A 223,588-nucleotide genomic window follows, 5' to 3' on the forward strand; every position below is an offset into this window, starting at 1 on the left:
AGAAGGAGGGGTGATAAGGAAGGCTGGATATCGATACCGCCGCTTCACCCTTATCCCCCTCCTTGTGGCGGCGGATGGCGGGCGACGTAGGTACCTATTGTCGGTGACATTGACCAACCGCACTTGGCTGTCTTGTGACAAGATCTAGATCCAGCAGTCAATGGCAAGCTAAGGTAAGGCAAATAAGAAGAAAAGAAAAGAAGCAAGGAAAAAGATGGATTGAAAGTGGACGCTGGGCCAACAATGTTGAACCAATCATGGCGATATATGGTCATGGCGGTGCGTATCGCGCGTCTCGTCGATAAATCACTGCCCGCGGCCGATATGAAGATGAGAACGAGTTACAGGTTAGGCCAACAATTCGAACCAGTTGACCGCCATCTCCGTTTTACCCCTCCTTTCGCTCCCTCCCCTCTTCTCGGGAGAGTTGGGCCAGAAGACGTCCGTAATCCCTTGCCTTGCGATGTCGCTCGACTCACTGAGAGACGCCAGGAGGGTGTTGGGAAGTGGATTGCTGATGTCGCAATTTAGTGCCGTGAAGAATCGCCAAGGTTCGTGGGTAAGTGTGGTAGATATGCGCGAGGCCAGTACATAGAAGTGGTCAATTCCGAGCACCCTTTTTTGGCATCTGATGGGGTCCAATTGGGAAAGGGGGGGGGGGGTGAGAGTGAGCGAAGCCTGATTGATCAACGGACACACTACGGCGAAGTCCTATTCCGATAACTATCGCCAGTAATTATCGTGAGATAAGCTGTCCATAGTAGGACAAGGTGTGGGATGGTGGTCTCACTTGAGATTTGGGCCTCGTGATCATCCCGCTACTACAATGGTGAAGCCATCAAACCCACCAAGGGGAACGAACGAACATGACGACAATGCGCCGACGGGCTACGAGCGAGGATGCGGAGGTCGAGGTCCAGAAGACGGAACCCGCGCCAGAGAGCGCCGTTACTGCCGTCTCATGCCTGCCCGCAAGCCCCCCAAGCGGCGCGTCTTGTCCAACCCACGAGACCACGCAGTCGTAGTCGGTCGGTTGGTGGCAAGGAGGGGGCTTGGGGGGTAGTCATGTGGCCGCAGTCTTGGTTGGCAAGGGTGTGGTCGTCGAGCGCATCATTGACACCATCTCAGGTTGGTAGACAACCATAGCGAGCAGAGGTAGAGGTTGTGGTCGCCAGCTGACAACGAGGATGAACCAAACCACCACCGACTCCGGCGACCACCCGAGGGCCTGGTGATGTGGTGCTGCACGGCGGCTGCTACTGATAGCGCCCGTTCCCGCTATCGATAAGTTTCCGTTGATGCTCCAACATTGTAATCAGGATACCTCGCCTGAATTAGACCGTTGGACACAGTGCGCCTTTGGCCAGTTGGGGGGTCCTTCGGGTCTTTTGGAGCCCCTCTGATCGGGGGGGCCATCTGGGGCGATGATCTGGGCTTTCTCAAGATTTCAAAGCGGCCCGGCTAGTCAAACTCGAAATGTCTCGTTGCCTTTGCTATCCGCGAGAACCGCGCCTCGGATTCAAAGCAGGCAGCCAGCATCGATTGCGCGTCCGAATGCTGCCGAGAGAGCTGTGGTCATTGGCGAGGAGTGCTTCTGTTTTCCCGCCGTTTCTTCCGCAACTTATCGACCAAGCCGTTGCTGCAAGCAAAAAGAGAAACTTTAGGTATGGTCCAATGTCCTTGTGACAAATGATATGTCAAGGCTTCCTAGACCTAAGACGAGAGACGGTCATCTCAAAGACTCGCCTCGACAGCGACTCAGTTGCACATTGCTTACCGATTTGATCCTAAAGTTCGGTGTCCCGATACCTTCCATCTTCAGACTCGCCTGTCGGTCTCTTGTCTTGCTTGCGGGCCGCAGGTGCGAGACCTTACGTCGTATTCTGTTCCAGGACGTCGGAGCGTTCTGGGCGGCAGCAAATGAGATGTCACTGACACATGTATTTTTGACTCTACGTACAGCTGCTGTACCTATCTCATTGCTGCCACAGTCATCGCTGAACTCTCAATCTATTGCATGGCGACGCCACAGCTCGTCCTTCCGGGAAGCTCGGGGCGTCGGGGGATTGAGACCTTGCTCCGTTGCAGCGTTGGGGTTTCCAGAAGTCTGCACTCGCAGCTTTCCAATCCAAGGGGATGGCTCGAATACTTCTTCTGCTATGCAGTACAAGGGTGCTGAGTGTCCATCATGCTCGTGTCGCGAGCTTTAGGTATGCTCTATCATTGTGAAGTCGGCGTTTCACCCGCTCGCCATTTCTTAAAAATGTAATTGAATCAACTTAGTCTATTGCTCCTGTTCTCAGGTATGGCAGATGTTTGCTGACGAGCGTTCGCGGGCTGGATCAAGGCTGGCAGAGATGCAAATGATGAAGAGGAATGTACGGACCTAGCAGGTGGAAGATGGCGTTGGAAGCGCTGAGCTGGGTCCATTGCCGAATGAGATGTTTGGCTTGCGGACTGGGTGCGTTGCCATGCAAGGTCCTTATTTCGGCAGGGCTTGGACGTAACTACTGTTCAGTCCTTGAAAGACAGGGGGGTTGGCATCCAGAGATGCGGGCTCGCGTCGTTCGGTCCAGGTCGTTGCTCCTTTTCTTTGCTCGGGTCGTTCGTTCTCGCAAATCCATCGAAGGACGTGGAAGGCGATGGATGCTAGAGCATCACTCGATGCTTGCCTCCTTGAGTCTTACGTTATTATTTGGGTACTTATGGGAAAGTCATAGAGCGGGAGGAACGGTGCCTGGGACTCATGGGAGTTAGTTACCTTGCCTGGATTGTAAGTGTACAAAAGTCAAAATGGGACTTTCCATTGGAAACATACATGCCCAGAATCTGAGGGGCCAAGGTGCAAACGGTGGGCAAGAAGTACCCGATCCCAAGCGGTACTTACCTACTCGTTGCAGCTGTACCAAAAATTGATGGTTCCCGTCCTGAGTAACGGCGGCGCCTCTTCGTAGGCGTAGGTAGGTAGGTACCTAGGCCGCAGCCCGCAGGTGCAGCAAGGTCCCACCTTTGTCGTGACGTCTTATCGATAGACGACGATCACGCTAGACCGAAAAGAGTTGCAGGGGTCAAGTGTTTCGACTTGAGGCGCGGCAAGACCAACGAGAAGCACTCACGCACTCCAGAGTCCAATGGAAGTCTCCATGATCCCTCAATTTAGAGTCGCTTTTTCCCTGTGACTCACACAACCCAACTGGTGACTCCTGCATTTCGTAACTCTGCGCACATGGAAGAGTCACTCTGGCTGCTGGCCGCGCCATCCTGCCCAAGGTCTATCTCATTGCCACAACGGATGCCCCCGCCTCTACTTACTTTCGGTTGTTCACTTTGTACAATGCCACAGGTGCAAACAACTGTATGTCTCTGCTTGTACGGAACCAAAGTACCCAAGGTACGCACTGAGGGCTGTCCTGTTGCTTGATTGAATTGGACAGGAGACGTTGTCCAGGTCTTGTTGTTCTTGTTCTTATTGGTGTTGGTGTTCGTTCGGCCCTGCACCTGAGGCCAACTCAATGTTAACAGCACGTGGGAGGCCGCCCATTGCCTTGTCAATTAGCCTTCTTGTTGCTTCTTACCTTAGGTAGCTGTGAGGCTTACGCGCCCTCACCGCACTTTCCGCTCTTGTTGTCCGCCTCTCTCCTCCTGCTGGATCTTCAAGTGCCACTCATTCATTCCGTCACACGGTTTTCCGAGCTGCATTTCTGTGTTTTAGCATGTTGACTTGACTTGGACCCGTCGTCTAGTGCTCAAGTCTGCGGAGCTAAACCAGTGTGCAAGATTGACATTCTCCAGGCAGGAGAATGGAGCCTCTGGATGCGCAATTGAGCGGTCAATGAGCCCACCCATTGGTCAATTGCAACTGCCCAACATGGACACCCTGTACGCCTCTCCTTCTTGTGCCATCCCGTTGCCGATTGCCACGCTTCCTGCAGCGACTGGCATCAGCGGCATCAAAAGGGAAATTTTGGGTGTCAAGGTGTGTCTTGACCGAATCGATGGGATCCCCAGCCAGTATCCAGCATCCAGCATCCAGCATCGACAAGGGACCAGCGGCCAGCAGCCAGCAGCCAGCCTAGCCTGCCGTGTCTGCTGTCTGCGCTGTGCCCGCCTTTCCATGAGGTGCCCTCTGCGGCTCCATGATCCTGATCCATCCATAGACTGCCTCTTCGTCCCTGATTCTGCCCGACTTTGTTGACATGGTCGAATTGAATTCGCCGACAAATGGCCCCCTTGCCTTCCCTTGCCTGCGGCTAACAACACGGCTGCTGCATCACATACCGTAAGATTGCCCGCCGTTTCTGCACAATGCCTTGCGTTCCATGCCTGCCAATTCCCTGTCATATTCAGTCTGTCTACATAGTAGGCGTGCCAGGCCAATCTGGAGTTACAACGTGTGGCGGCGCATCGAATGCGACAATGCTTTCCAAGCAAAACTTCACCAGCAGCAACCAAGGTAGCCTTGGCCCTTGGACTCTCTCCACTTCTGCCATGATAGTACGGATACCGCAAGTGGTGTATATTCTTCTCGCTCCACGGTTCTGAGGCCAATGTGCACCACCATGAACCAATCCAATGCGCCGTGGTAAAGCAAGGCACCTTGCGTCAAGATTCGTGCCAGGCAACCCCCTGCGCTGTACTTGCTGTAGTGTACATATTACTCCATCGCTTTGTGTGTTTGTTTGGGTCTTTCTGGATTCTGCCCCTCATCGGATTTGCCAGGCCTTGGCAAGGTTGCATGGCCAGGCTCCAAAAAGCCATGCCAATTGCCCATAATTGTCGCAATCACACTCACGCCTCTTTGCTGAGATGGACCTGTTGGCTGTTGCTACTGCGGTAGTCTTAGTTCCAAGCAACTCATAGCATCAGTTCGGACGAGTGTCGGAAGAAAGACCCATACCTCAACTCAATTCATCACCCAGACCGGTCAATCTACTAGCAGTAGTCGAGGTTAGCTCGGCTTATACATAATTACCATGTAATAAACAAGGTGATGAGACAGGGCACTGGCAGGATTGCCTCGAGGCTGACCACTGCAGCCGAAAGCTTAACGGCGCTGCTGCTTGGTTGGCGGTACTTTGGTACGTTTCCTGTGCCATCCCATCTTCTCAACGAGAACAAGGCAGCCCGCCCCTCCTTCAACTATCGTCAATGGCACTGCCAATATCGACTGCCAGCCAGCCTGACTCTATACTTGCCTGCCTATTCTAGGTACCTTTCGACGACAAAGTAAGTGGGACATGAAACGATTTCTTGATTCCCTGTGCACAGCAGCAAACCGTTCATGTGAAATGGAGTAGGCAACCGCCTGGTTCGGGCTGTTCCTCATTGCATGGCCCCAGTCTTGGGTATCGATCAGGTACGGCAGCAGAGATACATGCGCAGTGCGGCAGCCAGAGCGGAGTTGATTGGGCCGGGCCGGATGGGGATTCAACTCTACCTAGCCTTTGAGTGAGTGAGTGAGCCTGTGTGAGGACTTTGGGGGGCGTGGCCCCCAGAGCCCGTTGGAAGCTAAAAGCTGAGGCTGATTGGGCGTCTGGCGGCGAGCAAGTGACTCGGATTCGAGACCCAGTATCAGAGACAGGTTGTCACCCGCCCACCTCGCTTGACACACACCTCTGCTACGTGCCGTCAGATGCACCGTTCGTAGGTTCGTTTTCGAGCCCGTCGTGCCCATGGTCGTGTCCGTCCCCTAGAGACTTGACCGTTCGTTCGTGGTTTCCTGGGCGGAGAAGAGGCACGCATGGCACGGAGGTAAAAGAGGGTTGGTTTCCAACTTCTCAAACGCCATGACGGGGCCATTGACATGATGCCAGAAGCGGTGTTTGTGGTGGCATCAGGTGAGGGGGGAGAGAGACAGAAGGAACGGAGGCGGTTCCGTCGCTCGTTGCCGCGAGGCACACCGTCACCACCAAGTACCTCCGTACCTAGTCCATCTCACCGTGAGGCACAGAGGAGGTACGTACCTAGTAGAGGGGGAGAGAGAGGGAGAGAGAGGGAGAGTGAGAGATGGAGCAAAGATCACCTACCTAGGTAGTTGATCCCTGCGAGACTCAATTGAGAGGCATTGTCAAAGTCAATGGTTCTACCGCCCGTTCGTCCCGCTAGCATTGGCGTTGTCAAAGCAAGCAGGTCTATTCCAATCCTTCTCCCCTCTTGCAATTGCAGCGAATTGTGTCGGGTTAGTTAAAGTCTGTCGAAGAATGGAAGCAAAACGCTTCATCGTCCGATCGGATTTGTCGCTGGTTTCCTTCCCGTGGCCAGTTCCTCCCAAACATTTGAATGGAGGGGCAGCGGGGGAGGGGCACGACGGTAGGGCAGAGGCTGGCTGCCTACCTACCCACTACCTACGTTAACTACTTTAGGTACCTGACCTTCCATGGCTGAAGATTGCCTACCTTAGGTAGGACGAGTGCCATGGACGACCTGGCTTTACGCAGCCTTTGTGATTGCGGAACCTGAGAATCCATTGGATCGAGGCAAGGTTCCCAGCAGTGCACTTGCGTACTTGGAAACCTGGCGCTTAGAGACACAAAGGCAGAGGATGAGGTATGCAGAAGAGAGCGGGGAGGTATCGATTATGGAAGTATGTAACTTCTGAGGATGAGGTACATGGAGTGCTGGGATGTTTAAGTGTTTAATGCCCAAAGCCACTGTGACACAAACCCCCTTCCTTCTCTTTTCAGATTTCTTTGTGCTTTCCAAGCCCAGGTATCCGTAGACTCTGCAGGTAAAGCGTGGAATGTCATCGCGATAATTAAGCACACACCCTCCGCATGTGTAATTCCCTTAGGCTTGGTAGCGCATGAAGAAGCTAGGAGGAGAAGCAAGGTCCTCAGCGACATGGAGCGACCAGGTACAGCGACGACGACGACGACATCAATCATCATCACAATAATAATAATAACAATGACCAAAACAACAGTTCCGACAACATCAACAACTCATGCTCACTTCTGGGGGCTTCGTCGACTTCTGCCTTGAACAAATCACATCAGAGGGCAATGCCAGGCAATTGAGTGGTGAGGTGTGGCTCGGTCTTACTGGGTAAGCCCGCAAGGCAACACAGCAGTCACGCAAATAGAGGGCGTGCAATTGAGCTCGATTGGGGGGGGGGGTGGGGTTACACAGATGATTCAGACAAGGAGCGGGTGCAGGGGAAGAGGAAGAGAGTTAGGTCGGCAGGACATAATGGGTGTGCGGTTATCACCTTGATGGATGACTCTTCCTCTTTCCCACCTCAGTCAGAACAACCTGAAGACCCCAAACACACACTTAAGGTACTGTGTACTGTAAAGCAGAAAGAGGGAAGGGAAAGGGAACCACTTTCCACATTCGCATTCTCGTCCTTCCTGCCCCCCCGGACTTTCCTCTTACTTTCTCTCTATCCCGTCTCTTGTCACTCCAGCTCTGGTCTACATGCCTTACGGTATTCACGGGCAAGTACCTAGACAGTGTAAGATAAGATGGTAAGTAGACATGGCTGGGTCATCAGGACCTCTGTTTCTCTGTTTCGGCCATGTCTGTTCCAACAACCCCGTCCTGTGCTGTTCAATTGTGACCCGTCCTCTTACCTGAATGTTCCATGTCCAGCCAGGACTCCAGCCATCGTTCGTGCCTGGAAAGTTCCCCCGACCGTATCCCGCCTTCTATCTTCCCGAAGGTCCTGCCTGGTACCGTATTCGTCGCTACTTACACCCACTGTGGACTGTGACACCCTGCACGCCCTCCGTCTCCATCTTCTTCACCCTACGTGCCTACCTAACCCAGTCTACTCCCCTCCTTCTACTCCTCCTTCTACTCCTCATCCTCCTGCCCAACCTGACCTGGCACTCACTCGCCCTCACCTCCTTCAGTCATCCATCATCCACTCTGCGCCAGGCTTCGCCTTAGATCAGTCCTTATTATTCTTCTCGCTGCCCTCCGAGCCACGCTTTGCGCTTCCTTCTCTCTTCTTCTTTTCTACCACTTCTCCCCATCTACCGTGTCAAACATCGACATATCAAGCTCTCGAAACTGTGCGGTTCCTCTGCCCAGCGCCCATCGCCACTACCGTACTCGAACCTCTCAGTTGGTACATACCGCCACCAACCCGCCCCTCCACACAGATATCAACTCGCTTCTGGCGCCTCGCCCCGCCCTAAATAGCAGTATTTATCCAGTCGGTGCCCTCTCACTGCTCGTTTGACACTGACGCACACGTCTGTCTACTCTTGATTCAATTCAAGTCAATGGAGGCTTGTGCTTGTCATCGAGCGCACAAGGAAAAGGTCCATCGCATTACTCCCACTGTCCACCATCCTCAGCACGGCTGCGTCAGCACCCGACCGCAGTAAAGCGACACTCAAACGAGCTACCCGCAGCGAACGTCATCATCAATTGGGTCACAAATCCCCCACTGACGGCCCTCACTCCTCCTAACACAATCAACCACCTGCTGGTCAATCAAATCTCGTTCAAAGGCAGTCAGACGCTTAAAGCAAAAAAGTTGCTTTTTCAGTCCCCTCTTCAGCCCTGAACACGCAATTGTTCTTCCGCTGTCCACCGGCTTCCCTTACACCCGAAATACCCCAACTCCGATATCTCCATACTCCGCCTCGCCACCAACAACAACATATAAGATGGCTGACAAACCCAACCATACCGCCGCTCCGCAACCTACAAGAACCTTGGACTCAACCCACACTTCCCAAATCCCTTTCAAGTTCTCTAGGATGCAGCCATCTCCACTGACCTCAATCTCACAAGCAATGGAGCCCAACTACCACATGACGCCGCATCAAGCGACAACGATGGCTAGAGAGCCGAAGAGGGCTTTCGACATTAGCAATCTAATGTCTCCTCCAGAGCCGGTTCCATATGACAGCTTCAGCCAAGGTCAGCAAAACACGGTACAGACTGCATCGGGCGCCAACGAACCATCCAAGCCCCACATGCCCATGTCGCCTCCAGTCTCGCCTTACATCACAGAGTCCAGCAACATAGCCATTCCTGGAACTCCTGCAAAGGATCCGATCTTATACCCTCGTGAGGATGCGGCTTCCAGTCCGACACAGCCGCCTCTCTTTCCCAGCACCGAATCCATCGAACACAGACGCCTTGTCGACGAACACATTGTTACGCGACCTCCTGGCCTATTCCGCGAGGGCTCGCCTCCTCTCAGAGAAGACTACGAATTAGCTCTGCAACTCAAGTCGCAGGTCATGAGACTCTTTGCGAACAAGAGGAAGTCTTGGTACGAGAAGGAGAGGGACCAGGTTAGAGCCGACCGGAAGCTGAACCACGCCCGTTGGAATAGCGTCGTGCGATATCAGACTATCGCCCCAGCCAAGTCCACACCCGTCAAGGCCTCCAAGCCAGCAGTCAGCAAGCCTAGGATTTCGTTATCCTCAAACCCTAAGCCTGAACGTGTTGTCAAGGCTCAAGCTCCTCGGCCCATCCGCAACAGCCCCCCGACTCGCCATGCTCGCCGCGTCAGTTCGACTCCGGACCCTGCTCGTCGTATCGTGGCACCGAACAGAGAAGACCGCGACTTTGCTGCCCTTCCCGATTTTTGCCCCCCGACTTCTTCGCTGCCGGACAAGCCCAACTGCTTGAAGGTAGACTGGAAAGGCGCCCCCATCGATCTCAGCGACGACGCCAACGTTCACTTGCTTCACCCTGACGAGGTTAGCCTTGCTGCAAACCTTCGACTCGACTGCGCTACCTATCTTACAAGCAAGCGACGCATTTTCGTCCGTCGGGTCGAGTGTGCCAAGGTTAGCAAAGAGTTCCGCAAGACGGACGCTCAGCAGGCCTGTAAGATTGATGTCAACAAAGCTTCCAAGCTTTGGACAGCTTTCGACAAGGTCGGCTGGCTTGACCTCAAATGGACCGCCAAATTTCTCTGAACATTTCTCCAAGCAACTTGTTCTTCAGAACCATGCATCATCTGGCATGAAGCATGGTGTTGACCCTGGTATACCTATACTTACCATCGTCACGTTTCGGCCTATTGCCACGACGCCATTCTTACGATGACTTGAATAGACTTACGACATACGACACATGAGAACAACTCAAGTTATCCCCTCGTTATTTTTTCCTTTTAGGGGCATTGCTTTGCATACAGCGATTTAGGTTTGGATTGGTTCCCAAATCCGGATTTCCTACTTCCAGTATCGTGGGGCATAGTCCTTCACTTTTCTTTCGTTCAGCGAGAGCGGAATTCAGGTTTCCTTAGGTCTTGATATTTTGGGTCTGTTTCATCACACATGCGGCATCACATCACGGACACAGCCATTTACTACATCAGAGCATTAGGGACAACTACCATGATACCCGGAGTGCGACAGAAATCTGATCACCCCAGTCTTGTCACCCCACTCCATCACAATTTCCTTTCTTTGGTTTTGCATTTGGGCTTGGTCATCATACCCCCTTTCCATCAGTTTTGGTTCAAGGTCAATTGGTTTTGGGTCAGGGCAGATTTTATTCGCGGCTACTGTATCAGCACGTGGCTGAATCGCTGGGATAGCCTGAAGATCGGCTACGACTGTGTTGTTTTCGGGTGGAACATAGTTGCGGTATGGCAACTATTTCTCTTAGGAGGAATGGACGGTCTCGGATCAATCGGGACATGATATCTTGTCATGTATTTTTACTATGTGGTAACCGTCAATAGCCACCCACCAGGGTTGTCGGGCAATCTATGGTAAATTGAGTATGACAAACTTATACAATATATTATGTGGAAAAAGAAGACAACAGTAATATCAATCCTGTGACAATTGCAGCCTGTGAAGTTGCGATGGTGCTGGCAAGAGGTTGTCGGGGATCCTAGCTCAGCCCTATGAGATGGACATGTAACAAAGTTGTTTTCTTACCCGTTTTCCCTTCCCTCTTTGGAGGGGCGTGTCAAGACTACGGCTCTTCAGCGGAGCCCAGGTTCATTGATCGACGCGGGGGTGGGGGGGATTGAACGTTCGGATCGAGCCAGCGCAGGTGTCAGTTGCTGCACCGTCATGCTAGGGCGGCACGGCGGTTGGGCGGAAGGGAGCCTTGGCTGGCCCCCAGCAGTGCCGAGGGCTCGGGGGGTGGGTGAGTGTGACGGTCAACGGGTTCGTATCTCTATGCCTCAATTGCCTGAGGCACTTCTCATCCCCGCAGCATCGCTCATCTTGCTCATTTGGCGGCACTGGGGGCTTTTCACCTATCCTCACACCTTTTTCCCCGATGGAATGTCTGGTGAGGGCGATCCGGCGTATCGAGCTTTCTCGCCTTGCCAATCTTGTTGTCGAGAATGCTCCATAGCAGTCGACTGCCGTCTTCTTGTTTTGTAGACGAGGTGGCCGACCCAAGTTCGTCCCAACTCACTCTCGCTCGCATCCTCTATTGAAGGATGAACGCCACCCAAATCTCCCCGCGATGAGCATTCAAATCCGCCTGGGACAACGAATGGCGTGCAAAATTATAGATGGTTCACGAGCACACTCACTCACCTCCTCTGACCGTCGTTACAGGACGGGGATGATGGGATAAGCAATGGCATTGACCACTCAGACGCCGCAATTAACTACGCTCGGGTCGAGGAAGGTCAATGACGACGACACCTGGCTTGACCTTCATCTCGAGGTTCTCTCGTGGGCTAGATCCTTGACAGAAATGGTGAGAGACGAGGTACCTGCCGCGTTTTGATCTCATGAAAGCTCGAGACCACGACATGAGGAAAAGTGAGAAAGATATGTCGTGCAGTGAGAATCATGTAGAAAATGCACACTGACCTCAACTCAAACCAACTCGACGCCATCTGACTAGAAGTGCTTAGCACCCTAGCAAAGCCGTCTCAGAAAGAAAAAGAAGCGATTCTTCTGTCGTGAACTGCTTCCATTTCCGCTTCGCGCCAACGCAAGAAAATTTTCGCTTCCGCCTTCCGGTAGCCCGCAGCGGGTGTGGCCCCTACCATCCCGGACGCCTCGTGCTGTGTGGGCGGATCTGTTCAGATAAGGAGGGGGGGTGCAGGTAAATGTACGTAGTAAGAGTGTCCGTCACTTCGCAACTTATTACCGTGGTACTGGAGTCGAAAGGAAGGGGGCCTCATGGCCTCAGGCTGAAGGTCACTTCTATTCATCTCGCAATGCACGATAAGCTATCGATAAGACGGATGGGAAACGTTTCGGGAAACATTTCTGGAAACAACCTAACCTAAACGTCTGAGGGTTCGGCCACTCTCTTCACAGAAGTCTTTTGTAACCGAATGATTGGTTAATTGGGCTGCGAAACGTTGCGTTATGATGTTAGGTTGAGTCCTGGCAGTTTCCAACGTCGGCTTGATGCTTCGATGGCGAGCATGGTCTAGGGAGGGAAGACTAGCTGGTTGAGCCATGTCCACGGAGACGGTTCCGCGTTGACCTGGCTAGTGATGTCTAGCAATGGATGAGTTACTCGGCCATGCTCAATCGTCTTCAACTTTGATGTAGTTCCGTGTACGTTGCAAGACCCTGGGCTAGATCATCGGAATCTATTAGGTTGTGCTCTCCTCGTACTCCAAGCTTAGCTAGCTACTGCCTGGGCCTGTGATCTGCCCATGTGGCCTCGCCGTGCTCTTACGTGCGTCGGTTTTCAGCCAGCGTTGTTCGCCGTGTGCAGTGTGAATCCTGCGCCCGTTCTCCCACACTTCAATGTCGTGCCCCGAGGCGTCCTTCCAGCCCGCCACCTCAGAAGTCAGTCGCTCAGGTCTATAAGATCTTCCTGTGCCTGTGGGCTCGAGATGCGCTCGAGGATCGTCTGCGCGTTGCTGTCAGTAAACATGGCACCGACCGTGGGCTTACATGAGCCTCTTGATACCAGATTCAGTTAGCATTCTTTGTCAAAAGGCTTGGGGCCAACATACCCATGGCACTTTCGGCCGCATGTTGCTCCTTGTGCAGCCGTTGGTCGCCCGCAGCGCATACTACAGCCTCCTTTACCCGCAAGTTTTGCCCAATCACCCGGCTGCCGGATGCGAATCTCACTCTTGTGCGCTTTGCAGAAGACGGGGATGTAGTCCATGGGCGATGCCTCCATCCTGTTCAAGACCTCGCTCCAAATCGGCCGAGCTGACGACGCTAGCAGATTCTGCATATCGCCAAGGATGACTAGCAGGTGTCGAGGGCGGCTGAGGGCGACTATGGCGCGTCTTAGGTCGTTGAGGAAGCCCGAGTCTGGTTTCGTGCGATCTTCCGGGCTTCGGGTGATGGAGATGAGGATGATGCGGTTCTCCCTGCCCTGGTACCCATCCACTGTCTGGACCTCTGGCCCGAGGTGACCGGCGCCGGGGGTTTGGCGGAGTCTATGTTCGATACATGCCTTTTGTCCGCTGTAGAAGGTCAGGATGGTGATTTCTGACGGGCTCGTGCCGTTGGACACTAGGTGGCCGTATAGCCCGACAATCATGTCGGCCTCGAACGTGTTGACCTTGCTGCAGTACCGGTCAGATGACTCGGGCCGTTGGTGATTGAACCACAGCACGCTCTGCAAGCCCATGCCCGGGACAGCTTCCCGGTCAAACGTCGAAGGGTGATCCACCAGGAGAGGATACCATGCGTTCAGCAGCTTGCGAATGTCGGGCGTCATGCGTCTCTGCACCTGAAGGGTAGAATGCTCCAGGCCGCGCTCCACGAGCCTCTGAAACAGAGATACGTTGAGGTAGAATGGGGGCTTGCTAAGCTCGAGGCAGTCGGCGTGGGGCGCTAGCTGCATGTGGTCGCCGACGAGGATGATTCGCTCCAGGGAGGGGAACAGCGCGGCGGTGATGTTTGCTTCGCGGGTCTCGGCGGCTTCTTCGATCATCATGACGCGCGGCCATAGCGCGGCGATGAGTCTGCGGTACTTTGTAAGGCCTGTTGTCGTACAGCCTATGATGCGGGCCTTTGACTCGCGGACTGCGGTGATGTCTTCTTGCCAGCGGACGACCTTGAGCTTCTTGACTATGTTGTCGAGCTGCCTGAAAATTGCGGACAGGGCTAGCTTGGTTGATGCGAGGTATCTACGTTCGAGGTAGTGATAGACCATGCCGCGATACTTGGGCACAATTGACCAGAGGTTTCCATTTTTGACGAGCAGCTCTTGCGCCATCTTGTGGTTGAGAGCAACGCCTTTCGAGTATTTGATGCTGTTCCAGCGCGCGATCAAGATAGGCTTGCCCGACAACTGCTCTTTCTTGTTATCGGCTGAACCCTTCTCGCTGATCGCGGGCCCTGATGCTGCTTCGTCATTGTCGATGCCGTCGCTGAGAGGAACGTGAACGCTCCTATGAGGTAATTGGGCGAGCAACTGGTCACCGAGCCACGATCCGAGCAAGTGTTGGGATCCCTCCCGGGCGATGGATCTGACGTCGCCGTCCCAGCACTTCGTGACGGAGGCATACTGCTCCGCGCTGATCAGACCAACCTCGCGGAAGTGTTCCGGTAGAATCAGCTCCTGGTGTGCGGGGGGGAAACAGCGCTGGAGTAGAAGCTTCGCCTGAAATCTGAGGGAGACGAGACGTTTCTCGAGCGCGCTCTTGCTCCACGTCTTGCCGCGAGATCGCGTGCGGAGGTTGAAGAGAGTCCGGCTGGCAACGACCTCGTCCTTGGCCTGGCCGCCGAGGCGTACAAAGTCCACGCCAAGGTTGTGGCATCTGACGAGGAGCTCGTCGACGGTGTCATTCTTTTGGGCCGTGACGATGATGGGCACATTAGAGTGCTGCGTGCTTAGCAGGACTTTGAGCGCCGCCATGGACGTGTGCGTCTTGCCTGTTCCGGGTGGGCCTTGGACGATGGCGAGGTTCTTTGTTATCATGCGCTGGAGGGCTTGTAGTTGGGATTGGTCTAGTCTTGTCTTCGACTGTATGTGGCTTGGTATGTCGCCTTGTTTGGGGATGTATATGGGAACTGGGCGTTGAAGACCGTCATGGAGGGCTGAGATGTCCAATGTAGTGGACGATGATGGCAGTGAACTAGACATGTCAACGGTGTTAAATTGGCCGATGAAGTACTTGTCGAATGGTGAACTGAGAAACACATCAGCTCAAAGACTCTCATAGAGTTTTGAAAATGTCCCCGTCTTACTCGTCTTCTGCTGTTTGCTTGAGCCCCTCCAAAACGTGTCGAACGGCTTCAAAGTAGTTTGAGCGGGCTTCGACCATGACATACTCTTTATCTGGCTCCATGAAACTCGCAGTGATACTGGGATCCGAAAATTCGAGATCCAAGGGAGGAGGCGCCGTTGAATTGCCGGCGAGATCATCGTAACGACCCGTCACCACTGCCACGATACACTGTGTTCTGAAGTGGTCCGAGGCGGGAGACAGAGCTACTATTGTGCCTGGGACCACACGCTGAGATGCCGGCCAGTTGATGAGTTGCCGTGCGCGGATGGCGGAGAAGGTGATGCGGACCATGACTCCGAGGCGGATGATGTTGACTCCGCGGACAGAGACCTTTGGGCATCTCCAATTAGATCCAATCCTATACTGATTGGGAATGCTTAGTAGATTGCTTACATCGGTATATATGCACGTCTCAGTGCTCTCTGCCATCTCGGGAGCGGATTTGTATTCTTGAACGGCTCTACGGAGAGGCTCGGTGCCCTCGAAGCGTAAGAGATCGTATTGGGCCCGGAGATACGCGCTTTTCGTCGGGTAGACGACATTGAGGCCGTCGTTCTTTGGGAGGATGTACGATTCTTTCATAATCTCCTCTGCCTGTGGAAGTTCGGGTGTATCACGCCAACTCGTCTCGACATACAGATGAGACAATGGGTTCGCGATTTTGCGCTCAGGGGGATGTTTCTGGGACATGATCAAGTACAAGGCCGGAGAGCAGATCAAAGAATGTTGAGATTGTAAGGTGAGAATACTAATTGCCGGCTTGCGAGATTAAATAAATAAGGCCCTGATGAGCTTCAAATGAAGTGCATCAATCGCTGCTACATGAGTAATGCATCTATGTTCCAAGGAAGGGGCTAAAAACGTACCATATTCGGGAGCCAGACTTGATATCTACTTAACTTGGACCCGATGGACCCTTGTTAACATAAAAAGTCACTTACCAACCATAAGCATGAGAATCCCCACAAAGTCGAAGTAGGTGATACTTGCCACTATTTCAGGGTAAAGGGAACGTAATGATTGCAAGAGGGAAAGCTTTTGACAAAGTAGCTTGTTGAAAGCGGTGAGCTACAGTATCTCAAGCGTTTGCAGGACAACGCAGGCATGGCAAAAGGCTTATGCATCGACGGCTTCCTACATCATAACCTTGCAAAACCACCAAGACAAGATACAAACGATGCGAAATCCAAAGTGGCAAACATACGATGCTCTTGTTGAACAAACTTATACTCGCAATATGCTAGGAAAGGCCTCTAACATGGACGGTGCAACGAATTTGCTGAAAATGTAGCGAGGCACGACTCCATGTCAAAAGCAACAGCTGGGAAAGCCTGGGTCTGGATCCAATTCCAGAGACTTACCGCGATGTTCTCATTGGAGCGAGGAGGGGAATGAATGGTATGAAAGAGACAAAAACGATTGTGTGTTGCCTTGGTGCAGGTTGGCTTTATCAGCGAACACATTGGAATAGAAACGATTTCATCATGCTCGGACACTTATCGATGCTGGAATTGCCTGGTAGAGCTCGCGAACCAGGTGAGAGAAACATCGGGAGGGATGTTCAAGAACGAGTGTCGTTGGGAGGCCGGTTGTCCCGGCGGACCCTCAGCTGAGCGGCGCCGAAGTTCTGCCGTTACGGCCTGTCCGGCCGAATCAACCGGCGCTGCTTCCGGTTCGGAGCTCTTTCGTAAGGGATGCGCCGGTGCTGCTTCAGGGGATGCTAGTGCGGCTGAGCTTGGTAACCTTGTTGTCTCCCCGCCGTAATCGAAAGCTAAACTGCCCCGGCGAGGCGAACAGTACAGGCACACAGGGTGAAGTGGGCACAAAGCACCAGGGCGGCCCCACCGAGCTGGGCTTCTGAGGTGCTCCAACCCAGCACGTCGTCGCGACCGCAGCTTTCGCGACGATTCCATGCGCAACGAACATCAGTAGCGCCCACCAACCACTCATCTTCTATAGCCCATTGCCGCCAACTTTGTCAACGGAACCTCTTTTTATACTTGGAATGGAACGTTGATTTTCACACTGCGAAATTCTGAGGTACACATTTAATCGCAAACGAACCCAATCGCTTCTCCGACCGTCGCGCAGCCCTGCCGACGCCGCTGACTTTCCGATCGCGCGACCCTCCTGCGCTCTGCTTGCGTCCTAATAGCTGTGCATTGTTTGCAATCCTATACACCGAAGCTTCGAAATGGATGACGACGATAGAGGTATGTCTCGGAGCCTTATGTTTCCTAGAAATCCGCTGACCTGTCCGGCAACCCAGACTCAAACGCGAGCTCCGACAATGACCAAAACGACCAGAACGACCAGGACGAGGTCATGGAGGACGTAGATGATGCCGAAGGGGACATGGAAAACGAGGAGGAAGATAACGAAGACGACCAGGAGGATAACGACCGCGAAGAAACGGGCGATGATGCGCAAGAAAAGGGCGACGACGCAGCTGCAAGAGATGCAAGAGTGCCTTCTAGAGCTGGTTCGGCCGGCGCGGGGGCGTCGCCAGGGATAAAGAGCGGATCTCCACTGCTATCCTCAAGTCTGTTCCCAAGCGTCCGACCCGAAGCCGTCAATGCCCGGCTGTACGATATTGTTCCTACGATGGCTGCGCCGCAGGCGACGAGTGTAAACGCAGTTGCCATTACGCCCGATCTTAGGTTCTGGATGACAGGAGGCTCCGACGGCTATATCCGAAAGTACGACGGGCCTGGTACTATAAATGGCAAACAACTCCTCACAGTAGCGCAAAGGCACCCCTTTGTCGATAGTGTCGTCAAGGCGGGCATTTTGATGTCATACTGGGAGAATGAGGAGCCAGGCCCGCCGAACCCGAGAGGGAACGAAGAACACATCCTATCACCCGTTTACTCATTGGCTGTCCACTCGCAGGCGCTATGGCTTCTTTCGGGTCTCGAATCTGGAGGCATTAATCTTCAAAGTGTAAGGCATGACGAAGGAAAGCGCATAACATGCTTGCAACAGCATACTAATGCTGTGAGCGTGTTGACACTGGCACAAGACGAGAAGAGCGTCCTAAGCGGCAGCTGGGACAAGAACATCTTCGACTGGGATCTCAACACTGGCGCTGTCAAACGTTCTTATGACGGTAGCGGAGGTCAGACTTCTGCTATCGAGCTTCGCCCAGTAAATGGTGCACCGATTCCAGCCGAGGCAATGGAGGAAGAAATCAAACCTGACCCGACTTTTACCTCGAATAACAGTAAGCCTCCTCAGAACGGCACCCTAGACGATATCAACGGTATTGAAGCTCCGCCTCCTGCGTTGGCCGGCGAAGGCGCTGAGGGACAGGCGTCACCCGCACACGAGTCGCTCTTTGGCGGTAGTGATACAGGCTCGCTATTTGGCGACAACGTAGCAGGCAATTACGGCGGCGATGACGATGATGAATTCTCGAGGGCGATGGGAGATATGGGAATGCCCACTCTTCATGATGGCTCAGGGCAGGACGGCGGTATGGACCACTCGGCCGATATCGATATGACAAATGCTTTCAACGCCGATGCCACCCCGGCGCCGCCGGTCCAGGCACCAGGAAGCAGCAGTCCTGAAGCCACAAGAAATCAACCTCCAGCACCGGCACCGGCTCTAGAAGCGAGTGCGACAGATGTGACCTCGGCGCTAGACGGCGCAGGCGATGCTACGACGGAGCTGCCTGTTCCAGATTTTCCGGAAATCCCTTCTCTACCCGATATGCAGACAGATGATGCAAATCCCGGTTCACCCTCCATGATTTTCGCCTCGGATCCTCCTCCACCGGCCATGGACCCAACTCAATCAGCGGACACGGTCTTCTTCTCCGCAGCCATTGATGGTAATATCAGACTATGGGATCGGCGTGTCCAAGACCCCGTCGCAAGGATAGGCAGTCAGAGAGGCGTGCCACCTTGGTGTATGGGTGCCTGCTGGAGTCCAGACGGCAATTGGATCTACGCTGGCAGGCGAAACGGAACGGTGGAGGAGTACAACATCCACAAGGCCAGAAGCGGCTGGGCGCCGGAGAGGACCCTCAAGTTCCCGGCTGGAAGTGGAGCCGTGAGTGCGGTTCGAGCGATGCCGAATGGCCGTCATCTCGTCTGGTAAGCTAACAAAAGCCGACATGGAAACACGATTGCAAAGCTAACATAAGCACAGCGCTTCCCATGATATTCTTCGTCTGTATGATCTCAAGGACACTCGAGCTTTCAAGCATTCCACCGTCCCCTTCCTGATTATTCCTGGTCCGCCTAGAGCTGGTGTCATTTCGTCACTCTACATCGATCGAACGTGCCGCTTCATGATATCAACTGCTGGAACGCGCGGTTGGGAAGGTACAAGCACCGAGGTTCTGATTGGGTACGAAATCGGTGTCACCGAAGAAAAGTAGGACTATGCACTTTGATTCTTGTTCGGCAGTTGAGGTTTTGAGTTTGGGTCAAACCACGTACCGAAGACGTGAGACTGAGAGAGATCAAGAGGCAGATGCAAAAACGGAGTTTGGAAAGAATATCGACGTGCACCTTGGAGTCTGGCGGTGACTCGTCTTAGAGTTGTAGCGTTTTCAGAGACTTTGAGACTCTCAAGGCCTAATATCAATACCCATCTACTAATGCCCTGCAGAGCTCTAGAACGTACCATGTAATCCCTCTCAACTTCTGTAGTTCAAGGCGCGGTAGCTTATCGTCGTCATAATGTGGACCTAAGCTATGTCACTATGAGCTCGCATTCGCACCTACAACAATATCTAAACGCTCAGGCCAACATCCGTCGACAAGTTGAAATCTGCCCACTGGCTTTAGATTAGCAAGCTCAGACGAATTGGACTTCATCTCGCACATCTGCAATTGAGATGCGAAAGGCAAGCGGTTGGAGGGAAGGAAAGTGGAGGGGTTGTTATGATAAGATACGGCTCGTCCTACGAGGGACTCATGGTAGAGCAAGGCGAGGTCATGGTAAACCTTCTCGATATCAAAAGCTCGGCTCAATATTACAATGGGCATTCCACCAATGGCAATGATACCCGGTGATAGAAAAGAAACAAACACAATCATCCCGATGTCAATGATATCATGCCAGACGAAATCTCCGCCTTCAACTCTACCTCATCAACTCTGACCTACCTCATCATAGTTGGATACAAGTTCGCAGTATTGTGAGGGCCAACAGGAGATAGGCCAGTGGTCAAATCAAGCTCGGGACGAGGTCTCGGCATCACGTCCCAAGGACTTCCCCGCCAACCTCAAAGCTTACGCAGGGGGTTCACTGCAAGAACGGTTGGACCGCTATCTCCAACATCCCACAGCGGTCTAGCGTATGCTGACCACCTCCCCACCTCCCTGATAAGCACGGAAGGCGGCAAGTGCGCCCAGGCTCTTACCCCGGATTGGCTTTCGTTTTGGGCCCGGTAACTTCTGTCAACCTTCAACACAACATACCTAGTCTGAATACCACCCAACCACCTCCCCCCTCCCCTTTCCCCCTTCCCCTGTCCAGTCGGAGATTCTCATATCTCTGTAGACCTGCTGACCACTCCCTGCGCTGGGTTTGAATCCCGTAGTCGATAGAGGCTAGCCACTCGGGGCTCACACCGGTCTTTGCCGGGGATGAGGGGTCCCGATACCGTGGTGCCCGCTTAATGAGACGCGAAGCCCGGCCGGGTCATCTGCATAACGGCTGCTACCATTGAGGGGGGAATAAGATAATCATGTCTCCTCCATACTCACGTTCATCCGCAAGGGCCGCTGCACAAGACGACGAGATCCAACCTCTCTTGCGGAGAGTCGATTCTTCATCCTATAGTGATACTTCCGCGATGGCGTCCAAAGATGCCGAGACTATTGTCGTTGCTCCGAATGCGAAGCCCGGCGCCGATGATGCTGCTCTGGCCGAGGCCATTCGCCTCGAGCACAACTTGACCTTCTCCCAGGCCGTCAAGCTCTACCCTGCTGCCATTGGGTGGTCTGCTTTCGTGTCTATTGGGGTCATCATGTTGGCGTTCGATCCGCAATTGCTCGGAAACCTCTACGCTACGCCTCAGTTTCAGAGAGATTTTGGTTATGAATATGAGGGTTCCGTAAGTTGCTGCCTCCTCTTAGACATGAAACCTGTACTAACGTGCTATAGTATATCATTAGTATGTCTTGAACTTGAGTTCCTGTGCTGGAACACCTGACTTATTAATATGCATTCAGCTGCCGCTTGGCAGACCGGACTTTCCATGGGTAATCCCGTCGGTCAAGTTGTCGGTGCCCTCTTCGCTGCATATCCTATGGATTGGTACGGCCGAAAACTGACCTTTGCCGTGTGCGTGATTCTCACCGCGGGCATTGTCTTCATCCAATTCTTTGCACGCTCGTTGCCCGTCCTCCTAGTCGGCGAGCTTCTCGGTGGTCTCGTCCTGGGCATGTATGTTGTCATCGCCCCGGCATACGCCTCCGAAGTATGCCCCACTGCTATCCGTGGTCACTTGACGTCCTACGTGAATCTCTGCTTTGTCATGGGCCAGCTCCTTGCCAACGGCGTCACAGCGGGGACTTCAAAGCTTGATACCCATTGGGCCTATTCTTTGCCATTTGCGCTCCAATGGTTCTGGATCCTCGTTATCCTCCCCGGTTTGCTCTTCGTCCCAGAAAGCCCGTGGTGGCTGGTAAGGAAGGGTAGAATGGACGATGCGAGGAAGAGTCTAGGCCGTCTGGCTTCCAAGCAGGTCAATGTGGACGCTTCTTTGGCCTTCATCGTGGAAACCGACAGACTTGAGCAAGAACTGGAGGCTGGAAGCACGTATTATGATTGCTTGAAGGGCGCCAACTTAAGGCGGACGGAGATATCTGTTGGTGTTTACTGCACTCAAGTCCTCAGCGGCATCTACCTCATCAACTACGGGACATACTTCTTCCAGCAGGCCGGCCTGCCTACTGACAAGGCATTCGATATGGCCATTGGATTCCTCGGTAAACTGCCGATTCTTTGCATTTCCCTTGAGATTGTGAGCATTGGCTAACCTCTTCAGCCGTGGGATTCCTTGGCACCGTTATCTCGTGGTACTTCTTGATTCACTATGGTAGACGAACCATCTACATCACCGGCCTCGCTGCCTTGGTGTTCTTGCAGCTCCTCATCGGCATCCTAGACTGCGTTCCCGGACGTCCCTCTGGCGTGGCCTGGGCAGAGTCATCACTCATGCTCATTTGGAACTTCGCGTACGACCTGTCTGTTGGTCCCGTATGCTTCGTCCTCATATCAGAAGCTTCGGCAACTAGAGTGCGATCCAAGACGATTGCGCTCGCCACAGCTGCCCAGGGTGTCTTGGGGATCATCATGACCGTGGCAATTCCATACATGATTAATCCAGATGAGGCTAACATGCAGGGGAAGCTCGGGTTCTTCTTCGGAGGGCTGGCTGGGCTGTGCTTCATCTGGGCATGGTTCCGCGTTCCCGAGACAATGGGCCGCACGTACGAAGAGTTGGATATTCTGTTCGATAGACGGATTCCAGCGCGTGATTTCAAAGGTTATGTTGTTGACGGTATTAGTTCTGCCGATCACTAAGACGAGCAGCACTCCCAATGAGGCTTTAGTGTGCGACACGATCACCGCACCTGGCACTAGAATGATACCATTTTGAACTTTCATGCTTTTCAACGCATGTTACATATCCAATGGGCTTCTGCTCAAGTACTGTTTGATGGCTCCGTCCTTGTAGGTCACAGAATTGAAGAAGCCGCCACACTGGCTAGCATGCACAGCAGTCGGCCAATCATCTGAGCAGCTATAACTATATGATCTCTTCACCTTGTCTATTTCGGACTCTCCTAGTACTCTTCGAGCGTCTGGAAGATACCACTCCCGAGTTACTGGCATCATATATCTCGGCTGCGACTACAACATGTCTTGGTAGCGGTTGGACGGAATCCCGTGGGTTCTCCGTGACTAAGTCAGAGACCTCCGCGGTCTTTTCAAAAGCTTCCGCAACTGAGTATGAGAGAGCGGCGCCCAGAAGGTTTACTATTTCGTTCTTGACTAAAGGCAGCTGCGCCACCCGGACGACGCCCCGTCAGAAAACGGCGATACAATCCTGTCAGACATCCCAAGCAACTGCCCTAAAGGTAAGAAGATGTATAAGAACTCAATAGCAGCAAACACCGAGTGGTTAAAATCGTATGTATCTCGGTGTAGAACTGTAGATCGGTTTATTGAAGCTATATTGTGCTCAGGCATCTCAGTACCCTCTCACTCTTTGGCTCCTATCCGCAAACACCACAGGCGTCAGCATCACAATCTATCACACCAAGACGCAAACGCCCATAAGAAGGCCGCCAATATGGCTACCGAAAGCGCCCGAACGCTCTTCTTCCCGGCACCGGACCCGCCGACACCACTCGCCCGCTACCGCATCCTCTCCCCCAACGCCGCGATCCGCGTCTCCCCCCTCCAGATGGGCACGATGTCCCTGGGAACAGCCTGGTCGGACGGCATGGGCCCCGTTGAGAAGAACGCCGCCTTCAGCCTGCTGGACGCCTATCTCGACGCCGGCGGCAACTTCTTTGACTGCTCCAACGGCTACCAGCACGAGCAGTCCGAGTCCTGGCTCGGCGAGTGGATGGAGGTCCGCGGCGTCCGGGACCGCTGCGTCGTCGCGACAAAGTTCTCGGCCGACTACCGTATGCACGCCCTCGGGAAAGGTCGCTGCCCGAACGCGGGCGGGAACTCGCGCGCCTCGATGCACATGAGCCTCCGCGACTCGCTGGCTAAGCTGCGCACCGATTGGATCGACGTATTTTACGTCCAGTGGTGGGACTATACCGCTTCCATCGAGGAGGTCATGGACGCGCTGCATAACCTCGTCCAGCAAGGGAAAGTGCACTACCTCGGCATAGCAAATTGCCCGGCCTGGGTCGTCAGCGCGGCCAACACGTACGCGCGCGCACACGGCAAGACATCCTTTTCCATCTACCAGGGCTACTACAGCGTCATCATGCGCGACATGGAGCGGGACATTATCCCCATGGCGCGGCAGTTCGGCATGGCCATCGCGCCCTACGGTGCGGCGGGCATGGGCAAGTTCAAGACGCGGGACATGATTGAGGCGCGGCGGCGGAGCGGCGACGGGCAGGCGGCGTTCCGGCACCTGGCGGACCAGACGGAGACGGAGATGCGGGTGAGTAAAGCGCTGGCCGAGGTGGCGGAGGAGGTGGGCGTGACGTCCATTACGGCCGTGGCGCTGGCGTACGTCATGGCAAAAGTGCCGTACGTATTCCCCGTGGTCGGGGGCCGCAAGGTTGAGCAGATGCTGGACAATATCGACGCCCTCACGATCCAGTTGTCAGAAGCGCAAATTGCGTACCTCGAGAGCGTGGAGAAGTGGGAGCCTGGGTGGCCGTACGATGTTATGGGATGGGATCCTCACGTGTCGGGGACGCCGGCCCCGATCATTGCTGCTTCGGCCAAGATGGATTTTGTGAGGCGGCCCAAGGCGATTGGATATGATTGATGGAGGGGTGTGGGATTTGTTGCATTCTAGGCGCTGGTATGGGGTTTCTTTGGGGGTTAGGAGGCGTTCCCGTTCTGACTCCGTCCGTTGACGGAGGTTTGGGTGACTTGAGAATGTAGCAGGATATGCATGCTGCAACAATGGAGCACCGAGATAATGTTACACCACTCTATCGCACCTAACCCCAACTCGCATTTTACATAAAGGTGAAGAGGATGCTGGTGACTTACGTTGGTGATATTCTGTTAGTCGTGGACAAGACGTGGACTAGAAATACGAGGCACGAATACAGAATGCACCAAATATTCTCAAATGAGCATGATGGTCAACATGAGACAACGTTTCATTTCAGAAATACCGATTGATTCATTATATACCTATGGTAAGGTACTCGATCACACTGGCCAAGCTAGTCCTCAGTGAACAGGTCTTACACCATCATTATATACCTTACCTACTGCACACCCGTATTAGCGCGATCCAGACCTCCTCAATGCGCAGTGGCTTCCACCCCAGGTCTCAGATTGCCGAAATAGGCTAACCAATGGAGAACAAAAACCGTTGAAAACGACTCACCTCTATCACACATTCCCGGATGCTTCGCAGGGGCGGCGGTGGCAACGGCCGGGGCAACGCCAGCGACTTCGCCACCGCCATCACCACCTCCACCCGTCTCAAAGACCCCACGCGGCGTCCAAGGATCGTCGGCGTCGCTCTGGCCCAACCAGCGCCGAAGGGAGTACCCATTGCGGGCCGGACCCGTGCCCGAGACCGCGGATGCGTCTGCGGCTGCGGGTGCGGCTGAGCGTGCTTCGGCTCGTTTGCCGACTACAGTCGCCGCCGTTGGCCTTGTCGTCGAGAGTCTGGGGACCTTGGCCATGATGGCCAAAGTTCTCTTAAGCTTTAGAAAAGCTGCGACCCCGTTCAGCAGCTTTCCTCCTCAAACGAGATCCTCTCCAAACCCAATCGTATGCCCCCCTCCTCCTCTTCATTCTCATTCTCTCTATGAAGCGGAGCAAGCAAGCGACGGAGCCCGGACCGCTGAATAACTTACCTCAAGAGGGTTTCCGGAGTGCGCTCGCGGATCGCAAAGGTGGTTGTCAAGGTAGCTACGGATTGGCAAGCATTGCTTGCCTGGAGAAAGCTAGGGAATGGCTCATAAGAATGAGCGATAGTCTTGGTTGGAGAAGCTGGTAAACCGCCAAAGTTTAGTTGAAGAATCTGTAAATGTCAAGACTGCCGTCCAGGAACAACGCTCGTCCAAGCAATGACCTTTAAGTAGCAACCACAAAGTAATCCATCCATGGACATGAGCGCTCACACCCTAATTTCCAACCTCATGCCGCTTCCCGAAGAGGCGCCATGGGTCGCTTGGTTTTTCTGACCGGACGATTTGACCCGGCGTTCTGTACCAACGACAAACGACTTCTGTCAGGTAGTACGGGTTCCAAATAGTTTGACGTGCGCTGCAGCTTCCCACCGGGCTAGAGTTGATAAGGTCGACGCTCATATGACAGCGAAAAGCGATGGCGAAACGAATGTTTGCTTCCAACCGATGCCAACTAGCCATCATCAGTGCCAAGTACGGAGCAAAGGTTCTGCATGATCTGATGTTGAGGTGTGATACGCAATGAGCGGGAACCCGCCCCAGATACTGCTGCTGCGAGGTGATAAGTTTGCAACTCGCCTGAACCAGCATTGGTGAATGGATAGTCAGAAGTCGGAGACCTTGTTCATATTTGTTACTGTACGAACATGCAGGGTGCTGCTTGTCTCTTAGTGCAGCGTGCTACTCCTCATCAGTCAAGAGTCGATGGGGGAAGGGCACGGAAATGAAGGGAGGTGGATGCCAAGGTTGCAATGCAATGAGCTTGATTTGATTCTATCCATCGCATTTTGACATTCGCCATCAGCCATAATGGAACACCTCTCTCGTGAGCGACGCCTCCCTCCTCTTTTTGGCCATCCCTTTGCCAATTGGTGTTCCCATCCGATACCTGGTCCGTTCCGTTTTCGCCCGAATCCGTGGCCTAAAGAAATGTTGATTCGAAGTTTTTCGAGTCTGGTCCCCCACAAGGTGATTACCATTATATACTATATTGTTTCGCCAGCGGGCATCGCTAGCTGCAATACATGTGACATGTTACAAAGGAAAATGACTTTTATCTGTTTCGCAAGACAAAATGAAAGTGTTCATGGCCCTACAGGGGCATTGTAATATTGTACAGGCACCAGCGGCCAATCTGTTGTCATTGGCGTGGGTTGTGGTGCATTTTCGTCGACGACTGTGCTGGAGAAACTCTCCCAGTCTTCGAATGTGACCATATTTTCAGGCATAAATTGGAAGTTCATCGGCTGGTTTTCTTGTGGGGGCGGCGGAAGCTCTCTGTCCAGTGATGCACGGCGAAGAGGTTCCGTGTGCGCGCGCGGCTGTTGGGTGTGGAACAAAGGCTGCGGCATCATTGACTGGGCCCTCATCTGTTCCATGTACGGTGAGGGTGATGAATCCTGTGATGCTAATACTGGGGGTTGAGAGGACTGAGTCGGAAGAGTCTGGGAGGGTATCGATGGAGGAGGAAGGAGAGGCTGAGGGGGGTATTGTTGGGGAAGAGCAGCAGGAGGTGCGTAGCATTGAGAATACTGCATTGGCGGCGAGGCCGGAACGGGTAGGTAAACGAGATCCGCCAGCTTGTAGGCAATCAAGACGATAGACTCGGCCTCGGAGCTGGATCCAGAGAAGAATTCGAGCAGATCTTGGAGTTGGCCTGGGCTCTCATTCTCCATGAAACCCTGCGCTCGACCAGTCTGTGTAGGATTCCAGCTGAAGTTTGGCTGACGGCCCTGGAACTCATTGGCCTTGGACATCAGCACATCTTTCCAGGCCTCGTGGATCAGGGGCTGATGCAGGAGACCATAGATGACTCTTGAGTGCATCCAATCCGACTTTGTCTTTCCTGACTCGAAGTGTCTGGCGACGTGTTCGACGTGACGTTCCCTCGAAGGGTGCAGGGCCGAACAGAAGCCACAAGCCCAGTACTTTCTCCTCTTCAAGTACTTGACAACCTTTTCAGAGTGCGGGCAAGACTTGCAGCCATGCGAAGCCTTGTGGTGCTGGTTGAATGTGTTGGCTCCCCAGAAGCTCCTGTTGCAGCCAGGCTCAGGGCAAGGATACTTCTTCCAACGCTCATGGAACTCCTCCTCATGACGCTTCCAGTCGTACTTGCGCTTGAATCTCGTTTCGCATGAGGTGCACCAGTAAAAGTTGAAGCGCCCTGGACCCCATCCCGTCTGAGCGCTTGCTACCTGGGGCACGCCTCCAGGGGCTGCTTGAGGCGCGCATTGCTGAGTGGAAGGGGACTGCGAAGCTTGGGAGTAATGTGTCGCGACGGTGGCATTGGAGGCAGCGGAGCCCATAGACCATATACTCGCATGGCCAGAAGAGCCTGAGCTTGTTGATGATACGGAGATGCGTGGTCTGTGACCTATTTGGCCGTGGCATATCGCTGAACGAACAAGAGGGAAGTTAGCAGGGGTGACCTGTTTCCCACAGAGGGAAGATTATTTGGGGGGGAGTGGAACAAACCTCGCGTGGAAGCATCCTCCATTGCGACATCCTGCGGTACATGTTGTTGTTGGTGGTGCTGCTGCTGTTGGTGTTGAAGCTGAAGCTGAAGTTGTTGCTGCTGTTGCTGTGCCGCCTTGTCGCCAGCCTCCCACATCTGCAACAATGCTTCACGGGAAACACCAGAGCTCTTCAGAGCTTCTAGAGTTCGTCTAGCATCCGCCAGCACGTCGGCTGCGGCATCCTGCATGGGGTGATCCATCTCGACGACTTTCCGCTCTCCACCCTCGCTCGATTTGGTCGGATTGGGAGCTTCGCCGGCGTTCTCGGGTCGGGCGTTGAGTGCTTTAGTTCGACGGAGCAAGCCTTCTTTTTTCGAGTCGATTCGTCGCGAAGGCAAAGACGAACGTATACGAAGGGGTTATATCGACGTCGGTAGTTACCACTCCTATGGTAGGTTGTGGTAGAGAAATTGCGGCGTAGTGAATGGTTGATTGGCGTAGAGGCAAGAGCGAGAGGCGGAAGCTAATCAGATGAGGTGCAGGGCAAGCCTGGGGTAATGCTGTGAGAAGCAAAATGAATATAAAAAAAACCAAGATCGAGAGAAAGAGGTTGGTCGAAAGTTGGTGAGGTGTCTCTCGGAGATATAATACTAGGAAACGAGTGTGGGTGTGGATTAAAGGGTGTTGTGGTTGGCGTGTGATGAGGTCGGAAAGGTGAATTGAGGTGAGGTGAGAGGTAGGTGCGGGAGGTGCGAGGTTAAGATCAGATTCCGGACGGGAAAAGAAGTTGGTGTTGGAGTTCGGACGCTTTGGTGGGAAGCGAGAGGAGGCGGAGGAGCCAGGAAGGAGGGGAGGCGTGTGCTTTGAGATCCCAGAGAGTCCACACTAGCACACAGAGCCAGCGCCAGAGAGGAGCAAGAGCAGGAACAAGAGCAAGAATCAGAGCCAAAGCCCAGCACGGAAGCTTGGGCGAGTTAGTCAGGGACCTAGCGCGGAGAGATGGAGCGAGAGGGAAGAGCTAAGGGGCCGGGTACCTTGGAGGAGAAGAAAACGAACGAACAAGAAGAAGGAGGAGGCGTGGGATTGGACAAGTGTGAGGCGTGCGGAGAGTGAGCAACAAGGTTGCTGCTAGGAACGAGGCGCGAGGAAAAGCGGGAGGGGAGGGGAAGGAAGGGAAGGGAAGGGGGTGAAGGAGGAGCGATGAGATGGAAACAGAGGGAGGGAAACGAATTGGAAGAATAAAATAAAAATAAAATAAAAAGAGCAGGTGCTAGGGTCGCGGGAGTTTGAGTAAGGCACCTAGGGTAGGAGGGAAGGTAAGGAGGGTAAGGTACTGTATGTACTTTGTGTACTGCGCAGAGAGTAAGGTAAGGTAAAGTACGGAGTACTTCGTTCATACAGCAGTCGGAATGATCCCTGCTCGTACGTTGCGTATTGATTCTGGTGTGCTTCTTGTTCTTCTCTTGCTGCCCTGTTCTCTCTGTACTGCGTATGTACAGTCATTAATTATCTACTCCGTACCTCACGACACCTCCCTCCCCTGCTTCCTCTGAGGATAGGTACCTTACCTCACCTTACGAATACTTCTCCCAAGCTGAGTGTATCTTATGTAATGTTCCAGGACTCGTCTGACGATTGGAACGGGATCTGGCTCATCCATCCATCTACCTTATCTTATTCGATGGTGGTTAACTAGTCAGATTGGTGATTGGGCGGTCCCAAAATCTGTATACGGCTCTAAAACACCAAAGATGAGGGTATCGGTAGGACAGGAGACAGCAAGAGAAAGATTCGCCGAGTGAGGTGGAGCGGCTACGTGCCATGTTTTCGAGCCGGGTTGTGTGCGTGCATTTTGCGTGTGCGCTTCCAGTGTCTGTGAAGTGCGAAGCCGCTCTCTGCATATGCAGGCAGACACACCACACGGTGGAAAGGCAGTCTGAACTTTGAAGTTACTGTTGCAGTAATACTGCTTGGAATTGGATGCCCCCTAATGGCACTTGTCAATCCCGTCCGATGTTTGAGCCCCAGAAAGCCCATGCGGCACACAGATGATGACAGCAAGCAACACTGTGTGGAAGACGCAGAGAAAAGAACAGAGATTTTCCTATCCCCTGTTGATTTCCTGTCCCCAGTGCGCGTCCCTCTTTCGCATCTTCACAAGGCACGGGGGCCGTTGCTGTGCAGAGGGCACCTTTCTCCGAGATACTCCGTGACAAAAATGGCACAGAGACGCCGCCCCCATATGAGAAGTGTGTTCCGGCCTGACCAGTCCGTTCGTAGAGCACAATTCCCGCTGGCTGTGCCCGCTGGCAGCTCCAACGGGTATGTTTCACTCCTTCTGGACGACGGGCTGGCTTTGGAACGCAAGGCCCGTAAGGCGTTGAAGCAGGTAAAGTGCTGTGATGCTCCGTCTGTGCAGGTCTTGAAAGTAGAGGGGGGCGTAGAAACAGGGGGAGGAACTAGGGGGGTACGAAGTACCTCACATCTCGCGAGTTCGCAACTGAATTGTACTGTGGTCAGAGGACCTGAGCATGGAGCAGGGTCGATCCCGCCATTGAACGAACCTCTCAGCGCGTCATCGTTTACCGACTGCAGGCCAACATCTTGTCCACCAACGGCGCGCTCGGCTCATACTCTACACCATCGCCATGAAATAGACAGTGAGTGTCGCGCGTTTGATGCGGCCATTGAGACGATGGATTCTCTCACTTCATCTGAACACGCCCGGTTCAGCCCATTCTTAGGCTAGTTGATTTTTTTTTTATCTTGTCTTGTCTTGGAGGGGAGGGGCAGGGGTGTGAGCAAAAAAGCGGCAGGCTCTTGGCTTATCACTGGACGAACGTCTGTTTGTCCAGAGAGGATCAGTCGAGAGACCAGACGGGAATAGTAGGGACGAACATCAGAAACCAAGAATGGTCCGAAGGGTTGAAGAGACAGTTCAGCCTCGCTGGGACCAGGGGACTAGATTCATCTCATCCTCTTCGCAGTATCCGTGTAGAATCCAAGCACATCCGGGCCATACTTGTAGTAGAAGACTGTTGGGCACCTGGATGCTTTATCCATCAGTCCGCTGTGTTTATGGGGGCGAGAGGTGCAGCAAACAGCACTAAAGCCAATGAGGAAGAAGGAGAAAAGATGTGAACGGGGTGGAGGGAGCTGAGCAGGGGATGTGAGTGATGATGTGATGCAATGGGACGGGACCTACGAAGAGTTGGGCCGTGGGTGCCAGAGGGAATGGAATGCAAGGAATAGGGACGGGAACGGGAGCGAAAGAAAAGGCGACGAAGAAGAGAAACAATGGACAATGGGAAAGTGAGCCGAGGGATCTACCTAGGCCCAAGAGACGCGACCGGGATCATGACCGACAAGGTGAGAGAAAGGAACGGGGGTACGGAGAAATGGGGGGATAAGATGATCATAAAAAATTAATCAAGTCGGCACGTCAAAGCTCGAGCCAATCTCACCTTGGAACCTTGGGTCCAAGTCACCTTAGCACGTGCTTAGGTAAGGTTCCCCAAGGTACCTTACCTAGGTCTCCGTACCTACCTTATCATCTTACCTCAAGCTAAGGCACCTTAGTTTGGCATGTCAATCAACTTGAGGAAGGTTCGGTCCCAAGATATTCAATTGCCTTCAAGTTGGAATTCATCACACGATGACAATCCAAGTCACAAACGTGAGTCGTGACTGCGCGGGGTTACCGTTTCTCAGCTGATTGATTCAACAGCAACATGCAACAGATTGTGACTGCCATCGGGCACACTTCTTACTGGCTCTCAAAGTGAAGCAATCAATGAATGCAAGCAGCGGATCAAGGTCTAATTCTGCTGCCCGCTGTCAATAAATCGGCAAGGTACGTATGGCTTGCCGACGTCCGCACCTTACGACGTCTTTTACCTTGCTCCGTACGCGCAAATATCCCGTCAAACTGCTCCAGCCTCCAACCGCTAGAGGCACGCGCTAGGAAGCAAGCGAGAGACAAGCGAGAGGTGCAATGGAAGAAGAAAAAACGGGCAGCGTATGGAAGGCAAGGGTTGAGCAAGGGGTAATGATGGCAAGCTGCAAAGTTGCAACTCCCGCGCAGCCGCCTTTTTGCATTCGCGGTGTCGGTGGTTGGCAATGGCACCTCAGCAGCATCGAATGACTTGTGAAAGCTGGGAAACGGGCTTACATAAGGTAAGAAGCGTTAGGTAAAGTGAGGTAGGTAGGTACTCATACTCCGTACCCGTCTTGAGTCTTGATGTCTCGACACCCCCCTCTCCCCGCTTTTCCATCGAGGCTAATGCCAAAGGGACATGATAGAGGCATCGTGCACTCCGCGCCAGAGGCCAATAGAGTCTAGGGTCACAATTCTGCCGCCATTTTCCTTTGCTCTCCCACGTTTACGTCGGCCGATGCTTTTCTTCCATCTCATCCGCAATGAATTTAGGTTGTCCATGGTGGCGCAATGAACGCTGCATCGTCGGGTAACGGGCTCCTTCCCAACGGCAAATTACCAGCCCCTCCCCTACTCCTTTTTTTTTCCTTATTCTTTCTGACCGACGGATACGGATGTTGTCTACGAAGTATTGTTTGGGGTACCTTTTCTGCCCCTTCTCTTTTAGTCCAGTTTCTTCCAATACTTCTCCTCCACCCGCCGTGTCGACCCTGGCTTCTTCATCGACACTACTCAGGACCGCTGCGCCAGTGCCGATGCTGCACAGCTGAACGATGATGGCGCAGCATCAGGCCCAGCAGCGCGGGGGCCAGAGGAACGACTGTGTGTGTATATGCCACACTGCGAGTGTCTGGCCTGTCCGATGCTTCACAGACAGCCGCGAATAAACTGGCCAGATCAAGAGATTTCACCAGAGCCTACTCGGACGTTGACGATTGCCTTGCCATGATTGGCCAGGTTATCACCTGAAACAAATTCAGGACTGCTCACCGATACGCCACGGGGCGGCCCAGCGTTTCGAAACAAGAGCAGAGAGAGAGAGAAGCAGGCAATCCCGTGGGCCGCGGAGGAGCTGGCAGCAGCAGCTACTGCAGCACATTTCACAGCACTGCACCAATACCTGTACTGACGTGCCAGGTGCCTGTCTACCTATGCAGCCAGTGTGCTCAATGGCATGGGAATGGATGGGATGGCAGGCTGCGTGCCTAGAGGTTGTTCCTGGTCCCAGACTCCTGCGTCTGTTCGCGATGAATAGGGGCCTCTTCTTCCTCTCCCATGGAGGAACGGGTGCATTTGTTCGTGGTTTTGGGGCCAAGGAGCCAAGCGGCCATGCTTGAAAGAGCTTCTTTTCGCTCTGAGTCGCCTCACCACGACCTGGCACTTACTGTCTGTACAGTGCAAAAGACGCCCAGTGACCCTTCTTCTCTCCGCCGTCGCCCTTTGCTCAGGCACCCGCAGTCCCGCCCAAATGCATGGCAGGGATCACCCAGTGAGCTTCGGAGACCATGAGATGATGTGCAAGGGGAGGCACAAGAAGCGACAGGGGTTAGTGTCAGGGGCCCATTGCCGATTTGAGCCAGCTTTAATAACATGACGGGATAAGGATGGGAAGGATGAGGGGAAACAATTAGCCACAAACTTGGGTCTGATTGGATGGTGAGTTTGATTGGACGGAGAGTTGTTCACCATGATTATTGACCCAAAGAGCCAAAAGCCTCCAAACTCCAAAGAGCAAGACATGACACAAACCTACGAATACATACGAATACACAGTACATCAGAGGCTCACGGGTCCCTCACATGCAACTTGCCATAACCTCTGCGGTGGGGCCATCTACGGCGACAGCTTCCCTCAGAGACGTTTCAACACTGCTGTGTGCAACCACGAATACGTCAGCCCGTCGTCCATTTGAGACTTGCCCAAGCTAAGGTACAGATTACGCATACAAAGTACGGGTACTCCGTACAGAGCGCAAGAGTCGCCAACAATGTATTCGTACCTTGCGAAGGATACATGTTTCCTTTCTTTTGGCCAGTGGTCACCGACTCTTGCTGATACGGGACACAAGATCCAATACGATACGCACTGGCCGATTATCTTTTGCCTCAATAGAGGATAATGTCTCTCGTCGTACCACGCCTTGCAAGTTGCGCCAACCCCTTCTGCTACATTACCACCTCGACGTCCCTTTTCTACTGAGGGACCTGCGTCGCCGTTGCTAGCTCACAGCAGCTTCGCCGACGTCTGCCTCATCGTGCTTCTTACATGAATCTCCCAGCGGCACATCAGCTCCCGATCGGAGCTAGCGGCGCGTCTCACATTATCACGTCGCGCTTGGAAGTTGGCAGAGACGCGGGCGTGGGGAGGACCTTGCTCATGGTCCAAAAGAGACTAAAGCACGGAGTAGTGGACACTGGGTGTGAAATGTGAATGTGATTGTCGACGTTGGATGGGAAGTGGACGCGGACGGGACGGTACCATTCAATTCGTTGCCAGGAACCGGCTCTTCTCATCGGCTCGTCTCGTCTTTTTTTGGGCCTTCAACTCCCGTCAACCATACCTTACGTATACCCTCAACCCACTACTCTACTTGGAGCATCCAACTAGATCCGGAAACCTGGGCTAGGCACGGCCTACGTGGTGTGGAATACACAATCGAGAATAGAAGACACGAAGAAGAAGAGGGCCGAACGCGAGGAAACAACCACCCAGTCGACCAAGCAAGCCATGCTGGACTCTTGGTTCAATGGCGCGCGCAATCTCCCCCAACACGCCCACGAAGCCAACATCTCTCGAATTAGCATCAACATATCTGGCACCAACCACACGTCTCGGGCTGCGCACACATTCACTTTGTACAGCAAGTTCGTGATGACGGCAACGAGCGTCGACTTTGACATCGAACCATCAATGCTATCAGCCGGGCTCTGGGAAAATCCATTCCTCTTTAGGTCACGCACGTACACACAGATGGACACATTCAGACATTCACACACTCAGACTCTGGTTCTCTATCGAAAGCGTTGGTGCCCCACACCGCGCCGCCCTCATGTGTCATGTCCTGCCATCTCACGGCAACCAGGCTTGCAATGGAATCGCTCAAGTCTGCTGAGCGCGTTCGCTGCGCGATCCGCCCGCGCTAGTATCCGCACCTTGCAGTTGGTCCCTCGGAAAGCCGCCTAAGGACTGAGGGCCCCGTTACGGACCCCTCTGTATGGATCCATGGATCTCTGTGCCCTTTTGTCGGTTCCTCTCTTCCACTATTTTCTAGATACCAGACTAGGCATTTTGCTTGCTACTCTGAGGGTCGAGACTGCCTCTACTGGCCTTTCTCTCTACCGTCGCTGTCATGTTCCAATTGGATTGGGCTCTTCCCTTTTCACGCACTGCAGTTGCCAGTGTATCTTTTCAGAATACTATGTTGAGACGATGCCATGCAAAGTGGATAGGATATGCAGGCACATCGTGTGTCCTGCGTACGCACGTATTGAGTCCTGTCGCCAAAGTGGCAGATGACTCGAGTCTCACATGAACGATCAGGGTCCGCAGTCCGCGCTCCATAGTTCGCAACCTCGTACCCCCTTGGGCCTTGGGGAGATGTCGAGTGACGCGATGCACAGACAGCCAGTGGCAACACCATGGTGCAAACATTGGGACATTTCTCGCCCGCGGCCCCGTATGGCCCTGATGGGGCATATTGGGGGCTTGCCCAAGTGCGAGGCTCGACCAACAACGTTTGCGCTATCTGATGTCGCTTGTTTGGTTCGTTGCTGACAATTTTTAAGAGTGGCAAGGGGAATGCTGATGGTGCCTGAGCCAGCCGTACCACGGGCAGATAGGAGGGCTCCTCTTTACTTGCTGAAGGTGTTCGTACCTATTGAGAGAAGTGACGCAGGAAAGGTGCCGTACCTAGTGACTCGCAAGGCGAGTACGACTACGAATACAAAGTAGAAAGTATGTTCAGGTAAGGTGTGGTCCGGGCAAACTGCGATTACCTTAGCTGTCGGCATCGCGAGGCTCGGCGACGGGTTATGTCGATGGACCTTATTCGCACCTTGCCTGCCTTCAGGTGAGGTAGGCGTGGTTGGTCAAGGATGGGAGAAGCAGGAGCGAAGACGGTAAGGTGTGGGCTATTGGCGGAAGGTGAATGGAAGGTCCCCTGCTTTTTCTCTCCTTACCTTAGGTAGGTACGGAGTACGCTACAGCCTACTGACCGGGTCTTGTGGGCGGGCGCTCGCCCAGCTGGTCGGATCCGAAGCGCCGCCCCGTTATGCCTGCCTCCGCCCTCCACTGCGCCTGTGCCGTTGCCGTCCAATCCATGTTCAGCCACAGATAGCCACCAAGAGCAATACGGAGTACAAGTAGGGATACTTCGGGAGGTACCTATCTGTATGGAACCTGTGAAAGACGGAGCATGTACTTTGTACCTTGGGTACGCGTCTCGATGCAGGTGCGATTCGCCTCCACGTCGCTGCGCTTCTTCCCTGATAATATTTCCATCCACACGGGAGCACTACTGCCTACAAGCCCCCGGTTGACCTCGCCTCTTCAGACGAACCGCTCAACCTCCTGCAGCACATCTCGAACCCCCTTGTCCTTTCGGCTTCTCGTCTTCACTCCTCACCATTGATCCCGGCATGTTTCAAATGCATTTCCCCTTTGGGACGTTTGTTCGTTTTCTTCTTGCCAAACTCGCCATAGACATACTATTTATCGGATGACGCATGAAAACCAGATGACTGGGCTGATGTCATCCGAATTTTGCCCTGGCATACGGATACATCATACTACATACATCATGTCAAACCCGCAGAGGTGCACAACGCAAAACGGCGCCAAGTTCCAATGCCCGGCAAAGCTCCGTCCACGGTGCGGACACCTCTGTGAAGCCCTTTGCCTGACGAACCAACCAGGCTGATTCATTGTCATCCCAGCACTCGCTCGCAAAAGAGCATGGGGCCCCTTACGAATGAAGCCGAGCACCAGGGTCCCGCTGCCGAGTGGGCAATATTGAAATGTCTGCTCTTCTCCGACGGGACAAACGCACCAGTTCCAGCGCTCAAGGGACAAATATCAAACTCTCCAAATCGGTCCATCGCGAAAGCAAGGTGTCTCGGGCTCTCAGCATGTTAGGGGTCCGAATAAGCCACACAAGCTTGTTTGCAACTCTACGGATGGATGGGGACCCTGCAAAGTACGAACACTCTGTGCACTACTCTGTCTGTACCTTACGAGTACGAAGACAGCTTGCCAACATCGTCCGTGGGCGCTTCATACTGCTGATATTGCGGGACGCCATGAAAATCCCCCACAGACGCCATCGTTGTCCACCCTCCTCCTCGCGCCTTGCTGGATGCGAACCCTATCACCGGGTCGTTCACTGATTACTCATTACTTGTATGAACGCGAAAGTCGAGATACTCCACCAACCCCTATTCGGGCTCTATCCGCCGGGCCGCCTTCTTCGACAGACTGGAGCCGCCAGCAACGGCCTTCGGCGAGACTGGCTCAGCTCCCGCAAGGCCCGGCGCGTCTTGTACGGCACGCTGGCTTGAGAAGCCCAACCACCTTGGGGACAGCTTATGTCTGGGCACAAAAGTCTCCAAATCGCTACATTTGACCATGATGATTAGCGCCAATGACAAACACCCCTTTTCCCCTTTGGAAGTTAAACCGAGAAAATACGCATGGAAATAACAAAAGAGGGCACGGCCCAAGACTCGAGGCCACCAACAATCCAAGACGAGCCTGGAGGATCCGAATCGAGAGGGGCCAAATTCTGACCGCGGCGGGCTCGGCGGTGCACAAAATGAGAGAGAAAAAATAAACAAAAAGGGGATGGGGCCGACGCGCAGACTTTGAGGGTCTGAGAGCACTCAATCAGAGAGGCCATGTTTGATGAGCCTGTGGGCTGGCGGCGCTCACAAACGGTTTAGCCGCAGCTGTTGGTGCCTCGACAAGCTCGTGCCTCTGAGATCCGTCCAACCGCTGTCAGCACATCAAATGATCTTTTGACGATCCTCCCTTGCCGAAACCTTGACTGCTGCGTCGGAGCCGGCTTCTGCAACGTCTGACCTTGATTTGTCTCACTATTTAACTCCATCGTTTTATATTACTAAAGGATTGCCGCAGTACATATAGACGCTACCCTGCCCTCGAATTCCGCACTATTTAACCTTAACCCTTTTTATAAGTTACCTATCCTTTCCTCTATTCTACCCTCTCCCTCGTTAAGGGATCGCTAGAATCGCAGTTTTAATAGCTTATTAATAAGCTAATATTACTATTTAAAAATAAGTAACTTACTCTTATATATAAGTACTAAAAATCTTATTATTATAAAAATAGTAATAAATATACCGGAGTATTTGAGAGAGCTTTTTAATAAACTTTTAATACTATTTAAAGTAATTATCTTCGAGTTATAAAAAGAAGTTAAGGTACTATATTAATATAGCCCTATTTATTTTATTAGTATTAATAATAATCTTTTTAGTATAAGATATATTATTAATACTCTATAGCTACGTTATTACCCTTCGTAAATTGTACTTAACGTTAATAAGGATTTTAGTATTATCTCTTAATTTATCTCTTAATTTCTTTATTAAAGCCGTTATTATAGGATTAGTTTAGTTATTAATATCTTAGTAAGTATTTTAACTTAACTTAGAGGCTCTTATAGCCCTTAAAAAGAGGTTTTTAAAGGACTTATAATTAGACTTTTTATTTATTATAAGTAAAGCTATTATAGTTAAAGTTATAGTATTAATTACGAACCTTAATAATAAGTAATTAGTAATATAATTATCTTTCTTTTATAGCGAGTTTAAAAAAGCATCTTAATTTAAGTACTAAGTAAGTACTATACTATTTTATTAAAACTATATTCTTATACTTATAACTTAGAAAGAATTAACTTTCTTCGATAACAAGGTACTTAGACCTTGATTGTCTGCGCTGGTCGATGATCTGATAGAACCCATAACCGACTCATCTCGCAGTCTGCTTGCTTGATGGCGCCAGAGACCCGGAATGCCTCTGTTGGGCCCCGGCTTCCGTGGTTCGTGTCTCTCTCCAGTGTATCTAATTGACTGTGATAGTACATACGGATAGGCCACCACGTACTCCGTACAGCGTCCGGCAATATGCATCACTTCGCCGTGACAGTACCCGCTTGTTTCCATCCATCCACGCTGTTCTAAGCCCGATAAGAAGCCGACCGAGTGTCTCTCAAGTTGTCCCATCCTCCGTGCTATCCTCGTGCGTTTTTCTGCTCCGTCACTGTCGATGACTCTCGTCACTACCTGGCGGTCTCGGACGCACTCACCCACTTACGATGAACTACTTGCATACTACTACGATACGCATTTCTCCTCACCACAGAAAGACTAACACCATCGTCTTTTGTCATCAGGTTGGCCTGATATCTTCTTATTTCCAAAGGAAAAAGAACGGTGGACTACCATATTAGCACCAACCAGCATGCTTCCTCTTTGGTTGGTATCTAGCATACACAGTACCAGCTTCCGCAGCGGCAACGCAATCGAAGTCAATTCTCCAACCCGCAGGCTTGGCTCCTCTGATGACTTCTTCGGGAAAACGCAGGCCTTGAAAAGGCTTAGTCCAGAGTTAATGCCAGTGCGTATGTTTCAACAACGGGACGGGCTGCTCAAACACGAGGCTACGAGAAAGACCAACGCCCCTCTGCTCACTATACGGCCCGTGTATGCCCGTTTGAGGAAATTGGCCCTGCAGCTAATCCCGAGGGCGTGGCCGCCAACTCCGAACGGGGATGGGCACACCGGCATGCAAGCAACACGCCCGAACCCGGCTCGGCTTCGCTCGATTCGGACACCTCGCGACGCCTCATGAACTCTACGAGTCACACAACCCGCCAGCGCCTTTCAAACATGACCTCTTCCCGCACATTGACCAACCATGGTCTTTGCCTGTCTGGTAGGCTTGAAAGCCCACTCGACGCCACTGATTGGCTTCTCAAGAACATGCGTTGGATACGCGCTAATTACACTTGTATCCAACGACAACGACAACCACACCCGCAACCACAGCACACAGGCGTGGCAGGCACAACGCCGGCTGCTCGTAGAAGGACGCCATATCGGCCGCCGGTTACTTGATAACTGTGTTTACCCCATTTCAACGATGGCACAGAAAAGACAATGGCTTGGACAATGGCTTGGTGGAAGACGCCTCCAGCTATGCGCTCCTATCAATCCGTACATCCAAGTTCTTGTCTTCAACTCGCGGCGGGGAATTTTCTGTTTTTCGTCTAGACGGTGCGGGTTTCCATTTCCGAGGCTGAGCTACCCATCGAGTCCCGGTCACCGAGCGCAATGGAGCTCAGACGGACTGTCTATGCTCTAGACTCACGGTCCACGGAATATGGCCTCTGCCATCCCATCATGGTCCCAGAAACCGAGTTTCCTTCAAGCTAAGGCGCGAACAGATGCCCTATTTCAGGAACGCGCAGATTTAGGGCCCGTTGTCTGCAGAGGTTTCATCACCGCGTCGGGACCAGTCGACGCTATCACGACTTGACAACGTGGCGAGGTCAATATCGACGACTCCATCGCGACACACAGCCCACTTGATCGTCTTGGTCTCCGAGATCTGCGGCAAGGGCCATTCCCCGCAGACTCTTCTCAAGGGCGAATACAGAACGCTCATGCCTACGACGCCGCGCTACGGGTTCCGCACAGCTTCCGCGACGTCTCTAGGTTTCGACGGCCTCTGCCATCGCGTTGAGGTTCCTGCCGTGGCAGAGGCCGCCCGTCTTGATTCTTGGGCCGCATTGACGCAACCTTGGTGGTTGACAGACACACGGGCATGAGAGCTTCATTTCCGAAGGAGACGCCTTCTTCCTAAAGCAGGTCGATGAAACGCTGGGAAACTGTCATTCAGCTCCCAAGGAACAGTCCCGCCAAGGCCAAGGGACCAGCTGAGATCGTATGCGAGGAATCGCGCTTTCCTCCGAGACTATCGGGTGTTCAGTACCTTCCACAACTCTATTTACAGCCTTGAAGGGTTGCAATGTGCCGCTTTACCGCGTAACGTTCAACCCTCTATCAACGCGAGGTGATCTAAACTCTAGGCCCATCTCAGCGAACATACGCGAGGCGTCAAGAATCTTTCGTATACGGTGTTGTTATCTTGTTCTCTTTCACTCGCTAAAATTCGCATCTCCTGAATGGGTCGCGATTTACAGATACTGCAGCCTGGGAAGGGGCCCAAGTTCATGCTGCTCGTGTTGTGGGCCAGAGGGAGTCATGTGCTTTGGGCAGTCCGGAGACTCCAAGATGATCCCCCCTCCCTTCTCCTCAAAAGAGGAACAGCACGACAAAGATTGAGTGTTATGGAGCCTCAGGGGTAACGATCCCCGAGCTTTGCTGATCTCTTTCCAGGCTCGGGTATTCCCTCACTCGATCAATCGCAGACCACGAAAACTGTAGATGCGGATTGCCCGGTGGCAAAAAGCAAGCATCAAAACAGATCAACAAGTGTTTCTGCCTCTTTTTTCCTCAGAGTTTCTGCCTAGTTTGTAGTCGGAGTGGTCGGGTCTAGTATCTCCTCGCACGAGTGGAACAGGAGCATGGCAACGGCGATCTACTTGTCTACAACCTTACAACGCTCGTTCCCGCCCACAGATCTGACTTGTCGGGCTTGGCTCGAGCCCTTTTGGCAGCTCTGACACCGCGCGGCTCACATGTTGATTTTCAGAATGTGACCCTTTCATCAATTAACGAGTTTCGGTACTGGTAAATGTCGCCACGTAAACCTTGCCTAGCATCACTTGCGAAACATTCCACGATATGTCAAGACTTAGTATCGGGGCATGACGTCAAGAAGCTCCTACAGCCTGGGAGCGTTCCCGTCGGTCCACTCTTAGAGGCGGAGACTCCCCCCTCGAGCTTTCATCGAATTGTTCAGAAGTCGATCTCGCAAGGTTTCGAGGCGGTGACGAGTCGGAGTCCATGGGCCGTGAGCGTGAATCGGGATCTCACGTAGATCATGATGCGTTTTCGCCGAAGGTGAAGTCGCATCACATGTGTGGTTGCCCAAACCCTAATCCAAATCTTTACAGCACAACTGTAGATCAAAATTGAGTACTGTGGTACGAATACCTGTATCACATGACTATCGCTGATCTGGGGTAGATCTCCAGCCTTGGCGACTGCGAGGGTTCGAGTACTCTCTTGAGGTTTTGCGATTTTTTTCTTGGAATTGCACGGTGAAGCATGGATTTGATTTTTGTAACCGATACAGATAGCATTATGAAATGTGCGGTTTTGTCTCTCCTGTACCTTGAAGTTTGCAGAGACAGAGTCGAATTATGGCAAATGAGAGTAGTTGGCTTGCAAATCGGATGATGTTGGAATGAGACAAGTTGGTGAGTTTCTGTGGTCCTTGCGCGCAGCGCGGCTCATCGATGCTCAGGCAATCTCGCTTGTGTTGAAGTATTGAATATGCCCAGAGAAGTTCCTGGTCCCACGGAACGATCTGTGGATGAGTCGCGGAGTAAAGTAGAAGAGTATTTCAATATCATCGATGTCGCCATGGGGCTGCTACACTTCATGTCATCCGAGGAGATGGAATAACTCGAATACATACTTGTTCGAAGTTGTCTATCATTTTCGGTTCGGTCTCTCATGCTCGATGGAGATATCTTCTCGTGGCTTGAGTCTATTTGATCCTTGGGCCAAGTCGCAGTCCTGAAAATCGCTCTTGCCTTTGGTTGTCGCTTTTGAGGATTTAATATGTTTATGAGATGGGGAGACTGCACTGAAGACTTTGGATAGTTGACTTAGTAATTAGGGTGTACTGATTCGAGGTCATGGTAGACACTTGTTGGTCTGGATGACGACGGGATGACAGCGGCCTCGCGCGTTCGAAACGTTAATGGTGCTGGGGATTCATAGGGCAGTGTGGGCTAGAAGAACCTCAATGTCATAGTATCACTCTTAATTCTCTTCCTGTCTGAAATCTAAATGATGCAGTCTGCACGCTGCTGCGCATAAGCCGTTTCGTTTGACATTCAACCTAGCTTTCTTCTCCTCAACTTAAGTTTCGCTGCCTCCCATTACTCGAGTGCCAAGTAGTTTTTTCGTAACTCATATTTCTGCTCCTACTCAACTGTAGCTACGCCTTCCAAGGCTTTCTGTTCTATTTGGATCTGCTGCAACGAGACAGGCCGAATGACCCGGCTCGAAAGCCTCAAGTGATGGATTGCATCCCCGTGAGACTTGATATCAGCTTCATTCAGCTTCTCCTCAGATACCCTGAGTCTCAAAATATCATACTGATGCGTTACAGTGTCCCAGGCGTGGATTGCGGATGAGTCCATGGCCAACTTCCACGTGCCTCTCCAAAGAAGAACAGCTTCCCGCTTGGGACGGAAAGCTTGATACCTGAGTAGCCCTGCCAACCCCTTTCGCCCGTTCCAAATCTCCATTGTTTCTAATTGGAGCATATTCTTAGCTGCTGCCGTCGCTGCCAGTAGTAGGGCTTCAATCTCGTTTGAGTCTTCATGAGGCGTGAGTACTTTTGCAGTGAGAGCAAGCGATTTCAGGTTCGGCCACGCCCAGTCGAGACGGATCTCGAAGAAGTGGCTGGCGTCTGCGACGTAGGATGCTGCAAGATGTTCGAGGCCGAGGCTGGTGAGCGCGATCATCTGGCCGATATCTCGGATAGGCTTGCGAAGGTCGTGTGTTCCGACATCTTCTCCCCCGAGGAATTCGCGTCTTCGCATATTGGCTGGGTACTGTTGGTTGAAGTTCTCGAAGATGACGAGTCGTTTGAGGTTATGGTTGGAACGTCGGATCGAGTCTAAAAGAATTCGGTAATCCAAAGCACGGGGAAATTGATAATTATCAATACATGGTCACTGAACTTCGCAAATCAAAGAGAGCAATAACGTTAAGAGTTCACTGGGGAGAGTTGTGCAGTAATAACTCACATTTGTCTGTTAAATTCTGTGTCGGATTTTCCCAGTCCCTCCACGGTTCGTAGTGGACTTCCTGGACTCTGGGAAGCCTGGAAAACATGTGTGCCAGTGACTCTGGTTTCCACCTTCGGCGGCTCTGTTATTGGATAAGTAGACTGGTCACGGCTAGAACTAATGGGAGCTTGTCCCACCATTCGAGCTCTTCATCGTCACTGTCGAACGGACCCTGCTCCATAATTAGATGGAATAGTTCCCTAAGGCCCTAAGGAGGTGAGACGAGGTGTCGAGAGCCATGTAACCAGCCATGATCAGGGTCGGGATAGTCTCGATTTGCCATCGCCTTCTCGACAGTATGATCATCTGGTATATCCGAAGGAGTATCGGGGGAAAAGGTCAGATATGGGAACCAATGTTCTGAGTCGCTGAGTGAGCATATACTAGGATTCGAGTGTCAAATCGCCGTGAGATTCCCATTTGCTGAGAATCGAGAAAAGGTTTTGGAATGACGCGGTGATGGGACATTTATCTGTGCCACTGATCGCAAATGCCTCTTCAAACTCATCTGAAATCGTTCTTCCAGGCGAAAGGGCGCACGTGGTGCAGTCGTACTCGTCGAGTTCTAAGCAGAACCAGATGTAGCAGACGAGAGTTCGGTTTCTTTGGACCATGGCAAGAAAATTGGCAAGGCGTGACGTGACGGTGTGAGTCGGATTCGAGCAAAGTTGTGTCGCTCGATGTCTGTTTGCCATTCTTGAGACACCGTGGCCAGGTGAGCTAGTGGGCAATCATCCTGCATCACTTTTTGTAAGATAAGAAGTCGAATTTCTCTGGGCAGGTTATCCCATCTTATATCCAATTGCTTCTTGTCGACTGGTGAAGAAGACATGGTGTGGAAGACCAAGATTTTGGTTATTTCGGCGACGAAGAGATCGATGTGAGAAGATAAATCTTCCTGCATGGGCGTATACGACTATCGTGGAATGAAAGGCCAGATATGTGGAATATCCGTAAACATGTCAGGTTTGTTGTGATAGTGCTTGTGTGGTTGGAATAGGTAAGAGACTTTCGATCTGGACGCTGCATGCGGGGTGGCCATGTAAGGTGAGCCTTTGAGCTATCAATCCGATTTGACTTTTCTCATCTCGAGACCATGAAGGTTGGTCTTCTAGCACACTCTGGGTAGCCGAGGCTGCCGCTGTACCGGCCTGGCTCGCGGTCGTTCCAGATCCCAGTTTCATTCATGGCCAAACCTCTTCACAGGGCCTCCCGTAATGATGTTCTTGAGTTCCCGCACTTTGCGGATGCTCTTTCCACTTACCATACATAGCGTCGGCGAAAAGCTCGAGGTTGAACATGATGTCGCAGACAAGATGGCTAAATACAGTGCGTGCTTGTATTGCCAATTATCGTCTGCTTGTGTTTGTATTTGTGCCAAGAGCCTAGAGTATTCGGCGAAGCATACATCAAGGAGATCGGACCAAGAATGACAACGGCAGAAGGGGAAGCAGTAGTGGCAATAGAGACATTAGTTATAGTCATCCTAGTATTAGCAAAATGTTCCGAGACCTTTTCATACTTTTCTCTAAGCAAGATAAGGTACTCACGGTCCCCTTTGATTATACGCTTAGCGGATAAAAAAAAAGTCGATTAATTTTCTAGGCAAGGGTTCCCGATTCCCCAAATTTCACATCGCATCACCACCTCCACGACAAGGCCACGACGATACATTTACCCAAAAAGAAATTCAAAAACATACAACACCAGGTATTCGCTGGTCGTCACCGACCCAACTACTAATCCGGCCCTCATTGGCTTATCTATGGGAGAGCGGACGGGATCCCGAGTTTTCCAATGGGTATGGTCGTATGTGACAGATTCAGGTTGTGAGACTGCTAATATCCGAAGAGCGCAACGGATGCCATCGATGGTGATGGTGATCACGGCTGGCCCTCCCTGCTATCCTCGTCGAGAGCCTCGAGAAACAGCTACGGTTTCTAGAGATTTGAAATTTGTGGGTGCCAGGATCCACAACCGGCCCAAGCCTTCGGCGTCGATGGCTGAGCTCACCTTCTCCGAACTTCTTCCAGGTGAAAGACTCATGGGAACCGGAGAGCACCATCATCGTCGAGGTCGTTGAAGTCCACATTCTCGAGGCCAACAAACGAGTCTTCGTTGCCTAGAAAACTCATATCAAGCCAATCCATTGGGTTCAGAGAGGTGATGTCAACAGCCCGTGACCAGTCGGTCATGAAACTGTCTGGAGTCTCGTAAGAAGTGTAATTTTGCCTTCTCTGCGTGTCGTTGCTGGTCTCTCCATCTAGCTCGGAAACCAGTATCTGAGAGAAACCGGAGTAGAGACTAGCTATAGATGTAGCTGGAAGCGACTGCGCTTTCTCTTCAAGCCATGTAGAGATGGCCCGGATCTGGGATGCCGCAGCTCCGTGATCTACAGAAGATAGACTTCCTCGACTCAAAGCCTAGAGGTATAAGTCGGTGCTACAAGGATAGTGTACAATGGTATTATACCACTTACTTGGGCAATCTCAGTCATGGCGTGGGCAACCATTACAAACTGGTTGTTGTGCCACCCCAATCCAATGTCGATGACCGTTTGATCATGTAAAACCAGATCTAGAAGTTGATGTGCGGTTTCAAACGCCTTGCTATCGACCGAGGCAATAGTCGAGGCTATTGCCCCCCCGAGTCTCTTTAACTCCCTTGCAGCCTGCGCGTTGAGGATCATGAGACTGTGTTTCATGTAGAAAGCTAGGATAGGCAACGTCGGTGTGGACGACCCGTCATTTTCGTAGCACCTGATTTTGCACGTTCGATCAAGAACATCATAGTTCTTTGCATGCCAATTCGAGATAGACGCAGTGGTCTTCTTCATACGCTCCAACTGCTTTAAGGACTCCAGCTGTTCGACTCAACTATCAGCCTTGTGACATGGTGTGTTGACACAGACACTGGATGAAAGAGAGAGATAGGAGAGATAGCAATAGCAAGAGATATCTCTACTCACCAACTGAACCCTAATCTCAATGATACCACTAATCATACGATCAAGAGATGTTGTCATCGACTTTCGCCACCACTGACATGGACAAGGCGGGAGCTCTTTCCAAGCCACAATCGGGGAGCGGCCCATGACGATACCGAAGCTCTTGTCAGCTATGAACACGTATAGCCAGGTTCTTTCAAGATTGCGTGAGAATCGCTCTCTCATCTCAACAGTGTCGTCGGGGGCCAAAGCTTTGACAAGCTCAACAATAGTGGAGGGCTTGTTGATTCCGAGTTCTTTGGCAAGTTGTACAGCCTGCGGAATAAGAGTGATGAAATCAGCACATGATGGTCTCCTTGGGATTCGTTCTTTGTGATCTCACATGACTAATATGAAGCCAATGGGGATCATCCCCCTGTCTCTGGTACGTTGGTGCCCAATACTTCATTGCTAGGATTGCTTGAATCGTCTCTAGTGATCTCACTGGCACCGCGATAGACCACGCGAGATTCGCTTCTGCCAGGGAGAGTAGAGTTGGGTACAGGATTCTATCCCGTGGACGTGTCGAAATAGCACATCCCAGAGCGCAAATGACGGAAAAGAGGGTAAAGGATGCGTGACGGACGTATTTGGGGGTATGTAGATCTGGGTCTAGAAGCCCTATATGCGGATTGCGCGTCTGGAAGAATCTAGAGGTGAGGCTTCTCGGTAAGTATATCATCAAGACGGGTTCTGTCATACGCACAGGTGAAAGTACAATGAGACATCGTTTTGATCCGCCAGGCGCGCAGTTACAGGGTCGCAAGCGGTGGTCTCCAACTTCAGTGTGCTGTTGATCGACTGAGAAGCCAGGACTTGCCAATCCGTATCATGCGTCAGACGAGGTGCTAGGCAATAATGAGTCAGTATACGACAGACTGTAAGAACAAACGTTCGAGCCGATGTCGGCTTACTGAAGTACTCTATCAGCCGTTTGTTTATCGAGCTCTCGTTGCCTCGTCGCCCAACTGCGTCGAGTGGCAGATGTGGCACGGCTGTTTCGACATTCTGGTTTGCAAAACTTGTTTCTTTCTTCGTAAAAGCAGCTGCCATGATATGAAGGGGAGACACAACGAAAATCTCCCTTTTCAGCTTTGAACACGGACACGGGGAACGAGTCAAGTCCGGCGGCCCATCACATTCTGACTCTTCACTTTGCTCGATAAGAGCAGGAACAGCATTTTCTTCTGTCCCTGGCGCATCCAAATGAGCTGGCACATTGTCTCTTAAACTTGAGAAAGAGTCTAGGGCTGACGATTCAGGATGTGTCTGAGCTCGAGATGAGTTGATTATAGCTGCGATCACTTGGTCCCGAACAGGACTCTCGTTGATGCGGTCCAACAGCTTTTGAACGGTGTCTGGCTTGCTGTTTCTCCGTCAGCCTCTTCATGAGACCGTTGAATGGCTACCTAGCAGTCTCACTCACTTTGTGCTTCCTTCCTTCCTACCTCGATTGGATTTGAGCGGGTAGCGGCAAGTGTTCCCCTGAATGGCGCATCGTGAGCTGCAAGCGACCTTAGTCTTGGATCACTTCGCTCATGGGCTTGGGTGTGTAGAGAGAGCTCACCAAGGAGTCTGCCGGTCGCACTTCTGTCTAGCTGCGCGGCACGTAAAGCAAGCAGTGCGGTGCTGGCTAGTGCTATCTGCAACTGGCGCGTTGCTGTTCCTGTGTTGATTTGCACGCGTCCCTTTGTGTGAACGATCCCTGAGTTCATCTCGATGATCTTGTCCAAGTGCGTCCATTGCTATCGTAACCTTCGGGCGTACTTTATATTGAATTCATGTGACTGGAGGATCTCAATAGTGTTGCAAGACCGTAGGATTAGTAAAGTTGTCTGAACAAAAGAAGAATAAGTTTGTAAGTCCTCTCGGGCTTTAGATTTAGTCCCCGCTCTTGCTCTGACGTCGTAAACCCTAAGTCGTGACTCAGCAGCAACTTGTGATAGAACGACGGCAATACCTTTGGCTCTGCGAACTTTGAAAGCAATGGATTTAATTCTCATCCAGAAAGCAGTCATAGTCGGATAGCGAGATCTGGTCGCCTTTTCGGCGTGCTTGGGTGCGTACATGGTCGACAGGCATGCAGTGCCTCATGCCGCATCAGCCGAAACACAAGTGAAAGCACATGGCGAGATTCATCCTAGTTCGAGTCACTTCACAAAAGCACTGAAATTTTTCGGATGCTTCATTGAAACGTTCTTCTTAGCTATCTGCATGCGCACTTACATTAATGTCGACAACTCGCCTGCGTCCGTACCCCGTCGTGCTTCCTTTATTTTAAATCAGCTTTGGCTCTACTTCCTCAACGCGTTCGCCGGGCGGCAAGCCAATCTCAACCCAGCAACCGGCCTGACATCCGTGACACTTTGGGTCTCTTTCACCGGCGTGCTCTGGGCAATATATGGGTCCACGTGGCCGGCGCGGCGGCGCTCTCTGACGGATCTCCGGTCCTGCGAGTGGGACTGAGGTCAACGATTGCGGATGACTGGGGCTGTCGATGTTCTCACCCTTGCCGATCTCCTTTCCCGGGCCGTTGCTCTCAGGGAAGTAATTTGGCTGCGAAAATTCAGTCACTTTCATCAGCATGACAGGGCTAGGGCGAGGTTTAGAACGTTGTACTACTTTCTCGATTGGTGCATTAAGGCCGGCAATTGTAATGGGAGAAAGAGGGGGAATGTTTGGCAATCTCACGTTGCTGACTGAGTCGTCGTCACCAGTAAAATACTTGAGGTAGAGATCAATATGGCCATCAATTGTGTCGCTTCGTTCCTCTGTAGGATGGCAGTTTGCCGGATCGCCCGAGTTTTCTTCTTCAATATCACCTATCTCGCCATAGCATGAGTGCAAGGTTGCGTTACTCTCCGGCTTCACTACCGCGGCTTGGCGTAATTCCAGTACATCCTGTATTTCATGGGTACCGCCTGTCAGAGCTTTATAAGCAGGTTCATCGTAGTCAAGAGTGCGTAGCAAAGCGTGATCTTTGCCGTGTTCGTCATTGTCAATCAACGGGCAATGAACACCACTAAAGCTAGGAAAGGCACTCGCAATGTCTGCCGAAGAAGACGGTGAACGAGGTAAGTGATCCGAGGTTACCGAGCTAGAAGAAGGGGTGACACCAGTAACATCAGTAGAGGCTGCTATGGCTTTTCGAAACTCCTCTTCTGCTCTCATCTCAAGCTCTGCTTGTTCCCTGAGCCTTTGAATATCCTTCTCATGGTTGGCTGCGAGCTCTGCAAACAGTTTTTGCCGTTCCTGGAATTCAATCTCGCGGCGCTCGTGGATGTTCAGGCAACGCAAAGGAGGGCTCTGAACAGGAAGCGCCGGTGAGATAAAAGCGACTGGCTGTGGTGCCTGAACCGTTTCAGAAGACAAGGACGACTCGTTTCCATAATCACCTCGGTTCACGTCTTCCGCATTGCTAGTATGGCTCAACTGATGCGAGAATTCGTACGTCTTGAAGATGTCCTCGGCATTAGCGAGACGTGAGGCCCAACTAACGGTCGCCCTCTGCCCACCGACTGCCATCCGACAGACATCTGTACGATGTTTTCTTCGGCACAGATCGCAAGAGGGGTGTGTGATGGGCTCGCCAAGAGCATGGACGAGTGACTGCACGGAAGCAGCCATCACCATATCTTTTCTGACTTCCCTTTCATTTCGCACAAAGGTGAAACATGCTGAGGATAGCTTCATGCTCGTTTCTGTAAGGGCTGAGGAGGGGATCATGACAGGTTCGACGGGGTGGTGCCATTTCTTTACAGCCTTGAAGTGCCAGTAATTTTCGAGCAGTTCCGAAGAGCTGACGGAGGAAACGTCACTGTCTCTATAGAATGCCTCGCAGTTTTGGCAGAAGCCGAGGACGGTGGCCAAGGCCTGGGTGTGCTGGCAGAGAGGTGCAATGCAAGCATTGCGGTCAGTCTTGTCCTTGTTCTCGATAAACTTTCTGCACTCGATCAGTTCTACCGCGGAATGGGCACATACTGTGTGGATAGTCTTCTGTGTGAAGCACATGTTGAAATGCTGATAATTTCGGAAAGGACCTGCCTTGAAGTTGGTCTATCGCGAACTTCGTCGTCTTCGTTTTCGCTGAAGGGACTGTCAGATTGGACATGGCGGGTCAGAGGCCACGTAGAAATACAGTATCGACAATTCTGTTAAGGCATCTCTTGCAAGATGAGACTCATCATATGTTCGTGGTCAGGCACCGGGGGTGCCCCATCTCAGAGCATTGATGGTGGAAGGCCGGCTTTGTGACACTTGGACGGTGCCATTGTTCCACGAGGAACAGCAGAGCCACTACAAAGGGTAACATCGAAGAACATAGGTACCTGGCATTGTAGCCCCCACCTTAGTTAGACAGTGTCTTCAAGTGCTTTTTTGAAAGCTTTGTTCCGAGTAGGCGAGGTATCCGTGGTCATCCTTCTCCGAATCTACAAGCTTCACAGCAGGCAGGCACCTCTTGCGCCTCATCTACTATTGCATTCCAACTTCATCCGAGGCAGGCCAACGGCAAGCCGGTCGAAGTCTCGCTTTTCTTCAAGTAGTATCTGGAGCACCGAAATCGAAAAAAGGGAATTGTGTCACAACACAGAGCCCATAGATTGTAATCGTTGACGTCGTGATTTCGTAGTATTACTAGGTAGGTACAATTCCCAGAGTCCCATTCCAGGGTCCTCTTCCAAATGCGTTGTGCTGAGTACCGCTACTCCTCAAGTTCAGGCTGTCTAGCCGCCATTCTCAGGTCGCCTTATTTGTGAACTCGGGCGCAACGCAGCATTCCTCTTCTATGAGGTGCTCGATTGACGGATCCATTGATTTACAGGCCGTACTTCTTGTCCTTGTCCTCGACGGGGAATTCCTTGCCAGTAGTGTTCTTGTACTGGCCGCGAATGAAATCACTGATCTGCTCGTCTTTGGCCTGCTCAGCGGCGCTCTCGTTATCTTGAGGGCCTTGACCGAGGACCTTTTCTTGGACGAAGTCGACAGCTAAGGGTGGCGTTAGTCTTGTGATCATGCGTTACAGATAAGGAGGGTAATTACGCACCCTTGTCAAGACCGTCTTCCTGCTTCTCGCTCTCGCGGCCACCGCCAGCCATGCCGTTGAGCTTGTCCATGAAGCCGCCGGACTCCTTCTTCTCAGGTTGGTCAGCGGAAGAGGCTGCGTTGTTGTTGTTGTTGTTGCCTCCAGCAAGGTTCTTGACGAAGTCCATGATGAAAGATGGGTTGTTTTGACTTGGTAGAATAGATGTAGTGGTGTTCAAGCGTGGATTAGGACGGTGGATCTTGGAGGCTCGGTTCAAGTTGGAGAGATAAAGTCAGGTCAAAGTGGGATTAAGCATGGGATAGCTTGGCTACTTGTAGTTCGACTAAGGTCGCACGAGGAAGAGAGACAGGGAACCGTCACCAGGGCGGGGAGGTGAGGGGAGACCATCGGGAGACGATAGTGGCTTAGACCAGAGGCAACAGAACGAGTACCTTACCACCTAACTTAGCTGCATCCAGCAGGCGGGCACCATCATCTTGCCTGTCCTACCTGGTCTTGGCAAAGGCTAGTTGAGGTGCAGCAAGGAGGCACAAGATTGGGAGTCGCGATACAGCTCGCAGCTTCCCACACGTTAAGTGGAGTTACATCATCAGCTGGCCAGGGATGCACTGACGCGGGCCAAGTTTCTGCCAGCACGGCTTGCACGTTGCGCCATACAAAGAGACCTCAAACAGACGATGACGAGGGTACAAGTACCGATACTCGACTTCAATGTGCAACAAGGTCGCAGAGGAGGAACAAGATAAGCCTGTAAGCCCAGGTAAGACAGTCCAAATAATGCAGCAACAAGTCGCTTCTGCGGTTTGCCAAGAAATCCAAACAAGCACTTCAGCCAAGGAGTGTTGGCAAACTCATGGTCCACGGAGCTAATCCACGCTTGGTGACGTGATGGTCGCCAACCTACTGTCACTTCAGCTGGCTTCGTCCATGGCCCCTGTTCAAACCCGCCAAGCTTGTCCTATTCGTTCATTCCTCTGTTATGTCACGTGGCTGCCAGCCTCAAATCAGATGGACCCCACCGAGTCCCGTCAAGCCACACATCGCGGGGCTTTGTGGCGGTGACCTGTTCGAACTTCTGTGGCTTGCGTCAGTTCATGTTCACCGGCTGAGTCATCTCCGAAAGCGAGCTCTTCGTCATCAATTGAATATTGGTGCCCCGCCATCCCGAGCTTTAAGTCATTGCGACGGCGCAAAACGAGGGCCAACACTGTTTTTCAATCCCTCTTTCTACAATTTACACCTGGAATAGCTGCGAGGGCTTGTTATACAGTTCGAAATGGCTGCCAAAAATGCGCCAGATCTTCTCAAGAGACCCCTCTACGGTTTGTCCTCTCTGCAACTACTACCCCGCCATCGTCAACTGACCCAGTCACAGTCTATGATCTTCCCCAAGAAGTGTTGTCTACACTCTCCTTGAAGCCCGACGCCTATATGCCCGAACAAGCCCCTCCATCGCCTCCCTCGAAAGATACGGCCTCCTCCGATCTCGTCGGCTCACAAGCCTGCTCCCTTTGCGGAATTACTTTTCCCACCGTTATCGACCAGCGAAGCCATCAGAAATCCGATTGGCACCACTACAACTTGAAGCAGAAGCTGCGCAGCGGAAAGCCAGTATCCGAGAATGAATTCGAAAAGTTAATCGGGGACCTTGACGAGAGTCTGTCGGGATCAGACTCGGAAGAGTCCGAGGATGAAGAGAAGGAATCCACACTCACAGCACTGCTGAAGAAGCAGGCGACGCTCGCCGACAAGTACGCATCGCCAACCGCAGATTATAATGACGGAGAAGAAGACACGATACGACGCAGGGGGAAGGGCAATCCGCCTCTAATCTGGTTCAGCTCACCAGTTCTCCCATCAAACACATACTTTGGCCTCTATAGGGCTATCCTTAGCCCCGAAGAGCTGCGCGACGAGACAAAGCTGGTGGAAGTCGTTAGAAAGAAGCAGTTGGACCCAATAGCCGCGCCAAAAGTCTCTAAAGACGGCGCAGCACCGCCGCCAGCGGCATACAAAGGTCCTCACTTCTTCTTGTGCATGATTGGTGGTGGCCACTTCGCCGCCATGGTCGTAGCATTGCCGCCACGACAAAACAAGTCTTCCGCAGGCGCAATGAATCGTGAAGCAACCGTACTTGCTCACAAAACATTCCATCGATACACAACTAGACGAAAGCAGGGTGGTTCGCAATCAGCCAATGATAACTCCAAGGGAAATGCCCACTCGGCCGGTGCCAGCATCCGTCGGTACAACGAACAAGCCTTGGTGGACGACGTACGCAATCTTCTCCAAGAATGGAAGGGGCTTCTTGATACGTCTGAGCTGCTCTTTATTCGAGCAACGGGGGCGACGAATCGAAGAACGCTATTCGGACCGTACGATGGGCAAATATTGAAACACAACGATTCGAGGATACGAGGGTTCCCGTTCAGCACACGAAGGGCGACACAGAAAGAGTTGATGAGATCTTTCATTGAGCTCACGAGACTAAAAGTCAGAGAAATTAACCCGGAAGACGAGATTAAACCAAAGTCCGAGACGCCCACACCTGCGAAGAGCGCCGCTCCGAAGCCTACGAAGCCAAAGCTTACAGAGGAAGAGGAGATTGCGTTATTGCATACCACACAGATTCAGGCGTTCATCCGGCGCTCGAAACTTCCAGCCCTACTATCCTACCTCAAGACCAATGACGTATCTCCCGATTTCCAATTTCAGCCGGCAGACCAGAATCACCACTCACCAACACCCCTCCACTTGGCTGCTCATCAGAATGCTGCGCCTCTAGTTCTAGGCCTCATCGCACGCGGCAGTGCATCTCCTCTGATCACCAACAAAGACGGCAAGACTGCGTTTGAACTTGCAGGTGACAGGTCAACAAGAGACGCCTTCCGGGTTGCGCGATCAGAGCTCGGCGAGGATAAGTGGGATTGGGAGACCGCACGCATACCGGCACCTCTTAGCAAGGCAGATGCTGAGAAGCGTGACGAGAGAGATAGAAAGGAGAAGGATGAGCAGGAGACGGCAAGAAGGCGTGCCGAGGAAGAGAGGTTACGGGTCGAAGGACCCAAGGCGGATAGCAGGAAGCCCAAGTCTGGCGGTCTAGCGGCTATAGCGGCCACGAAGACGGCACAAGAGAAGAGAGTGGAAGAAGCCAGGGGCCTCACACCGGAGATGCGAATGAAACTCGACCGAGAGAGGAGAGCCAGGGCCGCCGAAGAGCGCCTCAAGCGCATGCAGAATAATTCATAGTCGTGATGGTCGCCGAGTGCGCTGACAACAATTTCTGGCCCATTGACAATTGAGCTAGTTATAGTAGACCAAGCGATGACACGGCTGCGCTAAACGTTATTCTCTGGCTTCTGGTGAATGATATCGAACATGTACGATATGGATGGTTGTTGGATTGCGGTGATTCAAAACGTTCCCCAATTGAAATTATTTTGTTCACATTCAGGTATGAAAACTGGTGTTGTATAGAAACCAGTAACTTCGTTACAAGCAAATATAAATCTTCAAATTATCTTTCAACTTCAGTTCCCATGGCATATCTCCATAGTTTACGCCAATAGCTGTGGAGAGGGCAGATCCCGACTTGGTCTCGAGAAATACAAACTCACGATCTCGGTGCCCGGCCTTCCGGCAGCTTGAAGTTCCAGAACGGTGGCATAAATATGGATGACTTTCCTATCCGTGGACACTTGAATTAAGAAACATGTTTACCGACGTACAGGAATTCCTTCCTGTCGAGTCTGATCATTCTGTCTGCTGCGTTGATGGTTGTGTAGCACATATCGAAGTGTGTCCCGATGCTCTCGTGCACAACGCAATGGCTGTTGGGCAGGATTTGTTCCAACGTCTTCGCTTTGACATGATAGGCGCCGAGACATAGACCTTCTGAAGGGTTGCGATCAGTCTGTGGTTAGTTGTAATGGGGTCCTGAAAGGTCCAATGGAAATTAATTGATCTTTATAGCCTTGAATCTAACTCACAGTGTCGGCTAAAATATAATCGATATGCTATGCTGGCAAGTCGACGACATTTCTCGTCTGTGATCATGGGAAACTTCACAGCTATTTCACTTCTTGGTAAAACACATTTTCTCTTTGGGAAGATATGCTGTCGTACCAGCCAGATCCGACATGAACTTGATACCCTACTCTCGACATTCAACATCACCACCACTAGCCCCGGAAACATCCGTCTACACGTTGTATCAAGGAAGACAGTCTGTGAGCCAAGCGACACGAACATTGTCAACCGTTGAGAACCTCACCCAGAGTCGAACGATTTAGGAGATATTCCAAGAGGAGGATTTATAAATCTAAGCTGAGACAAATGGTATTCGTCATCTGGCCGCAGTGGGATTCAGTCTCAACAGCCAAGTTGAGGCGTTTCTGCCACCGCCATCATCTATACCCAGATGCAAGACCGAGACAAATCGCCCCTCTAGGAAACAAGTATGTATTTGCTTCTAGGCTGTGAATGTTTTCACGGGGGACCTTGGTCTCGCTCCAGTCTTCGGACAGGCATTGCCGCAGCAGCACACCAAAGCCCTTGAACTTCAACATCCGACATGAACGTCAAACGCTATCAAGAGCCACAATCTCTACAGGAGCCTGTGTCATGTCGTTCACGATATCCTGTGAGTATCATGCCATACTACCTCGTATCTCAGAACCCTTGGTCGTGAATGCTCATGTTTCACAAGGAAAACCCGAGACAAGTTTTCGAATTTGCAAAGCCCCAATCAACAACTACACGATAGATCGACCCGTATTCCAAAACACCATGTACGCAGAAGGCATCGAAACCTCTCTCAAGCGAACTTTAACGGCACCCAGCACCCGATCCTCGGCCGACACCCCGTAATCGTCCAAAGCTGCGTATCAACCCGTAATGTTCTCCATCACTCGGTAGACTAGGCATGTCTCTCACCACCCGAAACACACCTCATCCCACAAACAGAGTCCATCGCGAGAGACTAGTCTCGCGGAACAAAAAGACTACATCTCGTATCCTCTCCAAACACTTCTCTCCGAGTCTCGACCGTTTACACGACCTTGTCTCACACACCGAACCACAACGCCCCTCCACAAAACGTCAACGTCAATGCATCACATACAGGCATACCTACCTGCAATCGACCGCAAAAGTTTTGCTTTTTTCTCAACGTACGAGGTCGTAAAGCCGCTCATTGCATATTCTTCTAAAACATTTCCTTCCCAAGGCTTCCACCAGTTCACTGGCCACCTCCATTTACGATCCCGATCTTGCCGTAGAATCGTACTCCAGCTCCCCCAAAAGGTATTCCCGAAAGGGACCGCACAAACGGTCGGGTACCTGCATTAGATCCCAAACGACCTTCCAAGGGACTTCAGGCTTGATGGGAACGTTGCAGAGGCATGTGATGAATGCAACGGCTACGCAACGAGACCCGACTCACCGAGCCTGACAACCCTTCTCCCCCGCGGCCTCCGTAGCCTGACATCTTGACATTCACGCTCATGCAACGGTTATCGCACGTCCAAAGTAAAGCCGAGAAACAAGCTCCCTCGTCCAATAACTCGTCAACGTAGCACAGGCTCGTGCTACAAGCATGAACGATACCGAATACCATCTTACCGTGAAAGATCCCATCCAACCCATCACAAACACAGCCCTTACCCCCCTTCTCCAGGAGACCAGTCTGTTACACGGGGCAGTGATGGGCATCTCGAAAAGCCGGCAGCACGGGGTATCCGTACCCGCCCTCATTACGGCAGATCGCCATAGTCGAGTTGGCGATCACACTTGGCCAAACTAGCAAGAGCAAAATAAACAGCGTTCCGTTTCACAGCCACCTCCTCGAGCCCCGCGAGAGTAGTGTATCCGTATCCGTAGAGTACTATAGCCAGGACCTAGAGGCTAGAAAGGAAGAGAAAAAACTAGATTAATGCCCCTGTCTGCCGAAGCGAAGCCGCGAGCGAGCCAGAGAGAGGGAGAGCTGGTAAGCAGGAGGAGGGATACCGCGACCAACACAGTTCAGCCTCGTGTCATGAAACCGAACCATCCCCGCCCCCACTGGCCGGCTCTTCCATCGCTACCATAGCTCGCTCAGTCTCTCTGCCAAACCCATGATATCCATCTCGATATCCGTATCTCTCCCCACAACGGGAGGGAGGGGATAACCAGGCAGAGAGGAGGGGATCGAAGAAAAGACCCGTCAGTCGACCAACATTTTGCCGTCCGCATCGCGTTTGTGCGGAACTGCCGGGCATGTGTTTTTTTCTTCTCTCGACGAACCAGCTTCACAGCCACCCTATACGTCACGGTAAGGCTCGCATAAAGAACGCGATGCTGAGTTCGGATTGTCCATTATGCATGTTTGGCGGGGTATGGCATCGAAACAATTAGGGATCGGAGGCCTAGGAGATTTTTTTTCCTTCGCCCCTTTGCAAGAGTTCGGATGAAGTGGTCAAGAGCTTGACATCAGCTGAATGGGATGAATGGGATACCCCCGACTGCCTCGACTGCCACTGGCAAAGAGGATGGTGTTAAACGCGGCTATTGAGCAGGATCTTGACTCGCGAGGGATCAGGACGATAGACTTCGCGGGAGTTACGCTGACCTTGCCTCCCGTTTACCTCGCAGGGTGGCGTTGAAATATCGAGTAACTTGGCAACGAAGAACTGATCTAGTGCTTGATGGGAGGACCCAATCGGTATTATAACACTCCATTCTTTCAAAACTTGGAGGATGCAGAACAGCCCAACGCATGCTGCTGTTGACTGAGTACCAACCAGTGGCTGAAAGTGAGCCGCGCTGGCACGAATAGTTTCGACAGCTGTCCACAGGAGGCTCTCGGGGATTTGGTAACCCTGCTGCAGGGGTCGGTCCATTGAGTTCCTCTTTGGGATTTCAGCGACGACCCCAGCCATCACCGTCAGGGTTGCACCGTGGAAGACACCCGTTGGAGCATAGCAAACCGGAAGGGGTGGTCCCTGTTACGGACCTGGCCTGTCTTCCGTTAGGTGACAGGGCAGCAAGGGAAGCGAACAGCAGGCCATCCATCGCGGAGTCGCGGTTGTTGCTGAATTTTCGGGGTGAACTGTCCGCCGCGAAAGGGCGCCGGTCCTTGTTAACGAAGGCAAGCCCGGCAACGGAGGTGCATCGGAGGAACAGTAATGCTCGAAAGCGAAGATGGCCGGCCCTTGCACCCAACTGTCTTGTTTGGAAGATCCTCAAAGTGCCGAGGAAACAAAATGCAACCTTGACAAGAGAGGTCGCTGAGAATAGAAGCTCAGGCGGGCCTTGGGAAATGAGAAGAGGGAAGAAACCCAGTGAACCATATGGCTAGAGACAAGACTCCAGGTCACGCCAACGGAACCAGGCGATCTCATGATCGGGACCGAGCCGTGATTGCGTTCTCTCTCGCAAACCCCCGTTTTGGATGGTCTGATTTCCTCTTTCGTCCAGCCAGGTATTGAACCAATCTGCGGGATCAATGATCGACGGCGAAGACGGGGCAGATAGTGTGCGTTCTGGGGAAGGCCGCGAAAGCTTCGGTTCACGGATACAGTTGTCGATAATTGATTGAACTTTCAATATTTCATCTCGATAGCGACCACAGCGTTGGCAACGAGATGAATGGCACGGTGTTCATCCTCTTCTCGGATACCGGCCTGGGGAGGAAGATGAAAACTCAATACTTGAGATTTGGTATTGAGTTTTGGAGGTCTCGGACGATTCATGACGGCAGTGCTGGCCGATCTTCAAGTAGAGCCAGCGCGGGTTCCAACGATATACAGCTGGTCGCAATGTCCAGGGACGCCTGTCGGGAGTCACTTTCCACGGTAAGGATGGGTCTTGATGCCCATGGCGCCGCTGTCTGTGAGGGCGGTCGGAGTTTAGGGGACCACTGCGGTCAGTTATGTCATCCAATCTCCCCCGGTTAGGTCAGACCGTCGGGCCTAGGCTCACGGTCCTCAGGCGGTATCGGCTCAAGACATGCCGCTCGAGCCTCACTATTTGTCTTGGGGCTACTCGTCAGAAATAAACAGTCACCCGGACTGTGAATACGGATATGGATGTCGAAAAAGTTGACAGCTCTGAAGCAAGAAAGAGTGTTGTTTCAGCCATACGCGAGTGGAAATTGGAGGATATCTTGAGGACCTAAAACGAGGGAAAGACGGTTGTATTGCCGGCGACTTTTGGCATGGCTCGTGTTCTCAGATTCAGGTGAGCGTGCCTGATTAGGCAAAGCCCCCCGGCTGACTCGGCTCTTTCTGGCCTGGTGGGCATTCGATAGGGCAAAAGGCCGACGTCATGCTGGCAGGATCAGTCACTCTTCTGTAAAGTCGGTTGCGAATAGATGATGGATTGGGCGCCAGAGCAACCTAGAGTTGTATGTGTTGACGCTTTTGACGCTTTTGACAATGGTGGAAAACATGACCCGCCGGGCAAAGGATCTGGATGAAGTGCACTGTAGACCAAACAACTGGGCTTGTAATTGCATCTGGGCATAGCCGCCTGGCTCTCAACAGTTGGCGACGTTGCCTTTAGCCATTGACGAGTCGTCTCAGGTAAAGGCTTGCTTGCGAAAGACTCGACAGGTTGCGGTGAAAACCCGTGTCTCGGTAAGGCGCCTGGCATCCCGCAGCCATCACATAGTGCCGCGCGGTCTGGCTAGCGCTTCTCGATGGATTGCAGACTGCATGGCCTGTTAGTTAGGCCCGATACGGGTCCGGCCATCTTGCAGCGGTTCGGCCACCCACCGAAGAGAGAAAAGGATGCTTAAATCTAAAACGAAATCTAAACCGAGAAAAGGTTGCAGTTTGGCGATCCACACGCTTGAGGGAGCCGCCGAGTAGCCTACAAGCTGTGGCTGCAAATCAAAGAGCGAAACCACCGCTGGCGTTACGTTGTCGCTGAGGTTGCAATAAGCCGTTGTGTTGCCCTGATCATTGGGTCCAACTTCCAGAAAGAGGTAGACTGATAGCCCACATTCGGCTTCGTTGGCTTCGGGTGGCTGATTTGATGAAACAACCCGTTTCCTCGGAACGAGCTCTTGAGGTGGCAATCAGGCCAAGACACGATGGAAGACTCTTTGGCCTGTTATTCTGGACCGGTCGAAGGCCAAGCATTGTGACGTCTATTGACGTGTGATTTTGCAGTTGACCCGAGGATAGACAGCCGCACAGCCGCACAGCGAGGAGGGACCTTTCACAGGTCTACGAGGCTCACGGCGATAACGATAACTAGTAAAGATATCCGTACAATGCGCCAGAATGAAGCTGGCGAGCAGGCCTTTTTCGGAAGCAAATAGAGGTTTAGACGGATGAGTAAACATTCCCGATAACTAGCAGCGGCCCGTTCGTTTTGGTTGATCTGGGCCGGTTGACCGAGCCGCGATATCTTGGCAACACGGTGGGATTGAATATACCCAACACGATATAATATCGCTTGACAGGCGTGGCGACCAGACTGGGTCCTAGATCGAACGATTTGAAGCGAGCCTATTCTTCTCGGAAGAGTGTAGGCGGCGTGGCAGCGCAGGGAGCAAAAGCGAGGGAAGGAACAACGCTCAAGAGCTATCGTGGAGCTTCTGGCCAGAAGGTCTGAGCATCGTCGACCAGGATGAAAACCAATGTCGATGGATTTGGGCAACAGGGCCGACAGGTCGCGTCATGATCGGGTAAAGCGTGCTTCGAAGATTTGGGCCGGGATCCCAGGTGTTCTTGCTCTCCTCTGAAGGGCATAGCCTCTCGAGATTCCGGCGTGCCCTTGCTGACAGAATTTTTCTTCGGGAGCAAGGGGTCCAGGGTAGCAGGATGGAGAAGGAATGCGATCGAGGTGGACTTTGGATGCAAGTGTATGACCATCTGGATGTGGATTGATGCTTTTTCCTTGCAGAGTTGGGGGTGATGGAGTCGAGCCTCGAGGTGAATGGATGTTGAAGTGGTGAACCAGGGGGAAAGGAGTGGCGGAAGGACCACGCCGTGAACAAGGCGCCAGGGGCACGAAGTGGAAGTGAAAAGTTGTGGAGAGGATGACCCCGGGCAAGCAGGGGTAAGAAGAAGGAGCAGGGGAGAGGAAGAATCCCCTCCTTTTGGCAAGGCAAGGCAAGAGACAGGGGGGAGAAATGGCAGGGATCCAAGGCAACGTCGTGGGTTGCCCTTTCCCAAGAGGTTTCCTTTCCGCTGGTCATTGATTGGCTCCGAGATGCTGTTCCTGCATTAGCGCAACGGAGAAGCTGGCGCTGTGGCTGAGCGTTTCAACTTGGACTGGGCAAGGAGCCCCTCGCTTGGTAGGAGAAGTCTCCAGAGGAGAGGTTGTAGAAGACTCGAGAGGCTAGGAACAATTCAAAGGAGCAGACAGGCGGCAAGGAGTCGGGATGCAAGTAATGAGTGTCTGTGTCAACTGACAAGTAGAAAGCAGCCCAAAGCAACCCTCTGGGCCTCAAAAGAGCCGTTGTTCGGAGCATGACAGGACAGAAAGGGTCATGGGCGGCAGGGAACTACCTAGGAAGTTGAGTTGATTCGTCGAGTAAGTGTCTTTACTTCTTGAGGAATGAGTTCAGGTAAGATAGGTGCGACCAAATTGTCTGTTGTCTCTTTCAACTTTGTGAGGGTGACTTGAGATGATCTGCCAGCTGTCATTGGCTAGCCCCTTTCCACCGCCATGAGCTTCTTTCGTCCAATGCTTCCGTCCTTCAGGTGGGAGGTCCGACGGGAGGTACACCAATGGGCCCAGGTGCCAATACACGGGTACGCAGAGTGGTCCGCGTATTATCGACTTCCATCTATCTGGAGGGCTAGGGTAGGATGGACCAAGAATTGATTCTGCAGATTAAAAAAATGATAACAAGAGTTAACAGTCTCTCCCGTCTCTAACTGTCTGTATCTGTCTGCACTACATACAACTCAAACTTTGCTAAGGTGATCCTTGAGACGCTCCATAGAGGGAGGCTGAGATGGACACGGATGCAGGCTGGAACACGGTTAACATTATCAACCTTTCAAATTAACTTTTGGTGACCTTTTGCTAGGCCTAAAATACACACGGGTAATGATTACGTGCAGCATTTGGTGCCTCCATATGTGCCTTGCCGCCGTGTTGATCTTCCAAAGAGCCCCAAAGTGCTGGATGGGCTGACGTTAGGCGCGGAGGCCAGCGTATCGAGGCATCCTGGGGCATCCAATCCACGCCGTTTATTGGAGGGCGAAAGGCGGCGGCGAGTCCGTTTGAGACGTCCAGATTCGCCGTAGTTCAACCCCAGAGACTCCAGCCCGTAATAATCCACGATTGGCTGGATGTGAAGTGGTGGGGTCTTTGGATGGATGGATGGCGGGGCGGGTACGGAGTACCTACTATGGTAAGGTCTTTCTGCCCCTGACTAAAGTAAAAGCCACCCACCGATGGGAAAGAATTGGTGCACCCTTGGGGTTACAGCGTTTTGTGAGCAGAGTCGCAACCGACAATCAAAAGTGTGTGAAGTTGTAGAGCGATTACCAAATAGACTGGCTAACAATGAGCCATTCCCAATGCGGGAAAAGGTACAGTTACAGCGAGTCGCAGATGGTAAGCCACGGGGTCACTTAGATCGGGGTAGGCGTCCGTTGTCCCCTCAAAAGATCAAAAAAGGCGTCCAGTCTCTACCGCAGTAGGTACTTTGTTCTGCTGGGGGAGATTCAGATTCCCTGTGGCGTCAAGCCTAGATTTCAGACCAAGACCGGTGAGAGAAAAGCAAGCCTCTGGGGAAGGTTAGCGCAAACGGCCAGCCTAGAACTGCACTCCAGACTCTCGTCTCTACTACCTATGCATCCGCACCTTACTTGTACTTTGCCACTGAATGAACACTCAAAAGGTGCATCCGTCTTTTCTTGCAGTCGACAGTCTGCAGACTGCAGGGGGGGCCAGGTAGAGAGATGCAGCTCACAGCTTGGGCCTTCTCACGTCGTCGGCGACGGGGTCTCTTTAGGTAGGCAGCCCCTGTCCATGCTCTTTCCTGTTCCTGAACGGGACAGCATTGGATGGCAAGGGGGAAGGTCACCAAGGGTACGTACCCGACTACTCACTTTACCGCCCAAGCGTCACGGCGGCGGCAAAACAAAGCGCAGAACTGGCAGATGGCAACTTTGCAGTCTGCATCCTTCACCACCGTCCACGGTTCTGCGATCCACGATCCATGGCACACGGTTCCTGTTCGGGTACAGAATGCACAGAAACAGAAAGTCAGACTTAGGCTACCGTCAATGTCTAAGACAGACAGACAACCTGCTGCCCCTCGCTCGCTCGCTCGCTCCCTCCAGTCATCTGAAAGTCGCAGACGGCGGCACCAAAGCGTACGCACCGACCTCATCTCATCTCCATCCGCAACTCACAGACTCGACTCAACATCTTACTCTCACTCTCACTCTCACTCTCACTCTCACCAAGCAAGTCCAACCCACCGACGCTGTCTGGCTTGTCTTGCATTCGCTTCCCGTCCTTTCCGTCCGCCCATGGCTTTGACGGATCGTCGACACCTTCATCTCGAGCATAACAGGCGGTGCTCTTTAGTCTCGGTCCTGCATCAACCGCCATCTCCACATGGCGTCCGTGTTGTTATTCATGAACACTTCTCCATCTTGCCCTCGGCCGTAGCATATCGTCATTGTTCACAGAACACACATCCCCATCTTGCCCCTAATCTGACTAAACCCTATGGCACCACCAAAGCAACTGCGGATCTCTCCAATTAAGCACCATCACACGGTTATGCATGAGCATGAAACTCAGCCTGGCCTACGAGCATGAGCATTACCTTTGTTCCGGAAGGCTGAGCACACTCAATCTCAACATCCATCACTTCCAATTCGTCAACCATGTGCCGTAACCTCCATGTAGTTTATGGAGAGGGCCTCCAGGACTTGAACGAGGAGGCCACTGTTCAACCATTGGGATGGAGACACACACAGAGAGTCCCGTCCTCATGCTCAAGGATCAAAGAGGTTGTCCAGGGGCTGCAGTGCCCAAATGCACCCTTCTCCGTCTGTTCCTGGCTCCGATCCGAGCAACAAGTTGCTCGAATAGGAACCGTTCAACCGCTCAGGTGCCGGATGGGAAGAAGGCAGTGCTGTTTCTGGCCCCATCCTGCAATCCCCCATTTCCCAGCCCAGTCTTCAGTCGTAGCACCATCCAGAAGTCTGCTTGGAGAACCAAACCCCTGTTGGCGGATAGCATGGCCTTCGAAGAGGCCGGCATCAAACCCGGCTTCGCTTTGCCTTGCTTGCCATGCCCTCCGGTGACCTCTCCTCCTTTAGCCTCCATCCACCCATCCCATATCCACATCTGCGCCCACCACCGCACCACGGCCATCCATCAGCCAGTCCACAAGCCCCCATGCCTAGTGCGAGTGCTGTCCACATCCATGGCCATGCCACGGGTCCGCTGTACCTAGTCCGTGCAGCACGGCCTTGCACTTGCACCTCCTGCCTGGATCCACCCCGTCTCCGTCCCTCATCCCCGTTCGGTCCTCTCTCTGCGTCTGTTCAGTCAGTCACTCAGTCTGTCAGTCTCCCACCCCCCCTCCAGGCAAGCCGCCTGCTCAGGTGAGGGTGAGGGTGAGGGTGAGGACTGGGAACCTCACACCCAACCATCCCCAGTGATAGGAGTCGTCGTTCTTGTATATAGACTCTTCCTCTTCCCGCTCATGTTTACTGTTTCGATTCTCATCTTCATCGAACATTCTTTCCTACTTTCGTTCTATCAAACAACAGTCCATTCGCTTTCTGAGTGTAAAGTCATTCGCTTCTTTACTCTCAACTTAATACCAACTTAGTTTTTTGTTTCCTCTACTTTCACTAGAACAAAGTATCTCTCACTCTCACTTCAAAGAAAGAATCCTCGTCCATCATTCAAAATGAAGAACAGCGTTGCTCTTCTGGCCCTTGCCGCCGGCGTCAGCCAGGTCACTGCTACCGTAAGTCATCCTACAACAACATCTCCACAGTCGAATCTCACATGAGATCTCGTCTACTCCTCTCTGGTCGGTGATCACTAACAAGCTTCACAGGGCTGGAACAAGTTCCCTTCCTTCACCTGCCCCGAGAACACCGACAACAAGTGTGACGACAAGCAGAAGGATGGCTTCTCCTGGGGTGACTTGAACACTGGATCGTTCAGCAACTATGGCGGCTTCGACTTCAAGGGCTGGACCTGCGGAAGCGATTTCTCCAAGCGCGATGTTCTCGCTCCCCGCACCTTCGGCAAGGGCAAGGTCATTGAGGGCTCTTGCGGAAGCACCAAGGAGACCTCTCCCTCCTTCGGCTGTGGCTCCGGCACTAGCTCCCCCGACAAGTTCTCCATTGTCCACTTCGACGTCTCCGTCGAGTTCGACTGCGACCTCGAGTTCCACTACGACATGCCCGATGGCTCCAGCTGCAAGCACCGCTCTGCCTGCTCCAAGTCTGGAACTACTGTCAAGAACTCCCAGTGCGGTGGTGCCAAGAACGTCACCATTGTCTACCCTGAGCAGCCATCCAAGCCCAAGACCACCTGCGGTGTTGGCATCCACACCATCAGCTTCGACTGCAGCCCTCCCCAGACCACCGTCCCTCCCAAGACCAAGACCAGCTCTTTCGCCATCGCCACCACCTTGAGCACCAAGACTCACGACAAGCCCGTCAAGACCACCTCCGAGGCCGAGGCCACCTCCACCGCCGTTGTTCCCTCCGTCTCCAAGCCCACCAAGCCCGTTGAGGAGACCACCGAGGCCACCAAGCCTGCCACCACCGGCCCCTCCAAGGAGACCGAGACTGCTCCCGTTCCCAGCAAGGGCGAGACCACCTCCGCTGCCCTCCCCTCCATCTCCATCCCCGCGGACTCGACCACTGCTGTTGTTCCTTCCGTCACCAAGCCTGCCGAGACCCCCATTGTCTCCAAGCCCACTGAGGAGACCACCAAGCCTGTCGAGTCTGTCACCAAGCCCGTCGGCGGTGAGACTACCTCTGCTGCGCTCCCCAGCGCCTCCGTTCCCACCGTCCCCGGCAATGGCACCCAGCCTGCTGAGACCGTCCCCGCGACCGTCCCCGCCGTCCCCGAGACCAAGACCACTGTCTACGACACCACCTCCACCGTCTACACCACCCGCGTTGAGACCGTCACTTCCTGCGCTCCCGAGGTCACCAACTGCCCCGCCAAGTCCCACGCCGTTGTCACCGTCACCGTCCCCGTCTCTACCACCATCTGCCCCGTCACCGAGACCTTCGTCCACACCCCCGGTGTTCCCTCCAAGCCTGCTGCCACCCAGCCCGCCGGTGTTCCTTCCCAGGGTGTCTCCTCCCAGAAGCCTGTCGCCTCGGTCACTGTTCCCGCTGGCCCCGTTGAGACTCTTCCCTGCCCCGATGTCGTTCCCCAGTGCTTGAGCACCTGGATGTTCTCTTCCGGCTGCACTGACAACTCTGATGTCAACTGCTTCTGCCCCGACTCCAAGTTCGTCGAGAACGTCTTCTCTTGCATCTACTCCTACGGTGCCAGCGACGAGATCATCTCCAAGGCTACTCAGTTCTTCCAAGGCATCTGCGCTGCTCACATCCCTGAGAACCCTGCCATCGTCACTGTCCCTGCCACCATCACCACCGCCATCACCGTCTCGGCCACCAAGCCCGCTGCCACCAACCCTGCTGAGTACACCACCGTCACCGTTGACAAGACCATCGTTGTCCCCTGCGTCACCTCTGGCACCACCGTCCCCGGTTCCTCCACCACCGCCATCATCAAGACCACTCTCGAGGTTCCCCACGTCTCCTTCGCCACCAACTCCGCCTCGGTCGTCGTTCCCGTCCCGGCTCCCTCTGCCCCCGCCGGAACCCCCGTTGCCCCCGGCGCGACTGCCTCTTCCCAGGCCCCGGTTGCTCCCTACCCTACCACCCCCGCCGCTGGCGCCAGCAAGACCACTCCCGTCGGCACTGGCGGTGCTGCCGTCCCTACCACCACTGGCGTCGTTGTCGCCGGTGCTGGCAAGACCACCTTCGGCCTCGGTGCCGTTGTTGCCATTGCTGCCCTCGCTGCATTCTAAGCTGGGTAACATGGCTGCTTTCTCCCCTCCCCTCTACTAAGATGAAACTTACTTGAGCGCGGAGGAGAGATGCTACCCCCCAAAATTTCCTTACTGTATCCAAGTCGCTGCACGCACACACAAATCTGTAATCTACAAGCCCGCAATTTTACATATCATTCTTACGATCCTTACGAAACAAACACATTGCATAGGTGGTTTTTTATAGGTCTGGAAACATTCGGTGTTAAAAAGGCTCTATATTCCCACATTTATCTCAACTTGGCCGCGAACTTTTAGAGCGCATCAGAAAAAAAGGGTGTTGGAAGATTTTTTTATACCCCTTGGCTTGTTGGATTAATACTTAATTAGCTAGTTCCTTTCGAGAGGAATAGAAATGCGCTCTACAATGACTTTTTGGTTCCTCTTGCCTTGTGATGTCTTCCAATCCTCCGAGTACTCAAGTGACATTTGTAATAATTCTGTTAGGTTCGAGCTTGGTCGTACTGACTGTTCTACGTGAGTCCGAGCATGCTGCTGCTACTGTCAAGGTCGCAATGAGTCATGTGACGCTGTAGTTGAGACGACCCCGGAAATGAGCCGTTGTAATGCGATCGATTCCCCTTTGTCCCATAACTGGTGTGGCATAAGGTAGATAGGGGGTGTCAAAAATTTCATTTTCGTCTTCGCATGGCTCTCCGTGTTGAATCGAAGCTCACTTACCAACTTGGTAAAGTCCATCTGAAGTACGTATGCCCATAATCATGTTGTACATTGGCCCGTTGATTGAGTGTTCACGGGCTCGCCGGGGGAGCATTGACCATGAAGCCCCCTCCTTCCCCCCTCTCCTCTCTTCACAAAAGGCAGAAACCATGGTCATCCGTCTGAGGGTTTCGAAAACCATGGTAGAATAGGCTTGCCTCGTCCGTCGGCCTAGCTGAGGATCCGTTTTCTAGGTATTGCCATTACTTGAGGAGCTTGGGTTCGGGTCTGGGTCGGGGATGGGATATACACTGGCGCCAGATCGTTGCAAGTTTGTATGTTCCCATTATTTGTTTTTATTTGTTTTTATGTTCTGCCTTTGCTGGCTGCTCGGGCGGTTCTCGATATCGATTGCACGGTATTAATACACAGTATTAGTGAATACTCTTACCGTCTCGATAGACTATTTTTCTAGATTTTCTACCTTTCCTCCTTTCTAACTTTCCTTCCTACAAAGTTCACAACCTAACCACGGATCGATTGACGGCGACGTTGGGCGCCCGATGCCACTACCTTGTGAGCCCGCGCACCTGGCTGAGTTCGCTGCCCTTCCAGGTGACAGCAGCTCACAACGGTGGCATCGGAGATGCCCTCGTCGCCGTCGTTATTATTTATTACTATTTGTTTATATATTCTGCCTTTGCTGGATGCTCGGGCGGTTTTCGATATCGATTATACGATACTAATATATAGTATCAATGGATACTCCCACTGTCTCGATAGACTATTTTTTTTTTTTTTTTTTTTAGATTTCCTTCCTCCTTTTCAACTTTCCCTCCTGCAAAGTTCATAACTACGGATTATTGACGGCGATATTGGGCGCCCGACGCTACCACCTTGTGAGCCTGCGCCCACTTGGCTGAGTTTGCGGCCCTCCAGGTGACAGCAGCTCACAACGGTGGCATCGGAGATGTCCTCGCCGTCGTCAAGAATAACGCCACCCTCTGCAAGCACTGATGTCTGGCCTGGCACCTTCAACTTCAACTCGCACACACACACACACGCATTCGTTACCTCTTTCCCTTTGTCGAAGTCGAAAAACGCTACTTCCCTCGCCGTCTACTATTATCGCGCTGTCGCTGTCGCTATCGCTGTGGCTGTCGAATCGTCTACCTCAAACATATACTGTCGAAATGCCGAGACGCCCACGCCCAGTGATTATCGACCCCTGGGGCTTCCTCGATGGCTGTTGCCATAATTGGCGCCCAGCTTATGCAACATGGCCTCGAAATGCCTGACCGACTCCAGAGTACTATCAATACTCTAAAATCGCAGCGTAGGAGTAAATTAGGAAAGCCTAAAAGGGATATTCTAGAGTTGTTAAATAGGACGGAAAGCCGTTAATAATCCGTGGTTGTGAACTTTGCAGGAGGGAAAGTTGAAAAGGTAGAAGGAAATCTAAAAAAATAGTCTATCGAGATAGTAAGAGTATTTATTAATATTATATATTAATACTATATAATCGATATCGAGAACCGCCCGAGCAGCTACCAAAGGCAGAAGATTAAAATAAATAGGGCGGAAAGTAGGGGGTAGTTTTCGGCTGTTCGGAAGGCGATTAATGTGTTGCGGCGGGGCTATTAGTATCTTAAGTTTGGTCAGTATCGACAATCGGTAACGGCTACGGCCGGCTATAGTCAGTTGTGAAGTTTGTTACGCAATAATAAAGACACTCGATATTGATCCTGATAGATCAGCTTGCCCGTGAAGGCGAAGATGGCCCTCAATGAGGCGGGCTGGACCTCAAAGGGGTATGTTCCCATTATACTGCTGTAGAGTTGACGATTCGTGAAAGCGATTCTAAAAGGCCATTTCTCTGACCATCATGGACTCCGTTTGGGAATTGAGCAAGCTGGATTGTTCCTGCGGAAGAGTTCCTGCTATGCTTGAGGTTCAGTTCGGGGCTTGGGGACTTGGATTTCCCATTCGGAGAGCCTAGCTCAACAACGAATGACACAATTTTTTGAGATATGGCCTACGCTCACGGAAGTTGTGTTCAGACATGGGTGGAGGTAAGGTAAAGAATGACTGATTGGAATGTCTGGTTCAACCTTGTAACCTACTTGTCTCAGGCTAGACTGCGTTGGTAGTTTGTTGGCGATAAACTTACCAGACTCATCCCATCTATGCGGACGATATGATATTTCCATTACTGAAATAATCCAAAGTGGAATGAACGTTTTTCAGAGTCAGAACCTCTGCCATATCGAAGAACAAGTGCATGCTACCGGGGTTGATCACCTGGGGCAGCTGTCTGGAATTCGTACCGCTGTAGCGATGTGAAATCGAAAGCGACATCAAGAAGAAATCTTTCCTAACGTACTGAGAAACGCTTTTCGGCCACCGAATGAGGCAGGTAACCTAATCATCACCGCACATCCACCCATTTTAGAGAGCTTCAGAGAGAACACCAGTTGAGGAGTCGGGAACGCCTACATATTCAATCTCATGAAGGTGATATTCCCGGAATTTGACAGCCGCTTAAGATCGAGGGAGCTTTCTTCACTACGGTCGATCATGTTACCCAAAGTTATCGACTTGATGGCCAGAAGCGTCTTCTTTGGGCTCAAGGCCTTCGATTCCATTCAACAGTTCAGGATCGCCGAGATTCTTACTTTCGCCAATCACTTCAGAGCTATCACATCTCACCCAAACTTTATTGCCCCAATCAATATTCTCATGGTTTTGATGGAATATAAGTATAAATTAGAATGCTTGAGCTACGAGATGAAGTGTGATGAATGACACAATGTAGAAGCCGCCGTGCAGAATTAGATGTCGTTATAGGTCCATCGGACCTTTGAAGGAGCCTATGTACGGAACTAGAGTGAATATCCAGCTCTACCTTGCGGCAGAGCTAAAGCGATCTGTGCTACAATGTTCATTCGCCGTTCGTTCGTCGGCACCGGCCCGAGAAGTACGGTAGTAGCCCCACTTTTGCGGTGCCTCGGTCCCGGCTTCGGAGACGACGTTGCACATGCCTCGGAGTCATTCCCCTCAGCCCGTCCAACAAGTCCGCCCGTCGAAACAATATGTGGTAGACTTGTTCCCATTTTACCTGATACTTTTACAAGGCCAATAGATTCACCCTGAAGTGTGCTTGATAAAGCGTTGAGCGCTATGTTGCGAGACGAATGGCGTTCTCTTGTTGTAGCCTTTCATTTTCCTGGTCATTTCCATGTGTGATCAATCCGACCGACTATCGAGGCCCCGCCTTAGCTCCAAGTTGAATCGTCTCAATACCGAGAACGAGGAGACCCGGTCATAGTTACCAGTGGACGGGGCAGGACCCTCGCCGAAACCCGGCGCCGAAGCTCTCAAGGAGCAGTAAATCAGTCATCCATCTTTGAAATTTGGAGTCTGGTTTAGTACTTGATCGTGTGCTATTGTTGTACTTGCTTTTGTAAGTTCAGTTGGCACCAAGCCATCTGATGGTGCCGTAACGCCCGGTTAGACTTTTGCAAGCCAGCTCATACTGGCGAGATCGGTGTCTCAGGGAAGGGGGGTTGTGTATCCACTGTGGCTCCATGCCGAGTCATCAGTAACCAGTGAATGACGAGTATACTGCGTGACTTTGTTGTGCACTTCAGCAGAGGATGTGGTCTTTGTGAAGTTTCTGGCGGAGGAGATGGTCCATCTTGTCGATTCGCATCGGCATTGATGCTAAGCACTTCTTATTCTGCGCCCCCAGCATGGTTCGAGACCATACATTGAGATGTGGCGTCACTTTCGCCCTCCTCTCGAGATAGATTGGAGGCTAAAGACTTCAAATGAGGCATAATGTAAAGATTATTGCAGGATTACGCTGTACTGCAAACATAAGAGTTCTCAAGACCTTGGCGTTGCTCTTTTTCACGCAATAGACCTGACTCCATGACGGACTTGGTTACACAAGAATCTAATAATTCATTGAAGCTAGACCTTTCGCTCTCTCTCTAAGTCCAAACAAATGCTCCTTATAATCTTACAGTTTGGTCGCTTGCTATGCAATCTCTAATGCTCATTATGTTCCCACTCTCTTAGCCTACACTTATTCAACCGCTGATGTCTCTGAGTCTAGTTCGTGGCGCAAGCAGTGTACTTCTGAGCAGCATCCAGAGAGCTATTGCATAGTTAGTATCATTCTTCTTACATCAAGCGCTTCTTGACTCTGACTTACCAAGCGGTGATGCATGCGGCGTCCTTGTTGCACTTGTCAATGCAGGCAACCTGGTCGGCTGCTGTCTGTGTCTCGCAGGCGGCAATAGCACCGGGGTCCTTTCTGGCCTCAAGAGATGAGTCCATGGGAGATGTGGGTGCGGCGGCGACCATGGTGGCGGCGAAGATGGCGAAGACGGTGGAAAACTGCATGTTGGCGGTTGAAGGTGGTAAGTGTCGTAGGTATATAGGTTCTGCTTGATGCTTTTTCTCGAGTTGTGGTACTTCGTTGGTAGTTTTAAGGCTACTCAATGTTGATGTGTGGTATGCGTCTTTGTTGGAAGTTATAGTTATTTTGTTGTTGTGTGATTGTTTGATGCTGAGTAGAAACAAAGACCGGGGAGGAGGCGGGAATTCTACTCATCTATATAGATTTTCGCAAACCTCTCATGACCCAACATCCTTCAACTGCCTTACCGCGATCGACGCCCGTGTAGGAGAACGCTGGACTTGCAACCCTGCCTCTACAGGACGCATAGTCCATGCCGAGACCACCGCAGGGCTCAGCCGAATGCGTGGGTAAGTGTGTGTGCCGGACGTCACTTCACGGGAGACAGGGATATCTGACAGCAATGACAACCGCAATGATGTAATTCCCCGACCTCCCTCTCCCTCTTTCTCGCTCTCACTTCAAAGCTTCAAGATCGAAGTGGGGACCAACCGATTGCCTTCAGCTCTCCGTATTCGGATCCAGCTACGGTCGTCCGGGGTCTTCCCTTGGAAGGTCTCCCGATTTGCGTGCCGCCGACTCCGCCGGGTCCGGATCAATGACCTGCGGTTCCCTCCTACGTAGTAGTAAGCGAATACCTTCTCGCGATCGGCTTCCGTATTAGGCAACTAGAAGGAAGTTTGTTGGGTGTAAATCCATACAGGCGCTGTCTGGCAGTCCGTGCATAGCCTACCGATTACCTACCGCTATTCATGCAAAGACAGGAAACATCAGACGACACAACTTGCGGCTGGCACCTCGGCATATATTTCTTACTGCGGGTCGTTCTGTGACGTCGCGTGGGCTGGTTGAGTTATACTTGAGACGAAAGCGAGAAAAAAACGGCCAACTATAGCAAGAAGTCCCAGTATCCAAGTCGTCGGGCTTTACTTCCCATGGTCATGGTGGAGAACCACACAAACCACTGCCTCGGGTCAAGCCTTCTCGTGCGAACAGCTGAAAGTGGGAATTTCCCGACTTGAGTGGCTTCCCTATCCTGGGTTAGGTGACGTTGGGCAGAGAGGAAGACGCCGTTCAGATGAGTTTGTTCCGTTGTTGCGGCTTCTAGACCGGACCCCGTTGCGAACGACTACGTCGTGAGGCTTGTGGTGGCGGGGCGGTGACGTTTCTGTGAACTCTGTAAAGAGGGCTGGCTTAGTACCGGGCTATGTCTGTTGATTTGGGCCGAGGAGTGCGGGATCTGGACCGGCGCCGATGTAGTGTTAGTCGTGATGGCTATGATAGCATAGATCCGCGGCTACGAAGCGGTGTTGTAGACTCTATAGGTACTCTATTCCGAAAAGTTGCAGTAGAGCAGTGATTCTTGTTCTGACTGACCTTCTCATCATGACCCATTACATCAGCAATCACCAAGAATCCATGATATTCAGCTAATCAATCCCAAACTCGAATAACGCAGATCAGACCATACGTCGTCTTTACAACCCCTGACCTCTACTAAGTTAAGTAATCACCGGTAGAGAAAGCCTCACTAGCGGTTTCCGGAAGTGACTACGAGCAGTGGAGCGTACCGCAGGGTTAGTCTTCCGATCCAGAGAAAAATACGCATAACGTTTAAAGTTACCGGGGACGATTCCCGAGTCTTCCACGGCCCATATACGTTTCAATGCGCACCCCGGCCACGTCCCCTACTCCGAGGTGCCAAGAATTTATGGACCGCATCCGTTGAGTCCGGAGTACATGTGATCGTCCGCTTCGTCCGGGGTCCATGTGCCCAAAGGTAATCCGGCGGTGCGGAGGACGGTATGACGGATATGACGCTATATGTATGATGTGGAGGACGAAGGGTAGCATGACGTATCTAATGTAACGACAACCTCAGCTTCAGAGGAAATACTAAGAGACCTGGGTTTGTCGATCAGTTTGAAGACTTATTGCAGCAAGCGTTAGCTAAATGATGACATGGCAATATTCGAGAGCCTTCGAAAGGAGCTTTGAGGTCAGGAAGAAAGCCCATGATCATAAGTCAAAAGATTGGTGACCTGGACTGACATACCACTGAGCCAGGTGACCATAGATCCACAAACATGTATTGGAACACTGCCCTCGGTTACATGGAGCCTCCAAGATTGACAGAATAGTCCAGAACAACTCTCGCTGCTTACTTGACACCTTTCACACGAAGAAGGGCTAAGAAGGTAATCCTTTGTTTGAAATGTTATGATGTTTGTAATGTTTGCTGACAATCCAGGGCCGATCCGTCTCGACAGGCCAGCCGAGCTATGACTGATAACATTAAACTGGTAAGTATTTAGTAAAAAATATAATGGTATGTGCCGATTAAGTGGTCACCAAGTTGGCGTGACGTCTTTCAATCTCGCCTCCCCCACTAAATTCGCATATGCTCTGCTATCAAGCGTCGTAAATGCCAGAAAATACCGCGCCGCCTGCCCGCACAACGCCCGAAAACAGGGATATTCAACTTCGTCTACCTTCGCTCCTTTTTATGAATGTAATGCTGTTTTTCCTTTCTTTCTTTGCTTACTGGCTAGTCGCGTCCTGATTCGCGTCCAGAGTCGGAAGCGTAGTCGTCGACGAGGCTTTGCATCTCAACGTCGTGTATCCTGCGATTCTGGATGCGCTTCTCCATGGGCTCTGCTTGTTCAAGAGAACCACGACGGCCCCAGTTGCGAGGTTGGCGCTTGAGGAAGGCACCGACGGAGCCCAGGTAGCCCTCGTGACGGAGGAAGTAGGCCTGCTTCTTGCCTTGAGACCAGAACTTGATGGCGTAGCTGAGGGTATTGATCGTTTGCCTATGCCCGCGAATGAAGGAACCTCCAAAGTAGATGTGGTCCAGGTTGTGGATTTGAGATTGGAGGAAGGCGATCTGGCCAATGTTGTTGGATATCGCATATAGCAGCGAACGCGAGACATCTGCCCCAGAGAAGGGCTCTTCTGAGGAGTGCTCTGCTGCTCCCTGAGGGCCATCTTCAGCTGAGGCTTCCGGTGGCGGAGATGTGTTCTTGTTATCGCCATTGTGCAGTCCACCGTGGTCTTCCGCTTCATTCTCGGCTGTGCGCTTCATGCGGAAGACCTTGCCAAACGACGATGCAATTGTGGTGCTCTTGAGGCCAATTTTGCCGTAGTCTCCCCCGTAGATGTCGCCAACAAGCATGTCGACTTTGGCATTATCCCCCCGCTCTGACAGGTCGAGCATCTCATCAAAAGTGCGAGCGCCTGTCAGGAGGGAGAGCAGGCCCCAAAGCGTACCACCGCCGAGCGAGGTTCCGCCTACACGTTGGTATTGGCGGGGTCCGGAGACCTTTAGCATCGAGACGCCAGAACCTATGTTGACGAGGAGGTAGGGGTAAATGTTTTCTGAAGGTGAGACAAAGTGCATGGGGTCGGTTTCGCTGTACGTGAAGACTTCGCGGGGTATCTCGGTAATGAAGAAGTCGAGGCCTTGGAGGTACGTTAGCAACCGTCGAGCATGCGCCGAGGGGTTTGCGAGAACTTACCAATTATCAAACATTCCATCTCTTCCTCGCGCAACACATCTACGCCCAGGACATCCCGCATCTTGTCGTAGAACTTGAAAGCGCCGCCTCCCGTCGCCATAACGCTCAATTCGTTCGGTTGAGAGCCATTGAGGGTCTGCTGCTTGTCCTTAAGGTGGCGCATGAACTCAATGCAGTCGTCGATGCGATCGGTCTCGAAATTGAGAAAGTTGAGACGACCGCCGGGCTCAGTGGAGTGCGCCTCGCGCGTAAAGTAGACGAGCTTGATCAAGGAGCCGCCAATCTGCGCAAACAAGGGGATTAGCAACTCGACAAGAAGGGGAAGCAGGTAAGGGCAGGAGGGAGTCGCATACGTCAACGGCGATATGGCTCACGACGGCATGGTGGTTGGGCAGGCGAATATCGCTCGTCTCGTGGTGGGTCGGGGAACCTCGGCCATTGCTCCTCGGAGAACTCGAGTCCGGATCGACGATGAAGGCGCCCTTGACATTGATGCGGACGGAGCCCGGCCGGATTATGGTGTTGTCGATTTCCTCGGTGCTCGTCATTGTCCGGGCTCTGGTGCGGATGTCGGCGCCGGCCAAGACTACAGGCTCGGAGGGGTTGTGTTCGCTGTTGATGGTGTTGTTGAGAGTGTTGTCGAGAGTGTTGTCGTTGTCTTCGGGTCTGGAATCATCTATGGCAGAGCCTCCATGATCAGGCGCGGGGCACATGCTCGGTCTTTATTTGGAAGTGTGTGTGGTCGTCCGGCGCGCGGAGGGCCAGACGGAAGGAGAGAGGTCGGGTGGCTTGGGACGGCGCAAGTCATGAACTTGGGAAGGGTCCAAGAGCTATGTTCGTAGCCGTTCGCGAGGAGCACGGAGGACGGGCTGGGGAGGTTGCGTCGGACGGTGTTGCGGTTATTCGGTGCTGGACTGGTGTCGGCGCAGGGTTCGCCTTGCGCTGGGCGTCAGTTCGCTTCGGAGTTGAAGGAGGGGGGAGAGAAGCTCGGCGGAGGGCAGAGAGAGGAGTGTTTGTCGAGGGCTTTGGGATTGTGGAACGCACTCGACGAATTTCAGTTGAACGTGACTAGGACCCTGGGCCGATAAAGCTGCAAGGCAAGTGATACCTCACAATTTATTAGTACCTCAAGTTACCCCCCTCCTTTTCTTCCCCCTTCAGCGACAAAATGCGCGCGCGACCCCCGCGTCGTATCTCCGGAAGGTTCGTTATCGATAAGCGGCAGGTCAGATGTACTATTTCCTATCTGGGCAAGTGCCTAGGCACTTTCTGGGGATTCGGCTAACGGAGCTATGACCTAGGTACTTACCTTAGGGGCTTTACCAAGGTCCCTTCCCCTACTAAAATATCCGTCAACCTCTCAAGGTTGGGAAGTTCCAAGTTCAGTGGAGGTGGGTTGTTGAGGTCCCCAATGCCGCTGGACCGAGGCTTTCGGGGTACCTCAAGGTAGGTAATCAATCGCCAATGAAGCCCATCCCCTCATCATCGTGTAGCCATACTTCCTTTTCTCCGCAAGAATTCGGAAATGGACATGGACGTCGTCATTCGTGCGACGTTACCTCTAGCTTCTTCGGCAGCCATGCAGAAGACCTTGTCAACCAATCCGGCAGCCGACCCGATTGTGCCGCCGGCCGTCGGTGTGGCTGTCGTTGTGTTCTAGGTAAGCCAATCGACTGCGACCAACTGTAATCCTGAGATTGCCGTAGGTTCGATCAATACCTATCAAGCCTCGACCTGCATTTCATCTTGGCCGCGCTAGGTACTCCCAACGGGTTCTTCTCAGCATCACATGCCACTAGCCTAGTGCAGCTCAATTGCCATAGCTCTCCAAAGTCGAGAAAGAAGCTCACATAAGTCTCACTGTCAGCAACCATCTCGAATTCGGTCTTGGGCCCGAGCCATGGGATGCCGCCACGCCATTTGACCAGCCGTGCGATTACTATCCAGATGAACACCAGCTCAGGTAATCCACCGGGAAGGATTTGTCCTAGCGCCGAAATCATAGATAGCCGCTCACAGCGCACAGGACTTGGCTCGTCAGTGTGTAATCTTCAAGGTATTTAGGTAGCTACTAACTCATTTCACTCTATGTAAGCATGCCAGGAAATAGCACTTGGATAAGCTATGTTTTGGTATTGTCTGTCTCCTCATCAGTGACCTCTGCACTCATAATGATAGGAGGAAGATTCCCCTCGGTTTTAGTGCCAACGGGCAACCCCGTCAGCGAGCTACCGGCCGGACGGCAGATGGGCCCACAAAAACACGGCGTCATTTGACATTGGGTCCGGTAACCCCCGATTCAAGGGAAGACGAACAGGAGCCAAATTGAACAAAGAACTCAGAACCACCCAGAGGTACCCCTTCGTTTCAAACTTACTCACCAATTGAACATGCCTCTTCAGATACTACTGACTAAAGATGTTGTCCCTGAACAGCGGCCGGGTCTCACAGTCCGCCCAGTTTTACGCACTTCTCGCGGTGTCAATGAGCAAAGGTGAAGCGGCCCGCCCCTCACCTCTTAAATCAGACCCATCTACCTTGGATGTCCTCTAGCGTGGCTGGAATGTGTCTGCTCGAAAATACAACGGTCAGTCTTGCCATGATCTTCTCAAGGACCGTCGCCAGTCTCTAGCTCGTTCAAGAAATATCTTCATCGAGAGTGACTCAAAGATTTCCGAGGATGAGTTTTCCACACTCGTTTCCTCAAAACGATGGCCGTGCTCCGTCACACACCACAATGCCTCAGAGCCATCGCCTACAGAATTCATTCACACCTCTTAAGGACCGTCTGTCGTCTCAGCTCCAGGGACCTCCGATGAATACGTCGCAATTCGACTCTCAGGCACATCCTATGAGTCTCCATATTCTTCATCCCCAGACTGATCCCCGCTACGTGGTCCCGCCTGACTACACTATACCCAACGTACCACCTGGGCATCCTCAAGATTATTACCAAAGCCAGGGACCTAAGCCAATCTTCCAACCTCATGGGCCAAATTTTCGCACAGAGTCAGCCCAAGAACCTCTACTATTTGAAAGGCCACCCCCAGATCAATATGCAAGTAACAAATACGAGGACGCAGTATATTTTGATGAAAGGGAGAACGACTTCCTGAACGATGACAGAGGCACCGGATCTGCCATAGGCGACTTCCAATACACCAACGACTGGGCCCAGAATAGACTGAGAAACCCGCCGGAGCGGTCTGGTCAGAGTTCTCGAGACTACCCAAGGAAATCGAGGGGCTTTGAGCACGATGACCCTCGAGATCGCGCCATGAGCAGCGAGAAGGGACCTCTTTGGAGTTACCGAGACATCAGCCGGACAGGGTTGGACACAGCAGAAGGATGGCGGCAGCAGGCGAGTTTTGGCGCGCCTCAAACTAGGGAAGAAAGGCATTCCGAACAAAAGCAGGTGCTAAGTTCTGAAAAAGGTGGTGGAGGCCAGGAAATAGCAATGGATTTAGGAAGAGAAAGGCGTTTTCAAGGAGAGATGGGGAGAATTTCCCAAGAACAATGCAGAGGCGCTCGAGGGTCACGCCTTTCGGAATGGGCCTCCTCTGTTACTAGGCCGACGGCTCCCAGGCGACGCGGTTCAGGGTCAAGCCGCTCGACTTCACCCGATGAAGCCATTGATAATTATCAGCGGGAGCCTGTCGCTTAGAAGAAAAGCAGCGTTTGCCAGAGCTTCCGCCATGACAGAGGGAAGCCTTGAGTCATGTTCAAGAGCAATTCGAGGGCTGTCCAAAGACGAATTATACCTCCTAGAAGTCTACGAATTCGCGGCGAGGTGGGTCCGTTGCTTCATATAGCATCTATATAGCAATTCACAACACATTAACGCGTAGTGCAAGCTCTTTCGATGCTGACAGTACTATCGGGCTGCCTTGGTCATTGGCTGCTGAGCCTGTCTCGACAAGTATGGAGATAGTTATTCGTGGCGAAGGCTTGTCAGAGACGTGTAAATAGGAACAAAAGAACGACTACTGATACTCAACTTCTGAACTAGGGGTGGAACTCATGACAACGACAGGGCCCTCGAATCCACGACTACCTCTCGGATGTCGAGCATCACTCTGAGAACAACTATGAAAATTTCCGTCTACATCGGGATTTATCTTGAGCTGGTTCAAGAGCCACCGTTCGTAGCGTATCTCAAGGGGTTCTACTGAAGCTAGGAGTGACACTGTCTACAAGCGATTACTCGTTATACGCCTCGCTTTGCTTAGGAGCCGCACCACTATATTAAAGGCCAAGTCCTCAAACTTGATCTCAAGGCTTGATATTATATCGACTGAGCGTGATGTATCACAGGCTTCTGCTCTTCGCAAAAAGGCTCGGCCCTATAGACTCGAGAAAGCTAAGGTTAGCGCCATGGTTGAATGTCTATTCACAGGCTTCTCACTACTTGCTTACTCTTGAGTCACAGCCGCATCGTTGAACATGGAACATGGTGCTATATGTGGAATCATCTGAGCAGAAGTAGGATAACCGCCTGAATTTTGCAGTGGTCTATTGGGGATCTTGAGATCCAGTGATTTGGTTCCTCTATAGCGTCCTTTGAACTCGGGTCCAGGGACCCCCGGCGCAGTGACTCGCGACCCCAAAGGCCACGAACGAGAATCAGTATGGACAAAGGACTGAGGTCCACCCAAAACACACCTGAATTCAGGCGGCCAAGACATCATAGCCGGCAAAGCATTCGGCCAAAAAGGCTTTACCTGAACAGGAGTCGAGGCCGATTTTTATGCTCTCAAGTACCCCTCATGTTGTTCAAATACTAAAGAGTGAACAAGTGTCTTTGATGCATGGACTTGAATAGACATCTATATAAAGTTATTACAAAGTGGTATGTTGAGGGTGATATGAATAATCTTGTTGAGAACTGGACAGGAATCGTCAGAACTGCAATCGTTTGCAAGAAACATCTTCATCGTCAGCGGCATAATATAGTATCATAAGGATGAATTCACCACTTCGAGGTGAAACTGGCTCTACCAAGTACCCTGTCTACCACCACTGCAACAAAAAAAACTGCCCTCACAAATCTCATTTGGGAGACCCGAGTTCAACATACAACGGACGGCCGCACTGCAATGGACGAGCTTCAGGTTGCGAGCACCCAGACCATTTCAGCCCCGAAGAACTCGAGCAGCGAGTACGTGAACATGCATCGAATCCGGTGATACTGAATGACGAGGGTGTCCCGGAAGACATGTTACCAAAGGTCCAATCCAGAAGCCGGGCTCGAATCGCCACGAGAACACACATGAAGGATCAGCCAATGTCGGCAGCCGGCTTACAAGAGTATCGAGAGATACACCCCTATGCATTGAGAAGAGAACCAACTTGGGATACTAGACTGAACCAAGGATTTGTCTCACACGATACGCCTGAATTCCCACACCATATGCCTGGTCTCCCGCACCAGATGCCTGGACTCCCACACCATATGCCTGGACTCCCACACCATATGCCTGGTATCCCGATGAGCACGATGCGAGATGATGCCCCACCAATGACAGGCTACGTATGGGCCCGGAATAGTCAGAATTTTCCGAATCAAGGACATTCGAATGTATATGCCCCATACAGAAGGGGCCGCGTAGAGTCTCTAGGGAGCCAGAACTCTCAGACTCCCCCGAATGATCATCGCCATTCACAATCGTACCCCGAAGAGGAGTATGAACCGGTTCCAAGGAACCAAAGTGTTCCGCATCGCCCGAATCAGGGATTCCAACCGCCTCCAACCCAACACTACGATACACGACAGCATGCACAGAAAGGACAGCGTAGGCAGAAAAGCAGATCGGATTCAACAGGACAGAATAGTCAGGTTTTCGAGGATCCGGCATCCTGGCCGCCTGGGACTCAAGATCCATATTCGGAATCGCGCGAATCGGGCCGGCAACCTCGGCCAGAATATGATGGAGGCGATGGAGGAACAAGGGCCCTAAGACGCCGGCCGAGAGTTCGCCATGGGGAAAACTTGCAGATACGCGAGATGAGCCCTGGGAGCATGGTAAACGGAGAGGTGATTAGAGGAGAAGTAAGCACGGTATCAAGTCGCCCACCCCGGTAATATGTATTATCTTGGGGCTGGCCCAGATTAGCACCTCATTCAAGATAGCCAATACCAAGACGTTGAAGTTATTAGTTAATGCGAATATTCTTGTCCAAACTCTGGCATTAAAGCCGTCGAGTTTATATTCCTAGATGCTTGCAAATCAGCCCGGGTTCACCTCGCTTATCGTATCCCTTTGCAGACTTGCAAGATTGAGCAAAGCCGCAAGACCGATGTATAGTGAGTGTTAATTTGCGGGCAATGGAGCTTTCCTGAGATGCTTTCTCGTATCGTAGCCATTGCCTCTTCTGCTTTTCCGCAACATTGTTGAGGTTGAGATTGGTGGAGCCTGCGAAGTTTTGATGAGGCATTCTACTCAGCTCACATGTCACCATTCCAGCCGGCCGCATCGTTCGCCGAGATATCGACTTCGCAAAGTGTAGAAGCGGACGACCTAGTTGGAACAAGCAGGGGCAATAGTCAGTCTGCTCTGACTCCTTTCCCAAAAAGAAACTTCGACACCTGAATCATATCACTGATTTTCTACCTCTCTATCACAAGGCTCCCTCGTCTACTGAGTCCTTTCTCAATTCGACCGAATCATTCCATAGTGCAAACCGGGCCATGCCGACAGCCAAGGCAAATCAAGCCTCTGACCTCTCCTAAAGTACAAACTTCTCCTTCCCCCAAGGAAGAAACCTTCCTGTTGGTACCTCCCATCGAAACCCCGCTCCGTCCTAATGCTCATGAAGGGTATTTCCAAAAGTCTCCCCATCGAAAAAGATGCCTCCGCAGAATACTTCAAAACGCCGGAGCCCCCTCTCTTTCGCCGTGAGAGCCAAGAGAAAAAGATAGAGAGCCTAATAGCTCTTTCCGAACACCTCATAATTTCAATAAAGAAATCCCCTTTTCCACTTTCATGAAGCCGGTAATGTAAAGAAGAAGAAGATGATGATACGCCCCTGAAGTCCATGGTAAAATGCACCCTTTCGTCGCGGCCTAACAGCCTTGGGTATGCTCCGTCCGTTCCATCGTCTAAAGAGCAAGTTGCGAAACCCTTGCTGGGTTGAAGATACTGTCGTCTGTTTTCTGTTGTCTGTTGTCGGTCATTACAAAGCATCAAGTCGTGATACGCCCCTCCTCTGTCCTTCTCGTCCCCTACTCAAGTCGTGCATGTTGTTTGAGCCAACAACCGTTTTCAAATAGAGGTACAATGGTGATTTTCTCCATAAGCCGATGAAGCGAAATCCCATCTCAACGCCATAGGAAATCTGACGGCTTCACCGGCCTTCCCGTAGCATGCGAGATAATCCTCACATTCTCGCACGCATCCTCAAAGTCGTCGTCCATGTTGTACTCGCGGTAATACCACCCGCCTGTCCGCGGATCCCAGAAGTCCCGTCGGTGCAGCTCGGGCGTGTGAAGGCCTAGATACGACATCCACTGCGTGTGCTCGCGCAGGATGGCCGGGCTACTGACGTCCTCTGGCCCGAGGACGGTGTTGATGGGCTGGGAGATGGATTTCTGCCCGCGGGCGTCGCGGTCGTTGAACATGAGCATCAGGCGGGAGGCGATTTCCTTGTCGATTGCGCTGAGGGGTTGGCCGTGCTCGATGCGAGCTGCTAGGGATGTCAAGTAGGATTTGTGTCCGTTCTTTCTTGGAGAATGGAGATGGGCCTGATAGTTTGTTAGACCTTTTTCCTTGGGTTCAAAGATGGTGCGCGTTAGTGGGCGTCATCGGCTGTCCTCATACCTTCATCTCTCGCCGGGTGTCCGTAAGGAACGGGCAGTTGTCCATGATGCACCGATAAATCTCCTTGAGGTAGCCCGGCTCGGCCACCGGGGGCGGACAACAGTGGGTCGTTGGCTGCGAGTCCGGCAAGAAAGACACCGGCCGGCACTTTTGACAAAGGCCCCGGACGCACGGCTCGTTTCCAGGTCCTTCATGATCGAGGTAGTAGTGTAACTGGGGGTCCCCGGTACTGTCAACTCATAAAGTTCACCTTAAAAGACGGGTTCGTCTTAAACCCAAAACGGCGCGCATCATAGAACGTACCTCTGAGCATCCCGGCCGAGAGAATCCGGGATCCCTCCGTGTATCTGCCGGATTTGGCTGCGCATCTTGTAAGCGTGTGTTGCTCTCACACGGACATTATGTGAATAGGGGCCGAATATGTTAAGGCGGCACGTACTATCCTTAGTTCAATCCGGTCCTTTTGACTGACATCGCCCCGAATCACCTTGGCGGGCAGAGGCATGGCGTTCCATCGCAGACAACACATGGAACAGACGTACTTCCTCGGCCACCCAAAGTTCCCCTGCGCGTCCGCCACGGCCTCTGATTCCTGACACCGCCACCCAATGCCGTTACCGTACTCGTGGCGGCTGCCCGAGAGGCCGTAGTAGTCGATACTCCATCCGGTCTGGATCTGGTCCCCGTTGGCCACGGACCGCGATCCGTCCACCTCCGTCGGCAGAGAAAACTCCTGTGGCGCCGGACGGCCCACGGCGTTGCCGAGATAAAACCCCGTGTCACCGTCTACGCGAACGAGAACGTGACGCGGCTGCGAGGGCTCGGCGGCAGAGAGGTCGAACGGGTTGATGATCCCGGCAGGCGGACCCGGAGCAGACGGCTGTTGAGCCGCTGGTGCGGGATATGTGCCGTCGTTGGTACCGCCTTGGCTGCTGTGAATATCCCCGCTGCCGTTGCCGCCGCCGTGGCCGGCGCTTGCTGCACCTCCTCGCGTGATGGCCGCAGAGGCCGGACCACCAGTGACATCCGGTGCTTTACCGAAGCGGGGAGGTCCCGTGCCTTGGCGGCTGCTACTGCTAATACCACTGCCGCCGCCGTGGCTGTTGTGCGATGGTATCAAAGAAGCAGCAACTCCAGGCGGCTCTCGTTCTTGTGGCTGGGCCTGAACGGCAGCCGGGCGTGTCGGTGGCCATTGTGGGCTATACATGAGAGACCCATGATGTGGCGAGGGAAACGGATGGAAATCACCTCCCCCGAGAGAATTCTGATGCCCGACGAATCGATTGGAGACTGTCAGGCTCATGTTACGCGGGGGGAAAGATGTTGTGCTCCTGGAGGGTGCTTGAAGTAAAAAAGGCGGCAGAGCCGGGGACGAAAAGGACCCCAAATTGTCTGGTCTGGTCTGGCCTGGTTGTGCTTCGTTTCCTGGGTTCCTGGTTCCTGGGTTCTGGTTTCCTGTTGTCCTGGGGCGTTTACGTATCTGACAGCTTGTTCTTCTCACGGGATCTTCAGCTGTGAAAGTGATTTGATTGATGCTGCTGATGCTGGCCTGCTGCTTGCCCACGGGTAACTGCAGATGGTAAAGGGAACACAAAGTACGGAGAGAGGCGAAGAGAAGGGACGGGCGGAAGCGAGTCGGGTCATGTACGATGGAGCGGAGAGATAGATCTCAGACAATCAACGCGTGCTGGGAGTGGATGGAAGTTGTGTACAGAGTTGTACAAAGAGTTGAGCGGAAGTGAATGCAGTGAAGAAAGGACGGGAGATGTAGGAGGAGATTCTGATTGAATGACACCCCCCCTGCGCTCACGATATTCTGGTTCACTGGGCTGGACGTCTTCCGACGCTGGGCTGGGCATCGGGGGATCGGGGGGGAATCCCTCAAGAATCAAGGTACCATCCAATGAACCCAATCGCAATTCCCCAGTACCACCAGTACCAGCCCTCGGTCACCCAGCGGTTTTTTTCTCGCTGGTTGCTCACCTGAATCAAAAAGAAAAAGAAGGGCAAGGCGAGAAACTACCCCCCAGGGTGGCTGGCCCTAGTCTCAGAGTATCGCGAGAAGGAAAAAGCAATGCGCGTTACGGATGGATACCTAGTGTACGCAGTACATACACACTCTGTCTCTCAAAGTCTCTGTGTGGCCCCCATCGCCCTTTCAGTAAGTATATCTCCCTCTCCGCCTTGTCATCGTTCGCTCAACGCGTCCTTTGACGGCCCTGTCGCTACCCAGGCACACATACACACGCACTATACTGCGTACGTCTGCGCCTTGCAACGTGACTGGTGAACCTGGGGCGGGTTCCAGCGGACGGAAGATGCCCAATTTCTGCAGACCGACGCGTAGGCGTAGCGGATGCGCAGGAGAGCCAGACCCGGCTACGGGTACGTATCCGTACGTACGACACAATGATAGCGTGCAGTAGATAATCTTGGGAAGACTGCCAAACTGGAGCCCAAAAAGTCCAAAGTGGCCGGGGTCAGGGAGAGGAGCCAGGGGACCAAAGGCAAGGATCAAGTGAACAGCCAGGGGTTGGGAAGGGGAGGGGGGTGATCCGGGAGAGGAGGGGGGAGGGGAGCAGCAGCGGGCGGTTGGGCCAGGGCCGAGATCGATTCGATATGAGTGAACCTTCTTTTGCAGTGCTATCTCATTCTCCAGTGTTGTGTCCGTACGGATACCCAAAGGATAAGATCCGAGGCTGGACTCCTATGTCATAGTACGGATACAGCAGACATATTACTATGTATAGGTATAGGTAGGGCTCGCTCTCGGCACGGGAAGGCAGGACAGGATGCTGCCGGGTTGCGTTGTGAAAGGTATGCTGCAGGTCATCAAACATCATCAGACGAGGCGGAAAGGGCCTGGGCCAACACGGCCACCACCTACGGATACATAATACGGATACACATTGGGCGCAACCTCGTGGCTCCCAGGTTGGGTTCCATGCTTCCCTCAAGAGAGACATCATCGCGGGTACATATCTGTTGCCTTGCACCTGGATGAGCATCAAGACATCCCCGACACCCCTGTTTGCGCGCGTGTATGTCGTGGGTGTCATGCCGCTGCCACAATCTGCATCTGCAGCGTGCGCTGATGTGCTGCGCGCGTTGCGTGCTGCTGCGGCTTGGCTTTTTTTTGTCCAGACTCCGCTTCGATGTGCTGTCAGTGTCATACTAATCGTCACTCTTACACATGCGCAGACACCCACGCAGAGTACTTGTGTATGCGTACCCAAAGTAGTTGCGTAGGTACTCAAGTAGGCATCTGTATCTGCGGTTGAGAACACGAAGAAACGCCTCCCCCGGTACGGACGTATGCAGAAGGAAAAAGATAGATGAGTTGCAGATTCCCTCTGAGACTTGTGTCTCGTTCAGCATGACCAGCAGCATCTCAGCAAGCCCCCCCCGGCCTCACGTTGGGATTGGTTCGGCACGAGGAGACCCCTCTTTCCCAGGGATTGCTTATATTCCCGTGTACTTATTTGCACAGTACCCGTATAAGTTGTCAGTGGTTTGTTTAGTTTTGTGTGGTTGATGTCGAAAAAACATGACGCCCTATCCGCAACTGGGACCCTAATCCGCGGCACTAAGATAAAATCCACAACTCTCCGATCGATAGACGAAGCAAGACTTGTCAAAAAGTCGATAGTCGACAGGAGGAGCTCCAGGGACAGGCCTCCAAGACGTCTACCTATGGGCAAAGATCCGGGGAAGACGGACCAATAGGCGATGCGTCGAGTGGCGTAAAAGGAGGTGCTGCATCTCGCTCTAAGAAGCGGTTTAGCAGGTTTTGGCCTAGTTGTGGAGAGTCTGTTTTTGCTTTTTCCCAAAGTATTTGCCCCTCATCAACAAGTCAACCTCCTTCGGGCCCATTCCCGCTGGAATATGGATCCGCGATGAATACAAATCTCGCAAACCGCGTCAAAGACAAGAACCTCGGAATGGTTAGTGGACATGGCCTGTTAAAGCCCTTTTACCCGCTGCCTTGGTCTCGCTTCCCGTGGGTTCGTGGGCTCGGGTTTTTGACTGCCGTGTTGTGTTGTAATGTATAGCAGCATGCGCATTGTAGTTGATTGTGCGATTACTTTGCCCCGAGCTCTCTGCCTGAGCCTAGCTTTTGCTTGAGCTCTTTGCTTGAGCTCAATGTGTATATGTCAAGTTGCAGTTTCGGCTCTGCACCATCATGCCTTCTGCTACCCAACACCAACACACAACTGATGACTGATACGAAAAGAACCCAGAAAGAGAAACGCCTCGCAATCATAAACGACCACAAAATCCCACATTTGGCTCTCCTCAATTTCGAACGACAGGGCAAAACGCCCGTTCTAACACTAAACCTAACGGCCTGTGCCCAGTGACATATCCCACCGCCGGCACTCGTCCAAACACCTTGACTATTGGACTGCTACCGATATTTCCCACCTCATCCCCTGGCAATCCCTTCTCGTCAACCCCGAAAGGAAAATGTGACGAATGACGACCCGATCGACTGGGCCTGACGATTGCGCTTGGGAGGAGCCAAAGAAAGTTGCCGACGTGCAGCAGCCCCGTTCCGTTGGTGCTGACGGACTGGAGCCTGACAGAAATGCTGACGGACCATGGCTGGCCAGCATGGATGATGGATGGATGGATGGACTACCTCAGGCAGGCAGGTATTCATACCTAGTCTAGTTAGTGGCACAGCTGTACTTATTCAGACCGAGAACACCATCATAATCAACGTATTCAGGCTGAGGGATCCGAGATACAACACGATCATGGTGTGATCCAACGATTTCTCCCTACCTACGGATATTGTACTCCAGTCTCTCCAAGTCTCAGTCTCACTATCCGATCCCGACTCCCGACTTTCCCACCCATCCCAAATTCCCCATCCCTAGCCTCGCTTCAGCGTGACGTGACAACCTACTTTACTTAGTACATCCCCATCTCCAGCCATCACGAAACATATCAACCCTCACAAAATAAATTCCGATCCAAGTGAAGAATTTTATCTTCCACCACACCCCCCATTTCACCTAACTAGCTAGCGCCGAATCGAAATGTCCAGTGCCCAGTGTGATCCGCAGCTCCAATTCCTAAGTCATAGCTAAACCCTACACAGCAGTCCTTGACGACAACGAACCGTAGGAGCACTCGAAAAAGCAATAATACAGCGTCCCCGGGTCCCACGGAATCAACTTCCGGACCACCACAACCAACAACTGACACCACCACGATCGACAAGCCACGCGCCGGACGCCCGCTTTCCCAGCCAGCCAGGGCACGCCGCACAGGTCTCCAAGAAGAGAGACATTGGGGGGGGGGGGGGGGGGCGCCGTCCTTTCCCTTTCTGGAAGGAGGGATAAAGGGGTACAATAAGTGCCCCGGGGGTGTCCCCCTTTCGACGCACGGGGGGTTGTGGGGGGGTGGGGGTGGGGGGGGTTTTTTTGTTTTTTTTTTTTTTCTTTAAAATAAAAAAAAAGCTCAACGGGGGGGGGGGCGCCGTACCTTTCCTTCTCTGCAGATAGGATAAGTAGGTACAGTAAGTACGCCGTCGGATGTGCCCTCTTCGACGATCAGCGGTGTGTCGTGCGTGCTGCGTTGGTGGGTTTTTTTTGGCTTTTTCTTTCTTTCTGCAAATAACATAAAACGCTCAACGGGCGAGGAAAGGGATGTGGGAAGCTGAACGGCAGAGAACCTGGTCGAGCTGGTGTCGAGCTGGACTCGGGGGCAGCGCTCGGATGGACAAGGGTCTTGCAGGCTACGGATACAGATACACAAGGGAGCATTAAAAGGGATACACTTGTTCGTTTTGCCGATGCCTAAGATGGTCCAAAGATGGCTGAACAGCTAGCTGGTCATACTGATCCTACCGACATCCGACACCCATCATCTAGGTCTCTGTTCCATAGTCTAGGGTTCAAACATTGACCATCTTCACCCCCTTGTACGGCAGTCGGGTTCGCGTGTAATACGAACTACCAGCCCTGAAATACCGCGTGAAAATAGCCGCTCTCGGTTCGAACTTAGCGAGACAAGAGACGGAGAATCAGGGTCGCAATCCTCACTTCTCCAGCAAACGGCTGAGCACCCGGATGATGCACATATCTCGACAGTCGTCATTGCGCCACTGCTGTGGCACTGGAACTGCATTCCTTTGCTATGCGGATGGCTTCAGTGTCTCAAATTGGGTATTTCAGGAAGCATGGCTCGCAGAGTCGCAGCCTCCTTGCTTCCGGCCTCACACGTATATTGAGCCTGGCCAAATTGGCCCCAGAGCGTGTTCCCCGAGTGTCCCCTTGAATGATACCAATGGATCCTCTTGACAACGTTGTAGCAATTCGGAGGATTTGCACGAAACCGGGTACCTTTGCGCACGTTGCACATTCGAATCGGAAACGTTTTGTCGATGACGATTTGGCTTGGCTCCTGGCCTCCCGCAAGAGCCGCATGTCAAGCTCTCAGCGTGTCTCCACTCACTCTACGATGTCCGTCAAAAGAAACTGAAATGCTCGGGTTCGACGCACGGTGTTACGTTGGGGGATATGCGTGGAGCTCGAGTTGCACAAACACCTGGCATTTTGCGTGGTGACGGCAAAAAGAAAGCCTTCGCAAGTCTGATTCGCTGTCCTTGCTGGGCCGCATGAGGGACCTAGACGGTGGCTTGAGGCGGTCTGGGAGGTTCTTGGCGCCATGATCAACTCCTGAATTGCATAGAAATGCAGGGAATACTCTGCAAAAGCTAGGCGGATGCTGACTTGTAGACGACATCAATCGTTACGACTGACACCGGCGCAGAACAGTCGCCGAGTAGCCTACATCTAGGCACTGGTGCTGAAGTAATAGTTCTCCCACAGATACTCATAGTCCTCCAGAATGCCACCGACCAGGTTGGGTACTCTGGATCGTACGCCGCCGACAACACCCTTCATGATGTTCTCGTAGAATGCTCCGCGCATGGTCCACCAACCCATGGCCCAGCCTCTCTTGCTCCATTCGTCGCGTTCGAGGGGCGTTGTCCTGAAGCCCCGGTCTCTGAGTTGCCGTGCTGCGTATTCGACGCTTAGACCGACCAGCCACGGTGTCCATGACTTCTTATTCTTGCTTTTCGACAAAGCAATGGCATACACCAACGGGGCGAGGATGTGTAACACCTCTGCTGCCTGTGCACTGCCCTGTAGCTGATTTAGCAGCTTTGCAGCTGGTTTGATATCCTCTGCCGTCAATACCTTGCCCAGGAGATAGCCGCTGATATCACCAGCATTGGGCAGCGAGGGAAGGCTCATGCCCGTTCTGGGCATCGTCCAGTCCTTCTCATGAGGCTTCTGGGCCTCACCGCTGTCTTCCGGTGCGTGCCCATTGGTCGGCTCTTCCAGAATATCCTTCAAAGCGGCATCACTTTCGGCCTCGGTTTCTTCAGGGATAGGCTCACGTTCCGGGAGGACGGGCGACACAAGAGGTCGAGAGCGCGTCACGCGCAATAGTAGCAGGCGGCAGACGGCCTTGATAGCCTCCAAGAGCACGACGACGCGCCATCGACTGCGCTCGCCGCCACGTCTCTTGGCAGCCATCTCGCATAGTAGCTGTGTGTATGTGACCATCTGCAGTAACATGGCAATGCGCCGGTACATGGGACTGCGCTGAGTCCAGTATTTCGTATATCGGGCATGAGGGGATGGCAATCGCGCCATCGGGATGCGCGACAGGGCGCGCATAAGAAGGGTATCATGATATAGAGAGAGGAGCTGCACACTCGAGTGGACAGTTTCGGAAGCAATCTCGGCGTCGCGGAATCGACCTTTGAGAGCCAGTATTAGACGGGCGATAGCGAACACAGTTCTTGTATGGAGAAGTGCCTTACCAGGAATGATGTACGTGAGGGACCGTAAAGCCGACTCTATTTGAGAGACCTGACTAGAGTTCTTGGTGATGAACTCTTCGTACATGTGAAGCCATTGCGGCGGTAATGAAAGAACGGCGCGGATTTTGGACGGCTGATGCGATAGCCGCGTCTTGTTGGGGATATCGGCGGAAGTCGACATGGTGGAGGATTCAAATCATTAGGGCGTGGCGAAGGTTTGCGAAGGTTGCGCAACGAATAGTCGAACAAGAGGTGGGATTGAACGAGCACAGAGAGAAAGCGCGCGGCGGTGATGTCAGCACGAAGAGAATGAAGAAGAAGAAGAAGAGGACAAAATGTCAAAGATGAAGCGGTTGTAAATGACAACGCAGCGACGTTAGGATTTGTGAAGGAAGTGAAAGTGGTTGGCGGAAGTGCGAATTAGGTATTAACGTAGGTAAGCTATCTCACAAACGCCAGAGTCGAGGTGGTGCAGGTGTATCTGTAGGTGCAGACGGGATGGCGATGGTTTAATGACGGAAAGTTGCAGGGACCTCGGTGGGCACGCTCATCGCGACTGACGTGGAGTGCGCCTGTTGCTCCTGTGCTCCTGCTGATCTGACCTGAGCCCGCGGGCGACCGACCGTAAGCCGAGGTCGCGGCGTCGCCTGCCACCTCAGGCAAGTACGCTGGGTCTCTGGCATGAGATAGGAAAGTGCATCATCACCCGCCTGTCCATTGCATTGGGCCAATGAAATTGCGTTGCATGCCTCGGTAAGGGCAATCCCTGCCGCATCATAGCCCGTCTACTTACATGCCCTTCCTTAACGTACTTGCCTATAGGTACTTACACTCAGATTGACATATCCCTACGGACCTCAAGTGACCCTCACGACGATACCAACAACGAACCTCGCTCGCACTACACTCTTACAGGCCTTGGCCCCCTGGAAATATCTTCATATTTGCACAAAGCGATTAGTATTTGCGTTCTAGATCCTCGCAGTACCGCGACCTGGCACTGTTGTGCCACACTGACAGCCCGTCAACATAGCTGCAACGGGTACATGGAAGGGGCCCGAGACAGCCTGCTCTGAAGCACATGTCGTCTTCGTCTCCAATAGAAATAGTAGGGTATCACAAAAACAAAATGCCTTGCCCGAGGCCAAACTCCTGTGCGGGCAGAACGAGGCCCCGACCCAAGTCCACTCATACGTAGAGGTCCATCTCATAGTTGAATGGATTCGATATGACTGCATCTCGTTTTGGTGCATTGTTCGAGTCCTCTATTCGACCACATCAGATTCTCTCGAATCCAGCATCTGCGAGCTCAACTCCAGTAGGGAGCATCGGCCGTCCCTGCATCGGGAACGGCCAAAACAAAGGGTTCTCCATCACCTTGGCCGCCCGCTCAACTGATGCTTGTCCTGGCTCCGTGGATTTGAGGCCCATGGCTATCGCCGGGTTCGGTACGTCAGCTGCATCGGCGCTGCCTCCCCAAGCGCATATGAAGTCATCTTCAATGACGTTGGGCGCAAAGAAGTTGAGACTGCTCGTGTACGGCCTGACAAGATGTGCGTACTCGGCATCTGAGGCTACTTCGCCGCCCATATCGACGTCCATGTTCCACTTCTTGGCAAGGTACCGTAGTATGTTCAGCGCCTGTTCAGCAAAATGGTGGCACGGTGCCATCTCCTCCAGATCCCGAATACCTTGCTGGATAGCTTCTACAACGCGAGGCGGGTATGAGGGTGGATCATTGGGATCCGTGTTTTGGCCTGGCCCTTCAAAGGCCTTCTGCAATGGCAGTGAAGAAGAGGTTGTGGCACCGATGGCTAGATGCATGATGGCTGATGTGAGTACAAAGTACGGGACAAATGATGGCGTCCGCCGTAGAGTGTACAATTGCGAGTAAGATCGCAATAGACCTTGGATGGCATCTGCCGCCTGCCCACATACGTCTCGGGGTAATAGCTTAGAGCCAATGATCTTGAGCTTGATGAGGGGGCGAAACAGAAGTAGGATCGCAAAATGATAGTACATGCTGTGGCGATATCCGGTTAGTACGTGTTGCAGCCATGTATCTCTTTTGAGCAAACTTACTGCGCGAACAGGACCGCTGGTGTGAAGTTGTGCCCCAGCCTCAGAACCTCTGGTATCTTGTCATACCAATTGAGATACTGGGTATAAATGCCGAGAAGGTCACGGCTGGTCAGCGGGCGCCCCGGGGAGTGCAAAACGTAGAGGCTTTGGTGCACGAGCTCGCTCAATTCGCAAAAGCACTTATAAACAGATCGAACGTTGGATGGCTGCTCGGCGGACCGCTGCAATGGTGCGCCTATCGATGAACCTGAGCCTCTGTCGCTTGGAGAGCCTGAAGCCTTGCCTAAGTTTATCAAAGACTTACCATCGTCAGTGTAAGGGATCCAAAGAGAGGCTTCTATGTCATCTATTATGGCAGGCTTTGGCGGCAGATGAGGAAAGCAGGAACATTGCGGAAGTGAGCCGGTCGCTAAAGACCACGCACTGGGAGACAGTCAGGTTGCAAGACACGATGCCAGACTTCGATACAAGAAACTCACTGGTCGAGAGCGAATGCGCCCCAGAAAGTTGCAGCCTGAACCGCAAACTCGTCATCGTCTCCATCTTCCTCGAGCTGATGAAGTCCCATCTCGATAGCAAGACGAATGCTTTGCCCGGCATAGTACCAACTTTCCGAGTCTCTGCCACAGCTGGCTTCTCGAATAGACATGATACCCAGGGCTTGAATGGTGGTGAGATTGTGGTGGTTTTTCTCCTTGTAGAATAGACTTTGTGCTTCTTTGAAAAAGTGATCGCCAGAGGTGTACGGGTCGTTGGGATTCGCTCTAGTACTCGGCTTACTGGAGAAACGGCACCCGAGAGCCAAGAGCGCGTTGACGAGTATCGGGGAGCAATAGCGTTCGACGCCATTCTGGAAATCTCTGAGGAAATGCTCCTTACTCAGAGACGCAAAGGTTGGGTACTCCCAACAGAAGTACAGGGCCAGCAGATGTTGGACCAACGAACCATCTTCCGTAATGTTTGTCCATTCTTCGGGGGGCAGCTTCATGTCAGGCAATTCTAGCGGGGCTAGCACCTGGTCGGCGCCCTGATGCTTCGAGCCGCCTTCGGAGGCTTCCGTGTTACTCGCCGACTCAGCCCAGGTGTCGAACAGTCCCTGTGGCGGCCTATTGGTGTCTGCGCTCCAGTTCATTGCGTCGGGGTGAGAGTTACTTCGGGTGCTCTGGCTGTGTGACGAAGGGTGCCAAGGACTGTTCGGATCAATCTCCTGGCGCAAGCCAGACTGCCCAGTGATCGGACTCATGGCTACGGAGCCATGATCTCCTAGGTTCCTGGTTCTGATGGGCGCCGGATATCCACCTGGCCGAGTCCCTGGGCCTGCGCTCGCATCGCTGGACTGTTCGTTTGGGCGTCCAAAGGAAGTCCTTGCACTACCAGCACCAGCACCGCCTATCCAGTCCGAGACTGATTCAAGCGATTGCCCATTGCGCAATCGTTGCAACACATCCTCCCACATATCGGGGCGAACGAGGGCGGCTATGACCTGATCGCTACTTTTCTGGCGTTGGCGCAAATTCTCGAGCTCGGTTCGGAGATTCTCCTTGGATTGGCGGACTGGGACCTCGTAGACACATTCTACGTCCTTCTGACCCTTGCACCGACCGCAAGGTTTTTGCCCGTCGCACTATGCGAAAAACTGTCAGCGCAAAGAAAAGCGTAGGCGGGCACGGGGGTACCATCTGCTGCTGGCTTACTTTTGCTCGCTTTTTGCGACACTCGGTACAAGCATTGGGCGTGACCACTCCTAGGCCCCTCTTCCTCTTTTGCAGGTTAGCAGCACTGGAGCTGCTTGACGGCGTAGGCGCATTGTGAGGAGCGGAGGTTGAAGAGGAAGCGGTTGCAGGTGGTGCCCCCGCGGAGGAAGCAGAGCCGGCAGCGGGTTGTGGCTGCTGTTGGCTATCGGGTGCCTCCTCCATATCGGCAGGAATTGAGCGCTTCAGGTTGACTGGTTGTAGGCTCGAGCCGAGTCTACAGGGCGAACTCGACTTTTAGGACTTTGTTTGTGAATTGACATAATGAGGCCGTTCATAGGCGGGAGCTGGTCGTCATGGATCCGAGAAAAGAACAGAAACCTTCGGACAGGTATGGCCTAGGGAAAGTGCCACCCAGTAGCTACGTTGAGTGTCTGGATGGATCGCGCTAGGTATAGAGCTGAGGAGGAGGCGCGCGCAGGAAAGGCGTCCCGCGTGAGAATCGGACAGGTCGCGGGAGGTGACCACGAAAGGCCGGATTGCGCAGCAGGTGAATTGACCTTGGCTAGCCGTGGGTGCTATCGTTGTCGTCGAGCGGCGGACAAGCGAGCGGTGTCAAGAGACGGGAGGACGGCAGGTTGACAGCGAGAACTGCCCCTCTTTGGTAAAGGCACTTGCTATCGAACCATGCGCTCGGTGTACAATTGGATATGCAATTATCCTGTGGAGCAAATGTAAGTAGCACTTGAGAATTCTTGCGCGCCAACCGTTAGGATGTCATTGGGCCCGTGGGAAATGGCGCGGGTGGTGAGTGACTGGAGAGAATGGGAGGCAGGGAGCGCAAAAATTGGGCAGCCCGTGATGGAAAGAAACAGGTGGTGGAAAAGGCGGGAAAGGATGGCAGTGTGCAGCGAACGGCCAGGTCGGGTCCCCAGTCAGAGAAGACGGACGAGACGACGGAAGGAGGAAAAGACGGTAGATGAAGCACAGACACACAAGATGCAATCCCGTAATTAAGGCAGGTATTCCTTACGGAGGAGGTATCTTACGAATACAGACTGAGGAATCTTGGAAAGGGAAGGAAGGAAGCACGGAACGTCAGGTGAAGTACCTTCCTTACCTTGGCCTTGGTCCTCGCTCCTTGGGAAGGAGGAGGTACGGATACGTGACAGGGCAGCTCCTTCCCCAGATTCCCGGGCCTCCAGCCGCGCAAGGTCCAGCTACCTGAAATTGTACGGTACTCCCGTCTGAGGCGCGAGGGGTAGGTGAAACTTTTTTGCTTCCAAGGCAGGGCTGGGACGCCTCAGGCAAACCTGAAAGAAGTTGAGACTGGCTTCTTTTCAGCTGAATCGAGTACCTATCTTTCTTTCTGTACTCTTGGAAATGACTGGCTAGCGGTGACAAAGGCAAGCAAGGCACACGCATTGAGGTAAGCAAGTAAGGTAAGATACGCGGAGCTTCGATTGGTAAGGGTGAGGATTGAGCTTCATGCAGCCAATTTACCTTACCGCCCCTGAATAGTAAGCATCCACGATGTGGCTCTCTTGCTTATTCTCATCTTCGTCACTTTATATTAAGACCCCGATACCCTTCATGACCCGAAAATATTTCATCTCAAGAAGCACAAAGCCAAGCAAGTTGCGATGGTTCTTTTCAGATAAGCGGCACTACGTCACTCTGCCCGTCAACAAGTCCGAGCGCCAGTAAAGCGTACTTTTCGCAGGTTCTCAGTCCAAGCCTCAAGGCAATACCGTATTATGGATAAGGTGCCCGTATATCTCTTCCGTTTTCTACGTGTACCTTACCTCAACTGGCGATCCGACAGGCTAACGCACATTAGCTTGCTGCCGCTACCAGAGGAGAGCCGTAGGTCATCCTGATTTGGCTGCTTCTGAGCCCGGCAGTCGACCCTTCTGGAAGCCAGAGTTCCCCAACTCAGACACCATCTCATTGCGTGAGGACCTACTTCAAAGTGAGATTGTGATGCTTCGGGTACCTCGAGCCTTGACAACTCCAGGCTCTGCAGCACGAGGGGTTCCTCAAGGGGTTCCTCGAGACCGATATCACGATCTCAGACCGGGCTGGAACTTTTCCTCCGCCGTAGTCCACTCTGGCGATGCTGAACTGCGATTATGGGGCATCGAGCATAACGCGTTCTAGCAAAAACCCTGGTCGGCGACCCTCACTGCGTCAGGGGTTTCCCTTGCCCACTAGAGCAGAGGTACCTGAGGTGGTTGCCAAGTTGGAGCTCCGATACGACGGTGTCCTGGCATATCTCTCATCGTGATTACCTAGGCGTCCCGAGGCTAGTTGTGGATGGATGGATTCTTCCGACTGGAGCAGTCTGAAGTGTGAAGAGAATTAGGTTTTTGCTGCCCCCGCGCCAATAGACAACGAGGCCTTTGGTCTTGTATAGTTTTGCTCCGGGGCCTTACGTAGACATATATCCACGCGTGAAAAGAGAGAACAGTGAGGACAAGATGACATGGAGCTCCTTGTCTGGCAATCCCGGGTCCCGGGCACATATGGGCTGAACGGTTGAACGAGACCCAAGTCCCAGCCCGAACATGCGCCATGCTGAGGCGTTTCGAAGAGACGGGAATACAGTACACTTCCGGAAGAAAGAATTAAGCCACACTAAGCATCCCGCCTATGCCGTGCGCAAAGGCTCGCGACATCGTGGCTTGTGCGACCAACGCTTAGCTCGTTCACTTGCCCACGCGCTCTATCGTCGCCGAACATTCCACGGCGTTTGCTCCCCAACCCCTCTTCTCCGAGACAGATTCTAACTTCCCCAACTTGATCGGAAGCGAGTGTCTCTGCCGAAAACAGGGCAGCTTTTGGGGGTCCAACAGGTAGGTGATGCTTCGGGGTGGCAAAGCTCAGGGGTGACGGAATATACTCCGTCGCATGAGCTGGATGCGCTCTTTCTAAGGATGAGGTATATGAAACAGGTAGCTACCGGACAGTCAGTTATGGTCATGTTGAGATCTGCCGCGGACAGATGCCTTGAGAATTCTTACGAGGCTTCAGCAGTTCAGCCTCAAAAACTCGGGTTTCCTCCGCTTCAGCGCTGGAAAAGAATGCGATGCCGCGATTCAGGGATCCCCAATTCGAATGGTCCTGTCTGTTGGAAGTGGGGACAAATTTTGACAAGGCCGAATTCTCCGCCAAAGGCCATTTCTTTGACGTCATAATATCGAACTGGGCCTAGCCCGATTATCGATAAGAGCAAGTCCTAAGCTGCTCCATACAGATTTCTTGCTCATGTACCTTACCGAACGGTAAGCTGGGCTCGGTGTAGGTAGTAAATGCGGCCTTTGCGGTCGTACAATGAAGAATATTGACAAATGAACTTTTTAGCATTGTGAGGAGTCGCAAGGATCAAGTTCCCGCGAGTCTCTGTGTGTTTGCAAAACAACGTATCCTGATCGCCAGTGGACGCAGTAGCCGAAGCCCACCCCATCTCGTCCCGAGCCTCCAGATGACGCCGCATCTGGCCCCCAAAACCTTGTTCCTGAATATGTACTTTATACAATTAAACCTTGCAACTCCAATCCCATGCATTGTGTGTACCCCTGTTTTGCTATTTGCGCTCACTCCTCTGTAGGACAGTAAACATCCTTGAGAGCCTCATTGTAAGCCTACTTCTGCTGTCTCAGTAACCCTTGACGGGGCTCAGGGCTCGTCCGTATTTCGTGGGGCTTCGCAGGCGATCGCGATCACCCTTGCTTGGGCTACGGCGCCCTGAAGGAGTCTGAGGCGGCATGATCGCCTTCATCTTTGGCGGCGATGCACCGTCGGTATCGGTGTCATCGTTGTCATACTGCAGGTGTCGGCGGTGCGATGGCGTCTGGACGGGAACCCACATGTACGCCTGAGAGGGTTCCGGTATCACTGATGGCTCGGGAGCCATGCCAGACGAAGCGCGATGTGATGGCGTAGGGCGGGATGGGCCGGCATTATTCGCCATGCGACCCAGAGCAAGATTGTTGGCAATGATGCTGAGGAAGACCACGCCAAAGAAGAAGAGCTGTGACTGTTAGCTGGGTTGCCATAAGATAGTAGTAGGAGATATTGCTTACCCAAGCCTTCATCTGCATGGCACCAGCAAATTCGTTGAGAATTTCGGCGATTTGCTTAACCGTGACCCTAACTCTCATGATGGCTGATGAGTCCTGAATCATACACTCGGCCCACTCATCGCACATGGCCTTCAGAGCAGGACGGTCCTTTTTGATGCACTCATTCAGAGTGTATTCCGTCCGGCACTGAGTGATCCTGTTCTCGATGTCCAATCGAGCTGCATCGTTGGCGTTTCGAATATCCGATCTCACAGAGTCGAACATGGTCCAACAGACGAACACAAAGCCCGATACAATGGCGCAGTTGATCAGAAGTTGAATCCAGCGGTAGAGATTCTCGGGCGCATTTGGGTGTTCCTCCAATGTGTGGAAGAGATTGCTGATCCAGCTGCGGTTTTTCTTCGTCTTTCTGCTGCCCTTCCCACCACGCGCACCTGCCGAGCGGGATCCACTGTCGTCTGAGTCCTCCTCCGACTCATCCCAATCCTGTGATCCGTGGAACCGGACGCTGCCGACGTCCCTGTCCATGTTGTGTCGCTTCCGCTTCCTTATAGCGGGGTAGTCTCGTCCACTTCGGGGGATCTCGCCCTTACCGGGCACATGGCGCTTCAATGACTGAAGGCCAGCCTTACCGTAGCGAAGGTTCTTGTTGACCTTGGACGGAGTGATGGTGCCCATGTTCATGTCGCCGAATCGATCGACGTCGGGCGTGTCGTCTGGAAATTCCGAATTTTCCGTCAAGGCGGGGCTAGTCTCTGCGCCTGAAGCTTCCGAAAAGGCGCTCTCGTCGAACGGTTTGCGCGGGGTAGTGAAGGCAGGGTTTCGGAATGGCGGCGCGGTGTTGCTACTTTGTATTCGAGGCGAGAAGAGAGACGTCTGTGGTAAAGCTGGAAGCGGCTTAGATGGGGTGTTCGCAAAGAGGTTCGGCTTGGATGGGCCGGAGAATGGGTTCGGCTTGGAGCTTGTGGCAAATTTGTTGGGCGAGTTGAAGACTGAGTAAAGGCAGGAAAGTCAGTAAACATTCTCGAAATAGAGGCCAGCGGATGACCTATGACGATGGTTGGGATATCGTGACTGGGGTGTGAGCTCACTATTCTGATTGCTACTTCTCGCAACGTGGGAAAATGGACTGGTCGCATCTAGGGGACCTCGGTCCTGATATTCCCATTCCATGGGACTTTCGTAGGTTCGGCGATCCATTGTGAACTTCTTTGCATGCGACAATCTGGGAAGACAAAGTGAAGTGGTGATGTGGGTGGGAAGTGCCTAGCAGCTCTCGTCGCGATCGGTCCGGGGGTGGCGGCCAAGGGTCGAAATATTCTGAGGTAGCTGCTGTCAAGAACAAACCACAGTTCTAGAAATCAAAGTAAACAAACCGTGCCTCAGGCAACGGAACCTCCCGGTGGCTTCGATCTTAGCTCTTTGGGACTTTGTGGAGTACGTACCGACGTGAGCCAAGAGCATCTTCGTGCACTAGCCACAGCTGAGCAGAGACGGTGGTCCACTATTTGGGCACCCTGTGGCTGGTGACACCTTCCCAGTCTCTTTACTACTTGAGCTTGGGCCATCGGAAAATCGAAGGGCGACGACGGCGAGGCAAGGCGGCTCTTTTTACACTCTCCATTCATTGAATCCAACCTAATCCTCACTCACCAACCCCCAGAGTCGCGCTTCGAATACTCCTCCATAGCGTGCGCGCATCTGAATCAGCCACAATGTCGGATATCGAATCCCTCCCCGAGTCTCCGGCGCCCGACCGCGATGATGAGCGCCGCGAGGATGCCGCCAACGTCTCCGACGACGACTTGCTCTCAGAAATCGACGAGGATCAGTTCGAGGACTACGACCCAGAGACGGCAAATATTGAGGATCGCCCAGTAGCTGTTGATGAAGATGTGGCCAAGACGCTCAAGGCGTCGAAGCGCAAGATTGCCGATGGCGCAAAAGCGAAGAAGCCTAAAGAAGGACGCCGAGAGAAGAGATCACGCGATGACGAAGTCTCTGGTGATATGGATATCGATTCGAGAGGCCCGGCCAGAAAGTCGAGACGCCAGGCCGATGCCGGCGAGAGGAAGCCACGGCCCAGCAAGCCTGCCGAGCCTGAGATTGATGACGAGTCCCATCTCAGCCCCGAGGAGCGCAGACGGAGAGCGATTGATCGGGCGTTAGACGCGGCCATGAAGGGACCGGCCAAGCGCAAGAAGAAGAAGGACGAGATTGTGGGTGCCATCGCGTTATTTGCGGTCTTGGGAGTGCTAGCTAACGGTGGACAATGCAGGACCTCGAGGACGAAATCGACGAGGAGATTGCCGATCTCAAGGTTGCCATGGAGAAGGCTTGCGAAGCTGACAACACGGCGCGCGAGGCTGGCCAGCCAGCCGTTCACAAGCTGAAGCTCTTACCATCAGTGACCGGTCTCCTGAACAGGAACAACATCCAGCACGCCATCCTCGATCCCGATACCAACTTCCTTCAGCACGTCAAGTTCTTCCTCGAACCTTTGAATGACGGCAGTCTTCCGGCATACAATATCCAGCGCGATATTTTCACTACTCTTATCAGACTCCCCATTGAGAAGGAGACTTTGCTGAGCAGTGGCATCGGAAAGGTTGTCTACTTTTACACCCGATCCAAGAGACCTGAACCCAGCATCAAGCGCATGGCCGAGCGTCTTCTGGGTGATTGGAGCCGACCGATCCTCAAGCGGACCGACGACTACAAGAAGCGCCACGTTGAGACGCGCGAGTTCGACTATGAGTACGTCATAATCATGAATCGCCTTCTACTTACAATGCTAACAATGTCACTCCAGAGCTCTCAAGATGTCCCAGCGCCAGGCTGGAAGTTCCCAGTTCACCCTCACGCAGCGCCCGTCCCAATCCGCCAGAGAATTGGAGCGCGAGGCCATGCTCGCACCCGTCGCCACGTCGAACCGTGCCCGTCCCGGCGGTCTCCCCGACAGCTACACCATCGCGCCCAAGAGCACCTACGATGTCTCGCGGGCGCCCGAGCATCGTCCCATCGGTGCTGGTGGTCTAGAGGCGTTCCGAAAGATGACTCAGAACCGCAAGAAGCGGTAAGGCAACAAAGAAGGCATGGTAGCTGCCAGGATAGGCTGGAGATTAGCCAACATGGGCTCCCGGGAGAGGGGCGATGATTTTCCTTCACTGGGCTTGATGAAAAAGAAGAGCTCAACACTTGTATTATTTGAGCATCAAACTGGCGTTCCGGGGACGAGGGCTGTGACAAGCAAGAGATTTTTTAGGAATCGAGAGAACAAGAATGCAAACATTTCAAGGAACCGAGTGAAGAGGCCTTAAGTTTTTTCCGATTCTGGCATTGTGTGACATCACCAGGTAGTTCTGTTCACGCCCTGCACGAAAGTAGGTATACGTCAAGAAGGGTGTGGCGTGGCTCACATTGAAGTTCATCCAGGTACCAGGATCCAGCGCATTGAAGCAAGATGAAGGAAAGGAACGCCCATGCGACTGCCTCTGAACATCGCATCACCTCCTTCCATTGAACATACGTCTCTCTCCGTCTCCTTCTCCATCAGAGTACATCCATCATCAAGATAGCACTTACAAATCACAGGCGTGCGTTCGAGGCACACATTACTTGTTGGAAAAAAAAAAAAGGAAACCCGACAATGGTTCGCGGCACACAAATCATGTATGTTCATTGTAGGGTAAGAGCTTCCCATTTGTCCCATCCTTTCCTATTCTCCTAGATTCTATTCATTGTGTCTGACAGAAACCGTCAAACTCTGTTTATGCTTCACTACTTATGGCCTGGCTTTCTCCATCCCTTATATGCATCCCCCCATTGCCTTCCATTTTCCTTTGCTTTCCTCTCCTTTCCTTCCTTCTTTACCTCCTCCCTGGATCATCATCCTCTCCTTCCCCTCTGTCAATTGCAGTACTTTCATCAAGTTGTAAGTTTTGGGTGTATAGCAGCGAACAAAGCGCTTCTGTGTTAGGCACTTGCAAGGAGCGGAACCTCGCGCATTGTGCTATAAAAAGGTTGCGAACATCAAGCCAAAGTCAGGGTACAACAACGCTGGCGACAAAGATGCAGAAATGCTGATGATGCAATGCAGGGGGAGTGGGAGCCCGTGACCGTTCAAATAAATTACGTTAATATCTTTGGTGGCACCCCTGCATTCAAAGCGGTCATCGTTTCTGACTCTCCCTACCGTTTCCGCACCTCAGTCGCCCAGCCATCGATGCCCTCGCCTCGGCTGCCAACCTCGAGCCCATTGATTCGCACACCCTTCATTCCCGGCGTGTCGTCGAGCCACACATGCCCAGCCATACCTCCAGCATTGGCACGCTTCTCAGGTACCAGCTCAAGCATGGGCGTGAGGAAATCGGCAATGCGCTTTCCCTCCTCCTCTTTGAAATGATATTTCTCACGGAGGACGTCTGTCAGAGCCCAGTGGCGCAAGCGGTGAATATTTCGCAGTTCGCCTTTTCGGTTGAAAATCTCTTGGGACCACTTGCCAGACAGGCAAAGTGACTTGGGAAAGGGTCCCAAAAGCTCGATAATCTGTGCAATGTGGTCGTCGTCCTTTCCATACTTGGTTCCGGATTGAGGGTCAAAGAGGTAATCTCCTGTGATGAGTTCGAAAACCTGAGAGTTTATCGTTAGATGGAAAAGATCAAAAGTACCTGCTGCGACCCAGATGGGTATAGCACTGAGTAGGTTATGCTTACCATTGCTGCCATACTCCAAACATCGGTACTGGCGCCCCATTTCGCGCCCAGAATGACCTCAGGCGACCGATACTGCCGGGTCTGGATATCATTGGTAAAGTGGTGGTTGACCCAACAGGCGTTGCCCAAATCCGCAATCTTGACGCTGATAACATCGAATGCATGCGCATCATCCGCCTTGCGCTTATCCCCTGAAGATGGTGAGTTGGTCTTGTCGAGTGAAATGCCGGAAACTTCCTTTGTGAGGAGATCACTGTGGTGAGAAAGAGCGGTCAGTATCAGATGAACCTCTTCCACTATTTGGCCTGGTGGGGTAATGCTCACGCTGTCTTTTCGCGCGTCTTTTGGTCAGCGTCGCGCTTGGGGGAAGCGTTGCTAGATGTCTTGCCATCTAAAATCGCAGCAAGAGTCAGCATGCGGTCGCTAAGCAGAACGTGATGGGAGTAGAAGAGTCCGTGGGGCGATAGGCCCGTTTTGAACGAAGTGGCGGTGTTGAGAGGGGGCGCGTACCTTCGTGTAGCACTTGGCTGAGGCTGGAGTTGGTGCTAGGGAAGAGGTTGTTGTGGTTGAAGCTAGCATTCAGAGGAGACGGTAGCGGCTGGCTGCCTGTGATGAGAGTGCGTCTCCTCCTGCGACCGTTTCTGTTGTTCTCTTTGTCGCCAGGTTCGCTCTTAACGACCTTCTTGACAATCTGTTCAACGTCACCAATTTCGATGAGGACGTTCTCGGGCTTCAAATCGGTGTGGATGATGCCACATTCGCGATGTAGGTAGTCGAGGCCGAGCAGCACTTGCTTCGTGATTTGCTTGACCAAAGCCGTAGGGATACCTCGGTGATTCCATTTCTTAATGAGACCCAAGAGGTTCTCGCCCAAAACTTCGAACACCATGCAGACGTGTGTGCCGTTGGGACCTTTGTGTTCAAAGGAGTCGAGCAAGCTGACCACATGCTTGCGGCCGGGGTGGTCTGGCTTGGCCTGGACAATCTTGTTGAGGAGCTTGATTTCGTCGATGGCGGTCTCGGTGTAGTGCGCGGCAGAGCGAACAACCTTCAAGGCGACATGCTTGCCAGAGTTGTTGTCTCTAGAAAGCCAGACGGTGGAGAAATGGCCCCATCCAAGCTTGCGCACGATGGTGTACTTTCCGTCCTTGAACTTTTCACCAATCTGGACGGGGTGGTAGCCGCCCTTGCAGTAATCCTCGGAATCCTCCTCATCGGCTGTGTTCTCGGCGGGGTCTTCGCCTGATGATGTCGAAGTCGGCGAGTTCTGCATGGCAGCGGACAATTGATGGGTTCTATCAGAGGAAAAGGAGTTAGCTTCAATGTCGCAAGTGCCAGTCTGTGTAGCAGTGGTTCAGGTCATGGCGCGCAAATTGGCAACAAGCGGCGTCGTGTCTGTGATTGAAATGGCGGGGGTGGAGAATAGCAGGTCGGTGGGCAAAGATTTCGCAGCCGCCAGACGGGCCACGGAATGCGACAACGGGAGGAGAAGGAAGAGCAGAAACCTTGTCTTTAGGAAGCTCATGTTTGCAACATTGCGCATCCGGCGCGAACAGTCCTATAGCAAAGAAAGGAATGGATCGAAAAAGAGGATCGAACAAGCCGAGGACCGAGCGATGGGAAAGATCGAAACAACAAGCGGGAAAAAGGGAAATTTGGCAGAAATGATAGCCAGGACAAGATCCAGTGCGAAACTGGTGCCGTTCACAACATGGGAAAGTGAAAAGGTAGAATGAAGTGACAGCGGCAAGTCCAGTCGAAGGCCGACTAGGGTGGATAAAGAAAAGGTTGAAAAGGGAAGATGGATGGGAGGGAAAGGATGGTAGGTGGAAAGCGGTCGAGGCGAGGCGAGGCGGCGGGTGAGGCGCGGGATGTGTTCAGCCAGCAAGAAAAAAGGCAAATAAAAAATAAGAACAGCAGGCCAGCGTGGTTAAGGCCGATAAGGTAGGTAGGTAGTGAGCAAAGAAGGTTTTTTTTTTTTAAAGAGGCAGGTATCCGTAAGGCAGGTACGTAGGGAAGATACAATGCGTGCGTGCCGTTGGTGCTGCTGCTCGTTTCTTGTGTGTTCTGTGTTCCTCTCTCTTTCTCACACACACACACTCTCTCTCTCTGTCTCCGGTATCCCCAACTAAAAGGCACTGGAAGCGGGACACTCTGGACGGATAAGGCACAGAAAGGGCACCCCCAGTCGGTAAGGTAGCAAGAAAAAAGCAGGTAATGAGAGGAGAGGAGGGGTCAGTGATGTGAGTGAGGAGAACGGGCGGGAACAGCAGGCCAGGAACGGGGGGTCAGAAGGTGGTCTGGCGACGCAATAAGAATCCCAGGCCTGGGCCACTTGGGCCAGGGTCGGGTAGCGTCACCTCAGGGTCAGGGTGGACGGTGAGGGTCAGCGGGGACTGCCCACCTCAAAGCCAGAGCAGATCGTCCTCCCGTCGGGTTCAGGTTGTATTCGCAGTCGCGTCAGCAGCAGCAGCAACAACAACCTGCCAGTGCCACCAACAAGCAAGCAAGCATGGCACTGGGATACCTTTACCGCGCCTGCACCTACCCCCAAGCCACAACTTGGTAGTTGGGGTGTTGGGTGAGCGAGTTGAGGATTCGTGATACCTCTCTCAGACCACCATGTGAGGATGATACCAGCTTGGTATGCCGACCTCTAGTCTCCAACAGTGAATATTCACAGTCAAGTGCGTCTGTCAAATGCAAAGCAGGCCAAACCAGTCCAGTTCAGTTGAGTCCAGTTAGTCCTGTTGAAGATGACCGATGACGGTGACGGTCATGTCTCGCTCGTCAAAGTGGTGGCGCCAGAAACGTTCCCGCGCCGGTCGGCGCACCTAGTATGCCAACATGCCAACATGCCACCACCACCACTAAGTATGATGCTTTGCGCAGCATGGAGCGCAGTCTTGGCCATCTCTCCTCCAAAACGTTCCGGTATCTGCCGTCGCACAGGCGGAGCGCAGTACGAGGCATATCAACAACATGCACCGCCAACTTCCAAGTGCTTGCTACGCTTCTAGGGTTGTGGTGATGCTGCTGCTGACGCTGCTGCTGCTGAGCTACCGGGCGGTGGTGGCGACAGCTGGCGACCCGTAATATCTGCGGTGTGGAGGAGCCGTCCATTCTTTCTGGCTGACGTTCAGCGCGCCAAACAAACGTCCATCTTGGGTTCGGCCAATGGCTTCCCTGTGCAACGGCGACGGTAACATCCAATCCAGAGCCACCATGTCGTCGGGTATCAGCGTTGGTCCCACTGGATGGACCCCCTGAGCATCCATTCGTTGTCTGTCGTCTCATCGTGCTCTTCTTCCACGTCTTTGACAGTGCTGTCGCAGCATCTTTCGAAGGCGGTCCGTTGCTCTGCATATGTCCAGATGCCCGGGTGTGAGACAAACTGCGCGGCGCGGTGCTGGGCACATTGACTGGACACTGCCCTCTGCTTTCGCTGTGCTGTGTGCCAAATCGGACTGGGCCGAACTGAACTGGATATGAACTGAACTGAACCGGACTGGACTGGACTGGACTGAATTGGACTTGGACAGGGCCTGTCGGACTTGACAGGCTCAAACTCGCCTGGTCTGTGTTGCTTGGCCCCCCGTACTTCGCCCCGCCATACGGATGGAGCGCAGGGAAGAACGTGCGGCACCGGGCGCGGCGCTTTTAAGACAGGATAGAGGGGTAACAGTGTGGATGGTGGAGGATGTTGAAAGGGCGATAATGTCCTGTGTAAACGAAGCTTGGGGCGCTAAATGGCAACAAAATTGAGGTAATGAAAAACAGCAATTTGCAACTTCCCCGCCATCAACGGTAACGGAAATAAAACAACAATGCGGCATGAAGAGTGCAAGGCAGAGCAAAGCACAAGACAAGAAAAGAAAAGGAAATTTTTCTTGGTCAAACTTACGGTGGTGTCTCGGTGGTAATAATGGGCTTCAGGCTCTCCTTCTTGCGCTTCTTAGCCGCCGTCGACGAACCATTGGCGTTCGCAGCAGCATTAGCATTGGCGGCTGCTGGCTGCAATGGCTCTTGTGCGACAGCGTCTTGGGTCTGTTGAGTGCCGTTCATGATGGGCTGTGTGGAATGTGCAAGCTGGAATGCGAGGTGTCGTCCGGGTCGGGTAGTGTGGGGGACAAGTTGGGGGGATAAGTCGAGCTCGAGGGTCCAGACTGGCAGTTCGAGGGCGGCGGTGCGCGCCGCTGTGACGGCCTTGGATTGGTGATGCTTCGTCCTGTGGTGAGCAGACTAAGCCCGGGTGTCCGATTGCAGCGCAGCGACTTGAAGCAGCTGTGCGCAGTGTCAATCCGCTATTCCCGTCTGTGATGGCTAGCCTCGCGCCTCGATTGGTATAATATCAGACAACTTGACAGTCGATGCAGGTAGTCCCCGCGAGAAGATGACAGTCGAACAAGTCGGGCTGCCGGTCGTTGGCAGTAGTTTGGTGGGGTGAGAGAGAAGGTCAAGAGACACGAGCCGGAGAGGTCGAGGCGGGGGAGTGAAGACCAAAAATGACGAGCGGGATTTTGCGAGAGGGGCGCAGCGGCAGCGTCGATGTGCGATGGCGACCGAGAGCGTGGCGACAGGCTCCACGGAGGAGCAAAGAGAAAGTGTGTAACTGGATCTAAGGTGCGTCCAGTTACTAGCAGCACGCGGGTCTGCGACAGCGATTCATCAGATGTGTTGCGCTGTGTTGAGATGGGATGCGACAGGGTCGTTTGTGTTTGGGGACCCTTAGACTTGCGCGATATCCTAACGTCGACGGTTGTCGTGATTGTGGTGTTCTCGAGAGCCAAGTGGAGTGTTTGGTTATGGCTTGTGGCTCGTGGTTGCGACGTGATCAGGCGATTGCGTCCTCGTGAGGAAAGCCAAGGTAGTCTCGCTGCTGTTATTGTTCGTGGTTGTGTTGGTGAATCGAGCTGAATGAAATCCGGAGGGCGGTGATGTTGTTGCGCCTAGGTGGCCAAGACGGAAGGCGCGAGCGGGTGAAGCAGGAGCGCGGGTGATTGGTAGAAATATGGAGTGCAACTTTGGATTATTCCCTGTAGTGTATGTGGACAGCGTGCAGTGTCGAGAGAAAACGGACAGCTGGGGATGAGTCGAGCAAGACCGATCGCGATACGAAGTCTTTAGGTACGGGTAGGCGTGGTCTGAGCTTGGATGATATGGGGAGCGACCGGAAGATAACGAGGTTCGGTAGTCGGGGTGACGCTGGCAGCTGGCGTTCATGTAAAGGGTGGTAATTAGGTATCTGTCGTGTTAGATAGAGGTAGAGGAGGTTGGCGGGATTGGGGTGATGGTGAGGTATCTGCAAGGCAAGGCACGAAGCTCTGATTGGAGGAGGCAAGGTATTGCTGAGGGTGAGCCAACGCAGGAAGGTGGCTACTAAGGTAGGTAAGAACCGGGAAGAAGGTGCAAGACACGGCGAGGTCGAGCGAGGTGATGCGGATACAGAGGGGGGCAGGATGGGATGGGATGGGATGGGGGTTGATGGGATGCACAAGGCAATGGGATGGATGGATGGACGGATGGCGGGGAATGGAACAGGGCAATCAGAGAAGTGGCGTCTCAGTTCGAGTCGAAAGTCGAGAGTTGCGGCAATGAAGGTAAGGAATTGATTGAATCAATCAGGGCCCTCTCTCTCTCTCTCTGTGTGTATGTGTACATACACGTCGAACAGCGCAAAGGTGAGGTGAAGCAAGGTACCTTGGCCCGAATCCGCACTACAAGGAGCTGAGGACGTCATTGATGGGGTTGTTGGGCGCAACACGGCGGGAGAGAACTTGAATGCGACAAGCAGCTGATGCGACCGAGTCGCCGACCGCAATTGGTGACGGCAGATGGTGGGGGTGGAACATGGAGTTCGGAACCGGGGTGAGGGAGGGGAAAGCGACTGAGAGAGAACAATCGATGAAGAACAGTCAAATCATCTCAGTCATGTTAATGAGTCTCTAGAGACCCAAAGAGACAAGACCTCACCTTGATGATTACCGTGCCTCCGGTTTGTCTGAGCGACATGAGATGAAGATGCCATCTCAGCCTGTAGACCATCATGATACCTATTGCTCTCCATCCTTCCAAGGGTTCCTTTGACCACCTGTATGTACGAACTACACATTATGTAAGGTACGGAAACATCGCCTCTGTATTAAGCAAGACCTTACAAACCAAGGTACCACCTAGTTACGAGTGAATCAAATCGCCAACAAACACTATCCGTCAAATAGCCAGTAATGAAGCTTTTATCGCATGCAGTCATATCGACTCATACACATTGCAGCCTTTTTCATGTGCCTGGCTGGCATCGAGACATTTCACAACTGACTGGGCTCGTCTTCCAAGCCCGTTCTGGGCGCATTCAAGCATTTCCATTCCATAAAAATGAACTGGGAGGTGCCTCTGAGATAAGATAATCACTGTCCAATCTACCTTTATCGATAAGAAGCTCAGATCGCAGTCTCCCCCCCCCCCCCCCTCTTCACTCGTAACCCCTGCCGTTTGCCATCAGCTAAGACACTTTTCCTCACCTTCATGGCCATGAATTGGCGTGCGATACTCCATACCCTGTGAGAATTTCCATCTGAAGGATCCCCCAAGACCTCACGACCCAAGTCCACCACACCGGCTTGCCTTACTGAGAGGTCCCGGCAGAACCAATCATACCTTGCTCTCTCGTTGACGCATGCCATCATATCGTCACTAGCCACCGGGAAAGCCAGTGGGGACTCTTTACTTTATCTCAAGTGCCTCCAGTCAGGTCCGAACGGAGTCGAACAAACGGATACAATCTGTCAAGACCCGAAAGCTGACCTCATCTCTTAGCAAGAACAGAAACCCGATATCCCCTGGACGTTGCTGACCCGGCCGTCTTTCATCGAGCAATCCATCTACGACATGTTCTAGTTCTCTACTCCGTACCGATGGCCCAATGGCCAAGTCCACCGACACCCCGTGGGAGACTTATTCCCTGGCTAGTCAAGGTACTGCGCAACATAGCCAGGGCCTAGGGCACGCAACGCAAGCTGCAACGGGGCAAAGCGACCAAGGCCCCCGATGTCGTACAGACCTGATCCGACTCGACACTCGACACTCGGCACTCGATGCAACCAGTTAGTTGGGCGTTTTCAGTTTGGTCGAGTCGTACCCAACGTCCTGAGCACAAGTAGCACCATCACCATACCTACCCGGCTGTCGGGTTCAGCCCGTGCTGAGCTTTCTTTAACTAAAAACACAACTCTTTGTCACTCATCGGTTGCGGAACATACATGGCGGCATCGCCTAGCTTGTGGATATATCGCAGTCTAAGCTCCGGTTTCTGATTCTTTTCTAATTGGATGCAGTCTTCCCCCATGGTAAAGAGATCAACCAACGTCTGCAGGCTCTCCCCTTGTCTGCTTGACCCATCCCGCACGAGTCGAGAACACCTACAACAGACATTTTCCTTGCATCTTGACCGCATCTTACCCGTCCGCTGGGCCCGGTGAGAGAAGAAAAAGTCTGTCGAGCTCTGATCTTGAATTTTTTTCAAGGGTCTCGAGAGTTCCATGGCCACCCAACGTTGGGCAGTGATTTTTTTAGCCATCTCTCAAAGACACGCAATATCTGCCCCTGCTGCCGTACTCACCTGGCCAAGAACTTAAGTGGCATTCGTCCGCGCTTGTTTCTTCCTTTTCTCGACCCGCCTCCAAGCTGCCCATAATTCATCTGATAAGCATCATCTCGTTGGCCAGCGCTGTCAGTCACAGGGCTAAGTCGAGGTGCTTGCGGCTTGTCCAGGCACCGCCCCTTATTGGACGTGCCTGTTTCTACTCGGCGCCTATTGCGGGAGGAATCCCAGACATGCAGTCCAGAGCACAGTAACCCATCCTTAGCGTTTTCTTTCCCTTCATGATCGCTCCATGCCATCTGTGGCCGCGAGAGGTACACCCCGCACGTCCATGTGAGCAGCTCACTGGCACTGTTCTGTCTGTCACCTGTCACGTATTATCCACTACAGTAGAGCCTCATACCCAACCCAACGCGAATCTCCTTCAAGGAGCGCCAGCACGATGTCATGTGTCACGCCCTACAAAGGTGGACAACACATGGTAATGTCAGGAGCTCGGGCCCGCTCATCGTCGTTGTCGTCGAGAAGCCGCGTTTCCCCGTTTGACAAGACCGAATTCCGTCTACTGCAGGGCTGCCGCATGCTGTGTTTGAGAAGACAAGCTGTGCCACTATCAACCCGGTCTTGGCACACTCGCTTCTGGGCTAGTCACCCGGATCTGTGGCCCGATATTTCGAGATTACGCATCTCACTGCCATACTCACTTGGTGTCAACGTCTCATCTTCTATGATGTGACGACCTGTGTGAAGGAAGTTGCGAAATCTTCCTACAGAGCGCACTGCTATTTCCTCGCTTGGCAATATCTTGCTTGCTAACTCAGCCTCTCTCTGCAAATTCGAGTTACATCATCAAGTGAGACATGTGGGAAAGGTCTGAGTTGCTCAAAGTAGGCAGTGCAATCAGCGAAACAATTGCTTGTCTTCGTCTGGTAGGACCAGAGCAACAAAGTCATTCAACAACGGACTCGCGTCTCAAGAGCGCAAAACTGGAATGACCAACCGTTGAAGACACGGTCTTTGTAGTCATGTCAACGTATTTGGCTGTCCATTGTACACAAATGCCAAATTCGTGGTGGCATCTTTGACCTAGGTGAAAGACGAATGGCACGGCTGAAAACACAATGTCGTGCCTTTCTTTGATCATCAACATATTTCGATGCCTTCCAATCGTGATTTAGACTATATGTTCGAGGAGAGTCCTCGTGGAGAGAAAAGTTTCGTTTTGCAGACCGTAGACTTTCTTCACTTCAAATCAAACATTCTTATCGTACAGTATCACTATACCTTTGTGTCATTTACCTCTGTCGAATACTCTCACACAACACCCAGCATATATCACAATACCTTTGCCAGCATGGGTTTGCGTAGTACCATTGTGTCCAAGCTGGTCTCTGGGCACAACGGCAACACCAAGATCAATCTTAACAATGGCACAGACGAGCACTTCACCCGGCTCATGAACTCGGCTTTAGAAGAGCGACACATCCTGCCTAGGTGGACTTACGACGAGCCTGAGGTTGACGCCACAATTCTTGAAGTCAACTTTGCTCAACCATGTAAGAGAACCAGATCAACCTGGCCCAGCGACTACCACTTTCAGTCCATCCATCCACGCCGCCCATCCGTCACACCAAATGTAGCGGTACACACTGACTTGGCCAACCTGGCTAGAAGATTCGACATCCCCATCAACGCCCTGCACAACTTCATGCGCTTCCCGCCTGTCCGCGCCATTGTCCGTACCCTCCTCATCGAACTAGAGCACCCTGACGCGCAATCCTCGCCGCAGCTAGACGAAGTCGCGATCCTAGACAGAGTAGACGACATCGTCTCCAACACGGATCCTTCAGACCGACGTATGTACCTCAACCAGGTCACGAGCCCGGGCCCGCAGTTCGCAGATAGAGCCCTGATCCTCTGCCTCGTCAAACTCTGCGCCCAATTCGAGGGCTGGAATCGGTGGGCGTTTGGGTCCCGCCGCTCGACGATCCAGGTCTTCATGGGTGTCGTAGGCCTCTTTTGCAACGCGTGGGTGAAGGCGCCGACTGTTGATGCCTCGTGGTCGCGGGCTGGTGCCTCTTCTCTGCCTTCCTTTCTCTCGTCTAAGCGCTTCGGTGTATGTGAGTCTGAAACTCCATCTCCGCAGAGTAGACTCACTCCCGAGATCTGGTTCGATTGGTCCCTCCTCTTCGACCCCTGGCTCAGACAAACTAACGCGATCCAGCTGCTGAATCCAGAATCTATATCCGTACCGCTGTCGCCCTTCCCAGACTGCCACACGAGACACGAAGCTATAGTCGTGACGGACATCACCCAGCCGGAACCCGAAAAGCAGGGCCGCGTCGTGGTAAAGTACCACGACATCACGAAGCCCGACGAGGAGCGCTGGGCGTTCCGCTCGATTCTGGACTCGCGGTGGTCCGGGTCCGGTAAGACGCCGCGGACGGGGCTGCAGTATCTCGTCGAGTGGGAGTACGCTGAGCCGACGTGGCAGCCGGCGAGGGATCTGCAAGGCTGCGATTCGTGGGTGTTGCAGTTTCATCGGGAGAATCCTGGCAGGGCTGGGCCTGTGGCCAGGTTGAGGCGGGCTTTGTGAATGTGAAGGGAGTGTATTGGTTGATGGGCGGATGCTGGGTCGTGAGGTCGGTACCCTGAACGTCACCTCATTGTTGCATTTCTGGCATTGGATAGTGTTTGGCGTTCAGAACAAGTGAGTGATGCGCCACATTAAGGGGCGTTCGAAGAGACTGTAGAAAAACCCGGAATTCTCGGGTCGAGATCACTTTCATAGATTCTTGATACCCTACGATGCTTACCTTTTCTCCCGTTTCATTTTGCTTCTCTTTTGAGGCTTTATGTCTCATTACCGTGACACTTGCTACTGAAACCAATACTCCAATTCCTTCTGAGCGTACGTTTTCACACGCTCGTCAGAACGCGATGGTATACTTGGACATACTTATAACCTTTGGAGACATATCTATGGATACATTGTGCTTCTTGCTTCTTGCTTCGGAAGAGTATTTACATACTTCCCCCCTGCCAAACCCTCATTTCTTGTATCTCTTGACGGTTACATTAGATGATCCTTGACTTAGCGTCTGAATCTACCGCATCCTCTACATACGCATTCAAGTTTCTAGTCCTAGACTGCTTTCCTTCATCCTCATTGAACGAGATCAGAAGAATCTCGTGTCGTAAATTCGACGGGCTTCGTACCATTGTAGAACCACTTTTCCCACTCCTCTTGCGGTGAACTTTGGGGTACTCTTCTTGTTGATGTGATAGGATCTTTCCCTTCCTCTTTTTAGAATACCCTCCTTTGTTGGCCACGGACACCCCGTAAGTTTCTAGGGCCTGCGCGCTTCGCCGTGTGATTCTTCCAGAAGCTGTGCTTTCTTCGATGGTATCTGGCATCCGCTCTCGGTGCTCGAGCTGTCTCTGAGGACCACGGCTCGCGGTTGCTTTTGATTCCATGGAGAGCGTCGAGCTGCTGTGACGCAATTGGAGACGGGGCCTGCGCCAATGTTGATGCTCGTCTATTTCCCCGAGATCGTTAGGTCGGTGCTTGTTGGACCTGTGCTTGTTGAGCCTGAATGGGTTGCTGTAGTATTGGGCTAAGGAGACAGCGTCGATATCACGTCCTGCAGTGTCCGGCGAAAGCTGTTCGACTGTGTACCCCGAGCTGTGGCACCGAATATTGCGATCTTGGTCAATCCTTCTTGAGGAGACGTCGGTACACCCACCGTGTATTGGGGAAATGATGCACGGGGGCTCATGATGCAGGCAGTATTGGGCCATCTTCAGAAGTGTTCTTGTTGATGAAGGTAGTTTCTTGAGTGAGTTGGCTATTGGCGCCATGCAGTAATTTGGGTAGGACCGCCTACAATTTGTTCGACAAGACTAAGGATCCTCATTACTATTCACTCTTAGCCTTACGTTGATAGTGCAAAGGTAAAGCAGGCTGTTCTTCCTTTGATATCTGAACATTGTCAAGGGAGCGGTTGGGGCCATGCCTGAGCACCCGGGCTAGTCGAACATCATGTATAAGTACACACTAGTAGCAACTCACTAAACGAATCCTTCTTCGAACAATGAAAATGGTTCGACTACTGAGACTGGGCATTGGCTATAGAACTTTGAAGGTTAGACAGCCTTTCCCCCCCAACTTTCGAACTGGCGGCGGCGACAACAGGAAGTTGGATGACCAGCTGGTTCTCCCGTAATCTATCAACCAAGTCAATTCTCTGTTGAGCAATCTTACGACCCGCCGAGACTTCGCTCTGGGATAGGGAGGGAGCGCGGGGTTCCCTGAATTGCGATGAAGCTGATAGAGAAAAAGAACATTCCTCATGACCACGTTCCGCTCCCTATGATTCGGATCATAGAAGTAAGTACTAGGCGTACGATGCGGCTGGTGTTGATGAGCAAAATCTCAGTAGAGTGAATTGCCTGCCCAACAAGTACGTCACCAACTTTGGCGATCGTCACTAGTTCGAAGAGCTCCATCTCTGCTACACGCTTTGCTCATCTTGATCGCGGCAGAGTGCCGATGATGGTGCTGTGTTGTCGTAGACTCCGTAAGTTCCCATGCAGAGCGCGTAAGACATCGTAGACGCGGGCGGTGACATAAGAGGTGTCTTGCCTACTAATAATCGAATCTTATTCGGGCTTGAGACACTCAGTGACTCTGCAACTACTCCTAGCTCGTATTTTTCGGAAACACACTTGGGTGATGCTATTATGGACAAGCAGGGGATCTCACAGTCAAGGCAACAAATAGATGAACGCGACTTCCACTGCGGAACAATCACTCATAAACTGGCTGTACTTCATAACTCTAGTGGATGCTATAGAAATACAGAAGATACAAATGATCAACTGTTATTATGTTGCCTCACAAGCTCCTGGAAGACTAATCCAGACCTCACAAAAGTTTCCAACGTACCAATATTGTTTTCTCCTCGATGAAAAGCTCAGGTGGCTTCTCGGTGCACTATAGGCGGTAAAGCGACCTCATCCGGACTCTGAGAGAGTCCTGGTCTTCAGTCCTTTGCACGATCTTCGAGTGTGTCCTTCGTACCATCATGGGAGATGCTGTACACCTTCATGTCGTCTTCCGTCGGTACCCAACCCTTAGGGACTCGATAGTGTTCCCGCGGTTTCCCGCTGGAGATCGTGTATGGCGCCGACGTCTCGAGGTCCTTCCCCTCTTCATTTTCCATCTGCGGCTCGTCTGCTCTTTTCAATAGCCGGTCACGGCACCGTGTTGAGCAAGTGAGATCTCTCCCACCCGTCCACGGGCGTGCTTCTCCGCAGACTTCGCACTTCATTGTCGTTGTTTCTAGTCCGATCTGACTAAGCTGAGGGGCGCGCATTAGTTCTCTCGGAGTGGGATCATCCTCAGCCAAATGGGCCTGTCCGTCGGAACGAGATGGATCACGACCGTCTTGCCTGTCGTTAGACGTATGGCTGTCGGTTTCGCCGTTGTTGTGTTGACTCATTTTCAGATAGGTTCCAAGGTGCTTGGCACTGATTTGCTTGTTTTCTGAACCGTGTTGGCGATTGACAACGTTTCTTTCGGTGCAGTGTTTGATGAAAATACGTGGATATCTCCTATGCTGTGTAACCGACACGCCTTTTGATGGTGGGTTTATATGTACTTAGCTCAGGTAAATTAGATCAGCAACTCAGAGACAAAAGTATCTGTTCATTCTTTGATATTTGAATACAGCTGAAGGGCGAAAGGCAGCTGTTCGTCTTTGACGTCTGAACAGCAGCAGGCTCGCGAGACAGCAAATAAACCATGCCAGACCGTCAGTCTTCCTGATGTAGAAGTAGACAGCGGAAAAAACGTAGCTTTAAAGGTACTTGGAATTACATGTCGTTTCTCTGAGAGAACTTTACCGCTGCCGGCTTGAGGTCACTCCCATGGATTCGTGATACCCGCGATGCGCAATCCCACATCGTGGACTTGTCTTCACAGTTCTCGTCGACCACCTTACTTTCCTGACCGTGGCACTTGCTGATGATATATAGATCACGGCTGACCCTCTACGAGTTTGAGCGGACTCGCCGAATGCCCGCGACATCGGAGAAGTGCTACATGGAAATATTGACCGTAGTTAGGCTACGGGCGACGGCGCGACTTGGGCCCTAGAGCCTCAATCGGTTCCTGGTCAAGGTGCTTATGAAAAGCAGAGGAGCGGATGGCTGTGGTCACCATCTTCCCCTGAGACATGACCAAAACATGGACTCGTATTCTAATTGAAACTTTTGCCAGTGAGGATAACTTGCTGCACATCCAACAAACAGCCCCAATGACTGAAATGAAACTACAATGGCTTAGAGCCCATCCAACAACACGAACTCAACGCCTCGCTCTATAAGCCTCATAACAATACCCATAGCTTCATTATCTCGATGCTAGATCATTCTCGGTGAGGAACTCGGATGATTTGTTATCGATGTAACCTGGAAAGACCCCATGAAGAGCTATTTGGTGGCCTCGATCCCCGGGCGTCTTTACGGCCTCACGGCATCTTCGCCATAGATTTTCCGGGTTCCGGCTTCAAGCTTACGGAGTTCCGTCCTCGTACAACGTCTGGGGTTGCCTTCCGGCCAGTATGAATACGGGTCATGCTACTCTTCAACTGGGGAATGTCTTCTATTGCGTACGTCCAGCTCGCCCTGGTTGAGTGGTTCGATTCGATGGGCCTGCCGATTGAGAGGGCTTGAACGATGATGGTCGTTTCCCTGGCTGGACGAAGCATTGCCCCATATTCTGGTAACTTTCTTGTCGAGATTGAGACATCTTCTCACGCAAGGCAATGGGATCAAGGACGACTTTTGCACAGCGTCTAGAAAAAGTTCTACACATGTAAGCGTGCTATGCAACCAAGATTTACTTATCGATCGGCTTCATGTATATAGGAGTCTAGTTCGTAGATCAATGTTGCTGTCTGTCCTTTGATGTTGAACAAAGTGATGAGAGTGGGAAAGACAGTTATTCGTTCTTTTGCGCATGAACAGCTTCAAGAGGGCCAAACGGCAAACAAACTGTGTCAGACCGCCCAATGTCTTGTAGCACCTGAGGAATTGTGTGTTTGATACTGGATCCTGTAAGATACATCAGCCTGGCATGGATAGTGGTTTCAAATTTACACACGGCGATGGATTTCATCGAGTTCTGTGATGAATAATAGAGTAGTATAATTACACTTGGTCTTCATTTTCGCCATAAACTTCCTGTGTCAATGATAGTTACGAAGTACGAGCTAAGCTTATACTTGAATCACACCATTGAAGAAAGCTGTGATTACCTGCTAATCCTTACGGCTATTAACTCTTCACTCTCTAACTTACAGCATGAAGGATCTAGGCCAGGCTGATGTGTTTGAGCGTATAGGACCCATTGCTAATCAGCAATTCCATCAGCAATTCACAGGAAGGACCGACCGCGAAATATCATCGTTATTTCATCAGCAACACGAGTTGTCAATGTTTTGTTATTGTATTGTGCTCGATGAGAAGCCTAGTTGACTCCCCGTTGATCTATTCCCAGGAGTCTTGTTACTCTATTCAGAACTCCGAGAAGGCTCTGAGCCCCGGTAATTCATATCATCTTCCAGCTCGTCTTCTATGAGATTGTCTGATGTTGGCTTTAGGGCATCAGATGCAAGCTCCGCTTCGATCAGGAGTCTCGTCGTATCTCTGTTTGAACTGTATTGAAACTTTTGCTGTTTCCCCTCACTGCGCGGGTCCCGTCTTCCCTTGAAATGAACACCTGGGCAACTGTCTTTTACATGGCAGATGTCTCTGGTACCGAGTATGAAACCGTCAACTGTAGGGACTGGTCCCTTGTCGTAATCTGTTGGGACATTTTTGCCTTTAGGATGGATGGGTTGTACCAATTCCTCGCCTTTCCGGTACAAAGACCAGTGATATTTCTCATGGCAATGAATTGGATTATCGCACGTTGTCTCCGTTTCCTTCAGCGGAGTTGTCTTGGTTGGTGCCTTGTAGCCCGGCGGTCTGGGTTCGGGATGGATTGGGTACACCAATGTATCGCCTTCCCAGTAGAAATACCAGTGGAACTTGTTTTCGCACTTCTCTTCCTCATTCTCTTTCTTGCTGGATGACGCAAGCATATTGCACTCAGGTCTGTCATCATTCCGTTCATTCATTTCTCTGGTGACACCTGGATTGATCGAAATTAAGATGTAAGGTACGTTTTCCAAGTGTGAGGACGATTGAAGACAAACGCTTGCGCAATGTTTGATGAAACTATCATCCAAGACCGCAAGACTTCCATGTATCATGTTTATATAGTTCAGATTTGCATTGGTCTCTCAAAGAGAGCCAAACGCCGCTGTTCGTTCTTTGATACCTGAACATGGTGGATGGAGTGTGACAGAAAGCTGGTTGTTCTTTGACGCGTAAATCACAATGGGACCATTCAAATATAGCCTCGCTACAAAGGGGGGCGGCTACCAGGCTGGCCCCTAATTAACAAGACGGCGAGCGAGGGCAATCGAACTGTGCCGAACTATTGGACGTCTTACTATGCCAGCAAATGGTATGGAAAGAAAACGAAGCTTATCATAACTTGAAATTAATTGTCATATATCATTCTATGTACAGCATTAAGGTATCAGTCTATGCTTTCCCAAATCCCAAAACAAGGTCTATCAATGTTTAGAACGCCCACTGTCTGCACCAATTTTGCATCAACTCAGGTGTCACGGCCTGCATCTCCTTCATCGTCTTGCTGCTCTTTGTCGTGCGCTCCATTGAGAATTCGACACCCTGTCCCTCGCCCATAGCCAAACCCTGGTAGAAGTCAAGCAACTTGATGCCCGGGTTCTTGTCAACGTCATCTGTGGTCGCCGTGCTGTTCTCCAACAGCTCAACCCACTCCTTGAAGGATACCAACTTCTTGATGACACCGTCACCGTAGAACTCCCTGACGGCCTCAGCCAATGTCTCCCAGGGTACAGTGCGCGGGTTTACGCCGTGGAAGTAGCCGTTGATCTTCTCCAATGGCACGGGGGCAGCAATACCAGAAACCTCTAGGATGAGATTCGCGATACCTTCAATGGGTGTCCAGTTGACGGTCGCCATGGCGCCGAGGTCACGCGGCAGTGCACCGAGGTACTTCGAGCTAGCGATGATGGTAGGCAGCCACTCCTGGCGGTTCCATACACCGTCCTTGGACTGCGGGCCGGCGACCTGTCCGACACGGACGACAGCGGCGGGCACGCCCGAAACCTGCGTCGCCTCATCGAGGATGAGAGAGCTGACCATCTTAGAGCGACCGTAGCCGGTGCTCGGCAGGGACAAATCCATCAGCTTCTTCTCCGGCACGGGGCCGGGGCCCTGCCAGGTATCAACGGTGCCGATAGAGCTCACGAAGACGATGGGCACGTTCTTGGCAGCGCGGAGGGAGAAGTCGACCCAGTGACGGACGCCACGGATGTGCGGCTCAAAGGTCTCGACTGAGATGTTGAAGTTGACGGGCCAGGCATTGTGGATGATGCGGTCTGCCTCCTTCAGGAGACGGTCGTAGACTTCCGGCCCAAGGCCGAGATTGCTCTTGGACATGTCGACGCAGAGGAATTCTGCCTTCTTCCAGGTGGTGGCGAGGCCGCGCTCGGCGGACATCTTGACCTGGCGCTTGCCGCTGTCATCGCTGCGGTTGAGGCAGACGACCTTCGATACGGCGGGGTTGTGTTCCATGAAGTCGAGGAGGTAGGAGCCCAGAGCGCCGGTGGTGCCGGTGACGAGGACGGTCTGGCCCTTGTCGTTTGGCGCGGGCTTGGAGCCAGCACTGCTCTTGGGGAGGTCGCGGGTGTACTTTTGCAGCTGTGCCTCCATGGCGTGGATGTCATGGTTTTCACTGTCGCCGTTGCTATCTAAAGAGGTGTTCTTACTAACGCGGTCCATGAGGTAGGCAGCCAGCTGGCGAGGGGTGGGATGGGCGTAGATAACGCGAGTTGCGATGGCATCGGCGGTGATGTTTGCGCCGGCGGCCTCGAGGCCCTTGCGGAGGAGACGGGAGGCGTTGATAACCTGCATGGAGTCGATGCCAGCGCTGAAGAAGTCCGAGTCGGCGGAGAGGGCGCGGCTGCCGAGGGTCTGCTGGAAGAGCTTCTCGATGGAGTCGATCATTCCTTGCTGGGAGGAGACGTCAATGTTGACGGACAGGGAGTCGGCGCCGTCCTCAGCCTTGCTATACCACGCGTCAAGCTCGTCCTTGTAGAGCTTGAGGGCCATAGGTCGCTGGATGGTGCCCTTGCCGGCACGGGGGAAGGGCTTCTCTGGGTTGGTGACGCCGATGAAGGCGCGGCCGATCTGGCCGTGAGCGACGGTCTCCTTGTTCGCCTTGACGACCAAAGGCCAGACGTCGTCGATAAATTGCTGGATGTCATCCTCGGAAGTCAAGGGTTCGGTGGGTTCGAGGATGAGGAAGGGCTGGAAGCGCATGGCGCCGGCGACGACGGCGCCTTTGACTCTCGCGTGACCAGTGACGATCTCCTCAATGGTGACAGGATTGAGCTTCTCGCCGTTTGAGAAGACAATGATGTTGTCGGAGCGGCCGTAGTACATCCAGTGGTTGGGCAGCGTCGGGTGCTTCCGGTACAAGTCCTTTGTGTTGTACTCGTTGACATCGGGGAAGGTGTAGAAGATGCCCTGGAGGGGGTCCGCCTTGTCCTTGCGAACAATGACCTGCTCGTATATGTCCTCGTCCTCACCGCTGGCTTGGCGCCAGTCAACGCCAAGTCTGTCCGAGTCGACGATGAACCACTGCCACAGCTCGAGGTTCTTCTGGAAGTAGTATGGTAAGGGGGCCGCCTCAGTAAAGGCGATGACGCTCGAGACGGGGACGCCCTCCTTGACGAGCTTGTCGCCAGCGCCGCGGGCAAGGTTGCCACCACCGAAGTTGACGCGCTTGAACTTCTGGAGCGCCGCGATTCCCTCGGGCATATGGGCCATCTCTTCGAGGATGGCGGGAGGCAGGATCACGTTGTCGATCTTAGCGTACTGGGCAGCGTCGATAACGGTCTGCGGCGTCAGGGGCCGGTCCGTGAAGCCCAGCGCGACGGGCCGTCCCCAGTAGATCGTGGCGAAGGTTGACATGTAGCAGCCGGCGGCGTGGAAGAGGGGCATTGGCAGGAAGAGGCGGGTACCGTGCATGATGGATTTCACGCAGTTCTCGGAGCCCATGAAGTCGGGGACGTTGTGGAAGGCGTCGGCGACGGCCATCATGCCGACACGGGCGATGATGGGCTTTGGCAGACCTGTGCTACCGCTGGTGTGCAAGACGACGACGGGGTCGTTTTCTGCCTCTTCGTAGGTCTTATGGTAGGGGAAATGGGGCACCTCGTCGTCCGAGAGCCATGCGTCTGCCGAGCTGACCATGATGGCGTCCATGGGGCGCTCTTCCAGCAGGGGTTGGATTACATCCTTGAAGGACGAGTCGAAGCAGATGATGTGGCAGTCCGTCTTCTCGAACAGATTCATCTGACCTTCAAAGGAGTTTCTTGGGGAGATGAGCAGTGCCTTGTATCCTGCCTTGATACAGGCGATCATGATAATCATGTAGCGGGCATCGTTAGGACCGATGTAGGTGAGGGTGGGGAAGCTCCCCGGTTCGGGCTTGCCGCGCTTGTCGATGATTCTCTGGGCTATCCGGTTCACCGCATTGGCGATCTGCTTGTAGGAGATGGGCTTCCAGCCATCTTGAGGATTGGAGGAGCGGGGGACGGAGATGAACTCTCTGTTGGGCTCTGACTTTGCGACCTCGTCGAGGACCTGGGGAATCAAGCGCTTTCCGTACTGGGGCTGTGCCATGCTGAAGCAGTGTAAAGCTGGTTTGTCAAAAGCGAGGTACTAAATTGGTATCGTATCGTGGTGTTTCAAAGGTTGAAAATATCAAACGGTATAAGCTGTAATGTATTGCAGTTGTAGATGATAGCCAAAAGACGTGGGAGAGTAAAATGTGTGTGAGTGTGTGGTCTCGATACCAAAGTTCACGGGGCCAAGCCAGAGTGTTTATATATACAGAAGAGAGAAAGCTCTGCTCTCTCCTCTTTTGGGTCAAGGTAGCAAAACATAGTTTTGGGTCTAGCATAGTTCTGGCCCCCAGCTATGCATCGGCATTTTCCCATGATGCTCAAGTCCGCACATCTATTCAGCGAAGAAGGACATAGCTCGGCGAAGGAGTTGAGATGAAGACGTCATGTCCACATGGCAGCAGTTCCACCGTGCTGCAACAAGGCCCGGGACCGTTATCGGCCGGTCGGCGCTCAAAGGTGTACCGGCGCCGCGAGTGGAGCAATGCTCAAGTAGGAGGAGGGATGAGGAGGGGAAAAAAGGCTTGTTTCGAGTTCGTTTGTTGCCCGGTGCTGAACTAAGCCGGGTCTCTAACGTAGGAAGATCGGTCGTCCTCTAGGGGCGAGCCGCGAACTAGTGTAAGGTGTCTCCGATGTGTGCGGTCTTTGCCCACCTTGTGTGCTTGTCTTCCCTCGCAAACTGCCAGAAACAAGTTCCGGTTTGTAGCGGGGCGCGTACGGGCAGTGTGGGGCGAAGCGGACGGAGATGTTGAGGACGGAATTCGGCCGTCAAAAGGGGCATAGAGGGGGGCGAACGGGGGTGGTGGATCTCTTGTGCTTCATCCATGGGTCATGGACCATGGATAGTCTCGCTCGAGTCCGAACTGCAGTTTGCGACTGCGAGACCGCACTTCGGGTGTCATTCACGGCACGTTGAAGACCTATTTGATGGGTCCTCCTTGCTTCACACTCCTAATTCCTCCTTACGAGTGTACAGTCAGGTACGGAGAGAGAGAAAGAGAGCAGGTAGATCTCTTGACAGACTTCAGTCTGATAGGCGCGGGCTCGCCGTTGACGAACTGGGCAGCAAACCGGCGAATATTGGGCCTTGTAGCTTGGTCTTAGTCTGGCATCCCCCTTGGCAACCTGGATATGCCTCACAGTGACAGGACTGCGTCTGCAAGAGTGCCTCAACGTTGCAGACGCTACCATACGCGTGTGTGGGGTGGATCGAAGTCAAGCTTTGATGCTAAGACGGGCCGTGATATCCGCTTTTTTCCTTCGGAGGGCTCGGAGAGACATTGGTGTGTGAAGTGCAAATGTGGGAACTCGATCCAATGGCTGTGAGTTGTATCCGTAGTCAAATCAGGGCCTGATCTCTTCGTACCTTCGAGTTGCTCAAGCTCCTACTGGCTCTCCCTCTTTGCCTAGGCATCTCCACATCTTGTTCGAATCTGAAGGAGAGTGGCGCCGCAGTCTGCAGTCTGCAATCTGCAGAACAAGGGGCGACGGAAAGACGGCTGGCCCGACCAGGATCAGTGATCTTCTGCGAGTATGACTGAGCAAAGCTTGAAAAAAAGCAGAGGATCGCACTGGAACGGAACATTTGAGGCGCGGCGGCAGGGCGGGCGGGAAGCGGTCGGCATTTGGCGGCGCACGGGACAGATTAGATTGCAGATCTCCTCCCTTTTACATGGGGCCGCTGCGCTAACTTCTCTCCATCTTTACTGGTTCAAAGTTGTCGTGATTTGTGGTTGTGTCAGTGTATGTGTGGTGGGCTAAGACGAAGAGGATCATCAGAGTTGGGGCCGGGAGGAGCTTGGCTTAGAGTGGCGCATACGTCAGCAGCCCATGACCTCACATCTTACTCGCACAAACTCACTTTCACTGCAGTTTTCAGTCCTACTTCTCACTCGTTCACTCTCACTTTCACTTTCACTCACTGTCACACACCCACGCAAGTTGGGCGAAGGATTCCTAACTCCCCGCAGATCTCTTCGACAGAAGCTTCCAATTCGCCTTCTAGTCTGAACTTGGCAGAAGACCCTGACTACGCACTACATCAAATAAGGTAGCACTAACATGCTGCTCTGCTCCGCTGATCACTGATCAAGAGACACACAGACACGGACCGGACGTCGGCATATTCACTTCATAGCGCCGAGAATCCTTCAATTCCTTCCGCATGCTACACGGGGGTATCGCACTTATCTTGTGCCGCCTCGGCTTATTTGACTTTGTGAAAAGTATTCTTTGTATCTACATTTGAGTAGAGACTCGTAAGACTCATGAGACTCGGGCGCACCTCTCGGCCGGGAAGACACTTGAACCATCCATAACTTCACATAGCTACCCTAGCCACGCACTATACTCATCCCATCTCATCATCTTGCGTCGTCCTCTTCCCTCCCGTGCTGTCTGTCATCAACTGCACCTCTAGTCTTAACTCCACTCTCGTTCTCGCATAGGGCGACCACTCATAGACACTCACCCGGGAATTGCAGCCAAGACCCATCACTAACTCCGGGTGAAACAGCACCTTAAAATGGACGGCCGCATAAAAGGTCCTCGTCGCCTGTCGCGCTCTGGCCCTTCCGTCCTTGGTTTGCTGAACTAACTCCCTGGGAAAGGCCCGGTTGGTGGCTTCATCTAGACTTTTCTATATGCATTCGATGCATTGGAACAGCAGAGACCCCTGGCAAGGTCCCATGCGAAGATCCCGCTCTCTCGAAAAACTGCCTACATCCCACGACCGATGTATCGATGAAGAACTTGCTCTGTTGTTGAGCTTTGGCACAACGCGTATGCGCCCACATATCCACAAAAGATCTTGCCATGCTGTTCAGGCAGTTCTCAGGACATTGGTGCAGAAGACTACAATATAAAACTAGAGCTCAAGCAAGCAAAGTGGCTAACTTCGACTGCTCACGATTTCACAACCACTCCTTAGAGTCAGAGATGGTGCCTCCCACGCCGCAAGCAGCATTCCTGTAGGATCAAGGTGCCGCGAGTGTACTGAATAAAACTCGCACGGAACTTGGCCGAAAACCAAGCGATCGGATCAAGGAGCCATTGAGGTTGGCCGACAGGTAAGACCTCTTTAACGTCGCATCTGTCGACGGCTTCGTGGAGTTACCTGCTGTTTACCTGGAATTATTCGGTGAATGAACAGTTTTATTTGCCAAGTCAATTCTGAAGCAATTCGTCCTAGCACCAAAAAGCCACCGACTTTTGTTCATATTCAACTATCTAAGCTAGCAACGACCAGTCAAATTAAATCGGTCGTGGAGCCTCTGACACGCCCACGGCAGGCTGCGATGAGGATCGTGATCTCCAACTAGCGAAAGCCATTTCGGTGAAAATGGGCACGAATATGATGATTCCGATTATTTGTCCAAAGCCCCAATCGTTTCCTGAGTATGTGCTCTCTAGTCTTTCTGCGATGGCTGCTTGTATCGTTCGCAGGCGAAAGACGCTCCACAGGAGCGGGCCAGCTAGTACGACAGGCATCAGAAGCAACGATATCTGCATAATTGCGCGCTGCTCCCAGGCCTTCTGTATGAACTCTCGCATCTTCTTCAACTCAGCAGTCTTTGGGCGTCGGTCGCCTACATAGGCATCATCTTGTTCCATCTTGCGGACGACGGCACCACTTACTCGCCAAATCGCAAACAGGAAAATCGAAATCGAGGCCAGAAATTCAAAGACTGCCAGTATAACTTGCTCTGTGCCTGTGAAGAAAGAAGTGGAACCAAAGCACATGCTCTCGATCCGATTCCACTCTTCTGTCGTGATCAGCGTACGACCTTCTGGGCCTTTGCCAGCGCCGATCTGGGAAGGTTTCCAGGTGTGGATGCACTTTGACACGAACGGATAGAAGATGAGAACTGCCAACAGGCAAAAGAGTAGTAGACGAAGGTTCTCCTTTTCGTCTTTCTCGGGTGGCTCTTCATTCGATATCATTCGCCTTTTGGCCGACCTTTGCAACGACTTGGTGCTCAAAAGTCCGACCGGGTAAAATAAGGGCAAGACGCAAGTCACTGATAACGCCAAGCCCATATGTGCCTCGTTGGCACCGAAACCTTCCGTTGAGATACCATAGTCATTCTTGTATAGCATGACGAGTACGGCTATTGCCACCGAGATAGCAAAGTATATCGCAAAATCAAAGAATGCCTCGAGACCCGCTTTGACTGTTGTCTGGAAGAGCTTCTGGTTATGCCCTTGATATCGGCTGATACCGAGGAAAAGAACGGCCAGGAGGAAGCCTAAAGCAATCTCAATGGTGTATCCAATGAAAATCTGTGAATCCTTAGACAACCTCATACCCTCACTAAGTCATACGGATAAGGTTGACTTACGCCGATGCCTGAAATGTCTGGATTGCTTTCACCCCAGAGGGCATGGCATATTTGATTCCGGCAATTTTCAAGGGAACTCTCGTTCAATGAAGTCTTACTTCTAAGTTTGTCCACATACTCGTCAAAGGCTCGGAAGGAATCGAGACCGGCGCAAGTAGGACTCGAGTTGTTGGCCATTTGCAATTGGAAGGTTTCCGGGTCCCAACACGGAGCTGGTCAATGGTATTGGACGGAATCGAAGACTTTTCTCACTTGCGTAGACAAGGATCCAGGTGAAACTTTGACGGTTGATGAAAATCTCTCGCCTCTCCAAGATACTTCACAAAATCAGGCTGCGTATTTGCCCTGAGTATTTGCTTCAGTGTACTCAGCCGCACCAGGCGACCAATGAGCGCAGATATCTCAATCATTGCCGTCAGATATAAGCAATGTTTTCTAAATCTGGCATGACTATCAAAGCCACGTTCGTGCCTAATTGGCTCATGCAGGAATCTGCTGTTGAGTCTATTGATCAGTCGCAGGGCCACACACCTGGTGCCGGGGACAAAGATGCCGCGACACTCTTTCCAAACTGTTTATACAAGACTGCGCCCCAAAGACGCGCTTTCATGTTTCGCTATGACTGAGATTCATCTTCTTTCCGTAGCAGCCACACAGTTGCTACAATCAATAGGATGCGTGATACAATCAGCTTCTTCGCCGGAGTGGCACAGCTCAGCTTTTACGTAGTTTCAGCAGGCTGCACTACACCTTCGAGCACATCTGCTCATGATCTTGTCGCCGGAGTTCCCGCAACGACAAGTCCAGTCTTACAAGCGCCAACCGGGATTTTCCAGCGACAGGCAACGATAGCGGAAACATGCGGATATATTGATGGTTAGCCCATTTCCAATGCTGCGGGGGTTTCTCCGTCTGCCAATGGCAAAGTACCAAGTTTTAATTGAATCACAAACTAGATGAGCCACTCACCTGCCCGAATGGAGGCTCATGTGTTCACTCGAGTCAGGGTCTGACAGCTTTCGTCGGCTGCTGTAGTGACCAGCAAGACTGCGTGGTTCGCACTGGCTGCGAGGAAGTGGCGGCCACGGGTATTCCAACTGCAACGACAGAAGCGGCGATCCTCACTTGGTAAGTTGGAGATCCTATGAGCCTACCAAAACTGAGAGGGGAAGAAGAGAAAGAATGGAAGACTGAGTGTGTCCAAGTTATGGATCTGAGCCTTACTGCGCAACGCTGAGCTGGACAACTGATGGCGCGGTTGCATTCTTTTGTGCCACAGCGTCTGCCACTCTTTGGGTCAACACCACGCTGTCATCGACCACTGCCTCCTCAGATGGAAGAAATACTTCCCTTACTCCTACAACATCGCAGGGTGCCACTTCAAGCATCGGAAGCATACCCTCGCCAACAAGCGGTGGAAGCGGGAGTGCTAACATGCTAGGGGGTAAGTATCATCGGGCTCACTCTTGCGTGCTCTAATTGCATCGCATACTGATAGGAGCAGAACTTTCGACCGGACAGAGAGTCGGTGTTGGCATTGGATCTGCAGCCGTTGGTCTGATATTTATCGGTGGTATCACGTGAGTACTCTCTGAGGGTAACTTTTTGTTGACGGTGTCATCACTGACAACATGTACATATAAGGTACTTCATGCGCGGTTCAAGAAGGAAGAGGAGAAGGAGAAACATGAAGCAACAGCGAGGGGCAAACAAAGCCAACACTAAGGAGGCAACAGAAGGGGGTGCGGCAGAATCTGCCAAGCTGACGTAGCCTTCAGACGTGAGTCGTTGTTCTACTGTGAGAACACTTACGGATGGCAAGAGGTCTCTTTGTACTCGTATAAATGCCAGATGGGCAAATTGTGGATTGTACATGTACGGGCCTGCTCGACTTACAATGCAAGAGACTTCCGCAATAAACTCTCCAACCTCTCGATATCCTCCTGCTTCGTCGTCTGACTCGTCATCACATAGAGTACATTCCCAAGAACTCTGCTGTGGACGTTCCATCTTCCGCCTTCAGTGCCGTGCTCCCCCTGAAGCAGAGCACTTTGGAGGTTCGCGGCCGCATTACTCGAGTATCCAGCACCCTCACTGTCCTGCAAATGAATAGCGAGAACAGATCCCAAGGCCCATACGCCGTCCACCCGATCAGCCTGCTTCGAAACCCAGTCCACAAAAGACTGAGACCAGACGGAGAAAACCTCAGCCGAGCTGCCAGATTCTACCTGAGTCGCAGGGTCGATCGTCGCTGAAGCCCCCCACCGATTGGTCTTTGCCCAGTTCCACTCCCCATCGCGGTCAATTCTCTGGAGCTCTCGCAGGGATTCGAGGGCAACTTGGCATCCGACCGCATGTGCGGTGTAGCTGTGACCATGGAGCAGCGCGTCGCTCTTCTCGTCGCTCTCAAAGGCTCGGAAGATGCTGTCGGAGGCTGAGGTGGTGCAGAGAGGCACCAGGCCGCCCGTGAGCAACTTGGCGTTGCAGACGACGTCTGGGTCGACGCCGAGGAAGGACGCGGCGGAGAAGCGGCCTAGACGGGTGAGGCCAGTAAAGACTTCGTCAAAGACTACCGGAAGGCCTGTCCAAGTGTTGTCGTCTGCCGCTGAAGGAGATTGCGTTGCCGTTCCGAAGAGCTCGGGGTGCTGTCGGACAACCTTGACGAGAGTGCTCTGGAAAAGGGGGTCGCTGAGTTTGGAAATCAATTAGCAAAAGTCTTCGACTTCACACGGCGTCGGAGCTGTCTTGTACTTACGCCATAATCATGCCTCCCGCTCCAAGAATGACAGGCTCCATCACCAAAGCACCAAATTTGCGCCACTGGTCTCGGAGACGACGCAAGACGCTAATGATATACTCCTCGTACACCTGCGCCTGTCCCGCACTCTCCCTACTAGCGACATCAAACACCGCAGACAAGCTACCAAACTCCTGCCCAGCACCCAGCTCCTCCTTGAGGACACCGGGAACCCGAACCTGCCACTTGCCGTCCTTGCACATGACGGAGGGGTACTCGAACCAGAATCCCTTGCCGTCATACCACTCCACCTTCTCGTTGAATATAGACGGCTCCGTCGAGTCCATCGCGCCCATGGTGTCGCCATGGTAGCTGCCCCTGAGACCCAGGATCTCGAGCTTGTCGCTAGCTTCCCAGCCGTAGCGTACCCGCGCAGCACGCAGGCCCATCTTGACGGCGACTTCCATGCCTGTGCTGCCGTTGTCCGAGTAGAAGACGCGGGAGAGGCGGGGGTTCCGCAGGCCCTGAAGCAGCGTCTGGGCTAGGGCCAAGGCGGGCTCGTGGACGGCGGAAGCGAACATTACGTGGCCGTAGCGGCCGGCGGCGTAGGATGCTGCGAGGGTGAGTTTCGGGTTGGCGTGGCCGAGGCCCTGCGTCCACCAGGACGAGGACCCGTCGAAGGATGGCTGCAGAAGGGCTTGGTCACCAGGTTGCTGTTGGCTTTGGGGGACGAGGGTTTGAAAGTTGTCGCCGTGGGCTGAGTCAATTGCCGTGATCTTGTCCGGTATCAGGCCCTTGTGTTGTGTGAAGGGGTACCAGATGATCTGGTGTGCGTCGCGGGACATGGTTTCCAGACGGGCGACGCGGGCAAGGTGGCGGGCGTGTAAGTGGTCCATGGTATCCTTGATGGCTGTGCTAGACGACAATTCGGCGTAGTAACGAGACATTGCTTTTGCGTCTGTCTGCTCATCTTGCGCGCGAGCGGGCGGCTGTTCTACGGCGGTGACGGGGATGCCGTGCCCGCGGCGAAAGTAGTCGGTCAAATAAGTATCGTTCTGGTAGTACCCATCTCGGAAGAGTAAAATGCTTTCGACATCATAGCCTCGAAGCTTGAGGGACTCAAAGGCCGAAATAGTTTGGGAGACACCGCCGAGTTTGGCGTCGCCGATGAAGATGACCGGAGCTCGGAGCGGGGCGTAGAGGTCGGCCTGCGGGGTGCCGGATGGAGCCGGGGAGTGGACACCACCGGCGGTTTCGATGAAGAGCCAGCCCGGTCCATCGGCCGCTCGGCTTGATGAGTAATTGTAGATGCCTTTTAGTACTTCATTATCTGATGGGGTAGGCTTTCAGTGACTTGATTAGTATGGTGACAAAGAGTGAGACGATTGATAGCTTACCTGGTCCGAGGCTGCAGCGGCGAGATGTGGACTTGCTGGAATCTCAAACTGAAACAGCGTCTTCTTCGCGATGCCGGGCGCAAACCTTGAGATATGACTGGGGAAAGGAAGCAGAATTAGCAAGGCCAAAGAGTGGAATTGAATCCGACCCGAGTTTGTGTTTCTGTTTTCTCCCGTGTCAGCTCATGAGTAAGAGATCATAAGGATAGTGGAGTTGACTGCAGCGTACACCTATCGTCGGCTTCTGTGGCCGGACCCGTAGAAACGGGTTTCAAGAACGCCGTCTTGTCCTGCGGCCAGAAGTTGCGGGCCGCGTTGCAGAGGGCCGAAGCGAAGACCGTCTTGCCGACATCGGTGTTGGCGCCATAGATTTGGTATGTCCTGAGCGAACGCCAGAGCAGAGCGCCGACGGGTGCCATTGAGGTCTTTTGGAGCTGTTTCAAGCTCCCATGTGGAAGAAAAACCTCAAGAGCGAAGAGCGAAGAGCAATTGGTTGATTTTGTTGGAAACGTAACTGGCCGTTTGCTCACTTGATGTCAGAGCATGCACTTCGAACCCCAAATAGAGACCAGACGAGTCACATACAATGCCTATTACTAACACCCCAGGTTTACAAGGGAGCTGGATGAATGACCGAAGAGGACACAGAAGTTAGAACAGGCGGGGTAAAGTATCCGTAATACTACCGTACCTGTTCTAGCGCTGCGGCATTTGTTGTGCCGAGAAACTGGGGCCAAGCGGCTATCAAAGGCCAAAGTTGTTGAGCTTCTGTTGGTGTTAGTGTTATCCTTTTTTTTTTTTTTCAATGGCGCTGTTTTTTGAGCTTTACTCAACGGTGCCATCGGTGGCTCGGCGCGCGGCCAGGGGCGGGTTCGTCCTTGCATGGATCTTGCATCTCGCGTCGCTTTTCGGTTATGCGGGACTTTGAGAGAGATCTTCAGGGCCAGGGCCAGGGCCAGGGGTCTGAAATTCACTCGTTGAGAGTTCGTTTGTTTCTCTACGCCGTACGCCGGACCGCAGACAGCTCCATACTCCATAGTCCCAGTGCCGAGGTTTGATGTGGTCCCCTTCTTCACCTATCACTCCGTGGATACATCCAACGACTCTTATTGGAAAGTTTCTCGGGAAGTATCCGACAGCCACAGCTCATCTCAACTATGCCGGCGAGCGACCGTCTGGACAAGGTCTTTGCGGCGCTCCTGGCCCGCCGGGAGTCAAAGAGCCAGCTCCGGCGGCTGACCCTCGTTCCGGCCGGCAGCGCCGACTTTTCATCCAACGCCTACCTCTCTCTGTCGACCCACCCCGAGGTTCAGGCTCGGTACCTGTCCCGGATCAAGGCCCACCTTGAGCCGTCCCCATCACAGTCACCGTCCCCGTCCCGGACGATTGATGCTGGAGATGGCAGTGCCATTACCAAGGTCAATGGCAACGGCAACGGCAATGGCAAAGGCAAAACTCATGGCGCATCTCTCCTGGGCTCCGGTGGTTCACGCTTACTGGATGGCAACGTGTCCCTCGCAGAATCTCTCGAGAGAGATATCGCAGCCTTCCACCGCGGCCCGGCCGGCCTGCTCTTCAACTCGGGCTTTGACGCCAACGTCGGGCTCTTCAGCTGTGCCCCTCAACTAGGCGACATCATCGTCTACGACGAGCTCATCCACGCCAGTGTCCACGATGGCATGAAGCTGAGCCGAGCGGAGAAGAAGATTGCTTTTGCGCACAACACGGTGGACCCCGCAGACGCCCAGCAGCAGTGGCCACAGAGCTTGAGCGAGGTCCTATCCAGGTTAACCGATGGCGAGGAAGGCCGTCTGGTACGCGAGGGGCGGAAACGCGTCTTTATTGCTGTCGAGGGGATTTACAGCATGGATGGGGATGTGGCGCCGCTCAAGAAAGTGGTTGAGTGTGTTGAACGGCTGCTTCCCCGTGGCAACGGCCTTGTTATTGTCGACGAGGCGCATTCAACGGGGCTTCTTGGGCCAAGAGGGCGAGGGCTTGTTTGCCAGCTTGGTCTTGAAGATCGAGTGTGGGCTCGAGTACACACGTTTGGCAAGGCGATGAGTTGCTCAGGAGGTATGTTCAATATCTTACAGCCCGGGTTCTTCTTCTGCTTGAAGCTTACTCTGAAACAGCAATCATCTTGTGCTCCCACCTCACGCGGTCATACCTCATCAACTACGCTCGGAGTCTCATCTACACCACCGCCATGCCCTTCACGTCTCTGGCAAGTATCAAGACGGCGTACGACTTCATCGCAAATGGACACTCTGAATCACTCCTTCGCCATCTCTGGTCCCTCATCAACCAAACAAACGAACTTTTGCTAGAAATGCTGGAACGTCACCGGCCTGATAGAAACCTGATGCACCTGGCGCCTGGGAAGCCGAGATCGCCCATCATACCACTCTTCACATCGGATCCTCGGGGCCTGGCACAGCACTGCCAGAAGCGGGGCTTCATGCTGAGGCCGATCGTTGCGCCTACTGTCCCGGTGGGAAGCGAGCGCGTGAGGATCTGCCTCCATGCCGGAAACTCTATCGAGGAATTAGAAGGTTTGGTGTCTGCCATTGAGGGTTGGCTGGTTGGTCAACCGACGCATCAAGGGCAATTCTTTGACAATGCTCTGGTAGGACAATCTGGACCGCCAAAGTCGCGGCTTTAGAATAGATGGAAAGGTTAAGCATAGATGTCAGTGGCGAGTCAAAAGCACAGCTCCTGGCATTGAACATTGTAATATTGATAATTCTCTCTCCACGGACGGACATATCTCGACTCTACCTCTGCCAGCTTAAGCCAAAAGGAACTGCCCGAGACATACCACCATCGTAGCCGACAGCACTCCGGTGATTCCGTACCCCATGCTAGAAGCAGAACCAACCCGAGGAGGTGCAGTAGGAGGAGTAGAGTTGGTCCCGTTTCTGCCTCCCATACCTCCTCTGCCTCCTCCCTTACCTCCACCTCCACCTCCTCCAGGCGTTGGCATCGTCTCGTTCTTGCGTCCCTTACCGCCGCCCTTACCGCCGCCCTTGCCACCTCCTTCTCCTCCACCATGCTTCGGGGCATCAGGGCTCGTACCGTTCTTATGTCCCATGCCCTTCCCTTTGCCTTTGTCCTTACCACCACCTTTGCCGCCGCCCTCTCCTCCGCCGTGCTTAGTGCCATTGCGTTTGTTTCCATGCTCTGACTCCATCTCCATCTGCTTGCCAGACATGGACTCGCCCATGTTCATGCCGGCACCACTACCAGCAGCTGGAGCCTTGGCAGGCTGCCCAGCCGGCGGCGCCGTAGCTCCGGACACCTTTTGCAAATTCACAGACGCCTTCTGCGCATCCGACGCAGGCGTCTCAATGAAGGGAATCATGGGCGCCAACATGGCGCAGTTATCCTGCTGCGCGGCGGGCATGCCCTCCATCGTTCCCGTATTATTCTGGAACAGCAGCCTCTGCTTCCCGTCGACGGTCCACGCCGCCCACACCGGCATACCCGCCTGGATCTTCGCGGCGTTGGGGTCGAGGCTGCGGACGAAGCTGGCCCAGTAGGCCTGCGTCAGTGGCACGATGGGCGCATTGGTAGTCGAGTAGCTCTTTGGCGGGGCGCCGTCCGTGTTGTTGGGACCAAAGACGCCGTTGAGCTCGACGGTGTGGTAGGCGCCGAAGCCCTGGGCCTCCTGCTCGTCGTCGAGAGGCCCGTAGCGGTAGTTGAAGGTCGTCACGCCGTCGCGAGCCATGGCGTCTTGGAAGATTTTCGTGATACAGTGCGCCCTGTAGTCGCCGTGGGCGGTCGCGAGCTGGCGCCAGAGTTTCCCTGAGTTGGGAAAGACCGGCTGCGGCTTGTCGAGATAGGTTTCCTTGAGGAGGGCGAGGGAGGCGTTGCTAAGGGACTGCGTGGCCTGGTTGTTCATGTTCTTGAAGGCCTCCTCGACGGTGTCGGTCTTTTGGGGCACGTTCTTGGTCCCCTCGTCGGTGCAGGTTCCCGCGATGGTGGGGACCTTGAGATATTTCCCCTCGGCGAAGCGTTGCAGCGTCGGCGCCTTGACGAGGTCGCCGTCGAGGTTGGGGTTGAACTGGCAGTCCTCCGTCTGCAGGGCCGTCGCGTTGAGGCCGCGAAGACAGGCGAGGGTGTCAGCTTGCTTGTTGCAGCCGGTGGCGTTGGTTAGGCAGTTGTACTGTTCCTGGCCTTGCTCGAGGGTGCGGACGGTAGCGACGGAGACGGATTCCATAATGGCTCCCTTGATCAGACCCGGGTCGTTGTCACCAAAGGCCGCGAGAAGCATGGCTACTGAGGTTGCGCCAGCAGAGTCACCTACAGCTACCATCTGATCGGGATTTCCTCCGAACTTGAGAGGTCAGTCAGCAAAGGGGCGGTAGGAGAGAAGGTTGGAAGAAAGCTCACAGCAGCGGCATGTTGCTTCAGCCATTTCAGCCCTTGGATTTGGTCCTTGAGGCCGTTGTTCATACTCGCGCCAGCCTCCACCTCCTTGCTCTGCAAGAAACCATAGGGCCCTGTAGTGAATATTAGCCCCTTCTCTGCGACTTCATGATGCGCTGTGATATTTATCATTGTTCAATCACATACCAACTCTATAGTTCACCTGAACGACTAGCATGTTCCCGAACCTGGCCAGATCGCTGCCGTTGAAGTTGGCGTTGGAAAGAGACTGAAACCCGCCGCCCTGGATGAAGTACATGACTGGCAACTTGGACTCCGGTGTCGCGTTCGATGGCGCAAAGATGTTGACATAGAGACAGTCTTCGTCCGTCGTGAAGCGCTTGTTCGGCTTCATGGTGAAGTCGGAGGCACTTCGGGCTAGACATATCGGGCGGAACTGGCAGAATCGTTAGCAAATCAAAGCCGCTATCCCACACCTTGGAAAAACGTCTTTACATTCGAAGCATCGACAACATCAGTCGTGTTCGGGGGATCAACCGGTGCCGCGAACCGGAGCTGACCCACAGGCGGCGCAGCAAACCGGACGCCCAGCCAGCGAGTCGCACCGCCCTGCTCGGCGACTCCTTGGAGTTTGGTGTAGCCAAGGTCTACAAGCGGGTCAACCGCCTGGACCTGGCCGATGATTGCGGCCGAAAGAAGAGAAACGAGGGATTTGGTTAGGGAAGGCATTATTACAGAAGTGACAGACTTAGATTAAAATGATAATAGGAACAGACTAAACACAATCATCACCAATAACTAATCACAGCCAAGGAGAGAATTCGACCATCATCCGAAGAAAGAGACTGAGCGGTCTTGTCATCTGTTATAGGGTCATTGGGACTGAGCTTGAATTAGACCAGACCAGACTGACAGCCCCGAAACCGAAACCAAACCGGAGTATTTTGTTGACTCGAGGGCCATCCTCTGCACCCGGCTTGCCAGCTTCGAGGGCTTTTGAAAGCTTCTCCGGACTGTCCGCAGGTTTGGAGTTTGGGTGCGGGGGTTTCAGAATCGGGTCTTTGAAGCGAACTTGTCGCGAATGTCGTGTTCCAGAACGACGAACTCTATTCGGAGGAAGTATTTCAAGATGGACATATGATCCCCAAGCAGGGTTCTCACTCTCCGTAGCCGAGGGCAGAAGAGAGCACCCCTCTTTACCATGGCAAGTCTAACAGCACCCTTTAAACTGCCGCGGTCATCCTCCGCGGCCGGGGTATCATCCGCACGTTTAGAGTTTTTCGTCGCAACAATACCCTGTTTCCCCTTTTCACGCCATTGCATCATCCATGCTGCTCAGATGCATACTCTTTAGGATGACAAGATTCATAAGATGAACGCTCCTTGGCAGACGGTTTCAGTGGGATCGAATAAGATGAGATGCTTTTCTCTCATCATGTCGGCCACTCTTGACTCTGCATGTTCTCCTAGACCGCTTTAGGAAACGTCGTATCATTTGCCTTGCCGACTGCCTGGTAAGTTATACATGAATCCATGACACCGCAATCTTCTATCCACATAGGTTGCAATTGCGACGGCCGAGGTTGTAGTCGCTATCCGTTGGGTGTGCCATTCCGATCTTTCGGCACCAACCGGCCGTTCGGCGTGAACCATCCAATCTATTAGCATGGCAGTATCAATGACACTTGGTGCAACAAGACTGTAGTCTGTATATTCAACGTGACCAGATAGTTGTACAGGGGTGCTATTTACAGCTGAATTATGTACAATAGAAGATGATATAGAGATACAAGTTGGTTGGGAGGTAATTGTTCATAAGCGAACTCGCCTTTTACTCGTAGACATAGCAGAACGGAGATCCTCCGACAGTGTTCATCAGGTCTCTGAGCTTGGCCGATCCGCCAATGGGAGCAATGTCAATTAGATCATCCAAAGTGGCGTTCGCGCTCGGCGGGTTGTTTTGCAATGTCCTGGTGCCAAAGATATCCTTCAGAAAAGCAATTGTTAGTATTTTCTCAATTAGGATGCAAGTAAGACTTCAAAGCTTCTTTGATGGGGGTTCCGACATACCTGTCTGTTGGCAAAGTCAAGCATCTGCCAAATCCAGTAGACGCGGTCGATTTGGGCGTGGTGCAGGAAGAAGGCGGGCTCGCCGGGAGAAATGAAGGGATCCGCGCCGGGGTCGCCTATACGCAAAGTCAGTTGCCGTCGAAGCCAAGATCTGCGCAAAAGTCTTTTAAAAACTTACCTCCTATCGTGTAGTGGCCTCCTCCGTGAATGCCGACCTCGCTGCCGGGCGTATACCTGTCATCACCCTGCATAACCGCCTGGAACCACTCAATGTTGTCGTTACCGAGGATCAACTCGGTGGTATTGCGCAGCGAAGAGTATCGGGCAGCAATGTGCTTGTTGAGGTCACGCTTCAGGCAGCGAGGGTGGTCATCGGTCGGCTTATCGACGGTCAGCGGCGTCGTGGTGCCGTACTGCCACAGCAGCCGGGGCCCGACGTGGACGACCATATCGGAGAAGGGTCCGGTCTCGACGCAGCCGCCGCCCGAGCCGGGCTCGAGGATGATGGTGGTGTTGGTGAAGCTCTGGAGGAGGTGCATGCCCTCGTGCTCGATGGCTGCGCCGTTGCTTCCCATGGAGGTCTCCGAGCCGTCGAAGACGGGCGACTTAGCTGGGTCTTCAACGTCGAAACCCCATTCCCAGTAGGGGAAGGTTCCTGTTACGCGGGCAATTAGATTGGAGTTTTAACCCTGTGGATGAATCGAGAAGTGCTAACCGGTGTAGCCGCAAACGTTGCGGAGGTTTTCCTCGTATGTCCATGTGAAATATCTGTGCCAAAGGAGGAAGTTCGCCTGGATAGTCCCACTCAGTCAGCCCCATTGAATTTCCGAGTAGTACCCGTCTTGACATACCGTAATGTGAATCATTCCAGTCTGGTTGAGATGGGTCAGAACAAAGTCGTCGTATAATGACTTTGCAGACGGAAGCTCCGTGGCGTTCAACAGATTAGGGGATGACTGAAGGCACTTGACCGCAGCGACGTACGCCTTGCGCTCTTCGGCAGGAATTGTTCTCCTGAAGACCCAATATCAGCACGCTGTGATCGAAGAATGGGGTCATCGTACACAACTCACCATTCTTTCCGTACGCGCAGCTTGTCGGGCGTGCAGGTCGAGTTGATACCCATCCGCTGGTTCAGCGCCTTTGAGGCCTCGAGAGCCTGCGCTGAGAGCTGGGTAAGGGCATCGCCGTTGTCGATCGCCGTCTGCGTAAAGTTGTGGGTTGTGGTCTTGGCAGAGGTAAGGGCAGCGTTGCCGGCGGCAAAGAGGAGCCAGACGCAGTGCTTAAGGACGGCCATGACGTCTGTTACTGGATGTTACTGTAATAGCAACTGTAACCGGATGAACAGCGTTCGATACCACAATCCTTAAGCTTTTCTGAGAAACTAGGTCCTTCCGCGGAACTTGAAGCCGGCCATCATAGATTATATGTTTATTGAACATGTAGGGCAGAAGGAGAATATTTAAAGGCGGCAGGCTGCCGTGGAGACTCGGAGAGAGTAGGTATCCCTTTTCTAGATTGCTCATCGGAGCCGATATTCTCAAGGATTGTTGTTCTCGGTTAGGGCCGTTTATCCATCTTTGAGGGAGGCTATCGTGTGTAGCATGTTGGTCGAGGCCGGCAACAAGATCCATAGAATACACCCTTACCAAGCTTCTGCAGTTCCAAGTAGATGGGATGCAATGGGATCGGGTGAACCATTCGCTAGGTTCTTACTTCTCAAACAGGAACGAATATCCATCAAAAAAGTTGGTCCGAACCACGCACCCGCGTTGCATGACACCCGCCTTTACAGGCTTCCAGAGCGCCGTTGTTCCAAACGGGGCAGCTCTAGAGCCAAGATGTTGGCGTGGCCAATCGGGGTTGGAATAGAGATGGGACTTTTAATCTATATCGGCTATCAACATTAAAGTTAAATTTAGCATTGCCACATTTCGGCCCACGCACTGGGTGCGAGAAGACTAAAGAGTCGACAACATCCCTTCCTCTGTGGCGTCGTGTCAGCAATGACAAAACTGGGCTACGTGACCATGGTGGACGATGCTCTCTCCACAAACAGATAATCGGCTCCGGGCACGTGGATCTTGATCACCACGGGCACCACTTACATAGTAGGTACTAGAATCTGTCCGGCTCCCGTTTTATTTGAATCAAGAAATGCGCTGTTCTCGTTCATGGTTGTTGTTGGTATCGGTGTCCGTCCACCATGGCGGGGTGGAGCTCTGGCGAGTCAGATTTCAACAAATCCATCAAGCTTGGGCGGATCCGGCCTCGGCAGTTGTTGAAATGATTCAGATGAAGCAATAAACATGCTGAAATTCCTCCGAAAGTGTGTGGTCTAGCTGCGCAGGGCATCTTTCCAAGTGAAGAACAAAGCTTACCAAAATGCACCATGATGACGATCATGCTCTTTACAACTTCGTGGTGACGATACACTTCACATCTAGCCTACTAATCGTTCTCTAAGCATCTCGAACCTTGCGTGCGATCCTGTGAGCCACGTGCAGTTTAGCTGACACCCGCACGACCCAAGCGGCTAATTATTGCTTGGTCACTATATGTAACCTTCCTAAAATATTCGTTCAGTCTCAAATTGACAGTGGCGTGATGTTTATCAAGAATGCTATCGGGGCCTTGAACCTTGTTCTTGCCGGGAACGCGGCTACCGGCACCACGGCGCCTACTCCAACTCAAGACGACTATGTAGTATTATCTACGCCTGTCAAAGTGACGAGCCAAGCGCTGCCCAATTAACTGGTTTCCTAAACGGAAAGGGTCACTTCTTTTGAGCCCCTGCCAAGTCGACTAAGCATTCTATCACGTGTCGCTGAATCGCAAGGTAATGTCAGCTTGCAATGCAACTCTGTTAGAGATTGTTATTTAGATTGGCTTATAAAGTGAAAGCTAGCTCAGGAAATTGGGATCAGTCAGCCGCGCCCTCTCTCGGGTTCGGTCTGTTGCGTTCTAGCGAAGAAACAGCCGTCGTAACTGATACGATTTGAATTGTGTGAGAATCTTTGCCAGCATACGAGTACGTAATTCGACGACTGAATATATACACTCAGCTTTATATAATATTGTACAGGTTCCTCCTTCTTCCTTCCACCGTTACCAATGAGGAGGCTCAAACCTTGACAAACCAGCCTTTGCCAATCTTCTTCGTCTTGACTATTCGCGCCAAGGTTAAGAAGAATGTTCCCAACATCAAGCAGCTGCCAGCAAAAGCCTGGGCGCCGAGGTATCGGCCGCCGGTAGCAGAGATGATGGCACCGGCGATTGGATTGCCGGTGAGCACCGCAAACGCAACAATAGTGAAGACCATCCCGATGCGCGTCCCTTGCTTGCTAGGGTCCGTCGTCAAGGCGCTGACGCCAGCCGGGAAGAGGGCCTGGATGGCGTTACCCGCGATGCCGAAGAAAATGGTCCAGACATAGAGTCCCGATGGGGACTTGACAGCGATCCAGCAGTAGGTTAATAGTCCAGAGATCAGAGCCATGGGTGTGAAGACTGTGATTGTGCCGATCTTGTCGGCGAGGAAATTCGGGCCTAGACGCCCGATGAAGCCGATGCCGTTCAGAACCAGTAGGAGATTCAGCGAGTCCGTGTACGAGAAGTCGAGCTCGTCTCGACTGAAAGAGGCCAGGTAATAAAAGGCAAAGTACACCCCCATGAAGGACTGGACACATTCAAGTCAGCGGTGACGTTCAGTTTCAACAGGCGAAAGATGAACTTACAAAGAACCCCCCGGCAGTATAGAAAGTATACTCCAGTTCCTTGAACGACGCCAAGTCCACCATCTTGCTCGCTTTGCGCGGCGGTATGCGCGGCTTCAGAAAGATGAACCCAACTGTCAGTGTCGCAAGCTGTATGAAGCCAAGCGTGCGCATAGCCCATGGAAACCCAACCTGCGGCAGCAACTGTCGAACCGTACTCGGGAACACCAAGCCGCCTGACGCGCTTCCTACAGCCGCCATGCCGATGGCGATGGCCCTTCTCTTGTCAAAGTAAGTCGATAGCGTCGCTAGGGATGGGCAAAACACCAGACCGAAGCCCAGGCCTACGCAGACGCCGTGCGAGAGGAAAATCTGCCAGTACTGCGTGCACCACGACGTTGCAAAGATGCCGAGCAGGATGAGGAAGCAGCCGGAGAAGTAGAGATGGCGAAAGTACCCTGCATCAGTGAAACGGCCGGAGAATGCGCCGATGAAGAAGAGCAGGAAGACTTGGAAGGATCCGATCCATGAAATGTCTGACGGTGGTCTCTTCAGCTGCTGGACGTAATATGTCTGAAAGACGCCGAAAGAGTTGACGAAGCCCCTACATTGCCCGCCATGTCAACCACTTCATCTTCAAGGTCCTGTTGCGCTGTTGTCTCACTCACCATGTATCCATAAAGATGAAATGCGCGCTCAGTACTATGATAACCGCCCGTCAGCTCCACTCCTTCAGCAAAGGCAGCATCTCATTCTTACCGGCCATCCAAGCATTGTATCCCCCGTCAGGCGGCGGCCCGGGATCCGCAGTGGGCGCTGACGCGATGCGGCTCAGCACGCGCCCGACGCGGCTCCCTGTCCGGTGCGTCTCTTCTCCTACCAGACCACCTTCGTTCCGCGACGAGTCGGACCTCGTCTCCTTTTCTATGCTGCTATCCATCATCACAATCTGTTGTTGGGCGACATGCGTTCTGATGTCGAGAGGGTGGCGTCATAGACCTGGATGGACATTGATCGTGTGTGTTGTGTCCTGGGAATAAGCGGTTTTTCATTCCCGTATGCTAGTCATGGCGGGGAGCGCGCAGCTTAAAGACTCTGTTTGAACCAGTTTCCTCGCGCTTTCGCGCTTAGAACTAAAATCCCTTTTCTCCTTTGACTCATGGGCAAAAGTCCCTAGTTCGTCACTCAGTCTTTGCCGAGGTTAGGCGGTGTGTGTGGTAAGGGTAAATGAATAGCAGCGCCCCGCGAACTTATTACTTAGAGGCGGCAGTAAGAAGTTGAAACTTGACAATTAGTCATTGAGAACTACAATTGGCACCGCTCGGTGATTGACTTATTCAACCAAGTAGCAAATTTCACACGCCCTTTGGCGCCCTTTGGACCGGAACCGCACGGCGAGCCAACCAGGATGCCGATGAGTTGCCAGGATATTAAGCCAACTCTGTCGGAAATGCGGCGGAAGTACCGGGGATCCTCCCGTTCCCCGCGATCTCTTCCGAACTAGTAGAATTGGTTGTCCTTTGGCTGTTAGTTGGACAACAGTTTCGCAACTTCGTACGAGCCTTAATCCTATACTACATCTATTCTCACGGATCCGATTAGAGTCGGTTCAAGTTTCCGATGTTTATCATTGCATGATGCAAGTAATTGACTTCTTTCCAGGGCAGAAAAATCGTAAACGACTGTAATGAACTGGACGCTCGCAAGTATTTTTGCTCACATAGCCGCAAGCTGACTAACACGGTCGCCTACTCCGCGGAGATGCATCTTACTTCGACTTCATGTCGTCGACGGCCGAGGTAATTAATAGCAGCTTACATTTCTCTGTTCCAATTACCTAAGGCGATCTGGTCATCATAAGACACTTTGTCCACATGTCCAGCGACGTTTTCACTAGAAAGTCATAGCTCCCATAATGGGTCGCTGTAATTTTGAGATGAGAAGAAAGCTCACAAGATGACGTGTAGGGGTGCATCATCAGCAAAGATGAGACGACCCCCGCCTGAGAGGTGATACATTGAAGATGAAATTTCAGCACATGCCACCTTGGCTAGTGAGTTACCGCTCATACTGTGCAGTCTGTTGATTTCATGATTACTGAGTCGCAAGCAGCGTACATCATGATGCGACTCACTGGTTGATGATTTTGGCGAAGGATATCGCATTAAGTGAAGGCGTTTACGCACCAAGTCGGATGCGCCACAAACTCCATGGACATCTTCATGATGCAAAGGGATAAACACAATTGAGCAGCTGCGCCAAGACCGTAGGAGAAGCCGCATTCGAGTCCGTGTTGGCCTTTGACTTTCAAATACAGAGCTTCTCGCTCATCAATTCGCTTCAGTGAGAGTTGCACCTTATGTAAGAGGGTGGTGTGGGCGACGCCTGGTGTCACGAAAGGGCGAGCCCGTCAAGAAAGCGAGAACAATGAGGTCTAATCCGGGCTTCAGCAGACAGCCTTGGCTCAAGTCGCTGAGTCTTTCAAGGGCTCTGTATCGTTGCCAGACTGGGACTTGTGTAGGATGTCGCAAACGGCTCTTGTACTTCGCCAAGTGCCCATTGATTGTAGCTGATACTATGATTTCGCATCACGAGCTCCTTCGGTGAGCCAGACGCTCCCTTCGATTCAAGAATGAACTCCTTTCATCAATTTCCCAAGACAGTCTGCCTTTATGCTCATATATACCACAAAGTACAACGTCCAGCAACGTGGACCAACATGAAGAGCTCTTCAGTTCTCCCAACTGTAAATCATAATTCTCATGTATCAACGTCCTGCATCACTCTTTTGAGCTCCGAATGAACCATGCGTCCTATCAATCTTTACCTTCTTCTTACACATACCTTGATCACGAGCCTCCTAGCTAACCCAGTCCCCGTCACCAACCACACCTCCACCCCCAACAACGCCCGACGATCCTATTTCACCCCCGTCCGCGAACCCGAAATGCACCCAGTTGAATGCCATGACGAAGCCGAATTCCGCGGCCACGCCGACATTAAGCCCAAATTCTTCTTCGAGGGCGTCTACAAGTTCTGCCAGGAGCGCTACGACACGACGCAGGTCCTCGACGCGAGTGACGACCCGACGAACCCCGCTTACCACGACGGCAACGGCCGCCTGGCCCGCAATGCGAGCTGGCGGTACCGGGACTGGCACGGAGTCAACCACGACTTTAGAGTTTGGTGGGAGGCGGGCTGCAGGGTGACCGTCGGGAAACAGAGCGTGCAGCGCCCGTTGGGGGAGGAAGGGGGCCCCGTGTGGACGCCGGGGTGTTATGAGATCATGGGGTCTACGCATTATGAGTGTGAGTTTTCTTCATTTTGGGCACCCCCGATTGTCGTGGCAATCTGCGATTTGGGTTTTTTGCCAAGGCGTGTTTGCAAGTCTATCTTGCTTATGATCACGGATTATAAAATGTTACTGACGCTCTTATTTTCTGACATGTAGGTAAAGGCAACGGCGGTGTTGGTGGAAGGAAGAAAGTCGGCTGCCTCATTTACGAGTATAAAGGTGGAAAGGGTGATAATGACGACCCGGCGTCTTGATGAAGAGCCGAGCTTCGTATTGCAGGACGACGGCCACGATGAGCCATGTGAACTTCCAAAGATGGCTTGGTCTTATGGACTCATGGGGCAGATTATCTGCGAGAAAAGGATATAGTTGACAGCTCGCGTTGATGATATGGCGCGTGACGAAGCGCAACTGCGATATCCCTGGTACGGTCAGAATCCCCAGACAGCCCGATACTCTATACATCCCTGTTCTCAGCCCGATGGTGGTGCCATTGTTGGATCAGCGTACATCGGACCCTGAATGACGTACAATTGATTGCAATTCTCATGGGGAGTTTAAAAGGGAATGATGGCCCGGGCATGATTTCTTGTATTGGTGTTACGTAGTTACGGGACCCGTGCCCATTTAATCCGCCACACGCCGCGAATATCAAGAAGCTGTCAAACATCTCAATATACGTCACAATGGATACGCTTTTCATGAAGGCAGTGAGCATTAAGATGCCTGACTCCCTCGCAAATTTCATACAAACCGATCCGTGGGCCGGTAGACACGCTCGTGCTACTTCTGTCAAACAATCACCACCCACTATCAAGCAAGTTCCAGCGCCAGCGCCCGTAGTAGCGAAGATGGAGCAACACAATGAGACACAGTAAACCAACCCTTCAATAGTGCAAAGCAAAGAGACGGAGATTTTCGGAACTTTCCATGCTGACAAATAGCGGTCAGACTAAACAGAAACCTCTCTGAGGAGACCAAAGACACGAATAGCTCGGGAGGAACGAATCGAAGCAGCGGCGAGAGCGCCGGTGGTACTCGCAGCAAGGGCAAGCCAAAGGGAGAGTTATCATCCACGGTAGATACTCTCCTGAATAAGGCACTGGGTTTCGGAGCTGCGAGTGAGGCTGAGAAGAAGAAGAGCGGTGCTGCTTGAAGGTTTCGAAGGGGCGGGTACGAAAGTATGATTCACGTTTTGAAGCGTTATTTTGTGTAGTAGATTGTGCTTGATCCTAGCGAATAGCATGTTTGTTTTGCTCGAATGATTGTCGTATATTCCAAGTGAACTTCGAGATGTTAGCACGATGGGAGGGTTGTTCGCGCCATGCTCACATCCTGACCCAACTGCGGGTTGAACATGGGTTGTCTCTCTACGTCCTCACCGCTGCTGCATCGACGAGAAAGCGAAACCTCTTTCCCTGAGAGCGAGGGAGAGAAACCTAAAGGCGCATCTATCCCACATAAAAACAGAGAAGCATGATATGCAACCCACGCCGTGAACCCAGGCTTTCGGAGCTTTCCCGCGCGATTCAGGCGTCTGCTGCCCCCGCTCCCAGGACCCCGCGCTACCCCGCAACGTGACGCCACCCGGACGGCGCCCGATGCTCCTCCGGGATAAGCATATCTGCAGCCGGCTGATGTGCCCGACATGGGTACTGATAGCGTTATTCAAGGTTCTATATATATTCTCGACTACATGTATACAATCGAGAAGAGAGAAGAGAAAAACAGATCTGGTTCTCAGTGTCAGCCTATCTGCCAAGTCCTCCCACGGCTGATTTGGAGTATCACCCCCCACAAAGTCCCGGTCATGCCGTCGGCGACATGAGCCGAGATAAGATTTTGGGTTTACTGATAGATCACACCCAATTTCGTCGTGTAGGGACTCATCATTGGCGATTCTCAGGGCTCCAAAAGATCCAGACTACCAACCAATTGAAAGATGGCACGCTGCATAGATGATATTCCATCAGAACCGCGCAGTCTTGGTACATACGAGAGTGATACGTCGGCTTGGCTAGCGGCGTATAAAGCAGCCATGAATCCATCAAATATAGTGGAGGAATTACCTTCTCCAACATCTTCCCAACTTGCAAAGTAGTTGTAGTGACCTAGCCTAGTCCTCGTAACAGCAATTGCCCGTGACAGCAATGCTACCCAACTTCCTCGCCACGGCGCTGGCCTTGGCCACGGTAACGTCCGCCTCCCCAATCACCAGGTCTTCATCGACAAACGCATGGGATCTGGACTGGATATCAACAGATTCATCCCTCCCAAAAGTGATGTAAGTCTTTCCCCAACCCTCATAAGCACTCCCACAAGCACTCTTATTAGCACCCAGTTAACCAACCCAACACAGCATCTACAGCGCAGGCGGCACAATCCTCTCCGCCTCAAACTATAGCCGCTTAGATAACATAGCCTACGGCGCCGGCGCCTCCCCAACGCCCTACGACCTCATCGGAAACGTCTCCGAGGCCCTCAAGGTCGCTCAGCTCGCCGTCGTGGAACTCGATGCCCCCGGCGGCAGCGCGGGGTTGAATTCGTCGCTGTATTTGAATATCAGCCAGCTTGCTAACGCACAGATTTGTGCCGAGGGGAGTGATGTAGCTGGTGCTATTATGTTTCATGGAACGAATACGTTGGAAGAGACGGTTTGTGATCCATGTCTGTGGGTTGTGGGGGATATTGGCTGATGAAGAGGATACTAGGCTTTCGGCGTGGATTTGACCTTTAATTGCTCCAAGCCGTTCGTCGCCACGGGATCCATGAGACCTGATACGTATGTCTCTCCTGACGGACACGCGAATTTCTACCAGGCTGTTGCGGCTGCTGCCTCGCCTTCTTCGCGTGATCGAGGGGGCCTAATCGCCTTCAACGACAGGTAAATTCTCTAAAAACGTGTCCATTACACTGAGCACACAGCCCCTGATCAGCCGGAAGAGGCATTTCAGCAAGGAATAAGGCTGAAGGGAAATCAGTTTCGACTGACAAAGACACCTGAAATAGAATCACCTCAATCTACTACTCCACCAAAGTCAACGCAAACACACCAGACACGTTCAAGGCCCTCGAGCAAGGGAATTCTCGGAGCCTTTCTCGCGGGGCAGCCGTATTACTTCTTCGACCCGGCGTACCCGACAGGACGGCCTTATTTTGATGTCACGGGTGTGACGGAGCTGCCTTCTGTGATTATTGTTTACGGTCATCGTGAGTTGTCTTTCAATCTTGAGTCTGCCCGATAACTTCCCCCGCACGAGGAGAGGGTTTGGTACATGGAGGAAGAAAAGAAAGTTGACAGCAGAGTTTTGTAGAGGGATTTGATGCTTCGTTGATGCATGCTGCTGTCGCCAACGGCGCAAAGTAAGTCCATCCCTGAGCAGACATCGCTGAAACCGACTAGAAGCTGATGTCCACGCTATCAGGGGTTTGGTGATTCTCGGACCCGGCGCGGCAGCCGTGAGTCCCAGCGCCCGAGCCGCGGCCGCGGACCTGCTGGAGCAGCGGGGGATACCCACCATCGCCGTCGCGCGACCCGTCACCGGCACCGGCGTTCCGAGTCCCTTTCCCGGGCCGCTGTACGTGAAGTCCCCTAAGCCTCACCATACTGAAGCCAATCATGCGGTTGCGCCTCCTCCAAGTTCTGAGAAACCTTGCTCTCGGATATTCGCTGACATAAGTTGCAATTAGGATCTACTCGAGTTACCTCGGCGGCGAACAGGCGCGTATTATGCTTCAGCTCGCTATCGATGCCGGGTATGACATCAATGCGATCCGGGGTTTGTTTGAGAGTCCTTTGAGGAGGACTATCTATGATACGCCTGCGAACCAAAAGTTCTATTACTCTAGATGAGGGAAAAGGGTGCTATGGTGAAAGAGAAGGTATGGTCGAGAGACCTACAAGACATGGTGATACAGTAATGATACAGGAACGAACACATGAGAATTACGAGCTATTATACGACATTGCGTCCTGAATCTGGCACCTGATTGTCATTGAGCCGAGGACAGAAGGACAAAAGAAGAAAGAAGATGGGGGCAATCACAGCGCTATCATTACATTACTCTTCACAATCACCTGCCGTCTATGAATATAGTGCCGGGGAAGGAGTTGTTCGTTGGAAAGCACGACGTATCAGGCCAGCTTGGGTCTGTTTGCTGGGCCGGCAGACGCATCTAATCCAAATGAAAGTAGTCTACAGAGAAATGTCAGGTCAGGGCCAAGTCATCAACACTTGCAGGTTTGGATACATAAGTAGTCGTATATACAATATATAGCAACGATAAATAACTATCATCTCCAGTTTTTCTTAGATCAAGGCGCTTTCGGAGCTTCACCACTTTGTACATAATCCAAAATACTAAGTCGCCTTTGGGAGTCACATCTCCTCTTTCGGTGCATCATTGGGAATTGCGAAACTCAGAAGTCTCGCAGCTTTCGTCCGCCGAGGGGCCGAATCGAGTCGGAAAACTTACCGAGCGGGCCTGCTCAGAAGCGGCTCCTGGTCGTCGCCCTCGTGCTCGTCGGCGAGCTTCTTGGCCTTGCTGCCGGCGAACGGCCAGTACCCCTTCTCGTTGCAAATCATGGCGAAGAAGCCCGCGGCGACGGCGACCCAGTAGAGGTTGTAGGAGACGACGGAGCCGACGGTGGCCGAGTTCTGCCAGCCGAGGACGGCGTTGAAGATGCCCCAGAAGCCGCCTCCGTTGAGGTCGGGGTTGCAGCACTGCGTTTTGTGTCAGAATTTGGTATGTTGATAGTAACGATTGGCGAATTCAGGGGGGGCTTACGTTGACGTGCCAGACGCTTCTGCGGACGTCGTAGGAGCCGGGGCCGGAGCCGAGTTCTGCTGCGTCACCTCCGACGATTTTGTTCCACTTTGGATTTCTGCGTTAGTATCACCTAGCAACTGTGATTAGGGACGGGAGGTTGCTTACCTCATTCTGCTCAAAGTGCCAGACGCCCTTGGAGAAGAGACCGGCGGCGATGAGGTACAGGAAGCAGGTGGAAACGATGAGGAAGATTTGGATCGGTGCCGTCTTGGAGCCCCTTTTTTCCACAAAGTCAGTACGGATGCGGCACAAGGTCAAGAATCACCGCGATTAAACTCACTTGTAGATGAAGTAGCCAACAAAGGCACCAAGCGCAAGACCGAGAATAGACGAAATGGCAATGGATGCAGCAGTCTCGCTCACACCCACGCCGGCAATGAAGAGCACGCCCTCGAAACCCTCACGCAAGACGGTAATGAATGGCAACAAGAACAGGGCGTACTTCTCGCCGAGGTACTTCAAGCGGTCGCGGAAGGGCCCCGAATGGGACTCGCTCGCGTTCAGGGCCTTGCTCAGCTTCACGCGCCACTTGTCCTGCAGCTTGGTGACGCGCAGGAGGACGGCGCCCATGGCGGTGATGATAAGGGAGGCGCCGAGGGAGAAGATGCCCTCCCAGATGCTCTCTGCGGCGGCGAACTGCTCCGCGCCGAGGGAGTGGATGCCGCTGATGATGGCCATGGCGATGACGACGCAGGTGACGAGGCCGGCGGCGGTGCCGAGCCAGACCTGTTTGACCATCTTTTGGTGGAGGACGGGGTCATCTTTGGTGGCGAGGGTGCGCTTGATGAAGGCGAGGAGGACGGAGACGATGATGGCGGTTTCGAGGGACTCGCGGAAGGTGATGAAGAAGACTGTGTTTTGTAAGTTTATGATGGTGACAATAATGAAGATAAGGGGTTACGTACTGGGGAGTGAGAATAGGTCCTCCATTGTGAGTTTGTGGTTGTGATGTGCTCGTTGAGTGTGTGAGCGAGGTTGAGATGAGTGGCGACTTGGTGTGGAATGAGATGAGAGATAATGTCCCAGTGAAAATGAGGCGCGGCTGCGCTTAAGATGCGGCTGTAGCGTTTAAGTGTGTAGAGCAGGATGAACGTTCTTCAGTGAGATGGAAGACGGCGATAATGTTATAGCGTTGCTTCACGTCTCAAGGGCATTGCAGGATTGAGAGCCGCAATATTTGGTGATGGTGGTGGTGCTGAATATCGGGCGACGATGAGGTGGGAAGGGACGTGACCGAGAATGAATTTGAGGCAGGATTAAGCGGCTCTGCCGAGAAAGAAACAGTCGCGGATGACACTGACAATACCCAGCAATGACACGCACACGGGACGGGCACGCGGGCGGGGCTTAGTCGAGGATCAACGAGACGGAGAGAGAGAGGAAGTGGTGGCTTCGGGGCGCCGAGGTGATGGTGTCGCGTGAGAGTGCGGATTCCGAGTTTTTTCTCTGCCACTTTGGCCCCCGCCGATTTTCACCGTCGTCTATCGCGCCAGCGATCTCGGCTGGCGTCGTAAAGCCGAGTCTTAGGTTTTCCAGGTTGGATCCTTCAGGTTCTTTTGGCACAAAGAGTGCGGTGATGTGAGTGGGGCAGGGGTCCTCGGGGGGTTTTGCCTGCTGACTGAGCCACCTGGCCATGGGAACGGGTGCGCTGGCGTCGGTGCGGGTTCATCTCTGACAGGCTTCACCCAGGGGGCACAACGCTGTAACACTGCTGTAGTGGTCGTGTTCGATCCTCAGGATCAGATAAACCCCCCCAGAACGGAGTACCTCCCCTTCAATCCGCCCACCGGCGACACACTTCAGGCAGTCCCCCCACCAAATAGCGGGTACTCTTCAGGGAAAGACCGGGCAGGCAACGGCGGCTTTTCCTTATCAGATCGCCAAGATTTCAATCCATTCGTTTGTGCAATTTTCAATCAGGCGACACGACCCTTTCCACGTGTGTCTCACTTTCATTCTCACTCTCACTCTCACTTCAGTCCTCACACTCAATCCCCCAACCACGCAGTCAAGTAATAACTCATCTTTCACTCCCCTCCTCACCAGCGAGTTTCCCCTCCTCGCTTCCACTTGCTCTTTTCTCCGAGCCCTCGCGTCTGGTGTATTCCGTAAAGTTATACTGCGGAGTACAGCTGCCCACCCCTCCCTCGATCGCCGCCGCCCGCTGTCAAAAAGTCTCGGACGTCCAATGTTCCTCCGCGCTCGGCCCGGTTCGTAGAAGCTTTTTTTGTGGGATTTTTCCAACGAGTCTATGAATCACGACCACCTCTCGCGCATCTGGACGCCCGTGCGAGACTGCATATCAACCAAAGTGAAGCAACATAGACTCAACTCGTGTTTAGTCTCTAGAGTCTAGTGTTGAGTTGAGACTTGTGAGGGCATTTTGAGCCGCGCCAAAAGGGCACCACAACCACCACCACTATCAAATAAGTACACTGAATAAGGTCGGACTACCACACCGGAAGCAACCCCGGCCACCATGGCCTTCTCATCCTCAACATCGGCCATCTTGGCCCGAGTCGCCGCCCTCACGCTTCTCATATCAACCGCCCTGGCAAAGACCATCGAGCTCGACTGGAACATTGGATGGGTTCTCTCCAACCCCGACGGCGCCTTTGATAAGCCAACCATTGGCGTAAACGGCCAGTGGCCTCTGCCTCTCATCGAGGCAACAAAGGGCGATAGGCTCGTTCTCACCGTCCACAACCACCTCGGCAACGCGAGCACCAGTCTTCACTTCCACGGCCTGTTCCAGAATGGCACCAACCACATGGACGGCGCCGTCGGTGTCACCCAGTGCGCCATCCCCCCTGGTTCCTCATTTACCTATGATTTCAAGGTAAGCTCTCCTTATAGACTCTTTACACAAGCCTATACCCATGCCATCTACAGTTTGATCAAGTCGGCATCTACTGGTACCACGCGCACAACGACGGAACCTACCCCGAAGGTCTCCGCGGTCCTCTCTTGATCCATGACCCCAAGGGTCCCTACGAGGGCAAGTATGACGAGGAGCTCGTCCTGACTCTCTCCGACTGGTACCACCAGTCCACCCGCACCCTCATCAAGGAGCTCATCAGCGTCGAGAACCCTACCGGCGCCGAGCCCGTCCCCAACGCCGCCCTCCTCAACGACACCCAGAACCTCCAGGTCAAGGTCCAGCCGGGTAAGACCTACCTGATCCGCATGGTCAACATTGGCGCTTTCGCCTCCCAGTACATCTGGTTCGAGGGCCACACCCTGCGCGTCGTCGAGGTCGACGGCGTCTGGACCGACGAGGCCGAGGCCGAGATGCTCTACATCGCCCCCGCCCAGCGCTATAGCGTGCTCCTGACCACCAAGAAGGACGCCTCGGAGAACTTTGCCATTGTGGGCTCCATGGACGAGGAGCTTTTTGACGTCATCCCCGACGGCCAGGACTCGAACGTCACCGGCTGGCTCGTTTACGACGACAAGAAGCCCCTGCCCGAGCCTGCCACCGTCGACGAGTTCGACCCCTTTGACGACTTTGAGCTGGTTCCCTATGACAAGCAGGAGATTTACGAAAAGGTCGATTACTCCTTCGAGCTCTCCGTCAAGATGGACAACCTCGCCGACGGCGCAAACTAGTAGGTTTACAACAATTCTATACTAAACAACAGTACAACTAACACCCCCTCAGCGCCTTCTTCAACGACAAAACCTACGTCCTCCCCAAGGTCCCCTCCCTCTACAGCGCCCTCACCGTCGGCGCCGACAACGCAGCGAACCCCCGCGTCTACGGCACAAACTCCATCGCACACGTCCTCAAGCACAACGAAATCATCGAAATCGTCCTCAACAACGAAGACGACGGCAAGCACCCCTTCCACCTCCACGGCCACCAGTTCCAGGTCGTCCACCGCTCCGAGGAAGACGCCGGCGCGTTCTCCAACGATAGCGATGTTAGCTTCCCCCGCTACCCGGTTCGCCGCGATACCCTCATCGTCGAGGGCAACGGTAACTTTGTCATCCGCTTCAAGGCGAACAACCCGGGCGTGTGGCTCTTCCACTGCCATATTGAGTGGCACATGGACCAAGGGCTCATTGCGACCATTATCGAGGCACCTGATATCCTCCAGGGGCTGGAGGTACCTAAGGACCATCTTGAGGTGTGCCACGCCGGTGGAGTGCCGACTAAGGGTAATGCGGCTGGTAACACCAAGGACGTGCTGGATCTCACGGGCGAGAACAGGCCTGTGGGACCTTTGCCTGAGGGGTTCACGCCCAAAGGCTACGTTGCCATGTTTTTCAGCTGCGTGGCTGCGTTTATGGGTCTGGCTGTCATTTCTTGGTATGTCTTTTGCTTCTATGACGAGAACTCTCCCTTGGTTGGAATGTGTGCTAATGTGAGACTAGGTACGGTGTTTTGGAATCTGATAAGCAGTCGAACGTTGAGGATTCTGGTTCCAATGCGGGAAACCGAGATGAGTAAACGTCATCTGAGCGAACAAAATTATACACACATGCATATGAATACCTGTCATACATGAACAAACATATATGCACACCGCCATATATGGAGAAATGATTTTGAGTTTACATTTATCAATCTGATTATACAAAGAGACATGTCTCATCGTGTGCCTTTGACTCAAGCTGGATTCAGCGTATACTGGCCCCGTCTAGGCCATGTTTACCTGTCTTGAGCATGAATCGCTTTATGTTGACATTTGGTCTACGAGGAAGTCTCACTCAAATAACAGCCAAACGATTATCACTCAACACACCACATCAGCACACTATGTAATGGAGACTCATTAGGTTGTAGTATACTATCTCCAATCGTATAATAACAAGATCTTCGCTATCATACATCCATAAACATGACCATATCTCCGGTGAATATTAAAGTTTTTGGTTGGCATCCTTCGCCTATGTACATTTTCCTCTCAAAAAAGCTTTCTTTCCATCAAATCGTTCCCAAAGGATACTAAGTTCCCTTAGAAGGCAGCGAGGGCCAGGCCGACGGCGGCGAGACCCATGGCAGCGGCGTTCTTGCCGGCACCGGCGAAGACGGGGGTGCTGGGGGTGGCGGTTCCGGAAGGCTACAATGAAGAAAAAGAAACCACGTTAACAAACAAAGAACACCAAAACATTTACATCATAGACCAGGCCCAGGCGACACATACAATAACGACAGAGGTTCCGATGGAAGTGACGCGGGTGACGGTAGCCGCGGAGGTACCGGCAGCGGCGCCAGAGGTAGTCGCGGCGCCGGAAGCGGAAGCAGAAGCGGAGCCAGAGGCAGAGGCGGCGGTGGAGAGGGTGGTGGCGGGGGCGCCGGCGGCCGAGGTAGAGGCAGCAGGGGCCGAGGACTCAGCGACAGCAGAGCTGGAAGACGCAGCCGGAGGCGCGGCAGCGGTGGTGGTGGCGGGAGCGGGAGCGGCAGTGGTGGTAGCCGGGGCGGGGGCGGCGCTGGTAGCTGCGGCGGTGGTCTCGACGGCGCCTCCGGAGGGGCTGGGGGTCGGGGAGAGGCCGCACTTTGCGGCAGCGGAGGTGACGCCGGAGGAGTAGTACATCCAGATGGCGTAGGTGTTTGCGCAGCTCATGCAGCGGCCGTAGCGCTCGTTCCACTCCGAGTTGGTGCAGAAGCCGTCCTGGCGGCCGAGCGTGATGAGGAGACCTGGTGGTTGTCAGTATCCTGGGTCACGTACTTTACTTAGAAGGGAGAAGGAAATAAGTATAGACTTACCGCAGTCCTCGTGGCACTGGTAGCGCGGAGTGCCGGGCTCCTGGCGCTTCTCAACGGCGGGAACGGAGTCGGGGTACTCGAAGCGAGGGTGGACCTGGGCGACGGCCATGGAGGCGACGGTGGCCAGGACGGTGCAGGTAACGAATGAACGCATCTTGAAGGTTGGTATTAGGGGTGAGTTTGGTAAGTTGTTGGACTCGAAGATGCTTTGTGGGAGGAAGACTGGATGGGGAGGAGAATTGTCTTAATGGCAGTCAAGTTGTGGATTTGGGGAAGCGAGCGTGAGGAGGGAAGAGGGGGGTGGGAACGAGATGAAAGAAGGTTGGCGAAAGAGGTTATTATAGATTATGATGGCTTTGTTGTTTGTCCACATGAGGTACGAAGTAATAGGGGAAAGTCAGGCACGGGAAATCAGGTACAGGATCAGGTACAGGAGAGCCGGCGAGCATGCAGGCATCAGATTCAGTCTAGGCTTTCCCGGCCTGTGAATGTGGAAACCCCAGGGAATGGATGCTCATGTCGGCCTCTTCCGTGGTCCAGCTTGGCCGATGAGAGTATCCATCAGCTGGAAGACCTATGCCAGGGTAGAGCGATGGCCCACGGGCGTGTAAGGGGGGTTAATACGACGGGATCTGAACAGGATATGGCAAGGCATGTCAAAGCAAGGCAAGGCAAGGCAATGACATAAGGTAGTCCAAAGTCAACGGTCCGCGGAGCAGGGTAGCGCGCGCGGGACTTGAAAGAGCGCGGGACTATTCGTATAGACTCCATGGATGATGGGATAGCTAACAGAGCCCAGTGGGCGAAGAGCAAGTATCCGATCTTGGAAGCTCGGATTTGCCCCGGATCGCCGAAGTAAACCCAACGCGCTCATAGTGTAATTTGCGGGATGCCGAATAGAAAAAAAGCTCGTACCAAAGGTAAAAGACAAGGCAAAAGATCCTTGTCATGCGTGGTCGTTGGCATGGCATGGGCAACTGCAGCTCAAGTGGAGGTCGAGAGGAGGAGGCAATGACTGGGTGAGAGAGGAGGCTAGGAGGAGAGTACCCCGCCGAACCAACGCAACTCTAAGTGTACATACATGGTACGGATGCGACCCTTGGGTCTTGGCCCCTTTGACAAAGAGGTTATCGAGAAGGAGGGGTGGAGGCTCGGAGACTGGGGATATGGGACATGGGAGTCAGAAGGAATCTAGAGCCCCGAAGTATGAGCGAAGAGCAGAGAAGAGGATCTTGGCGGGGAGAGATGGAGGAGAGAATGGACTGAAGCGGATGGCGTCGGCCATTGCCCGGCTGCTCTATTACTCTCACCGTTTGGTAGAGCGGGTAACTCCAGAGAAGAAAGACTGACTGATGGCGATGATAACTTGCTCGCTCATCAGCAATGTCTTCTCGTTAGTCCGAGAGCGAGTCCCTCCCGGAAGTCGGAAATACCAGCAATGGGTGACCTGATGGCTGATGCCAAGGGCTGAAAACATGCGGTTTGGCCGAGAGAGGAGCGAACGTCACGAATCGGCCTTCCCAAAACGGGCTGTCTGATCCGTGGCAACCGTTTTACTTAGTAGTCTTCTAGTGCCTTTCCGACGTCCGTATGTGCGGCGGCGCGCCTGTGCCTCACCGATATCGTCGACGGGCTCGTCTATTGTGGTCTTGGGAGTCAGGGACCAGTCACCTTGAGCAGTGTACGTGATTGGGGGATCGGGGAGGTGTGGAGTTGGGAGAAATGGCTGGGCGGCCCTGTGGGATATGACTGTCCGTGGCGTGAGGAGGCGTTTATTCCTTGCGCGAGCTGCGTGAGTGGTAGGATGAATCGCGATCCTTGTTGGGGCCTCTCGTTCTCTTTCTGCGGGCGAGGTCGGACAGAGTCGACGTTCTGCGAGGATTCATCCATGTCCATCCATGCTGCGTCCGGGCTAATTAGGGTTAACAACCGACGGGCGGCCTTTTGAAGCGGAGAACGGAGGAGGACCCAGACCCAGACCAGACCAGGGGTGGGCAGAAGAGGAGGAGGAGACTGGAGGAGACGGAGAGTAAGTTGTGGGTTCAAGGTGAGGCAAGGTAAAAAGTACCTAGCGCTGCGGATCTTGAGGATGCATCTAATCTTATCAATCACATCAGTTAAACGACAGCCCATCCAGCCATCAGCCAACAATCTTTGCCAACCATTGTCAACTATGTGCCACCCAGACAATGGCAGACATCCACGTCCGGTGAACCATTCCCTGTTTGGATATATTGCTCCATGTTGCCAAGAGGCACAAGCGGGCCGGATGGCTTCATTTGATTGGACAAAGTGATCTGATAAACTACTTACGGTTCTTGGTGAAGGGGAAAAAAGAGTTTTCGAAACTTTGATTGTGTGTGTCCTTACTTACTGTGTCCATGTTGAGAGGTACATGTGGCATACACGATAAATGAACTTCAAGCATGTTTATCCCTCGTTCCCCTCTATCTCACCACCCTAGAGTTGCAACCATTCCTACGCTACTCTGCAACCTGGTTGTTCGCCAAGGGAACTTGTCGCGATGGTATCTACAGTAATTGCCTGGGCACTTGATCCCCTCACAAAGTGACAAAGAACGTATCCGGCCCCTTCGGCGGCCGAGCGAGAGAGAGAAAATCGATAGAGGCGGGGCGGGGGTTTGATTTCTGTCTGCTTCGTATTCATGTTCCCAGATTTTTGCCGCCCGGCGGTCTTCCCTGTCCGTCCACATTCTTGGCCATCAATCCATCTAGATACCAGACCTTATTGCTCATACTCCTCCCCAAAAGTTCCGCTGTTTATGTTATCAATCTACGGAATCTATGAAAGACTTGAGTGGTACTTCCCAAGACCTTTTTCCATGCAAAAGAATTCCGTGGTCGCCACCACCCTTCATCCATGCGGCCGTGGCCTCCTCCCACCACCCCATCCAACGGGATCCAGCCAAGTCTTGCCATGTCCTGGGCGCGGGTTGTCTGGGCACTATTGGCGAAAGCCTGAACTGAACTCGTGCCTGACTTCTTTTTTTCCCCTCACTATCTTCTGGGCGGGATCCTCCCTCTCTGGGCGGATATCCCGCCCTTCGTGACTTCTGTGAACCCATCTTCTTTCCGTTGACATGTGTGAGCGGAGGTGGTTGGTGTAAGGTTAACCCAAAGAGGGGAAAAGAGGACCATGTGAGATAGATCCATCATCCAGGTTACATGCAATATGCAACCAGTCGGCTTGCAAAGGCGAAGAGAAGAAAATCTCAGGTTGACCTGCAGTAGTATAACTTGACCGTTGTTGCCATCCGGTTCGTTCCCAAGGATCTTATGCTAGTTAAGCCGCCCCCTTAATTCTTAATTCTTCCCACCACCCCCTCCACAGTCGTCGTACGCATCTCTTTCGTAACGCACTCTGTTGGTCCAAGGCATCGCGTGTTTTGCCGCATACCCGTCTCTTGTCTTGTTATCGAAAAAGCTTCTTTTTGATTCAAGCCCACATCACGGCAGCAACAATGCACGCCTCCCTCAAGACGTTCCTGGCCCTGGGCCTCGCCTCGGTTGCCTGTGCCCAGCACACCAAGCAGGATGATGAGATGGGTCCCGCTGCCTTCATGTGGCCAGCTGACAGAGTCTGGAGCGGAGACATGGACAACCAGGCTCCATGTGGTTCAAAGTCTGGTGCTGCCAACAGAACCAATTTCCCCTTGGGTGAGTCAAAAGTCTCGGAACGGAAGTTCTTGATGAAGACAAAAAGATGCGTGAGCCTTTGACTGACGAGTATCGATGAATAGTTGGTGGAAAGGTCGCTCTTGTTGCCCAGGATGACTACTACAACAGCAAGATCTCCATCTCTTACAAGAATGGTATGTTTACGAAACTCTCGCCATTTTATTTTGTTTGAGTGTATGAACTCGACAAACAAGCACTTCAGTCTACTTGACCTCCCCTTGACTCTCACGAAACCTTGTCAACCCCCTATTGCCCATCACAACATGACTAACAAACCCCTCAAGAACCAACCTCCAACAGCGACTTCACCACCATCATCGAGGAACAGTCCGTCTCGGACCTGAACCCAGGCCACACCTGCGTCGACGTCCCTAACCCGCCCTCCTCCGTCGCAGCAGGCTCCAACGCAACCCTCCAAATCATCTACCGCGCCGACTGGGACGCTCCCCACAACCAGACCTTCTACGCCTGCGCCGACATCACCTACGTCGAGGCCGCCAACTTCAACACTCGCATCCCCTGCTTCAACGCCACCGAGCCCGGTGAGGACGACATCGCCGCCACGGCTTCGCCTTCCGCCTCGTCTACCAACGCTGCCTCCAACTCTGGCTCTAGCTCTGGTAGCAGCGGAAGCAAGAAGCTTTCTGGTGGTGCGATTGCCGGTATCGTTATTGGTGCCGTCGCTGGTGTTGGTCTGCTGATTGGTGCCGCGCTCTTCTTCTATCGCAAGAGCCAGCAGAAGAAGCGTAACTCGAGACTTGCCCGTATGGAGGAGAACGCGAAGCGCTCTGAACACTACAACGCTGGCAAGGACTCGACTTCGCAGAACAGCATTAAGTTGAACAACCTTCCCTGAAAGTAGGAAAGATGGTAACCTCGGGATTGTCTGACGATCTCTGAACCGTCATGTTGGGCAAATTTCATGTTGTTGGTTCGAAAAGGGGGAAGGGCTGGGATTTTTGATGAGAAATGAAGACGTTTGTGATGGGCTGAGTGAGGCTGGGCTGGAAGATATGATGGGCTGGAAGAATTATGTGTTATGCGCGACGAGATGATATCCAGTTCTTAGTTTAGCAATGATTTGTTTCCTCTACTTTCTCTTACTTGAAGGCCTCTGCCATCGTCAAAAGGTAACAGTATCAAGTGAAGAAGTACAGTTCCAACTGTCTTCTTAACACCCGGGACGACATACTTCCTCGCTCAAGTCAGGTACTCGAGACAATTCGCCCCAGACGAAACCCCCGACGACGTAAAATACCACCCCCAAGCCCTCTCGAGCGCAATCACAGGAATCTTCTTCTCTCTGCACCCAAAAACATACAACAACGACTCCGCCATACCAACGCCCCCCACAAGCTCCTGCAACACGCCCGTCACCCCGTCCATAATCTCCGGGTCCGCCCGCGACTTGTACACTATAAACGCCATCGGCCGGATGAGGTCGTTCTCGAGCACCAGCGTCTCCAGTCCGTTGAGCTTCTCCTTCCGCGTCAACTGCAGCGCGTGGCCGATCATGTCGCGGTACAGCGGCGTCACGGCGGGGAGGACGTTGGCGTCGAGCCTGTGACGCTTGTAGATGGCAGCCAGGTTCTCGACGTAGAGGGACTCGAGGGTCATGGCTTGGAACCAGCGGTGCGGGTTGCGGTCTCGTTGCTGGCGCGAGGTTTGCAAGAGGGGGAAGAAGCTGGCGTGCCAGGTTTGGAGGAGGTTAGCCGACTCCTTCCAGATGGCGGCGTCGTTGGAGGGGTCGTCGGAGGGCTTGTTGGGGGATTTGGATTTGAGACCGTGGAGAGAGTGCATCATGGCGTGCTGCGTTAGATGCCACCATCGCGATGCTTCGGTGATGTTGGTGAGGCTCGACGGCATGTCTTCCATCCTGTATCTGTGTCTGCACCCGTGCGGGAAGTTGCGCGCCTGCGCCGTGACGCGGATCCCTTCTGGCCCGAACCCCTGTGCCCACGGATGCGTATCGAGTCTCTGCAAGGTATCGAACAGCGCAGACTCGAGCTCAGAAAGCCGAACCTCTTCAAACGGCACGCCATCCTCCTCCAACCGAAGACTGATAAACTGATCCATCATAGCCACGGCATGGTTATGATGCTTCGACGCAGCTTCCGGGTTCCCCGCCATCATCTCAAACGTGGTGAACAGCATCGACGTCAGCACCATATACGGCAGCGTATACGTCGTCGCCTTCACGCTGAAGACGGCTTTGACGGCGTGGCCGTAGTGTTCCAGCGCGGCGCGGTACTCTGCGCTGACGAGCTTGTCGCCGACGACTGGGTGGAAGGCTTTCCCGAGGGCCCCGATGCCGGAGCAGATTTCCCGGATGGCGATCTCGTGGTTGGCGTACTGCGGCGTCATCTCCGCCACGTGGTTCTTGAGCACGGTGGCGCCCTGCTCAAGGTTCACGATGAAGGACTGGAACGAGTCCCACTGCCGCTGGTTCTGGAAGAGGGCCGTCTCGTAGCCCGGGGTGATGAGGACGCGGTGGTCGGGGGTCCGGCGCTGTGTGGTAAGGGTGATATGCCCGCCATCGCCACAGCTGCCGCCGCCGGCTGGACGAGAAGTGATATGGACTTGACTATGTCTCTGTGTCGTGAGACGCAGTCCCGAGTCGAGGTAGCCCTCGCAGATACGGTTTGATTTGACGCATTTCATGCAGTGTGGTCTGGCCAAGTCACACTTGATGTGGCGTCTCCTACATGTGCGACACCACGTGAGACCCGTATTCTCCTCATCAAGGGTGGGAACGGTTACGAGGAACGAGGACGGGGGCGAATCAAAGACGAGCATAAGAGAGTCGACATAAACGTACCTGCATTCTTTACACCCATTCCGGGTCTTGGGCGCGCTCGCACGGCTCTGCTTGGGTCGGTTCGAAAGCGAGAAGACGTGAAGCTGGCCGTTTGATGGAGTTCTAAGACCCGAAGTGATCAGTTGTTGGTCCATAAATGAACGGGAGATGCTCCCGTTTCCCTGCTATGAAGCCACGTGCTCTTCCTTGGTCGATCTTCTTCAGACGCTCGTACCAACGATGTCGGCTCCAACGGACCCTGGACACCTCTCATCTAACAGACCAGTCTCTCACGTGCTAGGTACTTACGCCTTTGTTTCGCCCTTATCGGTACTTTGAGACGAAGCTCTCGACATCGGGCGCGATTCTAATTGAAGTTGAGAACGCGCGCCCTGGAAGCTGCGAACCACGAACGTAGGCTCGAGTGACCTGGTTTTGGTACCCATGATATCGGTAAGTACTGCAGCTCAACGCGGTGGCAACAATGTCGAAAGGTAAGATAGGACATGGACATCAACATCAGCAGAACCAAGCAGGAGTTATGAAAGCCGGAGGTCTCAAGACGGTATGGATTTTTGAGAATATCTTAAAGATGACGTTTCCCCTGACTACCTAGGTGAGATAACGAGCTTCTTTCATGAAGTTGATGCGGAGGATCCCGAGGATCTAAGGGAAGCATGGATCATAATCCTTTGATGCAACAAGCCAATCAAAGGTTTCTATTGCTCTGAGAGGCGATCCCGACAGCCAATCAGATGAGCTGTAGTACGTGTTTCCTAATTGGGACTCGGCCGGAATCCTTTAAAGTTCACGATGACTTTGGACAGACTAAGCTGGGTGAATGAAACTCCTGCTCAGCACTTTCCACTGGCAGTCCTCGTCTTTATCCCTCTCTTCCTAAGCTGCATATGTCCTTTACCGAGTCTCAAGAAGTTAGATCGCCGCGATGGCTGTTCTTTAGAAGAAACTCAACCTCCAACTCTATCAACTCTCACGAACTAGCGGGCCACTAAAAACTGACAGCTTTCCTTACCACGACCCCAGCAGCAACGCCACAGAGCCTTATGGGTGAATTATCGAAACAATGGGAACTAATTTTTACACCGTTAAAAGAGCTGTGGGTATGCGCTGGGCCTCTCATTTGATGTAGAATACATTGACATGTTTGTGACATGGTCGTATGTGCGGTTCTTGGTGGTCAAGAGATGGCTAGAGGCAGCCAAGCGTCTGCCTATGAGTTAGAGAAACCTCAAGACTCACATACTGTTGAGACGAAAATGGGCTTCCAATAGAATGGAAATGGGAACTGTGTTGCTGGAACTAAATGGTCAAGTGTATGAAAGGGGGAGAAGCACCTGGGGAAGACCAGCTATAAATTGAAATGGGCTGGTGGTCTCAGCTACAGCCCGGCGGGCACATGGACCACTCCGTACATCAGGTACCCAGCTCTAATTTCTGTTGGATCCAAGGAGCCCGAGATACGATAGTAGCCTTTGGAGACTTTGATTTGGTGGGTCAGGTTGGAGTAAATCCAACCTTATGCCGTTCCCCTTGCGCGAATATTCGAATAATTGTAGTCGGTTGGGCATCTGCCTACACCATGCGGCAGTTGATTGGCGTATGGATGAAGATGAGAGCCAACGGAGCAAAGTCCGAAAGGCAACAAGTAACAGACGGTATACGGAGACTTTGGTCTACACATTCAATGCGCAGCGATCCAGTAGCTCAAACCATCAGGGTCTTTGATTGATGAGCGACCGGGATGTCAACGACCAAAGATCATTCCGATCACTGTCAAGTACGGATGCAAACGTGGGAAAGACAACTACAAGTCGAATCCTCCGAGTGGTCAGTGTGTGCTAATGATAGACTATGGTCCCGCAACCCCCGAGTTACCAAGAAATGCTTGAACGGCGGTTGAACCGTTGTCGGGGACGTGTTTGGGCAACTTTCCCGCCGCGTCAAGGCCGGCAAACGAAGAACAGTGCCGGCGGGCGGGCGGGCACCCTCCGGGCGCAAAAGTTCATTGAATACGAAAGTCTATCGGAGCAGTAGATCCATGCCGCATCGAAAGCGACTGCCCAGATTGGCAGTTGGACTGCGGTCCAAAGTCAAGGGAACATATCCTTGGAATGTCTCTCTGGTTGATACTCTTCCTGTTAGGTTAGTGCAGTACGATCCACGATCACCAGCCTAGGAGACTTTTGTTAGTGTCCATCGAGATCCACGGACGCTACTTCCTTCCTCTCCCCGCGATTTGAGGCATTCTTTTCCTTTCTAGTGCGTCCGTACGGATAGGTGTGATGGAAGAAAATGGGGCCAAACAACCAAAGCCAAGACTGGAACTTGTCTGCGGAACTGTGAACATCCTCGCAGTCAGGCCCCTTTCTAGGTTCACGTTGCGGGAGAATCCTTATTAAACCGTCCGATCTTCGAGTCAGTTGACTTAGTTCAGACGAAAACCTTATTCAAATAAACAAACCTCAGAGCCAGCACATATACACCACTCTACTGTGTAAGATGAACGGATTGAAGAAGCCCACTGAGTCGTCGAACAGGTCCGCCTCAAACTGTTCATCCCCTTTGCGACCTCGAAATTCCCACTGTTTTCATTTTGCAACTCCAAACCTTGTCATGGATGTCGGCAGTTGGGGACGCTGATGAGCCCCATCTCGATATTAACTCTCCGAAGTCTAAATCGTCAACGGACGCATTAATGGTCCTGACGGAACACTCGGGCCAACAAAAACTCGCCCTTTTTTCCCACTCGAATGCCTCCGGCGGCCGTTTGTGCCACGAGAATAGATGATCAGTAGACCCACAAAGCAATATCACCGAATCCGAGTGCATCGGCGCTCGCGGGGCAGGCTGGGATGAGGTTGTATGCGGTTATTATGATCGAAACTTTGTCTCTTGGGTACTGCGGGACATCCGGTCCTACAGTATGTCAAGATAAATAAAGCCGGCTCACTTCACTTTGGCCTCCTGGTGTGCTCGGCGTTGAAATTTCCCGTAGCCAACGCAAGTCGTCCAACGAGTCCATTCCTTACAACAACCAACTTACACACGTTCGCTTCCAACAACAAACAAAACTCCATCCAAGATGAAGAGCTTCACCACTCTCGTTCTCGCGGCAACCGCCGTCTCCGCCGCCGCCGTCAGCAAGCCCCTTGCGCAGCGCAACACCGGCTCCGACCTCAACATCAAGATCGGCAACGACATTGTCAACTCTGCCGCCTACGAGAAGTTCCTCAACACCGAGGTCCTGGCCCCCAAGCAGCTCCAGACCCGCCAGGACGGCGAGCCCGACCCCAACCGCAACGAGACCAACCCCGAGACCATCTTTGTGCTTCAGTGCACCGATGCTGTAAGCTTTGAGAGATTTGCCTGGTTATGAAGCAGTACTGACATCAATAGGGTTTCCGTGGTGACTGCCTCGTCTTCGGCGCCAGCCCCGGCGACTGTGGTAAGTAACCGTAATCTGCAATCGTAATGAGATGAATAAGTGCTGACTCGTATGTAAAGTCTCCTACTTCAACTTCCAGGCCGCCAACTCTACCGCGATCAGCGACCGCTTCAACGACCAGGTCTCTTCCCTCTCCACCAACACTGGTGGCAAGTGCCAGTTCTACAAGTAAGTAGTCTTGAGATGAGCCCCAAATTGTCCAACAAGATATACTAACAATTCACCAAAGGTACAAGGGCTGCAACAACAAGGGCGATGACCGTGGCCTGACCTCTTCTTACAACTACAACCTGGCCGTCGCTCTCCCCGACGACCCCCGCACCGTCGAGTACGAGAACCAGATCACCTCCTGGAGATGCTAAGCTGGCCGAAGTGCCGGCTGAATTCTGAATCAGCCATTTATATATATACCACAATTAGCAGTTGAATTATAGTTGTATTTGCTTTGCTTGAGGGCTACTGGGCAATCTTCTGAACTGCCCTTCAAAGTGTCGCACCAGTACTGCACAGCTTCGACCTCACTGCTCGTATTTCGAAAAATCGTGATGAAATGACCAATCTAAACTTGCCAACCACTGCGTCCGTATTCGTGCATTGTTGCATTTGAGATGGCACCACAGTTCGTCTGATGGGGCTTACAAACACAGCCTGACCTTGCCAACGTAGAGGAGGTGGTTTTCTGAGGCGATCTGCACGCACTACCCCTTGGCTCCGAATTGCCAGATGCGGCAGGTTGGGTTTCGGACGACAGCGCTGATTGGATCTTTGCTGTTGCATTCGCCCTCATGGGAGCAGTACCACGTTCAGCCGCCATGCAGCTGTATCGGCTGGAAGCAAACGTACACTCGGCTACACGATTTGATTTCAGCTCTTCTTTCCTATAGGCTGCCTCTGTTCAGCTCGGCTCGTAGCTCAAGTCAATCAAGGTTGTATTGTACGTTACAGGAGTCCCGAAGCCGGATAAGTATGGTTGACAAGAGCAGCTAAAGCACCTACTATCAACTGGAGTATATTGGGGTTGCGCATTTTCGTGAACGCCAACCTGCGTTGCTGGAATGACTTTTAACTATAAGAGAGACGAAGCATTGCATCAATATTAATTTGTCACCATGGTCTTCTGGGAAACTGGAAGTCTCTCCCATAGCCTGCTCTGAACTCCAAATCCCAGAGAGTCGGCATCTTTTCCAAAATCTTCTGCTGGATACCTAGGATCGAAAGATGCATTCGCTTCTTTTCTTTAGCATGATCCTTTGCTGGGCAGCTTGGTCAGATCCCGCGTGCACGGTAGATCGAGGACTCTGCTGACTGATTAATGCAGGGAAGCATCCGGTCAAGTCATCACGTTGACCCCATCGACGATAGATCGAGCCAGGACAGTCACCGTCACGAGTACAGAGACTAGGGAAACCACGACTACCGCCACTACGACGGCGACTGCTGTCGTGACAAGCCCGACGACAACGACGCTGCGAGAAGTCTCAACCACCACCGCACTCGTCACTCAGACCATCACGAGAACGACCACGGCGCCCTGCTCAGCTCTCAACTGTCCCAAGGTCACCTCTACCGGTACCATCTGCAAGAGCTGCTTCGTCGCGCAATGTACTACCACTTCGTCCATTACAAAGTCTTGCGGCTGCTCTGTCCTCTCAACTGCGTCCGTCGACTTTGAGTGTGAAGAGGCTGATGTTTGTAATAAGATTGGGTGCAGGACTGTGTACGCAGTTGCAACTCCTGTGTGCTAGAGTCTCGTGCTCTTTTCAAAATCATGAGTTGGGGCGTAGTGGATGGTGTGAGGAGTCGCTACAATTAGGTCAGCTTCGGGGACTGAAGAAGTTTTGCTGCAGCTCCTATAGGTACTCAATCGTAGCCGCAATCATCCCCTTGAGCGAATGATCTCCTGGATTATGCATGATTTACTAAACGTATAGAGTGTTGCCTTCAAAGAGACTAAGGCTGCACAAAGTCGGCAACTCGGACACTTCTTCCTGTAGATGGAGACATGGCCCCAAATCTCCGCACACGATCTCCAATATTATGAGGGGTTGTTGCGTGATGTTATTTGGAGATTGGAGGAATGTAGTGTCGGCCGACCATGGACTTTGTGGGCTATTGTGCCACTGCTGCATTGAAATAATGCGAGTTGACTGCATGAACCGTTTGAACCAACACGCAGTGGACAGCTCATGGGTAAAAGGATCCCACCGGAATCAGCCAAAGTCAAATCTATTGTCTTGCTAAACGCAAACATGGATCGAATCATGGATGAGTGTTCGTCCGGCATGTCGCGCAACGGCAGATCGGCCCGAACTGGAGCCCAACATCTTCAGAAGTTCAGGCGGTCACTGTCAACATACCCACTCCTCATTGAGAGATTGATCAGTTTCTGATGTCACTCAGGCAGGTAACTTAAGCATGTTTTGCTTCTATACCATACCTCGGATGATCGGATCCTACCGAATTGACATAAAAAGTGGCCGTCGGCCCATGATGTTGCGACCTAATATCCGGCCGTGTTGGCTGCCAAGGCACAGTTCTCTCACGAGAACACGCTAAACCAACCAGTCATCCAGTCCAGCGCACAACGGGAGCCATGCCCGTCGGTGAAAAGATCGCTTAAAATTGGCTCGTCGAAAATTTCAAGACGCTACTGCAAAGTCCCCAAGCAATCAATGACATCAGGCTCACCAATCTTAAGTGCCTTGAGTCAGTGATTGCTGCGGCTACAGGAATCGCGGGGGTTGCGGCCGGGGGTGGTTGATCGTCTACTGCGTAAATCGTCTTCTCCAGTTCTTTGCCCCCCGGTTCCCCCCTCATGATTCCCCGCAGTTGTCGGTTCGATCAACACCGAGCACGTTTGTCCGGATGCTACGCTGCGCCGGGGTACAACAGATGGGGCCGGGGGGTCGGTGTTGGCAGGGAACTGGCAGGGTAGTAGGATGCCCTTTAAAGAAGACGCGATGGCTTCCTCTTGCGCGCGCGGTCTGTCGATTGGCTGTTGGCTTTTTGACTCTTTTTTTTCGGCTATCGTGTTGCATCTGTCAAGTTTCAGCCATAGTCAAAAAGGAACGCCACGATGAGGTTTGGTCTGAAAGCCGGCGGCCTTCTTTGGCTTGCCGCGTCGCTTTGTGGTTCGCAGAGCGCCTTAGCTCAAGATGTTGACTGGCCGATTCATGACAACGGTCTCAATGAGGTCGTCCAATGGTAGATTCCCATAGTTTGTTAACGGATACAACATTGGTCTTATACTGACTGAACTCTACGCAGGGACCACCACAGCTACATTGTGAACGGAGAGAGACTCTTCGTCTTCTCTGGCGAGGTATGGCAACTGATTCCTTCCCCGTATGTCATGTTGAGATCGTCTCGCTAACAAGTGCAGTTCCACTACTGGCGTATCCCTGTGTTCGTGATCCAACTCAACATCATCGACAGTGTACTAAGTTTACTGACACATCTTTAAGTCCCGAACTTTGGCGAGATCTCCTCGAAAAGGTCAAGGCGGCTGGGTAAGATACAGTTCCCCTCTGGAGTGGAAAAGTTCGTTTCGTGGCTAACACACAGACGACAGCTTCAATGCCTTCTCCATCTACAACCACTGGGGCTACCACAACCCCACGCCTGGTGTCTTGGACTTTGACACCGGCGCTCACAACTTCACCTCCATCATGACCGTCGCCAAGGAACTAGGCATCTACCTCATCATCAGACCTGGACCCTACGTCAACGCCGAGACTAACGCCGGCGGCTTCCCTCTCTGGGCCACCACTGGCGCTTACGGTTCTCTGAGAAACGACGACGAGAGATACACTGCGGCGTGGACCCCCTTCTGGTCGGAGATTTCCAAGATCATCAAGCCTCATCTGATCACCAACGGCGGAAATGTTATCATGTTCCAGGTATGCGATGATCCTCAAGAACTTACGAAAGCGTGTTTGCTAAGTGGAAGCACAGATCGAGAACGAACTCAACGGACAGTGGAAGGATATTGCTAAGAGAGTCCTGAACCCGCCCATCGCCAACTACATGCAGCTTCTCCAGGACAGCGCCCGGGAGAATGGAATCGACGTGCCCCTCTCTCACAACGCCCCCAACATGGTAAGTGGATCTGTTCGAAGAATTGTGTGCTCCCACTTTCTGACACCATCTAGCGCGGCTTTTCATGGTCCAAAGACTTTTCCAATGCTACTGGAAACGTCGATGTCGTTGGTGTCGACAGCTACCCTTCGTGCTGGAGCTGCAACTTGAGCGAGTGCACCGGCACGAACGGAGCTTATATCCCCTACGTGAGTATCTCAAATCCACCACAACTACTGTGTCGTGCTAATAAATTCACTTGCAGCTGACCCAAGATTACTACTCCTACTTTACAGTTCAGTCGCCGTAAGTATTCCAAGTTGAAACACGCTCAAATCAGAATTCTAATCATCTTACAGGTCGCAACCCAACTTCCTTCCAGAGTTCCAGGGCGGTTCCTACAACCCCTGGGGCGGACCCGAGGGCGGCTGTCCCAGTGACATTGGTGCTGATTTCGCCAACATCTTCTACCGCGATCTCATCTACCAGAGAGTCACCGCAATCTCTCTTTACATGATGTTCGGTGGAACCAATTGGGGCTGGCTCGCTTGTCCCGTTGTTGGTAAGTCCATGTCGCCATCGTATGGTATGTGTGAGATCGACTCATGCTAATTCAACGCTAGCTTCGAGTTACGACTACTCTTCTCCGGTATCCGAGAACAGAATCATCGGCAGCAAGTTCCACGAGACAAAGCTTTTGACTCTGTTCACCAGAGGTTCGTAGATTGTTCGCCCCTGAAGGATGCAAGACGAATTCTAACCTTTGCGTAGTGGCCAAGGATCTGACAAAGACTGAGAGAGTCGGAAACGTAAGTGAAGCAGTGATGCAAGGAAAGTGAGGTTCTGACGTACCCTAGGGCACTGGATACACCACCAACTCAGCCATCACCGTGTCTGAGCTCCGCAATGTCGACAACAACGCGGCGTTCTACATTGCCCGTCACGCATACTCCCCTTCCAACACCAACGAGGCTTTCAAGCTCTCTGTCAACACCTCTCAGGGTGCTCGTAAGTCTTCCTTCTACCTAACATCAAATTCTGCGTATCAATGCTGACTTGACTCAAGTCACCATCCCCCAGCACGGCAGCTCGATCGCCATCAACGGCCACCAAGCCAAGGTCCTTGTCACCGACTTCAGATTTGGCGAGAAGACCCTCCTATACTCCACCGCCGAGGTTCTCAGCTACACCATTCTCGACGGTCAAGAGGTTATTGCCCTTTGGCTTCCTGAGGGCGAGGCTGGCGAGTTCACAGTCACTGGCGCCAACTCTGCCAAGCTCGTTGGCGACGGCAACGTCGCTGACTTCAACGTCTACCCTGGCGAGAGCAACGTCACCATCGCATACACGCAGAAGAAGGGCATTACGCTTGTCGACCTCGGAGATGGCTCCCGCGCCGTCCTGCTCGACCGCAGCGCCGCGTACCTCTTCTGGGTACCCGTGCTTGACAACGACCCCTTTGCGCCGGCCAACAAGACTGGTGAGTTTGTTTATTGACGCATCAATTGCAATTTTACTGACGAACTTGTGCAGTCTTTGTTCAGGGACCGTACCTCGTCCGCCACGCTGCCTTCAACGAGACTAGCCGTAGCTTGGCGCTCTCTGGAGACGCAGACCAGGAGACCACCATCACCGTCTTTGCCTCCGAGTCCATCTGCGGCATCACCTGGAACGGCAAGAAGCTCGAGCTTCTTTCGAGAGAGGGTAACGTCTTCACCGCCAAGATCGAGGGCCCTGCCAAGTTCGAGGTCCCCGCACTCGGCCCTTGGAAGGTTCACGACAGCTTGCCTGAGATCGCTACTGATTACGAAGCCACCTCTGACAGCTGGGTCGGTAAGTGATACCTATTACATCTTGTCGTGTCGTTAAAGAGAGAAAACGGTCTAACAAACTTCCAGCTGCCACCAAGACAAACACCTCCAACACCGTCAAGCCCGCCTCAAACAATCCCGTCCTCTACGTAGACGAGTACGACATCCACGTCGGAAACCACATCTACCGCGCAACCTTCCCGACCTCCGAGTCCGCCCCGACTGGCGTCTTCCTCAACGTCACCGGCGGGCTGGCCTTCGGCTACTCCGTCTGGCTCAACTCCGAGTACGTCGGCTCCTACCTCGGCCTCTCCTACCTGGGAGCAGACGCCAGCTCGTTCTCCTTTGAGAACGCGACTCTTTCCAAGACCGGCGACAATGTCCTCGTCGTCATCATGGATAACTCGGGCCACGACCTGCGTGAGGCGGCGCTCGCGCCCCGCGGTATCACCAACGCGACTCTGCTCGGCCCCGACGCCGCGAACTACAAGTTCTCCGAGTGGAAGATTGCCGGCACCGCTGGCCGTAACGACCTCATTGACCCCGTTCGCGGTCCTATCAACGAAGGAGGTCTGTACGCCGAGCGCGTTGGTGCCCATCTACCCGGCTACCCCGACGCAGACTGGGAGTCCTTTGACTCTGCCAACGGATCTCTTTCCGTTCCTGACGCCGGCATCCGCGTCTTCCGCACCGTTGTCCCGCTCGACGTTCCCACCGGCCTCGACGTCTCTATTTCGTTTCGCCTTACTGCAGCTACTAACGATACGAACCGCCTTCGCGCACTTCTGTTCGTCAACGGATACCAGTACGGTCGCTTCAACCCGTACATCGGCAACCAGGTTCAGTTCCCTGTCCCCACTGGTATTCTCAACTACAACGGAGATAACACGATCGCTGTAACTGTTTGGAGTCAGGCTGCGGAGGGTGTTGCGCTGAATGTTGAGTGGCAGGCGGATTACGTCCACACTTCTAGCTTCGATATGAGCTTCGACAGCAAGTCTTTGAGACCTGACTGGGATGAAAGCCGTTCGTCGTTTGCCTAGATATCATGAGTATTAGTTTCATGTCATAGGATATGAGAAATATAAGACTCGAAAGTGAACCAAGTAGCCTCCATTTCCGCGCGATTTCGAACTCTTGAAAACGGTGGGCGGGCGGACGAGCGGGCGATCGAGCGCCCAGCGCCAGCTGCCAATATGTATTCTCAACATTCACCTGGAATGACAGCTGAAATTTGGATGACCCTCACTTGAAGCCTAGGGCCGTCTCAATAGTTGAATTTCCCTACTCAATTTCCGCAGCGTCGTGTCGCATCACAAGGCTTCAGATACGCTCTTTGTCGAAAGGACCATCCATGATGACGAAGGTAGCTACTTTCAGAGAGTTCCTATCACTCACGATAATTGCAGCAGTGTGATCTATCAATGGAGATCTCTTGTCATAGATTGAGCGTTTCAGCTCACAGGACGAAACCACAAACTGGTTGATGAAGAGTTGGTATAGTGTTTGCATGAGTTGGCATTTCAGGTGCAGAACATCCGCACAGAACCACCAGGCAAGCACCGCCGTCCCACATGGCCCTTCCACTGGAGAATTCGAGAATTTGATTCTTTCAAATATTATTCTGAGGGAGAAAGAGCACCTCACGAGGTCAACTCCTTCTTCTTGATCCTCTCCCCCCTTCGGTTCCTTCCCTACAGATGGACTCAGAACTCACTCGAGGCTCTATAAAATCTCTTCATGAATTCTCTTCTCAAGATCTTCCTCACTTCCAACTTCAACCTCACCATCACCAGTCAAGAATGCCACGATAGTATCGCGGTTTTTCGTGATTATATCTCGATACACTTATCAAACTTCATCTTTACCATACTCTTTTCACAGAATATTCACTGCCACATATCGCTCAAAGCCTGCAATTATTTTCTCGACTTTCAGCTTTTTGAGCTGCAAGAAGCTGCTTCCATCCCCAATAATGGCTCATGTCCCCAGCCAAGAGCTTGTGGTGGCGCGATACAAGCTCACAAGTGAGAAGATCGCTGACAACGACTCCAGCAACGTCAAAGCCTGGCTCACGAAAAACACGACCCACAACATTCCCTGGGTTCTCCGAGTGCTTCCTGACTACGTCTCAGTTCTCAGAAACCAATTTCCCGGATACCTAGACATCATTCAGCAATCTCGCAACACTGGTTGCGTGAATGGCACTGCCCTACTTTCAATCACACAAAAAGTCTCGACCGTGGGTGGAGATGAGCGCCCGGAGCAACTTTACCGAACAATTCATGGTGGGCAACCTCACCAGGGCATCAAGTCTCGTCTGGGACGGGGAAGCGACCCAATCTTCCTACACATTCACTTGAGGAAGCATCTACGCGGGAACTGTCGTGAACCGAGTCCCTTCCTCTCAGCTACCAGCAGCCGCGCAAGAGCTGTGGAATTCGCTGTCGCATATGAGGACCAAGGATTCTCTAACATTGCGATCCTGGTATTCGAGACCACTAGCGCAGACTGGAACCACAACACGCAGAGACTGTGGGATTCGAAAGCCTTGCTTCGCCGATTGAACAAGGAAAAAAAGGCTGGTGTCTGCTTCGGGGAAGAGTTTCTTGTTGAGCACTCTATCCCGGAGACAAGCATCCAACGCAGATACAACTGGCCAAGTGACAAGGCCAAGATTGACCCCAGGGGCTTCTGGGAGAGGCGTGCTCGCAAGGCCCTGGAGAGCAAGAAGAAGAGCATTGAGGAAGCCAAGGAGAAGAAAGCTTCGAAGAAACGTAAGAACTCCCACGACGAGGATGGAGACGACGATGAAGGTAACGATGAAGAGTTGGTTGGTGGAGGTGTATCGAAGCGCCGGCAGAAGAATAGAAAGCAGGGCGTAAGGGTCATCGTTGGTCCCAAGCTGAGACGCGATGGAGGTGCTTGAAATGATTCGTGAGCGGTTGCTCGGCATAGGCAAAGGAGTTCATTGGATTTTGGAGTTGAGGTATTTGGGAAAGAGTTACATTTGCGGCAAGCCTCGTGGGCGATTTGCGAATAATAGGGATCAGTTTATGGATCAGTGGGAGCGCTTCAGCTTCTATAGACGCGCAAGGGAACTGCGGCCAAGGCATCATTAGATATTCGGATCTCTCCAACAAGAATTCATTCAATCTTCAGTTACGTTCATCTTCATCACTCTTTTGGCCATTTATACGAAGCGATCTCATACTGAAAGGGCGTTACGAAGAACAAGTGTCTTGGTAGTGCCGATGACTCGCACGGCAAGTGGTTATTCACATCCAAAGGAAGCGGCGATACATAGCTCCCCGAACAGGAGAAGGTAGTATCTCTTCAGGCAAGGCAGGCAGACATCTTTGACCGAAGGGAATTATGTGTAAGAGCAACAAGAAAGCGAGGCAGCGCTCATATTTCCTTCGTGGCTCTGATCGCCAGCATCTATCATTGCTATTCTTCTCCCCAATATACCAGTCTACTCGAATTACCATTTGTCTCATCGCCACATCATCACGCATCACAGCAAAATATACCCAGAGCAGCTTATCATGTCTGCACTTGTCGAATTCAAACTCTTCAAACTTTTGCCAAAGTAAATCAGACGCATAGTATGGCGCGAGGCCCTCGAAGACCGAATCGTGGTCGTGGATCCTAAGACAGACTGGCTTGCTCGAAGTAGTCGTCTGCCCGCCATGTTCGCTGTTCATCGAGACAGCCGCAAGATCTTATGTACATTCGGCTGATCAGCGAGTCTACGGGCATGTTTCCTTTGCTTGGCTTGTCAAAGACCATGTCTACCTCAATCCTGCTGTTGACACCCTCTTTCTCGGTACGATTGTCGACAGGCTAGGGGGTTTCCGATTTGCGCTCGCCAGCCATCACTGGCGTGAAAAAGTTGGCGACTTGGGGGACTTTACTACATCGCCAACTCTCCCGGGCTATATCAAAAAGCGGCTTCGAAAAGTGCGTTTACACGACACCTGCTTCCTGCAGCGAATGTTAAACCGAAGACTTGATAGAGGCGAAAACCTCCATCCTTACAGCTCTTTCAACATTGCCTACCCAGCGGGGCCCATTCCACTTCCCAGTCTTCAGTTCCCATGTCTCGAGGTCATCCATCTGGTTTCTCTGCTTCGCATTCTAATGCCAATAATCACGCACCATGGTCTGACAGCATGGTCGATGAGTGGCATGGGAGTTCATTTTCGCTACGTATTGCCAACAAACGAGCTTTATTGTCATCGTGATTCAACTCTACCCAGTAAGTATTTCGGAGGTATACGGCCGAACGATCGTATTTCTGACGATCACTTCAGGGTCGACTCGAATGCGGGTTTTGGTATCCGAATCGACATCTTTCGCGACAGCAATCTCGATTGGGTCACTGACGCCTAGTTACCCGTTAATGGATTCCCTAAGATGCACCTTGCTTGGAAGATTGCTACGGAATATGTCTTGATGCGCCTGGGCGAAAGTTAGGGGTGATTGGTGCCGTGAACGCCTTCTCGGATACTTTCGGTCTGTTAGGAAGCAAGACGTGTGTCTACGCAAGGGACTTTGTTGGTATCCCTATTACAGGGTAGTTGGTTCGAACCGTAGTTGACGAAGAGATCAATTGGACTATATGAATATCTGCGTAGTAGGTGTAAAAAGGAGGTTCCAACCGTAGGTTGGGCTGGCTACGATAATCGTAAATAGGGCCCCCAATTGGCCCCTGCGCAGTCGGCTGTATGCCGCGGTCGAATTGGACTTCCAATCCGACAGACTTTCAGAGTCAGCGCTTTAGTAGATAAGCCTTCACATTACTACTACTGAGCATGTCCTGGGAGGACTTTAAAGCCCTTTTCTATTGAATCGATTCTGGCATGGATCCTCCTGCGTTATGTGTGACCTCGTGGCTACGTAGATGCTACAGGGGAAACGATGGCCCGATTTCCTCCAGAAGTGAACCCCTTAGGATCGCCTCCTCCTCCCACTCGTTATGAGATTTCGGCACGAATGGTCTTGACTTTATATCTGATGGCTAAACTGGGAGAATCTCGTTCTTAAATCAATTTATCCAGTAATTCAAGGCTTCAGAGCTGAGATCGAGGCTCTCTCCGGAAAGGAGGGCAGATGCCTCTATGCTCCTACTCTCGCTCTGCTTCGTCACTCACCTATCACGCCGTCTCTTGAGCTAGCTTGTGGAAGTATGTTCCTATCTCAGTCGAAGAAGACCCTAAAATGGTTTCCCAACTGTCGTCAGCATGGTCAGATCGTAAGCCGACACGAGCTTGCAAATTTTGCTTCTCTTCCGGTTGGCATATGTCTTCCAACGTGGTGTCAGATCCTCCATTCGATTTGAGGCCGAAGAGAAATCCTTCATGTTTGCTCATTGAGATGTAGTAACACGCCTTCTATCAAGCTCTCTCATATTATATTCTATCCATTGCTCACCCCACCACCACCTGTGTTACTCAACCGATGACTCTCAATTCCGCTTGGATCGACTACTAATATATGAGACTGTAAGAGAACTGGCAGAGAAGGGATATGTTTACAAAGGGTAAGAAATACTAAAAGGTTCCAAAGACTTTGAAATTTCCTTGGATTGTTTGCGTTCCTTTGTCAGTGCTTTACCTCATTGACATGGTTCCCCCTCCCAAGTCTGTCTTTTGAGGTTCTTTGTCGAGTTCACAACAACCTGGCATGCCTTTTGGAAGAAATCTTGCGAGGATGAATGCGTGATCCAGTGCTGATAAGTTCATTTCGGGTATGGGCCTGGACCGAAGCTGCTCTCAGACGAAGCTATTCTCAAGCCAAGGATGAGATTGATCGAGGATGACTCTATTTAGCCATAGCCAAGGGCAGCACCGGATCTCACTCGTCCGAACCCCTTCTCGTCAGAAGGTATGAATCCGTCTTAAGTGATCGTCTGAACGCCGGACGAGGAGCCATCCCACCCGACGACCTCATCAGCAAGCAACCGCCACATCAAGGGCGAGAGCACCTCACAACAAAGCTGCCCGCCCAACCTCACGATGATGATAGTTCCCGCTTCAAAGCACCTTTTTCAACACCAGACGGGAGGCCATCACGACTAAGCAAGCACATTGATCATGTGACATCCCTCGGGATATCTTCTGAAATCTACTCCTCCACTGAGCTCCCTTCTTTCCAAAAATCTCTTCCTTCCCACACCTCAGGGACACCAAGAGCTTCTATCATCACAGTCTACCAAACAATCGACGATGGCTCAGCAAACTTCCCTTGCGTCCAACAATCCCCCTACCGACAATCCTCCTGACATCGTCGTTGAGACCATGTCTTCACCCTCGCTTGGCAATTCGTCTAACGTTGCTGCCGACAAGTCTGCCGACAAGTCTGCCTACAAGCCCACTGACGCCGTCATGACCTCTCCCTCGACCAACAACTCGTCTAACGCTGTCGCCGCTGACAAGCCTACCGACGCTGTCATGGAGACCGCGTCTTCCCCTGCAGATGGTACTTCGTCCAACAACGTCACCGTCGACAACCACTCCGACATTGCCATTGATGCCATGTCCTCTCCCATGGTTGGCAACTCGTCTGACGCGGTCGCTACCAATGAGCAATCTGACGTGGTCATGGAGACCATGTCTTCCCCTGCGGTTGAGATCTCAACCAACATCGCCACCATCGACAGCCTTGAGGATACTGTCATCTCGAACATGTCATCTCCTTCAATTGGCAACACTTCCAACATGGCCATCCCCGACAACCTTTCTGATGTCGTCATCGAGATCGCTTCCTCTCCGTCGACTGGCAATTCGCCCAACTTGGCCACCGCCAACAACTTAGCAGACGGTGTCATCTCGGTCGTGTCTTCTCCCTCTGTTGACAACTCCTCCGACATTGCCATCGCCGGCGACTCTCCTGATGCAGTCATCGAGATTATGTCTTCCCCTTCGGTTGACAGCTCTTCCAACGTTGCCATCGCTGACAACGCTTCCGACGCCATCATTGAGATCACGTCTTCCCCCTTGGCTGCCGACAACTCGTCCGACACCACTCCCAGCGCTACCAGCCTCCACCGCCTCCCGCTTGCAGTCCGTTCGGTCATCTAGGAGATGGTCGCCGAGTCTTCTGGCCAGCTTGTCGGTATCGGTCCGAACGCGGACGCCCATGCGCGCCGCCCTGGCTACCCTGCCTTTGCCTTCGTCAACAAAGAGGCCTTCCACGCCTTTCTCAAGGCCTACACTCGCATTGACAAGCATCCCAACGATCCCATTGTCTACCATCCTGATCTCATTGACCCTGTCGATATGCAGGACTACGAGTTTGCCGAGGCGGCTTTCCTTGCTCCCGGTGTTGATTGTATCTATATCAACCCTCGTACCGATGAGGTTTCTCTTGGCTATAAGACCGACATTCCCGGCCCCGCCTTCTATCCCAGCTTCATCAATCCCAACCTTGGACACGAAATCAACTCACAGCTCAAGATGGTGCGCATCGTGATGGAAGATTTCCGCGGTTGGACCGACGGACACGACTACCCGCTTCTCTACCACAACTTCCTCAACAAGAAGCCCGTCGCCAGCATCGACGTGAGCCAGCTCAAGTACCCCAACATCGACCAGATCACCGTGATCTTCCGTGGCCTTGAGAATGAGTGGAAGAGCGACAGCAACAACTACGTTGTCAACTACAACGTCGGCACCAGTCGCGTCTTCATCGACTACGACCGTGAGAACGCCGAGGAGATGGTTGAAGAGACCTTCCGTCTCGAGGTGCAGAAGGTGTACGAGACTCAGTCGGATGAGATGGTCGTCGCTACGGAGCCGGATGGAAACAACGAGGAGGACGATAAGGCGATCCTCTCGGTTCGGATCATCTTCCATCGCGACTCGGACAAGGACTACGGTCCCTACCTCCTCGAGCCCTTCGATCTCGACGAGATCCTCGATCCGGAGGACTTGACCGACGGCGGTCGGATGGAGAGAATCTTCTGGGAGATCGCCGCCACCGCCGTCAAGGAGCGCCTCGGTGCTTAAGAGGCTTCGTCACACCACCGCCGCCACCACCACCATGGCCTTCTTGTCCTGGGCCTCGGCCTATTCCCTGCAGACACCACCGGCGATGCCTAGCAGCTGTTACAGCTAGCTAGGTATCGTCGGGGAGGTGTCTGCGCGATGGATACTAGGGGGAGGAGGGGAAGGAAGGGGGAGGGGAGGGGAGGGGAAAGGGGGGTGTTTGCGTGTTTGCGGGCTCTCGGAGCCGGAGCCTGGCCGGTGAGGGTCAGGTTCTGGTTCTGGGGGCCTGCCTTTATATCAGAGAAAAGAACCATTGCGTTTCACCATGAGGAACCATGTGCTTGTGACCGTGACCAAGCTCCGTGATGTTTCACGATCTGCTGCCCATTGCTGGTGCCTCTTCTGGCTTCGGAGCCTCCACTCTGGCCCACATCTCCTCGCAACAAAGAGATCTGGGAGCAGCTTGTCACAGTGAATTCCAGGCATCGGATGTCGTCGTCTGACGGTTCGCGCTGTAGGGACTTGATGACACTCCAAATGAAGCTATCGTGTAGAAGGAAGAAAGCAGACGGGGGAGTGGGAAGCTCCTCCGCGCCAATGGTCCTGTCCTCCTGCAGCAAGCTCTTCATCTACCTTACGTACTGTACTAATCGGGAACAAAGAAGCAGGGAAATTCTCGCCTTGGGGGGCTCAAATCAAAAGTGAGGGATCGCTGCGGGTGAGGAGGCTGAGACCACGCCTATAGCTCCTTCATAACTCCTCAGACGCATTGCCCTCGACACTTGTGGCAAGGAGCAAAGGGAAGATGGAGCCTCTTCTCTTTTTCTACTCCCTCCTTCTAAAAGCTGTTTAGATGGCAGAGTTAGTCTCAATCACCTGAAGCATTGTCCATCCCCCATCCTCGAAGCCTCCCAATATTCTACAACACTCCAAAATTCCGTCATTGTCATTTTCTCAGTCACACACATCGTCCATCTCCAAATATTGCAGGTAGTTCAAAAGCGGCTCTCCTGATCCGCCCACATCCCGCCCGCTCGCACCCAGAATAGGCAGGTTTTCGGCGAAACAACATGCCCACAATTCCGTCAGATCGGACCCGGGCTCGGGCTCACAGCAAAGAGCCAACCGGACCAAAAGAAACGCCCCTCAACGCCGCCCGCGAAAACAAACGTATTCAAGCTGTCCGCGGCCGCCGAGAAAATGGAGTCAAATCGTCAACGGGGTGCTCAACACGTCTTATAACCGACAGAATTCTGGGAAATGTCAGCAAACTACGTCAAACGTGCTTTACGTCCGTTAACACCGTGAGCAGATCACTGATTTACATATTCGAGATCATGCCATGATAATGTCACCGCAAAGAAGATCGAGGCACTCTCTCGAGATATAAGTCCTAAATCACCAACTCCCCCAAAGACCTCACAACAGCGCCTTAATCCCATTCATCCATCTTGACACTACCAACCTCGCAACAATGGTCAACGTCGCAATCGCAGGCGGCACCGGCGCTGTAGGCCGCACGCTCATTGAAGTCCTATCCACGCAGACAAAACATCAAGCCTTCATCCTCTCCCGCAAGGCCCCCAACCCAGAGGAGACTCCCCTGGCACCGACGTTCGAGGTAGACTACTCCAACGTCGACGCTCTCAAGACGTTCCTCGAAGAACACGACATCCACACCGTCATCAGCGCGTTCGGCATCACCGCCACGTCCCTCGCGACGTCGCAGCTGAACCTCATCAAGGCGGCCGACCTGTCGTCCGCGACGAAGCGGTTCATCCCCAGCTCGTTCGCGATGCGGTATCCAGAAGAGTGAGCTTATTCACCAAACATCGTGCTTTCGTAACGGTGAACTAACAAACCATCACAGCGGCGTCGCCCTCCTCCCGCCCCTAGAACACTACTTCACCTCCCTCCGCGCCCTCTCCAACACAAACCTCGAATACGCCGCCGTCCACAACGGCACATTCTTAGAGTACTTTGCTCCCCCCGCTCTCAAATCCCACCACCCGCACAGCACAATCGTTCTCGACATCGCCCACGCCGCCGCCGCGATCCCAGGCGACGGCAACACCCCCGTGACATTCACATACACCTTTGACGTGGCGCGCTACGTCGTCGCGGCGCTGGACCTGCCCACCTGGCCGGCGGACCACGAACTCCGCATCGTGGGCGACGAACTCACATTTAACGAATTCGTCAGACTTGCGGAGGAAATCAAGGGTGAAAAGTTCAGTGTGGTCTACGATGACGTGGAGAAGTTGAAGAGGTCTGAGATTTCAGAGTTGCCCGGCCACAAGGCGTCGTATGCGCAGTTCCCCAAGGAGAGGTTGCAGTGGTTCCTGTCGATCTTTGAGCTTTGGATGGCGACTGGGTTGGGAAAGGTTGAGGGCGGGAAGGGGTCGTTGAATGAGCTGTTTCCAGAGATTAAGCCTTTGACTGCGAGGGAGATGTTGGAGAAGTATTGGAAGGCATGAATAAGTAAGGTGGTGGTGGTCTAGGGTACTTGGTGGGCTTGAGTTTCATTGCATCCCAAATTTAAGTTCAAAGGATCGGATGTTACCCAGACCATGTATTGGAGTACCCCAAAATCGAAATAAACATGTTCAAATCGCTATCCTCAACTAAATAACGACCTCATGATGAACCACGGAAAATGCAAAAATGAAATTCTTGCGACCTACGTAGGGATCGAACCTACAATCTTCACAGTATGACTAAGACAGAAGCCGAAATGTGACGCGATGCCATTTCGCCAGCAGGCCAACGCTGACTGATGATAAAGGCGGAGCAACAAACAGCTCATGTACCTTATTCTGGTGGGGACTCTGCTCTCCGAAGGAGTGGAAGCTGCCCCACGATGTGGGGTTTGATCTCCCGATCCCTCGACAAACATAATAGAATACAACACAAACACTACTTTGTAGACAAAGATCTCGCATATTGCTTTTTTGTTTGTTTGTGCAGGCATTAAAATTAGATCCCCGAGATCGATCATATCGGGGATCTTTGTGACAGAAAGAGAAATCTAAACAAACAAATCTAACAAACGAACTGGGTATCGCACACAGGAGGGGAGGCCCGCGCATCCGGGCAAAGGTAAGGTAGGAATACACTGCATCGCATCGCAATCGCATCGCAATCGCAATCACTTCACCTCCACAACAACAGCAGAATCAGCGGACCCCGCGTCCGTCTGGGCATCTGCCTCAATCCTGCCACCTTCGCCATCGCCCTCGCTCTCCGCCTCGGGAGCCCACACCGCTTCAATGATGCTCATCCTGCAGCCCGGGGGCCTCATGACGCCCTTGAACACGAACCGCTCGTCCGCGGCCCTAAAGAGCTCGCGATACTCGTCCTCGTTGCGCTCCTGTGCGTTGAGCACCGCCAGCATCACCATGTCCATGCTGCGGATGATGCGCTCGTCCCAGGGCGTCTCCTGTCCAGCCTCGCGGAGGCAGTGGTCCTTGATGACTACCCTGGCGCCCGGTTTCAGTGCCGGAACGAGGTTCTTGAGGATGGAAATGGCGTAGGGCGTCGAGTAATTGTGCATGATCCAGCGGAAAAAGTAGACTGTTTGTGCGGCTCAGTCAGACTTGGGGCGTTCCCCACAACGCAATCCTGGGAAAAGATAGAGACAAAGAACTCACCATCGGCATCTTTGACGGTCTGCTCCTTGAAAAAGTCGTGCGCCATGAGCTGAACGCGCTCTGCAACCTGAGCGTCGTCACACAACGGGCTTGGCGCCGAATCCACAGTCTTGGGGAGGTCCTGAACCACAAACTTCATGTTCTTCCACTTCTTGGCCAGGTCGATCGACACGAACCCATGGCTACCGCCAATGTCGACCATGGTTCCTCCCCTGGCGTCAATCTCTTCGAAATCGTACGAGTCGACGAGATGCCTGACCTCGTAGCCCTCTCCGCCCGTCAAGCTAAGCATGGCACCGCCGAATCGCTTGGCGCGAGGAGGGTCCTTGCCAAAGGTGACAAACATTGGCTCCTTGTCTACGGTGTCGAATGCAAAGTTGAAGCCGGTTCGTGTGAGGGACGTGGCTTCTGGGTAGGCCTTGAGAGCCTGCAAAACGTGCGCAGACGCTGGGAAGTTGTCCTCGAGGTTGTAGCCCACCCAATCCTGAAGAGCTTGGTCTTCGGCCAGGAGGCGTGATGCCGCGGTATGCGCAATCACTCCATGGGACGGCTCGCGGAAGATACGGTTTGTCATGACATGACGCAGGACACGGGCAAGGTTAACGGGATCCAGTGTCGTCTTGGTTTGGAGCTCTGCCAGTGTGATAGTGCCGTCGATGGGTACGAGCTTGGCTAGGAAATGTTAGTCTCGGGTACGGTAGAGAAACCTCCCAGCTCTGCAGTCTTGGGCTTACCGATGCCGAAGTGGTTGACAAGCTGTAGGCTCAGACTGTCTTGAAACTGTCCAACTAATCAGCTTACGACCTTTACCATTTTCCAGACCTCTCTACTCACACTCCACGTCTTCCACCGAACGTCCTCTCTCGGGCCGTGAGCCAATGCTTCGAGCTCTCTCGTCGCAAAGATGATCTCCATACGACTCTTTTGGATGTCCTCGGGAAGCTTGGGAAAGTCGCCGGGGCCATTTGGATCCAAGGAAGGCATTGGAAGATTGTTCTCTTGCATGTACCTCTCCAGCTTCTCTGTTTCGGATGCAATCTTCTCAGCAAGCTCCGTTAACCTCGACGGCGAGTACGTAGGCTTCTCCGAGGCGACAGGCGCGGGCTTTGCAATCGGCGCTCCATTGGGGACATCGTCTCTGGGTTTGGCGGCAGAACGAGTAATGAATGGGGTGAATGATCGTCGGTTTTGCTTCTTCTGCTCAACCTCTGCGGCGGTGGGTGACGGGCTGGTACCCAGCCAGTTGCTAAACTTGAATTTGTTCATCTTTGCGGTGGCAGTCAGAACGAAGATGTTGATGGTCTGCGGGTGTCGCGAGGACTTTGTGCTTTTCTAGTTAGCATGGGTGAAGGGAATTGCTTGCGCCAGGAAAGGGGGCGGTTCACCCGCTTGAGATACAGGAGCACTAGCATCGTTGATCGCAGACTCCGCCTTCATTAGCCCTCTGTGCTCGAGCTTGAGATTGAGCTAGATTGGGCTAAGGCAGGTACATGGTGAAGGGACGCGCCAGACGATGAAGCTGCGGGGCAACAAGATATGGGGGCAAGGACTATTCGGGAGGCTACTTTGGAGATGCATTCGATATGAGGGAAGAAGATGGTAAGAAAGGCACTTGTACACACCTTCCAAATGCCTCAGAACTACACGGGAGTCGATTCCCGCGATCCTCTGAAATAGGTTGGGCGACAAATTCGCGGATAGAGGTGACAGACAGGGTTGCGGCGACGCTCGGAACGATTGTGACACAGAGGGACCCGAGGACACGGACTCGGTCTCGACTGACACAAATCAGGGCCAGCTGGCATGCAAAAGAAACGGTGATGGCTTTATACCAAGTTCGCCAATGGCTGTGAAGTACGGACACGGGAAATCGAGGTCTAATCGGTTTGTCTGGTAAACAAGTTTGCAGTGAGTTTGCGGCGATGAGTTTGTGAGCGCCGAGAAGTTTGGGGGGAAACAATCGAAAACTCTCATCAAAACACCAGAGGGACCCAAGGGGACGGCAAGGAGGGATACATCCCAGTTTAATACGACGGACGGCATTGGGCGATGGGTACTGGGAAGGTAAGGTAAGGTACCTAGGGGACCCAGAGTACTACTTGGTAGATGAGCAGAGGCAGAGGCAAAGAGGTACGTTACTGACGGGAGGTAGAGACTAAGGTAGAGAGCCAGACACAAATGGAACGAAGCAGCGAGGATGGAACTCTTGGTTCACCGAGCGTGGGCCTTGGACGGAACAGGAACTGGGATGGGCGCTGAATCGCTCAGTATTGCGACGACACCTCATTAGCTAGCGGCGGTCCATGCTTTGGGATCCGACGCCATGGGCTGGGATTGCCGTCTGCGTTGCGTGCCTTTTGCGTCCAAGTCTCTCCTTGTCCTCGACTCGCCGGGCTTTTTAAGCTTGGGAGTGGCTGGCGGCTAGAAGAGTCTGTTCGGACGAAGGCCATGCGCCGGCGCGGAGCCATCGACGATCGCTCAGGGTCCCAAGCTTCCCCCAAGCTAAGCTGCATGGCTGTTAAGCTCGTAAGCCCCCGTGGCGAAGCAGTTCTGAATTGGCATCGTCGACAAATGTCATGATGAGCTCTCCGTTCAGAGTTGAATGTCGACCGAGACCGAAGCCGTGTGAGGACTGATGACTGAGAAGTGGGATCAGCGAGACGGACAGGGGCCCGGCCGGGAGTCGAACGGGTAAATTGAAACCAAATGGGACAGGGCAGACAAAAGCGGTGGTCGCCGTTAAGGACCCTACGCAGTAAGGACTGTGACGAGAGGTAAGGTGAGGTAGTTTGACCGGTGGCAGCGTCGTATCAATTCGTTGACGAATCCCGCCCGCCGTTGAACGGGGAATTCTGCAGTGCCGTTGATTTGGGAACCTGTTCGTCAATTGACCGGCGTGGGTTCGGAACAGACGTGAGAGGAAGGAACGGGAAAGAGACTGGTCACATTTTCTCGCATAGTTGCCGTGGTCAGATGTCAAGTTTCCGGTTGATCGATGGCAGGCGGCGGCCGGCCTGGGATGTGTGGGATGTTTCCTGGTTAGGAAAGGGAGGAAAGGCAATCCTCCCGGGTCCCGTCTGGCGTCTCGTCTCGTGGCAGGTGGCAGCATGGCAGACTGACCAGTGACACCTGAGCTTTGTCGAGTCGGGGAGGAAGGCAAGGAGGGGAAAGCATGGAAGGTGCAGACGAGTGCAGTTGCCAGTCACTCACTTCCTGCAGTGTGGGTGCACCACAACGGGCTGTCCCTTCCCTTCCATCTACCTTACCGAAGTACCATAGTCAGGTATCCCCCGCCTCGTTACCACACAGGCGGTGGGCACCTTCCCACGGGCGGCTTCCACGACACCGGTGACGGGCTGTCCTGCGCACTTTCCAATTGGGCTTGACAAGTTGACAGTGTTGGGAAGGTGCGGCACAGCACCATTACAACCCGGTCTTTCCATCCCGTCAACAACGTGGAAAGACCTGACCAACCATTGACCAATGGACTTGTTCAATACCTTGAGGCTTACCGTCAGGTGGAGTCTCAACCAGCAACTGCAGCGGGAATTAAGTGGTTCTGGCCCTCGCTACGGACATGTCTCTCTGTTTTTTCTTTCGGAAGGAACCTAACAACTGAACCATTGACGGCTTCCATGCAAGTTCCATCCCTCTCCCCCCTGCTGAAAAGCACGAGAGAGGGTACCCGAGGTTCCGAACCTGGGAAATGGCGTCCTGAAATCCCTGGTCGTCTTCTTGCAATGCAACGGCAACGTGCTCCATCAGCCAATGCCGCCCGTCTTCCGCCCTCCTTTCTCCTCCTCCTAAGCCACGGCTTGCACCACATTACTTGATCCTATTCCCCTTCCATCAGACACCGCAGAAGCTCGTTGTCTAGCGCTCGCCCATGTCACCTCATCACGAAAACTATGCTCCTCTTGCAATCTCGCCTCTTGTCGCCAAGACCCGACCACGATGCGGCTACCCATGTGCACCTTCTAGCCGACCGTCTCGTCACTCTTCACATCCCCTCGCCAAGCAGAAACCCATACATGATACGTCCGTAATGACGACCATACCGAACCTACACACCACCAAGCTCGTCTAAGTCGCACAAACCCACTCCGCTTGCAGAATGCCAGAACAGACACTCGCTCAATACTAAACGCTAATGGCCCTCTGAGTACTTTGTTATCGAAGAAAGTTAATTCTTTCTAAGTCACAAGTACAAGAATATAGTTTTAATAAAATAGTATAGTGCCCACCTAGTACTTAAATTAAGATACTTTTTTAAACTTATTATAAAAAAAAAATAACTATATTACTAACTACTTACTATCGAGGTCTATAAGTAGCGCTATAGCTTTAATCGCTATAGCTTTAACCGTAATAGCTTCGCCCATAATAAGCAAAAAGTCTAATTATAAGTCCCTTAAAAGCCTCTTATTAAAAGCTATAAGAGCTTCTAAGTTAAGTTAAAATACTTACTAAGATACTAATAACTAAACTAACCCTACGATAACGACCTTAATAAAATACTTAGTAAATAACGCTAAAATCCTTATTAATATTAGGTACGATTTATAAAGTATAATAACGCGGTTATAGAGTATTATTAATATATTCTATACTAAAAAGGGTATTATTAGTACTAACAAGACGGATAGGGCCGTATTAATATAGCACTTCGGCTTCTTTTTATAGCTCGAGGATAATTACCTTAGATAGTATTAGAAGTCTATTAAAAAGCTCTCTCGAGTACTCCGGTATATCTACTACTATCTCCGTAATAATAAGACTCCCGGCGCCTATGTATAAGAGTAAGTTACTTACCTCTAGATAGTAATACTAGCTTATTAATAAGCTATCGAAACTACGATTCTAGCGATCTTTTAATAAGGGAGAGGGTAGAATAGAGGAAAGGATAGGTGACTTATAAAAAGGGTTGAGGTTAAATAGTGCGGAATTCGAGGGTAGGGTAGCGTCTATATGTACTGCGGTAATCCTCTAGTAATGCAAAACGATGGAGTTAAACAGTGGCTAATGGCCCTCCACGACGCCACAGACCCTATCTCGAAGCAAAACCCGCCTTAGGACTAATACCTAGGAGCTCTTCCTCAGTGCACTACGAATACCTAGGGAAATCCCCATACGCCGGCTTTTGCGCATACATGATCCGCAATGGCATGTACATCAACGCCGCATTATCGTGATACGCTCGCCGCACGCTGACGAGGAACATTTCAATCTGCTCTGGTGTCCATAGCAACCCTCTGGTCAGTGGGCCGAGGGCAATCGCCTGCAGTCCGTCGAGAAGAATCGTCCTCCAGTACATGCCTACTGTCTTGAGCACCCTGTTTCGCGGCCACGTACCAAGCGGTACGTGGAAAATCTTCTCCGTCACGTTGACGAGCCCGGCCTCGCGCATCATATTAGGCAGCCGGTCACCTGCGGCAGCATTAAAGTCGATGCCGAGGCTCGTGAGTCCCTGGGTTACGAAACTCCAATACTGAGCCACCGGGTGTGAGGGCGGCATGGCGTTGTATGCCGATGACGGGAAGTGATGGATCTCTTGCAATTCGATCCAGCCGCCGGGTTTCAGGTGCCTATTAACGTATTAGGCCTGCCATTGACAAGTCGTAGACATGCGACTTACTCGTATGCCCTATGGAACAGGTTTCTCCAGTTCTTGATGGCCATAACCGTGTGTCGAGAATGGATATAATCGAAATGATTCCTTGGATACAACCACGAACTTTCCACATCGTCGACCTCAAATTTGACATTTGGCGGTACCCAGTCCGGTTGAATGGGGCTGAGATCGACTCCCAGCACTGTTGCACTCTCAAACTGGTCGCCCACTACATCGTCGTTAACATCACGAACTCTTCACCAACTCTGCCAAAAAAAAAAAAAAAAAAAAAAAAAAACCGAGTCTCTCAACTTACTCTCAATAGCCCATGCGCCTGTCCCCGTCCCGATGTCCAGAATTTGCTGCGGCCACTCGCCAATGGGTGCAAAGTGCAGCTTCTGATTGCACAGGAGCTTCACCATGGCATGCTTCATGTCTTCACGCTCCTGCTCCACCTCGTCGTTGGGAAAGTTGTACAGTCCTTCTCGGAAGCGGTGATAGCGTCGCCCATTCTCGTACATATAATCTCGGACTGATGACGTGACGGACGTACTGGCATTTGTCGCACTGTCGCTTCCGTATCCGCCATCCGACTCTGTGCCGTCGAAAATCGAGGCCATGTCGTCACTGTCTGCCACGATGGAGCTTTCGGCTTGCGTTGCAGCTTCCGACGATTCTGTGACCTCTTGCTCGACCGACAGATCTGGGAAAATCGAGACGCCATTGGGATGCGTCAAAGGCGACCGCAGCGCAGGAAATACATCGCGAGGCAGGTGTTGGTTCGCCTCATATGCGTTACGGTTGGCAGATACCACATCGGGTGCTGCTTGAGTCCTTCCCACGGGTTCGCTAGTGTCTGTCTTGGCCGCCGCGGGGTCATCGGATAGCCGATCGAGCCTGGGCGGCTTCTCCTTCTTAGCTGGCGCCGATGCTGTCGCGTCCGTCATTGAGTCGATCATTCGTTGCTGGTTTGAGTGCGCAATGGCGGGTTCTGTTGTGTTTTCTGCAAGTTGAGAAGAGAGCCCGAGGTTTCGCTCCTCGTGTTGCGGGAGCACGAGTTGACCGTCGGGCGCCACATATTGCTTTTTTGAGGTCCATGCCTGACCAGGGATGCCATCATCCTCTCGCGTCGCAAAAGCGGCTGGCAGCTCGTGTCTGCTCGCAGAAAGTGTCTCAGATCCGATGCCCATAGAGATATGAGCCTTGTGTTCTTTGTCTCGGAGCTCTTCTAGAGACGGTGTTCTAGCGGTTCCACCAGATGCCAACAGCGTCTCGCTTGTCTGCTCATCTGCTGTCGAAAGCCCCGTCATTGCGGTCATTGGACGATGTGCGCAGTAAAGAACGGCCACCGCCTTGCGCTTCGATGCTTCAGTCTCGGTCAGTTCCGATCAGAGCTTGCTCTGATGTTGTCAGACTCTTTTGTTGTCGCCTCTGTGCCACTCGAGCATCAAGAAGTTGACGAGTATTCTGGGAGATGGCCCGATCTTTAAAAGCGCAGATTCAGCCTGAACTTGTATCATGCGACGAATAAGGAGGCAACTTGCAGCTACAGTTGTACGAGGCACTGGTCATTCACCATCAGCCAACGCTCGGCCGTGGCGCACAAACAGGAGCTTGGCGAAACTCCAAAGTACAGCACGTTGGAGCTTTATTTGAGGGCATGACGGAGGGAATGACAGCTCAGGCCACCCATGCGTCAATTACTTGACTTCGCCAATACATGCAAGTTGGGTGGACAGGTCTGAATGTGATCCGTCATGGGCCCGTTGGTCTGGCCTGCTCTTTGTGGCTTGCCCTCAATATCGTTTTCAACCTAGGCCTTTTCCCTTCTTCTTTCCTTTCCTCCACAGTGGGTACGGAAAGGCTCGACCCCTCGCCAAGACGGCAAGCAATCTATGGCCTTCCCTGGAGCTGCAACTTGACAGTACGGATAGATCGTTCAGCTCCAATTACCTGGTCGGTGCGAAATCTCTGCGCCGCAACAACTAACAATGTGACAAGGTTGCCTGTCCCGCCCGCGGCCCATCCCAGATCGAACACGCTGCTGCAGGGGCCTAGGCTGGCTCTCGAGCCGCCGTCCTGGTTGACTTGTGGACGGACTTGACGGAGGATGGGCGGGGTGGGGAAGGTTGCATCGATGCAGGTTTGCGAAGCGACAATGGCCATTCTTCTCTAGTCCCTCGATTCGTTGGTTGGATCTTGAGCAACCAAGTTCTTGCTCGCATTCGGATCTGCATCCTTTCCTTCGAGGCTTCAGCTATGCCCATCGACCTCTTGTCCAAAGATGGGCCGTCGGACAGCTAATGGTTGCCTTCATTGTTCTCAGATGAACACCGTTCGCACATCAATTGACGCTTCGAAATCAAGATCAAAACATTCCTTTCCACGAATCACCATTTCGACACGATGGGACGGACCATTCAAAGCTCTCAAGGGCTAGATCAGGCTTCGCGTGAAGTCATCTGCGACATGGTTGGTGCTTGGCCAAGGCAGCAATCCAACAGCCTCACTGTTGGTCGTCGTTTCGAGCTCAGTTCCAAGTTCCAATTGTTCGCCATCAACCCACCGCTATCACCAAATTCACCAAATTCGAATGTTTCCAGTGACAGCAATGTCAGAAAGCGCCACCTCCTTCTTATCGGGTGAAAACAACCTCTGCTCGGCCTGTGCGTCCATCGACTTTGATTCCTTCATTCATCATGCCAAAGGTGTGGTGGGCAAATCGTTACACGACATCGACAAGCGCTATCTCGGACTAGATTCTCCAGACTCCCCATTTGCGCTGCTAGTATGTGATGACAACGGCGCGGTAGAGATGGTAGGCATTGAAGTCGATCACGTCGAGAAGACCTCTGCTTGTCCCTGTTACGATGTTTTCAAGGATCGTCAAGTTAAAGGTTACCACACTTACCTTGTGTATTACTTGCACTCTTCGCGAAAACAGTATGATCTACGAATGAAGAACAAAAAACTTGCTCGTCCACATCTCAAAGTGTGTTCTTTGGTTGAAGTTGACCGTAAGCCAAGTCCGAGTGACGGTTTAACGGCGAGATACATCAGAACCTGCCCCATGGATCGCACTTTCAAGTTGGTCCAACCCGGCCAGCCAGATCCCAAACTGTCAGCAGACTTGTTATCCATCAAGTCTGCCTTGGCGCGCGAGGCTTGCCGGCATCATCTCAAATCAGAGGGAGGTCAGAATTGGGAAGCATTGTTTCGACAGGGACTACCTGGGTGGAGTGTCATAGACTGCTTCACGGACAAAATTCTCAACCTCGAGGATTGCGTTGCGTCGGCGGGGTCCTTCGATGCAGTCGAGTACGCTACCCTGAGTTATGTCTGGGGGTCCGCACAGAGCGATTGTCCAAGGCTTGGTCGCAAACTGCCCGCATCCGTGCCTCGAGTCATCGAAGATGCAAAGACTGTAACGGCTTCGCTAGGATTCCGGTATCTTTGGGTCGATCGCTATTGTATCCCTCAACATTGTGCAAAAGAAGCCCACGACCAGATCTGCAACATGAACCTCATCTATGCCCGGTCCTGCATCACCATCGTTGCTGCAGCAGGCCAATGTCCGGACTACGGTCTTCCTGGGGTTGGGAAGACACTGCGAAAAGTACTTGACACTTTCCAAATCGGATCTCATACCATCAGACGAACGCCCACCGATGCAGTATGGGTTGAGCAGCAGATCCAGCACTCCAAGTGGAATACGAGAGCTTGGACTTGTCAGGAGGCAGCTTTATCAACGAGGCGACTGTACTTCACCGACCACTTCGCCCTTTTGGAGAATGGAAATAAGGGAGAAAGCTACATCGAAGGCTTGCCGAATCAACTTTGCCCAAAGAACGGGACCGCATGGGATGATATAAATGAGTTAGGTTCTATTCCCCACGCGGGAAGCTATGCAACCCGGGAGCTTTCTTTCGAGGCAGACGTCTTTCGCGCATTTCAAGGATGTCAGTCTCATTACAACCATGTCCACATGGGGACATATGTCTTGTTTTGTGGAATAAGGATAGGAAATGATTGCGAATTTTCGTCGGCTTTGCTTTGGGAAAAGCCAGCATCTTCGTCTCGGCCCCAAAGACGCGCTGGGGGGCAGAGTTGGACGTGGCTGGGATGGCATGTCTCACGGGACTCCGAGTTATCGAGATATAGCCCATGGGCTCCATGCTTCGATTTGTGGGTGGGCCAGTCTGCGAGTTTTGTGCCTACTGTACAAGTTTCACTTCGGTATGCGGATGGGTTCACCTTCAAGTGGGCTTCCATGACGAAGGAGCGGATCTACAAGTTGATGGACGACCGAGATGAGGGCACCATAGAGTTCATCCTTGTGACGGGACTGACTTTTGGATTCAAAGCATTGTGGTCCCTGTCCAATGAGAAGAAATATGTCACCAGGGCTGAATCGTGGACGAACACCAGCCCAGGCCTTAAGAGAGCCATCGTTGAGTGGCCATATTTGGATGACTTGGACGAAATTGCACTGGAATCCTACGACATTTCGCAAGATGAATTGTTAGATGAGTCTCGAGCTCTTTGCCTTTGCATTAGGTCGTGTATCTTTGCGGGACACGGTCAACTCCATTGTCTGGGATTGGTGTCGTCCGATGGCGGGTCGACTTGGCAGAGATTGAGCATGTTCAAGATCAATTTCGGAGAATATGGGACACACGTATGTCCGGACGCTTTCGGGTGGGAACGGAGGGAGCTCAAGATACGCTGAGCCATGATGATCTACTACTTTTAAGCACCTGTGTAAACGTGATATCGTTAATAAGTCAATGGCTCTATAGAATCATCGACGGCAGCCTGTTCTCTATCGGTCTCCGGTAGAGGGTATCCGGTAACATGAAGTTGGAGGGCTTGAGATTCTGGTGCACCTTTCTCTTATTCTCTCTGCTTGTCGTTGGATTTCCATTTCTTATCTTTGCGCGCGGTCACGACCCTAGTTTCTAGATATTTCCTAACACGAATATGTGAATTCGTGGTACAAGAAATCGTTCAGGCGCCTTGACCTTGGAGTTCTGTCGTTGGTGGCGCCCCAGGTTGCGCATGTGCCTTTATAGACGTCCTCCCTCGTCCCATCACGAAATTTCGGGACCAAGACCGTCCGTACGTGAGCTTGACGGCATGACGGTTGTCTCCCTCAGATATACTCATAACTGCTACAGTTCCGGAGAAGCATGGGAGCCAGTTCAGAAACACAATTCAGTGCTTGGTTTGGATGATGTTGCCTGAGAAGAACGCGGTTGCCGCTGTTCTTCCTCCTCTAGTGTACGGCAATGCTTATGATAGGCCATATTGCACGCGATCTCCGGGCGCAAGTGGAAAGTCCCTAGCAAGAATGGCCTTCGAACCGTGAAACGCTTGAGGTATCTCCGTTGACGTGTTGGTCATTCCGATGATTCTACTCCGACACCGTGCCTCACGACCATCATCTTCGTTTCGGAGATGGAAAGTGCCAACGCTATAAGTCAAGTCAGGTTTCCCGTAGGTCTTTTTCCCAGCTGTGACTTATGAACCATCGAATACACTAGAGCTAACGACAAAAACTCAGCGGCAGTGTCATCTAATTGTACTTCACCGCCAATCTGCAAGAGGATACTAGAAATAGCTCCATCTAACCGTAAGTCAACCTCAACCCCCTTACAAATATCAATCGGACACTAACCAGAAACCAACGACAAAGACCATCGACAATGGACGAATCCAAAAGCGAGACCGGCAAACTGGGAGGTGTATACACCTACTTCCAATCCCTCCCCAATCTCATCCCCCGACGCGCGAAAAACTTCATCTGCGGCTGCTTAGACGACATCGTTCTCCACAGCATCACCTCCATCTTCATCAAACCCTTTATAAGCTACGTCTTCTTCACCACGGTAGTCTTGGTCTTGATTGCGGAGATCGCGCCCCATCCCTTGATCTTTGCCCTCTTCTCAATCTCCGCATACGCGAAGCAACATATCGTGGATATGGTGATCACCGGGTTGGTAAAGTCGGTGACTGCGATTTGGGTTGATGCCGTGGTGCTGTGGTTTATCGTGTCGGTACACTTCTTTCGCGAGAGGAGACGACGGATTCCGAGGAGGGAGTGGATTGCTGCGTGGGAGGTCATCTCTTTGGGGATTAATGCGGTCGTATACCTTGCCCCGTGGGCGCCTAAGCAGGACTTCTCCGCCGCGTATGTCTCGGCCTCGGCAACCCCTTCCAACGAGGATGGGGAGTTTCAAATGACGTGGGGACACTACGCTTCCCTACTGCTCGTTCTCCGCGAAGTAAACGGCGCGTTTGTGGAGCACATTTGGCAAACGAAGCTCGATGCCCAGACGGCACCCAAGGACGGGAAGTATGAGTGCCTCAGGAGACTGTGGTATGGTTTCCGCTTCTGGGGTTGGAGTGTGTTGAGTCGGGCCATGATGTATCTGTGTGTTATGGCTGCTTGGGATGCGGTGGTGGAGTTGGTGGTTTGGGAGTATGTACCTGTGGCGTACGGAGGGTTGGCGTTCTTTGGGATGATCGTTGGGATGTTGACGATTGCTGTGCTCTGGGTTTTGGAGCGGTGGAAGGCGATGCGGGGGATTAGGGTGGATTTGGAGGGGTATGGAAGCGATGAGAGCGATCATGAGGAGGGCGATGATGAAGAGATTAATGAGGACGAGGAAGAAGATGATGAGAGCGACGATGACGATGACGACAGCGACGAGGACGATAGCGATGGGGACGATAGCGATGGGGACGATAGCGATGGGGACGAGCGCGAAGGGGATGTTGACGACGAGGATCATGAGGCGTATGAGGACAGCCGGGAGGATCATTCTCTAGCCGTTAAACATTATCTAAGAATTCTAAGATGGTGAGAAATCAAGAAGTTGACACGTCGAGGTCGGGAATGGGCCAAGGACATGGCTCATGATCATACTCCATGTACCTCACAACTAGAGACATCATTAGCTAGCATATATTCATCAGTCACGTCGGTAGTCCCACAGGAAGCATACTCGTCTCATCGCCGCTTGGAGCATCACAAGAAACCCAAGGAGTGTGATTCAAACTCACAGTGTCTTGTAAGAACTACTTGCCAAATCCGTCTAGTCACCTGACACCCGGCCGCCGGCGCCGAACCCGTGCCCCACATCGGCAAAGTGACTCAATCCCCCGCGCCACCGCCTCCGTCCTCGGAACGGGCCCCAACATCAGTGCACCTGCACCTCGCCTTCCGTCTGACATTCCAACCACCAGGCACCCGCACCACCACAACCAGGCACCTAAACATAACGACGCCATCCAGGCACCCGCGTTCTACAAAGTCGCCATCATCGAAGCGTCAATCCCATTTTCTATCTCCTCGCTCCCTCAAACCAACCGAACTCCGAAAGCCGCAACGGAACTCATCCACCAAAATGCCTCCCGCAGCGCCAACACCACCTCTAAACTACACAACATCCCCCTCCCTCCTCCCCTACACCCTCCGCTTCCACCCCTACAACAAACCACCACCTACCTCCTCACCATCGTCAACGTACCCCCAAGAGGTCTTTCACACCCACTGCCTCTGCGTAGGCGCCGCAGTCCTCTCCCCCTCCTCCCCAACCACCCCCAAAATCCTCCTCCTCCAACGCTCCGCAAGAGAATCCGCCCTCCCCCACAAATGGGAACTCCCCGGCGGGGCAGCGGAATCCCTCGACTCCAACTCCCTCGCCTCCGCCGCCCGCGAACTCTGGGAAGAAACTGCCCTCCGCGCCGTAAAATTCGCGGCGCTGGTGGGATGTTATCAATGGGAGGGTGCCGGGGCCGGTGAAGAAGCGCAGGCCGTGGCTGGGGACCAGGCGTGGGGGTTATCGAGGGGTGGGGTTGGGATCATCGAGGTTGGACGACTGTCTGACGATGCTGGGATTTCGGAGGGTGTGGGAGATGGGGTGATGAAGGATTCGCACAAGTTCTTCAAGGGACGAGACGCGTGGAGAAAGTATACTTACCTCGTGGAAGTTGAGGCCACTGCGACAGGGGAGGTGAAGGTTGAGATCGATCCCGAGGAGCACGACGATTTCGTCTGGGCCACGGAGGAGGAGGTGCGTGCTGATCGGTGTGGGGAGAGGGTTTTTGAGTGGACTTCGGAGCATCAGAAGCTGGACATCTTGAGGGCTTTTGAAATTGCGAGGGGAAAGAAATAGGTTCATAACATGGGGGGGGGGGGGGGGGGGGGGGGGGGGGGGGTGGGGGGGTGGGGGGGGGGTGGGGGGTGGGGGGGGGGGGGTGGGGGGGGGGGGGGGGTGGTGGTGGGGGGGGGGGGGGGGGGGAGGGGGGGGGGGGGGGGGGGGGGGGGGGGGGGGGGGGGGGGGGGGGTGGATGGGCGAGGTTCATCGACAGACGGACGTGACTAGAAGAAGCGCGTGGATGGATGCCATTGGTGTTCTCAAATTCCCTCTAGAGACCTGAGGACCCCTCTATAGATATAATTTATGAATACCTAGATCTACATCTTCGCAGCCGAACCTCAAAACTCATCAGTCTCTACTTCTTCTTCGACCCCCTCCCGCCTCGTCCCCCCTTGCCCTGCTGGCCCTTGGCCCCCGAACCACCACTCCCACCAGACATCATAACCCGTACCTTGCCAACCGGCACGACATTGATACTCTCCTCCGCCTTGAGCGCCTTCATAAGCTCCACCTCCCTAGGCCACATCTTCTCCTTGTCCTGCGCCCGCTCGTCGAGCGCGCCCTTCTTGGACGAATCGCTCTTCCACCGCTCAAACACCTCCTTCACCGCCTTACCCTTCTTCACCGCCCCAGGCTGGAGCTTGGCTTTATACTTGAACTTTCCCATGGCGGTCCACGGCGCACAAACAGGTATCGCCTCGAGAATCTCGTCGCCGGGGAGAGGCCAACCCACCAGTGAATCGAGCAGCGTCATCTTGCTCAGCTCATCCGAGTCCAGGATCTCTACGCCCTCCTCGTTCATCAGCCTGCGAATCTCCTCGTGCTCGGCAGTCTCCTTTTGCTGCTTCTCATGCTGCGCGCGGCGACGTTCCTTTTGGTACGCCAGCTGGGCTTCGCGGTCGGCTTTACTCTGCGCCTCGGCTTCGGCTCGTTGCTTGCCGCGCGCGGAGCCGTAGAGGGCCTCGGCTGCTGCCCTGTCCTCTTCGTCTTGGTCCTTGTATTTGGCTGCAATCTTCTTGGCTTTATTACGTCGGCCTCGTTTGGCTGGTTGTTGCTTCTCGGTCGCGGCGGTGCTTGGTGCACCGGACGGCTCTGCCGGGGTTGATGTTTGTCCTGTAGCTGCCTTGTCGCTCTCTTCTTCGTCGTCATCCCCGTCTTCTTCCTCGTTGTCCTCATCTTCCTTCTCTGCCGGCTCGGCTTCATCCTCCGCAGACTGTTCCGCAGGCTTGTCCTCTTCAATCTTGAGGTTTGACAACTCCTCGGCAGGGGACTCTTCAGATGGAAGCTGCTCCTCCGAATCATCCTGTCCACTCTGTCCAAGATTCTGCAGAGGGTTGTCGCGCGGCTTCTCATCCTCCTGATCGTCCTCGGAGCCAATATCAGAAGCATCATCCGGGACGTCATCATCAGCTTGAGCGGCATCAGTCGCAGTCTCTGGTGCCGCGCTATCGGCCGCCGAAGCCGGAACATCAGCGGTCTCATACAGTCTGTGCTTCACATGCCTGGCCTTGCTCTCTTCGCTAATCTTGAACATGATGCCGAGACCAAGCAGAAGCTGTGCCGGAGGAAGGAAATTCTTCTGGCCCCGGACCATGAAGCTTCCCGTGGGGAGGTACTCTCCGGTAGGAGCAGACTTGGAAACCTGATCGGCGTTCACCCACCACGCGCCCATACCTGCCTTGGAGTCCCACGCACTCGAGCTGCACACGGCCATTGTGCCTGCCTGCGCCAGCGTTGAAGGAGGGATAGGTGCACCGGGATCGCTGGGGGTGTTCTTGATGATGACGGTCGCGGCGCCGTGCATGTCCGCGTGAACGTAGACGTCGCCCTTGCGGAGATAGCGCTTATACAGCATCTCGTTCTGCTGCGCATCCTTGCCTGCCAACACCAGGTATCCGTCAGACGAGACAAACCAGGTGAACTTTTCGAACCATATCTGCTTCCGGATTGGCGCAAGAACAGCCTTCTCCGTCTTGAGGCCCTTCTTCAGCTCAGCCTGGATCTTCTGCTCGGCGTTCTTCAACGCAATCTGAGACTGCAAAACCGTCTTCTCCTCCTTTTTGGCGGCACTTCTCTTCTGCTCGTGGTATCCTCTAGAGTTCGCCCATGGCGACAGGGTAATATCAATCTCAATTTCCAGATGCTTTGCAGCCTTTTGCTTGTTGCTGGTATCCTCCCCGTCGCTGTCGGATGCATCAGAGTCAGTCTCGTAGTTGGACTCATCGTCTTCGATATCTTCCTCTTCTCCTAGCAGCAAGGTAATCGTGTTATCCGCCAGTTTCAGGGGTAGCTTAATGATCTCAGCCACTGGGTTGCGGCGCTTCTGTTCACGCTCAATGAGCTTGCTGATATCAACCCAATCCATGCCTTGCTGAAGCAGTCCATTGACAGCGTCCATCGCCTCCTGCACACGCTCGACGTTTGCCTCGATCGCGGTTGCCTTCTGGACATTGAGTGATTTCGCCTCCCGGAGACCCTCAATACGCTTCTCCTGGTCGTTTCGCGCTGCGTCAAGCTTTCTCCTTGCCGCGGCCTCTCGCTCGGTAAGTCTTGACTCCAGCTTCTGGCCCTCCAAAGACGAAAAGAACTCGTCGACAGTCTTGTTGTAGCCATCAAACTCGATGACCTTGACAGTGGGGTCGTTTGCAAACTTGTTGGGCAAGAAGGGGTGGAAGTCGTCGTAGAGAAGATCCGATCTCTTCGCCTCCTCTCCCTCTGCTGCTGGCGCGCCGTCCGGCTTCGATCGGTACTTTGCAAAAATGTAGCCCTTGGCCGTGGCAGAGCTAGTGGCAACTTCCACAATACTGCGGGCTTCGGTCAACGCCTTCAGAAGCGCATCCAGAAGCGATTCATCCTCGAGAATCTCGGCGGGTTTCTTGGTGCCGTCAAACTTGGTAATCTGGAATGCGTGGTCGACGAGAATAGGCGGTAATTCGGTGATCGTCGTCGCCAAACTCCTCCTCAACTCGTCACCAGGCTTCGTCTTGATCTTCTTCCCCGCAGAGACAGCTGTCGCGCTCTTCTTGACTGACGACTCCAGTGCCGCTCGTACTCTCTCCTTTGTGAGATCGGGAACGCCGTTGAAGTTCTGCCGGTTGTCTAACGAGTAGTTCAACCCGATTCGCTGAGGTTCCTGGCCCTCTCCTTCGGGGACGTTGCGCAGGAGTGTGAGGATCTTGAGGTCGGCATCGGTCAAGATGACGTTTCCGCTCTGCGTAAAGACAAAGTCAGTGGTTGATTCTTGTCGCAGGTAGATAAATCAAGCCACTTACAGCAAAGAACTCGAGGAAAAGACGGTACTGGCCATCGCTAAACTGAAACTCCAAGATTCTGTCCGTTCCAACCTGCTTAACAGACGTCAACCGCCTCGTCTTCAGAAACTTGCGCAACCGCGCCACAAAAGCCGAGGGCGCCGCGGCGGTCGTGCGCGTAAAGTCTGTAAGATGGCATCGGAAACCAGAGTCGATAATAAGCTGCTTCTTATTATCGGGCTTGGCGAACTTGAGGAGTAGGATCTTGGAGGAGAGGTCGTAGACGTTGGCGAGTCGCAGGGTCGTCAGGCTCTCTTGGAGCTCGTGGGCGATGACTTTGACGTCGATGGACGAGAAACGCTGCTTCATGTCTGCGGCAGTCGAGTCGTAGAGATTTGGTATAGGGTCGGTTTAACAAAGCGAGCGCGCCAGTCTTTTTGTGGCGGCTTTGGTGTTGCAAAGAGTTGAATACGTTGCCAGTGAGGGGCAGGAATATGTGATGCAAATGAATAATCGCGGGGCATTCGTGGCTGAAGAGCTTTGAAAATGTGGAATGCGCCACGATGACGTCACGTGCCTGGTTTGTCACCGGGGACTTCACTCCGTGTTCGTCGGGTCTTTCTGCCAATTGTTAGGAAATTCAAATAGTATTCAGTCTTGTGTAACTATTGTTCAAATGATAAGAGACTCAGGCGCTTTCAATTAGGATTATAGGCTTCATTGATGGGAATTGGCCTCACTATGATTTCTCATCTCTCATCCCGAGCTGGCCGTGATGACGCACACCGAGCTTCTAGCGCCACATTTCGAGCTTCAAGCGAAGACGAAGAGCTGTCATACTAAATTAGAGCTCCGTGCCACCGGTTCGTGGTGACATATGCCAACTCAAATAAGATGCAACAAGGTCTTTGTCTCTGAAGTTTCACTCGAAACGTTGTAAGTGAATTAATTATACAGCCAGTCCAAGGCTTGCCAATCTTCGATGGATTCTTCAGAACCACATGGGTCCTAATGCTTGAATCAACAAAGCCTTGAATCAAGGAAAAGGCTATACGCTTTCCATCAAAGGACGGCTATCATTCAAGACAATACACTTGATGGTAGTTTTGGCAGCATGCCACTACGACATGCCACTCTATAGGTGGTGCGGCTCAGCAGCTTAAAATGATTGCAAAGTAGTATCAATAGCTTGACGGATATAATGCCCATGCCTAACCGCTCAAGCGCGTACTTGATAATGGCAGTCTCAAGTGCGGTCTTCAATTCTATAGGTCGACGATCACTTTTTGAAGCAACTCGCAATCACAATTGAACACAGGCAGTGCATGGACTCTACTAGATGCGTCAACCCGCGCAGCGAAGCCATTGTTCACCAGTCTTGGCCTTCAACGAGGAAGAATGTGTGCCATGGACATTCAGCCGGCATAGACTATATCAGCTATGCCTTTCGTAGAGACGTGGCTGATATCGCCTTTCACTTCGAGGTTTCGGCCTCAAATTCGTTGACCAACTGCCATTTCTGACCTCTTCAAGCGACGATCTCCTGCATCGTCCCTACAGCGGCCCCATGACTCTGTTGTTTAACCGCCAATAGCAAGAAATATTCCCAAGCTCTTTTGACTTTCATGTGATCCATCCACATAATCACATCTGTTATCCTCTGTTCGATCCCGTCGGCGGCGGAGAGCGATGGTCGTCCAGTGCCGAAGAAAGGGTACTCAATTACAGTTAGCGCGGGAGCCGGGGCCAGTCAGTCGTCACGGCAACCAGGTGCTTTGCAGGGGAGCTCCCGCCCGTGTGCCCCGACCGGTTCGTCTGGTTTGATGGCTTTGGTTTGAAACCATTGACAATATGATGCCAATTGGGATGATCCAAGGACGGGGAGGCTGGTGATTATGAATAGCTCCAACCTCTCCCATTGTAGAGTGCCAGAGTCTCATAGGAGAGCAAAACTGGGACGGAGCAGCGTCTCCATGACTCTCTGATGGATCCAGGGGAAATGGGGAATCTGACTGCTGAGATCCATCAATGGTTTGAAGCCCCACTCGGGCGCTGCGGGCGGGATCCGTGAGGTAGGCAGGACCGTAGGTAGGGTACTTTGCCTTGGCCACGTCGTAGGCCTCCCTGGAAAAAGCAAAGCCGCCAGCCAGCCTCGTTTTGCATGTGCGACCGTCGACTTGCATGAGTTGTGCGGCGGTTGCAGACAGACAGTCCAATGGAGGTGTTCCACGATGTGTGAGACCCAGTATTGGATCCCCCGTATTGGTGTGAGAACTTGAGAAGTGGTCGATTGCTGATTTTCGCAGGGCCTCAGCAGCAGCCGCCGGCCTGAGAACCCTGGAAACAAGTGGCCGGGAAGGGCGATTGCAGCTGAAAAGTGGTTGGGGAAGCTCCACGACTGGCCAATTGAGTTTCCGGGCTGCCGCGGTCAGGCTATGCGGACCATGCAGACGGTCGATAGCGGGCATTTGGGCCGTGGGCGAAACGACGATCTTCGTACCCAGCCCCAAGTCGGTGTTTTGTTTGTTGTATCCGTAACTTGACGAGCGTGTCAACAAGCTGCCAGATGTGACAGGCGACATACACAGAGCGTAGTTCGTAAGGTCGGGAGCATCAGCGCAATTCGCGACAGCCGTCAGCAATGCAGCTGGACGCATGGAGGCATTCGACACGGCCCATCGTTAGTGTTTGTTCGTCGCCTCATGCTCAAGAACACAGCCAATGAGTCCATAGACTGGCGCCTCTCGAACTTGTGGCGCCCATCACGGCGCCTGAGTGGGAATGTCTGTGGGCCATGGGATACCATAATAATTTGCAGATTCTGGCCGATTGTGAGAATCCGGGGTTCCCTCTTCCCGGCACCACAAGGTCCCAGTTTCTTCCTCTTCTCTGGTCCAGCCTCGGGTGTTTTGTCAGGGCCAGCTCAGCCAGCAAAGTTGGGGTTATTCTGTTGCTGATCGACCACGGCGCCTGTAATCTTGGTGTGAAGGGAAGGACCCAGAAACGAGCAGCCGAGGACGAAGCTGGTCGGCGGCGGTCGGGCCAGCAGCTCTAGCTTGTCCAGGGCGGTTGTCAATAATCAATGCTGGAAGGTCCACTGCTGGAGCTTGCGCAAGCGGGCGTCTTGGAGGTGCGATTACTGCCGACATTGCCTGGCACACTTTGCAGCGCTAGGGAAAGATGTGTGGGTGCGCATGTGTACCTAGTGCGTGGTGTGGGAGAGCCGAGCTCTGCTCTGTGGAAGCTTTGGTGCTGTGGTGGTCCATCGAGTCGGCAGCATCTCGCATGCAGTAGGATGACATTCCATCGCATGTGAATGACTCGAATAGTTATTGCTTGCATGAAGATGGGCCATTGAATCAATTGACCCCATATCGAAGTTGTCGGGCTGACAATTGAGGTGATTAGGCGCAGTGATTGAATGGTGAGACTTGGAAGAGAGAGCTTTTCGAGGTGAGGTGTGCGACATGTGCGGGCACGAGCAGTCAGAATCAGATGGGAAAGGAAGGACGGGAGGAATGAGACAGCGGGTACGGAGTACGTATCCGAGGTTCCTTCCATTAGCTCAGGTACGTAGCGTTGTACTGGTCGGTAAAGTACGTTTCCACCTCACCTCAAACAGTCGGGCAGGTCGCCATCGAAATGGAGAATGGGAAAGTGTGCAGTGGTGCCCGGTACCTGCTGCGCCGGAGCAAAACTGGTGCCTGACTTGGGTACCGTTGGCCTGGACACCTCAGATGCAAGGCGTTCAAGGCAACCAAGTACATACAGTAGTCGTGGCTTGTACCAATGTACACATTTCCAGGGCGTCAAAGCTTCGAGCTGCAGCTCCGAGCTTCTCCTTTCCAAGTTCACCCCATGTCAAATCTCCACTTCCCATCCCCCGGACTAGTCCTCTTCGGGGCGGAATAAACAAACGGAATATCCACTGCTGGTTTGATGCAGGAGACGGGAGCCAATGTCAACATTCCCTCACAACACACGGCGCACTTTGACCACCTCTCTTGCTGGGAATTACTCGTCTTTCTCACTATTATCCGTACCTTGCCATTTCTGCCATTCTGCAGGCATCTTCCTCATCTCTCACCCTCGCACACCATCCATCACAACTTGAACCCACATCAGACAGAACACAGACTCTCGGTTGGTCTCTCCTCTCCTCTCACATCTTTGGATATCTTTCTCGCAGAAAACGAGACACCCTCGATCTAATCCTGTCCAATCCAGATCATCCAACCCGCCTCCTCCGCATCCACTCCCAGCCGTCCATCCACTCACAAAGACACTGATCCCAGTCTCCAGTCCCACTTGGATCCAAGATACCAGTCCAGAGTCTCAAGAGGACACACTCGTACACTCACACACACACAACAGACAGTCAGACACACAACAGACACACACTCACAACATTTCACCCCTTGCCCCGGCAACCCTTCGCAACCCTCGTTTTCTGCAGGACTGCATTCGCTCGCCGCTTGCTCTGCTGCTCGGTCCAACCATCACCCCCCAAACCCCCCGTCTTCAAAACCCAATCCGCATCGCACATCTCCAACGACCCTCTTCTCCCTCCTTCTTCTCTCCTCTCCATCCATCTTCAAAGCTTCAATCGCCCTTTTTGCCCAACTTCACCCTTCTGTCGGCACACCCCCTTTCCTCCAAATCCAAAAGAGAAGAGAAAAGCAGAAGCGCGTGTCACTCGAACGACCGGCTTCTTCCACCTTTTTCTTCCCCTTTGTTTTTCTAGGAAAACGAAGCAAGAGGATACTCTTCTTTGCCTTCCTCACTTCAGGAACGCTTAGAAGATTCTCCTCTCTGCGCCCCCAGAGCCGCCAATCTGGATTTTGAAGCTCGTGTCCCCGTCCCCTTTAGCGTCTTTCCCTCCACCTACAAGGAGAGTGAGACACAAACCCAGACCCAAACAGTCACTCAGACACACCAAGAGCTTGAGATCAAACTTCCCGAGAAGAAGCCCAACAAGCCCGGACGGGAGGAAAGTCAATACTCTTCCTTCACCACCATCGCCGAGTCGAAGCCGCAGCCGCCGCAGCAGCAAAAGCCGCAGCAGCAGCAGCAGCCTCTTCCCCCTCGGAAAGAGCAGCACCGCTACGAAGAAGAGGTCCGCATCGAAGAACACTACCACCGTCCCGGTGTCCACTACGAGTCCCACAACTACCGTGAGGAGTACCGGTATGTTCGATCTTTCTCTATCTGTTCTCTGTTCCTCTCTATCTCTATGCCCAACCCTCTCTCTCTGCCTCTCTACCTGCGGCCGGATGTGCCCATCACAGCTTATGTATGGCATGGCATCGATCGATTCATCCAGCCCCCTCACTCCCGCTTCCCTCTTCCCATGCAACCTCAAAACAACACATACCCACTCGCGTCACTCCGGTCACCGCCCCTTCTCCTCCCCTTGGCAACCGTCTCTCACCTACCTACCCATCTTCCTCCTCCTTCCACACACCCCTACCTCTCCTCCCACTGGGCACCCCGGCTCGGGACCGCTTCAGCTCGGGCCCCGGTATTTCGCCAAATTTCCCTCCTTGCCCATTACGAGCCGCCAGTCATGGACCCTGGACGCCTCCTCCCGGCCCCCCTAGTCCCATGTTGGCCAAGTAACCACTTGTCACGTCAAATATGTCAACCGGAGCGAAAAAGCTTCCCCATCAAGCTCCCCCATCAAAACATCAACTGACTTCTCTCTTCTTTTCCTTCTATCCAGCCCTGCCCCTCCCGCTCCTGCTCCTGCTCCCTCTCAATACACCACTCAGCAAGAGTTCCACGACACTCGCATCCACCACCACGACACTCGCGTTGAGATCGACACCCGTCACCACGAGCACCTGGTAAACCCGATTGATAAAATCGAACGCCAGTACCGTCAACGCTTCCAGCCTACCTACCACAAGGAGGAAGTCACCGTCGAGACCTACCCGGCTCCTCACCACCACCACCACCACTCTCACTCCGACCACCACTCGGATCACCACTCCCACCACCAGCACTCCCACTTCGACGAGTACACCGTCGAGTCTGAGCGCCCCCGTCCTCAGCAGTACAAGGAAACCATCACGGTTACCGAAGAGACCATCGAGCCTACTCACGTCTCCAAGCCCCAACACAAGTCTTCCAAGATGGGTTACTACGACGAGGATGGTAAGTCGAGAAATCCCCCTCCCCAGTGCTCTGCTTGACCCCCTTTTGTGCGTGCGTGCGTGTGCTTGCTGGCTTGTCTGTCCGTCCAATGCTTGTTGGGCTTTGTGTGTGTGCGCGTGCGTGTGTTTTGGTTGCGCCGTTCGTCCCCCCAATCTATGGACCGACACTGAAGGGTGCTCGCACCACCAGGCCACTACCATTCTTTCCGTCAAGGCCTTCACAAGCTGGCGGACAAGATTGCTCACCCCCATCATCACCACCATCATCATCATGGTCATGCTGACCGTTACGAAGTCTCCGAGGTTCGCGCCGCTTCCGCCCCCCGCCGCCAGTCTTCCGGCTCTGGCTCCGGTGCCCCTCGCATTCCCAACACCGTCACCATCCCCTGCCACCACATCCGCCTCGGCGACTTCTTGATGCTCCAGGGCCGTCCCTGCCAGGTCATCAAGATCTCCACCTCCGCCGCCACCGGCCAGTACCGCTACCTCGGTGTCGACCTCTTCACCAAGCAGCTCCACGAGGAGTCCTCCTTCATCGCCAACCCCGCCCCCAGCGTCGTTGTCCAGACCATGCTCGGCCCCGTCTTCAAGCAGTACCGCGTCCTCGACCTCTCCGATGGTCACGTCACTGCCATGACCGAGACCGGCGACGTCAAGCAGGGCCTGCCCGTCATTGACCAGTCCGACCTCTGGTCCCGCCTCAACAACGCCTTCGAGTCCGGCCGTGGCTCCGTCCGCGTCCTTGTCCTCAACGATGCTGGCCGTGAGCTCGCCGTCGACGTCAAGGTCATCCACGGCTCCCGTCTGTAAGCGTATCACGCTATGTCAATGGTTTATCTAGCAAACATGTCATGTACGAATTACAGATGATCAGATGTAATGGAAGAAATTGAAGTCGATTTTTGGATAAAAACAGAACGGATAAAGGATCCAGGAGTCTTTTACGTAGATATGTAGCTCTGTATATGATCTGTAATCCATATGTTGGGTACTACACTATACTGTCTTCAATATGCTCCCTGTGATCTTTGTCATGCTCTGTGCTCTTGTTTTCGTTTCTCAAGAAGTGCCTTACTAAGTCTTACATATACCTGGTATAACCCAAGCTTAGCATGGCAGCTCCTAGCAGTACGTCACACCTCTGTCATACTTCTGACCAAGCCTTTGGGACGAGGAGTTGTGGTTGGAAGTGCGTGCTTGTCGTACAGCAAGGCATCTTCAGAGACATGCGCGAGTTGCTGCTCTCCCTCCTTACTGTCTCCCATCCAGTCATCAAGGGTACATGGACCGTACAGGCATCATTCGACCTCTCGATACACCACCTCATCATGAGAAGTACAGAAGTCCTTGTGACCGTCATTCACCGTCAAAGTCGTGGCGTCGTCACCTGTCAATCATCTCGGGAAATGCCTCCGTTGAACTTGCGAGTGTGGGAACTTTGCCTCTTTTTCAAGCCTATATCTATCCTGTGGCGGTAGGGGCTCGAGTTGTGGTGGATGGATGGATGTCTTCGTATTCATTGTCAGAAGGCGAGTGTCGAAGGACTGATGAGTTTATCGTGTGGTTGCACAGAGGTCTGGGGAAACCGCCACACATGGTTCCCCCACCCTCTTCAACCGGATCATCAATACTTTTGGATTTCATTAATCATTCCCTCTGATAGGGCGGTCTTATAGATCGTTGTATAGACAAAGAAGGAGATGAATACGAATCGTTGAGTGTTCAGTAAGTGATGCTATCAAGCTCAATGATCGTGAACTCATGATCAACAGAGTCATACCTACGGGGACACAACGAATGCTCAAAGAGTGTTAGAGTTTCCTGGATTATAAAAGATGCCATGTTTCTTTCCAAAATAGCCTCAGTATTCTTCAAAAACATCTCTGCACCCGGCAACGAAACTACCAAATCCCAAACGATAGTCATGGCTCCTAGTGATTTCAACACCCAGGTCCTTGCCGACCAGCCCTCCAAAATGATACAGGAATGCGACGAAGTGTTCAAATCCATCGTGAAGTATCCTGGCGAAATCCCTTATCACCTAGCGGGGATCATAGTCGACCATCTGTGGGTTCATTTTAGGAACTGGCTCAATAGGCACCTTAAGACGAACTGTGATCGACCTGAGCCTTTGTCCGGATTGAGAGCCATCGATGAGAGAATCTCAATGGGAGGTGAACGCGAGAAAACCAACTTCGTCCACGACCTGAAAGTTCTCTACCACTATCTCGAGAAAAGTACATCACCACACCAATCCTAATAGTAATGGTTTGGAATACTGACCGACCTAATCAAGTGGCATCAATACTCCTCCGTGGAGCTGAGAACCGGCTGAGGGGCGACGAAGCCACTCGAAAAGACCCCTTGCCGCTAGGCTCACCGATCGAGATAGACTACGACATCAGGCTGGGTCCACGATCTGACCTCGGCTGGTACATGTTCTTCGGTATTCCGATGCGCCTCCTGCTCCTCGAGTCCGCGTCTTTCGTGTTCTCCGAGAAGGATGATGAGGCAGCCGATGCTTACCTAGCGGAGACTGTGAGCAAAGGTGCCATAGAGGGTGGATTGATAAACCAGCATATTCACTGAATCATTCCTGCGAAAAGTTCGGTTCCCGGAAGTCCATGCATCCATCTTCCTTTTCTCCTTTGGTTCGGCAGAGAGAAGTGGATGGAACGATAGTCGCTGCTTTCTTAAGGAGGAGACAGCGATACCAACGGGCTTTTTTGAATCAGCTGCCAGGAAACCATCGTCGGCCTTGAGAAGTACGGTACGCAGGGCTTGGAGAAAGCAGTGGAACACTGGCAATTGCGAGGAATGCGACTATTGATTCTGGCTGGCTTACCTAGACCAGGCAGCTCCGGAATAGAATTCTTCACTTATCTCAGAATCAATCGTGGTATATGAACGTGTATGATGCGGGCTTCCCGATTACCTGTCTTCTTACGTATTCAACATCAGAGGTTTTCAAGGCCTACGCGATGGCCTCGCGTTTTTACTTGACGGCCAGTGTAGTTTCCCTCAACGGACAGGGAGGAATCGTTGAATCCGGCTACGCATATGTCATCGACGACTGGGAGTGGATAGAGCGTGGCGGAAACACTACTATATTTGTCATGGAGTAAGGGGAGACCAAGGGAGTCGGCGCACATGAGCTGGAAAGAAAAGCAAGAGAGGCATTGAACAAGGGAAGATTTGCCTCACGTCTATTTGGCTTTAGGATATCCTCTGGTGCGATTAGGAGCACTTCGGTACACTGTTAATATGTGAAATAGGGGGAAAGTTCGCATCTCCCTTCAGATACGGTTGGCGTACAATCATCATCCATCTCAGGTTGTTCATATTGGGTGATCATGTTTAGATCAACAAATCCTTCAGGCTTGTGACGCCCAGGTCTTCTTATTCTTCTCCGCGAAGTCACTAAATCGTGATGGGCGTTTCCCTATCAGCTCGACAACAACGCTGTTCATCCGGTCCTCACTCCCGTTTTTAATAGCCAAGTCTGCGTTGCCTAGCATCTCTGCAATATGCGTAGGAAGACCTTGTCGAACATAGTAATCCACAAGCTCGTCAACTGAGAGGTTCTTGTGCGTGATCTCGCGGCCGAGAGTTTTGGAAAGGACCTCGGCGATCTGTATAATATCGTTACTCCTACTGCGAGAAAGTCTAGTTAGACGACTGCACTTACATCGCCGTAGCTGAGTAGCTCGGGCCCAAGAATCAAATACTCGTCGTTTGGAGCACTCTTTTGGGTAAGTAGCTGGAAAGCACACGCAGCAATATCCTCTGTCGCAACCCAGGGAATCCTTCCGTCCCCGGTGGCAGAGTAGATAACACCTTCTTTCACAATAGAGCCGCGGTAGTTTTCTAATTCCGCAAAGTTCTCTGTCCAGTGATCAGCAATAGCACTTCCCCAGATCCTACCTAGGAATAGGCGCGCACTTACGTTGGAACCATGTCGGTCTGATCGCTGCCCATTCCATTTCGCCCTTCTCACCAAGTTGCTTTAGATAGGCATGAGGTCGACCCATCCCCTGACTATTGATATCCGGCTCGACTGGACTCCCGCTCAGCAGAACGAATCGCTTCACATGTCCCTTGAGTCGCGCCTGATCAATGAACAACTCCACCGGCGGCAAAGGACCCCCTGGTGGCGCCACCAGGAATACGCTCGTCGCGCCAACTTCCAGAACCGTGTTCCATGTCTTCTCATCGTCCCAGTCGAAGGCAATCGGTTTGATGTTCTCGGCACCCGCCTCTGTCGTCGTCGACCCTTTGCGGGAGGCTTGATAGACCTGAACTGGCGTCGCCGCAAAGAGCTTGGTGAGCTGGCGGCCAACTTTACCAGTTCCACCAATGATCAACACTATTTTCGGGCGATCTCTCTCCATTGCTGCGCTTGCCAGATTGCCGCTTGATATTTCTTAAACTGATTCCGATCATTGAGTATAACGAAAGAAAGGGAAGGGAAACTACATCGCTGTAAGTTGAACTGCTTCGATTACCTTACGGAGCTAAGAGTTAAAAGCCGCAACGGACTTAAGGCCCGACTAGACGTTACGACCCGTCTGAAGATGACAGTCAACAGACCCACTCGGACGCAAGACGTTTGTGTTGTTTGACTAATTCTGTACAGTTTGGTTTTGACCGCATCAGTCAATAGCTTTCCCCGGATAGCAAGATTCAGCTTAAGGTCACATCTGTTGGCAGCGCTTGCCAAGCGGCACCACAACCTTCTGGTATGCGACATGTCCTTCAGCAAGGCTAGGTGTGCCTGTGATCATCACCGCCACCATGATCAGAACTCACTTAGTCTCGAGATTCCTGGGATAAAGCCTCACTGAGCTCACCAGAGGCGACCCTCAAAGACTTGCATGGGGCCTCTCCCATCGATGGGGACTAAACCAAGGCATCGATATGCCGTGATCTTTGGACACAGGCCTTGGCACATCTACCCTTCTCAGACCCCCAACCCATGATCTCCGTCGATGTCGCTCCGACGAACATTCGAAAGCGCAGTTGTTCTTTGATTTATCTATTTGAACCCTCATCTACCTCGCGTGATGACGTCGTATGCCCAGATCCGGATCGATGGTATTTTGGAGGTAGATGGATTATTTGCTGGCGCAACATCGTGAGTGCTCAACTATTGCAATCTGAAAGCGCCATGTACTCGAAGTTTGTGAGTCCTTGAGAAATCCACAAGAATGCCTGTTGAAAAATCATACTTGGTGCCATTATGTAACGGAGAGCAACCGGGCCTACGATCCGTCGCCTTCATGACTTCCAGGTTCGTGTGCTCCATACCTTAGCGAAAGACAATGAACAGGCAACCTTGTTCGCCTCCCGAACTCGGGAAAAATTAGATGAATCATGGAATTGACATCAAGGTGAACCATGTCACCCTCACCATCAGCAACACTAGCCCAATGAGAGCTATACCTCACTGACCTCTTCCAGCTACTTCAGGTGAGGCTTCCATCGCGATCACATCTGTCAATGGCGGTTTTACCGCCGCGTAGATACCACGCCCTTTCCTTGGAGCCTCTGTTCAAGCTCGTATTGAATATATCCTTCGTGTTTAAAGAATCGATTGCGAGACGCGTGCCACATCTTCGTCATTGGTGACACTTCAGAGAATTGCTGTTAAGTAGCAATTTTCTGACCGGTCACACGCACCTTAGCATAGTGTATTGGTGCCATCAAGATTCTCTCAAAATCGAATTCTGTTTTTGTCTTCGTGCCTGCTGTGGCCCGGGCCCTTGGTTGTACCACATTATTGAAAGGACTGGGTAAACCGCCACACGCAATCCCGCGTCAATTCAGAACCTGGACGTAGGCTCATGTGAATTACACCAATGTTCAGACGGATCAAGCTGTTTATCAGCTAGACAAAGGTGAGGAGACGTTTGAATCGGCGACATTTCAGCAGGTGCTGTTACGCTGAACCATCGCGGGCTCGTGAAGGTATTAGTCGGCTATAGGCATTGGCTAAAGGCTTCCTCTTTGTACCGAAAGCCAAAGAAACGAAGAAACGATAGAACGCTGTACTCACCTCAAATATATAAGATTCATGCTCATCTTGCTCTTCCTTAATACTATAGCTGATGACTTCTCAAAAAATATCTCTCTCAGGAATATCTCTGTAGCCGCACGACATCGAGACCAAAGCGGACGACAATCATGGATGCTGATTCCATCAGAGACCGGGTTCTTCCCAAGAATACCAATGCTCCATCATTCAAGGTGAAGCTTTGTGACAGCGCTCTTAGACGACTCGTGCTCTGGATGAACGACGACGTCCATAAGGAGTCCATGACTCGGCTCAGGAGTCTGTGGGAGGAGTGGAGGGCGTGGGTCTGCAAACTCTTCGATCGCGAATTTTCTTCGAAGTTGACGGACTCTTTGGATGGGGGAGCTGCTTTCGATCTCAAGGTGTCAGAGAGAATCAGCGAGAGAGATATGTTCGTCCTGGACATGGAGAATCTTTACAGCTCCATCGACGTGGGTAAGTTACCGTATCAACCCGATCTCAATCGTTCAGAACCCTAACTGATCTGATAAAGTGAGAAGAATGCTCATCGAATCAGGTCCCAACAGAATGAGGGATCCTAAAGCAACTTACAAAGATCCCCTGGTTGTCAATCAGAAGACTATAAGAGAGGAAGACAAGACAATCGGTCCAAGGTCAGATCTTGGTTATTACCTAACCTTCGCTATTCCGGCCCGTCTTCTTCTCGTTCAGTCAGCGGCTGCCAGATTCTCCAACGACGATAAACAAGACGATGCCGACTTAGCCCTGGTTCTGTCTCAGAAGAACATTGAACGCCAATTAGTTACATGCTTATTTTAAGGCATTCCTGCGAGATACGGAATCCCCATGCTCAAGCCTTCTCTTTCCAGTTGGTAAGCAGGGGCAAGTAGAAGTGAATCTACTTTCGGCATCGCTGACTGTCGTCACATAATATTGGTATCATATCGACTCTGAGAGAACACAAGACGGTCCTATCGAAAAGGCTGCGAAGAAATCGACATCGGCCTAGAGACAACCGCTGCATGTGCAAATTCGGCACCACAGGGCTCACGTGAAGTAGTTCGCGGACGTCAAGCGGTTACGGGAAATGTGACAATTTTCGACTGGGTCATTAATCACAGGTGGTTCTGGGCAAATCTCATCAGTCAAATGGCTTCTATCCTGGTATTCGAAGATGTTTCCATCATTCCTATGGTTCTCAATGTTTTTTCTCTCCGCGTATAGCATATTTGATTAAACTCCCCAGAAAGAAAGACCAGGAAACCCCAAGAGAAATTCAAAAAAAAAAAAAAAGATAGAAAAAAAAGAAGAAAAAAAATCATTATTGTTATTAAATCGTTCTTCAATTTGACTGTGAAGTTTAGCTACTTACATTGAATGCGTGCTACTGCTAGCCAAGCCTACTACTACTATGACTGTGGTCCCGCGGCCATAAAGGTATCATAGAAGTATCCCCAGCATCGCCGGCAAGGAATAAGTACTAACATCGAAGCCGAAGTAGACTGGGAAAGTCCCGCTGACTCTTAGTACGAATGTGTCCTTGCGCCCCTGAGATCTTCGCAATCGTGAGATACCTATACCCATAGGGCACCGTTGCATATGACTGCAGACATCTGCAATTCCGACCGCCAACGTCGTACTGGGATCCTGGGTCGAAGCACAAAGGATTGGGAGAACCGCCGCAGACGATCTCAAATAAGCGTTTCGCTTACGTCGGTAGACTTGTGACGTCTTGCCTTGCTCAGTACAATGCTTGGTCGACAAAGAGAAAGAAGAGAATGGATCGCCAGGTGACCAGTATGTGCGTTCAAGCTCGATCGTCATAGGCGCGACGAGTCGGGTCGGCTGAGGGCATTCGCTGAACATGCCTCTTTGTCCTGAATGTCTATGGGTGAAGCAACGAGATGAATCTCTCCTGTTCTAGGATATAAAAGGGTTCATTTTTCCTTCCCAAGTACTACGCCTCGTCACTCACCACCAACGTTTCTACAATGGCGGCATTTCCTGTCGCGACCCAATTCATCCTCCAGCAACATGAAAACACGTCAGGACCTCCTGATCCCGTCGGCCCCGCGACAGATGATCGTCTAATAGGTTGCCGGACAGTTATCAGTGAAATATCCGGCCTCTTAGAAAACACTGCTTCTCCGCTCGGCAATGAAACCCTGAGGAAGGCGTTTGAGACGCTGAAATCCCATTTCGAAAGCCGCTGCGATACACTCGAGGATGCGAGGCTGAATCGAATCAAAGTTGATTTGGAGAAAGGTGATAGATTGCAGTATTCAAACTATGCAGTGTGGAAAAGACGACTGACTGCGGTATAGTGAGAGACATACTCAGTGAAAAGGCCCGTAACAGGGAAACGGCAGACTCAAATCAAGACCAAGACCGATCAGAGCTTGATGCATCGCTTCGAAATATCGAAAGAAACGTCAATGAGAACCCAGGCCACTCTAAGTCCCTCGCCGAGAGGGGCGTGACCTTCAAAGAAGGCACACATGTCAACTACTCGGAGTTCAGTGCCTGAATCGCCCCCGCGGAAACGAACATGGCATGTTTGCCTAGGGAAGGACTGCTGCAAACCATAACGCGTGGAGGCTGGGAGGAAAGAATAGACGCAAAAATTAGCGACTACGAAGAATACGGTGCTTTGGTTCAGGAGGTTCCCGGACAGATTTATTACCAAGGTAGCTCACCTCATCGCTCATTGAACACATAACTATCAATATCAAGCTCAAAAAAAACAAGAAAGGAAGAAAAATAGCAGTATAAAATTTGAGAAAATAAAGCATGATTATCATAAAATATGTCTCTCTCAGGAGAAGGAGACGCATCGAGATATGATACTGAAGACCGAATGCAGGAAAGCGCTCGCGAAACGGGATATTTCATCCTGCGGATATCTTCTGAGCACTCGAGCATCATTTTTATCTAGCAAGTTCTCCATAGACTACATGAGTGAGGCGTATACAGATAGAATTATCTGTACCCAGCGCCCTTGGGGAGAGATTCCGCGCATCTTTAGGTGTTCACCCTATGAATAGTCACTGCGACCATGGTTCAGGGACTTGCAGCCCTCTCCCAATCATGCAGGTCAAGATGCTCTATCATGTTGACAGAGGGTCGAGCTTTAAACTTCAGCCATACCTTGCCATCTCCCTATCGGATGCTTCTCTTCCGGGTAACTTAGGAGTAAGGCATTGAATGAGCGTGCTCGCGACACAATACGGCGCCCCATGTATTCATGAGCGATTGAAAGTACGGAGTAGCGCGCACTAGACTCTTGCATCATGCATTATTATTCGCGAAAATCATGTCGTGACAACAGCACGCCTGAAGCTTTCGCGAAAGCAACCCACAAAGACCCGGCCGGTTATAGCTTTTGGACCCTCTTTTCCCGACCCGAGCCTGGACCTCCCGTGCAGGGTGGGGTCCCGGGTCGCGGCATATAGATTTGGCTTACCCCGTCTCTCATGCTCTTTGCTTTTGTCTTTTATCTGCCTCCTAACCCTACAACAAGAAGCGTCTGATTTGGGATATTCTTCTAGTTGTACGTGCCAACGATGTCAAAATTGACATGGCACCCAGTGTCTAAGGTACTCGTCGCCGGCTCTGGAGAGCGGAAGGGCCTAAGCATAAGGCAAGGTAGTAGCTGGTAGCTCGCAGCTGAAGACGAGTGAGTAAACATAACGCTTAAATCAGAAATTCCTCCTTTGAAAATTGCAGAGCAACATCGCATGCAAGTATAATAACCCCCGTTGATGCTTTCTGGAAATTCTACGGAGGGCATTACGAGGAGCACTACCTTCAGCGCGGCAAGAGACCGCGCAAGTTCATTTAAGTACTGTAGGTGCCGATGCCTGTCGTCACGACTAGAAAGCGCCATACAACTACTTGCCGCTTTGAGTGAACTGGGAAGAATTTCTCGGCATATGTATGGCCACGACGGTGATTCTCCGGCTCGGCGTAGCCCTCCCGGCTCATATCGGGCCTAGGCCTGGGGGTTCATCGGGACGGTCCCTGTAGCGAGCCCCACCCAACACCGAAAGGGCCGCTGAGAGCGATGCTAAAGATGTGCCCATAGGTATCAAGGCATAATTCCCACAGATGCGGTTTTCCATAGATTTCTTTGAGAAGGGCCAAAACACGCTTTCGCTTTGGACGTTAGGGGTGTCCAGCATTCAAACACCACAGACCTCACCTCCCCTCCTTTCCACTGAACAGGTGCCTAAGAACTTATCTTTCATGAGGTGCACCCCTAGTACCCACTGGGTCAGCCTCCATGGCCTCTTTCTGTTGTAAGACTGTAAACGAGAAGCAGAGACAGTGATTCGAATGTGTCTTCGGGCCGATGGTTTGCATATACCAGGAGGAAACTCCTATGATGTTCTTGGTTTCTTTATCGCGTGCTTGTGACAGTGCCACATGACGTTCAGATTCAAATCATCAGGTACACCACCAGCCGTCCCCTCAATCGTGTACCCGCATCTGTTCGACTGCATCCCACTGAGTCACCAACTCTGGAGCAATGACTTTGAGGAAACTACGCCTCGATTTTCGTCATACTCTTGACCTCTTGAACAGTGAACGTTGGCCCTTGGTTGAAGGACAAAGGATTAGGAAACCGCCACAGGCGGCTCTGGCCAGTGCAAGGATGTTTTGAGATTCGACCAATTTCCAAAAGACTGAACGTACACATACCTAGGTAGACAAAGGATAAGAATAAAAGTTCGGTTAGTTGAGGGTTCAGTCTGTTCTATCGGTGCTGCCACCTTGCTGCCAGGTTCATACAGTCTCTTTGTGTGAAGCATCTCCAGGCCGATGCAATGAGGAGGGCTTCTGGCCTACTTATAAGCCACTCTTGCTTCCTTCGCATCTGGCCCGACCCATTTACACGTATTTTAAAAGTTCAACTATCGTCTTCGTTTCATATTCACGGCGAGTATGGGTCAGGAGAGACCGATTGACTCGGTAACAAAACTAGTGGAAGAATGCGAGCAGTTTCATACCATATACAAGCTCAGAAAGGGCTTCGTAGCAGTTCTCGAAGTTGGATTTACGGCTGGGACTCAGATTGAATCCTGGCCGGCGATCCAAAAGAGAATCAAGATATGGCGAGAAAGGGGGCTACTACATGTAGGTTCATTCAGACCCAAGGTAGAAGATGCACTTAAAGCGTTGGAGCTTTTTGCATCAATCCTCCGAAAAGGTGAGTCTTTAGCACTTCCAAAGTCACCAGCTTACAGAAGTGCTGATCTGAGTAAAATAGTGTTTAATGAGCTCCTAAAACTTGGGCCCCACGACCCCGCACCGCAGAAGACGATTGAAGAGTCGAAAAAGCTTGTGGGTGCTGGGGACTATCTTCTGAAATTATTTCCCTCTTCCAATTCAGAAGAGAATGACCTCCTGACCAATTTTGAACGTCAACTTGTCCTATACTCTCGCAACGACCAAGTCTCCGAAGACTGATTCGCCATCTCGATCTACTTGGGAAATGATCACTGCATCCAATATCCCAACACAACTAGGCTTAAAGAAGGTGATTCGTAACTCAGAGTTGCGGTGCTTGTTCAGCTCGTCACATAGCTCGTCACACTGTGGTCGCGGCCTGGATGGAGTATGTCAAAGTCAGCGAAGGGACTCCCCGGGTGGCCAACTTCGATGGCGGTCAGCCACCTAACATCAAGGCATGTCTACTTCAACACCTTATATCGACCGTACGCTCTCATTATTACCCCGCAAATAATTAATGCTTGGTATCCAAGATTGAATGCGTATGCTTTACGGATAATTACGGCCGGTCAAGTAGAAAATAAAAGGTAACCACAGTTATAACCCCATAAGTGCCTTATCATTTCAAAGTGCGTGAGGCGATTAGTGACTGTAAGGTAGTTTGATCTGTGGGTAAGTAGTTGAGACAACGACTAATGAGACAGGACGAAGAATTCCCGTGATCATCTCAGCAAACGTAAAGAAAACACACTGGCGGAGTCGAGATTTCTCGCATCGACAAACGAGCTCTCTCCGAGACTGTAGCTGGGGCCGGGTATAGAGGCGCAAGTTGCCCGCGTATCCATGGATCCTGGCGCAGTGGACACACTCGAGCTTTATCCGAGGAGAGGAAGCGAATCAACATCAAGATTACCTCGTATGTCAACATTGTAATGAAATCCGCGGTCGTTGTCGATATCGAAGAGCAGAAGGAGGTCGAGATGCTCAAAGCAAGCTAGCAGATCGCTTATAAGTAAAGGCAGAGCCCTTGGTGGCGAATCTACAGTTCGTAACCGTTGAGAAACGTGAAATATAAGGATAAGAAGACCTGGGCAGAATTCTAAGGAGCACTGCCATGAGCTCGGCAAAAGACCATACGAATTCCTTGGAGGAGTATTCCAAGGCATATATGGACGAAAGAGAGGTCTAAGACGACTAACTACGCTCTGAGTCAAATGACGAAGAGATCATTTGCGAAATAATGGTCGCGGCAGTAGTTTATGAATTCAACTTAGTTCTTGAGGCTTATGCCTGAGCCGGGCCCGGAGACATAGGTTTCCCGGGATAAGCGGCGCGCCTTGCCCGATCCACAGTCAAAGAGGCTTGACGATGGGGACAGCGGGAGAGATTCTGATTCCGCATAACGATCCTTATAATCAACTTTGGCCGGAGTATATATTTGAGAAGCACCAGAGCGCGCTTTGGCTTGATGTATTCGAGTTGGTCGGGGATCAACCACCCTAGGTCTCCCCTCTTACCCTCAAAGTAATGGATCTAAGTACCTTAACTCAAAGTAACCTACTATTAGCTGAGATGAATGGAATTCTAGTAGCAATGGCCAGTTTCGACAGCCTCTACCTTATCTCATGCTGGAAATCCCAACAGGAAGCAGGCCCAGTGACTGGCTATGACTTTCGGAGACGATGGTCTCCTTACTCCAAGGAAGCTTCCATGGTCTTCCGTGCTTCGTGGCCCACTTCTGCATCTTCTGTATCTTCAGTCGCCACATATCATTCACGCTCGGAGAATCAGGAACCACCACCAACCACCTTCTCGCCCCCTCGGCCGTCTGCCAGCATCTGTTCAGATTCATTTGATTGATTTACTAGACCTAGAGCCACTCTTCCTAAGGAAGGACCGTTTCAATAGTCGTCGTTCTTGCTACCGGACAGTGAAATTTGATCTCTGATGAAGTACAAGGGATCAGTAAACCGCCCCTGAGGTCACTGGCAAACACAAACACACACTATCCTTGAAGTTGACAAACCATCAGATGACTGAACATAACACTACATGGACATAAAGGGGGACGAAAGTGGTTCGATGAACAATCAGCAGGTGCTATCAGGCTCGTCTATCTCAGATTATGACGAGAGGAGCTGGTAGACAGCTTAAGGACGGCGCCAACCTGGTGAACAGATTTCTTTGTGCCAAGTATGTCTAGACCAAAGCAATGAGGGTGAGCTCTGGTGTAGAGGCCTATTTATAAGTTAAATTCCCTCATCAATCAGCTTGGCTGACTTCCACGAAAAAAAGCTATCGAAATCATTTGCTTCCACAATCATGGCGTCTAATCAACAGAAACAACCTCTTACCGACGCCCAAACTCTGATGAGTCAATGCGATACAATCATTGACGCAACCCTGAGCTTCCTCGAAGCAGAGAAACAGAAAGTTTACAAGAATATCAATGTTAAGAGCTTGGAGAACGATCTTGTGACTCAGAAAATCTTGTTCGGATTTTGCAAAACTGCATACGAAGAACGACGAGCAGGCTCACGCAACTCTAACGAAGATAATGTACTGAAAATGTTGGAACCCGTCAAGGTCAGTCTCAAGAAAGGTGAGTCATCGCAACTTGGAACGTCTCTAGCATGATATCAGCAGATGCTGATGCGAGTCATACAGTGCAAGGCGAGCTCAGGGCACTCTTGCAGACAGACGAAGACGGCGCGCTCGAGGAGGCAGAAGAAAAAACAGAAGTAGCGTTCGATGAGCTTGCTGGTAGCGTTGAGAAATTGAGAGACATACTTCCCTCTCCCTAGTTATGAGGGATTATCGGCTCGCAACAAGAACTGTCAGGTTTGCAGTTAAACAGTCTTTGAAATGGGTCGGGTTTCGAAGGTATGGCAGCGCTTGTTCGACTGATTTGACGGTGCTCATGACCTGAGCGGGGTATGCTGGATGCCTGGGGGGTTCTGGGGGAGGCCAATGTTTGTGGCGATCAGAATCATTCCATTGAGTCATGTTTTTTTGTTTTCTACACATATATTATCACTGGTCTACTGGTAGTGCTGCTTCTGAATATGTTTCCTGCTTGTCGTTACCTTGGTCAAAAGACCCCAGGTTGACTAGCCAGTATTTAAGTAAGGTTCAAACGAAAACAAAATCATCAATATAAAGCGCAAAGAAAACTGAATTCTAGACTTTGATCTGTGTTAATGTAGGAAGGGATTCTTTTAATAGAATGACATGAGTTGTAGACGATCTTCTCAGCAAACGATCATTACGGTCACTCCGAACCGCTCTCCAGTCCCTTTCTAGGTCATGCAATAGGAGTAAATGTAATGGAAAATGTCTCGGCTTTGAGATTATAAGGTATAGACTTCCTCATATCGAGACATGAGTCACCCCAATGACGATAGCTGTGGCCAAGTGCTGAGTCGCATTTTGCCTAGATAAAAGCATCCATGGCTCTCAGTGATGTCGCCACGTTCCATGTCTCTCGGACTAAAAGAACAGGACTAATTTCAATATCGCGGCCTTCCACAAACACCTCGTCAGAGAGACTTGACTGCTGAGACAGACGTAGTTGTTTACCACAGCGTGAATTCCATCCTTCTGCTCCTCCGCCGTGCTTTCTTGACCATCGCGTTAGGAGATATAGTTCTTCCTACAGAAAAGACATCTCATGCTCTACCTCCGTCAAAGTCCCAAGTCCTGTTCTATGCTAACCTTACTCGTCTCCTTACAGCTACCATATACCTTCCTCCGCACTCTCTGGCCGACTGGAGCCTAATACTTTGATGCGTGGATGAAGTCCGGCTCAAAGGGCAGTACATAAGATGCATCGAAGGATCAACAGCTCATGTTCAACGCAAGCTTCCAGTCATGATAGCTGCCTCAAACGACACCGTATATCGGCCCCGCTTTTGCCGGTCCTCTCCCGGACCTCCCGCATCAGTGGACCCTCCGTATCGCCGCGCACGAATCTGGACTCGATTGCGGTGCTGGGCTTATCTCCCACGCGTTTCCTGTTCGAGCCTGAACTGTTTCCCGACTTTGTAGAAGTGCAATTGCTGCCTCCCGTCTTTTACGTGTCTGAGGCTATTGGTACGCCAAATTTGAGGTAGCACCTCTCAATCATCGGGAAAAGGGAGTAGGTCAAGATATCCCCTTCGAAAAACAAGCCCAACAGAATTCGGAAGCAACCGATGCTCATCTGGAAATCAGATCCCATAGGCGATAACTACCTTGCAACAAAGATGCACACGTAAACTAGCGTTTCTGCACTTGACAATCGTGGATCCCTATGGCGTGCTTCCGCATCATCGTCGCCATCACTCAAAAACTCATAATCCTAAATAACACGACAAACAACCCAATCAGTCCCCTCAAGCCCACCTCATCATGTGGTCCTCTCTCCGACATTCCGTATCAGAGTAAGCACCTTGATGGTTCCTCATTCCCCCGGCCTGAGAGTGCGTGACTCTCCAATCGCTCCCTCGTGGGCACCTGATCCCTGTCGACCCAACCCCAAAGTTCCCCAAATTCTCGTTGCTGTATGGCTGGATTTCCCCCATGAAGCACGTTAGAGCAATCGCCGACCCCTCCATCCCTTCTCGGACTCGACTCCAACTGATAAGAGAAAGAGTGAGACAGAGAAGAGAGACGCGCAAGTGCAG

General features: G+C 52.6%; 76 protein-coding genes across 76 annotated transcripts; 37 read left to right on the top strand and 39 right to left on the bottom strand.

Moving 5' to 3' along the window:
- Positions 1 to 3,234: 3,234 nt before the first annotated feature.
- CABS01_03042 (uncharacterized protein) lies at positions 3,235 to 4,952 on the top strand (the record flags this gene model as incomplete). The annotated part of the gene is made up of 4 exons (XM_060536419.1): positions 3,235 to 3,391; positions 3,744 to 3,976; positions 4,458 to 4,582; positions 4,838 to 4,952. Coding segments are annotated over 4 exons (630 nt in total), but the record flags the coding sequence as incomplete, so codon positions are not given.
- A 1,674-nt stretch (positions 4,953 to 6,626) lies between these two features.
- CABS01_03043 (uncharacterized protein) lies at positions 6,627 to 6,887 on the bottom strand (the record flags this gene model as incomplete). The annotated part of the gene is made up of 1 exon (XM_060536420.1): positions 6,627 to 6,887. The coding sequence occupies one exon, from the start codon at positions 6,885 to 6,887 to the stop codon at positions 6,627 to 6,629; it is 261 nt and encodes an 86-aa protein (XP_060392339.1).
- Positions 6,888 to 7,463: 576 nt separating this feature from the next.
- On the top strand, positions 7,464 to 8,141 carry CABS01_03044 (uncharacterized protein; the record flags this gene model as incomplete). The annotated part of the gene is made up of 1 exon (XM_060536421.1): positions 7,464 to 8,141. The coding sequence occupies one exon, from the start codon at positions 7,464 to 7,466 to the stop codon at positions 8,139 to 8,141; it is 678 nt and encodes a 225-aa protein (XP_060392340.1).
- Positions 8,142 to 8,747: 606 nt separating this feature from the next.
- CABS01_03045 (SWIRM domain-containing protein) lies at positions 8,748 to 9,887 on the top strand (the record flags this gene model as incomplete). The annotated part of the gene is made up of 1 exon (XM_060536422.1): positions 8,748 to 9,887. The coding sequence occupies one exon, from the start codon at positions 8,748 to 8,750 to the stop codon at positions 9,885 to 9,887; it is 1,140 nt and encodes a 379-aa protein (XP_060392341.1).
- A 2,812-nt stretch (positions 9,888 to 12,699) lies between these two features.
- CABS01_03046 (helicase required for RNAi-mediated heterochromatin assembly 1) lies at positions 12,700 to 15,796 on the bottom strand (the record flags this gene model as incomplete). The annotated part of the gene is made up of 4 exons (XM_060536423.1): positions 12,700 to 12,814; positions 12,869 to 15,007; positions 15,066 to 15,436; positions 15,500 to 15,796. 4 exons carry the CDS (start codon positions 15,794 to 15,796, stop codon positions 12,700 to 12,702), a joined length of 2,922 nt encoding a protein of 973 aa, XP_060392342.1.
- Positions 15,797 to 17,300: 1,504 nt separating this feature from the next.
- Positions 17,301 to 19,493, top strand: CABS01_03047 (transcription factor SPT8; the record flags this gene model as incomplete). The annotated part of the gene is made up of 3 exons (XM_060536424.1): positions 17,301 to 17,319; positions 17,376 to 19,206; positions 19,262 to 19,493. The coding sequence occupies 3 exons, from the start codon at positions 17,301 to 17,303 to the stop codon at positions 19,491 to 19,493; spliced, it is 2,082 nt and encodes a 693-aa protein (XP_060392343.1).
- A 1,317-nt stretch (positions 19,494 to 20,810) lies between these two features.
- On the top strand, positions 20,811 to 22,654 carry CABS01_03048 (sugar porter family MFS transporter; the record flags this gene model as incomplete). The annotated part of the gene is made up of 4 exons (XM_060536425.1): positions 20,811 to 21,179; positions 21,230 to 21,239; positions 21,298 to 22,056; positions 22,116 to 22,654. 4 exons carry the CDS (start codon positions 20,811 to 20,813, stop codon positions 22,652 to 22,654), a joined length of 1,677 nt encoding a protein of 558 aa, XP_060392344.1.
- A 772-nt stretch (positions 22,655 to 23,426) lies between these two features.
- CABS01_03049 (aryl-alcohol dehydrogenase AAD14) lies at positions 23,427 to 24,596 on the top strand (the record flags this gene model as incomplete). Its single annotated transcript, XM_060536426.1, has 1 exon — positions 23,427 to 24,596. One exon carries the CDS (start codon positions 23,427 to 23,429, stop codon positions 24,594 to 24,596), a length of 1,170 nt encoding a protein of 389 aa, XP_060392345.1.
- Positions 24,597 to 24,792: 196 nt separating this feature from the next.
- CABS01_03050 (uncharacterized protein) lies at positions 24,793 to 25,476 on the bottom strand (the record flags this gene model as incomplete). Its single annotated transcript, XM_060536427.1, has 2 exons — positions 24,793 to 24,821; positions 25,173 to 25,476. 2 exons carry the CDS (start codon positions 25,474 to 25,476, stop codon positions 24,793 to 24,795), a joined length of 333 nt encoding a protein of 110 aa, XP_060392346.1.
- Positions 25,477 to 26,789: 1,313 nt separating this feature from the next.
- Positions 26,790 to 28,420, bottom strand: CABS01_03051 (uncharacterized protein; the record flags this gene model as incomplete). Its single annotated transcript, XM_060536428.1, has 2 exons — positions 26,790 to 28,099; positions 28,180 to 28,420. 2 exons carry the CDS (start codon positions 28,418 to 28,420, stop codon positions 26,790 to 26,792), a joined length of 1,551 nt encoding a protein of 516 aa, XP_060392347.1.
- A 1,730-nt stretch (positions 28,421 to 30,150) lies between these two features.
- CABS01_03052 (uncharacterized protein) lies at positions 30,151 to 30,909 on the top strand (the record flags this gene model as incomplete). The annotated part of the gene is made up of 1 exon (XM_060536429.1): positions 30,151 to 30,909. The coding sequence occupies one exon, from the start codon at positions 30,151 to 30,153 to the stop codon at positions 30,907 to 30,909; it is 759 nt and encodes a 252-aa protein (XP_060392348.1).
- Positions 30,910 to 32,767: 1,858 nt separating this feature from the next.
- CABS01_03053 (uncharacterized protein) lies at positions 32,768 to 33,046 on the top strand (the record flags this gene model as incomplete). Its single annotated transcript, XM_060536430.1, has 1 exon — positions 32,768 to 33,046. A coding segment is annotated over one exon (279 nt), but the record flags the coding sequence as incomplete, so codon positions are not given.
- Positions 33,047 to 35,736: 2,690 nt separating this feature from the next.
- CABS01_03054 (uncharacterized protein) lies at positions 35,737 to 35,913 on the top strand (the record flags this gene model as incomplete). Its single annotated transcript, XM_060536431.1, has 2 exons — positions 35,737 to 35,832; positions 35,884 to 35,913. The coding sequence occupies 2 exons, from the start codon at positions 35,737 to 35,739 to the stop codon at positions 35,911 to 35,913; spliced, it is 126 nt and encodes a 41-aa protein (XP_060392350.1).
- A 3,832-nt stretch (positions 35,914 to 39,745) lies between these two features.
- CABS01_03055 (uncharacterized protein) lies at positions 39,746 to 39,973 on the top strand (the record flags this gene model as incomplete). Its single annotated transcript, XM_060536432.1, has 1 exon — positions 39,746 to 39,973. One exon carries the CDS (start codon positions 39,746 to 39,748, stop codon positions 39,971 to 39,973), a length of 228 nt encoding a protein of 75 aa, XP_060392351.1.
- A 3,271-nt stretch (positions 39,974 to 43,244) lies between these two features.
- On the bottom strand, positions 43,245 to 44,163 carry CABS01_03056 (uncharacterized protein; the record flags this gene model as incomplete). Its single annotated transcript, XM_060536433.1, has 2 exons — positions 43,245 to 43,945; positions 44,076 to 44,163. The coding sequence occupies 2 exons, from the start codon at positions 44,161 to 44,163 to the stop codon at positions 43,245 to 43,247; spliced, it is 789 nt and encodes a 262-aa protein (XP_060392352.1).
- A 1,996-nt stretch (positions 44,164 to 46,159) lies between these two features.
- CABS01_03057 (uncharacterized protein) lies at positions 46,160 to 48,156 on the bottom strand (the record flags this gene model as incomplete). The annotated part of the gene is made up of 5 exons (XM_060536434.1): positions 46,160 to 46,540; positions 46,597 to 46,980; positions 47,086 to 47,379; positions 47,806 to 47,951; positions 48,018 to 48,156. The coding sequence occupies 5 exons, from the start codon at positions 48,154 to 48,156 to the stop codon at positions 46,160 to 46,162; spliced, it is 1,344 nt and encodes a 447-aa protein (XP_060392353.1).
- A 1,224-nt stretch (positions 48,157 to 49,380) lies between these two features.
- CABS01_03058 (uncharacterized protein) lies at positions 49,381 to 51,114 on the bottom strand (the record flags this gene model as incomplete). Its single annotated transcript, XM_060536435.1, has 1 exon — positions 49,381 to 51,114. One exon carries the CDS (start codon positions 51,112 to 51,114, stop codon positions 49,381 to 49,383), a length of 1,734 nt encoding a protein of 577 aa, XP_060392354.1.
- Positions 51,115 to 51,919: 805 nt separating this feature from the next.
- On the bottom strand, positions 51,920 to 52,313 carry CABS01_03059 (uncharacterized protein; the record flags this gene model as incomplete). The annotated part of the gene is made up of 2 exons (XM_060536436.1): positions 51,920 to 52,089; positions 52,148 to 52,313. The coding sequence occupies 2 exons, from the start codon at positions 52,311 to 52,313 to the stop codon at positions 51,920 to 51,922; spliced, it is 336 nt and encodes a 111-aa protein (XP_060392355.1).
- Positions 52,314 to 53,423: 1,110 nt separating this feature from the next.
- CABS01_03060 (ankyrin repeat and zinc finger domain-containing protein) lies at positions 53,424 to 55,396 on the top strand (the record flags this gene model as incomplete). The annotated part of the gene is made up of 2 exons (XM_060536437.1): positions 53,424 to 53,469; positions 53,523 to 55,396. The coding sequence occupies 2 exons, from the start codon at positions 53,424 to 53,426 to the stop codon at positions 55,394 to 55,396; spliced, it is 1,920 nt and encodes a 639-aa protein (XP_060392356.1).
- Positions 55,397 to 61,709: 6,313 nt separating this feature from the next.
- On the bottom strand, positions 61,710 to 62,333 carry CABS01_03061 (uncharacterized protein; the record flags this gene model as incomplete). The annotated part of the gene is made up of 1 exon (XM_060536438.1): positions 61,710 to 62,333. The coding sequence occupies one exon, from the start codon at positions 62,331 to 62,333 to the stop codon at positions 61,710 to 61,712; it is 624 nt and encodes a 207-aa protein (XP_060392357.1).
- A 3,696-nt stretch (positions 62,334 to 66,029) lies between these two features.
- Positions 66,030 to 68,186, top strand: CABS01_03062 (adhesin protein Mad1; the record flags this gene model as incomplete). The annotated part of the gene is made up of 2 exons (XM_060536439.1): positions 66,030 to 66,089; positions 66,183 to 68,186. The coding sequence occupies 2 exons, from the start codon at positions 66,030 to 66,032 to the stop codon at positions 68,184 to 68,186; spliced, it is 2,064 nt and encodes a 687-aa protein (XP_060392358.1).
- A 4,797-nt stretch (positions 68,187 to 72,983) lies between these two features.
- Positions 72,984 to 73,277, bottom strand: CABS01_03063 (uncharacterized protein; the record flags this gene model as incomplete). Its single annotated transcript, XM_060536440.1, has 2 exons — positions 72,984 to 73,029; positions 73,087 to 73,277. The coding sequence occupies 2 exons, from the start codon at positions 73,275 to 73,277 to the stop codon at positions 72,984 to 72,986; spliced, it is 237 nt and encodes a 78-aa protein (XP_060392359.1).
- Positions 73,278 to 75,841: 2,564 nt separating this feature from the next.
- CABS01_03064 (uncharacterized protein) lies at positions 75,842 to 77,524 on the bottom strand (the record flags this gene model as incomplete). The annotated part of the gene is made up of 3 exons (XM_060536441.1): positions 75,842 to 76,755; positions 76,812 to 77,094; positions 77,165 to 77,524. The coding sequence occupies 3 exons, from the start codon at positions 77,522 to 77,524 to the stop codon at positions 75,842 to 75,844; spliced, it is 1,557 nt and encodes a 518-aa protein (XP_060392360.1).
- Positions 77,525 to 79,548: 2,024 nt separating this feature from the next.
- Positions 79,549 to 80,438, top strand: CABS01_03065 (uncharacterized protein; the record flags this gene model as incomplete). The annotated part of the gene is made up of 2 exons (XM_060536442.1): positions 79,549 to 80,226; positions 80,382 to 80,438. The coding sequence occupies 2 exons, from the start codon at positions 79,549 to 79,551 to the stop codon at positions 80,436 to 80,438; spliced, it is 735 nt and encodes a 244-aa protein (XP_060392361.1).
- A 658-nt stretch (positions 80,439 to 81,096) lies between these two features.
- On the bottom strand, positions 81,097 to 81,499 carry CABS01_03066 (uncharacterized protein; the record flags this gene model as incomplete). Its single annotated transcript, XM_060536443.1, has 2 exons — positions 81,097 to 81,154; positions 81,228 to 81,499. The coding sequence occupies 2 exons, from the start codon at positions 81,497 to 81,499 to the stop codon at positions 81,097 to 81,099; spliced, it is 330 nt and encodes a 109-aa protein (XP_060392362.1).
- A 957-nt stretch (positions 81,500 to 82,456) lies between these two features.
- On the top strand, positions 82,457 to 82,768 carry CABS01_03067 (uncharacterized protein; the record flags this gene model as incomplete). The annotated part of the gene is made up of 1 exon (XM_060536444.1): positions 82,457 to 82,768. The coding sequence occupies one exon, from the start codon at positions 82,457 to 82,459 to the stop codon at positions 82,766 to 82,768; it is 312 nt and encodes a 103-aa protein (XP_060392363.1).
- Positions 82,769 to 84,129: 1,361 nt separating this feature from the next.
- CABS01_03068 (uncharacterized protein) lies at positions 84,130 to 86,231 on the bottom strand (the record flags this gene model as incomplete). Its single annotated transcript, XM_060536445.1, has 4 exons — positions 84,130 to 84,552; positions 84,629 to 84,857; positions 84,932 to 84,996; positions 85,068 to 86,231. Coding segments are annotated over 4 exons (1,881 nt in total), but the record flags the coding sequence as incomplete, so codon positions are not given.
- A 471-nt stretch (positions 86,232 to 86,702) lies between these two features.
- Positions 86,703 to 86,918, top strand: CABS01_03069 (uncharacterized protein; the record flags this gene model as incomplete). The annotated part of the gene is made up of 1 exon (XM_060536446.1): positions 86,703 to 86,918. The coding sequence occupies one exon, from the start codon at positions 86,703 to 86,705 to the stop codon at positions 86,916 to 86,918; it is 216 nt and encodes a 71-aa protein (XP_060392365.1).
- Positions 86,919 to 87,276: 358 nt separating this feature from the next.
- Positions 87,277 to 87,801, bottom strand: CABS01_03070 (uncharacterized protein; the record flags this gene model as incomplete). The annotated part of the gene is made up of 1 exon (XM_060536447.1): positions 87,277 to 87,801. One exon carries the CDS (start codon positions 87,799 to 87,801, stop codon positions 87,277 to 87,279), a length of 525 nt encoding a protein of 174 aa, XP_060392366.1.
- A 789-nt stretch (positions 87,802 to 88,590) lies between these two features.
- Positions 88,591 to 88,692, bottom strand: CABS01_03071 (uncharacterized protein; the record flags this gene model as incomplete). The annotated part of the gene is made up of 1 exon (XM_060536448.1): positions 88,591 to 88,692. One exon carries the CDS (start codon positions 88,690 to 88,692, stop codon positions 88,591 to 88,593), a length of 102 nt encoding a protein of 33 aa, XP_060392367.1.
- Positions 88,693 to 90,189: 1,497 nt separating this feature from the next.
- Positions 90,190 to 90,402, bottom strand: CABS01_03072 (uncharacterized protein; the record flags this gene model as incomplete). The annotated part of the gene is made up of 1 exon (XM_060536449.1): positions 90,190 to 90,402. The coding sequence occupies one exon, from the start codon at positions 90,400 to 90,402 to the stop codon at positions 90,190 to 90,192; it is 213 nt and encodes a 70-aa protein (XP_060392368.1).
- Positions 90,403 to 91,434: 1,032 nt separating this feature from the next.
- On the bottom strand, positions 91,435 to 92,655 carry CABS01_03073 (peroxisomal membrane protein; the record flags this gene model as incomplete). The annotated part of the gene is made up of 2 exons (XM_060536450.1): positions 91,435 to 92,411; positions 92,475 to 92,655. 2 exons carry the CDS (start codon positions 92,653 to 92,655, stop codon positions 91,435 to 91,437), a joined length of 1,158 nt encoding a protein of 385 aa, XP_060392369.1.
- A 1,097-nt stretch (positions 92,656 to 93,752) lies between these two features.
- On the bottom strand, positions 93,753 to 96,472 carry CABS01_03074 (fungal specific transcription factor; the record flags this gene model as incomplete). Its single annotated transcript, XM_060536451.1, has 5 exons — positions 93,753 to 94,497; positions 94,557 to 94,791; positions 94,861 to 94,979; positions 95,036 to 96,180; positions 96,251 to 96,472. 5 exons carry the CDS (start codon positions 96,470 to 96,472, stop codon positions 93,753 to 93,755), a joined length of 2,466 nt encoding a protein of 821 aa, XP_060392370.1.
- Positions 96,473 to 99,905: 3,433 nt separating this feature from the next.
- CABS01_03075 (Di-sulfide bridge nucleocytoplasmic transport domain-containing protein) lies at positions 99,906 to 101,532 on the bottom strand (the record flags this gene model as incomplete). The annotated part of the gene is made up of 3 exons (XM_060536452.1): positions 99,906 to 100,280; positions 100,333 to 101,324; positions 101,424 to 101,532. The coding sequence occupies 3 exons, from the start codon at positions 101,530 to 101,532 to the stop codon at positions 99,906 to 99,908; spliced, it is 1,476 nt and encodes a 491-aa protein (XP_060392371.1).
- Positions 101,533 to 102,047: 515 nt separating this feature from the next.
- On the top strand, positions 102,048 to 103,412 carry CABS01_03076 (uncharacterized protein; the record flags this gene model as incomplete). The annotated part of the gene is made up of 3 exons (XM_060536453.1): positions 102,048 to 102,551; positions 102,611 to 103,089; positions 103,145 to 103,412. 3 exons carry the CDS (start codon positions 102,048 to 102,050, stop codon positions 103,410 to 103,412), a joined length of 1,251 nt encoding a protein of 416 aa, XP_060392372.1.
- A 706-nt stretch (positions 103,413 to 104,118) lies between these two features.
- On the top strand, positions 104,119 to 104,418 carry CABS01_03077 (uncharacterized protein; the record flags this gene model as incomplete). The annotated part of the gene is made up of 1 exon (XM_060536454.1): positions 104,119 to 104,418. The coding sequence occupies one exon, from the start codon at positions 104,119 to 104,121 to the stop codon at positions 104,416 to 104,418; it is 300 nt and encodes a 99-aa protein (XP_060392373.1).
- Positions 104,419 to 104,523: 105 nt separating this feature from the next.
- CABS01_03078 (uncharacterized protein) lies at positions 104,524 to 106,590 on the bottom strand (the record flags this gene model as incomplete). Its single annotated transcript, XM_060536455.1, has 5 exons — positions 104,524 to 104,964; positions 105,048 to 105,300; positions 105,372 to 105,438; positions 105,558 to 106,386; positions 106,516 to 106,590. 5 exons carry the CDS (start codon positions 106,588 to 106,590, stop codon positions 104,524 to 104,526), a joined length of 1,665 nt encoding a protein of 554 aa, XP_060392374.1.
- A 1,695-nt stretch (positions 106,591 to 108,285) lies between these two features.
- CABS01_03079 (uncharacterized protein) lies at positions 108,286 to 109,112 on the bottom strand (the record flags this gene model as incomplete). The annotated part of the gene is made up of 3 exons (XM_060536456.1): positions 108,286 to 108,497; positions 108,649 to 108,704; positions 108,952 to 109,112. 3 exons carry the CDS (start codon positions 109,110 to 109,112, stop codon positions 108,286 to 108,288), a joined length of 429 nt encoding a protein of 142 aa, XP_060392375.1.
- A 4,889-nt stretch (positions 109,113 to 114,001) lies between these two features.
- CABS01_03080 (uncharacterized protein) lies at positions 114,002 to 115,243 on the top strand (the record flags this gene model as incomplete). Its single annotated transcript, XM_060536457.1, has 1 exon — positions 114,002 to 115,243. One exon carries the CDS (start codon positions 114,002 to 114,004, stop codon positions 115,241 to 115,243), a length of 1,242 nt encoding a protein of 413 aa, XP_060392376.1.
- Positions 115,244 to 117,692: 2,449 nt separating this feature from the next.
- CABS01_03081 (uncharacterized protein) lies at positions 117,693 to 118,151 on the bottom strand (the record flags this gene model as incomplete). Its single annotated transcript, XM_060536458.1, has 1 exon — positions 117,693 to 118,151. One exon carries the CDS (start codon positions 118,149 to 118,151, stop codon positions 117,693 to 117,695), a length of 459 nt encoding a protein of 152 aa, XP_060392377.1.
- A 2,073-nt stretch (positions 118,152 to 120,224) lies between these two features.
- CABS01_03082 (uncharacterized protein) lies at positions 120,225 to 120,833 on the bottom strand (the record flags this gene model as incomplete). Its single annotated transcript, XM_060536459.1, has 1 exon — positions 120,225 to 120,833. One exon carries the CDS (start codon positions 120,831 to 120,833, stop codon positions 120,225 to 120,227), a length of 609 nt encoding a protein of 202 aa, XP_060392378.1.
- Positions 120,834 to 121,344: 511 nt separating this feature from the next.
- CABS01_03083 (thioester reductase domain-containing protein) lies at positions 121,345 to 124,500 on the bottom strand (the record flags this gene model as incomplete). Its single annotated transcript, XM_060536460.1, has 1 exon — positions 121,345 to 124,500. The coding sequence occupies one exon, from the start codon at positions 124,498 to 124,500 to the stop codon at positions 121,345 to 121,347; it is 3,156 nt and encodes a 1,051-aa protein (XP_060392379.1).
- A 3,254-nt stretch (positions 124,501 to 127,754) lies between these two features.
- Positions 127,755 to 129,019, bottom strand: CABS01_03084 (uncharacterized protein; the record flags this gene model as incomplete). The annotated part of the gene is made up of 2 exons (XM_060536461.1): positions 127,755 to 128,783; positions 128,843 to 129,019. 2 exons carry the CDS (start codon positions 129,017 to 129,019, stop codon positions 127,755 to 127,757), a joined length of 1,206 nt encoding a protein of 401 aa, XP_060392380.1.
- A 1,715-nt stretch (positions 129,020 to 130,734) lies between these two features.
- CABS01_03085 (onanonoxo-7-onima-8-eninoihtemlysoneda) lies at positions 130,735 to 133,395 on the bottom strand (the record flags this gene model as incomplete). The annotated part of the gene is made up of 4 exons (XM_060536462.1): positions 130,735 to 131,530; positions 131,598 to 132,922; positions 132,977 to 133,073; positions 133,208 to 133,395. 4 exons carry the CDS (start codon positions 133,393 to 133,395, stop codon positions 130,735 to 130,737), a joined length of 2,406 nt encoding a protein of 801 aa, XP_060392381.1.
- Positions 133,396 to 134,133: 738 nt separating this feature from the next.
- CABS01_03086 (aminotransferase class I and II) lies at positions 134,134 to 135,638 on the top strand (the record flags this gene model as incomplete). Its single annotated transcript, XM_060536463.1, has 2 exons — positions 134,134 to 135,049; positions 135,109 to 135,638. The coding sequence occupies 2 exons, from the start codon at positions 134,134 to 134,136 to the stop codon at positions 135,636 to 135,638; spliced, it is 1,446 nt and encodes a 481-aa protein (XP_060392382.1).
- Positions 135,639 to 135,764: 126 nt separating this feature from the next.
- CABS01_03087 (carboxylesterase) lies at positions 135,765 to 138,094 on the bottom strand (the record flags this gene model as incomplete). The annotated part of the gene is made up of 4 exons (XM_060536464.1): positions 135,765 to 137,312; positions 137,369 to 137,478; positions 137,552 to 137,801; positions 137,861 to 138,094. 4 exons carry the CDS (start codon positions 138,092 to 138,094, stop codon positions 135,765 to 135,767), a joined length of 2,142 nt encoding a protein of 713 aa, XP_060392383.1.
- A 1,102-nt stretch (positions 138,095 to 139,196) lies between these two features.
- CABS01_03088 (tyrosinase central domain-containing protein) lies at positions 139,197 to 140,732 on the bottom strand (the record flags this gene model as incomplete). The annotated part of the gene is made up of 6 exons (XM_060536465.1): positions 139,197 to 139,352; positions 139,436 to 139,551; positions 139,614 to 140,090; positions 140,151 to 140,226; positions 140,287 to 140,449; positions 140,509 to 140,732. 6 exons carry the CDS (start codon positions 140,730 to 140,732, stop codon positions 139,197 to 139,199), a joined length of 1,212 nt encoding a protein of 403 aa, XP_060392384.1.
- A 1,827-nt stretch (positions 140,733 to 142,559) lies between these two features.
- Positions 142,560 to 144,088, bottom strand: CABS01_03089 (major facilitator superfamily transporter; the record flags this gene model as incomplete). Its single annotated transcript, XM_060536466.1, has 4 exons — positions 142,560 to 143,111; positions 143,170 to 143,752; positions 143,817 to 143,850; positions 143,908 to 144,088. 4 exons carry the CDS (start codon positions 144,086 to 144,088, stop codon positions 142,560 to 142,562), a joined length of 1,350 nt encoding a protein of 449 aa, XP_060392385.1.
- A 1,866-nt stretch (positions 144,089 to 145,954) lies between these two features.
- CABS01_03090 (uncharacterized protein) lies at positions 145,955 to 146,697 on the top strand (the record flags this gene model as incomplete). Its single annotated transcript, XM_060536467.1, has 2 exons — positions 145,955 to 146,456; positions 146,600 to 146,697. The coding sequence occupies 2 exons, from the start codon at positions 145,955 to 145,957 to the stop codon at positions 146,695 to 146,697; spliced, it is 600 nt and encodes a 199-aa protein (XP_060392386.1).
- Positions 146,698 to 147,129: 432 nt separating this feature from the next.
- On the top strand, positions 147,130 to 147,599 carry CABS01_03091 (uncharacterized protein; the record flags this gene model as incomplete). The annotated part of the gene is made up of 2 exons (XM_060536468.1): positions 147,130 to 147,317; positions 147,395 to 147,599. 2 exons carry the CDS (start codon positions 147,130 to 147,132, stop codon positions 147,597 to 147,599), a joined length of 393 nt encoding a protein of 130 aa, XP_060392387.1.
- Positions 147,600 to 148,593: 994 nt separating this feature from the next.
- Positions 148,594 to 150,296, top strand: CABS01_03092 (L-asparaginase; the record flags this gene model as incomplete). Its single annotated transcript, XM_060536469.1, has 7 exons — positions 148,594 to 148,727; positions 148,803 to 149,097; positions 149,155 to 149,327; positions 149,511 to 149,653; positions 149,758 to 149,806; positions 149,869 to 150,021; positions 150,134 to 150,296. The coding sequence occupies 7 exons, from the start codon at positions 148,594 to 148,596 to the stop codon at positions 150,294 to 150,296; spliced, it is 1,110 nt and encodes a 369-aa protein (XP_060392388.1).
- Positions 150,297 to 150,915: 619 nt separating this feature from the next.
- Positions 150,916 to 152,203, bottom strand: CABS01_03093 (iron permease FTR1 family protein; the record flags this gene model as incomplete). The annotated part of the gene is made up of 5 exons (XM_060536470.1): positions 150,916 to 151,167; positions 151,232 to 151,318; positions 151,379 to 151,490; positions 151,554 to 152,124; positions 152,179 to 152,203. 5 exons carry the CDS (start codon positions 152,201 to 152,203, stop codon positions 150,916 to 150,918), a joined length of 1,047 nt encoding a protein of 348 aa, XP_060392389.1.
- Positions 152,204 to 152,620: 417 nt separating this feature from the next.
- Positions 152,621 to 152,908, bottom strand: CABS01_03094 (uncharacterized protein; the record flags this gene model as incomplete). Its single annotated transcript, XM_060536471.1, has 1 exon — positions 152,621 to 152,908. One exon carries the CDS (start codon positions 152,906 to 152,908, stop codon positions 152,621 to 152,623), a length of 288 nt encoding a protein of 95 aa, XP_060392390.1.
- Positions 152,909 to 153,752: 844 nt separating this feature from the next.
- On the top strand, positions 153,753 to 155,726 carry CABS01_03095 (multicopper oxidase; the record flags this gene model as incomplete). The annotated part of the gene is made up of 4 exons (XM_060536472.1): positions 153,753 to 154,112; positions 154,166 to 154,881; positions 154,935 to 155,585; positions 155,651 to 155,726. 4 exons carry the CDS (start codon positions 153,753 to 153,755, stop codon positions 155,724 to 155,726), a joined length of 1,803 nt encoding a protein of 600 aa, XP_060392391.1.
- A 508-nt stretch (positions 155,727 to 156,234) lies between these two features.
- CABS01_03096 (uncharacterized protein) lies at positions 156,235 to 157,140 on the bottom strand (the record flags this gene model as incomplete). The annotated part of the gene is made up of 3 exons (XM_060536473.1): positions 156,235 to 156,339; positions 156,424 to 156,917; positions 156,987 to 157,140. The coding sequence occupies 3 exons, from the start codon at positions 157,138 to 157,140 to the stop codon at positions 156,235 to 156,237; spliced, it is 753 nt and encodes a 250-aa protein (XP_060392392.1).
- Positions 157,141 to 158,490: 1,350 nt separating this feature from the next.
- CABS01_03097 (uncharacterized protein) lies at positions 158,491 to 158,787 on the bottom strand (the record flags this gene model as incomplete). Its single annotated transcript, XM_060536474.1, has 1 exon — positions 158,491 to 158,787. A coding segment is annotated over one exon (297 nt), but the record flags the coding sequence as incomplete, so codon positions are not given.
- A 1,680-nt stretch (positions 158,788 to 160,467) lies between these two features.
- On the top strand, positions 160,468 to 161,540 carry CABS01_03098 (uncharacterized protein; the record flags this gene model as incomplete). The annotated part of the gene is made up of 3 exons (XM_060536475.1): positions 160,468 to 160,663; positions 160,747 to 160,818; positions 160,969 to 161,540. The coding sequence occupies 3 exons, from the start codon at positions 160,468 to 160,470 to the stop codon at positions 161,538 to 161,540; spliced, it is 840 nt and encodes a 279-aa protein (XP_060392394.1).
- A 344-nt stretch (positions 161,541 to 161,884) lies between these two features.
- Positions 161,885 to 163,927, bottom strand: CABS01_03099 (uncharacterized protein; the record flags this gene model as incomplete). The annotated part of the gene is made up of 2 exons (XM_060536476.1): positions 161,885 to 163,604; positions 163,791 to 163,927. 2 exons carry the CDS (start codon positions 163,925 to 163,927, stop codon positions 161,885 to 161,887), a joined length of 1,857 nt encoding a protein of 618 aa, XP_060392395.1.
- Positions 163,928 to 166,584: 2,657 nt separating this feature from the next.
- CABS01_03100 (uncharacterized protein) lies at positions 166,585 to 168,692 on the top strand (the record flags this gene model as incomplete). The annotated part of the gene is made up of 5 exons (XM_060536477.1): positions 166,585 to 166,848; positions 166,899 to 166,947; positions 167,007 to 167,115; positions 167,177 to 167,275; positions 168,266 to 168,692. 5 exons carry the CDS (start codon positions 166,585 to 166,587, stop codon positions 168,690 to 168,692), a joined length of 948 nt encoding a protein of 315 aa, XP_060392396.1.
- A 1,331-nt stretch (positions 168,693 to 170,023) lies between these two features.
- On the top strand, positions 170,024 to 173,878 carry CABS01_03101 (glycosyl hydrolase family 35; the record flags this gene model as incomplete). The annotated part of the gene is made up of 14 exons (XM_060536478.1): positions 170,024 to 170,151; positions 170,215 to 170,269; positions 170,383 to 170,456; positions 170,519 to 170,846; positions 170,902 to 171,045; positions 171,099 to 171,233; positions 171,290 to 171,330; positions 171,384 to 171,586; positions 171,648 to 171,740; positions 171,796 to 171,833; positions 171,882 to 172,032; positions 172,091 to 172,504; positions 172,558 to 172,857; positions 172,923 to 173,878. The coding sequence occupies 14 exons, from the start codon at positions 170,024 to 170,026 to the stop codon at positions 173,876 to 173,878; spliced, it is 3,060 nt and encodes a 1,019-aa protein (XP_060392397.1).
- Positions 173,879 to 174,810: 932 nt separating this feature from the next.
- CABS01_03102 (uncharacterized protein) lies at positions 174,811 to 175,764 on the top strand (the record flags this gene model as incomplete). Its single annotated transcript, XM_060536479.1, has 1 exon — positions 174,811 to 175,764. The coding sequence occupies one exon, from the start codon at positions 174,811 to 174,813 to the stop codon at positions 175,762 to 175,764; it is 954 nt and encodes a 317-aa protein (XP_060392398.1).
- An 824-nt stretch (positions 175,765 to 176,588) lies between these two features.
- CABS01_03103 (uncharacterized protein) lies at positions 176,589 to 177,230 on the top strand (the record flags this gene model as incomplete). The annotated part of the gene is made up of 2 exons (XM_060536480.1): positions 176,589 to 176,798; positions 176,829 to 177,230. Coding segments are annotated over 2 exons (612 nt in total), but the record flags the coding sequence as incomplete, so codon positions are not given.
- Positions 177,231 to 179,065: 1,835 nt separating this feature from the next.
- CABS01_03104 (uncharacterized protein) lies at positions 179,066 to 180,847 on the top strand (the record flags this gene model as incomplete). The annotated part of the gene is made up of 2 exons (XM_060536481.1): positions 179,066 to 179,902; positions 179,948 to 180,847. 2 exons carry the CDS (start codon positions 179,066 to 179,068, stop codon positions 180,845 to 180,847), a joined length of 1,737 nt encoding a protein of 578 aa, XP_060392400.1.
- A 1,453-nt stretch (positions 180,848 to 182,300) lies between these two features.
- On the top strand, positions 182,301 to 183,303 carry CABS01_03105 (uncharacterized protein; the record flags this gene model as incomplete). Its single annotated transcript, XM_060536482.1, has 2 exons — positions 182,301 to 182,638; positions 182,697 to 183,303. 2 exons carry the CDS (start codon positions 182,301 to 182,303, stop codon positions 183,301 to 183,303), a joined length of 945 nt encoding a protein of 314 aa, XP_060392401.1.
- A 671-nt stretch (positions 183,304 to 183,974) lies between these two features.
- On the bottom strand, positions 183,975 to 185,888 carry CABS01_03106 (O-methyltransferase; the record flags this gene model as incomplete). The annotated part of the gene is made up of 5 exons (XM_060536483.1): positions 183,975 to 184,399; positions 184,477 to 185,148; positions 185,211 to 185,256; positions 185,311 to 185,796; positions 185,862 to 185,888. The coding sequence occupies 5 exons, from the start codon at positions 185,886 to 185,888 to the stop codon at positions 183,975 to 183,977; spliced, it is 1,656 nt and encodes a 551-aa protein (XP_060392402.1).
- Positions 185,889 to 189,580: 3,692 nt separating this feature from the next.
- CABS01_03107 (methyltransferase) lies at positions 189,581 to 191,397 on the bottom strand (the record flags this gene model as incomplete). Its single annotated transcript, XM_060536484.1, has 3 exons — positions 189,581 to 190,061; positions 190,112 to 190,316; positions 190,404 to 191,397. 3 exons carry the CDS (start codon positions 191,395 to 191,397, stop codon positions 189,581 to 189,583), a joined length of 1,680 nt encoding a protein of 559 aa, XP_060392403.1.
- Positions 191,398 to 192,698: 1,301 nt separating this feature from the next.
- Positions 192,699 to 194,926, top strand: CABS01_03108 (uncharacterized protein; the record flags this gene model as incomplete). The annotated part of the gene is made up of 3 exons (XM_060536485.1): positions 192,699 to 194,042; positions 194,277 to 194,647; positions 194,686 to 194,926. 3 exons carry the CDS (start codon positions 192,699 to 192,701, stop codon positions 194,924 to 194,926), a joined length of 1,956 nt encoding a protein of 651 aa, XP_060392404.1.
- An 866-nt stretch (positions 194,927 to 195,792) lies between these two features.
- CABS01_03109 (uncharacterized protein) lies at positions 195,793 to 196,953 on the top strand (the record flags this gene model as incomplete). Its single annotated transcript, XM_060536486.1, has 1 exon — positions 195,793 to 196,953. One exon carries the CDS (start codon positions 195,793 to 195,795, stop codon positions 196,951 to 196,953), a length of 1,161 nt encoding a protein of 386 aa, XP_060392405.1.
- A 543-nt stretch (positions 196,954 to 197,496) lies between these two features.
- Positions 197,497 to 198,267, top strand: CABS01_03110 (NUDIX domain-containing protein; the record flags this gene model as incomplete). Its single annotated transcript, XM_060536487.1, has 1 exon — positions 197,497 to 198,267. One exon carries the CDS (start codon positions 197,497 to 197,499, stop codon positions 198,265 to 198,267), a length of 771 nt encoding a protein of 256 aa, XP_060392406.1.
- Positions 198,268 to 198,607: 340 nt separating this feature from the next.
- On the bottom strand, positions 198,608 to 201,872 carry CABS01_03111 (uncharacterized protein; the record flags this gene model as incomplete). The annotated part of the gene is made up of 2 exons (XM_060536488.1): positions 198,608 to 201,463; positions 201,525 to 201,872. 2 exons carry the CDS (start codon positions 201,870 to 201,872, stop codon positions 198,608 to 198,610), a joined length of 3,204 nt encoding a protein of 1,067 aa, XP_060392407.1.
- Positions 201,873 to 203,260: 1,388 nt separating this feature from the next.
- CABS01_03112 (uncharacterized protein) lies at positions 203,261 to 203,971 on the bottom strand (the record flags this gene model as incomplete). Its single annotated transcript, XM_060536489.1, has 1 exon — positions 203,261 to 203,971. The coding sequence occupies one exon, from the start codon at positions 203,969 to 203,971 to the stop codon at positions 203,261 to 203,263; it is 711 nt and encodes a 236-aa protein (XP_060392408.1).
- A 1,471-nt stretch (positions 203,972 to 205,442) lies between these two features.
- On the top strand, positions 205,443 to 208,468 carry CABS01_03113 (woronin body major protein; the record flags this gene model as incomplete). Its single annotated transcript, XM_060536490.1, has 4 exons — positions 205,443 to 205,542; positions 206,633 to 206,690; positions 207,175 to 207,659; positions 207,954 to 208,468. 4 exons carry the CDS (start codon positions 205,443 to 205,445, stop codon positions 208,466 to 208,468), a joined length of 1,158 nt encoding a protein of 385 aa, XP_060392409.1.
- A 1,030-nt stretch (positions 208,469 to 209,498) lies between these two features.
- Positions 209,499 to 210,247, top strand: CABS01_03114 (uncharacterized protein; the record flags this gene model as incomplete). The annotated part of the gene is made up of 2 exons (XM_060536491.1): positions 209,499 to 209,895; positions 209,955 to 210,247. 2 exons carry the CDS (start codon positions 209,499 to 209,501, stop codon positions 210,245 to 210,247), a joined length of 690 nt encoding a protein of 229 aa, XP_060392410.1.
- A 785-nt stretch (positions 210,248 to 211,032) lies between these two features.
- On the bottom strand, positions 211,033 to 212,049 carry CABS01_03115 (AFUA_2G17970 family ergot alkaloid biosynthesis protein; the record flags this gene model as incomplete). Its single annotated transcript, XM_060536492.1, has 3 exons — positions 211,033 to 211,290; positions 211,347 to 211,543; positions 211,605 to 212,049. 3 exons carry the CDS (start codon positions 212,047 to 212,049, stop codon positions 211,033 to 211,035), a joined length of 900 nt encoding a protein of 299 aa, XP_060392411.1.
- A 1,792-nt stretch (positions 212,050 to 213,841) lies between these two features.
- CABS01_03116 (uncharacterized protein) lies at positions 213,842 to 214,263 on the top strand (the record flags this gene model as incomplete). Its single annotated transcript, XM_060536493.1, has 2 exons — positions 213,842 to 214,166; positions 214,232 to 214,263. 2 exons carry the CDS (start codon positions 213,842 to 213,844, stop codon positions 214,261 to 214,263), a joined length of 357 nt encoding a protein of 118 aa, XP_060392412.1.
- Positions 214,264 to 221,246: 6,983 nt separating this feature from the next.
- CABS01_03117 (uncharacterized protein) lies at positions 221,247 to 221,728 on the top strand (the record flags this gene model as incomplete). Its single annotated transcript, XM_060536494.1, has 2 exons — positions 221,247 to 221,526; positions 221,592 to 221,728. 2 exons carry the CDS (start codon positions 221,247 to 221,249, stop codon positions 221,726 to 221,728), a joined length of 417 nt encoding a protein of 138 aa, XP_060392413.1.
- Between the last annotated feature and the right edge of the window lie 1,860 nt (positions 221,729 to 223,588).

This window comes from Colletotrichum abscissum (assembly GCF_030869225.1).
Source record: "Colletotrichum abscissum strain IMI 504890 chromosome Unknown Scaffold_6.1, whole genome shotgun sequence".
Classification (NCBI taxonomy): Eukaryota; Fungi; Ascomycota; class Sordariomycetes; order Glomerellales; family Glomerellaceae; genus Colletotrichum; species Colletotrichum abscissum.